The sequence below is a fragment of the Oncorhynchus nerka genome, linkage group LG5 (genome assembly GCF_034236695.1).
Source record: "Oncorhynchus nerka isolate Pitt River linkage group LG5, Oner_Uvic_2.0, whole genome shotgun sequence".
NCBI lineage: Eukaryota > Metazoa > Chordata > Actinopteri > Salmoniformes > Salmonidae > Oncorhynchus > Oncorhynchus nerka.
Genome location: NC_088400.1, coordinates 28,944,491 through 29,232,848, shown reverse-complemented (window position 1 = coordinate 29,232,848; position 288,358 = coordinate 28,944,491). Strand labels below are relative to the sequence as shown.

The following is a 288,358-nucleotide window of genomic DNA, read 5'->3' as shown; positions in this document are numbered from 1 at the left end:
CTATACACCTCCTATAAACAGCCCCCTATACCCCAGACTATACACCTACTATAAACAGCCCCTATACCCCAGACTATACACCTCCTATAAACAGCCCCTATACCCCATACTATACACCTCCTATAAACAGCCCCTATACCCCAGACTATACACCTACTATAAACAGCCCCTATACCCAATACTATACACCTCCAATAAACAGCGCCCTATACCCCATACTATACACCTCCTATAAACAGCCCCTATACCCCATACTATACACCTCCTATAAACAGCCCCTATACCCCAGACTATACACCTACTATAAACAGCCCCCTATACCCCATACTATACACCTCTCCTATAAAACAGCCCACCATACCCCATACTATACACCTCCAAAAACAGCCCCTATACCCCATACTATACACCTCCTATAAACAGCCCCCTTACCCCAGACTATACACCTCCTATAAACAACCCCTATACCCCATACTATACACCTCTCCTATAAAAACAGCCCCTATACCCCATACTATACACCTCCAATAAACAGCGCCCTATACCCCATACTATACACCTCCTATAAACAGCCCCTACACCCCATACTATACACCTCCTATACACAGCCCCCTATACCCCATACTATACACCTCCTATACACAGCCCCTATACCCATACTATACACCTCCAAAACAGCCCTCTATACCCCACACTATACACCTCCTATAAACAGCCCCCTATACCCCATACTATACACCTCCTATAAACAGCCCCTATACCCCAGACTATACACCTCCTATAAACAGCCCCCTATACCCTATACTATACACCTCCAAAACAGCCCTCTATACCCCACACTATACACCTCCTATAAACAGCCCCTATACCCCATACTATACACCTCCTATAAACAGCCCCTATACCCCAGACTATACACCTCCTATAAACAGCCCCCTATACCCCATACTATACACCTCCTATAAACAGCCCCTATACCCCAGATAATACACCTACTATAAACAGCCCCTATACCCCAGACTATACACCTCCTATAAACAGCCCCTATACCCCATACACTATACACCTCCTATAAACAGCCCCCTATACCCCATACTATACACCTCCAATAAATAGCGCCTATACCCCATACTATACACCTCCTATAAACACCCCTATACCCCAGACTATACACCTACTATAAACAGCCCCCTATACCCAATACTATACACCTCCAATAAACAGCCCCTATACCCCATACTATACACCTCCTATAAACAGCCCCTATACCCCCATACTATACACCTCCTATAAACAGCCCCCTATACCCCAGACTATACACCTACTATAAACAGCCCCCTATACCCCATACTATACACCTCTCCTATAAAACAGCCCCATATACCCCATACTATACACCTCCAAAACAGCCCCTATACCCCATACTATACACCCCCTCTATAAACAGCCCCCTTACCCCCAGACTATACACCTCCTTTAAACAACCCCCTATACCCCATACTATACACCTCTCCTATAAAAACAGCCCCCTATACCCCATACTATACACCTCCAATAAACAACGCCCTATACCCCATACTATACACCTCCTATAAACAGCCCCTACACCCCATACTATACACCTCCTATACACAGCCCCTATACCCCATACTATACACCTCCAAAACAGCCCTCTATACCCCACACTATACACCTCCTATAAACAGCCCCCTATACCCCATACTATACACCTCCATTAAACAGCCCCCAACACCCATACTATACACCTCCTATACACAGCCCCTATACCCCATACTATACACCTCCAAAACAGCCCTCTATACCCCACACTATACACCTCCTATAAACAGCCCCTATACCCCATACTATACACCTCCTATAAATAGCCCCCTATACCCCAGACTATACACCTCCTATAAACAGCCCCTATACCCCATACTATACACCTCCAAACAGCCCTCTATACCCCACACTATACACCTCCTATAAACAGCCCCCTATACCCCATACTATACACCTCCTATAAACAGCCCCCCTATACCCCATACTATACACCTCCTATAAACAGCCCCCTATACCCCATACTATACACCTCCTATAAACAGCCCCTATACCCCAGACTATACACCTACTATAAACAGCCCCCCATACCCCATACTATACACCTCCTATAAACAGCCCCCTACACCCCATACTATACACCTCCTATACAGCCCCTATACCCCATACTATACACCTCCTATACACAGCCCCTATACCCCATACTATACACCTCCAAAACAGCCCTATACCCCACACTATACACCTCCTATAAACAGCCCCCTATACCCCATACTATACACCTCCTATAAACAGCCCCCTATACCCCAGACTATACACCTCCTATAAACAGCCCCCTATACCCTATACTATACACCTCCAAAACAGCCCTCTATACCCCTATACACCTCCTATAAACAGCCCCTATACCCCATACTATACACCTCCTATAAACAGCCCCCTATACCCCAGACTATACACCTCCTATAAACAGCCCCTATACCCCATACTATACACCTCCTATAAACAGCCCCTATACCCCAGATAATACACCTACTATAAACAGCCCCCTATACCCCAGACTATACACCTCCTATAAACAGCCCCTATACCCCATACTATACACCTCCTATAAACAGCCCCCTATACCCCATACTATACACCTCAATAAATAGCGCCCTATACCCCATACTATACACCTCCTATAAACACCCCTATACCCCAGACTATACACCTACTATAAACAGCCCCCTATACCCAATACTATACACCTCAATAAACAGCGCCCTATACCCCATACTATACACCTCCTATAAACAGCCCCTATACCCCATACTATACACCTCCTATAAACAGCCCCCTATACCCCAGACTATACACCTACTATAAACAGCCCCTATACCCCATACTATACACCTCTCCTATAAAAACAGCCCCCTATACCCCATACTATACACCTCCAAAACAGCCCCCTATACCCATACTATACACCCTCTATAAACAGCCCCTTACCCCAGACTATACACCTCCTATAAACAACCCCCTATACCCCATACTATACACCTCTCCTATAAAAACAGCCCCCTATACCCCATACTATACACCTCCAATAAACAACGCCCTATACCCCATACTATACACCTCCTATAAACAGCCCCCTACACCCCATACTATACACCTCCTATACACAGCCCCCTATACCCCATACTATACACCTCCAAAACAGCCCTCTATACCCCACACTATACACTCCTATAAACAGCCCCCTATACCCCATACTATACACCTCCAATAAACAGCCCCAACACCCCATACTATACACCTCCTATACACAGCCCCCTATACCCCATACTATACACCTCCAAAACAGCCCTCTATACCCCACACTATACACCTCCTATAAACAGCCCCTATACCCCATACTATACACCTCCTATAAACAGCCCCTATACCCCAGACTATACACCTCCTATAAACAGCCCCCTATACCCCATACTATACACCTCCAAAACAGCCCTCTATACCCCACACTATACACCTCCTATAAACAGCCCCTATACCCCATACTATACACCTCCTATAAACAGCCCCCTATACCCCATACTATACACCTCCTATAAACAGCCCCTATACCCCATACTATACACCTCCTATAAACAGCCCCCTATACCCCAGACTATACACCTACTATAAACAGCCCCCTATACCCCAGACTATACACCTCCTATAAACAGCCCCCTATACCCCATACTATACACCTCCTATAAACAGCCCCTATACCCCAGACTATACACCTACTATAAACAGCCCCCTATACCCCAGACTATACACCTCCTATAAACAGCCCCCTATACCCCATACTATACACCTCCTATAAACAGCCCCCCTATACCCCATACTATACACCTCCAATAAATAGTGCCCTATACCCCATACTATACACCTCCTATAAACACCCCCCTATACCCCAGACTATACACCTCCTATAAACAGCCCCTATACCCCATACTATACACCTCCAAAACAGCCCTCTATACCCCACACTATACACCTCCTATAAACAGCCGCCTATACCCCATACTATACACCTCCTATAAACAGCCCCTATACCCCAGACTATACCTCCTATAAACAGCCCCCTATACCCCATACTATACACCTCCTATAAACAGCCCCCTATACCCCAGACTATACACCTACTATAAACATCCCCCCTATACCCCAGACTATACACCTCCTATAAACAGCCCCCTATACCCCATACTATACACCTCCTATAAACAGCCCCTATACCCCATACTATACACCTCCAATAAATAGCGCCCTATACCCCATACTATACACCTCCTATAAACACCCCCTATACCCCAGACTATACACCTACTATAAACAGCCCCCTATACCCAATACTATACACCTCCAATAAACAGCGCCCTATACCCCATACTATACACCTCCTATAAACAGCCCCTATACCCCATACTATACACCTCCTATAAACAGCACCTATACCCCATACTATACACCTCCTATAAACAGCCCCTATTACCCCATACTATACACCTCCAATAAACAGCTCCCTATACCCCATACTATACACCTCCAATAAACAGCGCCCTATACCCCACACTATACACCTCCTATAAACACCCCCCTATACCCCATACTATACACCTCCTATAAACAGCCCCTATACCCCATACTATACACCTCCTATAAACAGCCCCTATTACCCCATACTATACACCTCCAATAAACAGCTCCCTATACCCCATACTATACACCTCCAATAAACAGCGCCCTATACCCCATACTATACACCTCCTATAAACAGCCCCCTATACCCCATACTATACACCTCCTATAAACAGCCCCCCTATACCCCATACTATATACCTCCTATAAACAGCCCCTATACCCCATACTATACACCTCCTATAAACAGCCCCCTATACCCCATACTATACACCTCCTATAAACAGCCCCTATGCCCCATACTATACACCTCCTATAAACAGCCCCCTATACCCCATACTATACACTCCTATAAACAGCCCCCTATACCCCATACTATACACCTCCTATAAACAGCTCCTACACCCCATACTATACACCTCCTATACACAGCCCCCTATACCCCATACTATATACCTCCTATAAACAGCCCAAGACTATTCACCTCTTATCAATAGCCCCCTATACCCCATACTATACACCTCCAATAAACAGCGCCCTATACCCCATACTATACACCTCCTATAAACAGCGCCCTATACCCCAAACTATACACCTCCAATAAACAGCCCCCTACACCCAAAACTATACACCTCCAAAACAGCCCTCTATACCCCATACTATACACCTCCTATAAACAGCCCCTATACCCCATACTATACACCTCCTATAAACACCCCCCTATACCCCATACTATACACCTCCAATAAACAGCGCCCTATACCCCATACTATACACCTCCAATAAACAGCGCCCTATACCCCATACTATACACCTCCAATAAACAGCGCCCCTATACCCCATACTATACACCTCCTATAAACAGCCCCTATACCCCATACTATACACCTCCTATAAACATCCCCCTATACCCCATACTATACACCTCCTATAAACAGCCCCCTATACCCCATACTATACACCTCCTATAAACAGCCCCTATACCCCATACTTTACACCTCCTATAAACAGCCCCCTATACCCCATATATACACCTCCTATAAACACCCCCTATACCCCATACTATACACCTCCAATAAACAGCCCTATACCCCATACTATACACCTCCAATAAACAGCGCCCTATACCCCATACTATACACCTCCAATAAACAGCGCCCTATACCCCATACTATACACCTCTATAAACAGCCCCTATACCCCATACTATACACCTCCTATAAACATCCCCCTATACCCCATACTATACACTCCTATAAACAGCCCCTATACCCCATACTATACACCTCCTATAAACAGCCCCTATACCCCATACTATACACCTCCTATAAACAGCCCCCTATACCCCATACTATACACCTCCTATAAACACCCCTATACCCCATACTATACACCTCCAATAAACAGCGCCCTATACCCCATACTATACACCTCCAATAAACAGCGCCCTATACCCCATACTATACAACTCCAATAAACTGCGCCCTATACCCCATACTATACACCTCCTATAAACAGCCCCTATACCCCATACTATACACCTCCTATAACCAGCCCCTATACCCCATACTATATACCTCCTATAAACAGCCCCTATACCCATACTATACACCTCCTATAAACAGCCCCTATACCCCATACTATACACCTCCTATAAACAGCCCCTTATGCCCCATACTATACACCTCCTATAAACAGCCCTATACCCCATACTATACACCTCCTATAAACAGCCCCCTATACCCCATACTATACACCTCCTATAAACAGCCCCTATACCCCATACTATATACCTCCTATAAACAGCCCCCTATACCCCATACTATACACCTCCTATAAACAGCCCCCTATACCCCATACTATACACCTCCTATAAACAGCCCCCTATGCCCCATACTATACACCTCCTATAAACAGCCCCTATACCCCATACTATGCACCTCCTATAAACAGCCCCTATACCCCAAACTATACACCTCCTATAAACAGCCCCCCTACACCCCATACTATACACCTCCTATACACAGCCCCTATACCCCATACTATATACCTCCTATAAACAGCCCAAGACTATTCACCTCCTATAAATAGCCCCCTATACCCCATACTATACACCTCCAATAAACAGCGCCTATACCCCATACTATACACCTCCTATAAACAGCGCCCTATACCCCAAACTATACACCTCAATAAACAGCCCCCTACACCCAAAACTATACACCTCCAAAACAGCCCTCTATACCCCATACTATACACCTCCTATAAACAGCCCCCTATACCCCATACTATACACCTCCTATAAACACCCCCCTATACCCCATACTATACACCTCCAATAAACAGTGCCCTATACCCCATACTATACACCTCCAATAAACAGCGCCCTATACCCCATACTATACACCTCCAATAAACAGCGCCCTATACCCCATACTATACACCTCCTATAAACAGCCCCCTATACCCCATACTATACACCTCCTATAAACATCCCCCTATACCCCATACTATACACCTCCTATAAACAGCCCCCTATACCCCATACTATACACCTCCTATAAACAGCCCCTATACCCCATACTATACACCTCCTATAAACAGCCCCTATACCCCATACTATACACCTCCTATAAACACCCCCTATACCCCATACTATACACCTCAATAAACAGCGCCCTATACCCCATACTATACACCTCCAATAAACAGCGCCCTATACCCCATACTATACACCTCCAATAAACTGCGCCCTATACCCCATACTATACACCTCCTATAAACAGCCCCCTATACCCCATACTATACACCTCCTATAACCAGCCCCTATACCCCATACTATATACCTCCTATAAACAGCCCCTATACCCCATACTATACACCTCCTATAAACAGCCCCTATACCCCATACTATACACCTCCTATAAACAGCCCCTTATGCCCCATACTATACACCTCCTATAAACAGCCCCCTATACCCCATACTATACACCTCCTATAAACAGCCCCCTATACCCCATACTATACACCTCCTATAAACAGCCCCTACACCCCATACTATACACCTCCTATACACAGCCCCTATACCCCATACTATACACTCCTATAAACAGCCCCCTATACCCCATACTATACACCTCCTATAAACAGCCCGAAGACTATTCACCTCCTATAAATAGCCCCCTATACCCCATACTATACACCTCAATAAACAGCGCCCTATACCCCATACTATACCTCCAATAAACAGCGCCCTATACCCCATACTATACACCTCCAATAAACTGCGCCCTATACCCCATACTATACACCTCCTATAAACAGCCCCCTATACCCCATACTATACACCTCCTATAACCAGCCCCTATACCCCATACTATACACCTCCAATAAACAGCGCCCTATACCCCATACTATACACCTCCTATAAACAGCGCCCTAGAACCCATACTATACACCTCCTATAAACAGCCCCCCTATACCCCACACTATACACCTCCTATAAATAGCCCCTATACCCCATATTATACACCTCCTATAAACAGCCCCTATACCCCATACTATACACCTACTATAAACAGCCCCCTATACCCCATACTATACACCTACTATAAACAGCCCCCTATACCCCAGACTATACACCTACTATAAACAGCCCCCTAGACCCCATACTATACATCTCCAAAAACAGCCCCTTATGCCCCATACTATACACCTCCTATAAACAGCCCCTATACCCCATACTATACACCTCCTATAAACAGCCCCTATACCCCATACTATACACCTCCTATAAACAGCCCCTATACCCCATACTATATACCTCCTATAAACAGCCCCTATACCCCATACTATACACCTCCTATAAACAGCCCCCTATACCCCATACTATACACCTCCTATAAACAGCCCCTATGCCCCATACTATACACCTCCTATAAACAGCCCCCTATACCCCATACTATACACCTCCTATAAACAGCCCCCTATACCCCCAAACTATACACCTCCTATAAACAGCCCCTACACCCCATACTATACACCTCCTATACACAGCCCCTATACCCCATACTATATACCTCCTATAAACAGCCCAAGACTATTCACCTCCTATAAATAGCCCCCTATACCCCATACTATACACCTCCAATAAACAGCGCCCTATACCCCATACTATACACCTCCTATAAACAGCGCCCTATACCCCAAACTATACACCTCCAATAAACAGCCCCCTACACCCAAAACTATACACCTCCAAAACAGCCCTCTATACCCCATACTATACACCTCCTATAAACAGCCCCTATACCCCATACTATACACCTCCTATAAACACCCCCTATACCCCATACTATACACCTCCAATAAACAGTGCCCTATACCCCATACTATACACCTCCAATAAACAGCGCCTATACCCCATACTATACACCTCCAATAAACAGCGCCCTATACCCCATACTATACACCTCCTATAAACAGCCCCCTATACCCCATACTATACACCTCCTATAAACATCCCCTATACCCCATACTATACACCTCCTATAAACAGCCCCCTATACCCCATACTATACACCTCCTATAAACAGCCCCCTATACCCCATACTATACACCTCCTATAAACAGCCCCCTATACCCCATACTATACACCTCCTATAAACACCCCCCTATACCCCATACTATACACCTCCAATAAACAGCGCCCTATACCCCATACTATACACCTCCAATAAACAGCGCCCTATACCCCATACTATACACCTCCAATAAACTGCGCCCTATACCCCATACTATACACCTCCTATAAACAGCCCCCTATACCCCATACTATACACCTCCTATAACCAGCCCCCTATACCCCATACTATATACCTCCTATAAACAGCCCCTATACCCCATACTATACACCTCCTATAAACAGCCCCCTATACCCCATACTATACACCTCCTATAAACAGCCCCTTATGCCCCATACTATACACCTCCTATAAACAGCCCCCTATACCCCATACTATACACCTCCTATAAACAGCCCCCTATACCCCATACTATACACCTCCTATAAACAGCCCCCTACACCCCATACTATACACCTCCTATACACAGCCCCTATACCCCATACTATACACCTCCTATAAACAGCCCCCTATACCCCATACTATACACCTCCTATAAACAGCCCGAAGACTATTCACCTCCTATAAATAGCCCCTATACCCCATACTATACACCTCCAATAAACAGCGCCCTATACCCCATACTATACACCTCCAATAAACAGCGCCCTATACCCCATACTATACACCTCCAATAAACTGCGCCCTATACCCCATACTATACACCTCCTATAAACAGCCCCTATACCCCATACTATACACCTCCTATAACCAGCCCCTATACCCCATACTATACACCTCCAATAAACAGCGCCTATACCCCATACTATACACCTCCTATAAACAGCGCCCTAGAACCCATACTATACACCTCCTATAAACAGCCCCTATACCCCACACTATACACCTCCTATAAATAGCCCCCTATACCCCATATTATACACCTCCTATAAACAGCCCCCTATACCCCATACTATACACCTACTATAAACAGCCCCTATACCCCATACTATACACCTACTATAAACAGCCCCTATACCCCAGACTATACACCTACTATAAACAGCCCCCTAGACCCCATACTATACATCTCCAAAAACAGCCCCTATACCCCATACTATACACCCCCCAAGAAATGTGTCCATTGGTCTCTAGGCCAAGATGATCTTTATTATCAATACTGACCCGGGAGCCTACCACTGAAAAGGAGGGACCAGATTCATATGATTAAATACATGGCTATGGGAGAGACTATCTATCCACCATAGGGGTGTTACGTCAGCAATACTATTGCAATGTGCAGTGCATCTTATTAGAAACATCTGTCTGTCATACTGCACAAACTTGTTCTGTATGACTCAAGCACATCCGATATGACATTTCTTAAAGCAACAGCAACCCAATAGTGAATAGCATAGGGGAAATCCACTTTTCTGAACACTTGAGTGCCTGATTGTTTCTGCGTGCAGCAACGTTATTTCTTGCATTGGCAATAGAACGACAAGTTGCCTTGACTGGCATGTGCTCTACAAACTTCCTATTGGAGTCTTTGTGCTGCTGTCAGTGAGGCCTGTGTGTGGAGGGAGGGAATGAGGCAGTTTTGTCAGTGAGTCACTGAACATTGCATGATAAAAAGAAATAATTATTTCAAAAGAAGGAGAATACCACACCTCTCTAGAGTTCTCTGCTGTCTCTGGTCAGTTCTTCACCACCATGGCATTCTCTGGGACGTATGAGCTTGAAAGTCAAGAGAATTACGATGAGTTTCTGGAGGCAATTGGTAAGTCAAACTCTAAAAGATTTATTTATGTGTTGAACGTGTTTGAGTCAAACTAAAAGGTTTTAATTAGATGTGTATGTCATTAACCTCAATCTTTCCCCCATTAATCTTTCCCACCATGCACTACCGTAGCTCTACCCCTAACCACAACCCTAATTCTCATCCTAACAATGACCCCAAATGTAATCCTAACACCAGCCGCAACTATCAGTCGAATTCTAACCATAACCCATATCTTACCCCTACCCTTACCCTAACCCCAACCTTAACATTTAACCCTTACTGTATCCTCTGTACTTTTCCCTCAGGGTTTGCCAATGCCAAGACTGACTTCAAAGTGATAACAGAAGTGCTTCAGGAGGGGGACGATTTTACCTGGTCACAGATTATTCCCAACTGGACCTTGACTAACAAGTTCACCATCGGAAAGGAGTGTGAGCTAGAGAGCATGCTACGCACCAAGTTCGTGGTGAGTGAATAAGTGAATGAATAAATGAATGAGTGTGCTCTTTAAACTTGTGGAATAGTATTCAAAGAGATACAGCGTATGTACTGTACTTTCCATCTGAATGTGAGTCACGTGGTGAACTCTTTTTGTCCCTCTTAGACCACCGTCACCATGGAAGGAGGCAAGATAATTATTCCGTTCCCCCAGTATCATTTCACTGCGGAGATCAGTGGGGACAAGCTAATCATGGTAGGAGAAAGAAAGAGAGAAAGAAAGAGGAGAGTGATTGAGATATTGAGTGATTAAAGTTAAGAGACTTGTTAGTGAGTGATTAAAGTAAGGAGTCTTGTTAAAACTTATATGTGACATACTGTACAACAGAATTGATATTTTAATTCCAATACTCTGATAAACCCTCTCTCCGTGTTCTTGTCTCCTTTCTCTGTTATACAGCTCTGTACAACCGCTGGGGAGAAGGGTGTGACCCTGAAGAGAATCAACAAGAGGATCTGATATCAAAAATGTAACGTGTTGAGGCAGAGCTCTTCTGTGTGTGCTGTTACTGGAAACTTTGTCCTCACTACCTCGTAAACTACCCGTATGTTACTGTTTCACCTCCACAAACATCTGGATGACTCATACCAGCTGGATCACCCTTCCAGTACATTTCCAGCAGGTCCCCTGTCCATCTTTAATATAAAAAGAGATATACCAAACAATCTATGCAACTTCCTGGTATTCAATGTTTGAAGTGTGTCAATGGAATCCATGAACTACCTTCATGTGAATAAAGTAATGTCTTATTTCTTTGTACCAGCTGATCATGTAAAATAAAAGTAAAATGAACACGCAAGAGAACACCAGACTCATTGCCAAGGCAGCTTTCTTTGTTATAGAATCTTCCTGAGCTTCGCTGTTGCAGTAGAGTAACAGTTGTAGTCTGCCTCCCCCTACTGCTTATTAGGAAACGGTGCAGATGTGATTCTAGCTCAATAAGGCTTAGTGAAGAGACAGGCAGCTTTGGGCCCTCTTGGGGTTTCTCTTCAATGTATGTGGAGCTGTTCACTCCGCGGGCGTGGAGATCTGGGGGGCCAGACAGAAGGCCGATCTACGCCATCTCATTACATTTGGGGAATCATAACATAACTAACCTCACTGCCTTCCTCAACCATGTTCTTGGATAACCTGTGTAAACGATAGAGGTTATATCATCATATAGGTCTATTTTCTATATCTGGTTTAGATTTTGTTGAAGGATTTGTATCAATAATGACTAAATAATGTATACATTCAACGTGGAATTATAACTAATGTTAATTAACAGAACTCTATGCTGTCTGAAGAATAAAATGTTTATACATATACCAAGAGGGAGTGTTAACAGACAACTTGTGACCACAGTGAAACTAACAACAGGAGAAATGTCTGGTCCCCATCCAGGAGGGGAAAATATGATACGCAATAGATTGCGTAACATGTGGTAACATAAGATAAACAATATGTGTGTGTTGGAATTGCATTGAAAAGTAGCTAAGTCATTGTCCAAGAGGAAGAAAGACAATGTCCAAGAAGAGGAGTGACATATTAAAAGCTATGACATTGTCTGTGATATATAAGCCAATGTACATGTGATTATGGCAGAGCTCTCGGAAATAAACACTACTGATTACTTTTAAGGCTGGTCTCTGTCCATTTTATGCAAATAAGGATCTTACAAATTCTTAGAAACGGACAGAGTGTTTTACTTGAATTGATTAATGAACATATAGGAATCAAAATTCCTCTAACAATCTGGTCCTTCGAGCCGGATCTAAATATCTGTTCCTGTCATCTGAAGGTAACAAGCCGAGAACCGTGCACGGGCGGGACGTGGTCCCGTAAAACAAAGTCCTGTCCCCTGACATTGGGGCTCTATAACAGGCCGGTATACACCCCAGGTGAGCAGGAACGGTGACTAGATCCAAAACCAACATTGCTTTTCCCAGTCGGCGACAAGGTCAGTAGCCTCAATTTTCGATTTTCGGGGGGAATGATTTAAGTGATCTTTGGCTTGATGTTCTAAAAGGTTTAGAATTTATCAACAATAGGAGCGTTACTATTCCAAACAGATTCTATGGGTTTTGTATGACCAATATACATGGATGTATCGATAAATGGATGTTAGGTCTGAAATGACCTGATGTAAGGCGCTGCCACAAATAAAATAGAGCTTAATTAATAGATCTTGGCGCCTTGAAGGCCAACGGGGTTATTAGGCGGGGATATTAAATAGGTGCTTTGAGGAGTAGGCGGAGTAATTGACCGTCTATGTTAATTAAATTGTCAGGACTGAAGTAATATCGAAACGGTGGAGAGGGAAACCTAATATAGAGGAGTGAGATGCGAGATATTGGTGTACTTTAAAAGTCCTATGACACAAAATGAAATAGGAGGTTAACTAGGGATTTACGACCCCTAGGTGATAGCTTATAGTTGTACGTGTTAGACCTAATGTCCGATCGATAGTCAACTCTATAGACAAAGTTTCCGGTACCTAATCTAGAGGAGTGGGATAAAAGCCAAATCTATAGACATAAGGTTACCAAAAGGAGAAACACATATATAAATCCATACACATAGAAGTAGTGGAGTTTTCCCCAAAAATACACATAGATGGTAAACATTAAAGAGACACACACACATAGTCAGACAGAAGAGCAACTGTAATACTAGGTAACGGTAAACCGCACACACATAGGTCGTGATAAATACCATAGCTACTAGGAACGGCAAGAATTGATCAAACATGGGTAGTAAATCCTCAAAGGAGGTCCCGGAATTAATGGGAGATGAGCGATATATGGAGCAGAGATAAACGGAATTTGATGGGCGTTCTGATGTTGAAAAGCTGGAATTGCTAATAAAACAGATACATAAGGAATGTGGTAAGGATGTTAGGAAGCAGAATAAACAGGGGTTGAACACAGCCAGTCTTGCTTTCGGAAGCCAGGAAAAGAGTAGAGGGAGAAAAGAAGAGGAGGAAAGGATAGGGCTAGCTGCCCTAGGGAAAGTCAGGAAAGATTTAACTAAACTAAGACGCAGAGTAAACAAGCGACAGGAAGAAAGGAGAAGAGGTCAGTGAATATCCCCTAATTGCCTTACAGAACCCACGGGCTGGGGAAGGAGGACAGGATTTAGAAACCTTCTTGAGAAAGTGGATAGAGGTAGAGGAAGGGGAAAAGTGGAGAAAAGTGGATAGAGACCGTCAAAAGAAAGGTGAACATACATGCTTCAACTGGAGCAAACCGGGTCATTTTGCTAGAGATTGTGAGGCACCGTGTAAACACTGCACTAAAGTAGGCCATTACCTCCGAGACTGTAAAAAGAGTGAACAGGTCGAGTCGAAGGAGGCCTTAAGGGGAAGGGACCTAAGAGAGAACGGAGAAAATGGACAGGATCAGACGATAGAAAATGTTTCAATTGCAATGAGACAGGACATTTTGCCCGGGAGTGTATTGGTCCCTGTAAACATTGCAATAAGAAGACACATAATCACAGAGATTGCAAACAGGATAGAACCCGAGGGCAGAAAGTGCTACAACGGCGATAAAACAGGACACATGGCAGAGGATTGTAAGGTCCCACCAAGGAACAGTAGACAGAGACAGAAAAGGGAATGTAGGCAAAAGAAAAAGAGAGAGATATAGTAGCAGCAGGAAGGCAAGTGTAAAGAGAGAGATATAGTAGCAGCAGGAAGGCAAGTGTAAAGAGAGAGATATAGTAGCAGCAGGAAGGCAAGTGTAAAGAGAGAGATATAGTAGCAGCAGGAAGGCAAGTGTAAAGAGAGAAACAGAGACAACGAGAGCGAGAGCAGAGAGTGAGTGAGTTACATGGAATTTTATTTTCTGAAGTTACGTGAATTCTTTTGATAAGGGAATGTTGTTTAATGCAGTAAGAAACACTTATTTGAAGGGGTGGTATGACTTATGACCTCTATCATAACTTTCCTTTGTGGTCTGATCAGCTTCATTGGAAAGCCATTTGGATGGAGTGTCACGCCCTGGTCTAAGTATTTTGTGTTTATCTTTATGTATTGGGTCAGGCCAGGGTGTGGCATGGGGTTTTTGTATTGTGGTGTGTTTTGTCTGGGGGTTTTGGTGTGTATGTTAGTGGGATTGTAGCTTAGTAGGGTTTTCTAGGAAAGTCTATGGCTGTCTGGAGTGGTTCTCAATCAGAGGCAGGTGGTTATCGTTGTCTCTGATTGGGAACCATATTTAGGCAGCCATATTCTTTGGTTGTATTGTGGGTGATTGTCCTGTGTGTCTTGATGTCCTTGTTAGAGGTTAGTAGACACTTGTATAGGCTGTTTTCAGTTTTCGTTTCGTTTATTGTTTTGTAGTGTTAGTGTTTTGTCGTGTGTTACGTTTGTTTATTAAAGATGAATCGCAATAGACACGCTGCAGTTTGGTCCGACTCTCCTTCACCATTAGAAAGCCGTTACAGAATCACCCACCACAGGACCAAGCAGCGTGTCAACAGGCAGGAGCCACAGGAGAAGCAGCAAAGGCAGCAACAGCGGCGCAATGAGGATTGGACATGGGACGAGATATTGGATGGCAAGGGTCGCTACACATGGGAGGAGATCCTGGCGGGAAGGGATCGCCTTCCATGGGAACAGGTGGAGGCAGCGAGGAGAGCAGAGGCAGCCGGAGAGAGGAGCCGGCGATATGAGGGAACACTGTTGGCAAGGAAGCCTGAGAATCAGCCCCAAAAATTTCTTGGGGAGGGGGCTCACAGGGAGTATGGCTACGCTAGGTAGGAGACCTACGCTAACTTCCTGTGGTTACCGGGGGGCTAGAGAGACCGGGCAGGCACCTTGTTATGCAGTGGTGCGCACGGTGTCCCCAGTGCGGGTGCATAGCCCGGTGCGGTATATTCCAGCTCCTCGTATCGGCCGGGCTAGAGTAGGCATCGAGCCAGGTAAGGTTGGGCAGGCTCGGTGCTCAAGAGCTCCAGTGCGCCTGCACGGTCCGGTCTATCCAGTACCACCTCCACACCCCAGCCCTCCGGTAGCAGCTCCCTGCACCAGGCTTCCTGTGCGTGTCCTCGGTTCATTACCACCAGTGCCAGCACCACGCATCAGGCCTACAGTGTGTCCCACCTGTCCAGCGCTGCCGGAGCCTCCCGCCTGTCCGGCGCCGCTGCCGGAGCGTCCCGCCTGTCCGGCGCCGCTGCCGGAGCCTCCCGCCTGTCCGGCGCCGCTGCCGGAGCCTCCCGCCTGTCCGGCGCTGTCAGAGCTACCGCCCCTCATGCCAGAGGCGCCAGAGCCCCTCATTCCAGAGGCACCAGTACTCCTCTGTTCAGCGCAGCCAGAGCTGTCAGCCTGCATGAAGCATCCAGAGCTGTCAGTCTGCCCAGCGCCGCCAGTCTGCCCAGCGCCGCCAGCGCCGCCAGTCTGCCCAGCGCCGCCAGTCTGCCCAGCGCCGCCAGTCTGCCCAGCGCCGCCAGTCTGCCCAGCGCCGCCAGTCTGCCCAGTCTGCCCAGCGCCGCCAGTCTGCCCAGCGCCGCCAGTCTGCCCAGCGCCGCAAGTCTGCAAGACTCTTCCAGATCTGCCAGTCAGCCAGACTCTTCCAGATCTGCCAGTCAGCCAGACTCTTCCGGATCTGCCAGTCAGCCAGACTCTTCCGGATCTGCCGCCGGAGCGTCCCGCCTGTCCGGCGCCGCTGCCGGAGCTTCCCGCCTGTCCGGCGCTGTCAGAGCTACCGCCCCTCATGCCAGAGGCGCCAGAGCCCCTCATTCCAGAGGCACCAGTACTCCTCTGTTCAGCGCAGCCAGAGCTGTCAGCCTGCATGAAGCATCCAGAGCTGTCAGTCTGCCCAGCGCCGCCAGTCTGCCCAGCGCCGCCAGCGCCGCCAGTCTGCCCAGCGCCGCCAGTCTGCCCAGCGCCGCCAGTCTGCCCAGCGCCGCCAGTCTGCCCAGCGCCGCCAGTCTGCCCAGCGCCGCCAGTCTGCCCAGGGCCGCCAGTCTGCCCAGCGCCGCAAGACTCTTTCAGATCTGCCAGTCAGCCAGACTCTTCCGGATCTGCCAGTCGGCCAGACTCTTCCGGATCTGCCAGTCGGCCAGACTCTTCCGGATCTGCCAGTCGGCCAGACTCTTCCGGATCTGCCAGTCGGCCAGACTCTTCCGGATCTGCCAGTCGGCCAGGATCTTCCGGATCTGCCAGTCGGCCAGGATCTGCCAGTAGCGCCAGTCTGCCAGGATCCACAGGTCTGCCAGGATCCGCCAGCAGCCAGGATCTGCCAGTCAGCCAGGATCTGCCAGTCAGCCAGGATCTGCTGAGACCACCAGCCAGCCAGGATCTGGTAGATCTATCTACCTGCCTGAGCTTTCTCTCACTCCCGAGCTTTCTCTCACTCCCGAGCTTTCTCTCACTCCCGAGCTTTCTCTCACTCCCGAGCTGCCTCAGTCCCGATCTGCTCCTCAGTCCAGTGGGGTTCTGGGTGAGGACTACTAGGCCATGGTCGGCGGCGAGGGTGGACTATCCAGGGACGCGAGGAAGAGGGACTAAGACATTAACTGAGTGGGGTCCACGTCCCGCGCCGGAACCGCCACCATGGACAGACGCCCACCCGGACCCTCCCTATTGTGTTGAGGTGCGTTCGGGAGTCCGCACCTTAGGGGGGTTCTGTCACGCCCTGGTCTAAGTATTTTGTGTTTATCTTTATGTATTGGGTCAGGCCAGGGTGTGGCATGGGGTTTTTGTATTGTGGTGTGTTTTGTCTGGGGGTTTTGGTGTGTATGTTAGTGGGATTGTAGCTTAGTAGGGGTTTCTAGGAAAGTCTATGGCTGTCTGGAGTGGTTCTCAATCAGAGGCAGGTGGTTATCGTTGTCTCTGATTGGGAACCATATTTAGGCAGCCATATTCTTTAGTTGTATTGTGGGTGATTGTCCTGTGTGTCTTGATGTCCTTGTTAGAGGTTAGTAGACACTTGTATAGGCTGTTTTCGGTTTTCGTTTAGTTTATTGTTTTGTAGTGTTAGTGTTTTGTCATGTGTTACGTTTGTTTATTAAAGATGAATCGCAATAGACACGCTGCAGTTTGGTCCGACTCTCCTTCACCATTAGAAAGCCGTTACATGGAGAATCTAAGGTAATTTGTATTACTGATATTGAGGTAATTTAATACAACAAGGCTGTGAAATTGATACTATAGTGTCATTATATTTTATTTGATGAATGTGGTGAGAAAATTAGCTAGGATACGTTTTAATTATGGTAGACTCATGTTAAGTATTTAGGACATATTTTAAGCCAACAGGGCAGGAAAAACGATGAAGATAGAAAAATTGTGATTTTATAAGCGTTACAATTATTTATGTTAAGAAAAATGTTGCAGTTCTTAGGGATGGTAAATTACTGTAGATAATGGATCCCACACTACGCAACATATATTAAATTATTGATGAGACTGATTTAAGATTAACCCATGTTATTGTTAGATTCAAATAAAGTAGACTCTCGAAGGAGAGATTTCATTGGTACAGAAAACATATGCTATGCTTAGCAGTCGTTTTGGCTTTGTTTAATTATTAGAATATATATTTTTAAAGTTGACAGGGATATATGGCATCTGGGGTGATCCAGGATCTTTGAGAGTATCAAAATAATTAAGTTTAACTATGTGTCACGGTCGTCCTCTTCTTCTGAAGAGGAGAGGCGAGATGGATCGGAGGACCAAAATGTGGCGTGGTATTTGTTCATCATTAATTTTAATAAAGAAAACACTGAACACTGAAACCCTATACAAAAACGAAATAACAACCGTGAAGCCAATGCGAACTGCGCTGAAACAAGCAATCAACATAGACAATCACCCACAAACAAACAGTGCAACCCAGGCTACCTAAGTATGATTCTCAATCAGACACAACTAATGACACCTGCCTCTGATTGAGAACCATACTAGGCCGAAACATAGAAATCCCCAAATCATAGAAAAACAAACAGACTGCCCACCCCAACTCACACCCTGACCATACTAAATAATGACAAAACAAAGGAAATAAAGGTCAGAATGTGACACTATGTAATAATCCTAGAGATTATTTTTTTTATATATGTGATGATATGTTGTTGTCAAATCCCTCACAGGAGGGCTTTAGAGCAAATATTCCTGCTCTGTTCCTCTTAGCAGACCAAGGTCACAAGGTTAATAAGAGGAAGTTACAGCTCTATTTAGGACACACAATAACTCAGGAAGGGAGAACACTTCATGTAACCAGAAAGACAGCTATCTTAGAAGCACCCAAAACACTTAACAAAAAACTGATGATGAGTTTCTAGGGAATGATGAACTATTGTAGGGCATGGGTCCCACACTTTGCATTGCATACAGGGTTACTTAGTGATTTGATTCATGGTAAGGCTATGACAGCTAAAGAAAAGATTGTATGGACAAGAGAGGCGGAGAAACCGTTTGTGGCTATTAAACAGCTATTGATATCTGACACTGTTCTGGCGTTTCCTAGGTATGACCGTGAATTCACACAGACTGTGGGTTGCAGGGAGGGGTTCATGACATCAGTGTTGACTCAGAGACACGGAGGGAAGAATAAGCCGGTGGTCTATTATTCCTCCTGTCTTGATGAGGTGGCGCAAGCAATGCCCCTGTGTCTGCAGTCAGTGGTCTATTATTCCTCCCGTCTCGATGAGGTGGCACAAGCAATGCCCCAGTGTCTGCAGTCAGTGGTCTATTATTCCTCCCGTCTCGATGAGGTGGCACAAGCAATGCCCCTGTGTCTGCAGTCAGTGGTCTATTATTCCTCCCGTCTCGATGAGGTGGCGCAAGCAATGCCCCTGTGTCTGCAGTCAGTGGTCTATTATTCCTCCCGTCTCGATGAGGTGGCGCAAGCAATACCCCAGTGTCTGCAGTCAGTGGTCTATTATTCCTCCCGTCTCGATGAGGTGGCACAAGCAATGTCCCTGTGTCTGCAGTCAGAGGTCTATTATTCCTCCCGTCTCGATGAGGTGGCACAAGCAATGACCCTGTGTCTGCAGTCAGTGGTCTATTATTCCTCCAGTCTCGATGAGGTGGCGCAAGGGTAGCCTAGTGGTTAGAGCGTTGGACTAGTAACCGAAAGGTTGCAAGTTCAAACCCCCGAGCTGACAAGGTACAAATCTGCCGTTCTGCCCCTGAACAGGCAGTTAACCCACTGTTCCTAGGCCGTCATTGAAAATAAGAATTTGTTCTTAACTGACTTGCCTGGTTAAATAAAGGTAAAAAAAAAAATGTCCCTGTGTTTGCAGTCAGTGGTCTATTATTCCTCCCGTCTCGATGAGGTGGCACAAGCAATGCCCCTGTGTCTGCAGTCAGTGGTCTATTATTCCTCCCGTCTGGATGAGGTGGCACAAGCAATGCCCCTGTGTCTGCAGTCAGTGGTCTATTATTCCTCCCTTCTGGATGAGGTGGCACAAGCAATGCCCCTGTGTTTGCAGTCAGTGGTCTATTATTCCTCCCGTCTGGATGAGGTGGCACAAGCAATGCCCCTGTGTCTGCAGTCAGTGGTCTATTATTCCTCCCGTCTCGATGAGGTGGCACAAGCAATGCCCCTGTGTCTGCAGTCAGTGGTCTATTATTCCTCCCGTCTCGATGAGGTGGCACAAGCAATGCCCCTGTGTCTGCAGTCAGTGGTCTATTATTCCTCCCGTCTCGATGAGGTGGCACAAGCAATGCCCCAGTGTCTGCAGTCAGTGGTCTATTATTCCTCCCGTCTCGATGAGGTGGCACAAGCAATGCCCCAGTGTCTGCAGTCAGTGGTCTATTATTCCTCCCGTCTGGATGAGGTGGCACAAGCAATGTCCCTGTGTCTGCAGTCAGTGGTCTATTATTCCTCCCGTCTCGATGAGGTGGCACAAGCAATGCCCCTGTGTTTACAGTCAGTGGTGGCTGCAGCACGGACTGTGGAGGACTCAGCCTCTGTAGTACTGTACCATGATTTGACTTTGAGCGTACCACATGCCGTCTCAATCTTGTTATTGGAACATAAAATGGCATACATGCTGGCGACATGCCAGCTAGACACTTGTCTTGTAAGATTATTCTGTTAAATATGCCAAATCTAACAATAGAGCGATGTTCTACCTTGAACCCCTCCACTCTAGTTTTTTTTTTTACCTTGAACCCCTCCACATGATTGTGTAACAGAAACCAAGAACGTTGTCTTACTACGACCCGATTTGACGGATCTAGCTTTATTGGATGGGGAACTGACTATGTTTGTAGATGGGTCGTATAGAAAGAACCCAGATGGCTCAAATGCAACTGGTTATGCATTAGTGACTCTTACTGAGGTGTTGGAAGATGGAGCATTAAGATGGAGCCCTTACCAGAGCTTGGGAATTGAGGAAGGGTAAATGCATTACGATATATATTGACAGTGCTTATGCTTTTAACACCATCCATGTATTTGAATTTACTAAAGGCAGTTTTATGACCAAAGACAGTAGCAATTTGTAAATGTGAAAGGGCAGATGAGGAAGCTAAGAGAGCGGCCAGAAAACAACACCCACACACAGAATCTCACTTGAAAGAGGAAGTTTGTATTGACACAGAATTACTGAAGGAAAGTCAGCTTAGAGCTCCGATTAAGGAAGTTAATAGATGGGTTAAGATGGGAGCCGCTGATAAAGGGAGGAATTTGGCACAAAGGGTACCTATCTATTTTACCTAAGTTACGGTTTAAATAGGCTGTTGTAATGTTACCATGGCAGAGCCAGGTATCAAAGGGGGGATGGGTAAATTGTGGTCTAGGATAGGACGGGGCCTAGGGGGGCCTAGGATAGGACACTTTGTGGCCTATTGGATAATAAACTAATAAATTAAAAAAATTATAGTTAAGAAAGTAGACATAGAAGTTGAAGATATAATCAGATATAACAAATGAGAAACTGTTTGTTAACCAAACCTGTATGTCCAAGATTGTATGCTCTACAGGTGAATTAAAGGGGAAGGTGATTCACTCAATCCAGTCCCTGAGGAGAACAGACGGGAAGCAGCCCCGTTGGGAGGGGCCATACCAGGTTCTCCTGGTGACTGCCTTCGCTGTGAGGATAGACGGGAAGCAGCCCCGTTGGGAGGGGCCATACCAAGTTCTCCTGGTGACTGCCTTCGCTGTGAGGATAGACGGAAGCAGCCCCGTTGGGAGGGGCCATACCAAGTTCTCCTGGTGACTGACTTCACTGTGAGAATAGACGGGAAGCAGCCCCATTGGTAGTGGCCATACCAAGTTCTCCTGGTGACTGACTTCACTGTGAGAATAGACGGGAAGCAGCCCCGTTGGGAGGGGCCATACCAAGTTCTCCTGGTGACTGCCTTCGCTGTGAGAATAGACGGGAAGCAACCCCGTTGGGAGGGGCCATACCAAGTTCTCCTGGTGACTGCCTTCGCTGTGAGAATAGACGGGAAGCAGCCCCGTTGGGAGGGGCCATACCAAGTTCTCCTGGTGACAGCCTTCGCTGTGAGAATAGACGGGAAGCAGCCCCGTTGGGAAGGGCCATACCAAGTTCTCCTGGTGACTGCCTTCGCTGTGAGAATAGACGGAAAGCAGCCCCGTTGGGAGGGGCCATACCAAGTTCTCCTGGTGACTGCCTTCGCTGTGATAATAGATGGGAAGCAGCCCCGTTGGGAGTGTCATGTTATGTCTTGTCCCTGTGCTTTCTCTTCTCTTCGTTTCCCCCTGCTGGTCGTATTAGGTTACTATCTCTTTCTCTCTCTATCGTTCCGTTCCTGCTCCCAGCTGTTCCCCATTCTCCTAACGACCTCGTTTACTCTCTCACACCTGTCTCCTCTTTTGCCCTCTGATTAAGTCTCTATTTCTCTCTCTGTTTCTGCTTCTGTCCTTGTCGGATTCTTGTTTGCTTTGCCCTTGTCCCGTCCTGTCGTAATCTGCCTCTTCATCAGATGCTGCGTGTGAGCAGGTGTCTCTGTCCTCTACGGCCCGCGCCTACCCAGAGGGACCTGCAGTCTGTTGCCGCTAGCCCTGCAATTCTCCTCTACTACTAGAAGGAGGACTCTCCTGTAAAGATTGAGGATTTATGTTTTCCCTGTTTGGACATTAAAAGACTCTGTTTCTGTTGAATCGCTGTTGGGTCCTCACTCACCTGCATAACAGAAGAATCCGACCAAGAATGGACCCAGCAACTTCGGATCCTCTCTACTCAGCCGTCGAGATCCAGGGAGCGATGCTAGGTAGACACGAGCAGGAATTGTCTGCTGCTCGACATGCCGTTGAGACCCTGGCCGCCCAAGTCTCCGCCCTCTCGAAACATATTCACAATCTCCGCCTCGATCCACCCCGGCTACTTCCAGGGCTTCCGAGTCTCCGGAGCCCAGAATTAATAACCCACCGTGTTACTCTGGGGAGCCCACTGAATGCCGCTCGTTCCTCACCCAGTGTGATATTGTGTTCTCTCTCCAGCCCAACACGTACTCCAGGGGTACAGCTCGTATCGCCTACGTCATATCTCTCCTTACTGGACGGGCTCGTGAGTGGGGCACGGCAATCTGGGAGGCAAGGGCTGAGTGTACTAACCAGTATCAGAACTTTAAGGAGGAGATGATACGGGTTTTTGATCGTTCAGTTTTTGGGAAAGAAGCTTCCAGGGCCCTGTCTTCCCTATGTCAAGGTAATCGATCCATAACGGATTACTCTATAGAGTTTCGCACTCTTGCTGCCTCCAGTGACTGGAACGAGCCGGCGTTGCTCGCTCGTTTTCTGGAGGGTCTCCACGCGGAGGTAAAGGATGAGATTCTCTCCCGGGAGGTTCCTTCCAGCGTGGATTCTTTGATTGAACTCGCTATTCGCATAGAACGACGGGTAGATCTTCGTCACCGAGCTCGTGGAAGAGAGCTCGCATTATCCGTTTCCCCCCCTCTCCGCATCACTACCATCTTCCTCCACTGGCTCAGGTGCTGAGCCCATGCAGCTGGGGGGTATTCGCATCTCGACTAAGGAGAGGGAACGGAGAATCACCAACCGCCTCTGTCTCTATTGCGGTTCCGCTGGTCATTTTGTCATTTCATGTCCAGTAAAAGCCAGGGCTCATCAGTAAGCGGAGGGCTACTGGTGAGCGCTTCTACTCAGGTCTCTCCTTCAAGATCCTGTACTACCTTGTCGGTCCATCTACGCTGGACCAGTTCGGCAGCTTCCTGCAGTGCCTTGATAGACTCTGGGGCGGAGGGTTGTTTTATGGACGAAGCCTGGGCTCGGGAACATGACATTCCTCTCAGACAGTTAGGGGGAGCCCACGGCCATGTTCGCCTTGGATGGTAGTCCTCTCCCCAGGATTCAGCGTGAAACGCTACCTTTAACCCTCACTGTCTCTGGTAATCATAGCGAAACCATTTCTTTTTTGATTTTTCGTTCACCTTTTACACCTGTTGTTTTGGGCCATCCCTGGCTAGTGTGTCATAATCCTTCTATTAATTGGTCTAGTAATTCTATCCTCTCCTGGAACGTCTCTTGCCATGTGAAATGTTTAATGTCTGCTATCCCTCCTGTTTCTTCTGCCCCCTCTTCACAGGAGGAGCCTGGTGATTTGACAGGGGTGCCGGAGGAATATCATGATCTGCGCACGGTCTTCAGTCGGTCCAGGGCCACCTCCCTTCCTCCTCACCGGTCGTATGATTGTAGTATAGATCTCCTTCCGGGTACCACTCCCCGGGGTAGACTATACTCTCTGTCGGCTCCCGAACGTAAGGCTCTCGAAGATTATTTGTCTGTAGCTCTCGACGCCGGTACCGTAGTCCCTTCCTCCTCTCCCCGCCGGAGCGGGGTTTTTTTGTTAAGAAAAGGACGGGACCCTGCGCCCCTGCGTGGATTATCGAGGGCTGAATGACATAACGGTTAAGAATCGTTATCCGCTTCCCTTATGTCTTCAGCCTTCGAGATCCTGCAGGGAGCCAGGTTTTTCACTAAGTTGGACCTTCGTAACGCTTACCATCTCGTGCGCATCAGGGAGGGGGACGAGTGGAAAACGGCATTTAACACTCCATTAGGGCACTTTGAATACCGGGTTCTGCCGTTCGGTCTCGCTAACGCTCCAGCTGTCTTTCAGGCATTAGTGAATGATGTACTGAGAGACATGCTGAACATCTTTGTTTTCGTTTACCTTGACGATATCCTGATTTTTTCACCGTCACTCCAGATTCATGTTCAGCACGTTCGACGTGTCCTCCAGCGCCTTTTAGAGAATTGTATTTATGTGAAGGCTGAGAAGTGCGCTTTTCATGTCTCCTCCGTCACATTTCTCGGTTCTGTTATTTCCGCTGAAGGCATTCAGATGGATTCCGCTAAGGTCCAAGCTGTCAGTGATTGGCCCGTCCCTAAGTCACGTGTCGAGCTGCAGCGCTTTCTCGGTTTCGCGAATTTCTATCATCGTTTCATTCGTAATTTCGGTCAGGTGGCAGCTCCTCTCACAGCCCTTACTTCTGTCAAGACGTGCTTTAAGTGGTCCGTTTCCGCCCAGGGAGCTTTTGATCTCCTCAAGAAGCGTTTTACATCCGCTCCTATCCTTGTTACACCTGACGTCTCTAGACAGTTCATTGTCGAGGTTGACGCGTCAGAGGTGGGCGTGGGAGCCATTCTGTCCCAGCGCTCCCATTCTGACGATAAGGTCCATCCTTGCGCGTATTTTTCTCATCGCCTGTCGCCGTCGGAACCTAACTATGATGTGGGAAACCGCGAACTGCTCGCCATCCGCTTAGCCCTAGGCGAATGGCGACAGTGGTTGGAGGGGGCGACCGTTCCTTTTGTCGTTTGGACTGACCATAAGAACCTTGAGTACATCTGTTCTGCCAAACGACTTAATGCGCGTCAGGCTAGTTGGGGGCTGTTTTTCGCTCGTTTCGAGTTCGTTATTTCTTATCGTCCAGGCTCAAAGAACACCAAGCCTGATGCTTTGTCCCGTCTCTTCAGTTCTTCAGTAGCCTCCACCGACCCCGAGGGGATTCTCCCTGAGGGGCGTGTTGTCGGGTTGACTGTCTGGGGAATTGAGAGGCAGGTAAAGGTAAAGCAAGCACTCACTCACACTCCGTCGCCGCGCGCTTGTCCTAGGAACCTTCTTTTCGTTCCCGTTCCGACTCGTCTGGCCGTTCTTCAGTGGGCTCACTCTGCCAAGTTGGCCGGCCATCCCGGCGTTCGGGGTACGCTTGCTTCTATTCGCCAGCGTTTCTGGTGGCCCACTCAGGAGCGTGACACGCGTCTTTTCGTGGCTGCTTGTTCGGACTGCGCGCAGACTAAGTCCGTAACTCTCCTCCTGCCGGCCGTCTCCCGGCCGTCTCAGACCGCTTTCCATTCCCTCTCGACCGTGGTCTCACATCGCCTTAGACTTTATTACCGGTCTTCCTTCGTCAGCGGGGAAGACTGTTATTCTAACGGTTGTCGATAGGTTCTCTAAGGCGGCTCATTTTATTCCCCTCGCTAAGCTTCCTTCTGCTAAAGAGACGGCACAAATCATCATTGAGAATGTTTTCAGAATTCATGGCCTTCCGTCAGACGCCGTTTCGGACAGGGGTCCGCAATTCACGTCTCAATTTTGGAGGGAGTTTTGCCGTTTGATTGGGGCTTCCGTCAGTCTCTCTTCCGGTTTTCACCCTCAGTCTAACGGTCAAGCAGAACGGGCCAATCAGACGATTGGTCGCATCTTACGCAGTCTTTCCTTTCGAAACCCTGCGTCTTGGGCAGAACAGCTCCCCTGGGCAGAATACGCTCACAACTCGCTTCCTTCGTCTGCGACCGGGCTATCTCCTTTTCAGAGTAGCCTCGGGTACCAGCCTCCTCTGTTCTCGTCCCAGCTCGCCGAGTCCAGAGTCCCCTCCGCTCAGGCTTTTGTCCAACGTTGTGAGCGCACCTGGAAGAGGGTCAGGTCTGCACTTTGCCGTTATAGGGCGCAGACTGTGAGAGCCGCTAATAAGCGTAGGACTAAGAGTCCTAGGTATTGTCGCGGTCAGAGAGTATGGCTCTCCACTCGTAACCTTCCCCTTATGACAGCTTCTCGCAAGTTGACCCCGCGGTTCATTGGTCCGTTCCGTATTTCTCAGGTCGTTAATCCTGTCGCAGTGCGACTTCTTCTTCCGCGACATCTTCGTCGCGTCCACCCGGTCTTCCATGTCTCCTGTGTCAAGCCTTTTCTTCGCGCCCCCGTCCGTCTCCCCCCTGTCCTTGTCGAGGGCGCACCTATCTACAGGGTCCGGAAGATTATGGACATGCGTCCTCGGGGCCGTGGTCATCAGTACCTAGTGGATTGGGAGGGTTACGGTCCTGAGGAAAGGAGTTGAGTTCCATCTCGGGACGTGCTGGACCGTTCGCTGATCGATGATTTCCTCCGTTGCCGCCAGGTTTCCTCCTCGAGTGTGCCAGGAGGCGCTCGGTGAGTGGGGGGGTACTGTCATGTTATGTCTTGTCCCTGTGCTTTCTCTTCTCTTCGTTTCCCCCTGCTGGTCGTATTAGGTTACTATCTCTTTCTCTCTCTATCGTTCCGTTCCTGCTCCCAGCTGTTCCCCATTCTCCTAACGACCTCGTTTACTCTCTCACACCTGTCTCCTCTTTTGCCCTCTGATTAAGTCTCTATTTCTCTCTCTGTTTCTGCTTCTGTCCTTGTCGGATTCTTGTTTGCTTTGCCCTTGTCCCGTCCTGTCGTAATCTGCCTCTTCATCAGATGCTGCGTGTGAGCAGGTGTCTCTGTCCTCTACGGCCCGCGCCTACCCAGAGGGACCTGCAGTCTGTTGCCGCTAGCCCTGCAATTCTCCTCTACTACTAGAAGGAGGACTCTCCTGCAAAGATAGAGGATTTATGTTTTCCCTGTATGGACATCTCCTGTAAAGATTGAGGATTTATGTTTTCCCTGTTTGGACATTAAAAGACTCTGTTTCTGTTGAATCGCTGTTGGGTCCTCACTCACCTGCATAACAGGGAGGGGCCATACCAAGTTCTCCTGGTGACTGCCTTCGCTGTGAGAATAGACGGGAAGCAACCCCGTTGGGAGGGGCCATACCAGGTTCTCCTGGTGACTGCTTTCGCTGTGAGAATAGACGGGAAGCAGCCCCGTTGGGAGGGGCCATACCAAGTTCTCCTGGTGACTGCTTTCGCTGTGAGAATAGACGGGAAGCAGCCCCGTTGGGAGGGGCCATACCAAGTTCTCCTGGTGACTGCCTTCGCTGTGAGAATAGACGGGAAGCAGCCCCGTTGGGAGGGGCCATACCAAGTTCTCCTGGTGACTGCCTTCGCTGTGAGAATAGACGGGAAGCAGCCCCGTTGGGAGGGGCCATACCAAGTTCTCCTGGTGACTGCCTTCGCTGTGAGAATAGACGGGAAGCAGCCCCGTTGGGAGGGGCCATACCAAGTTCTCCTGGTGACTGCCTTCGCTGTGAGAATAGACGGGAAGCAGCCCCGTTGGGAGGGGCCATACCAAGTTCTCCTGGTGACTGCCTTCGCTGTGAGAATAGACGGGAACCAGCCCCGTTGGGAGGGGCCATACCAAGCACTCCTGGTGACTGACTTCGCGGTGAGGATATCTGAAAGAGCTACCTGGGTGCATATCACACATTGTATGAGGGTAAGAACCCTTTACCCTGTCGAACAATCACAGAGGTAAGAGCAGAACCGTAACCAATAAGGTTTGGGGGTTAAACTCTTTACTGAAGACTCCCTTGTCCCCGACCTTTCCCCACTGTGAACGTTCATGGAAGTGAAGGTGAGTTGGCCTCTGACTGGTGATATGTTCTCTGGGAGAGGGTGGTGCTTCACAGGTGTGCTGACCGTCCTGAGCTGTCTGATTGTGGGACCATATTACTGATACACCATGAACCCCCGAGAAGGCCAAGAGGGTAACTTGACTCGTGATAGACGAGGGGAATTTGATATTACCAAAGCATCTCAAAAGGTCACTGGAACTGAATAGTAAGGAAGTGAGAGTGGAATTGGGGAAGGATATCTCAGTCAAATTTTACTCCTTGGCAGTCTAGAACCATGGGTCTCTATGGAAGGTATTTGTGTAAATCACTGTGTAGTTCATGGAATCAGGTCATAGCTCACACTGAGAGGGATTGCTATGTAAACCCATACACCCAATTAAAACGGTAAAGACCCAGTATCTCGGGTTATGGTATGTTGGTTTCGACCAGTTTTCAACTGATACTATGGTACCGTTCCAGGTGGCAGAGGTTAGAGCTGGTAAGGAGACTATGGTCGGCCAGAGTTCAATCAATCTCCCTAATACAACGGACATTCCTAGTGTAATCATCCAGGGTAAAGGACCAGTACGAAGCACCTCTCTCTACAGAGAACACCACCTCTCTCTACAGAGAACACCACCTCTCTCTACAGAGAACACCACCTCTCTCTACAGAGAACACCATCTCTCTCTACAGAGAACACTATCTCTCTCTACAGAGAACACTATCTCTCTCTACAGAGAACAGCATCTCTCTCTACAGATAAAAGCACCTCTCTCTACAGAGATCACCACCTCTCTCTACAGAGAACACCATCTCTCTCTACAGAGAACAGCATCTCTCTCTACAGAGATCACCACCTCTCTCTACAGAGATCACCACCTCTCTCTACAGAGATCACCACCTCTCTCTACAGAGAACACCACCTCTCTCTACAGAGAACACCACCTCTCTCTGCAGAGAGAAGCACCTCTCTCTGCAGAGAAAAGCACAGCTCTACAGAGAACACCACCTCTCTCTACAGAGAACACCACCTCTCTCTACAGAGAACACCACCTCTCTCTACAGAGAACACCACCTCTCTCTACAGAGAACACCACCTCTCTCTTCAGCCCTCTACTCTGACCTCCACTCATGTCATTCAGTGGCAGATATGAGATGAAGATTCAGAAGAACCAAGTGGTGTTCCTCAAGCACTTTGGTCAGTACCAAAGCTATCATTTTCAACGAGGTTTAGTAGACATAAATGTTGTTCAAAAACAGAGAACAACATTTGGACAAGTTATTCTGTGTTAACCTCTGTTGGAACGAGCAAAACTAACATTTTAGATAATGTGTATTTGATAATTGATTTCACAGAATGTTGACCTCAATCGTTCTCGCACCCCCATCTTCCACGCTCACATTCCCCTCTTCCACCCTTTCCTCAACTTTCCCCCAGGGATTGTACGCGATGATGCAGTGAAGACAGACATCAAGGCTGTGAGAGATAGTCCAGCATGGAAATGACTTCGTCTGGACCAAGTTCCTTCCCTCTAGGGCCTGAACCCTGTCTGTTCGCTTATCCTTCTCGTGCGTTCCAGCACACCACAACCCCTGGAAAGAATGGTGTGACCATGAAGAAAATCAGTAAGAGGTTCTAGAAATGACAATCCACTGTTCCACCTCCCCCAGAAGGAGCTTCTGGCTCGAGAGGTCTGTAATGTATCCTTACAGCCACTAGAGGGAGACAGCCCGACACTGTTCCTTTACAGCTGAGATCATTTACTTTGCTGGAATTTTCACAAGAATGTGGTACATTTTCACATCTCTTAAGCACAAATATAAACAGATCATCAAAATGGCTCATGTTTCGGAACTACACACATTTTTAATTGGCTGAGTACAACAAACAAACTCACAGTCTCTTGTTCACTGCACCAATTCACTCTTTCAATTTGGATACATGTTCAATCTGTGTATCTGCTTTTCAAAATGCAATATTCACTTCAATTTTGCTATCATTTTCCTGTCATTTGTTAACAATACAAATAACTATCATTTAATGAAACTGCTCAATACTGATAACTACAGAAACACAATCATGTGATGTCTAGATAATGTATTTCTTTCAGATCTCCTGAACGCTCTAAATGTCTATATTTCTACCTCAAATGTATCAATTTGACATCTACTGTATAAGGATAAGGAAACTGTTAGACTGAAATATTTGTCAACATGCTCACAACCTGCCATTGAATAGAATATTTACAGAAAATGGTGCCTGTCATGTTGTAGTCAAACACTGTATGGAAAAGGATATTTACAATCTACCATTTGTTCTATTCAGCACTTCAAAAAAGAACACTTTTGAAATGTTTATCTTGTATTTTTTGCTATTGGATTAAATAGTAGTTCAAATGAAATGGTGAGCCTATCATTATCTGATGATTTTATCTTAGACGTTGCATCAAGGACTCCGTGGTGAAAGATGTGTGAAACCCCAATGACTTCACCTGAACAAAAGAAAGAGGGCTCAACAAGTAAACCGTTTAGAGTGTTATAAATATACCACTTACATCTGAAAATGTGCCAAGGTGATCAAAAATAAGAAAATCAAGGACATGTTGGTTGACAGTGACAGTGGAATCAGCCAATCACATTGACTTGTAATGGCCAACAGGTTACTGTGCAATAGTGAGCAGTAGTTTTCCCACGGTCTAGCTAGCTTTTTCTGTAGGCTAGTTTGCAGCAGCTGCAGTGGGTGTTAGCAAAGCGGATGTTGTTGCTAATTTGTTAGCTTCTCCCTTTAAAAAAATTACCTTCAGCAAGAAGTTACATTTCAAATTCTCATCATCTGGTGAGTGGAACTGTGTTTTTTATTGTAGCTCGCATGCTGTTGTTGGCCATCTCTTTGAAAATGTCTTATGTTATGCATTTAAACTTTAGATCACCAGTTATTTGTGTGCTAAATGTTAAAAGTTTTTTGCAATGGTAAGTAATAGTTGTACATTTCAATTGGGAAACGCTTAGCCTAATGGTTGTGTTTTTGTATTCTTATGATTGGGACCTACTGGCTTCTTATGTCAGAGTGAATGGACTGCTGTCTTTCCATCGGCCCTATGCAGTGGTGCAGTGATGCCTGGAGAAGTGGGTCCTGTGTGAAGGAAAGGCACCCTGTGTGAAAAATCCTGTTTTCCTATCCAATTTTTCTGATTTTCAGTCTCAAAATCACACATTTTTTTCCACAACAGGAGACCATTTTTAAGGTGTGTCCTTTAATTTAATTGAACAAAACAAATGCCCCCCTCATTGATACAAATCATCATGATATCATTCTGTCAGGTAGGCCTACTACATTGCAGTCAACATTTAATTGGGAAGTTGTTTTGGGAAAAGCCTTTAGAAATGTTCATGCAAAAAGTAATGATGACTGAAATACACATCACAAATAGCCTTCTAACCAAGACTAAAGACCAAACTTTTTCAACACCTGGTTTGCATATCCATGATTGCCTCCATGGTTGCCTTAGTCTTGTCTTTCCTACCTACCGGTTCTTCTGTGAGCTGCTCAATGAAACAGACAGTTGAGGGCTGCACAGTCTTGCTGCCTGTAGATGATTTTCAGCTAAAAATAGGCTACAGTATGTAGACTACTTTGTGCATGATTTCTCTACTGTACAACATAATTGATAAGTCGTATACCTCCACTGCACTACTTTGATACGCAACAGAAGGGATTAAGAAGTGAGTATAGGAAATGTCCACTGAAAAAAAGGGGTACTGGCGTATACCACCACTGGCCCTTTGTGTTTTATAAAAAGTGACCTCTCCTACATGAGTGTGCTGGTATTACTGTTGCTGTCCTTTCAGCATCACGAGCCTGTCACACACTGAAGACCTAGGTCCAATAGGTTCACCACTGTACTAACCTGTCACACACTGAAGATCTAGGTCCAATAGGTTCACCACTGTACTAACCTGTCACACACTGAAGACCAAAGTCCAATAGGTTCACCACTGTACTAACCTGTCACACACTGAAGACCGAGGTACAATAGGTTCACCACTGTACTAACCTGTCACACACTGAAGACCTAGGTCCAATAGGTTCACCACTGTACTAACTTGTCACACACTGAAGACCTAGGTCCAATAGGTTCACCACTGTACTAACCTGTCACACACTGAAGACTTAGGTCCAATAGGTTCACCACTGTACTAACCTGTCACACACTGAAGACCAAAGTCCAATAGGTTCACCACTGTACTAACCTGTCACACACTGAAGACCGAGGTACAATAGGTTCACCACTGTACTAACCTGTCACACACTGAAGACCTAGGTCCAATAGGTTCACCACTGTACTAACTTGTCACACACTGAAGACCTAGGTCCAATAGGTTCACCACTGTACTAACCTGTCACACACTGAAGACTTAGGTCCAATAGGTTCACCACTTTACTAACCTGTCACACACTGAAGATCTAGGTCCAATAGGTTCACCACTGTACTAACCTGTCACACACTGAAGATCTAGGTCCAATAGGTTCACCACTAAACTACCCTGTCACACACTGAAGACCGAGGTCCAATAGGTTCACCACTGTACTAACCTGTCACACACTGAAGACCTAGGTCCAATAGGTTCACCACTGTACTAACCTGTCACACACTGAAGACCTAGGTCCAATAGGTTCACCACTGCTAAGACATGCCTATAATAGATATAAAGACTGTTACAGTTTCACCCTGTCTCCCCTTTACTAATAGTAAGCGCCCAACTTTCAACAGTTTCCCCAACTCTTCCCTGTCAGAGAGTCAAGGCAGTTTTTCAATGACAGTAAAGGACAGTAGGGTTATGAGTTAAGTAGCTTTCTATAGACCGTAAGATATTGTTTCAAGAAAGGAGTGTATATATTTGGCCTGGCGAAGGATTTTATGCACTGACTAAATGGAGGTTGATTATGAGTTTTTTTACTCTGCAGGTCTTGGGAACACCAAGTCAAGACAGAGTAAAAATGTAACCGACACGAGATACTCAATATGTGGTTTCGAGACCTGACTCGAGTACTACAAAACTGGCCAAATGTAACTGAACGTTGTTGACCAAAGCGTGTTCCTTCGCCATCAGCTGGAAGTGCTTGTGAAATTTGCCAACTGATTGCATGGGACAAGGTTTGATCTGTTCTTTGGTTAAAATCAGAAATGCTAATAGACATACAGACCAACGTAATGAAAGTTGGGTGAATAACACTAGTCTGTGGATATCTGGTCTCAGATTACCTCAAACAGTACATAATACTAAAACAGCAGACAACACACAGACAAAGTACATTCAAATTAAGTTAATTCAACAGTCTGACTTGTGATGGGACTGTTCACATAAAGTGAACCTACTTTTAGAGACAAGAGAGGAGTCTTCCACTCTTGGATTCATAGAGGTTAGGGTTGGCTTAGATTGTTGACAACATGTAAACTATATTTAGTCTTCAATGTATATTAAAAACAAAGACATTTGCTCAAAGACATAGCTAACCAACAGCTGTTGCAATATTAGCATTGACATGAAGTCAGTCAAAACATCTCAAGACATGGTATCAAGAACAAGATGAAACTAGCTGAAACGATTCCCCACAAGGCAGTTTCTTGTCATTGCTGCTAGCTATATGGCCATTCAGAATCAAAACAACTCACATACTAATCTAGTGCCACATTGAAGCCTGCACATAATTTTTGTGATGTTGTCAGCTAATCCATATTTACCACTTTGGAAACATACTTGTTTTCTCAACTAGACGGTGCCACTAGATTACTTCATGATGATAAGTGGAAAAATAGATTATACCCTATTATAAACTGGGTGGTTTGAGCCCTGAATGCTGATTGGCTGACAGTCGTGGTATATCAGACCGTATACCTCGGGTATGACAAAACATTTGTTTTTACTGCTCTAATTACGTTGGTAAGCAGTTTATAATAGTAATAAGGCACTTCTGGGGTTTGTGGTATATGGTCAATATACCATGGCTAAGGGCTGTGTCCAGGCACTCCACAATGCGTCATGCATAAGAACCACCCTTACTCATGGTAGATTGGCCATATACCACACCACCTCATGCCTTATTGCTTAATTATAAACTGGGTGGTTCGTGCGCTGAAGGCTGATTGTCTCAAAGCCGTGGTATATCAGACCGTATACCATGGGTATGACAAAACATTTATTTTTACTCTTATAATTACATTGGTAACCAGTTTATATTACCAATAAGGCACTTCGGGGGGTTTGTGATATATGGCCATTATAACATGGCTAAAACTGTATCCAGGCACTCCACATTGCGTCTTGGTTAAGAACAGCCCTTAGCTGTATACCACACCTCATCAGGCGTCATTGCTTAATTCTAATTTGTTCCCAGTAGTCATACTAATTAAATCAAGCGATTAACAATTTGTTTTCCTTCTGGCTTTCTCTGCTATAGACACAATTACTGCACCAAACCCTCAGCCACCCGACCCTCTAATGGTAGTTCAATTAAACAATGTCATCACCTCTTTTATGTAGGGATATGGGGTAAAGGAATTACTGCAATTTGTTAAAAGTCCACATTTTTTAGACAGCAGTTTCCTCTTTAAACAGCAAATATCCCTTCATGATTCCTTTGGCCTAGGTGGAGGCAAATTGACATTTCATGTTCTTCATGAGAAAACTATCATGTTGTCAAGTTAGTATTCTGCATTCGGAAAGAAGTGAAGGGAGTTCACATTGCAACAGATTAATAATATTAATATCTTATATTTATGTGCCTGGAAATAGAGTATATAAGCTTACATGTACCCACATATCTCTACATATATAGACCTACATCTACCTACAAATCTCCACATACAGTACCAGTCAAAAGTTTGGACAAACCTACTCACTCAAGTGTTTTTCTTTATTTTTTACATTGTAGAATAATAGTGAGGACATCAAAACTATGACATAACACATATGGAATCATTTCGATTCTTCAAAGTAGCCACCCTTTGCCTTGATGACAGCTTTGCACACTCTTGGCATTCTCTCAGCTAATAAAATCAAATCAAATCAAATTGTATTTGTCACATACACATGGTTAGCAGATGTTAGTGCGAGTGTAGCAAAATGCTTGTGCTTCTAGTTCCGACAATGCAGTAATAACCAACAAGTAATCTAGCTAACAATTCCAAAACTACTACCTTATAGACACAAGTGTATGGGGATAAAGAATATGTACATAAAGATATATGAATGAGTGATGGTACAGAGCGGCATAGGCAAGATATGGTAGATGGTATTGAGTGCAGTATATACATATGAGATGAGTATGTAAACAAAGTGGCATAGTTAAAGTGGCTAGTGATACATGTATTACATAAGGATGCAGTAGATGATATAGAGTACAGTATATACGTATACATATGAGATGAATAATGCAGGGTATGTAAACATTATATTAGGTAGCACCTTTGAATGCTTTTCAAACAGTCTTGAAGGAGTTACCACATGCTGAGCACTTGTTGGCTGCTTTTCCTTCACTCTCAGGTCCAACTCATCCCAAACCATCTCAATTGGGTTGAGGTCGGGTGATTGTGGAGTCCAGGTCATCTGATACAGCACTCCATCACTCTCCTTCTTGGTCAAATAGCACTTACAAAGCCTGAAGGTGTGTTGGGTCATTGTCCTGTTGAAAAACAAATAATAGCCCCACTCAGCGCAAACCAGATGGGATGGCGTATCGCTGCAGAATGCTGTGGTAGCCATGCTGGTTAAGTGTGCCTTGAATTCCAAGTAAATCAAAGTAAGCCTGATTCACACAATCTCCTCTGAACAGTTGATGTTGCGATGTGTCTGTTACTTGAAATCTGTGAAGCATTTATTTGGGCTGGTTATTTGGACACTCTATTTGGACTGGTACCAGTCTATTTGGACTGGCAACTCTAATGAACGTATCCTCTGCAGCAGAGGTAACTCTGGGTCTTCCATTCCTGTGGTGGTCCTCATGAGAGCCAGTTTCATCATAGCGCTTGATGGTTTTTGCAACTGCATTTGAAGGAACTCAAAGTTCTTGAAATTTTCCAGATTGACTGAACTTCAAATCTTTAAGTAAGGATGGACTGTCATTTATTTTTGCTTATTTGAGCTGTTCTTGCCGTAATATGGAATTGGTATTTTACCAAATAGGGCTATTTTCTGTATATCCCCTATACCTTATAACTCAACTGATCGAATCAAACGCATTAAGAAGGAAAGAAATTGCGCAAATGAACTTTTATCAAGGCACACTTGTTAATTGAAATGCATTCCAGGTGACTACCTCATGAAGCTGGTTGAGAGAATGCCAAGAGTGTGCAAAGCTGTCATCAAGGCAAATGGTGGCTACTTTGAAGAATCTCAATTATAAAATATTTTTGAATTGTTTATCACTTTTTTGGTTACTAAATGGTTCCATAAGTGTTATTTCATAGTTTTGATGTCTTCACCATTATCCTACAATGGAGAAAATAGTTGAAACAAAGAAAACCCCTTGAATGACTAGGTGTCCAAACTTTTGACAGGTACTGTGTATATAGACCTATACGTACCTACATATCTCTACATATGTAGACCTACACGTACTCACATATCTTTACATAATGTATATAAACCTACGTGTACCTAGTTATCTCTACATATATAGACCTACATGGACCTACAGTTGAAGTCGGAAGTTTACATACACTTAGGTTGGAGTCATTAAAACTCGTTTTTCAACCACTCCACACATTTCTTGTTAACAAACTATAGTTTTGGCAAGTCGGTTAGGACAGCTACTTTGTGCATGACACAAGTAATATTTCCAACAATTGTTTACAGACATTTTATTTCACTTTTAATTGTCTGTATCACAATTCCAGTGGGTCAGAAGTTTACATACACTAAGTTGACTGTGCCTTTAAACAGCTTGGAAAATTTTTAAAAAATGATGGCATGGCTTTAGAAGCTTCTGATAGGCTAATTGATATCATTTGAGTCAATTGGAGGTGTACCTGTGGATGTATTTCAAGGCCTACCTTCAAACTCAGTGCCTCTTTGCTTGACATCATGGGAAAATCTAAAGAAATCAGCCAAGACCTCCGAAAAACAATTGCAGACCTCCACAAGTCCAAACGCCTGAAAGTATCACGTTCATCTGTACAAACAATAGTACGCAAGTATAAACACCATGGGACCACACAGCCGTCATACCGCTCAGGAAGGAGACACGTACTGTCTCCTAGAGATGAACGTACTTTGGTGTGGAAAGTGCAAATCAATCTCAGAACAACAACAACGGACCTTGTGAAGATGCTGGAGGATGCAGGTACAAAAGTATCCATATCCACAGTAAAACGAGTCCTATATTGACATAACCTGAAAGGCCACTCAGCAAGGAAGAAGCCACTGCTCCAAAACCGCCATAAAAAAGTCAGACTACGGTTTGCATCTGCACATGGGTGGCAGGGTAGCCTAGTGGTTAGAGCATTGGACTAGTAACCGAAAGGGCTGCTGCCGCAGTCATCCCCCTCTTCAAAGGCGGAGACACCCTGGACCCAAACTGCTATAGACCTATATCCATCCTGCCCTGCCTATCTAAGGTCTTCGAAAGCCAAGTCAACAAACAGGTCACTGACCATCTCGAATCCCACTGTACCTTCTCCGCTGTGCAATCTGGTTTCCGAGCCGGTCACGGGTGCACCTCAGCCACGCTCAAGGTACTAAACGATATCATAACCGCCATCGATAAAAGACAGTACTGTGCAGCCGTCTTCATCGACCTCGCCAAGGCTTTCGACTCTGTCAATCACCATATTCTTATCGGCAGACTCAAAAGCCTCGGTTTCTCGGATGACTGCCTTGCCTGGTTCACCAATTACTTTGCAGACAGAGTTCAGTGTGTTAAATCGGAGGGCATGCTGTCCGGTCCTCTGGCAGTCTCTATGGGGGTGCCACAGGGTTCAATTCTCGGGCCGACTCTTTTCTCTGTATATATCAATGATGTTGCTCTTGCTGCGGGCGATTCCCTGATCCACCTCTACGCAGACGACACCATTCTATATACTTTCGGCCCGTCATTGGACACTGTGCTATCTAACCTCAAACGAGCTTCAATGCCATACAGCACTCCTTCCGTGGCCTCCAACTGCTCTTAAACGCAAGTAAAACCAAATGCATGCTTTTCAACCGATCGCTGCCTGCACCCGCATGCCCGACTAGCATCACCACCCTGGATGGTTCCGACCTTGAATATGTGGACATCTATAAGTACCTAGGTGTCTGGCTAGACTGCAAACTCTCCTTCCAGACTCACATCAAACATCTCCAATCGAAAATCAAATCAAGAGTCGGCTTTCTATTCCGCAACAAAGCCTCCTTCACTCACGCCGCCAAGCTTACCCTAGTAAAACTGACTATCCTACCGATCCTCGATTTCGGCGATGTCATCTACAAAATGGCTTCCAACACTCTACTCAGCAAACTGGATGCAGTCTATCATAGTGCCATCCGTTTTGTCACCAAAGCACCTTATACCACCCACCACTGCGACTTGTATGCTCTAGTCGGCTGGCCCTCGCTACATATTCGTCGCCAGACCCACTGGCTCAGGTCATCTATAAGTCCATGCTAGGTAAAGCTCCGCCTTATCTCAGTTCACTGGTCACGATGGCAACACCCATCCGTAGCACACGCTCCAGCAGGTGTATCTCACTGATCATCCCTAAAGCCAACACCTCATTTGGCCGCCTTTCGTTCCAGTACTCTGCTGCCTGTGACTGGAACGAACTGCAAAAATCGCTGAAGTTGGAGACTTTATCTCCCTCACCAACTTCAAACATCAGCTATCTGAGCAGCTAACCGATCGCTGCAGCTGTACATAGTCTATTGGTAAATAGCCCACCCATTTTCACCTACCTCATTCCCATACTGTTTTTATACTGTTTTTTTATTTATTTATTTACTTTTCTGCTCTTTTGCACACCAATATCTCTACCTGTACATGACCATCTGATCATTTATCACCCCAGTGTTAATCTGCAAAATTGTATTATTCGCCTACCTCCTCATGCCTTTTGCACACATTGTATATAGACTGCCCATTTTTTTTTTTTTTTTTTTCTACTGTGTTATTGACTTGTTAATTGTTTACTCCATGTGTAACTCTGTGTTGTCTGTTCACACTGCTATGCTTTATCTTGGCCAGGTCGCAGTTGCAAATGAGAACTTGTTCTCAACTAGCCTACCTGGTTAAATAAAGGTGAAATAAAAAAAAACAATTAAAAAAATAAAAAGTTCGAGTCCCTGAGCTGACAAGGTACAAATCTGTCGTTCTGCCCCTGAACAGGCAGTTAACCCACTGTTCCTAGGCCGTCATTGAAAATAAGAATTTGTTCTTAACTGACTTGCCTAGTAAAATAAAGGTAAAATTTAAATTTAAAAATGGGGACAAAGATTGTACCTTTTGGAGAAATGTCCTCGGGTCTGATGAAACAAAAATAGAACTGTTTAGCCATAATGACTATTGTTGTGTTTGGAGGAAAAAGGGGGAGGCTTGCAAGCAGAAGAACACCATCCCAACCGTGAAGCACGGGGGTGGCAGCATCATGTTGTGGGGGTGCTTTGTTGCAGGATGGGCTGGTGCACTTCACAAAATAGATGGCAACATGAGGATGGAAAACTATGTGGATATATTGAAGCAACATCTCAAGACATCAATCTGGAAGTTAAAGCTTGGTCGCAAATGAGTCTTCCAAATGGTCAATGACCCCAAGCATACTTCCAAAGTTGTGGCAAAATGGCTTAAGGACAACAAAGTCAAGGTATTGGAGTGGCCGTCCCAAAGCCCTGACCTCAATCCCATAGGAAATATATGGGCAGAACTGAAAAAGAGTGTGCGAGCAAGGAGGCCCACAAACCTGACTCAGTTACACCAGCTCTGTCAGGAGGAAGGCGACAAAATCCACCCAACTCATTGTGGAAAGCTTGAAGAAGGCTACCCGAAACGTTTGATTCAAGTTAAACAGTTTAAAGGCAATGCTACCAAATACAAAATTGTGTATTTAAACTTCTGACCCACTGGGAATGTGATGAAAGAACCAAAAGCTGAAATAAATAATTCTCTCTACTATTATTCTGACATTTCACATTCTTAAAATAAAGTGGTGATCCTAACTGACCTAAAACAGGGAATTTTTACTAGGATTAAATGTCAGGAATGTAAAGTTTAGTTTGGTTTAGACCAAAAATCTCTATCTTTGTCTCATCAGACCACATGACCTTCTCCCATTCCTCCTCTGGATCATCCAGATGGTCATTGGCAAACTTCAGACGGGCCTGGACATGTGTTGGCTTGAGCAGGGGGACCTTGAGTGCGCTGCAGGATTTTAATCCATGACGGCGTAGTGTGTTACTAATGGTTTTCTTTGAGACTGTTGTCCCAGCTCTCTTCAGGTCATTGACCAGGTCCTGCCGTGTAGTTCTGAGCTGATCCCTCACCTTCCTCATGATAATTGATGCCCCACGAGGTGAGATCTTGCATGGAACCCCAGGCCGAGGGTGATTGACCGTCATCTTGAACATCTTCCATTTTCTAATAATTGCACCAACAGTTGTTGCCTTCTCACCAAGCTGCTTGCCTATTGTCCTGTAGCCCATCCCAGCCTTGTGCAGGTCTACAATTTTATCCCTGATGTCCTTACACAGCTCTCTGGTCTTGGCCATTGTGGAGAGGTTGGAGTCTGTTAGATTGAGTGTGTGGACAGGTGTCTTTTATACAGGTAACTGGTTCAAACAGGTGCAGTTAATACAGGTAATAATTGGAGAACAGGAGGGATTCTTAAAGAAAAACTAACAGGTCTGTGAGAGCCGGAATTCTTACTGGTTGGTAGGTGATCAAATACTTATGTTATGCAATAAAATGCAAATGAATTACTTAAAAATCATACAATGAGATTTTCTGGATTTTTGTTTTAGATTCCGTCTCTCACAGTTGAAGTGTACCTATGATAGAATTACAGACCTCTACATGCTTTGTAAGTAGGAAACCCTGGAAAATTGGCAGTGTATCAAATACTTGTTCTCCCCACTGTATATAGACCTACATATACCTACATATCTCTACATATATAGACCTACGTGTACCTACATATCTCTACATATATAGACCTACGTGTACCTACATATCTCTACATATATAGACCTACGTGTACCTACATATCTCTACATATATAGACCTACGTGTACCTACATATCTCTACATATATAGACCTACGTGTACCTACATATCTCTACATATATAGACCTACGTGTACCTACATATCTCTACATATATAGACCTACGTGTACCTACATATCTCTACATATATAGACCTACGTGTACCTACATATCTCTACATATATAGACCTACATCTCTATGATCAAAAGAACTGTCTAGCACCAAGGAGGACCATCACAGGGTTGTAAATCTGACGACTAACTGTAGGCTTGTACATACACACTGATGGATGGGTGGTGAGTCAGACTTGCATTAAACTGATTTGGTAGATATACTTGACATGTTCTGCAGCACAAGCACATTGTCTCTTATGCTTGTGTCTGCCATGGTCATTTATCATCAAAATATTTGCTAGTTGAAACGGTTTGACATGGGCCCTCAAATATTCAAAAAGTTATACAGCTGAGAGCATCTTGACTGGCTGCATCACTGCTTGGTATGACAATAGCACCACCTTTGATTGGCCCAGCTCCCTGCCATCAGGGGCCCAGCTTCCTGCCATCCAGGACCTCTGTATCAGGCAGTGTGAAAGAAAGACCCAGGAAATCGTTCAAGACTACAACCACCCAAGCCATAAACTATTCTCTCTGCTACCTGTGCATCAAGACACCAATAGGCTCCTTAACAGCTTCTATCCCCATGCCATAAGACTGCTAAATAGCTAATCAAATAGCTAACAAAATGGCTACACAGACTATCTGAGATGACCTTTGTATTTGATTCTTATATTTGCACTCTGTGGGCTTTACACACTACGCACACTGATACTCCAACACACAAACACTCACGCCATCATTTGCTCACACACACATAACATGCACATACATTTACACTGGCTCTACAGACACACACACACACACACTCACTCACATACAATCACTATATTCGCTGCTGCTACTCTATTTATCATATATCCTGATGCCTAGTCACCTTATCCCTTTACAAATCTATCTCTATCCATCCAGTTTCCCTGCACATTGTAAATATGGTACTGGAACTGACCTTGTATATTGTATGCTTACTTACTTGATTGTGTTCTTATTTTTATTTCTCATGTGTTTTTGTTCTAACTTGTTATTTCTAATATCAACATGGCGCCGACAGAGATGGTCGCCTTGCTTTGCGTTCTTAGGAAACTATGCAGTATTCTGTTTTTTTTATGTGTTTTTTTTCTTACACTGTTACCCCTGGAAATCTTAAGTCTTATTACATACAGCCCGGGAAGAACTATTGGATATAAGAGCAACTTACCAACATTACGACCAGGAATAGGACTTTCCCGAAGCGGACCCTCTGTTTGGACCACCACCCAGGACAATGGATCGGATCCCAGTAGGCGAACCAAAACAACGAAGCTGTAGAAGGGGCAGACGGAGCGGTCTTCTGGACAGGCTCTGTAGACGGGCACATCGCTCATCGCTCCCGAGTATACTACTCGCCAATGTCTAATCTCTTGACAACAAGGTAGACGAAATTCAAGCAGGGGTTGCCTTCCAGAGAGACATCAGAGATTGTAACATTTTCTGTTTCACGGAAACATGGCTCACTTGGGATATGTTATCAGATTTGGTACAGACATCTGGTTTCTTCACGCATCGCGCTGACAGAAACAAACATCTCTCTGGTAAGAAGAAGGGCGGGGGTGTATACCTTATGATTAACGAGTCGTGGTGTGATCATAACAACGTACAGGAACTCAAGTAATTTTGTTCACCTGACCTAGAAATCTTTACAATCAAATGCCGACCACATTATCTACCAGGAGAATTCTATTAGATTATTATCACAGGCGTGTATATCCCACCCAAGCAGACCCCTCTACAGCCCTGAAAGAACTTCATTGGAATCTATGTAAACTGGAAACCACATATCCTGAGGCAGCATTTATTGTAGCTGGGGATTTTAACAAAGCTAATCTGAAAACAAGGCTCCCTAAATTTTATCAGCATATCGAATGCGCGACCCGGGCTGGCAGCATTCTGGATCATGGCTACTCTAATTTCCACGACCCATACAAAGCCCTCCCTCACCTGCCTATAGACAGAAACTAAAACAGGAAACACCCATACTCAGGTCTGTTCAATGCTGGTCCAACCAATCTGATTCCACGCTTCAAGATTGCTTCGATCACATGGACTGGGATATGTTCCGGATAGCCTCAGACAACAACATTGATGTATACACTGATTCGGTGAGTGAATTTATTAGCAAGTGCATTGGTGATGTTGTACCCACGGTGACTATTAAAACATTGGATTGATGGCTGCATTCGCGCAAAACTGAAAGTGCAATCCACTGCTTTTAATCATGGCAGGCGACCAGAAACATGACCGAATACAAACAGTGCAGCTATTCCCTCCGCAAGGCCATCAAACAAGCTAAGCGTCAGTATAGAGACAAAGTGGAGTCGCAATTCAATGGATCAGACACAAGAAGTATGTGGCAGGGTCTACAGTCAATCACGGGTTACAAAAAGAAAACCAGCCCCGTCACGGACACCAACGTCTTGCTCTCAGAAAAATGAAACAACATCTTTGGTCGTGTTGAGGACAATACAGTGCCACTGACATGGCCTGTTACCAAAACCTGTGGGCTCTCCTTCACCGCAGCCAATGTGAGTAAAACATTTAAACGTGTTAACCCTCGCAAGGCTGCCGGCCCAGATGGCATCCCTAGCCGCGTCCTCAGAGCATACGCAGACCAGCTGGCTGTTGTGTTTACGGACATATTCAATCAATCCCTATCCCAGTCTGCTATTCCCACATGCTTCAAGGGGGCCACCATAGTCAAGGATCATATCACCTCCACCCTACCTGACACCCTAGACCCACTCCAATTTGCTTACCGCCCCAATAGGTCCACAGGCGACGCAATCACACTGCACACTGCCCTAACCCATCTGGACAAGAGGAATACCTATGTAAGAATGCTGTTCATTGATTACAGCTCAGCATTTAACACCATAGTACCCTCCAAACTCGTCATTAAGCTCAAGACTCTGGGTCTGGACCCCGCCCTGTGCAACTGTGTCCTGGACTTTGACGGGCCGCTCCCAGGTGGTGAAGGTAGGAAACAACATCTCCACCCCGCTGATCCCCAACACTGGGGCCCCACAAGGGTGTGTTCTCAGCCCTCTCCTGTACTCCCTGTTCACCCATGACTGTGTGGCCATGCACGCCGTCAACTCAATCATCAAGTTTGCAAATGACACTACAGTGGTAGACTTGATTACCAACAACGACGAGACGGCCTACAGGGAGGAGGTGAGGGCCCTCGGAGTGTGGTGTCAGGAAAATAACCTCACACTCAACGTCAATAAAACAAAGGAGATGATTGTGGACTTTAGGAAACAGGTAGCACCACCCGTTCCACATTGACGGGACAGCAGTGGAGAAGGTGGAAAGTTTTAAGTACCTCGGCGTACACGTCACGGACAAACTGAAATGGTCCACCCACACAGACAGCGTGGTGAAGAAGGCGCAACAGCGCCTCTTCAACCTCAAGAGGCTGAAGAAATTTGGCTTGTCACCGAAAACACTCACAAACTTTTACAGATGCACAATCGAGAGCATCCTGTCGAGCTGTATCACCGCCTGGTATGGCAACTGCTCCGCCCACAACCGTAAGGCTCTCCAGAAGGTAGTGAGCTCTGCACAACACATCACCGCATCACAAACTATCTGCCCTCCAGGACACCTACACCACCTGATGTCACAGGAAGGCATAAAAGATCATCAAGGACAATAACCACCCAAACCACCCAAGCCTGTTCACCCCGCTATCATCCAGAAGGCGAGGTCAGTACAGGTGCATCAAAGCTGGGACCGAGAGCCTGAAAAACAGCTTCTATCTATCTCAAGACCATCAGACTGTTAAACAGCCATCACTAACATTGAGTGGCTGCTGCCAACATACTGACTCAAATCTCTAGCCACTTTAATAATGCCACTTTATATAATGTTTACATACCCTACATTACTCATCTCATATGTGTATACTGTGCTCTATATCATTCACTGCATCTTGCGTATGCCGCACGGCCATCACTTATCATTCTATTTATATGTACATATTCTTATTAATTCCTTTACACTTGTGTGTATAAGGTAGTTGTTGTGAAATTGTTTGATTACTTGTTAGATATTACAGCACGGTCGGAACTAGAAGCACAAGCATTTCGCTACACTCGCATTAACCTCTGCTAACCATGTTCCCCTCTTTCCACTGGGATTCTCTGCCTCTAACCCTATTACAGGGGCTGAGTCACTGGCTTACTGGGGCTCTCTCATGCCGTCCCTGGAAGGGGTGCGTCACCTGAGTGGGTTGATTCACTGATGTGGTCATCCTGTCTGGGTTGGCGCCCCCCCTTGGGTTGTGCCATGGCGGAGATCTTTGTGGGCTATACTCAGCCTTGTCTCAGGATGGTAAGTTGGTGGTTGAAGATATCCCTCTAGTGGTGTGGGGGCTGTGCTTTGGCAAAGTGGGTGGGGTTATATCATTCCTGTTTGGCCCTGTCCGGGGGCGTTTTGATGGGTCCACAGTATTTCCTGACCCCTCCTGTCTCAGCCTCCAGTATTTATGCTGCAGTAGTTTATGTGTCGGGGGGCTAGGGTCAGTTTGGAGTACTTCTCCTGTCCTATTCGGTGTCCTGTGTGAATCTAAGTGTGCGTTCTCTAATTCTCTCCTTCTCTCTTTCTTTCTCTCTCTCGGAGGACCTGAGCCCTCGGACCATGCCCCAGGACTACCTGACATGATGACTCCTTGCTGTTCCCAGTCCACCTGGCCGTGCTGCTGCTCCAGTTTCAACTGTTCTGCCTTATTATTATTGACCATGCTGGTCATTTATGAACATTTGAACATTTTGGCCATGTTCTGTTATAATCTCCACCCGGCACAGCCAGAAGAGGACTGGCCACCCCACATAGCCTGGTTCCTCTCTAGGTTTCTTCCTAGGTTTTGGCCTTTCTAGGGAGTTTTTCCTAGCCATTTCACTGTACTGGTGCATGTGACAATAAAACGTCTGTTAATCTGCTGTCAATTTAAATGAAATATGAAATACAATTAAGGAATTTATCCATAGGGATCTATAAATATCCTGATCGTCTTTTTATAGTTTTAATTACCAACCTAAAGTGTATCATAGCTTTGATTTAATCTCAATGTCTGAGTGGCTACTTTTAGATGGTTTATAAATGTCTAGTTGGTTTTCAAAGTGTCATACAGAGCTTTCAATGTGTGTATGAATGAAAACAAGAAATGGCTGTGACATTGGCCTTTGTAAGCTAGGCCAATATTCAGCTTGTCCTATGGCTGTAAATCCCGTTGTCAAATCCGACAAAGCCATTACCATCAAGTGCTCAACACTAGCCACTTGATGTCCCACTCAAAAGGAAATCCGCCCAACACATTGTTGAATTAACTTGCTCCTACTTCTATTTAACTAAATCTGATTATGTGGAAAGCAGGTGCATTCTTCATTGAGATGGGAGATGGGAGTTGGCTTGATTTGTGATCCAACTTAACCATAAGTGTTTTTGCAAGGTTGGAGGGAAGGGAACACACACTGGAAATTGCCACAGCGCTAACAACAGTGGGTTCTCCTGGCTTGTGCCAAACTACACAGAGCCCAGCAAATCGAATCTATTGCAACCGGAGTCTTTGCTGAAAACTACCTAGTCGAATCCACTGATAAACAGAGGTAGCTCAGATATCAGTGCTGATTGTGTTGAGATTGGTTTGGGATAAAAGTACAACAGCACATCCAGGGATATAGGTTTCTATAAATCATGACAGAGGAGTAGAACAAGGCTTTATTTCAGGAAAAACACCTGGACTTATACATTTCTGCAGTCAAAGTGGATAATATCAGGCAGAAGGTAATATTCTTCAGGCAGAAGTTTGCATCCTGTAGCTCCAACTCCAAAAAGTTCTGGGACACTGTGAAGTCCATGGAGAACAAGAGTACCTCCTCCCAGCTGCCCACTGCACTGAGGCTAGTTAACACGGTCTCCACCGATAAATCCACGATTATCGAAAGCTTCAATAAGCACTTCTCAACGGCTGGCCATGCCTTCCGCCTGGCTACTCCAACCTCGGCCAACAGCTCCGCCCCCCCCGCAGCTCCTCGCCCAAGCCTCTCCAGGTTCTCCTTTACCCAAATCCAGATAGCAGATGTTCTGAAAGAGCTGCAAAACCTAGACCCGTACAAATCAGCTGGGCTTGACAATCTGGACCCTCTATTTCTGAAACTATCTGCCGCCATTGTCGCAACCCCTATTACCAGCCTGTTCAACCTCTCTTTCATATCGTCTGAGATCCCCAAGGATTGAAAGCTGCCGCAGTCATCCCCCTTTCAAAGGGGGAGACACCCTGGACCCAAACTGCTATAGACCTATATCCATCCTGCCCTGCCTATCTAAGGTCTTCGAAAGCCAAGTCAACAAACAGGTCACTGACCATCTCGAATCCCACCGTACCTTCTCCGCTGTGCAATCTGGTTTCCGAGCCGGTCACGGGTGCACCTCAGCCACGCTCAAGGTACTAAACGATATCATAACCGCCATCGATAAAAGACAGTACTGTGCAGCCGTCTTCATCGACCTCGCCAAGGCTTTCGACTCTGTCAATCACCATATTCTTATCGGCAGACTCAATAGCCTCGGTTTCTCGGATGACTGCCTTGCCTGGTTCACCAATTACTTTGCAGACAGAGTTCAGTGTGTCAAATCGGAGGGCATGCTGTCCGGTCCTCTGGCAGTCTCTATGGGGGTGCCACAGGGTTAAATTCTCGGGCCGACTCTTTTCTCTGTATATATCAATGATGTTGCTCTTGCTGCGGGCGATTCCCTGATCCACCTCTACGCAGACGACACCATTCTATACACTTTCGGCCCGTCATTGGACACTGTGCTATCTAACCTCCAAACGAGCTTCAATGCCATACAGCACTCCTTCCGTGGCCTCCAACTGCTCTTAAACGCGAGTAAAACCAAATGCATGCTTTTCAACCGATCGCTGCCTGCACCCGCATGCCCGACTAGCATCACCACCCTGGATGGTTCCGACCTTGAATATGTGGACATCTATAAGTACCTAGGTGTCTGGCTAGACTGCAAACTCTCCTTCCAGACTCACATCAAACATCTCCAATCGAAAATCAAATCAAGAGTCGGCTTTCTATTCCGCAACAAAGCCTCCTTCACTCACGCCGCCAAGCTTACCCTAGTAAAACTGACTATCCTACCGATCCTCGATTTCGGCGATGTCATCTACAAAATGGCTTCCAACACTCTACTCAGCAAACTGGATGCAGTCTATCATAGTGCCATCCGTTTTGTCACCAAAGAAAAGAAACATCTTCAATATCCCTCGCAGACAGACAAGTCCTTCACTCACTTTGTGCACATTATTTGACAAACAGTGTGGTTCCAGAAAAACAAAAATACATTCAAATGAAATCAAAACTCACTTATGTCAAGACTGGAGGAAGCAAAAGCATATACATGACTTGATATCTGAAAGAATATGACCTAAATGACTGAAGGCCATGGAAAGATATAATTAGCTCTGAGCTTGAAGTTAGGATGGATCTGGATCTTACATTGATCCCCTGGAACCTCATCAGACACTGGGATTCTGCAGTATGTTACTACACACCATGGCATCATTGAATCTCTCTCCACTACTCTTGTTATAGTAATGGAAAACCTGACATAACAACAAAGTTGTGCCTCAGCGCTCCGTCAGAATAAGCAGTCTCAAAATAGGAATGCAGATCTAGGATCAGTTCATATGATACCAGGAGTCCCCCCCTGTATTGACGATGTTCTGGGGGCTCTAGAGTATAGAAGTGCTGATTCAGGATCAGGCTCCTCCATGTAATGTTCTTCATTATTATCTAAAAGTAAATCCTGTAATCCCTGCCACTGAAAAACATCCCCACAGAATGATGCTGCCACCACCATGCTTCACCGTAGTAGGGATGGTGCCAGGTTTCCTCCAGACGTGATGCTTGGCATTCAGGCCAAAGAGATGCCCTGGAAGCCACACACCTGTCTATATAAGGTCCCACAGTTGACAAGTCATGTCAGAGCCAAAACCAAGCCATGAGGTCGAAGGAGTTGTCATAGAGTCTAAGACAGGAAGCCAGAAGCCACTCCTCAGTAAAATGCACGACAGCCTGCGTTGGAGTTTGCCAAAAAGTCACCTAAAGACTTGAATTTCAAGTAGAAAGACAAGTGACGATGTTTCTGTTAACAATTCACGTAGAAAATGTGATCTTGTGCAATGTTGCATGGGGCAGAAATGGCATACTACCATTTCAGCAGTCATACTCTGAGACTCTTTCTACAGGCCCATGAGTCCAGTGGAACTGACTCTTTCTATGTCGTAAAACACTCCACAGATAGGAATCAGCAGGAGACACTTTAGGACAGGCCCATGCCTGTGGGAGTCATGTAAAGACGAAAGGACACATTTGATGAAGACATCTGCATGAGTCCAGTGGAACTTTGGCACCTCTCTTCACCTCTCCCCCAGCTCACAGCTCGTCTAATAAAAGAGGACAGAGGTGCTGCTGAGAATGAAGGAGGGCATATGCCGATGTCGACCTTCCACATCTGCATTGGAAGGTGGCCGAACTACAGTGCAGAGGTCTTTGTCAGACCAAGAGACATCCTGAAAATCGATCTTCTCACGAAAACGTCGGTAGCATCCGAAATAGTATGACCACTCTATGGAAAGAGGAGACTCAAAAACACGATGGCGATCTCCATTTTGCTCTATAACCCCCAGACGCGGTATTGGACACGCCTGAAGTCGGTACCACCGATCTGCCAACGTCTGTCTGTAGCGCCTGAACAGTTTGGCTACACACTAATATGACCCCTCTGTGGAAAGGTGAGACTCCCATGAACACGTACGTGTTTAGCTCTAGGATGACCCACAAGCCTCTCAAGATTTGTCAGAAGGTACCAGTTTTAAAAAATGATGGATGTATAGAATATATGAAAGTAGTTTAGTGCCTAAAATAAGATGGATAACAGGTGTCAAACAAAACAAAAATCTTGATCAATTTTTGAGACTCTACAGGTGTTTTTGCATGTATAAATATGTTATTCAATGCGTTTCTATGGGCTAATAGCAGTAAGGCCAAATTCAATGTTTCATCTAATAATTGTTTTATATTTGAATCCCTAAAGGTGTCCTACAATTCAAAATCAAATGGCTAAATTATACTTGGTTTGACCTTCTTAAAACAATTCCATATGCCCCCCCCCCCCTGGCCTAGACTCCTAAGGACTTAGAATGTAATTAGTTTAATCATCTGTGTTTGCTAGGGATGGGGGGAATAGTCTGACATCTCTGGCCCCCGAGGACTGGAGTTGCGTATCCCTGTTCTAAAGGTTAGATGCATTATTAGAAAGCTTACAAAGTCATTAAAATCTAGAATGTATGTTTAAAGGTCAAGTTGAGACAGTTATGAGAGAGTGCCATGGGAAATAGCGCCCGGGAAAAATAATCAGCAAAATAAATCGGTGAAAGGAGCAAGCTTTAATTGCGATGTCACGATCTCTCTCCTCAAGGTTAAGGTTAGGCAGGTTAAGTTAACAGTGTAGCTAAGGTTAGGGTTAGGTGTAAAATCAGATTTTAAGAACAGAAATGTTAGAAATAGGTGGGGTTTATGACTTTGTGGCTGTGGTAACTAGTGACAACCCAAGGAGAGGCTCACTACGTCAGTAAGTGCACAGTCCATTAGTACTCTGACATTTTCGCTTGTTATAATGCTGCTTTTTCTACTCTATTTTTAAATGAAACATGGCCTGATCCTCACAGGGAGGGAGGGAATGATGAATGGGCTCTGAAACTCCTCCACGAGACAATCAGGGAGAGACATTGTTCAGTTTCCATGCAATAATTATACGGTTGGCTTCTGCATGGTGCTTGATAACTGTTAGGGACCAAGAATCCTCTTTGTAATCAGGCCAAACTGTGAACTCCACAGGAATTAGAGCTGAAGTTCTACTGGCTCAACGATTTTGTAGAAAAAACTTGATGAAGCTTGTATCATCAATGTTGGTTAACCTCAGCATGGTAATGGAAATCAATAGATAACTGTTTCCATTTAAACTGAAGTTTATCTCAAAACAATAGTGTTTGAGGAGCAAACAACTCTCTCCAAATTATATTCACACTGAATAGACTGAGAAATAAATGACGGAATGTCAGGTATGAGAAATAAAGAGGAAGTAGATCAAATCAATAAGCAGGAAATGAGTCTCTGCATGCTAAGTCCAATCAGCTTCAGAAAGGAAAAACCTCCTTGACTTTGCCAATGTGATTGCTTATTGAGAAAAGTTTTGTATATCCTGGAACCAGTTGTATCTGTGCTAGCTGCCAAACAGTTTTTTCTATGGTGGTATAATAGGCCAACCTGTCATTGCACTGTAAAATTCATCTACAGCAGGATGCCTCATACTGTAGTTTGGTGTGAGTGTGAGTGTGTATGTGAGCTTATGCATAGAGTGTCAGGATACACAGTAAATTAATTTTAAAGCAAAGAAGCAGACGAAGAAAGAAGGAGACTACGTTGTGTGTCAGGCACATAGACTACTGTAGTCCAGAATGGGGAGACAAAACCCCAAGGTGGCAAGTCCATCTGTTAAACCAGTTATGGAAAACGTTGTTGCTTTGACATCTGCAAGATATTGTGATTCTGTAATGGTTTCCATCTGATTTAAACATGCCATCGTGTGATGAGGCTCACGTCTGTCTGTCATAAGTCTGTCTGGGAACCAGGATGTGTGGTACTTGTCTGTCAAAGGTCTGCTGGTAACCAAGCTGAGCCATATGGTCACCAGCTTTGGGACCAGAATGACGGCAGCAACCCATCTTGTACAATAACCTACATGTTTGCTGACCTATGTGTGTGATTTGGTTAGTGTTAACATTACTGTACAGCTAAGGAGACATTAATGTGACGCTATGCTAACATGACTAGCATAGTTACTGACCCATGGGACTCCAATGTAGAACATGATAAGAGGAACACACACATAAGTTTGTTTTTACCTGGTACATGAGGTATCCTTATTCTAAGGACTCTCAGTCAGATGCATTCCCCATGTACTGAGAGGTTGGAAGTGACGCATACCATTCATCTTGTATTGGCTGAAGGAGAAATGAGCTCCGGCTTTCTGAATCAACAGGCTGTATTCTAACTGGACTGGAACTGAGGGCCATTGCTTATGGGAAAAGGGCAAAAGGTCCCAACCTATGCTCTATTCACTATTATATAACAAACCCTGCCTCACTGATTCTGTGGAAAGAGAGGGAGAGACATTGAATGCTTAGCATTTGGAGCTAACAGGAATTGTTTATGGAGTGCTTGAAGGACATTATTATCTGTAATGTAAATGACTAGCATGCTCTCTATCAGAGCCAGGTGACGCCAAAAGGAAACCTGACGCCAGGGATTAGTAACGTCTCTCCGTCTTCAATTATCATTCATTATCATTTATTAAAGCTGTCACATAGCAACAGAAAAAGTCATCCACGTTACAGCTCCCTGACAGAGAAGAAGCCAGAGTACATGAAAATAGTGACCCATCTTTCTTCCATCAAAAGAAATACTGAGTGTTATTACAAAAGTTTATTCTTCAACCACCTTGTTGGGAGATTTACTGTAGAGCACCTTCATGCTGTGAGCTTGCTCTGCCTTCAGGGCAGCTTTCAGAGGCGACACCCTAAGAGTCGTGGTGACGGTGACGAAATGACGAAAACGGAAAAAGGATTGAACCAAAATGTCCAAACCGTAAGGGAAATTATGGCTTTGAGACACAACTCTTTCTATGACGTTGTTGCATCTAGATCAACTTTTAAAAGGCAATGCTTTGTTGAGATTTAAAAGTACCAACATTTGTGTATGTTTTAAATTGGCTAAACAAAAATGGTTTGTTGAAACTGCACATTTCATTTTTTTCTTCCTCATTGTCTAATATCTCCCCAGATGAGTTATGTACGATTGACTTGATCTGCCTATTACATTGTAGCTCTATGTGAGGTGCAGTCCCTTGCCTTTCGCCTCTTGACAACTGACCTCAAAGCTCAGCCTCTCTCAAGACCCATTTATAGCTCTCTCAAGACCCATTTATAGGCGTTAACATGCGTCCTGTGTCCGGATCATCTCCACATTCTGATTGTACCCACATTTCCAGACAGGTATGGACGGTTCAAAGACTTTGATCAGATCTTATAAGTGTAAACGGACAAGATCAGGACGAAGGATGCATGTTAGCTGCAGGTATAAATGGGGCTTCAGATGTCCTGAGTATGCAGTGTCTGGGGGTGTTAGAATACACCACAGGGACTAGAAGATGCCTGTGGTTCTGATCACTAATGAACAGGTGAATCATTGAATATATCATCACTTTGACCTTTTACGTACGTGTATGTTATCCACAAAGGATTAAAAGGAGCTCCTACTGGACAAAGCAGAAGATACAATGAATTACCACACTTCCCATTATCAGCTGTCAAATACGCGCTAGTGGATGGTTCTCCTTTCAAATCTACCTCTTGCATGTAAAGTACTATAGTAAACATGAAAGGTGTGTTATTAACACAGGAGGTTGTCCTTTTTAAATCTCTACAGGCGGTATTGTAATTCTGGACTTTCAACCACCAACACATAATGTACCATGTCGATCACATAGCTTTATATTCCAGGTGTCATGGTAACCGCCAGGCCCGGGGGAGTGCGTATGCAGAATCCTGTACCTATTATCACAAACAAAACATGATGGGACACACTTCTTAGTTTGGCTGAAATGATTATGGTGGCCACGTCCACTGAAAACTGCCAATAGAATGTTGTGATGTACAAGGTTTATAAACATCTTGAACATAACAAAGCTCAATCAACAGCTGTATGAGACTGCATCAGTCGTAGTATATGGTAGCATACATGTTCAGCCTTTACCATTATACTATGCTGGAAGGATAGGCCAGCAGAGCTACTGGAATGGAGAATATAAAGTCATTATAATTGCCCACTGAACAGACACAGACTCATTTTACACTCTTTGCAGAAAAATACATCACTATTTCAACTTTAAAATCTCAGAAACAGAAGCCTGACAGAACGATGCATAATCTGCTTCATTGGCTGAATTCACTTCCTAAAAAACACAAACACAAAATAAAATATACAAATGAAATGTTAAGATAGTTCACGGACAAACATTATGTTGCATTGTTTGTACAAAGTGCACGGTCTTACGCACAAACGGAATCATTTACATTACATTTTACATTTAAGTCATTTAGCAGACGCTCTTATCCAGAGCGACTTACAAATTGGTGCTTTCACCTTATGACATCCAGTGGAACAGCCACTTTACAATAGTGCATCTAGGTCTTTTAAGGGGGGGGGGGAGAAGGATTACTTTATCCTATCCTAGGTATTCCTTAAAGAGGTGGGGTTTCAGGTGTCTCCGGAAGGTGGTGATTGACTCCGCTGTCCTGGCGTCGTGAGGGAGTTTGTTCCACCATTGGGGGGCCAGAGCCTCATTTGAGAAGATGTTTACATAATTAGAATGGATTATACACATTGTAGTTACTCTTATATTCATCTTTCTTTTTAAATGACATAACAGAATTTTCTGAATATATCACCAAAAATAAAAAATTTAATTAAATTAAATCCTCAGGATGAATGAAAAGGAAAGTTAATAACTTAAGTGATCAAAATACCTATTCATGGTTCACATCATGTTGGTCTCGGGACAGTCAACTGATGAGAAGACTATGGAATAATCTTTTTACATTATCATCTATATTTTACAAAAGTGCTAGTGCTTCAATTAAGGAAGAGGTCACAGTGAGTGAAATCGTTTTTTAAAAGGAGAATTTTAAAAAACGAACAAAAAAACATTGTTTTGATGTCTGTAGCGGGAGGGTATGGCACTGTAAATGCTCTGCCTATATATTCTAAATACATTTAGCTGTCAGTTACTGCAGGGAAAAACAAGAACATTTGTATCGACCAAGACCCTCTGGAATAGCAGAACTGTCAAAACATTCCCCTGAAAAGTATAAATATTCCTAAAATAAAATGAATCGTTATTATTACTTCTCATGAATCTCCAGGGGAACGATTGAATCCAAGGACAGGATGAAAGAGTGTGTGACTGAAGTTTCAGTTTTGTAAGGAGGAAGACGGGACGAATGTAATGATTGATGCCTTAATGCTTCTGGACACTGTGTAACACACTTGACCCTGCCGTCAACACCCCACTCTGAGACATCTGAATGGTCATCTACATTCTATGCATTACAGAAACATGAGGACCGTACTGTTAGCCCATCAAAAGCAGATATCTACAAAGGTTGGACATTTCATCAGGAAGTTCAACCAACAGGGTCATTTAGTTTTGAATGTGTGTTTAACAGGATGGATGTGTGGGGGAAAATACAGTTCGTATGTCTGTTGGTTGATCTCTTTACATTGCTTACTGAAAGTAAATATTCCCAGTGCTTTGGACAGAAAATATAATTAACTGAACCACTGGTCCTCTATTTGGTGACTCATAGAAAATTAAATGCTGGCTTTGGTGGCGAATACCTTATGTGAGCTAGACCTCATTGGTCGCCTACTGAAGGACTCAGCAAGTGGATTGGTTTGTTCTGAAATTGCACAGGAAAATAACCAAGTGAAAAAGCCAATGTTTACATTTCAGGTGCAAGTAAACATTGACTGAAGTGCTGCGTATACAGTTCAAGGATACCTTTGATTGTTTATGAATATAAAATGAATGAAAATGTGAGTACATTCTGGCACATGTTTACAGGCTACTGTTAGTCATGTATAAGACATTGGATGTTACTGTGGACTGGACTAAACACACGTGATGTTGAGAGCGGCACTTCAAAAAGCAGAGGACATGATCTGAAGTATGCACACACGTACTGTACAGAGTACGGCAGTATACTACCACACAGCAGCAGTAGGAGGCAAAATACTGTGACCAAGATTACTCCAGCAACCAGAACTTTTTAAAAGCTTTCATGGAAACATGTCCATCTTATGGCATGGTCCATCCTTGTATACATCTGAGGGATGAGTCATGACAGGGAAGGGATGGATCCTTTATATATTTTAGCAGCTAATAATACTCATCAAGAGTCGGTCAAGAGCTGAATTACTTCATACTTTACCGTAGGTGTGTTCAATTACTTTCTATCCCTTTCGGCTTTTGAAGATTGTGCAGAACATCAAGAGAAAGTAGGCTGCTAGTGATTGAGTACAGGGCACCAATGACAGGGAGAGATAAGAGACCTTTACATTTTTTAAATTAGAACATTTCAAGTTAATGCTTCATTCTAAGTGACACTAAGCCTTACTGAAACATTCTCTCTTCTAACGGAGCTATAGTGGATCAGAGAGATTTGGAGTGTTTTCCTTCATTTTCTAAGCAAAGGAAATATGGAAGGACATATCTTAAAACCAAGTTCATATCAAATAGCTTTGGCAACATTGTTCACCTTGTAGTGTTCAATAGTCCATAATCAAATCCCGCTACTAAGAATGAAGTCTGGAGACGTTGTCGTGTTGGCTGTCTCTCAGTCGGAGAGGCTGTTTTAGAATGACCCCCTCTAGGGATGGTTCTGACCCAGTCCCTGTCTCAGCCTGCATGGGGAGGTGTCTGTCTGACTGTCTATCTGTCTGTGGTTGTCAGAAGCAGGACTCCTGTGACTCTGTGTCCTCTCTTTGCAACGACTGCTTTTCCTGTTCAATGTGGTTTCCATTATGCAGGGCAGCATACCTGAAATTATACGAAACACAGAATGTAACATCAGTTTCAAAGTGACATGGGGTTATCATTCAATGTGCTTCAATATTCTGAGATGTATGAACATTCCTGAGACACACACAGCACACAGATTACAGAAAGTGCATAACAATATATTTCATTTAGGATCCACTGTTTTGCTGAAATTATAGCCAACCCTGGAACGGAGAGAGGTATTGTTGAGTAACTTAAATCCCACATAAAGAGAGCAGCACGTCTCTACTGCCAGGTTCAAGCAGTCTGGTTAACATGAAGCTCTGGGATGACAGTACATTGGGTTTGGCTCTGAGGAGATGAACCATACTTTCTCTTCTCTGACGTTGTTGTTGGCAGCAATACAGGAGTGGAACTACAGTGAAACCTTAACTGGTTCCCTAAGGGCCATGGTCAACCAGGATTAGTGAGGAAGCTATACTGTAGTCAGAGTGCTTTATAACGACCATATACAGATACACTGTTCAGTATACAACTATACCCCTCCAATTATACGATGTGACATGAACAAGTGGGATGTAAGGCTGAGTCAAGACAGCGAGACTCCTACTTGAGATGACAACTCTCCCTTTCACCATCTGGCATCATGAGAACTTGAAGATACACCAGATTGGCATATAGGCAGACATTTAGACTTTAATGGATGACTGAAATAGTGTCATGTTGAAGAATCGAGACGATAAAGAATGATGATTTAAAACCATCGAGCTGCACATTTTAGTCATGCCATCAATTGACTTTGACAAGTTTAGGGCCACAGATGTTTTCTTAATCCTCATTTCTCCGGACACGGTGACTCTCAGATGAGGAAGATGATGATCAACTGTTTCATATGGAGTTCAATTTCAGGGATGTTTTGCACGGATCATCTCCCCGCAAAGGACATAAAATAAGAAATGAGCATGAACTCCCATTTACTGTAATGTGGTCATACATTCACTTGACTCATATAACATTCTATTGAGGAAAATTGAGACATTTCTTGACATTGTCCAAGGCTTTGGAAAAGCAGTCAAATGACCATGCTATAGGACTATGTCTGCATGATTGAAAGGCTTGTCCAGAAATAACCTCTCTTTCACTTCATATTTGAGAAATCATATGACTAGGGTTGTAATGGGGGTGGTTGTAGAGGGAGAATTTGAATCCTATTAACCCAAAGACCAATTAAAGCCTGTGGTTTTAATGTCTAACATGCTGACCAGACCAGTGTGTGAGCGTTGCAAAATACATTTTGAAATCCACGTTATTCAATTATTGCACCCACAGTGCCCGCGCGCACCAACAAACGTCTGCGTTGCCAAGGGCTAAAATAGAAGTCATTTCTATTTCTGATGCAGATCGCTCTGCAAGTCCTGCCTCTCCCATCTCCTCATTGGTTTATAGAAGCAGGTACCCATGTGCCATCTCCTCATTGGTTATACCCACGTGGGTGATTGAAAGACGAACTGTTTTGCCGTCGTGGTAATACTATGAAAGTTTAGATGCCAATCACCATATAAGTTCAAAGATGAAAAAGCCTGGAAGGAGGAGAGATGACTAGAAATAATTCGGTTGACTGTTTTATGTGTGGATTAATTGTCGGAGTAGAGGACCTTGTGCATTTCAGGTAAAAGAACAACTCAATGTTTATATCCCAGGACAAATTAGCTAGCAACAGCAAGCTAGCTAAATAGGACAAATTAGCTAGCATGTGCAAGCTAACTAGCTAAATTGCCATACACGTTTAATGCTTTTCAACCTGTCCCCAAATTAATGTAATTGGTTCAGAGTTTGATTTGATATTTTAACCTGTGTGTCGTAATCACGTTTGGTGTGGGGTGACAAAATACATTTATGCACAATGGCGCACGATGGCGTGTGCGCCGGTTTGAGTTCCGTGTTAAACATGGGTATAATTTTAATGAGGCCAATTGCATCAGTCAAGACAGACACCACATTTAAACCAATGGCATCTTGGAGTTTATTTCCAACCAAGGGTTTCAGAATGATATTCATATACTGGTAAGGCAATATTCAATAAGGTAAGGTAATTGACTCTAATAAATGAATATAGCAAAATCCTGGATTGGCAGAATTATGGGTGATACCATTACATTAAAAATCATACTCACTAAATTACATTTTAAACGTGCAAAACAGAAATTCATCAAACAGATGATAAAGAAAGACCATTTGGAAACCATATAATGAGTATTTCACTGTAATGTAGACTCACTGTCTCATTAGGAGATGTTTTCATAAACAACCAAACCAAAGGTGATTCCTGCTTAGAAATTGGCCGTGAAATGTACCTTCAAAAAAACTCAGACTCTGTAATGTTCCGGAATTTAGCAGAAACCAAAATTGCTGCCACATTGCAGTGTTTAACCCAACAAGTGCTACCACCTACCCACAGAAAGGACCACAGACTGAACGGAAGATGATGACGCTGCTCCTAATGGATCACATGCTCTGGAAACACATGACTGTGTTCGAGGGGCAGATCCTCTTTTTATCTGTGTCCCTATATCAGCCCCTCGGGTCCTAGGCCTGTGTCCACAAAGTGTCTCAGAGTATGAGTGCTGATCTAGGATCAGTTTTATCTTTTATGATTGTATGGACAGATCCTAGATCAGCCCTCCTACTCTGAGATGCTTTGTGGATACGGGCCAGGCCCTAAGCTCTATATACTAAGGATGGGGCTACAGAAACACATACGCTGCCATAGGCCAGAGCCCCTGCCGTGTGTCTGTCTGTCTGTCTGTCTGTCTGTCTGTCTGTCTGTCTGTCTGTCTGTCTGTCTGTCTGTCTGTCTGTCTGTCTGTCTGTCTGTCTGTCTGTCTGTCTGTCTGTCTGTCTGTCTGTCTGTCTGTCTGACCTTCCTTCCGCTTGACTGGGATGTCTCTGCTGCCCACTCTCTACTGCTCTCTCCCTGACTCTCATCCTGACTTAACACCTAACACTTAACCGCTCTTTTCACCAACCAAGTCATATGGCTGGATGTTGGTCTTTCAAGCCAAGGCTGACTACAGTACATCTCATCTATTCATGGTCTTCAATTTGTCCTCATGTATGCATGCTCACATGATCTATCGTGTTGGAATGGTAGCCTCAATCTCCACAATTACACAAACAAAACAATCTATGACATCAATGAGCTCAGATCAGATATTTAGCCTACTGTACTTTCACTAGTAGTGTGTGTATTGTAAATACCTTTGAAAAGACTGACATTTTAATACAATCAATCTAAAACATACTCAGGCTTCCTGAATCCAATAGCGTTACTTGGCCAAGTTTACAAATAAGAACAAATACCTGCCTTATTTTACCTGCTCTGTATTCAAACTAGCGCTGGATGATCAAAGATGTGTTAAAGACATCCAACGCAGCTCTCATCTTATTGGTAATAATGGCTCTTTACCACTGACTACAGCATAGCAGCCACTTAGATTTGATCACAGCAGTCAAGTGTTTGATCTGTGCCATATGCTGCACTGTGGGATAGACGCTTCTTGCCCAGGGACCCACACACTACAGAGACCACAACCTACTCCATACTGTGAACTGTAGAATACTGCCAATCACATACACTGAGAGTAGAAGGCTGGCAACTCTATTAGGAATTATTCTATACAATTGCAGCTACTCTGGTAGAGGATGGCAGTTCAAAGTGAACTCCATAATTTACTGTAAGAGGGATTTAACTTCTCAACTTTGACCCAGTAGAATAAGTCTGGATCATTTTGGATGAACACCTTTGTTTGGAGATTGACTAAACAGTTGGACATCAGTTTGAAAATATAAACTGTGAAATGAAATGACTGGGAAACTAAACAACAAGAAAAAGAAAAAGGATTAGATCAATACATGTTCTCGATGTAGTTTTTCTGGTTACCTTGGGAACATCAGAGTGAAGAATGAAAACACTGCTATAGATTGTCCTCCTGCTAAGGACCAGGAGCCTTCTCACTGAGCTGTATGGGATTAGTTAGAAAAGTCAAACCCAGATAACTTGCACCTCTTGGTGATCTGCAATCCTGCAATTCCAAGCTTCCTTTGCAGGGGGAGAGGAACTCTATTATATACTAATCTACTCCAACATGTTCTAGTTCACACCAGGGCACAGGGAGGGCATCAGGGCACAGCAGGAACAGCATCCCTTCATTTCACTGGGGCTCATATTCCACTTGTCATTCTCCAGAAGAGGGACAGGCAGGGCGGCAGGGGGTCACGGGGCAGGGGGCCCCAGATTTGACTTGAATGATACCAGCCTGATTAAGTGAGCTATTGTCTCTCTAGGGATGCAGGCTGAATTAATGATACTCCGCCTCAGCCACTACCCACTGTTGTTTCTAGTATTTATGTATGCCGTCGCAGTAGCCCTTTCCTGCAGTCAAATTACCTAGTGGCTTCATGGGTGAAATGCTCTTAATATTTTGAATAATTTCATAATTAATACACCATTTTTGTTGTTCTGAAATGTCAATCAGTTTTGTTATATTTCAGTGTTCTGTGATGTATATAAAGTATAATATATAATATTGGGATGGAAACTCAAAATTGGGTATGATTTAGCTGACTGTAGTAATTAACATAGGAATCTCTTTTTGAAGAAAGACTTAAATGAGACGTACCATCACACAGATTGCCGATATGCTAGTCTGGATATAGACACGGAGCTCCATCATACAGAATTCCCAAACTGTATGCTAGTCTGAATATAGGCACGGAGCTCCATCATACAGAATTCCCAAACTGTATGCTAGTCTGGATATAGACACGGAGCTCCATCATACAGAATTCCCAAACTGTATGCTAGTCTGAATATAGGCACGGAGCTCCATCATACAGAATTCCCAAACTGTATGCTAGTCTGGATATAGACACGGAGCTCCATCATACAGAATTTCCATTCTGTATTCTAGTCTGGATATAGACACGGAACTCCATCATACAGAAATCCCATACTGTATTCTAGTCTGGATATAGACACGGAGCTCCATCATACAGAATGCCCATACTGTATGCTAGTCTGGATATAGACACGGAGCTCCATCATACAGAATTCCCAAACTGTATGCTAGTCTGGATATAGACATGGAGCTCCATCATAGAGAATTCCCAAACTGTATGCTAGTCTGGATATAGACACGGAGCTCCATCATACAGAATGCCCATACTGTATGCTAGTCTGGATATAGACACGGAGCTCCATCATACATAATTCCCATACGGTATGCTAGTCTGGATATAGACACGGAGCTCCATCATACAGAATTCCTATACTGTATGTTAGTCTGGATATAGACACGGAGCTCCATCATACAGAAATCCCATAAGCTAGTCTGGATGTAGACATGAAGCTCCATCATCCAGAATTCCCATACGGTATGCTAGTCTGCATATAGACACGGAGCTCCATCATACAGAATTCCCATACTGTATTCTAGTCTGGATATAGACACGGAACTCCATCATACAGAATTCCCATACTGTATGCTAGTCTGGATATAGACATGGAGCTCCATCATACAGAATTCCCAAACTGTATGCTAGTCTGGATATAGACATGGAGCTCCATCATACAGAATTCCCAAACTGTATGCTAGTCTGGATATAGAAATGGAGCTCCATCATACAGAATTCCCAAACTGTATGCTAGTCTGGATATAGACACGGAGCTCCATCATACAGAATTCCCAAACTGTATGCTAGTCTGGATATAGGCACGGAGCTCCATCATACAGAATTCCCAAACTGTATGCTAGTCTGGATATAGACACGGAGCTCCATCATACAGAATTCCCAAACTGTATGCTAGTCTGGATATAGACACGGAGCTCCATCATACAGAATTCCCATACTGTATTCTAGTCTGGATATAGACACGGAACTCAATCATACAGAATTCCCATACTGTATGCTAGTCTGGAAATAGACACGGAGCTCCATCATACAGAAATCCCATACTGTATTCTAGTCTGGATATAGACACGGAGCTCCATCATACAGAATGCCCATACTGTATGCTAGTCTGGATATAGACACTGAGCTCCATCATACAGAATGCCCATAAGCTAGTCTGGATATAGACACAGAGCTCCATCATACAGAATTCCCATATGGTATGCTAGTCTGGATATAGACACGGAGCTCCATCATACAGAATGCCCATAAGCTAGTCTGGATATAGACACGGAGCTCCATCATACAGAATTCCCAAACTGTATGCTAGTCTGGATATAGACACGGAGCTCCATCATACAGAATGCCCATACTGTATGCTAGTCTGGATATAGACACGGAGCTCCATCATACATAATTCCCATACGGTATGCTAGTCTGGATATAGACACGGAGCTCCATCATACAGAATTCCTATACTGTATGTTAGTCTGGATATAGACACGGAGCTCCATCATACAGAAATCCCATAAGCTAGTCTGGATGTAGACATGAAGCTCCATCATACAGAATTCCCATACGGTATGCTAGTCTGCATATAGACACGGAGCTCCATCATACAGAATTCCCATACTGTATTCTAGTCTGGATATAGACACGGAACTCCATCATACAGAATTCCCATACTGTATGCTAGTCTGGATATAGACATGGAGCTCCATCATACAGAATTCCCAAACTGTATGCTAGTCTGGATATAGACACGGAGCTCCATCATACAGAATTCCCAAACTGTATGCTAGTCTGGATATAGACACGGAGCTCCATCATACAGAAATCCCATACTGTATTCTAGTCTGGATATAGACACGGAGCTCCATCATACAGAATGCCCATACTGTATGCTAGTCTGGATATAGACACGGAGCTCCATCATACAGAATGCCCATAAGCTAGTCTGGATATAGACACGGAGCTCCATCATACATAATTCCCATACGGTATGCTAGTCTGGATATAGACACGGAGCTCCATCATACAGAATTCCTATACTGTATGTTAGTCTGGATATAGACACGGAGCTCCATCATACAGAAATCCCATAAGCTAGTCTGGATGTAGACATGAAGCTCCATCATCCAGAATTCCCATACGGTATGCTAGTCTGCATATAGACACGGAGCTCCATCATACAGAATTCCCATACTGTATTCTAGTCTGGATATAGACACGGAACTCCATCATACAGAATTCCCATACTGTATGCTAGTCTGGATATAGACATGGAGCTCCATCATACAGAATTCCCAAACTGTATGCTAGTCTGGATATAGACATGGAGCTCCATCATACAGAATTCCCAAACTGTATGCTAGTCTGGATATAGAAATGGAGCTCCATCATACAGAATTCCCAAACTGTATGCTAGTCTGGATATAGACACGGAGCTCCATCATACAGAATTCCCAAACTGTATGCTAGTCTGGATATAGGCACGGAGCTCCATCATACAGAATTCCCAAACTGTATGCTAGTCTGGATATAGACACGGAGCTCCATCATACAGAATTCCCAAACTGTATGCTAGTCTGGATATAGACACGGAGCTCCATCATACAGAATTCCCATACTGTATTCTAGTCTGGATATAGACACGGAACTCAATCATACAGAATTCCCATACTGTATGCTAGTCTGGAAATAGACACGGAGCTCCATCATACAGAAATCCCATACTGTATTCTAGTCTGGATATAGACACGGGAGCTCCATCATACAGAATGCCCATACTGTATGCTAGTCTGGATATAGACACGGAGCTCCATCATACAGAATGCCCATAAGCTAGTCTGGATATAGACACAGAGCTCCATCATACAGAATTCCCATATGGTATGCTAGTCTGGATATAGACACGGAGCTCCATCATACAGAATGCCCATAAGCTAGTCTGGATAGACACGGAGCTCCATCATACAGAATTCCCAAACTGTATGCTAGTCTGGATATAGACATGGAGCTCCATCATAGAGAATTCCCAAACTGTATGCTAGTCTGGATATAGACACGGAGCTCCATCATACAGAATGCCCATACTGTATGCTAGTCTGGATATAGACACGGAGCTCCATCATACATAATTCCCATACGGTATGCTAGTCTGGATATAGACACGGAGCTCCATCATACAGAATTCCTATACTGTATGTTAGTCTGGATATAGACACGGAGCTCCATCATACAGAAATCCCATAAGCTAGTCTGGATGTAGACATGAAGCTCCATCATACAGAATTCCCATACGGTATGCTAGTCTGGATATAGACACGGAGCTCCATCATACAGAATTCCCATACTGTATTCTAGTCTGGATATAGACACGGAACTCCATCATACAGAATTCCCATACTGTATGCTAGTCTGGATATAGACATGGAGCTCCATCATACAGAATTCCCAAACTGTATGCTAGTCTGGATATAGACACGGAGCTCCATCATACAGAATTCCCAAACTGTATGCTAGTCTGGATATAGACACGGAGCTCCATCATACAGAAATCCCATACTGTATTCTAGTCTGGATATAGACACGGAGCTCCATCATACAGAATGCCCATACTGTATGCTAGTCTGGATATAGACACGGAGCTCCATCATACAGAATGCCCATAAGCTAGTCTGGATATAGACACGGAGCTCCATCATACAGAATTCCCATATGGTATGCTAGTCTGGATATAGACACGGAGCTCCATCATACAGAATTCCTATACTGTATGTTAGTCTGGATATAGACACGGAGCTCCATCATACAGAATTCCCATAAGCTAGTCTGGATGTAGACATGAAGCTCCATCATACAGAATGCCCATACTGTATGCTAGTCTGGATATAGACACGGAGCTCCATCATACAGAATGCCCATACTGTATGCTAGTCTGGATATAGACACGGAGCTCCATCATACATAATTCCCATACGGTATGCTAGTCTGGATATAGACACGGAGCTCCATCATACAGAATTCCTATACTGTATGTTAGTCTGGATATAGACACGGAGCTCCATCATACAGAAATCCCATAAGCTAGTCTGGATGTAGACATGAAGCTCCATCATCCAGAATTCCCATACGGTATGCTAGTCTGCATATAGACACGGAGCTCCATCATACAGAATTCCCATACTGTAATCTAGTCTGGATATAGACACGGAACTCCATCATACAGAATTCCCATACTGTATGCTAGTCTGGATATAGACATGGAGCTCCATCATACAGAATTCCCAAACTGTATGCTAGTCTGGATATAGACATGGAGCTCCATCATACAGAATTCCCAAACTGTATGCTAGTCTGGATATAGAAATGGAGCTCCATCATACAGAATTCCCAAACTGTATGCTAGTCTGGATATAGGCACGGAGCTCCATCATACAGAATTCCCAAACTGTATGCTAGTCTGGATATAGACACGGAGCTCCATCATACAGAATTCCCAAACTGTATGCTAGTCTGGATATAGACACGGAGCTCCATCATACAGAATTCCCATACTGTATTCTAGTCTGGATATAGACACGGAACTCAATCATACAGAATTCCCATACTGTATGCTAGTCTGGAAATAGACACGGAGCTCCATCATACAGAAATCCCATACTGTATTCTAGTCTGGATATAGACACGGAGCTCCATCATACAGAATGCCCATACTGTATGCTAGTCTGGATATAGACACGGAGCTCCATCATACAGAATGCCCATAAGCTAGTCTGGATATAGACACGGAGCTCCATCATACAGAATTCCCATATGGTATGCTAGTCTGGATATAGACACGGAGCTCCATCATACAGAATGCCCATACTGTATGCTAGTCTGGATATAGACACGGAGCTCCATCATACAGAATGCCCATAAGCTAGTCTGGATATAGACACGGAGCTCCATCATACAGAATTCCCATATGGTATGCTAGTCTGGATATAGACACGGAGCTCCATCATACAGAATGCCCATAAGCTAGTCTGGATATAGACACGGAGCTCCATCATACAGAATTCCCAAACTGTATGCTAGTCTGGATATAGACATGGAGCTCCATCATAGAGAATTCCCAAACTGTATGCTAGTCTGGATATAGACACGGAGCTCCATCATACAGAATGCCCATACTGTATGCTAGTCTGGATATAGACACGGAGCTCCATCATACATAATTCCCATACGGTATGCTAGTCTGGATATAGACACGGAGCTCCATCATACAGAATTCCTATACTGTATGTTAGTCTGGATATAGACACGGAGCTCCATCATACAGAAATCCCATAAGCTAGTCTGGATGTAGACATGAAGCTCCATCATACAGAATTCCCATACGGTATGCTAGTCTGCATATAGACACGGAGCTCCATCATACAGAATTCCCATACTGTATTCTAGTCTGGATATAGACACGGAACTCCATCATACAGAATTCCCATACTGTATGCTAGTCTGGATATAGACATGGAGCTCCATCATACAGAATTCCCAAACTGTATGCTAGTCTGGATATAGGCACGGAGCTCCATCATACAGAATTCCCAAACTGTATGCTAGTCTGGATATAGACACGGAGCTCCATCATACAGAATTCCCAAACTGTATGCTAGTCTGGATATAGACACGGAGCTCCATCATACAGAATTCCCATACTGTATTCTAGTCTGGATATAGACACGGAACTCAATCATACAGAATTCCCATACTGTATGCTAGTCTGGAAATAGACACGGAGCTCCATCATACAGAAATCCCATACTGTATTCTAGTCTGGATATAGACACGGAGCTCCATCATACAGAATGCCCATACTGTATGCTAGTCTGGATATAGACACGGAGCTCCATCATACAGAATGCCCATAAGCTAGTCTGGATATAGACACGGAGCTCCATCATACAGAATTCCCATATGGTATGCTAGTCTGGATATAGACACGGAGCTCCATCATACAGAATTCCTATACTGTATGTTAGTCTGGATATAGACACGGAGCTCCATCATACAGAATTCCCATAAGCTAGTCTGGATGTAGACATGAAGCTCCATCATACAGAATTCCCATACGGTATGCTAGTCTGGATATAGACACGGAGCTCCATCATACAGAATGCCCATAAGCTAGTCTGGATAGAGACATGGAGCTCCATCACACAGAATGCCCATACTGTATGCTAGTCTGGATATAGACACGGAGCTCCATCATACAGAATTCCCATACTGTATGCTAGTCTGGATATAGACACGGAGCTCCATCATACAGAATGCCCATACTGTATGCTAGTCTGGATATAGACACGGAGCTCCATCATACAGAATTCCTATACTGTATGTTAGTCTGGATATAGACACGGAGCTCCATCATACATAATTACTATACTGTATGCTGGCCTGGATATAGACATGCATCTCCATCATACAGAATTCCTATACTGTATGCTAGTCTGGATATAGACATGCAGCTCCATCATACAGAATTCCCATACTGTATGCTAGTCTGGATATAGACATGCAGCTCCATCAGACAGAATTCCCATACTGTATGCTAGTCTGGATATAGACATGCAGCTCCATCAGACAGAATTCCCATACTGTATGCTAGTCTGGATATAGACATGCAGCTCCATCAGACAGAAATCCCATACTGTATGCTAGTCTGGATATAGACACGGAGCTCCATCATACAGAATTCCTATACTGTATGTTAGTCTGGATATAGACACGGAGCTCCATCATACAGAATTACTATACTGTATGCTGGCCTGGATATAGACATGCAGCTCCATCATACAGAATTCCTATACTGTATGCTAGTCTGGATATAGACATGCAGTTCCATCATACAGAATTCCCATACTGTATGCTAGTCTGGATATAGACATGCAGCTCCATCAGACAGAATTCCCATACTGTATGCTAGTCTGGATATAGACATGCAGCTCCTTCAGACAGAATTCCCATACTGTATGCTAGTCTGGATATAGACACGGAGCTCCATCATACATAATTCCCATACGGTATGCTAGTCTGGATATAGACACGGAGCTCCATCATACAGAATTCCTATACTGTATGTTAGTCTGGATATAGACACGGAGCTCCATCATACAGAAATCCCATAAGCTAGTCTGGATGTAGACATGAAGCTCCATCATACAGAATTCCCATACGTTATGCTAGTCTGCATATAGACACGGAGCTCCATCATACAGAATTCCCATACTGTATTCTAGTCTGGATATAGACACGGAACTCCATCATACAGAATTCCCATACTGTATGCTAGTCTGGATATAGACATGGAGCTCCATCATACAGAATTCCCAAACTGTATGCTAGTCTGGATATAGACACGGAGCTCCATCATACAGAATTCCCAAACTGTATGCTAGTCTGGATATAGACACGAAGCTCCATCATACAGAATTCCCAAACGGTATGCTAGTCTGGATATAGACACGGAGCTCCATCATACAGAATTCCCAAACTGTATGCTAGTCTGGATATAGACACGGAGCTCCATCATACAGAATTCCCAAACTGTATGCTAGTCTGGATATAGGCACGGAGCACCATCATACAGAATTCCCAAACTGTATGCTAGTCTGGATATAGACACGGAGCTCCATCATACAGAATTCCCAAACGGTATGCTAGTCTGGATATAGACACGGAGCTCCATCATACAGAATTCCCAAACTGTATGCTAGTCTGGATATAGACACGGAGCTCCATCATACAGAATTCCCAAACTGTATGCTAGTCTGGATATAGACACGGAGCTCCATCATACAGAATTCCCAAACTGTATGCTAGTCTGGATATAGACACGGAGCTCCATCATACAGAATTCCCAAACTGTATGCTAGTCTGGATATAGACACGGAGCTCCATCATACAGAATTCCCAAACTGTATGCTAGTCTGGATATAGACACGGAGCTCCATCATACAGAATTCCCATACTGTATTCTAGTCTGGATATAGACACGGAACTCCATCATACAGAATTCCCATACTGTATGCTAGTCTGGAAATAGACACGGAGCTCCATCATACAGAAATCCCATACTGTATTCTAGTCTGGATATAGACACGGAGCTCCATCATACAGAATGCCCATACTGTATGCTAGTCTGGATATAGACACGGAGCTCCATCATACAGAATGCCCATAAGCTAGTCTGGATATAGACACGGAGCTCCATCATACAGAATTCCCATATGGTATGCTAGTCTGGATATAGACACGGAGCTCCATCATACAGAATTCCTATACTGTATGTTAGTCTGGATATAGACACGGAGCTCCATCATACAGAATGCCCATAAGCTAGTCTGGATACAGACATGGAGCTCCATCACACAGAATTCCCATACTGTATGCTAGTCTGGATATAGACACGGAGCTCCATCATACAGAAAATCCCATACTGTATGCTAGTCTGGATATAGACACGGAGCTCCATCATACAGAATGCCCATACTGTATGCTAGTCTGGATATAGACACGGAGCTCCATCATACAGAATTCCCATATGGTATGCTAGTCTGGATATAGACACGGAGCTCCATCATACAGAATGCCCATACTGTATGCTAGTCTGGATATAGACACGGAGCTCCATCATACAGAATGCCCATAAGCTAGTCTGGATATAGACACGGAGCTCCATCATACAGAATTCCCATATGGTATGCTAGTCTGGATATAGACACGGAGCTCCATCATACAGAATGCCCATAAGCTAGTCTGGATATAGACACGGAGCTCCATCATACAGAATTCCCAAACTGTATGCTAGTCTGGATATAGACATGGAGCTCCATCATAGAGAATTCCCAAACTGTATGCTAGTCTGGATATAGACACGGAGCTCCATCATACAGAATGCCCATACTGTATGCTAGTCTGGATATAGACACGGAGCTCCATCATACATAATTCCCATACTGTATGCTAGTCTGGATATAGACACGGAGCTCCATCATACAGAATTCCCATACTGTATGTTAGTCTGGATATAGACACGGAGCTCCATCATACAGAAATCCCATAAGCTAGTCTGGATGTAGACATGAAGCTCCATCATACAGAATTCCCATACGGTATGCTAGTCTGCATATAGACACGGAGCTCCATCATACATAATTACCATACTGTATTCTAGTCTGGATATAGACACGGAACTCCATCATACAGAATTCCCATACTGTATGCTAGTCTGGATATAGACATGGAGCTCCATCATACAGAATTCCCAAACTGTATGCTAGTCTGGATATAGGCACGGAGCTCCATCATACAGAATTCCCAAACTGTATGCTAGTCTGGATATAGACACGGAGCTCCATCATACAGAATTCCCAAACTGTATGCTAGTCTGGATATAGACACGGAGCTCCATCATACAGAATTCCCATACTGTATTCTAGTCTGGATATAGACACGGAACTCCATCATACAGAATTCCCATACTGTATGCTAGTCTGGAAATAGACACGGAGCTCCATCATACAGAAATCCCATACTGTATTCTAGTCTGGATATAGACACGGAGCTCCATCATACAGAATGCCCATACTGTATGCTAGTCTGGATATAGACACGGAGCTCCATCATACAGAATGCCCATAAGCTAGTCTGGATATAGACACGAGAGCTCCATCATACAGAATTCCCATATGGTATGCTAGTCTGGATATAGACACGGAGCTCCATCATACAGAATTCCTATACTGTATGTTAGTCTGGATATAGACACGGAGCTCCATCATACAGAATTCCCATAAGCTAGTCTGGATATAGACATGAAGCTCCATCATACAGAATTCCCATACGGTATGCTAGTCTGGATATAGACACGGAGCTCCATCATACAGAATGCCCATAAGCTAGTCTGGATAGAGACATGGAGCTCCATCACACAGAATGCCCATACTGTATGCTAGTCTGGATATAGACATGCAGCTCCATCATACAGAATTCCCATACTGTATGCTAGTCTGGATATAGACACGGAGCTCCATCATACAGAATGCCCATACTGTATGCTAGTCTGGATATAGACACGGAGCTCCATCATACAGAATTCTATACTGTATGTTAGTCTGGATATAGACACGGAGCTCCATCATACAGAATTACTATACTGTATGCTGGCCTGGATATAGACATGCAGCTCCATCATACAGAATTCCTATACTGTATGCTAGTCTGGATATAGACATGCAGCTCCATCATACAGAATTCCCATACTGTATGCTAGTCTGGATATAGACATGCAGCTCCATCAGACAGAATTCCCATACTGTATGCTAGTCTGGATATAGACATGCAGCTCCATCAGACAGAATTCCCATACTGTATGCTAGTCTGGATATAGACATGCAGCTCCATCAGACAGAAATCCCATACTGTATGCTAGTCTGGATATAGACACGGAGCTCCATCATACAGAATTCCCATACTGTATGTTAGTCTGGATATAGACACGGAGCTCCATCATACAGAATTACTATACTGTATGCTGGTCTGGATATAGACATGCAGCTCCATCATACAGAATTCCCATACTGTATGCTAGTCTGGATATAGACATGCAGCTCCATCATACAGAATTCCCATACTGTATGCTAGTCTGGATATAGACATGCAGCTCCATCAGACAGAATTCCCATACTGTATGCTAGTCTGGATATAGACATGCAGCTCCATCAGACAGAATTCCCATACTGTATGCTAGTCTGGATATAGGCACAGAGCTCCATCATACAGAATTCCCAAACTGTATGCTAGTCTGGATATAGACACGGAGCTCCATCATACAGAATTCCTATACTGTATGTTAGTCTGGATATAGACACGGAGCTCCATCATACAGAAATCCCATAAGCTAGTCTGGATGTAGACATGAAGCTCCATCATACAGAATTCCCATACGTTATGCTAGTCTGGATATAGACACGGAGCTCCATCATACAGAATTCCCATACTGTATTCTAGTCTGGATATAGACATGGAGCTCCATCATACAGAATTCCCATACTGTATGCTAGTCTGGATATAGACATGGAGCTCCATCATACAGAATTCCCAAACTGTATGCTAGTCTGGATATAGACACGGAGCTCCATCATACAGAATTCCCAAACTGTATGCTAGTCTGGATATAGACACGAAGCTCCATCATACAGAATTCCCAAACTGTATGCTAGTCTGGATATAGACACGGAGCTCCATCATACAGAATTCCCAAACTGTATGCTAGTCTGGATATAGACATGGAGCTCCATCATACAGAATTCCCAAACTGTATGCTAGTCTGGATATAGACACGGAGCACCATCATACAGAATTCCCAAACTGTATGCTAGTCTGGATATAGACACGGAGCTCCATCATACAGAATTCCCATACTGTATGCTAGTCTGGATATAGACACGGAGCTCCATCATACAGAATTCCCATACTGTATGCTAGTCTGGATATAGACATGGAGCTCCATCATACAGAATTCCCAAACTGTATGCTAGTCTGGATATAGACACGGAGCTCCATCATACAGAATTCCCAAACTGTATGCTAGTCTGGATATAGACACGGAGCTCCATCATACAGAATTCCCAAACTGTATGCTAGTCTGGATATAGACACGGAGCTCCATCATACAGAATTCCCAAACTGTATGCTAGTCTGGATATAGACACGGAGCTCCATCATACAGAATTCCCATACTGTATTCTAGTCTGGATATAGACACGGAACTCCATCATACAGAATTCCCAAACTGTATGCTAGTCTGGATATAGACACGGAGCTCCATCATACAGAATTCCCATACTGTATTCTAGTCTGGATATAGACACGGAGCTCCATCATACAGAATGCCCCTAAGCTAGTCTGGATATAGACACGGAGCTCCATCATACAGAATGCCCATACTGTATGCTAGTCTGGATATAGACACGGAGCTCCATCATACAGAATTCCCATATGGTATGCTAGTCTGGATATAGACACGGAGCTCCATCATACAGAATTCCTATACTGTATGTTAGTCTGGATATAGACACGGAGCTCCATCATACAGAATGCCCATAAGCTAGTCTGGATATAGACATGAAGCTCCAACATACAGAATTCCCATACTGTATGCTAGTCTGGATATAGACACGGAGCTCCATCATACAGAAAATCCCATACTGTATGCTAGTCTGGATATAGACACGGAGCTCCATCATACAGAATGCCCATACTGTATGCTAGTCTGGATATAGACACGGAGCTCCATCATACAGAATGCCCACAAACTAGTCTGGATATAGACATGGAGCTCCAACATACAGAATTCCCATACTGTATGCTAGTCTGGATATAGACACGGCTCCAGCTCCATCATACAGAATGCCCATACTGTATGCTAGTCTGGATATAGACACGGAGCTCCATCATACAGAATTCCCATACTGTATGCTAGTCTGGATATAGACACGGAGCTCCATCATACAGAATGCCCATAACTAGTCTGGATATAGACATGAAGCTCCAACATACAGAATTCCCATACTGTATGCTAGTCTGGATATAGACACGGAGCTCCATCATACAGAATTCCCATACTGTATGCTAGTCTGGATATAGACATGCAGCTCCATCATACAGAATTCCCATACTGTATGCTAGTCTGGATATAGACATGCAGCTCCATCATACAGAAATCCCATACTGTATGCTAGTCTGGATAGAGACATGCAGCTCCATCATACAGAATTCCCGTACTGTATGCTAGTCTGGATATAGACATGCAGCTCCATCAGACAGAAATCCCATACTGTATGCTAGTCTGGATATAGACATGCAGCTCCATCAGACAGAATTCCCATACTGTATGCTAGTCTGGATATAGACATGCAGCTCCATCAGACAGAATTCCCATATTGTATGCTAGTCTGGATATAGACATGCAGTTCCATCAGACAGAATGCCCACAAACTAGTCTGGATATAGACATGAAGCTCCAACATACAGAATTCCCATACTGTATGCTAGTCTGGATATAGACATGCAGCTCCATCAGACAGAATTCCCATACTGTATGCTAGTCTGGATATAGACATGCAGCTCCATCAGACAGAATTCCCATATTGTATGCTAGTCTGGATATAGACATGCAGTTCCATCAGACAGAATGCCCACAAACTAGTCTGGATATAGACATGAAGCTCCAACATACAGAATTCCCATACTGTATGCTAGTCTGGATATAGACACGGAGCTCCATCATACAGAATTCCCATACTGTATGCTAGTCTGGATATAGACACGGAGCTCCATCATACAGAATTCCTATACTGTATGTTAGTCTGGATATAGACACGGAGCTCCATCATACAGAATTACTATACTGTATGTTAGTCTGGATATAGACACGGAGCTCCATCATACAGAATTCCCATACTGTATGCTAGTCTGGATATAGACATGCAGCTCCATCAGACAGAATTCCCATACTGTATGCTAGTCTGGATATAGACATGCAGCTCTATCAGACAGAATTCCCATACTGTATGCTAGTCTGGATATAGACATGCAGCTCCATCATACAGAATTCCCATACTGTATGCTAGTCTGGATATAGACACGGAGCTCCATCATACAGAATTCCTATACTGTATGTTAGTCTGGATATAGACACGGAGCTCCATCATACAGAATTCCCAAACTGTATGCTAGTCTGGATATAGACACGGAGCTCCATCATACAGAATTCCCATACTGTATTCTAGTCTGGATATAGACACGGAACTCCATCATACAGAATTCCAATACTGTATGCTAGTCTGGAAATAGACACGGAGCTCCATCATACAGAAATCCCATACTGTATTCTAGTCTGGATATAGACACGGAGCTCCATCATACAGAATGCCCATACTGTATGCTAGTCTGGATATAGACACGGAGCTCCATCATACAGAATGCCCATAAGCTAGTCTGGATATAGACACGGAGCTCCATCATACAGAATTCCTATACTGTATGTTAGTCTGGATATAGACACGGAGCTCCATCATACAGAATGCCCATAAGCTAGTCTGGATACAGACATGGAGCTCCATCACACAGAATTCCCATACTGTATGCTAGTCTGGATATAGACACGGAGCTCCATCATACAGAAAATCCCATACTGTATGCTAGTCTGGATATAGACACGGAGCTCCATCATACAGAATGCCCATACTGTATGCTAGTCTGGATATAGACACGGAGCTCCATCATACAGAATTCCCATACTGTATGCTAGTCTGGATATAGACACGGAGCTCCATCATACAGAATGCCCACAAACTAGTCTGGATATAGACATGAAGCTCCAACATACAGAATTCCCATACTGTATGCTAGTCTGGATATAGACACGGAGCTCCATCATACAGAATTCCCATACTGTATGCTAGTCTGGATATAGACACGGAGCTCCATCATACAGAATGCCCATACTGTATGCTAGTCTGGATATAGACACGGAGCTCCATCATACAGAATTCCCATACTGTATGCTAGTATGGATATAGACACGGAGCTCCATCATACAGAATGCCCACAAACTAGTCTGGATATAGACATGAAGCTCCAACATACAGAATTCCCATACTGTATGCTAGTCTGGATATAGACACGGAGCTCCATCATACAGAATTCCCATACTGTATGCTAGTCTGGATATAGACATGCAGCTCCATCATACAGAATTCCCATACTGTATGCTAGTCTGGATATAGACATGCAGCTCCATCAGACAGAAATCCCATACTGTATGCTAGTCTGGATATAGACATGCAGCTCCATCAGACCGAAATCCCATACTGTATGCTAGTCTGGATATAGACATGCAGCTCCATCAGACAGAATTCCCATACTGTATGCTAGTCTGGATATAGACATGCAGCTCCATCAGACAGAATTCCCATATTGTATGCTAGTCTGGATATAGACATGCAGTTCCATCAGACAGAATGCCCACAAACTAGTCTGGATATAGACATGAAGCTCCAACATACAGAATTCCCATACTGTATGCTAGTCTGGATATAGACACGGAGCTCCATCATACATAATTCCCATACTGTATGCTAGTCTGGATATAGACACGGAGCTCCATCATACAGAATTCCTATACTGTATGTTAGTCTGGATATAGACACGGAGCTCCATCATACAGAATTACTATACTGTATGTTAGTCTGGATATAGACACGGAGCTCCATCATACAGAATTCCCATACTGTATGCTAGTCTGGATATAGACATGCAGCTCCATCAGACAGAATTCCCATACTGTATGCTAGTCTGGATATAGACATGCAGCTCTATCAGACAGAATTCCCATACTGTATGCTAGTCTGGATATAGACATGCAGCTCCATCATACAGAATTCCCATACTGTATGCTAGTCTGGATATAGACACGGAGCTCCATCATACAGAATTCCTATACTGTATGTTAGTCTGGATATAGACACGGAGCTCCATCATACAGAATTACTATACTGTATGCTGGCCTGGATATAGACATGCATCTCCATCATACAGAATTCCTATACTGTATGCTAGTCTGGATATAGACATGCAGCTCCATCATACAGAATTCCCATACTGTATGCTAGTCTGGATATAGACATGCAGCTCCATCAGACAGAATTCCCATACTGTATGCTAGTCTGGATATAGACATGCAGCTCCATCAGACAGAAATCCCATACTGTATGCTAGTCTGGATATAGACACGGAGCTCCATCATACAGAATGCCCATACTGTATGCTAGTCTGGATATAGACACAGAGCTCCATCATACAGAATGCCCATAAGCTAGTCTGGATATAGACACGGAGCTCCATCATACAGAATTCCCATATGGTATGCTAGTCTGGATATAGACACGGAGCTCCATCATACAGAATTCCTATACTGTATGTTAGTCTGGATATAGACACGGAGCTCCATCATACAGAATGCCCATAAGCTAGTCTGGATACAGACATGGAGCTCCATCACACAGAATTCCCATACTGTATGCTAGTCTAGATATAGACACGGAGCTCCATCATACAGAAAATCCCATACTGTATGCTAGTCTGGATATAGACACGGAGCTCCATCATACAGAATGCCCATACTGTATGCTAGTCTGGATATAGACACGGAGCTCCATCATACAGAATTCCCATACTGTATGCTAGTCTGGATATAGACACGGAGCTCCATCATACAGAATGCCCACAAACTAGTCTGGATATAGACATGAAGCTCCAACATACAGAATTCCCATACTGTATGCTAGTCTGGATATAGACACGGAGCTCCATCATACAGAATCCCCATACTGTATGCTAGTCTGGATATAGACACGGAGCTCCATCATACAGAATTCCCATACTGTATGCTAGTATGGATATAGACACGGAGCTCCATCATACAGAATGCCCACAAACTAGTCTGGATATAGACATGAAGCTCCATCATACAGAATTCCCATACTGTATGCTAGTCTGGATATAGACACGGAGCTCCATCATACAGAATTCCCATACTGTATGCTAGTCTGGATATAGACATGCAGCTCCATCATACAGAATTCCCATACTGTATGCTAGTCTGGATATAGACATGCAGCTCCATCAGACAGAAATCCCATACTGTATGCTAGTCTGGATAGAGACATGCAGCTCCATCATACAGAATTCCCGTACTGTATGCTAGTCTGGATATAGACATGCAGCTCCATCAGACAGAAATCCCATACTGTATGCTAGTCTGGATATAGACATGCAGCTCCATCAGACAGAATTCCCATACTGTATGCTAGTCTGGATATAGACATGCAGCTCCATCAGACAGAAATCCCATACTGTATGCTAGTCTGGATATAGACACGGAGCTCCATCATACAGAATTCCTATACTGTATGTTAGTCTGGATATAGACACGGAGCTCCATCATACAGAATTACTATACTGTATGCTGGCCTGGATATAGACATGCAGCTCCATCATACAGAATTCCTATACTGTATGCTAGTCTGGATATAGACATGCAGTTCCATCATACAGAATTCCCATACTGTATGCTAGTCTGGATATAGACATGCAGCTCCATCAGACAGAATTCCCATACTGTATGCTAGTCTGGATATAGACATGCAGCTCCTTCAGACAGAATTCCCATACTGTATGCTAGTCTGGATATAGACATGCAGCTCCATCATACAGAATTCCCATACTGTATGCTAGTCTGGATATAGACATGCAGCTCCATCAGACAGAATGCCCATACTGTATGCTAGTCTGGATATAGACACGCAGCTCCATCATACATAATTCCCATACGGTATGCTAGTCTGGATATAGACACGGAGCTCCATCATACAGAATTCCTATACTGTATGTTAGTCTGGATATAGACACGGAGCTCCATCATACAGAAATCCCATAAGCTAGTCTGGATGTAGACATGAGCTCCATCATACAGAATTCCCATACTTATGCTAGTCTGCATATAGACACGGAGCTCCATCATACAGAATTCCCATACTGTATTCTAGTCTGGATATAGACACGGAACTCCATCATACAGAATTCCCATACTGTATGCTAGTCTGGATATAGACTTGGAGCTCCATCATACAGAATTCCCAAACTGTATGCTAGTCTGGATATAGACACGGAGCTCCATCATACAGAATTCCCAAACTGTATGCTAGTCTGGATATAGACACGGAGCTCCATCATACAGAATTCCCAAACTGTATGCTAGTCTGGATATAGGCACGGAGCTCCATCATACAGAATTCCCAAACTGTATGCTAGTCTGGATATAGACACGGAGCTCCATCATACAGAATTCCCAAACTGTATGCTAGTCTGGATATAGACACGGAGCTCCATCATACAGAATTCCCATACTGTATTCTAGTCTGGATATAGACACGGAACTCCATCATACAGAATTCCCATACTGTATGCTAGTCTGGAAATAGACACGGAGCTCCATCATACAGAAATCCCATACTGAATGCTAGTCTGGATATAGACATGCAGCTCCATCAGACAGAATTCCCATACTGTATGCTAGTCTGGATATAGACATGCAGCTCCATCAGACAGAAATCCCATACTGTATGCTAGTCTGGATATAGACACGGAGCTCCATCATACAGAATTCCTATACTGTATGTTAGTCTGGATATAGACACGGAGCTCCATCATACAGAATTACTATACTGTATGCTGGCCTGGATATAGACATGCAGCTCCATCATACAGAATTCCTATACTGTATGCTAGTCTGGATATAGACATGCAGTTCCATCATACAGAATTCCCATACTGTATGCTAGTCTGGATATAGACATGCAGCTCCATCAGACAGAATTCCCATACTGTATGCTAGTCTGGATATAGACATGCAGCTCCTTCAGACAGAATTCCCATACTGTATGCTAGTCTGGATATAGACATGCAGCTCCATCATACAGAATTCCCATACGGTATGCTAGTCTGGATATAGACATGCAGCTCCTTCAGACAGAATTCCCATACTGTATGCTAGTCTGGATATAGACATGCAGCTCCATCAGACAGAATGCCCATACTGTATGTTAGTCTGGATATAGACACGGAGCTCCATCATACAGAAATCCCATAAGCTAGTCTGGATGTAGACATGCAGCTCCATCATACAGAATTCCCATACTGTATGCTAGTCTGGATATAGACATGCAGCTCCATCAGACAGAATGCCCATACTGTATGCTAGTCTGGATATAGACACGCAGCTCCATCATACATAATTCCCATACGGTATGCTAGTCTGGATATAGACACGGAGCTCCATCATACAGAATTCCTATACTGTATGTTAGTCTGGATATAGACACGGAGCTCCATCATACAGAAATCCCATAAGCTAGTCTGGATGTAGACATGAAGCTCCATCATACAGAATTCCCATACGTTATGCTAGTCTGCATATAGACACGGAGCTCCATCATACAGAATTCCCATACTGTATTCTAGTCTGGATATAGACACGGAACTCCATCATACAGAATTCCCATACTGTATGCTAGTCTGGATATAGACTTGGAGCTCCATCATACAGAATTCCCAAACTGTATGCTAGTCTGGATATAGACATGGAGCTCCATCATACAGAATTCCCAAACTGTATGCTAGTCTGGATATAGACACGGAGCTCCATCATACAGAATTCCCAAACTGTATGCTAGTCTGGATATAGACACGGAGCTCCATCATACAGAATTCCCAAACTGTATGCTAGTCTGGATATAGGCACGGAGCTCCATCATACAGAATTCCCAAACTGTATGCTAGTCTGGATATAGACACGGAGCTCCATCATACAGAATTCCCAAACTGTATGCTAGTCTGGATATAGACACGGAGCTCCATCATACAGAATTCCCATACTGTATTCTAGTCTGGATATAGACACGGAACTCCATCATACAGAATTCCCATACTGTATGCTAGTCTGGAAATAGACACGGAGCTCCATCATACAGAAATCCCATACTGAATGCTAGTCTGGATATAGACATGCAGCTCCATCAGACAGAATTCCCATACTGTATGCTAGTCTGGATATAGACATGCAGCTCCATCAGACAGAAATCCCATACTGTATGCTAGTCTGGATATAGACACGGAGCTCCATCATACAGAATTCCTATACTGTATGTTAGTCTGGATATAGACACGGAGCTCCATCATACAGAATTACTATACTGTATGCTGGCCTGGATATAGACATGCAGCTCCATCATACAGAATTCCTATACTGTATGCTAGTCTGGATATAGACATGCAGTTCCATCATACAGAATTCCCATACTGTATGCTAGTCTGGATATAGACATGCAGCTCCATCATACAGAATTCCCATACGGTATGCTAGTCTGGATATAGACATGCAGCTCCTTCAGACAGAATTCCCATACTGTATGCTAGTCTGGATATAGACATGCAGCTCCATCATACAGAATTCCCATACTGTATGCTAGTCTGGATATAGACATGCAGCTCCATCAGACAGAATGCCCATACTGTATGTTAGTCTGGATATAGACACGGAGCTCCATCATACAGAAATCCCATAAGCTAGTCTGGATGTAGACATGAAGCTCCATCATACAGAATTCCCATACGTTATGCTAGTCTGCATATAGACACGGAGCTCCATCATACAGAATTCCCAAACTGTATGCTAGTCTGGATATAGACACGGAGCTCCATCATACAGAATTCACAAACTGTATGCTAGTCTGGATATAGACACGGAGCTCCATCATACAGAATTCCCAAACTGTATGCTAGTCTGGATATAGACACGGAGCTCCATCATACAGAATTCCCATACTGTATTCTAGTCTGGATATAGACACGGAACTCCATCATACAGAATTCCCATACTGTATGCTAGTCTGGAAATAGACACGGAGCTCCATCATACAGAAATCCCATACTGTATTCTAGTCTGGATATAGACACGGAGCTCCATCATACAGAATGCCCATACTGTATGCTAGTCTGGATATAGACACGGAGCTCCATCATACAGAATGCCCATAAGCTAGTCTGGATATAGACACGGAGCTCCATCATACAGAATTCCCATATGGTATGCTAGTCTGGATATAGACACGGAGCTCCATCATACAGAATTCCTATACTGTATGTTAGTCTGGATATAGACATGGAGCTCCATCATACAGAATTACTATACTGTATGCTGGCCTGGATATAGACATGCAGCTCCATCATACAGAATTCCTATACTGTATGTTAGTCTGGATATAGACATGCAGTTCCATCATACAGAATTCCCATACTGTATGCTAGTCTGGATATAGACATGCAGCTCCATCAGACAGAATTCCCATACTGTATGCTAGTCTGGATATAAAGATCCAGCTCCTTCAGACAGAATTCCCATACTGTATGCTAGTCTGGATATAGACATGCAGCTCCATCATACAGAATTCCCATACTGTATGCTAGTCTGGATATAGACATGCAGCTCCATCAGACAGAATGCCCATACTGTATGCTAGTCTGGATATAGACACGGAGCTCCATCATACATAATTCCCATACGGTATGCTAGTCTGGATATAGACACGGAGCTCCATCATACAGAATTCCTATACTGTATGTTAGTCTGGATATAGACACGGAGCTCCATCATACAGAAATCCCATAAGCTAGTCTGGATGTAGACATGAAGCTCCATCATACAGAATTCCCATACGTTATGCTAGTCTGCATATAGACACGGAGCTCCATCATACAGAATTCCCATACTGTATTCTAGTCTGGATATAGACACGGAGCTCCATCATACATAATTCCCATACGGTATGCTAGTCTGGATATAGACACAGAGCTCCATCATACAGAATTCCCAAACTGTATGGTAGTCTGGATATAGACACGGAGCTCCATCATACAGAATTCCCAAACTGTATGCTAGTCTGGATATAGACACGGAGCTCCATCATACAGAATTCCCAAACTGTATGCTAGTCTGGATATAGGCACAGAGCTCCATCATACAGAATTCCCAAACTGTATGCTAGTCTGGATATAGACACGGAGCTCCATCATACAGAATTCCCAAACTGTATGCTAGTCTGGATATAGACACGGAGCTCCATCATACAGAATTCCCATACTGTATTCTAGTCTGGATATAGACACGGAACTCCATCAGTCTGGATATAGACAGAATCCATCCCAAACTGTATGCTAGTCTGGATATAGACACGGAGCTCCATCATACAGAATTCCCATACTGTATTCTAGTCTGGATATAGACACGGAGCTCCATCATACAGAATTCCCAATGCCCACGGAAGCTAGTCTGGATATAGACACGGAGCTCCATCATACAGAATACTGTATGCTAGTCTGGATATAGACACGGAGCTCCATCATACAGAATTCCCATACTGTATGCTAGTCTGGATATAGACACGGAGCTCCATCATACAGAATTCCTATACTGTATGTTAGTCTGGATATAGACACGGAGCTCCATCATACAGAATGCCCATAAGCTAGTCTGGATATAGACATGAGAATGCCCATACTGTAAGCTAGCTCCAACATACAGAATTCCCATACTGTATGCTAGTCTGGATATAGACACGGAGCTCCATCATACAGAATTCCCATACTGTATGCTAGTCTGGATATAGACACGGAGCTCCATCATACAGAATGCCCATACTGTATGCTAGTCTGGATATAGACACGGAGCTCCATCATACAGAATTCCCATACTGTATGCTAGTCTGGATATAGACACGGAGCTCCATCATACAGAATGCCCACAAACTAGTCTGGATATAGACATGAAGCTCCAACATACAGAATTCCCATACTGTATGCTAGTCTGGATATAGACACGGAGCTCCATCATACAGAATTCCCATACTGTATGCTAGTCTGGATATAGACATGCAGCTCCATCATACAGAATTCCCATACTGTATGCTAGTCTGGATATAGACATGCAGCTCCATCAGACAGAATTCCCATACTGTATGCTAGTCTGGATATAGACATGCAGCTCCATCAGACAGAATTCCCATATTGTATGCTAGTCTGGATATAGACATGCAGTTCCATCAGACAGAATGCCCACAAACTAGTCTGGATATAGACATGAAGCTCCAACATACAGAATTCCCATACTGTATGCTAGTCTGGATATAGACACGGAGCTCCATCATACAGAATTCCCATACTGTATGCTAGTCTGGATATAGACACGGAGCTCCATCATACAGAATTCCTATACTGTATGTTAGTCTGGATATAGACACGGAGCTCCATCATACAGAATTACTATACTGTATGTTAGTCTGGATATAGACACGGAGCTCCATCATACAGAATTCCCATACTGTATGCTAGTCTGGATATAGACATGCAGCTCCATCAGACAGAATTCCCATACTGTATGCTAGTCTGGATATAGACATGCAGCTCCATCAGACAGAATTCCCATACTGTATGCTAGTCTGGATATAGACATGCAGCTCCATCATACAGAATTCCCATACTGTATGCTAGTCTGGATATAGACATGCAGCTCCATCAGACAGAAATCCCATACTGTATGCTAGTCTGGATATAGACATGCAGCTCCATCAGACAGAAATCCCATACTGTATGCTAGTCTGGATATAGACATGCAGTTCCATCAGACAGAATTCCCATACTGTATGCTAGTCTGGATATAGACATGCAGCTCCAAAAAGGGCCCAGTGCCAGCCTGGCAGGGCTGTGGGGAGAAGTTAAGCAGTGTGATTGATCTCTAAGGTACGGACAGCTCGCTGGCTAGACTTGCACGCACACAATCAGGGCCAGACAGGCTGGCTAACACACAGGGCAGACAGCTGTGGGTGTCCAGGATAGCTAACACACAGGGCAGACAGCTGTGGGTGTCCAGGCTAGCTAACACACAGGGCAGACAGCTGTGGGTGTCCAGGCTAGCTAACACACAGGGCAGACAGCTGTGGGTGTCCAGGCTAGCTAACACACAGGGCAGACAGCTGTGGGTGTCCAGGCTAGCTAACACACAGGGCAGACAGCTGTGGGTGTCCAGGCTAGCTAACACACAGGGCAGACAGCTGTGGGTGTCCAGGCTAGCTAACACACGGGGCAGACAGCTGTGGTGGTTGGAGGAATGCTGCTGAACATGCTGAATCTCTCAATGGAACAAAGGTAGGAGGTTGATTACTTTTAGCTGAGTGACGGTTGAGTTGCAGTGGTGCAGCATTCCTGACCTGATTGTTTCTTTGACTGGAATGAGGAGCAGACATGGAGAGAGCAAACATAGAGAGAAGAAAAGTACCTACACGTCCCCTGGGAGAGAAGAAGTCTGTGTTTACCTTATACACACCACCCTCTTCAGTTCAGATGGACTGTGTGTGTGTGAGTGTGAGTGTGTGTGTGTGTGTGTGTGTGTGTGTGTGTGTGTGTGTGTGTGTGTGTGTGTGTGTGTGTGTGAGAGAGAGAGAGCGTGTTGAAGCATGAGAATAAGACATAAGGGTACACCTTTGTGTGTGAACATGATTATAAGAGTATGTTGTGGAGTGAAGTGTGCTGTAAATGTGCAAGTCTGATTCCTTTTTGCCTTCACATAAACCAGATAAAAATCTTGCTATAAATGTTCACAGGCCGGCCCCATTGCCTGAAGTTTACATGAGGAAAGCACTAAAGGAAGTCCCTTCCCTACCATCCCCTAGGGGAAAAAGAACATCTACCTCATCACTGTGAGCCACAGAGCCAGAGAAGCCAAGGGAAGGGTGAAGAGTGTTGACTCACTTGTTAAATCCACTTCAATCAGAGTAGATGAAGGGGAGGAGGAAGGTTAAAGAAGGATTTTTAAGCCTTGAGACACGCATTGTATATGTGTGCCATTCAGAGGGTGAATGGGCAAGACAAAATATTTAAGTGCCTTTGAACCGGGTATGGTAGTAGGTTCTAGGCGCACCGGTTTGTGTCAAGAACTGCCACGCTGTTGGGCTATTCACGCTCAACAGTTTCCTGTTTTGTATCAAGAATGGTCTACCACTGTGGGAAGCATTGGAGTCATCAGGGGCCGGCATCCCTGTGGAACGCTTTCAACACCTTATAGAGTCGATGCCCAGATTAATTGAGGCTGTTCTGAGGACAAAAGGGGGTGCAACTAAATATTAGGAAGGTGTTCTTAATGATTTGTCCACTCAGTGCATTTGAATATAGGAAAAGTTAGCAAACACAAGACAGTAAATAACCAGCTGCTGTTTACCTGCTCATAGCTAACAGAAGAGCCTTAGCATTTATGATTCAGATGGTTAGAACAAATTGGGGTGTTTCATACACAAGTTACTTTTCAAGCTATAAACATTTCCTTTAGTGACAATTTATACATTATGTACTATCACAATGAGCAGAGCCCAGTAACTGTAAAAATCAAAGGGCTCTGCAAGAAACCTGCAGCTGGACTGTGTCCAATGTAGCCCAGGGTGCTTTCTTTTCTATGTAGAAAAAAAATTCACTTCCTACAGTCCATTTAAAGAGGAAAAATCCTCATATTTATGTGATGCCCTGACAGTGTAAAACAAACATCTTTGAATCATATGTTCGGAGTTAATAAAAAAAATGAAACTCATTGTTAAGGTTGAAACACAGAGAGAGAGCGAGGTTCCGTTCCTGTGAATTCCGTGGTAGAGTTTGTCCTCTACGGCTCAACAATGTTTCCATCAGATAGGCAATGAACTGATTGGTTGGTGCTCTTTTCTGGAACTAGGGGAGCATGTGTTGAATGTCAAGCTTGCACTTGTGTTCTTTAATTCATAGGTCAACTTATATGTCAACTATTAATTTAAACAGGTGCATTCATTTTGCCTACATGGTTTTTGTCATAGTCCGTGTAGGTAGAGTTGCCACAGGTGGGAGGATGGGTGATATTCTCTACAATTTGTCAAATAAATGTGCTGGCCTAATTCACAATGTGTAAGTAGAAATGTCTATGACATGTAGGCTAAAGTACTGCTGTTGACATAAGAGCCGTCACATGTTGAGAAGGAACATTCATTCAACGATAAACTAACAGTTGAGAAGCGCTACTCAGAGTCAAGCACAAAGACAGGCATGTCCTCCAGAACCCATACAATGACAGACAGAGCAAACATGATGTTAAAGGTCCTTGATGCTGAAAACCAGCAGCACCGGGAACTTTACTCATTTAAAACTAATAATAGATTTCACTTTCGGTTTACATACTTTAAAACCTGGTGAATATGTAAAGTTGCACATGCACGTCTTAATAAATCCACTAGTAAAACACGTTTGTTTTGTATGTCAGATTTCAACGTTACCAACATCTTGTAAAATATCCTGTAAATCTGCACAATACCGAGTAAACGGTGTGTTAGCAGTAGTTAGTGACCTTGTATCTGTGTGACTTTATACTTCTGACGACTTGTAACATGTGATCCTATCATTGCTACTACTGATACAATCCTCTTGTGAAACACAAGTGTATCACTTTCCTGAACATTGATACACTTGGCATAAAAGGGCACAGCAGATTCACAGGTTTACATATTCATCATTCATCCATATTCACCATGACATAAAAACAAACATATTTCCACATACTCTATACATATGCATCAAGTAATGATAAGTGAAGTTGCAGATGTCTGCCTGCCTGCGTTGGTGGATGATAGAGCTGGTATTTTAGCACATATGGCAGTACCATTCAAAGAGCTATGACAACCATCATGCTTATAGCTCTGTAAATGGCGCTGCAATCTGTACCACACTGTATCTGGGCATCTTCTGGCAGGCAAAAGTCAGTCGAGCAACGCAAGAAAAGGTTAAGTAATCCAGTTATCATGGTCTGTCAAGTATCACACTGCTGTTGTCTGAAAGTACTCGTCAAGTCTGGATGCAGCAAATTAACACAGAGAATACGACATGATGGGAAAGGTATTATAAGTCAGTAGCCAGCGTCTGTTTGCATTTAATTAGAGTTGGGATGTTCAACAGTTGTGCTTTTGAAACAGGAATACAGTCTTCATCTCTTAATGAATTCAACCATCTGTGCACCCCCCCTTTCCGCTCACACATTACACATTTCCTTAATTTCTGAAACAAATGTCTATCTCCCCTTGGGAACAGACAGCTTGACGACACAACTGGTGAGCTCACTGTGTAGAGATCTCTGTCATTAACCCACTCTGTACTGCCAATCTGTCTTTGGAAGAAGAGGAAGAAGAAACCAGTGAATGAGAGGACAGCTGAGTGGTGGGTAGAAAAAGTCTCTAGATACTCTGTGGTCTGTCCCTCCCAGTTGTACTTTTTAAAAAAGTCTCAAACGGGCTGAGCTGACACTTTAATGCCCTTAAGCTGTCCTTATAGTAAATGTAACACAGGTTTAGGGAGCTATATTGACCATTGTGTCAGATGAACCCCTGTGTTGTCAGAGTAAACGTTCCCCACTTCAGTCAAATCTATTCGTCAAATACCCTAGCTGTGTATTCACGTTCACCTTTTGGTGTGTGATCTTTGGTTCAATTGTTAAGAAAAGCCCTCAAGGAAGTTGTGGAAGTCACTTGACCAATTGTGTCACGCCCTGACCACAGAGATGTTTATTCTCTATGTTGGTTGGGTCGGGGTGTGATTTAGGGTGGATTATCTAGGGGAATTGGATTTCTATGGCGGCCTGATATGGTTCCCAATCAGAGGCAGCTGTTTATTCTCTATGTTGGTTGGGTCGGGGTGTGATTTAGGGTGGGTTATCTAGGGGAATTGGATTTCTATGGCGGCCTGATATGGTTCCCAATAAGAGGCAGCTGTTTATTCTCTATGTTGGTTGGGTCGGGGTGTGATTTAGGGTGGGTTATCTAGGGGAATTGGATTTCTATGGCGGCCTGATATGGTTCCCAATCAGAGGCAGCTGTTTATTCTCTATGTTGGTTGGGTCGGGGTGTGATTTAGGGTGGGTTATCTAGGGGAATTGGATGTCTATGGCGGCCTGATATGGTTCCCAATCAGAGGCAGCTGTTTATTCTCTATGTTGGTTGGGTCGGGGTGTGATTTAGGGTGGGTTATCTAGGGGAATTGGATTTCTATGGCGGCCTGATATGGTTCCCAATCAGAGGCAGCTGTTTATCGTTGTCTCTGATTGGGGATCATATTTAGGTAGCCATTTTCCCATTGTGCTTTGTGGGATCTTGTCTAGATATAATTGCCAGTGAGCATTTTTATTAGCTTCACGTTTCGGGTGTTTGTTTTGTTGTTTTGTTCTTTGAAGTTTTAATTTCCAAAATAAAGGATGGAAACATACCACGCTGCATCTTGGTCTACTCCTTATGACGAACGTGACAATATGGGACAACACATAGAGTCTATCCTTGAGGGTCCCAGTGTCTTATAGAACATGTCTATTGTTTTCAGATAGCCTATACATTGTGCATTATACTGTCATAAAGCCTCCTTCACTCACGCCGGCAAACTTAACCTAGTAAAACTGACTATCCTACCGATCCTCGACTTCGGCGATGTCATCTACAAAATAGCTTCCAACACTCTACTCAGCAAACTAGATGTAGTTTATCACAGTGCCATCCGTTTAGCTACTAAAGAACCTTATACCACCCACCACTGCGACCTGTATGCTCTAGTCGACTGGCCCTCGCTACATATTCGTCGCCAGACCCACTGGCTCCAGGTCATCTACAAGTCCATGCTAGGTAAAGCTCCGCCTTATCTCAGTTCACTGGTCACGATGGCAACACCCACCCGTAGCACGCGCTCCAGCAGGTGTATCTCACTGATCATCCCTGAAGCCAACACCTAATTTGGCCGCCTTTCCTTCCAGTTCTCTGCTGCCTGTGACTGGAACGAATTGCAAAAATCGCTGAAGTTGGAGACTTTTATTTCCCTCACGAACTTTAAACATCTGCTATCTGAGCAGCTAACCGATCGCTGCAGCTGTACATAGTCCATCTGTAAATAGCCCACCCAATTTACCTACCTCATCCCCATACTGTTTTTATAATAAAAAAATCTGCTGTTTTGCACACCAGTATCTCTACTTGCACATGATCATCTGATCATTTATCACTCCAGTGTTAATCTGCTAAATTGTAATTATTCGCCTACATCCTCATGCCTTTTGCACACAATGTATATAGACTCTTTTTTTTCTACTGTGTTATTGACTTGTTTATTGTTTACTCCATGTGTAACTCTGTACTGTTGTCTGTTCACACTGCTATGCTTTATCTTGGCCAGATCGCAGTTGTAAATGAGAACTTGTTCTCAACTAGCCTACCTGGTTAAATAAAGGTGAAATAAAAGTACAAATCTGACCTGCAATCAGCAGGTGGTTTAGAACATAGAAGGGGATTCTATCTCTATGGTTTAAAAGATGTTAGGGTTCCATCTCCCACGGCTTGTTATCCACAGGGTTGGGGAGTAATGGATGACATGTAATCTGTTACATGTAATGGATTACAAAAAAACTGTAACTGTAATCTGTTATGTTACCAGCAAAAATATTGTAATCAGATCACCGATACTTTTGAAAAAGTAGAACATTACTTCTAGCATTACTTTCAAATTTAGAAGGGATGTTTGCAGAAAAAATATGTCCATGAAACGATTGCATGTTTTCTTAATTAACTTTCAAATTAACTTCAGTTATTAACCCGAAAACGTGCTACTTTGATCTTCCCGCCTGAGCAATATACATGGTCACAAAAGAAAAAGGTATGGTGCGTCAACGCCATGCACTTCTTAGATGGCGTTGCAGAGAACAATTTGTGTTCAATGAAGAAAAGGGCAGGAATGTAACAGTTCAATGGAAATTATGTTTGCCCACGGTAAAGCTGCTGTCAACATCCAGACTCCACTTCCAACCTGAAGAAACAAGGATGACTATTGGCAGGTGTGGCGCGTTAGCTTGCTTAGCTAGCTAGTCTCTGGAGACAGACAGGTTGTCTTCACAACGTTACCAATGTTCCAGCATAGGTCAGAGATTTCAGAGCACTAGCTAGCTAGTTAGTCAGATTTCTAGCCAGCTAGCCAAGGCCACCTTGGAGAGGAAGTCAGCTGCTTTGACTTGTGCGAGACTGAGAGGATGTCATACCTACGATGTGACTGCTGCCAAGTTAAGTGAAATACATGCAGACTTTGAAATTCAGCACAAAGTGAGGGCCACAGTGACAGATAATTGAAGCATCTTTGTAAAGGCATTCTGGGAGTTCAGTGGAAATGAAGAGGAGTAAGATGAGACGGATGATGGAGTGAGTCGCTCTGGATAAGAGCGTCTGCTAAATGACTTAAATGTAAATGTTTGATGTGGGTGCGATTCTTGAGGAGGTTGAGCAAAAACTGAACTTTTTTTCTCCCTCCACATCAACGTTGTGATGCACACACCCTCAACCTCATCTCCACCAATGAGGTGGACAAAGCTGAATCCCAAGGTCCGTCACGAAAATTGTACAGAAGTGCAATGTCAAAATGTTCCAGCATTTGGAGCAAAGCATACAGGTCCACATTAGCTTCAGAGGCAACAGAGGACATTGCAAGCAAGAAAGTAACTGTGCCATGTGTGACAAGATGTGTCTCAGAGTACCGTGCCATCTCCAAACTCATAGCCCTCACAGATGACCAGCTGGGGCAAATTTGTGAAGACCTAGGTGTGAGCAGCAAACTACATCCTTGTGAGATTGCTTTTCTCAAGAAGTACAGTACAGTCCTACAGCCACTCACGTTCTCTATTGATCTTCTTCAGGGAGAGGAAGTGTTTTCTTGGCTTTCCCCAACAATCATAAACTTGAAGTCTAAGCTCTCAGAGAAAATACTGTACCTCTTACAACATTCTATGCACACATCCACCACTGCAGCCATTGAGGCTATAGACCGCCGGTTTGGACCTATGCTAAGTACCCATGAAACAAAAATGGCAACTGCTACCGTGCCAAAGTTTTCACTGTTTTGGCTCAACCATGCAAAGAGAGAGGAGATACGGAGCACATTAGTTCAAGAAGCAGCTTCTATGGAGAACACACACTCCGAAGAGGTGGTGAGGGAGCACAGAACGAGTCTGATGAGTCAAGACACTTTTTTTTTGTGTTCGGAGGTGCAACAACAAGGCATTGCAGCAACAAGGCATTGCAGAGGATGAGGTGAGGAAGTACTTTGAAGACAAAGACAAATCTTTGGACTCCTTGAAATCGTCCCCCATAGTCCAGAACTTGTACAAGACTGCACTGCCCTCCAGTGCCCCAGTTGAGCACCTTTTCAGCTATGGTGGAAACCTGTTTACCCCTCAGCAAAACAGGATGTCTGATGCTCAGACAGAGCATTTTTTATTTTTTTATTTTATTTTACCAGGCAAGTCAGTTAAGAAAAAATTCTTATTTTCAATGACGGCCTAGGAACAGTGGGTTGAATGCCTGTTCAGGGGCAGAACGACAGATTTCTACCATGTCAGCTTGGGGGTTTGAACTTGCAACCTTCCGGTTACTAGTCCAACACTCTAACCACTAGGCTACCCTGCCGCCCCATCCTCTTGCTGTGATACAACATCATCCGAGTGGGCTAGCTTCAGAACAAGTCTACTGCAATGTCATGTCGGATATGTGGGTAGATTGCATCTAGCTGCACTTTTTTTTGCTTAAAATGAACAACTACCTGGTGGGCTAAATGTGTGATTACACTGTGCATGTTGTAAAAAAACATTGTCCTCGTATTTCTATTTCTCATTTTTGTCATTTAGCAGACGCTCTTATCCAGAGCGACCTACAGTAGTGAGTGCATACATACATTTTCATACTTTTTTGTACTGGTGTCCGATGGGATAAGTGTTCAGCACCATCCATGTTGCTGTGTTACTTAAGCCCTTACTTATACCTGGTTTTAACATGTATCCTTTCTTCTGCACATTGTGTTTGTGCCCACAATTTTAGACAGGTGTATATGATTGAAAAACACATTGTGGTGTGACTGTGATCAGATTTTATAGGTGTAAATGGACAAAGGATGAAGGACGCATGTTAGAGGCAGGTATACAGGGCTTAAATACATTTTTGTCACAATGTTTTGTGATGTATTCTAATGTGGCTCTGCTTAGTTGCTCAAACATCCTGCAATAAATGTTGTTAAATTGGTAATAATATTTTTTTTCTCCTTTGTTTTATGGGTGAAGTAATCCAAAAGTAACTGAAAGTAATCCGATTACGTTACTAGTTAAGGTAATCCAAAATGTAATTAGTAGCCAAACCCACTGACTCCAGGTCATCTATAGGTCTTTGCTAGGTAAAGCCCCGCCTTATCGCAGCTCACTGGTCACCATAGCAGCACCCAGCCATAGCACGCGCTCCAGCAGGTATATTTCACTGGTCATCCCCAAAGCCAACTCTTCCTTTGGCCGCCTTTCCTTCCAGTTCTCTGCTGCCAATGACTGGAACGAATTGCAAAAATCACTGAAGCTGGAGTCTTATATTTCCCTCACTAACGTTAAGCATCAGCTGTCAGAGCAGCTTACCGATCATTGCACCAGTATACAGCCCATGTGTAAATAACCCACCCAACTACCTCATCCCCATATTGTAATTTATTTTTTTGCTCCTTTGCACCCCAGTATCTCTACTTGCACATTCATCTACTGCACATCTGTCACTCCAATGTTTAATTTCTGAATTATAATTATTTCGCCACTATGGCCTACCTCCCTAATATTACTACATTTGCACACACTGTATATAGATTTTTCTATTGTGTTATTGACTGTACGTTTGTTTATCCCATGTGTAACTCTGTCTTGTTTGTATCGCACTGCTTTCCTTTACCTTGGCCAGGTCGCAGTTGAAATGAGAACTGGTTCTCAACTGGCCTACCTGGTTAAATAAAGGTGCAATAAAATAATACAAAATAAAAAAGGTATACTACTGGGGGCAGAATGTACCCTAGTGGTTAGAGTGTTGGGCCAGTAACCGAAAGGTTGCTGGATCGAATCCCCGAGTCCTTCTGCCCCTGAACAAAGCAGTTAACCCACTGTTCCCCAGTAGGCTGTCATAGTAAATAAGAATTTGTTCTTAACTGACTTGCCTAGATATTTACAATTTTAGACAGGTAACTGTAACGGATTACATTAAAAAAATTTACCTACCCAACCCTTGTTATCTATACAATACAAGAACAATTGCCCGTACTATGGAATATCTGATCTGCTCTATGTTGACGTATGTCTGTTCCAGCGTGTGCTATTCAAGGCTGGTTTTCTGTCTTTCTGGAGATATTATGTTATTATGTCACAATGTTATTGTGCACCACCGTTCTGTGAGTAGACTTTAATTATCGCAATCATCTCTTATTCTGAGACTGTAAGGACTGCCGTTGAATTAGCCAGTGATATAATTATTGTCTTGGCTGTTCATAACATTATTTTGAATTGTGTTTCTTTGTATCATTCCAGAAGCAGAAACCGTTTAAGCTTTGACGCAATAATACATTTAGATTTGAGTCATCTTTATCCAACTTGCAGTTAGTGCATTCATCTTAAGAAAGCTAGGTGGGACAACCACATACAGTATCTCACCAAGCTTTAACTCTACATTACAGCAGGGCTCTTCTCTTCCAGCAACCTGCACCAGAAGTACTGCATGCTAAAATAAACATGTTTTATTGTAACAAACACCAGATATGTGCAGTGAAATGTGTTGTTTTACAGGGTCAGCCATAGTAGTATGGCATCCCTGGAGTAAATTACAGTATGGTTAAGTGCCTTGCTCAAGGGTACATCCACATATATTTCACATTGTCGGCTTGGGGATACTGGTCCACCACTCTAACCACAAGGCTCCCTGCCACCCTGAGCCTAATTCACAATAAACATCACGTGTAAACATGAACAGTAAAAGTGATGCCCTGAATGCATAATACTGTATCTTGCACTGAGGGACTCCATTGATATAGAGTTTATATTACAATCTAATCAAACACCTGTGTATTAAGGAGCAGATAGCTCCCATTGGATTATACTGTATCAGGGGCCAGAATCAGATTAACAACAAGTGGTCAGTCAGGCCTATTCAGCTGCTCAACAGGCTCAACGGGCAATCTGGCTGACTGGCTGGTAATTAAAAACTGTCAAGATATGGAGAGGTGGGCACGCAAGCACACACAGAACAGATGCCAGAAACATGATCAACATCCTTCTTGAAATACAGATAATGATAATGCAATTGTGCAATTGGACATAAAAACATGCAATTGACCATTAAATCGATGCACATCATCTTTTAGTCATTTAGCTGACACTCTTTTCCAGAACGACTTACATGCAGACTTTTCAACTAGTTGGCTCGGGATTCAAACCAGACATTTTTCGGTTACTGGCCCAACACTCTTAACCGCTATGCTAATGGCCCCCTAAATCACACATCATAAGGGCCCTATGTTTTGCACAATCACGTGACAGAGAACAATTTTATCCTGTATTTTAAGCCTTATCCAGAAATGAGAAATACACAAAAAATAAAAGGCATTGTCTGAGGATGGTGCTGGACCATCTGACATAATAATAAAAGGCATTGTCTGGGGATGGTGCTGGACCATCTGACATAAAAATAAAAGGCATTGTCTGGGGATGGTGCTGGACCATCTGACATAAAAATAAAAGGCATTGTCTGAGGATGGTGCTGGACCATCTGACATAAAAATAAAATTGTCTGGGGATGGTGGCATTGTCTGGGGATGGTGCTGGACCATCTGACATAAAAATAAAAGGCATTGTCTGGGGATGGTGCTGGACCATCTGACATAAAAATAAAAGGCATTGTCTGGGGATGGTGCTGGACCATCTGACATAAAAATAAAAGGCATTGTCTGGGGATGGTGCTGGACCATCTGACATAAAAATAAAAGGCATTGTCTGGGGATGGTGCTGGACCATCTGACATAAAAATAAAAAGCATTGTCTGGGGATGGTGCTGGACCATCTGACATAAAAATAAAAGGCATTGTCTGAGGATGGTGCTGGACCATCTGACATAAAAATAAAAGGCATTGTCTGGGGATGGTGCTGGACCATATGACATAAAAATAAAAGGCATTGTCTGAGGATGGTGCTGGACCATCTGACATAAAAATAAAAGGCATTGTCTGAGGATGGTGCTGGACCATCTGACATAAAAATAAAAGGGGACAGTTTGATGAAAAACTTCTCAATAAATGTTCAGATCCAGGCATGTCACATGATTGTCCAAAATACAGGCCCCTACAAGTCATGCATGTATTCTGAACTAGCATGTAAGATAGACAGCGGACATAGAACAGGTTGAGTGGGGGGTTCTGTGAAATAGACTCACTTCAGACAGTAGGACATAGAACAGGTGGAGGGGGTTCTGTGAAATAGACTCACTTCAGACATTGGACACAGAACAGGTTGAGGGGGTGAGGTTTGTGTGAAATAGACTCACTTCAGACAGTGGGACACAGAACAGGTTGAGGGGGTGAGGTTTGTGTGAAATAGACTCACTTCAGACAGTGGGACACAGAACAGGTTGAGGGGATGAGGTTTGTGTGAAATAGACTCACTTCAGACAGTGGGACACAGAACAGGTTGAGGGGATGAGGTTTGTGTGAAATAGACTCACTTCAGACAGTGGGACACAGAACAGGTTGAGGGGGTGAGGTTTGTGTGAAATAGACTCACTTCAGACAGTGGGACACAGAACAGGTTGAGGGGATGAGGTTTGTGTGAAATAGACTCACTTCAGACAGTGGGACACAGAACAGGTTGAGGGGGTGAGGTTTGTGTGAAATAGACTCACTTCAGACAGTGGGACACAGAACAGGTTGAGGGGGTGAGGTTTGTGTGAAATAGACTCACTTCAGACAGTGGGACACAGAACAGGTTGAGGGGATGAGGTTTGTGTGAAATAGACTCACTTCAGACAGTGGGACACAGAACAGGTTGAGGGGGTGAGGTTTATATGAAATAGACTCACTTCAGACAGTGGGACACAGAACAGGTTGAGGGGGTGAGGTTTGTGTGAAATAGACTCACTCCAGACAGTGGGACACAGAACAGGTTGAGGGGGTGAGGTTTGTGTGAAATAGACTCACTTCAGACAGTGGGACACAGAACAGGTTGAGGGGGTGAGGTTTGTGTGAAATAGACTCACTTCAGACAGTGGGACACAGAACAGGTTGAGGGGGTGAGGTTTGTGTGAAATAGACTCACTTGAGAGGTTGTCAAGCAGCACTAGACAGGAACAGGCCTAGTGTTGCAGAACCAGAGCAGGAGTTTGGAGAGAGAGGAGCAGCCACTGGAGGAGAAGAGGGTGGGAGGCGGAGAAGGAGGGGGAAGGAAGAGGCAGCACAGGGTAGCAGGAGCCAGACAACGGAAGAGAGAGCAGAGGGAGGGAAGGAAAATAACATAAAAGGAAGAGGAGGGAAAAGGCAGAGGAGAAGAGGTGAGAGGGAGAGAGAGAGCGGGGAAAAATCTGGTTAATCAACACCCAAGTGACTAATTCAGCAGTTACTAACCCACAGCTAGCGTACATGCAGCCAGGTCCTGTATGAGGCAGCTCTACTCTAATTAGGAAGACCTTTCGTCAGAGCATTAATCATGTTGGTTTCATTACGGTGCTTTATTCAAGCAGTTAGATTAATTAAAAAACAAACAGAGAAAATGCAATGCACCATCATTAAAGTGAATGAAAGGAGAGGTTGAAAAAGTATGTATATAAAAATATGTACAGTAGCTAATAACATAGAAGAAGCTTTGAGAGGACGTGACAACAAAACAGAGATAACAGGGACCATGATATCAGTCAGACTGGCTCAGTGTTTATTTCTGGGCTAAAGTCAACATCCATTCCGCGTTGATTCAACGTAATTTCTTGTCTTTTACCCAACAGTGAGAGTTGTGTTGTTGTTGTTGACAGAGGAGGGTGTATTGAATTGCTCTAGAGGTCTAAGGAATAGAGTGAGCCTGACCACTTTCTATAGCAGCCGTCCCCACTCAATAACATGTTACTGAGTCCTACAGTACATACATTGATTGATGTTCCTCAATCATGATATGGTAATTAAAGAAGGTCCTCGGACAAACTTATATAGCTATTGATTGATGTTATGGTAAGGAGGAAAAAGGGTTATTAAAGCAGAAATATAGCACAAATCACACTGAGAAATCAAGATGATATTCAAGATACATTGCATTTAGCCCATAAATACATTTACAAGATCTGAAAACATGTAGTTCAGTTTGTGATCACATTGTAATAATTAAGCAATAGGCCATGAGAACCCACTGATTATTGTGAACAACACACGGGTAAGGGCTGCTCTGGCACAATGCGGTTTTGGTGCCAGGTGACAATGTCATACTCTTGTCAATATATTTACCACTGCTTTGGCAACTTCCTGTTTCTTTGTGTTTATTTTCTGCCAGCAGACAAAACAACCCAGACTCCCCACGCTGTCCAGACATTGTCTGGTCCAAACCTGACACATACACACATATGTGTGGCATTGTTTCAAAGCAATTCTACCAGAACCAAACATCCAGGTCCAGACTGAGTGAGTACAGGAAGTCTATTACAGATAGCATACAGTGTGCTGCTCAGTGTTGTACATGCTGCCTGATGGAGCCAGTAAGCAATCTGTGAAAATGAGGTCAAATACCCCGGAGGGACACACTGCATCTGGTGAAGACTGCTAACCCAGAGCTACTCCATAATATATCCAGTACACCGTAGCCTATAAGACGGGGACCACAGTAGAGCAAATATCTGTTTAGAATATGTCTATGTTATTTGATAGCTCTGTATTCATAATGAGGGATGGAGTCCAAGGGCATTTGATCATCCTGAACTGAGAGGGTTTCAAATGTGCCCAGTTGGTGTCCACCGCAGTGAAGCTCATCTGCAATGCCATGCCAGCCGGTGCTCACAAGCAGCCCCCGCGTCTGTGAGACTGTACATGTTTTCTTTGCATCGCTACACACTCCCCTGACAGAATAATCCTAAGCTCAGGGGAGAGCTGTCATCGCTGTGGCAGTGTCGACTGGGAGAAAACCAAATGTAGGACTGGGTTTTGCTGGCTCTGCTCTCTGTTATTTCTCTATATACACTATATATACAGGGGTGTCAGGTAGCCTAGTGGTTAGAGCGTTGGACCAGTAACCAAAAGGTTGCTAGATCGAATCCCCAAGATGGCAAGGTAAAAATATGTCGTTCTACCCCTAACCCACTGTTCCTAGGCCGTCAATGTAAATAAGAATTTGTTCTTAACTGACTTGCATAGGTAAAAATAAATATGAAAGTATGTGGACACCCCTTCAAATGAGTGGATTTGACTATTTCAGCCACCCCCATTGCTGACAGGTGTGTAAAATTGAGCACACGGCCATGCGATCTCCATAGACAAACATTGGCAGTAGAATGGCCTTACTGAAGAACTCAGCAACTTTCAATATGGAACCATCATAGGGTCCGGCCTTTCCAACAACTCAGTTTGTCAAATTTCTGCCCTGCTAAAGCCCTGTAAGTGCTGTTATTGTGAAGTGGACACGTCTAGGGGCAACAACGGCTTAGCCACAAAGTGGTAGGCCACACAAGCTCACATAACAGGTCCGCTGAAGCGTGTAATAAATTGTCTGTCCTCGGTTGCAACACTCACTACTTCCAAACTGCCTCTGGAAGCGATGTCAGCAAAATAACTGTTTGTCCGGGGAGATTCATGAAATGGGATTCAATGGCTGAGCAGCCTCACAGTGAGGTCACAAAGTGTCGGCTGGAGTGGTGTAAAGCTCGCCGCCATTGGACTCTAGAGCAGAGGAAACGCGCTCTCTGGCATAATGAATTACACTGGCAGTTCGATGGACAAATCTGGGTTTGGCAGATGCCAGGAGAATGCTACCTGCCCGAATGCATAGTGCCAACTGTTAAGTTTGGTGGAGGAGGAATAATGGTCTGGGGTTGTTTTTCATGGTTCGGGCTAGGCCCCTTAATGCTACAACATATAATGACATTCTCGTGGATTCTGTGCTTCCAACATTGTGGCAACAGTTTGGGGAAGGCCATTTCCTATTTCAGCATGACAATGCTCCTTTGCATAAAGCAAGTTCCGTACAGAAATGGTTTGTCAAGATCGGTGTGGACGAACCTGACAGGCCTGCACAGAGCCCTGACCTTAACCCCATCGAACACATTTACATTTACATTTAAGTCATTTAGCAGACGCTCTTATCCAGAGCGACTTACAAACACCTTTGGGATGAATTGGAACGCTGACTACGAGCCAGGCCCAATCGCCCAACTTCTGTGCCTGACCTCACTAATGCTCTTGTTGTTGAATGGAAGCAATTCCGTGCAAAAATGTTCCAAAATCTAGTGGAAAGCCTTCCCAGAAGATTGGAGGCTGTTATAGCAGCAAAGGGGGGACCAACTCCATATTAATGCTTATGATTTTGGAGTGAGATGTTTGATGAGCAGCTGTCCATATACTGTTGTATAATCCCTATTAACACTAGAGCTGATGCAGAACACTGCTGTTGGTTCATGATACTGCCATGTGGTTTATCTCCCCTACACACACATTGGCCAAGGATTAGTTTATACAACAATCACGCAATAACAGCTCTTCTACTCACGCATAAAAAAGGAGAAGGTCAAAGAGGAGGCATTCTTGTTCAAGGTAAGACACCTTGTGGAAGAGTAGACTGAATAATGCATCACAACCATTCCACATCTGAAAAACAGCAACCCCTTCAGTTTTATATATTCATAATAAATGTGGTCAGATGAAAAAAAAAGATGATGTACCTAGGTCTTTAGAGCTGTTGATCTATAGCTGAATGCTCTTTCCACCTAGTCCTTCAAATACTATTCAATATTTCTAGTGAAACTTTGAAGCATATGTAGGGGTCAACACTGAGGGGCAAGAGCAACTGGCAGTATGTCAGCATGTCTTTGAAAAATACTTTATTTTAAAGTGTGGAAAAAGGTCAAATGTTCCTCTCTCAGAGCTGTCCCTGTGATGAACATCTAATATATTTACATAACCACAAAATCCCTCCTACAACTCTCTTTAGAAGTGGATATTCTAATATAGTAACAGGGAAAATTGTTAGTAGCAAAACGTCATAAAATAATTGAGCTTTAACTTAAAATATAAATCAGAATAAATGTAATTTATGGCACACAGAAGGGAGCCAGGGAGTGCGAACCAACACAAACAGTGTCTTCTAGCGCCTCAGACATGACGACCGTCTGGCCTTTCTCTCTACGCTCACTTAACATGGCTTAGAAATCTGGCTCCTGGGAGAAAAACACAACTAGACCTACAACCACTAGACCTACAACAAATAGACCTAACACCACTAGACCTACAACCACTAGACCTGCTAACCACTAGACCTACAACCACTAGACCTACAACAAATAGACCTACTAACCACTAGACCTACTAGCCACTAGACCTACAACCACTAGACCTACTAACCACTAGACCTGCTAACCACTAGACCTACAACCACTAGACCTACAACAAATAGACCTAACACCACTAGACCTACAACCGCTAGACCACTAGACCTACAACCACTATACCTAACACCACTATACTTACAACCACTAGACCTAAAAACCACTAGACCTACAACCACTAGACCTACAACAAATAGACCTAACACCACTAGACCTACAACCGCTAGACCACTAGACCTACAACCACTATACCTAACACCACTATACTTACAACCACTAGACCTACAACAACTAGACCTACAACCACTAGACCTACAACCACTAGACCTACTAACCACTAGACCTACTAACCACTAGACCTACTAGCCACTAGACCTACAACCAGTAGACCTACTAACCACTAGACCTACTAGCCACTAGACCTACAACCACTAGACCTACTAACCACTAGACCTAACACCACTAGACCTACAACCACTAGACCTACAACCACTAGACCTTCAACCACTAGACCTACAACCACTAGACCTTCAACCACTAGACCTAAAACCACTAAACCTACAACCACTAGACCTACAATAACTTCAACAGTCTGATTGTATCAACGGCCTCAGTGTTCTATATTTGGCCATTTAAACCATAACAGGCTATTATGCTTCAACAAGCTTTTGGGGCGGCAGGTAGCCAAGTGGTTAGAGCATTGGACTTGTAACCGAAAGGCTGCCAGATCAAATCCCAGAGCTGACAGAGTAAAAATCTGTCGTTCTACCCCTGAACAAGGTTAACCCACTGTTCCTATGCTGTCATTGAAAATAAGAATTTGTTCTTAACTGACCTGCCGAGTTAAATAAGGGTGAAAAATAAAAGCTATCACATACATTGTACGTGATCAAATTGCAGATGTCAGCATTTATTCTGGACAGCTGTTTTCTTGCAATGCATACAAAGAATTGTATAATATGATTTAATGGCCTGAATTTCAATATGTTTGTAATGATGCTGTATATTTAAGATGAACTTAAGGGGTCAACTGAATAGCCGTGTGGGTGGGTGGCAATTTCATCTGCTTTTACTCAGGAGTCAAAAAGGCATACGCGTGACTCCAGTACTCAGAAGGTCAAGGCTTCACATCCCTGCATATCCTTATTTGTTTACATACAACTGACTGGAACTGCAGCAGGCGTAAGCATAGAAATAGAATGAAGGGAAGCTGTGTGATCATGTGGATCGTGTGGTTAGAGTTAGATGAGGTTGGAGCATGCCAAGAGAGAAATAACTACTAGGAGGCGAAATGTGCCCCATTCATTCATGTGGTAGATAAGAATCTGACCATTGCATCTGGGTACATGTCAGCTCCTGTGAGCATCACACCGACCAGTATTTAACTCCATGTGTCCCAGAGGAGAGAAAGTACTGATTCTTGAACAGGTCGTGAAAAATGTGACCAATTTTAGGCATTTATTGCTGTTAAATATTACATTTGAAATGTACTCTGCATAATTACCCCAACAGACAGAAGGTAAAATTATCTGAGTTAATGTCTTCATTTTTAATTTCCTTTAGTTTATTCCCATTTCAACTCACCACTTAGTGATGTAATCTATTGGCTGGTTTCTTTTTCTACCCCTGAACTTTTATCCATTATGGACTTTGTGGTGCTCTCTCATGCTGTTATTTCCCATTTTACTGCAGAGGTAATCATCTAGAACCAAAGATCAAACTTGATCAACAATATGACCTTTCTCCCCATTCACTGTGGTAATTAGTGGTATTAAAGAAGCTGTGGTGGCCAGCAGCAAATTACACCAATTTGAGTAACTTGTGCACAATGTTCAGTCCTCCTACAGTATCTCTACCTGGCATCCTGCCCAGTACACCTATATAGCCTGGTCTTGGCCCCTAGACAGCATTTGATTACTCCCAAGCACGACGTTGACATTATTACCCATCTGGGTTAAAAACTGTCTAGGTAAAGGTGGAGTTTGGGGTGTGATCAGGAATCAGCTGCTCCTAGCAGGGGTAACAATATACATTTACGGTGCAATGTATCTACACCTGGCTGCCGAGATGGATCAATGCATCCTTCACTCTAGCCACAGATTAATATAGTCTGTTTAACTGGGAGCAGGGCCCCACTGAGTGAAGAAAGAAGACAGAAGGAGATTGTTAGTAGGGCCTGTATTTTAATCACACTCTGCTGTGTTCGGTAATCACTGATCATTACATTTTACACGGGTTCCTTCCACAACTTATTCTCTCAGGTCTATAGTGTGGTTGCCTCTCAACAGGGGCTGGGGCTCGCCGCCTTGCGCCTCTCCACAGCTGCTCCGACCAACAGACATCCCAGCATACTTCACTTCTCTGTTTATCAGGCCGATTAACATGCTGACAGCTCCACCATTTGGAAACTGTTCCGGGGATTTATGTTCTCCCAGAGTTTCCAAGTGCCGCAGCAGAAAACAAGTATTTTTTGCGGGGACATTGTGGAGAGTCTTTCATGGTCATTTATACTTTTCAATCTGGATATATTCTCAACATGTTGTGTTTACAGCGCAGACTCCCAGGGCGGAGGAGAACATTGTTAAACTACAAACGTATATGTTTTCAATTAAGGATTGTTAGCACAATCGGTCTATCAACCCTTAGATGTGACCCCCAACTTCTTAAAATCTATTTAGTGTTATAAAACATTAACCACTTAACTTAGAAATTCAATATATACTTGAATGTACCCACACCTGAGTTTTCTGAAATAACTTCATACAAAAACACAATCTTACACACTTGACTAAATAGAAGTCACCTATTTATGTTTTCTTATGTGTTCATGTTCAGCCCTTTTGCCAGTTCAAAGAGTGGGTGTCACAGGGCCCAGTCCTATGGTCTGTTTCTGAACACTTCTTATTTCTATGGCAACAAAAGGGTTGTCAGTAGTGAATGTTTTTCAAACACGCACACTTGAAGTTTCCTTCTTTTTCTGTTCGAACAAGACTTGGTATGTGTGTTTTGTCTAGGTTTCAGTGTAAACTGTATTTTACAACCGGACAGAAGAGAAAGAGTGAATTGTTAACTGACCATATCAGAGGTTCACTTGCCTGAGAGACTGGTGCAAGTTGACGAAACATCATTTGTTTTATTTGATCTCTTATTTAATTTAGTCCCATGACAATATAATTACAAATATTAAAGAAAGTTTAAAGTCATTATGTCAGTTAACATATCTACTCTGTCTTTTTCCTGTTGATTAATGGTAATAACATTCATGTCGCCGTAGCAACAAAACAAACAAATCAAGTTTCAGTTTGTCTGCAGTAATATCTGCATTCGTACATTGTGTAATAAGAAGTCTCTTGTGTTGTAATATTTCAGTCAGGGAAAAGCAGTTATGAACTAAATAATGACTACACTTTCAGAAAAAAGGGTTCCAAAAGCATTATTTGGCTGTCCCCTTAGGAGAACCCTTTTTGGTTCCAGGTAGAACTCATGCAGGGGAGGCGGATGTCTCTGGTAGAGAGCCACACATGCTGTCAGGGGTGAAAGAGTGGCATAGGTCGGCGGCATCTGTCGGCAAAGCGTTTCTGGGTATTAGAGGCTTCCTGCAGATGCTGGTGAGCGGTCTCCCATACCAGCTCACTACGCCGAAATCAGTCGTCAACAGCTGGGACAGTACTAGGCTCCGCCTCCCAGGGAAACATGGTAACCAAGTACACACTGAAACGAATTAGGGTGGAGGGATGAATGCATGAGTGAGTTCTGAGGGTATTCGGCCCAGGCCATATACCGACCCCAGTCGTGTGCCGATGCAGAACATTGTTGGCGAAGGTACTTCCCTATTTCTTGGTTCAGGCATTCCGCCTGCCCGTTGGTCTGGGGATGGCACCCGGAGGAGAGGCTGAGGGTGACCCCCAGTCGGTCACAGAAGGCTCACCACATCAGGGAGACAAACTGGGGCCCGCGGTCAGAGACTATGTCCTCCGGAGTCCCATAAAGACAAAACACCTGCTGGAACATACACTCAGCCAATTCCATGGCGTTAGGTAAATGAGGAGGAAGAACCAGAAGACACATTTTTGAAAAACGGTCTACTATGACAAGGATAGTGGTGTTACCAGAGGATTCAGGAAGGTCTGTGATAAAATCAACAGCTATGTGGGACCAGGGTCTGTGAGGGATTGGCAAAGGTTGAAGCTTACCGGAAGGGAGATGACGAGGGCTTTTGGTTTGGGTGCAGACTGGACATGAGTGTACGTAATCCCTTACGTCGGATGCCATTGAGGACCACCAGAACTTCCGGGCTAGAAGTTTGGTGGTTCGTGTAATGCCCGGATGTCTTGACCCAAAGGACGTGTGACACCATTGCATCAGTTGGGGTCTAACAGCTGCTGGTACGTAACTCCTCCCAGCTGGTGTCTCAGGGGGAGGTCTGAGGTTAGGGCTTCTTGTATGGCAGAGGGAACCTCCCACTGGCCCATAATGCAAGAGCAACGAAGAATGGGTGTAGGGTTGCTGAGTTAGTGGTCGGAAGGTCAGACTGGTGATAGCAGTTTGAGAGCATCAGCTTTTACGTTTTTCAATCCAAGGATGTAAGTCACATGACAATGGAAGCGTGTGAAGAGAGCCCAGCAGGCTTGTCTCTAGTTTAACCTCTTGGTCCCTCTGATATATTCCAGATTACAATGATCTGTTAGGACGAGAAAGGGATGTTGTGCGCCCTCCAACAAGTGGCGCCATTCTTCAATGGCCAGCTTAATAGCCAGGAGTTCTGTTCCCCACATCGTAATTCCTCTCAGTGGGGGATAACTTCCTGGAGAAGAAGGCACAGGGATGTGATGTGGGAGGTGTTCCCACCCGCTGAGAGAGACTATGGCTCCTACTCCGGAGGCATCCACCTCCAGGGTGAAAGGAAGGGTCGGATCAGGTTGGCGAAGTACAGGAGCTGAGGTGAAGAGGCATTTTCAAGTTGTTGAGGGTCAGGGTGGAATCAGGGTGGAATCAGGGTGGAATCAGGGTGGAATCAGTCCATTGAAGGGTCCGGGTCTTTTGGCTGGTAAGGGCAGTGAGGGGAGCGGCAGTAGAACTGAAGTTCTGAATGAACCGGCGATAGTAGTTGGAGAACCCAATGAAACGTTCCTTAACGGTGGTGGGTTTGTGCCCATTACTGACGGCAGTGACTGTGTTCTCATCCATGCTGACCCCTCCAGGTGTCAGTACGAAACCGAGGAAGTTAACCGAGGTTACATGGAGGTTCTCTTTTCAGTCTCAACATAAAATGTTATGGTCAAGGACCCGTTGAAGAACCTGCACATGCTGTATGTGTTCCTTCAGGGAGTGGAAGTAAATCAGGATGTCATCAATGTAGACGATGAGAAAGCGGTTGATCATATCCTGGAAAACCTCATTCATAAAGGATTGGAAGACGGCAGGGGCGTTAGTAAGGCCGTAGGGCATAACCAGGTATTTGTTGTGCCCTCTTGCGGTGATAAAGGCCGTCTTCCATTCGCCGCCTTCACGTATAGGGACAAGGTCATATGCACTTCGCAGGTCGAGTTTTGTATAGAGGTTAGTGCGGCCCACTTGTTCAAGAGTCGCTGGGATCAGAGGAAGAGGGAAACGGTTCTTGATTGTGACATAATTTAGGGAATGGTAATCAATACATGGACGGAGACCACCATCCTTTTTTCCAATGAAGAAGAAGCTGGCCACAGCCGGGGAAGAAGGACGAATATAACCATTTGAGTGTTTCATCACTGTAGGTGATAGGTCACTGTAGTACTGTAGGTCTCCATTTCCTCATTTTCTGGGATAAATAGGGGGTAAACACGGCCCTTCGGTGGGGACACTCCAGGGAGTCAGTCACTGGCACAGTCTCCTGGGCGATGTGGTGGCAGAGTGGAGGCCTTGATTTTGCTGAAGTCATTGCTGTACTGGGCGTATTCAGATGGTATGGTGGGTGGCACTGCAGCGGCAGAGTCCTCAATGGTGGTGGCTCTGCAGGGAAGGATGGGACAACTTCCAGGTAGAAGACCAGGATTGTCGTTCACCTTGTCACCACGAGATGGCAGGGTTATGACGACAAAGTCAGGGGTGTCTGAGGATGAGTGGCTGTTTGGTGGATGAGAGTTCCATTAGTTGAACGCTTTCGGTGTGGAAGACTCCAATCTGGAGAGTGACGCTCTGTATCAGGTGTGTAATGAAGCCCGTGCCCAATGGCTGCCAGTCCAGGGTGTTAATCCTTAAGGGAGGGGTGACATGTGGTAGATCAATGTCAAGCTCTTGTACTATCTGGTGATCGATATTATTACCTGCTGCTCCCGAATCTATCAAGCCCTCTATGTACTTAGTAACCCGGCAGGGTAGCCTAGTGGTTAGAGAGTTGGACTAGTAACCGGAAGGTTGCAAGTTCAAACCCCCGAGCTGACAAGGTACAAATCTGTCGTTCTGCCCCTGAACAGGCAGTTAACCCACTGTTCCTAGGCCGTCATTGAAAATAAGAATTTGTTCTTAACTGACTTGCCTAGTTAAATAAAGGTAAAATAAAAAAATAAAACCCCCTTCACGGTTATCAATACTGGGATGGATAATTTATTCTGGAAGATATTTAGAAATAAGGACACGCCTACCTGCATGGCAGCGGAGGGACCCTTCTCAACTCTACGTTGGGGACGAACAGGGCAATGGCTGAGAAGATGATCTTTCTCTCCACAGTATAGGCAGAGCCCTTCTTGGATCCGCCTTTGACATTCGATACATGGGAGAGGTGCATGGCCCAACTACATGGGCTCTGAAAGACTAGGAAGGGATCACGGAAAGAGAAGGTGTCGCGTTCCTGGGTGGTAGAGCTCTTCGGGCAGCTGAATTGCATCCTTGTTATAGTTCTAAGAGGTCTCCAATAGGACGACCGGAAGGAGAGTGATCGAAACCTCTTTGAAGAGGGTGTGGAAATGGGTGACAGATCCGAGTTCTGTGCTGTTGGCAGTCCAAATGGCGGTGGCCCAATCCAGGGCTTTGCCTGTGAGTTGAGACGCAACAAAATCCACCCTGCTCTTGTCGGCGGCGAAGTTAGTGGGGTTGTGCTCAATGTATTTGCTGCATTGCATCAGAAATCCCTGACAATCCCTGACATTTCCCAGGTGAACCATCATATTTTCCAGGCATGAATATAAATGAAGGAAGGCTATGGGTTACGATACCTGGCATCTGAGGAGTAGGGATAGGCAGGTGTTTATTTTGCCTTCACAGAAGGCAGGAATCGTGGTCACAGGCAGGCAATGGTCATACATAGGTAGGCAAACAGGCAGGTTAATCAAAACTAGGACTGAAGGCTATAACTGGTTCTCACAAACGAGCTAGGAAAAGGCTTAGTAGAGTCAAAATGAACAATACCTCACAAAGGCACAAACAGAATGAACTGAACTAAATAAGGAGCTGATGAGACCAGGTGAGTAACTCACACAGGTGAAATCAATGAACAAAAATGAAAGACAGGGCTACGTTCAAGAACACACAGAGACAGGGCTACATTCAAGAACACAACAAAACAGAACACAAGGTTGACTAAGAAAATAAATACAGAACCTTACACCTATCTGTTGTTCCATGTAGGGAATCTGTTATTCAGTGCGTTTGTATTGGCTAATACACCCCCCCTCCTCATAGAATTTGTGGAATGTTTTTCCTTCTTAATGCATTTGAGCCAATCAGTTGTGTTGTGACAAGGTAGGGGTGGTATACATAAGCCAGTTTGAAGTTCCAGAACTTTGAACGTTTCCTCAAGTGCAGTTGCAAAAACCATCAAGCGCTGTGAAGAAACTGGCTTTCATGGGGACCACCACAGGAAAGGAAGAACCAGAGTTACTTCTGCTGCAAAGGACAAGTTCATTAAAGTGACCAGCCTCAGAAATTGCAGCCCAAATAAATGTTTCACAGAGTTCAATAACAGACACATCTCAACAACTGTTCAGAGGAGCCTGCATGAATCAGGCCTTCATGGTCGAATTGCTGCAAAGAAACCACTACTAAAGAACACCGATAAGAAAAAGAAACATGAGGAATGGACATTAAACCGGTGGAAATCTGTCTTTTGGTCTGATGAGTCCAAATTTGAGATTTTTGGTTCCAACCGCTGTGTCTTTGTGAGACTCAGAGTAGGTGAATGTATGACCTCTGCATGTGTTGTTCCCACTGTGAAGCATGGAGGAGGAGGAGGTGTGATGGTGTGGGGGTGCTTGGTGGTGATACTTACATCCCATCTGGTTTGCGCTTAGTGGGACTATCATTTGTTTTTCAACAGGACAATGGGACAAAATACCTCCCAAGTTGTGTAACGGCTATTTGACAAAGAAGGAGAATGATGGAGTGCTGCATCAGATGACCTGGCCTCAACAATCACCCGACCTCAACCCAACCCAATTGAGATGGTTTGGGATGACTTGAATCGCAGAGTGAAAGAAAAGTGAAAGAAAAGCAGCCAACAAGTGCTCAGCATATGTGGGAACTCCTTCAAGAATGTTGGAAAAGCATTCCAGTTGAAGCTGGTTGAGAGAATGCCAAGAGTGTGCTAAAACTGTTATCAAGGCAAAGGGTGGCTACTTTGAAGAACCTCAAATATAATATAAATATATTTATATATATATATATATATTTATAGTGACCCTATTTGTTGTTACTACCTGATTCCATATGTGTTATTTTATAGTTGTGATGTCTTCACTATTATTCAACAATGTAGAAAATTATACAAATAAAGATAAACATTTGAATGAGTAGGAGTGTCCAAACTTTTTGACTGGTACTGTACATCAGGTCCAATGTCTAGTGACCCTATAATAGCCATGTAGCGTACATCAGGTCCAGCCTCTAGTGACCCTATTATAGCCATGTAGCGTACATCAGGTCTAACCTCTAGTGACCCTATAATAGCCATGTAACATACATCAGGTCTAACCTCTAGTGACCCTATAATAGCCATGTAGCGTACATCAGGTCCAGCCTCTAGTGACCCTATTATAGCCATGTAGCGTACATCAGGTCTAACCTCTAGTGACCCTATAATAGCCACGTAACATACATCAGGTCTAACCTCTAGTGACCCTATAATAGCCACGTAACATACATCAGGTCTAATCTCTAGTGACCCTATAATAGCCACGTAACATACATCAGGTCTAATCTCTAGTGACCCTATAATAGCCACGTAACATACATCAGGTCTAATCTCTAGTGACCCTATAATAGCCACGTAACATACATCAGGTCTAATCTCTAGTGATCCTATAATAGCCATGTAACATACATCATGTCTAACCTCTAGTGACCCTATAATAGCCATGTAACATACATCAGGTCTCTCCTCTAGTGACCCTATAATAGCCATGTAACATACATCAGGTCTCTCCTCTAGTGACCCTATAATAGCCACGTAACATACATCAGGTCTAATCTCTAGTGACCCTATAATAGCCATGTAACATACATCAGGTCTAACCTCTAGTGACCCTATAATAGCCACGTAACATACATCAGGTCTAACCTCTAGAACAGCCAAGGGGATAAATTAATTATGCATTGAGTGGACAGAGCAATACTGTTTTTATTCCATTATAGTCTGAGAATTCTAAAATTGGACAGTTGGGTGGGTGGCTGAAATGTAATAAGCCGGGCTGCTTGATGTACTACTGCAAGTCTCTAGCTCACAAAGTCTCACAGCAAAACAAACGGTCTTTTGTAGATGGTCATCTGTGTAAACTAATATGTCTCATCAGTCCTCAGATCCAGGAACATGGTGGGAATGTTAAGGCAGCTGCATGGTGGTCATGTAGGCTGCAGTTCATCCACATGGACTTGATCCATGTCTCCCCTGCCTAAGAACCCATTCAATATATTAATAATAAAATCTCAAGATGCCGCCAATACCATCTGAAGAGTATCTGTGGGCTGTAGAGAGTTAGTGAAGGGCTCTCAGGTAGGTGAGGAGGAAGTAGACACTTACTTGAGCACATGGGTGGAGCCGTTGATCTGTGTGGCCGAGCAAGGGGGCCCCGGCCCCAGTATGGATGGCCGCCTGGCGCTGTAACGCTTTCTCCCACAGCAGAGGATGATGAGGAAGGCACGGCGGAAGGACTTGTTCAGGAAGGCATAGAGAATGGGATTAAGCATGGAGTTAATGTAGCCCAGCCACAGGCATGCTGCCCACAGCTGGCCCGGCACTGTGTAGTTTATAAAGGGGTCCACCACGTTGGTGATAAAAAAAGGGGCCCAGCACAGGCAGAAACAGCCCATGATGATGCACAGAGTCTTGGCCGCCTTGGTCTCTGTACGCATGCGGTGGTTGCGCTGGTGGTCGGCACTGTCTGCCGAGGCGGCCCCCGCCCGTTGCAGCATACTGATTTGGCGTGCGTGCTCCCGTGCAGTCACATAGATGCGCTGGTAGGCCAGCACCATCAACCCCAGTGGGATGTAGAAGGCCACCACGGAACACGTCAGAGCGTAGGGCTTGTTGACCATGAAGACACACGCCGTCGCGTTGACTGCGTCACCGCTGAACTTCCGTTCCTCTATCTACCAAGGGGTTGAGATGTGGTAACACCACCACCACCACCACCACCACCACCACAGAGACACACAGACACACACACACACACACACACACACACACGAAGAAAAAACACATGGTTAATGTGTCAGTTCATGAAACATTAGTTTCACGGACACAGAACAGTAATCATTCAGAGAATAAGTATATGACATGGCAAGTTTATATGAATCAGACCAATACAGTTCAGTGAAAAATGTTGTCAATTAATTATGTCTATGGTAAGAGGACTGAGCTTGTCAGGGTATTCTACCATTTACAATGGAGTCCTGTAGGCTCCTGTTCATCAAGTAGATTTTCTAAACCCTTAAACGTATCTAGGAGAGCAATGATGAATGGTGCAAAACCAAACTTCCATCAATGCTATTTCCTGAAAGTAGCGACTAGGTCCAGAGTGGGGAAGATGAGGGCTTTGAAACAGATCATTAATCACTGTCCTCCACCGGCACCCTGCCAGAATCTCTGGCCACCTCAGGTCATACCTGTCTCTACTCTGGAGAAAATAAATTACACTTGTCTACGATTGATAGGTATACGCACTGCATATATACAGTATGCACAGCGTATGACTGCCCTGCTAATGTGCCTTGCTGGATCTTGTAAACTATCAAAAGTAGACCCATAACTGATCCAAATGTTTTACTAATCAAACATGTATTCAAATCACGATTATTCAAATAGGTGTTTGGCAGAAAAGCTAATTCTTTATTTATTGTTTAATTATTCAAGGCTCCCTTTGTTATTTCATTTCAAAATAAAATGCTTGTTTGTATTTGAAGGCAGACTCAGCGATATGACGTAGATGCAGAAAGTGAACATCATAGTGGGTAAATTTTCACAACAACTAAGAGTGTTGAAGCGTGAGGCTCAACTCCTCTGCTGTTTTGGTTCCCTGGCTCGTGCACATGCGCAGATACTGTGTGTGACTGTGTGAGAGCGAAGTCTTGTATCTCACTCATCTCAATATCTGCGGTGCTGCTCGCGGCAACGTCATTTAGCTGAGTCCCTCTTTCAAAGGCATGAATGACTCGTATGACATGAATGAACGATTGATTGATTATATTGAATGAGGCTAAGTTACGTGAAGACAGATAAAACAGGACACGCCCTCAGCTCGATGGTGAATAGAGCATTTAAGACTACTACTTGAGTCAAGAGCAAATCAATACACTTGATTTAGGCTACATTATTGCATGCTACAGTTTTTTTATCACTTTGGTGCAATGTTCACAACTGTGTGGTACATGTTCACAACTGTATGGTGCATGTTCACAACTATATGTTCACTACTATGTGGTACATGTTCACAATTATGTGGTACATGTTTACAACTGTGTGGTACATGTTCACAATTATGTGGTACATGTTTACAACTGTGTGGTACATGTTCACAACTGCATGGCACATGTTCACAACTATGTGGTACATGTTTACAGCTGTGTGGTACATGCTTACAACTGTGTGGTACATGTTCATAACTGTATGGTGCATGTTCACAACTATACGTTCACAACTATGTGGTACATGTTCACACTTATGTGGCACATGTTCACAACCATGTGCTACACGTTCACAACTATGTGGGACATGTTCACAACGACATGGTACATGTTCACAACTATCTGGTACATGCTTACAACTGTGTGGTACATGTTCACAAATGTATGGTACATGTTCACAACTATGTGGTACATGCTTACAGCTGTGTGGTACATGTTCACAAATGTATGTTACATGTTCACAACTATGTAGTACATGCTTACAACTGTATGGTACATGTTCACAACTATGTAGTACATGTTCACACTTATGTGGTACATGTTCACAACCATGTGGTACATGTTCACAACCGTGTGGGACATGTTCACAACTATGTGGGACATGTTCACAACTATGTTGTACATGTTCACAACTATGGGGTACATGTTCACAACTATGTGGTACATTTGGTTGAAGTACTCTTAGCACTATTAGTGCACAACTCTTAGTGCACAACTCAAAACAGATCATCCAAGGGGCAGTTGTGAAAACTCTAAGCACATCAAATCAAATTGTATTCGTCACATGCGCCAAATACAACAGGTGTAGAACAGACAGTGAAATGCTTACTTACAAGGCCTTAATCAACAATGCAGTTTTAAGAAAAATAAGAGTAAAACAAATATTACTAAATAACAATTTTAAAAGGAGTTGCACAATAAAATAACAATAACTAAGGCTATATACACGGGGTTACAGTACCGAGTCAATGTGCAGGGGTACGGTTGGTTGAAGTAATTGGGGTAATATGTATGTGTAGGTAGGGGTAAATTACTTAAATGTAAATGTAAATAATAAACAGAGTAGCAGCAGTGTAAAAGTACAACACAAAATCATATAAAATCACTTCTTCACCAAGATTAATCAGTGTTTCATCTGGAAATACATATTTCACATTGCAATACATGTTCATATTAAGTAACTGCTGTTTACAATGCAACGCTCGCATTACTTTGATATAATTCTCTTCTCTTTTGTTAACAATCTCTTAGATGTAAAGTCCCCTGTTTAGGGGATCTGCGTGGTTCTGGTACTGGTTCTAACCAACTATTTTGCTTATAAATCGATCTGTGGACACCGTAGATCGAAATATACATATTTTTTGTGCCTGTGTGAAGTAGGATTTGAAATCTGAAACCACTTGAAGCTGGAATGTCCCTCCTACCATTTAATCTGCTCCCACTGTCCTTCACCTCCTGCCTCAACCCTACATCACATCAACTAACAAAGCGCATGTAAGCGGTGTGTATCTGGTGGCAGCGAAGTCAGACGCAGGAGAGCAGAACTGGGTAATAACCGGAGCAGTTTACTATACATATATATAACCACCGGCATCCAGAATAATAAAGAACGGGTACAAAACCCGACGCGCACCAGACCATAAATGTGCACAAGCACTTACAACAAACAATACCACACAAAGACATGGGGGGAACAGAGGGTTAAATACACAACACGTAACGAGGGAATGAAAACCAGGTGTGTGGGAAAACAAGACAAAACAAATGGAAAATGAAAAATGGATCGGCGAGGGCTAGAAGACCAGTGACGTCGACCGCCGAACACCGCCCGAACAAGGAGAGGAACGTGACAGCGCATGCCTGCAATACTTACATCGTTGTACATTCAGAGACTGATTTATAGCAATTAAAAATATATATATAATCGAAACACTATCGGTTTGTCATTAGATGGACAAGATTAATATGAGATGAGGAAGCCAAGCTAAAGCTCCTTGAGACGTTCACAGCGATGGGGGCAGATGTTTTGATCAAGAGAGACCTTTAGAAAACATGCACATTTTCTCTAACACTAAAGATATCAAAATGTATTTTACAGTATACAGAAGATAGCCATATTTGGTAAAAGACCAAGTCTATGTCAAATTCAAATCATTGTATATGGAATACACAATCACCACATGTCCTCTTACTGTGCTAAAGAACAACCTCTAATCAAGCAACATTGAGGGCATGTGCACTGAATTAAACGGCAACTACACTAAACAGACTTCAAAAGTCGCCCCCTGATGTGGTTTAAGTAATGTTGTGAATATGGAAAATCTACCCTATATAAAGCCTGTCATATGGTTACAGATCATTTGTAACACATGTATGTTCTGTCTGAACGCTATATAAAGCAATGGGAGGTGGGTTTTACTGCTTCAGCCATTGTTTTCATATGAGCAGCAGTGGGAGGTGGGTTTTACTGCTTCAACCATTGTTTTCATATGAGCAGCAGTGGGAGGTGGGTTTTACTGCTTCAACCATTGTTTTCATATGAGCAGCAGTGGGAGGTGGGTTTTACTGCTTCAACCATTGTTTTCATATGAGCAGCAGTGGGAGGTGGGTTTTACTGCTTCAACCATTGTTTTCATATGAGCAGTAGCAGGAGGTGGGCTTTACTGTTTCAACCATTGTTTTCATATGAGCAGTAGCAGGAGGTAGGTTTTACTGTTTCAACCATTGTTTTCATATGAGCAGCAGTGGGAGGTGGGCTTTACTGCTTCAGCCATTGTTTTCATATGAGCAGCAGTGGGAGATGGGCTTTACTGCTTCAGTATCATATCCTAGACACAGATTCAATCTCAGTCTGCTGGGAGGTGATCCTCTGAAACAAGTAGCATGTGCCCTATAGCGCATGGAACAGATCTTCACTAAAACCCTTTTGGTTGTGTGAAGGTGTCCTTGACATCATATGGAATTAGTTACAATATAGGTAGCACAGTCAAAACAACACGTTTCATTTGACCTTGTTTTACTGCATGGTTTGTCAAATATTCGCAGTGTATACACACATAAAAACTGAAAATAGTTTTAACTCACCAAATGGTCTATTCCAATACTGTTCCATCCTTGCATAATGGGTAGAAAGGATATAAAGGTGGGGATTACCCAGCATCCTCCTAACATTAGAGCCACTCTCAGTGATGTCATCTTCTTCCTGTAGACCAGCGGCTGGCAGCAGATGGCATAGTACCTAGAGAAGAAGAGGGTTCACTTCTAAGGAAGATTCCATATCGGAAATAGATATGATTATATTTCATGCAAGCTTTTCATTCAGTGGACAAAATCCGGATCAACAAGTGTATCTTGCACCTGAAATTGACACCTTAAAAACCACATGATCCTTGTGAGAAACACAGATAAAGGGTATATTTGTGATCTCAAAGGGTTTGATGTTGCTATCTGAGATCATTTTAAAGCTGTGCTTATCATGTTCAGAGCGTAGCTGAGAGATTTGCTTAATCTTGGACATTTTCAACATCAAACATCTCTACCTCTTTTCTGGGAAAGTGATATTAGAGTGTACTTTTCATGATCATTAAATTATTTACAACGGGCAAAAAAATCCCTGAAATGGCGTCAGTCACAAATTGCTACTTGACTTGGCTGAACCCTCTGTCTGTGGAGCTTGAGAGGTTAATGTCCCAGAGGTCTCACTTGACTTGCTCTTCCTCTTTCAGGGACTTCAGGTTACTATGGCAACGTGAACACACAGCAACCAGGTCGAAGCTCTCATTGTCGACGGGATTGCTTTCTGAGTGGTATTTAACTGATCGTTGACGTTTGACAGTTCAATTAATTCCTATTCCACTAAACAAAAAAACCTTGATATCGATCATTTCTTGCGTACGCCGACACCATTTCACTGTGTAAACTGACACAGGCAATCCTCCACAATGGATGGGGATTAGCTGAAACATCACATGAATAGTCAACAGGATCACGGCGATGGCTGCCCGGTGGTGGATATTGGTCCCCAGGTTGTCATGTCAGCTTTGATACACAATGGATATAAAGTGGTAAACCTCTCCCTCTCTGCATAGCCTGGTCTCAGATCTGTTCTGTCTTGCCAACTCCTATGGTCATTGTCAAAGGGAGAAGACTACTTTCCCTCTCTTCCAGAACGGACATCCCCAATGTAGTCGCTTTCCCCTGGCCTCGGTGTTACATTCCTGGAATGGGTTCATCACACCGTGATTTCTCATGGCAAGACTGGGGCTGCCTACTGTAGCCCATTGCAGCCTGTATCACTGTACCACAGCCCATTGCACCCTGTATCACTGTACCACAGCCCATTGCACCCTGTATCACTGTACCACAGCCCATTGCACCCTGTATCACTGTACCACAGCCCATTGCACCCTGTATCACTGTACCACAGCCCATTGCACCCTGTATCACTGTACCACAGCCCATTGCAGCCCATTGCAGCCCATTGCACCCTGTATCACTGTACCACAGCCCATTGCAGCCCATTGCAGCCTGTATCACTGTACCACAGCCCATTGCACCCTGTATCACTGTACCACAGCCCATTGCACCCTGTATCACTGTACCACAGCCCATTGCACCCTGTATCACTGTACCACAGCCCATTGCAGCCCATTGCAGCCTGTATCACTGTACCACAGCCCATTGCACCCTGTATCACTGTACCACAGCCTATTGCCCCCCATTGCAGCCCATTGCAGCCTGTATCACTGTACCACAGCCCATTGCAGCCCATTGCACCCTGTATCACTGTACCACAGCCCATTGCACCCTGTATCACTGTACCACAGCCCATTGCAGCCCATTGCAGCCTGTATCACTGTACCACAGCCCATTGCACCCTGTATCACTGTACCACAGCCTATTGCCCCCCATTGCAGCCCATTGCAGCCTGTATCACTGTACCACAGCCGATTGCAGCCCATTGCACCCTGTATCACTGTACCACAGCCCATTGCACCCTGTATCACTGTACCACAGCCCATTGCAGCCCATTGCACCCTGTATCACTGTACCACAGCCCATTGCAGCCCATTGCACCCTGTATCACTGTACCACAGCCCATTGCAGCCCATTGCAGCCTGTATCACTGTACCACAGCCCATTGCAGCCCATTGCACCCTGTATCACTGTACCACAGCCCATTGCAGCCCATTGCAGCCCATTGCACCCTGTATCACTGTACCACAGCCCATTGCAGCCCATTGCAGTCTGTATCACAGACCATTGCAGCCCATTGCAGCCCATTGCACCCTGTATCACTGTACCACAGCCCATTGCAGCCCATTGCAGTCTGTATCACTGTACCACAGCCCATTGCAGCCCATTGCAACCCATTGCAGCCCATTGCAGTCTATATCACTGTACCACAGCCCATTGCAGTCTGTATCACTGTATCACAGACCATTGCAGCCCATTGCAGCCCATTGTACCCTGTATCACTGTACCACAGCCCATTTCACGGTGTATTACTGTACCACAGCCCATTGCACCCTGTATCACTGTACCACACCCCATTGCACCCTGTATCACTGTACCACAGCCCACTGCAGCCCATTGCAGTCTGTATCACTATGCCACAGCACCACAGCCCACCATGTCTTCAGGGCACTACTATGCTTACTCTCTCTGTCACCCTTCATGACTCAGAGAGATGTTAGTGAGGGCATTTCATATTTCATTGCAGGTCAACTGAACTGGAGCCACCAACTGTTAACAACATCAATAAATAAGGAGAGCACCTGATCGGTCGGACTGCTGCACAAAGCTGACACATTAGAAAGAAAATAGTGCCAGGCCAGTTTACCAAGTTCAGAGAGGCATCTTCCATCAGTTTTGTACTCAGGTTTTCAGAAGACGAGGATATCTTGTGAGCCTGCCCTGTATTGCTTGAGTAATGAGTGTATTATGCCTCTGAAACAGCATGACTTCATTAATAACATGTTTGTGAGTCTAGGTTAGATGGAGCATGGTTGTGTACGTGCACTGTGCCACTTCTTGTCTCACCTAGCCAAAACCGAGCCTGTCTGTCAGAAGGCCAGAAGCACAGCAGCCGTGTGGTTTGTTGACACCAGGCCAACCTTCTACATCTGTTCACCTGGCTTATTAAGCTAACTTTGGCCACCAATAGCTACTTAAAGGACTTACAACAGAGCCTCAATGGAAAACAGATGGATCAACAAACCAGGTACTTCAACTAAATCGGATTTAAGAGTTTTAACAATCCATCGTTCATTTGAAATGTTCCTTCTGGTCTTACGCTGGAAAAGGCCCGCTGGACAAAAACTGGTTGAATCAACATTATTTAGACATCATTTCAACCCCCCAAATCTATGTGATGATGTTGAATTAACTGACTGGATTTGCAAAAAGTCATGAACGTAAAGGCATTTAGTATTTCTTTCACCCAACGTTTAACCTAAATCCAATGACTTGGTGAAATGATTTGTTGAATTTACATTGAATTGACATTTTACATTGAATTCACAACTCAACCAAATGTAAATCAAAACTAGACGTTGAACTGACGTCTGTGCCCAGTGGGGGGGCATTATAGGAACTTGTGTAAAACTCAATTCCAAGTTCTGCTGGCACCGCACAAATGTACATTATGGAGATGTTAACCTGAAGGCAAATGAAAAGCAGACATCTGTGCTGTAAGAGCAGAGACCAAAACGTTAACTACGAACACTTTATTTCAACCCTGTTCTATGAAAAACAGATTGTCCATTCAGGGTCACTGCGCATTCTTTCCCTTTTTAAATACAACACTCTTAGCAAACCAGTACTGCCTTTCCATTTATCTGTACAGAGATACAGGATTTACTGGAAGACATCTCCATTAAGAACGCACATCAGCCTTTTTACACTCTTAGATAAAAATATGCTATCTCGGGGGGGGGGGTTCTACCTGGAACCAAAAAGGGTTCCCCTATGGGGACAGCCGAAGAACCCTTTTGGAACCATTTTTTTTATAGGAGTGTGGCATTCACTGTAGCTATTTTGAATCCTTTAAATTTTTTATTCCCTCAGAGACAAATGAATGGCTCTATGTCCTGAAGCTTTTCTCTTTCTTTCTCTTGGCCAATGTCAAGGCCTTACTGTCACAGTAATATGTGGTACCAGAAAGACGACGTATCGATAATAAAGTACAAGGTATATTGGTTTTAGGAGGAACAATACGATTTGCATGTTGAAAAAGTAATGTTACACGGCCAATCTCTGGAAATGACTGTGATTCTTCATCTGCATTACGATGGCAGCCACCATGTACTGTACTTACCACACATTTTGCTAAGTTTGCTATATTATACATTGCTCTTCGTTACTCTTTTGGCATTATGGGCATTAGCACAGTATACATGATCCCAATTCTAGCTCCAAGAAGCTGGCAATTTGAAAAAATGTAAAAGTAGCTTGTGCTGATTTACTGGCACATGTTGCACGCCGTCAGTGGATAGCGGTAAAACAATGACATCATATCTGAATTTTGCCATCTTTATGCACGATCGCCACTGTTCTAGAAAGAGTATGGCTGTCTGAGCATGTGCAAAAACGCGAGACTAATAATATACAGGGAAGCACAGAGAGCAGGGATGTGTGAACTGATAACATTCATCTACTATTCAACTGCAAGACCCAAAATCATTTGGTGGCTCATTGAAATTCCTATTCAAAAAAACACAACAAGAAGGACAAGAAGACCGTTTGAAGAACAACACAATGACTCCAACCTACAGTAAACACACCACACTTTCTACAACACCGACGAATAGAATTTGAACATTTAAACATTGGAAATATGAGATGACAGAGCCACTTTGATTCAGGGCAGTCCATGTTTTACACCATTGACATAGCTAACATTGTTTTCTGCACTAACTAAGTGACTGCCCAAAGGACTGGCAGGCGAGAGACCATTTTTGTTGCATGTTTCTTCCTCATTGTAAACACTTGGAATGGTAAATGGGTTGTGAAATAGCCAAAAATGAGCCTCCTGCAAGATTCATGATTGTAATAACTGTCTTCTAGCGGTCGTAGCTTACTGGAACTTCTAGTCCCTGACGCACGCAACTATTAATCCACACACTGGAGGAAAACGTACTTCCTTCACTGAGCATTGAGGAACAAAACAATGAATAAATGGAACATCTCACCATTCATTCGTAAATAATAAAAATCCAATTTTCACCTTAAACACAATTATATTTCATATACACTCATATCTCTAGGGAATGGTGTCGTCTCTAGGGAATGGTGTGGCTCTCCCAAAAATATGTGGACGGCAAAATTCCATCCTCCACTAACATAAATGAAGAGCTGTCAGTGGTTTAAACTACCATTTAATTGAAGAGCTGTCAGTGGTTTAAACTTAAAACACTTCTCTTCTCTGGGCTAAGAGGAGAGGTGGAGAGAGAGAAAAAAATAAGAGAGAGGGAGAGAGACAGAGGAAAAGGCTAAATCCTCTCTTTTTCTTTCTCTCTTCTCTCTCCGTCCTACTGTCTGGCCCTATGACCCCAGTAAGAACCATTATTATTGTAACATTGCTTTCATAATAATAACTGCAGGGAACGGAGTGACGCAATCTTATCTATCGCTGCACTCAGAGCTCAGCTGCCGTAAACCGGCCCCCTCTGTTGATAGAATTCACCAATACTTAGCTCAGCATGGAAAGCACTTTGAACAAACTAGCTACTCTGCAATGCAGTGGAAGTCATGCATCCTATAGTTGTGTATGGTTAGAATCCTGAAAAGCCCATTTATGCTTGATTCGGAGGTGTGGTCAGAGGCTCCATATGGAGGGTGTGATCAATTGTGGAGCCTCCGGAGGCATGCAGAGGCCAAATTAAGCTCTGTACCACATCGCCGCGTCCACACAAATGTTGTAACAATGTGGAGGGCTCTGTATAGCTTCGCATTGACATGATTGGTTGAAAGTAGGTGGGGGCGGGATGTCCTGTATAAACACAAATTCACTTCCTTGACAAATTCCTTCACAACAGCTCTGCTCAACAGGTCTGCACTGCTCCTTGAAGCACAATGAGTATGAATGCCTTGACTTCTACAAAGGCCGTATCACTGTAAATGCTGCACGGCCAATGCAGACGTCAGATTGACCGTGCAGCTATTACGCTGACATGTTATCCACCATTTTACGCAAAACCAGGATTTTCCAAGCAGCTTTTTACAACACATATTAATGCATTGATTAATATATTAATGCATATTATTCCTGTAATTCTTTAAAAGCATTCTCTCTTCATTTCCCATTCGCTTTCATCATCAGACTCATTAATCATTTTAATGTGGACAATAAGGATGATAATTAAAGAGGGTCTTCACTACAGAGGAAATGACATCTAAATGATTTCATTTATGGCACATTGTGTCTCTCCACACTGCAGCAAGTCAGTTACTAGTGCTACTTACACACTCTGCACAATTTTTGCTCTCCATCCACATCATTGAATAAAACTACAATTTCATCTTTTGCAGCAAGGCAAGACCAAGAACACACTGGTCTGGTGGGAGAGCTGATGCATTGGGTGTTCATATGTGAGCCCAGCAGATGTATTATGTTATCATGAAGCTGGTCTCATACAGTAGCCCTCGGCATCTTGGTAAAGTCAATTACAGGAAGTGCCATCATAAATCAGTTAATTAAATAGCATGTTAAAATGTGTTGATAGTTTGATAGTGTTAGTATGAAATACTATATCTACTGACTAAATGTTGACTGGAAGTATCTTTCCAAGCCAGGTGTTCAGCAGTGGTGCTTACCTGTCCAAGGCTATGCAACACAGGTGTAATATGGAGGCTGTTGTCAACAGAACATCTAGAGATGTTCGGACCAGGCAGAAGGTTTCTCCATAAATCCAGTTCTGGTGGATCAGCTCGATGGCACCAAACGGCATCACCAGCACCGACACCATCAGGTCTGCAAAGGCCAGCGATACTATGAAGTAATTGGTCTTGATTTTTCTGGGGGAGAAGTGGAATGAGAAGTATCTTATTGACTATATATCTAAATATGATTGCCATTGTTCACTTGAATCATAGGTGTAACATGTGGTAGAAAGTATCGTCGCTGTTGGATGAAAACCTCCTAACTCCACTTTTGCCAAAATAGAGACGTAGGCTATATGAAAACAGTAACCCCTCAATGTACTCGGAACATTTCATGACTATAGGACCAAAAACGTTTACTCAAAATACTATAGCTTTTGACGTTTTGGAATTGTATGTTCATTAATGGAAAAATGTGGCCTTTTAATCTAATTTCCTGAAAAGTTTCTGTTTTGGAGATAAGGTTCTCATCCGATGGCGACAGCATGTTAGAGGCATACTGTGAAAAAAATATTCAATCATTCAGAACACACTGAAGAGAGCAAACTGTCGACTAAATGCACATAAACATACCATTTTATAGGCATGTCAGAGTCTGTACTGAAGTATGTACTAAACAACAACCATTTTTGAAGGACCTGTTACCCATGACAACACATTCACCATATTTAGCTAATGGAACAGTACTGTATAAGCATTCACTGTAAACACTTTAAATTGCCACCTTGAAGTAAATATTTGTGATAACTGTATGAGACTGAGGATAAGGCATAAGGACAGAGAGAGAGAGAGACTCAGGGAGCGAAATATATGAAATAAGAGGAGGTGAGAAGAAGAGAAAAGAGAGAGAGAAGAGGGAGGGAGGGAGGGAGAGAGACAGAGAGAGAGAAAGAATCAGAGAGAGAGAGAGCGAGAGGAGGAGAGAATTAGAGAACGAGAATGAAAGAATCATTGATGTAGAGCCACCGGGTGAGCCTCTGGTGTGGCGGCGTCCCCCCTCTCAGTCTATTTGATATAGACCAGAGCCACGGGCCATTAATGACTAATACAACTTTGGGTGAGGACACCACTCAGAGCCCGCTCAGCTAAAAATAACTGACTGAGAACAGCTAACGGCTGTTGAATCAAATCACGTTGTCATTTCACGAAAACATGCAATAAAAGTTGTTTAACAGCTGTCTGTTAACAACATGCTTTCATGTTGAACAGAACATATAGAACATGTTCAACCCACTGGCTTTGACTCAAAACTGGATGGACTGTCGAATGAATGGAAGATCATGTTTGCATTGATGCAAAGGAAGTAAATACATCTGAATTTTTAAACATAAAAAGCTATATCATCTTGTCAAAGGGAGGGTATATTACTGGAAACGTTGAAGGTTTACCAGTAAACTATCAGAATGCTGGTATCTTTCAAGGATTTTATGTAATCTATCACAATACATCTCGTGGCCCTATTAAGTACTTCAGATTATAACAGCTTTGTCAATATGTATCTGCTGTCTCATGTCTCCCTATGGAATACTGTCACTCTCTCTAACTCTACATGTCTCCCTATGGAATACTGTCACTCTCTCTAACTCTACATGTCTCCCTATGGAATACTGTCACTCTCTCTAACTCTACATGTCTCCCTATGGAATACTGTCACTCTCTAACTCTACATGTCTCCCTATGGAATACTGTCACTCTCTCTAACTCTACATGTCTCCCTATGGAATACTGTCACTCTCTCTAACTCTACATGTCTCCCTATGGAATACTGTCACTCTCTCTAACTCTACATGTCTCCCTATGGAATACTGTCACTCTCTCTAACTCTACATGTCTCCCTATGGAATACTGTCACTCTCTCTAACTCTACATGTCTCCCTATAGAATACTGTCACTCTCTCTAACTCTACATGTCTCAATATGGAATACTGTCACTCTAACTCTACATGTCTCAATATGAAATAATGTCACTCTCTCTAACTCTACATGTCTCCCTATGGAATACTGTCACTCTCTCTAACTCTACATGTCTCCCTATGGAATACTGTCACTCTCTCTAACTCTACATGTCTCCCTATAGAATACTGTCACTCTCTCTAAATCTACATGTCTCAATATGAAATAATGTCACTCTCTCTAACTCTACATGTCTCCCTATGGAATACTGTCACTCTCTCTAACTCTACATGTCTCCCTATGGAATACTGTCACTCTCTCTAACTCTACATGTCTCCCTATGGAATACTGTCACTCTCTCTAACTCTACATGTCTCCCTATAGAATACTGTCACTCTCTCTAACTCTACAGGTCTCCCTATGGAATACTGTCACTCTCTAACTACATGTCTCCCTATGGAATACTGTCACTCTCTCTAACTATACATGTCTCCCTATGGAATACTGTCACTCTCTCTAACTCTACATGTCTCCCTATGGAATACTGTCACTCTCTAACTCTACATGTCTCCCTATGGAATACTGTCACTCTCTAACTACATGTCTCCCTATGGAATACTGTCACTCTCTAACTCTACATGTCTCCCTATGGAATACTGTCACTCTCTAACTCTACATGTCTCCCTATGGAATACTGTCACTCTCTAACTCTACATGTCTCCCTATGGAATACTGTCACTCTCTAACTCTACATGTCTCCTTATGGAATACTGTCACTCTCTCTAACTCTACATGTCTCCCTATGGAATACTGTCACTCTCTCTAACTCTACATGTCTCCCTATGGAATACTGTCACTCTCTAACTCTACATGTCTCCCTATGGAATACTGTCACTCTCTCTAACTCTACATGTCTCCCTATGGAATACTGTCACTCTCTCTAACTCTACATGTCTCCCTATGGAATACTGTCACTCTCTCTAACTCTACATGTCTCCCTATGGAATACTGTCACTCTCTAACTCTACATGTCTCCCTATGGAATACTGTCACTCTCTAACTCTACCTGTCTCCCTATGGAATACTGTCACTCTCTCTAACTCTACATGTCTCCCTATGGAATACTGTCACTCTCTCTAACTCTACATGTCTCCCTATGGAATACTGTCACTCTCTCTAACTCTACATGTCTCCCTATGGAATACTGTCACTCTCTAACTCTACATGTCTCCCTATGGAATACTGTCACTCTCTCTAACTCTACCTGTCTCCCTATGGAATAATGTCACTCTCTAACTACATGTCTCCCTATGGAATACTGTCACTCTCTCTAACTCTACATGTCTCCCTATGGAATACTGTCACTCTCTCTAACTCTACATGTCTCCCTATGGAATACTGTCACTCTCTCTAACTCTACATGTCTCCCTATGGAATAATGTCACTCTCTCTAACTCTACATGTCTCCCTATGGAATAATGTCACTCTCTCTAACTCTACATGTCTCCCTATGGAATAATGTCACTCTCTCTAACTCTACATGTCTCCCTATGGAATACTGTCACTCTCTCTAACTCTACATGTCTCAATATGAAATGCTGTCACTCTCTCTAACTCTACATGTCAACACATCCATAACAAAAGCTCACATATACCTACAGTATGTATCCTTTAAAAAGTTGAGGGAGAATGAAATAGCAAAAGTGACTCACGTTTAAGTGTTTTGCCCGCACAGCTCTTCATGTATTGACACTGGCTTGGTGACTGACAGTCAATTATGCAGTGGACACATTCTAGTCTGAAGTGAAAGTTGCAAAGCACAGGAGTGCTGAGGGATGATACTTTCCCCAGGTTACCAGACAGACTGAACAGCAGTTCAGCATCAGAGTGTGTTGTTATGCCATAGTCACTGCATGCCATGCTGAAAGCTCAACCACCAAGGGACTGGGATCACAATCCACCACTCAGTAGCAGGCTCTCTTTTAACGAGAAAACAATTACTCCATAATACTCCCAGAGCAGGATTATTCAAATTGGGGCTGACTTATTTAGTCTAGTGCAACTAGGTGATAAGGTGCTAAGCAAAAGAAAGAACATTATTTGCTTTGGCTAGAGCAGCAGGAGAAAGAGGGAGAGGAGAGCGAGATAGTTAAGCACACTGTTCTGTTCTGTTCACAAACACACTCCGAGAGAGACAGAGAGAGACAGGGAGAGAGACAGCTCTAGTGAAGAAAGAGAGGGAGAGAGGGAGAGAAGAGAAAGATAGTAAAGTTCTGTTGACAGACAGGCAGACAGAGGGAGAGAGGGAGAGAGAGAGACAGAGAGAGAGACAGGGAGAGAGACAGCTCTAGTGAAGAAAGAGAGGGAGAGACAGAGGGAGAGAAGGAGAGAAGAGAAAGATAGTAAAGTTCAGACAGACAGACAGAGGGAGAGAGGGAGAGAGAGAGCTTTAGTGAAGAAAGAGAGACAGAGAATAGCAATAGCTGTACTAACCTGAGCTGCTACAGACAGACAGACAGACAGGCAGACAGACAGACGGAGGGAGCAGGACGTAGGGAGAGACTAACCTGAGCTGGCGGTCCTTGCAGACAGACAGACAGACAGACAGACAGACAGACAGACAGACAGACAGACAGACAGACAGACAGACAGACAGACAGACAGACAGACAGACAGACAGACAGACAGACAGACAGACAGACAGACAGACAGACAGACAGACAGACAGACGGAGGGAGGGAGCAGGACGTAGGGAGAGACTAACCTGAGCTGGCGGTCCTTGCAGACAGACAGACAGACAGAAAGACAAACAGACGGAGGGAGCAGGACGTACGGAGAGACTAACCTGAGCTGGCGGTCCTTGCAGACAGACAGACAGACAGACAGACAGACAGACAGACAGACAGACAGACAGACAGACAGACAGACAGACAGACAGACAGACATACAGACAGACAGACAGACAGACAGACAGACAGACAGACAGACAGACAGACAGACAGACAGACAGACAGACAGACAGACAGACAGAGGAAGCAGGACGTACGGAGAGACTAACCTGAGCTGGCGGTCCTTGCAGACAGACAGACAGACAGACAGACAGACAGACAGACAGACAGACGGAGGGAGCAGGACATAGGGAGAGACTAACCTGAGCTGGCGGTCCTTGCAGACAGACAGACAGACAGACAGACAGACAGACAGACAGACAGACAGACGGAGGGAGCAGGACGTACGGAGAGACTAACCTGAGCTGGCGGTCCTTGCAGACAGACAGACAGACAGACAGACAGACAGACAGATGGAGGAAGCAGGACGTAGGGAGAGACTAACCTGAGCTGGCGGTCCTTGCAGACAGCCGTCATGACCAGGAGGTTCCCCAGGACACTCATGAGCATCACCAGGGACAGGAAGCAGATGAGAGCAATGCTCTTCGGCATGCTGTTGCTGTGGTTACGACAGGAGAGGGGACAACCAGTCAGTGAATATATAAAAAATAAGCCAAGATTAATAACTGATTGGAAAGTTATTTAAATGTGGAATACATAACCTTCCATTTCTGAATAATACGTAAATGTCAACCGGACAAATTAGTACACATTCTGGGTTACTGGAACGTCATGATACCTGTTACAGGTAAAAGTTTGTTTTGACACTATAATTTATAGTGAGTTGAAGGTACGTATTTGTTCAGAATTGCAGTGTACTATACATCTTGGTTTTCCAAACTCAGTCCTGGGGCCCCCCCTGGGTGTACGTTTTGGTTTTTGCCCTAGCACTACACACATGACTCAAATAATCAAAGCTTGATGATGAGTTGGTTATTTGAATCAGCTGTGTAGTTCTAGGGGAAAACCTAGCTGAGAGCAGCACAGGTCAGCTGTGTAGTTCTAGGGGGAAAACCCTAGCTGAGAGCAGCACAGGTCAGGTGTGTAGTTCTAGGGGGAAAACCCTAGCTGAGAGCAGCACAGGTCAGGTGTGTAGTTCTAGGGGAAAACCCTAGCTGAGAGCAGCACAGGTCAGGTGTGTAGTTCTAGGGGAAAACCCTAGCTGAGAGCAGCACAGGTCAGGTGTGTAGTTCTAGGGGGAAAACCCTAGCTGAGAGCAGCACAGGTCAGGTGTGTAGTTCTAGGGAAAACCCTAGCTGAGAGCAGCACAGGTCAGGTGTGTAGTTCTAGAGGGAAAACCCTAGCTGAGAGCAGCACAGGTCAGCTGTGTAGTTCTAGGGGGAAAACCCTAGCTGAGAGCAGCACAGGTCAGGTGTGTAGTTCTAGGGGGGAAACCCTAGCTGAGAGCAGCACAGGTCAGCTGTGTAGTTCTAGGGGGAAAACCCTAGCTGAGAGCAGCACAGGTCAGGTGTGTAGTGCTAGGGAGAAAACCCTAGCTGAGAGCAGCACAGGTCAGGTGTGTAGTTCTAGGGGGAAAACCCTAGCTGAGAGCAGCACAGGTCAGGTGTGTAGTTCTAGGGGGAAAACCCTAGCTGAGAGCAGCACAGGTCAGGTGTGTAGTTCTAGGGGGAAACCCTAGCTGAGAGCAGCACAGGTCAGGTGTGTAGTTCTAGGGGGAAAACCCTAGCTGAGAGCAGCACAGGTCAGGTGTGTAGTGCTAGGGGGAAAACCCTAGCTGAGAGCAGCACAGGTCAGCTGTGTAGTTCTAGGGGGAAAACCCTAGCTGAGAGCAGCACAGGTCAAGTGTGTAGTTCTAGGGGGAAACCCCTAGCTGAGAGCAGCACAGGTCAGCTGTGTAGTGCTAGGGGGAAAAACCCTAGCTGAGAGCAGCACAGGTCAGGTGTGTAGTGCTAGGGGGAAAACCCTAGCTGAGAGCAGCACAGGTCAGGTGTGTAGTTCTAGGGGGAAAACCCTAGCTGAGAGCAGCACAGGTCAGGTGTGTAGTGCTAGGGGAAAAACCCTAGCTGAGAGCAGCACAGGTCAGGTGTGTAGTTCTAGGGGGAAAACCCTAGCTGAGAGCAGCACAGGTCAGCTGTGTAGTTCTAGGGAAAACCTTAGCTGAGAGCAGCACAGGTCAGGTGTGTAGTGCTAGGGGAAAAACCCTAGCTGAGAGCAGCACAGGTCAGGTGTGTAGTTCTAGGGGGAAAACCCTAGCTGAGAGCAGCACAGGTCAGGTGTGTAGTGCTAGGGGAAAACCCTAGCTGAGAGCAGCACAGGTCAGGTGTGTAGTTCTAGGGGGAAAACCCTAGCTGAGAGCAGCACAGGTCAGGTGTGTAGTTCTAGGGGAAAACCCTAGCTGAGAGCAGCACAGGTCAGGTGTGTAGTTCTAGGGGGAAAACCCTAGCTGAGAGCAGCACAGGTCAGCTGTGTAGTTCTAGGGGGAAAACCCTAGCTGAGAGCAGCACAGGTCAGGTGTGTAGTTCTAGGGGGAAACCCCTAGCTGAGAGCAGCACAGGTCAGGTGTGTAGTTCTAGGGGAAAACCCTAGCTGAGAGCAGCACAGGTCAGGTGTGTAGTGCTAGGGGAAAACCCTAGCTGAGAGCAGCACAGGTCAGGTGTGTAGTTCTAGGGGGAAAACCCTAGCTGAGAGCAGCACAGGTCAGGTGTGTAGTTCTAGGGGGAAAACCCTAGCTGAGAGCAGCACAGGTCAGGTGTGTAGTGCTAGGGGAAAACCCTAGCTGAGAGCAGCACAGGTCAGGTGTGTAGTTCTAGGGGAAAACCCTAGCTGAGAGCAGCACAGGTCAGGTGTGTAGTTCTAGGGGAAAACCCTAGCTGAGAGCAGCACAGGTCAGGTGTGTAGTTCTGGGGAAAACCTAGCTGAGAGCAGCACAGGTCAGGTGTGTAGTTCTGGGGGAAAACCTAGCTGAGAGCAGCACAGGTCAGGTGTGTAGTTCTAGGGGAAAACCCTAGCTGAGAGCAGCACAGGTCAGGTGTGTAGTTCTAGGGGGGAAACCCTAGCTGAGAGCAGCACAGGTCAGGTGTGTAGTTCTAGGGGGAAAACCCTAGCTGAGAGCAGCACAGGTCAGCTGTGTAGTGCTAGGGGGAAAACCCTAGCTGAGAGCAGCACAGGTCAGGTGTGTAGTTCTAGGGGGAAAACCCTAGCTGAGAGCAGCACAGGTCAGGTGTGTAGTTCTAGGGGGAAAACCCTAGCTGAGAGCAGCACAGGTCAGGTGTGTAGTGCTAGGGGGAAAACCCTAGCTGAGAGCAGCACAGGTCAGGTGTGTAGTGCTAGGGGGAAAACCCTAGCTGAGAGCAGCACAGGTCAGCTGTGTAGTGCTAGGGGAAAAAAATACAACTGGTTATGTCACCATTGTCCCCATGGTAACATGACAGTGTGGGCAGGCACTGTCCAGAAAACTCTGCCAGAATCCAGGCTAATTTGTCATGTATGTAATACAAGGTAAGTAGCTGTCACGATAATGATTTAAATCCCTCAAAATCATTTGTATGCATGTGAATGTTTGACAATTGTAATACATTACTGTAATCCCTTGACGTTTGTGGTTTTCACACTCCAGGTTTTACAATCTACAGTATTCACACAAGATGTCACTCCTACAGTAGTCACTCCTGGTAGCTTATACAGAAAATAGTAGAATACATGTATCAACCCAGCTGTACAATATTTAAAAATGGTTCCGGTATCAGTTTCAGATCAATCTTATTTGCTGCCTTCATTTTTGCCATTATGTTCTGTCGCTTTACCTCGATTTACCTCAAATTTAAAAGTACCTCACTTAAGAATTTGTCTATCACCAAATTGTTAATGTAGCTACTTCCCAAATAGGAATGCCCACAGCATTACAAAAACTTTTGAAGGAAATGTATTACTGAACAAAAATATTAAAGCAACAAGTAAAGTGTTGGTCCCATGTTTCATGAGCTGAAATAAAAGATCCCAGTAATGTTCCATAGGCACAAAAAGCTTATTTCTCAAAAAATAGTTGTGCACAAGTTTGTTTACATTCCTGTTAGTAAAAGTATTGCTCCTTTTCCAAGATAATCCATCCACCTGACAGGTGTGGCGTATCGAGAAGCTGATTAAACAGCATGATCATTGCACAGGTGCAGCTTGTGCTGGGCACAATAAAAGGCCACTCTAAAATGTGCAGTTTTGTCACATAACACAATGCCACCGATGTCTCAAGTTTTGAGGGCACATGCAATTGGCATGCTGACTGCAGGAATGTCCACCAGAGCTGTTTCCAGAGAATTTGTTCATTTCTATACCATTAGCCACCTCCAACATCGTTTTAGAGAATTTGGCAGTACGTCCAACCGGCCTCACAACTGCAGACCAAGTGTAACTACGCCAGCCCAGGACCTCCACATCCGGCTTCTTCACCTGCAGGATTGCGTAAGACCAGCCACTAGGACAGCTGGTGAAACTGAGGAGTATTTCTGTCTGTAATAAAGCCCTTTTTGGGGAAAACTAATTCTGATTGGCTGGGTCTGGCTCCCAAGTGGGTGGGCCTTTGCCCTCCCAGGCCCACCCATGGCTGCGCCCCTGCCCAGTCATGTGAAATCCATAGATTAGGGCATAATTTATTTATTTCAATTGACTGATTTCCTTATATGAACTGTAACTCCTTGAAATTGTTGAAATTGTCACGTTTATATTTTTTGTTCAGTATAATTTCTCTGAGATGTAGCATCCCTTTGACGTCAGCTTATACGAGTATGTTTTAATCAGAAACATTGTGAATCCAGTTCCTCTAGCATTGCAACAACACCCACTAGGTCTAGAGGTGGGGAAAGATGTCAACTCAACATGAAACAAACTTCATCTAGGATTTGTTGTCAAAATGTCTTCCATCTCTTCCTGATGACAATTTACTTTCACGTACATTATCGCATTATTCTAACGTCTACTTGACGATGAAAGCAGACAAATTATACTGCCTTTCTTGATAGCTTTTTCATCTATCCTCTAACAAATCCTAGTATTGTTTATTAAGTGTTTGATTTCCATTTTAAATGTACTTCTCATATTCGAACCGCAACTAATATGATGCCACACTCTTAGAAAAAAGGGTTCCGAAAGGGTCATTCGGCTGTCCCCATAGGAGAACCCTTATGGGTTCCAGGTAGAACCATTTTGGGTTCCATGTAGAACCCTCTGTGAAGGTGTTCTACATGGAACCCAAAAGAGTTCTACATGGAACCAAAAAAAGGATGATGTAAAGGGTTCTCCTATTGGGTCAGCAGGAATAACCCTTTTAGGTTCTAAATAGCAGCTTTTTCCTAACAGTGCATGAAGGAAGTCCTATGGTACAAAGGTCCTACCCAAACCCCCTCAGATGAACTCAGATTTAAGCCTGTGAATATCAAGCCTTCTTAACGTGATGCAGCTACACGTGTGTGATGATGACACCTGAAACAGTTGACCCTCGACCCTACAATTGAGCTATACGTAACAGGCAATCAGTCAGCAACAGGCACAATCAAAGTTCCAACTCCAGGACAGAGGACCCAAGGCTCAATGATCACACCAGCCCAGTAGTTTAAACTTCTACAAGACTAGAAATGTCACATGACAGCACTCTCCAGATATATATATATATATATAAATATGAAGTGTTCTTTGATTTATGTAAAAGCTTAAAGGCAGACATGCTCGGGTGATTGGATGTTCAGCATGGTGGTCTTTAAATCTAAAACAATCTCAAAAGCTCTCAAGTTTTAAAACCAGAATCTAACTCTGAATGACTTGTTAACCCACATACTGTTCTCACACTACGGACAAGTGCAAGTGGGTACCCTGTCACAATCAACCGCAATATGGTACTTTGCATATTTCTTTCTTATTATCACACCTAAGCCAGAGGCGTTATAAAAATTCATGGGGAAATGATTTGGTTTATATTATCAAACCACAAATAGCCCCTTGTCCTTGATGTAAATGGTTCATTATAAACAAAAACTGTCGGGGCTTGAAAATTGAATTAGTGCTCCCTTTCAGTGGGAGTGTCCTAGCGACCTACTATGTAGACCTCTACTGCAGGGCAAAGTGTCTGTCTATCGGTCTGTCTGCTCCAAATATTCACTCACTCACTACTACAATCAACCCTGACCATGCTAATGTTCTACTGGTGTGACATGGAGAAATGGAGGGCAGTACGTCCAATGCACCTGTTTTTATCTCAGTGTCAAATCATTTCTGGGTAACAATTACGTAACCTACTGTGATTGTTTTTAATTAAAATGGTCAAAAAGAAACAAAGATATCTTTTTAGCAAAGAACAATCTCTAAAGCAAGAATGCTGCTAGGACTGTCTGGGAGTGGTCTGAGTGGAGAAACTGAAAACTAGCAGATCGGTTTGGAACTTTCTTTCTTAATTGGTGATGTCACCAGGCAGGGCAAAACTATTCCACCAAAACAGGCTCTTTTCAAACAGCTCTTACACTAGAAGGGCATTATCACCAATATCCCAATTTCACGGTATTATTCCAACCTTATAGTGTGAAAAAACACACAGGAAAAAACAGGTTTTTAACAGCACTGTACCTTTAAGCTTAAAAGCTGTGAAGTAAAAGTGAATTTAATTCAGCAGAGTTGTGTAGTTTGACAGAGAAATAACTGAAATATAACTGAAGTCAATGAATCAAAGGCTAAGTCCTTGTTTCAACATGAACCAACCATAGAAACTGTTAGACTATCCGACGGAATCACTACCCTGTTTACTCATACAGAGACATTTCTCACAACCTGTCAGGAACAATTTATGTCAACGCTAGCTAGGGTGAGAAAATAATATCAAATAATATAAACCCAACTATATTCCTCTAAAACACACCAAATAATGTTTAGTCTATTTTCAGGAGTGTTGCTATCTGTACAACTCAATATATACAACTCAATAAATGAATGAATATGTTTATGAGAAACATCAATCTAGGTGGTCACAGACATTGACAGACAAAAACACAAGGGTGATCTTGCATTTACAATCGTGTTATTTATAGCTATAGTCAATCATAGTTTGACTTAATCCGTCATTTTTGAAACACGTCATTTTTTGTGAAGATTTGGTTGAAAGTGCACCCAGGCTGTGATTTGAAGTTACGTGGCCCCAGGCAGCAACCTATGTTCATTTATTCCCAATGATTATTTTCTTTTCAAAGACATAGCCTTTCTGCGAGACCCCTTCTGCTTGCATTTGCCTCTTGTGGCACATTTATGTTCACACATTTAAGTGATGGAGAATGTTTCATACAAGTGTAATTCTAATTTCCTACTGTTACTCGTCCTACTCGTGAAAACCAAGTTTTCAAGCAAAAATTGTTTAGGAGGGGAGAAAATAAATGAATGCATGAAATAGAATTTGGTAGAAACATTTTAAATGTCAAGTACACCAGAGAAAACGTATCAAAATGCATGGTTCAGACTTTGGAGAGGTATATTGCTAAGCAGTTTTCTAGTTAAGTGATAATGCCCAAGAAGGCTGTGTTTGGAGGATATATGGGCACGTTATTGGCATTGTTATGTTGTTATGTTGGCAATCCGTGCCAATATATCCTCCAAACATCGGCTTCGAAGGCATATTCAAATAATGATTGACATATTTTCATTAATAACTTTATTTTGATTAATTTACTCTTACTATTTCCTCCTTCCACAAGATATAGTGCCGACACAAATCTAGGGTTGCTAGAGACGCGACCCAGTTGTTCAGTCTTTTTGTTCTGTGTCTATATAAATGTTCGTTATAAATGTTCCATTGTCATGCTGGCTGGCTACGTTTTTATCCCTGCTTGCTAGCTAGTCAACTACGGCTAATTTACAGTCACGTCAAAAAAGCAGCCAGATAAACAGCAAAGTAGCTGCTATTGCATTTGTTGAAGCTGTTTTCTAGTGACATTTATTTGGATACATCCTTAACAATGAGCTAATGAGGCACAATATCCCCTGGCATAGAAAATGTGCTCACTCGTCTGGACACTGTTGTTCAGAGGAGCTAGCCAACAACACAGCTACAGTAACACAATCACTTCAAACTGAAGCTGGAAAGACTGTAAATTAGCTGTGTTGTTTTATCTCCGCACAAATCTCTGCTGTTGAAAACAAAATGTTTGTCTAAAAGAAATGTGAGATCATGTCTCGATGCTTTTTATAGTGGAGATCAAGTTTACATCTTCCCTGTCTGGGCTGATAAGACAGTGGATTGTGTAGTCAGATGGAACAAGTAAATAGGCATTTTAACATCAAACATAAATGAGAGATTCAGTCAAACACAGTGTCTATTTGCTTAGTGTTATGTTTGTAAATGTCTAGTTTGAAAGAGACACCTTGTTTATTATATTTTTTTTCTCCACACCAGATATATATATATTTTTTTTTTCACCTTTATTTAACCAGTTAGGCTAGTTGAGAACAAGTTCTCATTGACAACTGCGACCTGGCCGAGATAAAGCATAGCAGTGTGAACAGACAACAACACAGAGTTACACATGGAGTAAACAATAAACAAGTCAATAACACAGTAGAAAAATAAATTTAAAAAAAGTCTATATACATTGTGTGCAAAAGGCATGAGGAGGTAGGCGAATAATTACAATTTAGCAGATTAACACTGGAGTGATAAATGATCAGATGGCCATGTGCAGGTAGAGATACTGGTGTGCAAAAGAGCAGAAAAGTAAATAAATAAAAACAGTATGGGGATGAGGTAGGTTAATTGGGTGGGCTATTTACCGATGGACTATGTACAGCTGCAGCGATCGGTTAGCTGCTCAGATAGCAGATGTTTAAAGTTGTTGAGGGAGATAAAAGTCTCCAACTTCAACGATTTTTGCAATTCGTTCCAGTCACAGGCAGAAGAGAACTGGAAGGAAAGGCGTATAAACATACACATACGAACAATAACTCTCAGACATCCACAAACAACAACTACATCTCCTGTGCCCATCCCTTGTGCTGCATCATTGTTTGGCACCTGGCCTTAAATTGTACAAATGAGTTTTTCCCAGTAACTCATGCTATTTCAATATCTCAATAATAAATCAGTCTTTTTTTTTTCATTGTGTTAATGATGGCAGATTAATTTCCTAGTATTTACAATGTGTTTTTTAAGATGAGTGATGAGAAGAGAATTGTCCAGCCCATTGGTATCTCACGACACCCCCATATGACATGTCTTGAAATATGCAGACAGACAGATTACATGTGAGTTTACATTGGAATACTTCTGAAAGATAACTTTCTAGGTCCACCCATAACTTTTGGACTTTAGAACATTCCCAGAAAGCATGAATTATTGAGTCATTATTAGTTTTACACTTAAGACATGACTCTGCGGTTGTGCTGTAGAATGTGTGATTTGTGTCTCTTGTATAATACATTCTATGCATTAGTTTATGCTGGATTAAGCATACTTTTTTGTTAACTGTAACTTCGTTAGTTATGTTCCAACATTCCCTCCATTTTGTGACAACATCGGTTCTTTTCATTTCCAATAGTTTATATTTTTTTCTAACAGATTGTCAGATGGATGTGCTCTCTGCAAGGTTTTGTATATCTTCCCTATCATATGAACATATTTTTCCTGACTCAAATAATGTGTCCTGGACAGGACCCTATTCCCTATGTAGTGCACTACAGTACCTTTGACCAGGGCATGGGCTTTGGGCAAAACTAGTGCACTGGAATAGGGTGCCATTTGGGATGCATCCACATTTGATTCATATTTCCCAGTACAGACCCACCAAAAGGACACAGGACAAGACCAAGAATGTTCCATTCTTTTAACTTGTGCTAGTCCTCTTTTCTGTAAAGACAGTTGACAAAGAGCCAATTCAAGTCACAGGGATCTGGACCCCAAACTGCCACATGAAATGGCACAGCAGAGGCTATGTGACAAGGCTGTCTTCCTCTCTGCAAAGTGCGTCAGGCATGCTGGTTAAAACTAATGAACTGTGACTGAGATAATCAACCTCTTGTACTTCATCATGCCAGACACTGGCTAGCCATCTCACAGACAGACTGGTAGATAAGCTACATCAGATCTCTACTTTCTGTGAAGAGAATGTGACTGACTGACTGCAATAAGATGTGTGTTGTGATGAGAGAACTTTGGCAATTCTGTCTAAAGAAGTACAAATGAGTACTTCACTTTATAATGCAAATAACAAATAATGCAAATGCTTTTGAAAGAAATACAGACATTTAAATGTTGAGCATAATTCAAGGAACATAATAATTTCAGGCACATGATTTATACGAAAATACTCTCATCATGAGTAAAACTTCCAGCATTCAGTGTAACTAAATTCAGGTCAATTGAGCTGAACTCCACCAATCATATATGACGGATTCTTAGGAACACATTGATTTCCTTGCCATTATCAACCATTTATTTGCCTCCTGTTTGCAGCGTAGCATGTAATGGAAAAGAAATCTGTAAATGGCTTGCACCTGGGATGGGATTTCATTGCTCCTCATTTCAACTGACTATGAATGTGACTTCCTTCAGTCCCAGTGGACAAAAGGTCCTTTAGGGTGGAACTAAATTAGCGCTGATGCTGAAAAGACGATTGACACACTTTTAAATGGAATGATTTCTTATTTTAAGCCTTCCATTCTCTGTCTTGTATTCAGACGTAGCCAAGCCTACTATACCACGTTATTCCCTTACACACCAACAGTATAGTCACTGCACACAGTCAATTTGTTCACATTACTGTGTGAAATAAACATGCATGCTTCACATTTACATTTAAGTCATTTAGCAGACGCTCTTATCCAGAGCGACTTACAAATTGGTGCGTTCACCTTATGACATCCACATTGTTGAGGTTTTGCCAAACATTTCAGCAATGTGTCAAAATCCAAATTACCACCTCCGCTATAATCATTATAAATGATAATAATGATGATGGTGATGATTATGATTGACAATGATGATGATCACCATTCCTCAGCGATGTCATCCAGTGTTGTCAGTAGCAGCAGTGAAAGCAGCAGCATGCAGCGGAGTAGGGCTTTACAAGATCACACTGGACAGCAGAATATGGCAGTTTGTATACAGTGTCAGTGACACATTCTTTTGTCACTTCAATGCTTGACATTCTTGTGAAATCACATCTATGTTGACCATCATCATAAACCAGTATGAGTTGCCTAGCAACATTGCATGTTCGACATGGTGAATCGCAAGGCTACACTCTTAGAAAATAAGGGTTCTTCGTTTGTCACCCATAGGAGAACCCTTTCTGGTTCCAGGTAGAACCCTTTGGTGGTGAAAAAGTTTCTACTTAGAACCTTTAAGTGGTGAAAGGGTTGCACTTGGAACCAACCTTTTTTTATATTCAGATGGTTCTCCTATGGGGACAATTGAATAACCCTTTGTGGTTCTAAGTACCACCTTCTGTACTTTACTACCCATACAATGTCTACAGCCTCTATTCCTGGTCTATATGGTACGCAGTCTGTCTACAGGGACCATCCATACACATTCTGCCTCTATTCCTGGCCTATATGGTACGCAGTCTGTCTACAGGGACCATCCATACACATTCTGCCTCTATTCCTGGCCTATATGGTACGCAGTCTGTCTACAGGGACTATCCATACACATTCTGCCTCTATTCCTGGCCTATATGGTACGCAGTCTGTCTACAGGGACTATCCATACACATTCTGCCTCTATTCCTGGCCTATATGGTACACAGTCTGTCTACAGGGACTATCCATACACATTCTGCCTCTATTCCTGGCCTATATGGTACGCAGTCTGTCTACAGGGACTATCCATACACATTCTGCCTCTATTCCTGGCCTATATGGTACGCAGTCTGTCTACAGGGACTATCCATACACATTCTACCTCTATTCCTGGCCATTCTACCTCTATCTGGTACCCAGTCTGCAGCTCAACATCATGAACTAGACACACATTAAGAAGACCTCCTGCCATAAAGCCCATCCAGGAAGTCATCACAACGAATACTGGACAACATGGTGGCATTGTTATGCATTATATGTAGATGGTTTTGCAAAAAGCAATGCTCCATGCCAGGCTGCAGATCATACAAGACTCCTGGGTGGGAAGAACAGCTCTAGTCAATGATAGGCGGAGAGATCAAGGAAACCGCTTCTGCTCTCTCTGTGTGGAAGGACATCATGATCAAAATAATGACACTAAACTCAGACATCTGTGTGTGCTGAATGTTAGGCATCAGAGTCCGAGCAGTCACATCCCTCCCTTATGCATTTCACATGTGAAGTGATCCAAAAACACATGCATTTCACATGTGAAGTGATCCAAAAACACATGATTGCTCATGTGATTTACCACATGAGAAATCATGTGTTTTTTCTGTGAGGGATTACAGCTAGTGAGTCTTATTCTCCAAGAGAATGGCCAGATAAGACAAGGGCAACCTTTCTGTTGCTTGGATACGTCTTCACCTTGGTAAAAAGGCAGACAGAATTAAACCAGCACTTTCCATTTGTCCTATTAAAATTGGATAATGTTCTTAGTGCTTGCCTCGATCGGAAAGTTCAAGCATATAGTCAAATTAAAACTGAACTGAGTGTTTTGTTCTCACTGACCTGTCCTAGACTGTAGTGGCCTCTAACAACTTTCCATATTCTACTAAGAGACTGAGCAGTTATCTGCCAATAGAAGCTCTGTGTCTTAGTTTTTCACCATCCTGCTAATTATTAACCTACAAAGCATTACATGGACTTGCTCCTACTTATCTCTCAGATTTGGTCCTGCCGTACATACCTACACGAAAGCTTCGGACAAAAGACTCAGGCCTCATTATTGCCCTTGAATTTCAAATCAAACAGCTGGAGGCAGGACTTTCTTACTATAGAGCTCCATTTTTTAAAGAATGGTCTGCCTATCCTTGTGAGAGACGCAGACTCGGTCTCAACCTTTAAGTTTTTACTGATGACTCATCTCTTCAGTAGGTCCTATGATTAAGTGTAGTCTAGCCCAGGGGTGTTAAGGTGAACGGTAAGACACTAGAGTGACGAACAACCCTTACTGTCTCTGCCTGAACTATACTGTAGATTCAAATCTGTAGTTGACATCTGAAAAGCTCAAACGGGGGTGAAAACAAGTGGAGGGGGAAACTGTTTACAGGGGATCCACCACTAGGATTCTCTGCCTCTGACCCGGTTACGGGGGATGAGTCGCTGGCTTGCTAGAGGGTTGCATTACATCATGCCAGGCTTTTTTCACAATACTCGACTTGAGTGGGTTGAGTCAGGCTGATTTTCCTGTCCCCTCGGGCTCGTGCAGTTTGGGAGATCTTAGTGGGCTATACTTGACCTTGTCTCAGGGTAGAAAGTTGGTGGTCTGTTTATATCCCTTTGGCGGTGTGGGGGCTGTGCTTAGGCAAAGTGGGTGGGGTTATATCAGTAGCGTGCCGTGGTTCTGGGGCCTGGGCCTTCAGTGAAGTCCTACACAGTCCCACCCGAATTAATCCACCTCTTATTACCATCATTATGATGCCATGGCTCTAGACACTATACATTTAGACAGAAACGCAGTCTAACCAGGCGTTGCGTCACCTTGAAATTGACATTTTTATTCAGAGAATTGCAGGGGAAGAGTACAATACCTTTTCATTGTGCAGCTTCGTTGAGCTGTAGATCCACTCGGGTGTCCCCAAAAGTTTTCAAAAGCACCATTGTTTGTAAGTGCCCAGCCGTACTTTGGTGTCTCGTTGCTGCCTTGGTTAGACAACTCAGGTTTGCAAAGCCAGTGTGGCTCCAAACACCAAATCGATCACTTGCAAATAATAGGCATTCCCAGCAGTACAGTTTGCAGTGCTTCTCGGAGCCTGTGAGTCATTCATAGTTGAAAGTGGCGAACAAACCCCTTTCCCGCCTGTGACAGGCTTTGTAGCGTCGGCGTCTACCTCTCCTGACAATGTCTAACTTTTCTTGAAAAGTTTGTCTTGAGAATGGCGTTATAATTATATCCTCGACCAAATCGATATCTTCTCCTTCCGCCATTGTGGGTTGAAAAAACAGCTTAGTAGTACACAAATTAATTCGTTGATCAATTTCAGTTTCCTAGTTCTGAGACCTGCCCATATAGGACCTGCCTCTCAATATTGGTAATCCATTCAAAAGACGTGCACGCACTACGCCTGCTAGCTGGCTCCTGTGTAACATTGGAGCCAGCCAGCAGGCGTACAATAGCCAACTCTAAAGCTGATTGGTTGACACTAAATTTTAATTTCCATTCACTTTAAGCTACAAGCGCCCACAGTGTTGATTCTGATGGCCTGAGGGCAGATTTTAGACCCCTGGCAACACATGATGGCTGAATATGATTGGATAAAAGATCTAACATAAAGACCAGCCCTCCAAATCTCAATCCTGGGGCTGGAAGCAGTGCAACCAAGAGGAACGCTATGAAATGAAGAGTGTAACTCTTACTCTGGGGAATAATTTAATACATATTTGTGGGAAAATATATATTTTTTAAATTATATTCTGATGATGTTTAGGCCAGCAGAGAAGGCCTTGCTGGCCCTGACGGCCCACCACTGGGTTATATCCTGCCTGGTTGGCCATGTCCGGGGGTAACTTTGGAAAGGACCACAGTGTTGTCGCCCCCCCCCCCCCCGTCTCAGCCTCCAGGTCTATGCTGCAATAGTCTATATGCCGGAGGGTATATAGATATATGCCGGAAGGTCTGTCCTATCTGGTGTAATTCTCCTGTTTTATCTGGTGTCCTGAGTGATTCTATGTACAGTTGAAGTCAGAAGTTTACATACACTTAGGTTGGAGTCATTAAAACTCTATTTCAACCACTCCACAAATTTCTTGTTAACAAACTACAGTTTTGGCAGGTCGGTTAGGACATCTACTTTGTGCATGACACAAGTCATTTTTCCAACAATTGTTTACAGATAGATTATTTCACTCATAATTCACTGTATCACAATTCCAGTGGGACAGAAGCTTATATACACTAAGTTGACTGTGCCTTTAAACAGCTTGGAATATTCAAAAAAATGGGGTCATGGCCTTAGAAGCTTCTGATAGGCTAATTGACATAATTTGAGTCAATTGGAGGTGTACCTGTGGATGTATTTCAAGGCCTACCTTCAACCTCAGTGCCTCTTTGCTTGACATCATGGGAAAATCTAAAGAAATCAGCCAAGACCTCAGAAAATAAATTGTAGACCTCCACAAGTCTGGTTCAGCAATTTCCAAATGCCTGAGGGTACTATGTTCATCTGTACAAACAATAGTACATAAGTATAAACACCATGGGACCACGCAGCCATCATACCACTCATGAAAGAGACGTGTTCTGTCTCCTAGAGATGAACATCCTTTGGTGCGAAAAGTGCAAATCAATCCCAGAACAACAGCAAAGGACATTGTGAAGATGCTGGAGGAAACAGGTACAAAAGTATCTATATCCACAGTAAACGAGTCCTATATCGTCATAACCTGAAAGGCTGTTCAGCAAGGAAGACGCCACTGATCCAAAACCATCATAAAAGAGCCCGTGTCACGTTCTGACCTTAGTTATTTTGTTATGTCTTTATTTTAGTATGGTCAGGGCGTGAGTTGGGTGGGTTGTCTATGTTCCTTTTTCTATGATTTGGGATTTCTGTGTTTGGCCTGGTTTGGTTCTCAATCAGAGGCTGCTGTCATTGCGTGTCCCTGATTGAGAACCATACTTAGGTAGCCTGGTTTCACTTTTGAGTTGTGGGTGATTGTTTCCTGTGTCTGTGTTTGCACCACACAGGACTGTTTAGATTTTTGTTTGTTCTTTCACTTTGTTATTTTGTATTTTTGTAGTGTATTTTGTATTTTTGCAGTTTTACATATTAAAATGGACACTTACCACGCTGCACATTGGTCCTCCTCTGACGAGGAGGAGACAAGCGTTACAGAATCACCCAACACCAAAGGACCAAGCAGCATGGTAATGGGCAGCAGCAGCGATCTCCAGACTCCTGGACATGGAAGGAGACCATGGATGGCAAGGGACCCTGGGTACAGCCGGGAGTGTATCGCCGCCCCAAGGCAGAGCTGGAGGCAGCGAGAGCTGAGAGGCGGTGGTATGAGGAGGCAGCACGGCAGCACGGTTGGAACCCCGAAAGGCAGCCCCAAAAATTTATTGGGGGGTCACACGGGGAGTGTGGCTAAGTTAGGTAGGAGACCTGAGCCAACTCCCCGTGCTTACCGTGGAGAGAGAGGGACCGGGCAGGCACGTGGTATGCCGTGAGGCGCACGGTATCCCCGGTGCGCAGGCATAGCCCGGTGCGGTACATAGCAGCACCTCGTATCGGCCGGGCTAGAGTGGGCATCGTGCCAGGTGCCATGAAGCCGGCTCAGCGCATCTGGTCTCCAGTGTGTCTCCTCGGGCCAGGGTACATGGCACCAGCCCTACGCATGGTGTCTCCGGTTCGCCAGCACAGCCCAGTGCGGGCTATTCCACCTCGCCGCACTGGCCTAGCTACGGGGAGCATTCAGCCAGGTAGGTTTGGGCAGGCTCGGTGCTCGAGACCTCCAGTGCGCCATCACGGTCCGGTCTGAGTTGAGTTGTGGGTGATTATGTTTCCTGTGTCTGTGTTTGCACCATACAGGACTGTTTCGATTTTTGTTTGTTCTTTCACTTTGTTATTTTGTATTTTTGTAGTGTTCAGTTTTACATATTAAAATGAACCCTTACCACGCTGCACATTGGTCCTCCGATCCTTCCTACTACTCCTCCTCGTCAGAGACAAGTGTTACAGCCAGACTACAGTTTGCAACTGCACATAGGGACAAAGATCATACTCTTTGGAGAAATGTCCTCGAATGAAACAAAAATATAACTGTTTGGCCATAATGACATTCGTTATGTTTGGAGCAAAAAGGGGGAAGCTTGCAAGCCAAAGAACACCATCCCAACCATGAACCACGGGGGTGGCAGCATCATGTTGTGGGGGTGCTTTGCTGCAGGAGGGACTGGTGCACTTCACAAAATAGATGGTATCATGAGGACGAAAAATTATGTGGATATATTAAAGCAACATCTCAAGACATCAGTCAGGAAGTTAAAGCTTGGTCGCAAATGGGTCTTCCAAATGGACAATGACCCCAAGCATACTTCCAAAGTTGTGGCAAAATGGCTTAAGGACAGCAAAGTCAAGGTATTGGAGTGGCCATCACAAAGCCCTGACCTCAACCCTATAGAATACTTCTGGGCAGAACTGAAAAAGCATGTGCGAGCAAGGAGGCCTACAAACCTGATTGAGTTACACCAGCTCTGTCAGGAGGAATGGGCCAAAATTCACACCACTTATTGAGGGTAGTTTGCGGAAGGCTACCCGAAACATTTGACCCAAGTTAAACAATTTATAGGCAATGCTACCAAATACTAATTGAGTGTATGTAAACTTCTGACCCACTGGGAATGCGATGAAAGAAATTAAAGCTGAAATAAATAATTCTCCCTACAATTATTCTGACATTTCACATTCTTAAAATAAAGTGGTGATCCTAACTGACCTAAGACAGGGCATTTTTACTAGGATTACATGTCAGGAATTGTGAAAAACTGAGTTGAAATGTATTTGACTTCAACTGTGTGCTCCCTCTATCTTCTCTCTCTCTCTCTTTCTCCCCTTCCAAAGGACCTGAGCCCTAGGACCATGCCTCAGGACTACCTTGCCTGACTCCTGGTTGCCCCCCTCCCCAGTCCATCTGTTCATGCTGCTGATCCAGTTTCTGCTGTTCTACTTGTGGCTATGGAACCCTGACTTTTTCAGCGGAAGTGCTACACTCTTAGAAAAAAGGGTTCCAAAAGGGTTCTTCGGCTGTCCCCAAAGGAGAACCCTTTTTGGTTCAAGGTAAAATCATTTCTGGTTCCAGGTATAACCCTTTTGAAGAAATGACTCATGTAATAAATGACTAAACAGCAATTATCCATCCCAAAACATGTATCATTATTCAACAAACAGGCCTTTGCATAATATAAACATAAAGGTTCAATTCAATGCAAGCCTTTGATTATACTCTTATTTTGTCCTATCATTCCAACACATGAGAAACTCTCTCTCTGTCACATTGCAGGAGTTATTGACTTCGAAACGGGGCTCTGTTTACATAGAGTTATGTTGGACCTCTACACACTGTCATTCCAATGACCCACACATGAACTCCCACTGCAATGGCCGTGGAGGAAGGAGACATAGCAAGCTCACTGTATTCAACTACTCATTCAATCCATTAACTGGAACTTGGTAATAAAATATGATATTTCAGGATGAGACTAAATAAGCATAGAATATAGACTGTTGGTTTCATCATTGTTGAGGAAATGAATGAAAAAGAACAGTAACACAAGAACAAATAGGCTACCTACAGTATATAATTACTGGAAAACAGCATGAGTTGTACTGTGGATATGGACAAATCAACATAGGTTTGACCTAATGATTTAACTTTATTTTAAATGAAGACAATAGTATTTTGATTCAGATTTTGAGGAACATGTAATCAAATCAAATACAATTGTATTTGTCACATGCGCCAAATACAACCGTGAAATACTTACTTACAAGCCCGTAACCAACAATGAGGTTTTAAGAAAAATAAGTGTTAATTAAGTTAAAAAAAATAAAAAAATTATTAAAGAGCTGCAGTAAAATAACAGTAGCGAGGCTATATACAGGGGGCACTGGTACAGAGTCAATGTGCGGGGGCACCGGTTAGTCAAGGTAATTGAGGTGATATGTACATGTAGGTAGAGTTAAAGTGACTATGCATTGATAATAAAGAGAGAGAGAAGCAGCAGCGTAAAAAAGGGAGGGGGAGAATGCAAATAGTCTGGGTAGCCATTTGATTACCTGTTCAGGAGTCGTATGGCTTGGGGTTAGAATCCTTTTGGACCTAGATTTGGCTCTCCGGTACCGCTTGCCGTGCAGTCTATGACTAGGGTGCCTGGAGTCTTTGACCATTTTTAGGGCCTTCCTCTGACACCGCCTGGTATAGAGGTCCTGAATGGCAGGAAGCTTGGCCCCAGTGATGTACTTGAAGCTCTCAACCTGCTCCACTACAGCCCCGTCAGTGAGAATGGGGGCGTGCTCGGTCCTCCTTTTCCTGTAGTCCACAATCATCTCCTTTGTCTTGATCACGTTTGCTGACGACACAACACGGCCAGGCTGTCTCATCATTGACAGTGATCAAGCCTACCACTGTTGTGTCATCGGCAAACTTAATGATGGTGTTGGAGTCGTGCCTGGGCATGCAGTCATGAGGGAACAGGGAGTACAGGAGGGGACTGAGCATGCACCCCTGAGGGGCCCCGCGTGTTGAGGATCAGCATGGCCGACGTGTTGTTACCTAACCATACCACCTGGGGGTGGCCCGTCAGGAAGTCCAGGATCCAGTCGCAGAGGGATGTGTTTAGTCCCAGGGTCCTTAGCTTAGTGATGAGCTTTGAGGTCACTATGGTGTTGAACACTGAGCTGTAGTCAATGAATAGCATTCTCACATAGGTGTTCCTTTTGTTCAGGTGGGAAAGGGCAGTGTGGAGTGCAATAGAGATTGCATCATCTGTGGATCTGTTGGGGCAGTATGCAAATTGGAGTGGGTCTATGGTTTCTGGGATAATGTTGTTGATGTGAGTCATGACCAGCCTTTTAAAGCACGTCATGGCTACAGTTGTGAGTGCTACGGGTCGGTAGTCATTTAGGCAGGTTACCTTAGTGTTCTTGGGCACAGGGACTATGGTGGTCTGCTTGAAACATGTTGGTATTACAGACTCAGTCAGGGAGAGGTTGAAAATATCAGTGAAGACAGTTGGTCAGCGCATGCTTGGAGTGCACGTCCTGGTAATCCGTCTGGCCCTGCAGCCTTGTTAATCCGTCTGGCCCATCTCCTCCGGCGCCATTTTTCATTATCCATAATGTTAGTGTCAATTATGAAAAAGCTGACAAAGCAAACATTGTGGCCTCCAGAAAACACCAAGTCAGTTAGTATGAGCAGCACATACTGCCAGAATATATAGTCACTGTATTAGTATGAGCAGCACATACTGCCAGGAGATAGTTACTGTAATAGTATGAGCAGCACATACTGCCAGAATATATAGTCACTGTAATAGTATGAGCAGCACATACTGCCAGGAGATGGTTACTGTAATAGTATGAGCAGCACATACTGCCAGGAGATTGTTACTGTAATAGTGTGAGCAGCACATACTGCCAGGAGATAGTTACTGTAATAGTATGAGCAGCACATACTGCCAGGAGATTGTTACTGTAATAGTATGAGCAGCACATACTGCCAGGAGATAGTTACTGAAATAGTATGAGCAGCACATACTGCCAGGAGATTGTTACTGTAATAGTATGAGCAGCACATACTGCCAGGAGATAGTTACTGTAATAGTATGAGCAGCACATACTGCCAGGAGATTGTTACTGTAATAGTATGAGCAGCACATACTGCCAGGAGATTGTTACTGTAATAGTATGAGCAGCACATACTGCCAGGAGATAGTTACTGTAATATTATGAGCAGCACATACTGCCAGGAGTTAGTTACTGTAATAGTATGAGCAGCACATACTGCCAGGAGGTAGTGTTACTGCCAGGAGATAGAGTTACTGCCAGGACCTAGAGTTACTGCCAGGACATAGAGTTACTGCCAGGACATAGAGTTACTGCCAGGAGAAAGAGTTACTGTATTAGTAACTAATATTAGCATACTATTATCTACCTCTAGTCTTTTACTCTGTATAACAAACACATATTATCCCCCCTCCAGGTGCGGTAACCCAACCAGTTACTCACAGTGGTTAGACAGGCACAAGCGTGTGTTTCTATCTGTAAGATCATTAACATTCACTTAGTAATACAGTAAGTTTTTATAATAGAGTTGCAGTCCTGAGAGACTGTATCAAATACAACTGGGAAAAAAAAACATGCAGCAGACCATGGCTTAACTTCACTTGTCACCAACACCTTAGTCACAGATGTAGGATCTTCATTTCATCACTCTTTTCTTGCTGAAATGCATACTTGTAGTGAATGCAAGGTTTAAAAAGGCTTCTACAGTTTATAATTTCCACTTTAAAATGTCAGACTTGATTTACCCTAAAAAACTGTATAAACCCCTAATAACGGCCACATAATTATTAACATTTCCTTTTGATGCAGGATTATTTTCCTGCTGTAGCAAACTGGCTCAAATGAAGATCCTACATCTGTAATTGATCTGAACAGGAAAGATGATGAATCGCAGCAAAGTGGTTAGTCTGTGTTCAAACCTTCTCACAACACTAGGTTCTTGTACTGCCAAATGTCTTAGATGGGTGCATTTTTCATTGCTAAACCATTTCCAGAAAAAGTGAGTAGAAAAAGGAATGATGATACTGTACATGTGGTGTACTCTGATATCACTGACAGATGCCATAAATGACGCCACGAGACGTTCATACAAATGTGTCCTAAACAATGTCTAATGGTCTTCTCACAACTGCTTGAGCTGATAATAATTTGCTAGCCGAGCCCCAGGGGACATGCGTTTATCAATGGATATTTTGGCAGCTTTGTTGGGCACATTACTATAGCGAATCAGCACCACATGGTGTTGTTGTTGTCTCTTGTACATTCTTCAATAGGTTTCAGCTTATCAGGAGCACATCAACATGAGCTGAATGAACACACTGTCTATGAAAGCAGTCTCTAGTCTAGAGAATATGTTTCCTACACACGTTTCAAATCAAATCAAATTGTTTTATGTCACGCTTCGTAAACAAAAGGTGTAGACTAACAGTGACATGGTTACTTCCGGGTCCTTCCCAACAATGCAGAGAAATAGTAGAAAAATAGGAAAATAATAGCACAAGGAATAAATACACAATGAGAGAACAGCCTATGACTTACATTTACATTACATTTAAGTCATTTAGCAGACGCTCTTATCCAGAGCGACTTACAAATTGGTGCATTCACCTTATGACATCCAGTGGAACAGCCACTTTACAATAGTGCATCTAAATCTTTTAAGGGGGGGGGGGGTGAGAAGGATTACTTTATCCTATCCTTGGCTGGCTGAAGTCTTTTTACGGGCTTCCTCTGACATCACCTATTATTTAGGTCCTGGATGGCAGGAAGCTTGGCCTCAGGGATGTACTGGGCTGTGCGTACTACCCTCTGCCGCGCCTTGCGATTGGATGCCAAGCAGTTGCCACACCAAGCGGTGATGCAGCCAATCAGAATGCTCTCAATGGTGCAGCTGTATGACTTTTTCAGGATCTGAGGGCCCATGCCGATTCTGAGGGGGAAGAGGTGTTGTCGTGGCTTCTTCAAGACTGTGTTGATGTGTGTGGACCATGATAGCTCCTTAGTGATGTGGACACCGAGGAACTTGAAGCTCTCGACCTGTGGTCCACGATCAGCTCCTTTGACTTGCTGAGAGGTTGTTGTCCTGGCACCACACTGCCAGGTCTCTGACCAGCTCCTTGTAGGCTGTCTCATTGGCATCGGTGATCAGGCCTATCGCCGTCGTGTCGTCGTGTCGTCAGCAAACTTAATGATGGTGTTAGAGTCGTGCTTGGCCACTCAGATGTGGGTGAACAGGGAGTACCGGAGGGGACTAAGCACGTACCCCTGAGGGGCCTCCCTGTTGAGGGTCAGCATGTTGGATGTGTTGTTGCCTAACTTCACCACCTGGGGGTGGCCCATCAGGAGGTCCAGGATCCAGTTGCAGAGGTAGATATTTCATCCCAGGGTCCTTAACTTAATGATGAGCTTGGAGGGCACTATGGTGTCGAACGCTTAACTATAGCCAATGAACAGCATTCTCACGTAGGTATTCCTTTTGTCCATGTGGGAAAGCGCAGAATGGAGTGCAATAGAGATTGCATCATCTGTCGATCTGTTGGGCTGTTATGCGAGTTGGAGTGGGTCCAGGGTGTCTGGATTGGTGGTGTTGAGCTATGAACAGCCTTTCAAAGCAATTCATGGCTACAGATGTGTGTGCTAACAAGCAATCGTAATTTAGGCAGGTTACGTGGGTGTTCTTGGTCACAGGGACTATGGTGGTCTGCTTGAAACATGTAGCTATTGCAGACTGGGTCAGGGAGAGGTTGAAAATGTCAGTGAAAACAATTACCAACTAGTCAGTGCATGCTCTGAGTACGCGTCCTGGTAATCCGTCTGGCCCTGTTGCCTTGTTAATGTTAACCTCTTTGAAGGTTTTACTCACATTGGCTACGGAGAGGAGGATTACATAGTCGTCCAGAACAGCAGGTGTTCTCATGCATAGTTCAGTGTTGCTAGCCTCTAAGCAAGCATTGAAGGTATTTAGCTCGTCTGATATGCTTGTGTCACTGGACAGCTCACGGCTGGGTATCCCTTTGTAATCCATGATAATTTGCAAGCTCTGCCACGTTTTCTACTGTACACATGATTCTGGAAAGCCATTGCAAGAGCATATTTATGATACCAACTATTTCTAATACCCGCCATGTATACAATTATGTATGTCATCCAGTCAAAAAAGATGACCTGGTCGAGAGGGCAATGGGTCCATTTGTAAGTGCCCAAGTGCTCTTGTCATTTAAGATCTATGTTCTGTATAATGCTATTTTTTTAATAGAAACCTTTCCTCCTAATAGGAAGCCTGTCACAGGATACCACATGAATACAGTGAGAAGGCAAGCAGATACAAAAGCAGGGAAAGATGATTCCCGAGGAGGAAGCCTCTGGTTACTGCAGAGCTGACCAAGGTGCATGTCCTTCCCCAAGCACTGTAGTCTGAATCCCAAATGGGACTCTTTTCACTACATAGTGCACAGAGCCCTATAGGCCCTGGTCAAAAGCAGTACATTATGTAGGTCAGTGGTTCTCTCCTCTGGGACACCCATCCATTCCATGTATTTGAATTATTCCAGAGCTAGCACACCTGATTCAACTTGTCAACTAATCATCAAGCGCTTGACTAGGTGAATCAGGTGAGCTAGTTCAGCGCTACTGTAGAACAACATGATGAAATGTCTGGGGAGGGGTTGGAGAACCACTGATGTAGTGAATAGGAAGTCATTTTGGACACAGCCCTAGACTACCCATAGCATCACCATCCCTCACGCTACCCTACATGTGTATGACACCTAATCACTCCTGTATGTGTGCCAACACTTGAATGAATGAAAGAATGATGAATGTACCTATTCATTTAAGAGTCATGTGTTCATGGATGGCGTGTACTGTCCTTACCTCTCACTGTTGCTGATATTTACTTCCTCCATCACAGGCATCGGGCCCCCGGAACTTAGATTCATGTACCCATCAATGCCAAAACTCCCTATGAAACAAGGAAAAATAGAGGTTACTCAGGCAGTTAGGATTCATTATGACCTTATAGATATGCCCCGGAAATGACTCACTATACCACATTTTGTAAGGCTGTCAGCAGCGATTTATTGTTTGACAACTGCCCAGATTTTGAACCTATGATTTAGATGATTTAGGAGACCAGGGAAAATAAAATAGTGTTCTTTAAATATTTATCAAAAAATCTAAATGAAAATATGCCTCTAATTACTCTACAATAACATATCCACTAACAGTGTGAGGATTAAATCAATACATGCAACAACATTACAGGCAGAACAGATTTGAATTTACTGACTGGGATTAACATGAATATGCCACTACATATTCATGAAGCCAATGACAAATGATTGTGCTTCATTGTTTAAATGCATGCAAGAATAGTGTAGCAGATTTGAAATGATGTTTTCACTTGCCATGGTCATATGAGCTATTGGTTGTATTACTGGTTGGGTCACATAATCCCATTTTGTTCAAGAAATTCATTGCATTCGCATGTCCTTTTGGGATGCATGAATACAATAGGCTGCCACAGGGACTATGCAGCAGTCCTGCAACACAAGCAACAGTAGGAGGTAGTTGTTAAAAATGCGGAGAAGACACTTCATTACTGTTTTTTCACCCTTAGTGGAGTGAACAGATAAATGTATATCTGTATCGTCACTGATGTGATCTCCATGTATTACAATATCAGGAAGTCCCTTTTGGAAAATGGACAAGGAAAATCTCCAGATGACTTGTCACAGGGTTGCACATGTGCATTGACCGTGGCTGCGTCTGGTCACTTGGGCCTTGCCCTGTACAGTGTGCAAATATATCCCTATGAATGTATTTACAAAATATGAATATTTTTATTATACAGAGTATTTCCATACTATGTCGTCAGAAGGATTACCTCTAGAGTAATAATATATGTGTGTGTAATTTCTCTCAATTTCACGTGATCGTGTCAGTTTGATTTCTAAAAACATGATTCAAATCTAATTTATACAAGGTCCCATGTAACCCATTTGCAAGGCCAGGGTTGTGGGTTTGATCCCACTGGGGACTAGTACGAGAAAAATAAGTATGAAAATGTACATTCTCACTACTGACTGTCTGCTAAATGACTAAACAGTAATGTAAAAATGACATAGTTCACATTGTGGTTGATTGGTGCTATTGCAGTTTTACTGTACATACAGTTGAAATCGAAAGTTTACATACACCTTAGCCTTAATACATTTAAACTCAGTTTTTCACAATTCCTGACATTTAATCCTAGCAAAAATGCCATGTCTTAGGTCAGTTAGCATCACCACTTTAATTTAATAACATAACGGCTCTCGTTGGGAGAGCGTGGTAGGCGTACATTGTGTTTTTATTGATGACACCAAAAAAATAACAAAGACAAAAAACGAAAGTGCACAGTTCTGTCAGGCAGAAACACTAAACAGAAAACAAGATCCCACAAAACCTTAAAGGAAAATGACAACTTATATGTGATCCCCAATCAGAGACAATGATAGACAGCTGCCTCTGATTGGGAACCACACACGGCCAAAAATAAATAAATAGAAAACATAGACTTTCCCACCAGAGTCACACCCTGACCTAACCAAACAAATAGAATAAAAAGGATCTCTAAGGTCAGGGTGTGACAAATAATGTTAAATGTCAGAACAATCTGATGATTTATTTCAGCTTTCATTTCTTTCATCACATTCCCAGTGGGTCAGAAGTTTACATACACTCAATTAGTATTTGGTAGCATTGCCTTTAAATTGTTTAACTTGGGTCAAACGTTTTGGGTAGCCTTCCACAAGATTCCCACAATAAGTTGGGTAAATTTTGGCCCATTCCTCCTGACAGAGCTGGTGTAACTGAGTCAGGTTTGTAAGGCCTCATTGCTCGCACATGCTTTTTCAGTTCTGCCCACAACTTTTTATTTACATTTACATTTAAGTCATTTAGCAGACACTCTTATCCAGAGCGACTTACAAATTGGTGCTTTCACCTTATGACATCCAGTGGAACAGCCACTTTATAGAGCTGAAGTCAAAACGTTATGATGGCCACTGCAATACCTTGACTTTGTTGTCCTTTAGTAATTTTGCCACAACTTTGAATTATTCTTGGGGTCATTGTCCATTTGGAAGACCCATTTGTAACCAAGCTTTAACTTCCTGACTGATGTCTTGAGATGTTGCTTCAATATATCCACCTAATTTTCGTCCTCATGATGCCATCTATTTTGTGATGTGCACCAGTCCCTCCTGCAGCAAAGCGCCTCCACAACATGATGCTGCCACCCTCGTCCTTCACGGTTGGGATGGTGTTCTTTTCTTGCAAGCTTCCCTCTTTTTCCTCTGATGGTCATTATGGCCAAATAGTTGGACTGGCTGCATGGAGTTTGGACTGGCTGCATGGAGTTTGGACTGACTGCATGGATTCTGGACTGGCTGCATGGAGTCTGGACTGGCTGCATGGAGTCTGGACTGGCTGCATAGAGTCTGGACTGGCTGCATAAAGTCTGGACTGGCTGCATGGATTCTGGACTGGCTGCATGGAGTTTGGAATGGCTGCATAGAGTTTGGACTGGCTGCATAGAGCCTGGACTGGCTGCATAGAGTCTGGACTGGCTACATGGATTCTGGACTGGCTGCATGGAGTTTGGACTGGCTGCATAGAGTTTGGACTGGCTGCATAGAGTTTGGACTGGCTGCATAGAGTCTGGACTGGCTGCATAGAGTTTGGACTGGCTGCATAGAGTTTGGACTGGCTACATGGAGTCTGGTCTGTCTGCATGGAGTCTGGACTGTCTGCATGGAGTCTGGACTGGCTGCATGGAGTCTGGACTGGCTGCATGGAGTCTGGACTGGCTGCATGGAGTCTGGACTGGCTGCATGGAGTCTGGACTGTATCAATTTGGGAAAGAAAAGGTACACCAGACAGGGTATTGTCTACAGTTGCGTCATAGAACAATCTGCCCTTGTTTTCATTAAACACATATTTTGTCACTTTTCAAGACCATTTACGGAATGTGTTTATTTCTCTTCTATTTTAATAAGTGAAAAACATTCCCTATGAGCCTGATATATTTCACGTGCTTTGAGATCCTGTGATGTTTTAATGTGTTCTTCCCTTTTCTTTACAATTAAAACATCTGTCAGAGTGAGCCTTGCAGCATTCCTTGACTTCATTACCAGTCTGTCTGAATAGCTGTCAAATGTGTTTGCTAACACAGTGTGCCCAAGCTTTGTTTCTCTGCTCACATTAATCATTTTAGAAATGAAATGATGTAAACCAATTTCATACATGATACCGTAGGTATAATTGGAACTTCTGAGTGGTGAGGTGTCAAACTGCTTAATTACTTATCCTATAATATGCCGTAACCAGATATCAAAAACCTTTTGAGGAACAGAGAGGAATGTCTTTCATTTGAAGATGAAGAAAAATTAAATACTAACACCCTTTTATTTAAATCACCCATTCTCTTTATAATTACACAGTTCAAACTCTAATGTGTTTTGTAGAAACTGTCTGTCTCATCTGCTCTTCCATCTCACCATATCTTCAGTCTTTGACACGTTCCACACTAACATACAGTGCATTCGGAAAGTATTCAGACCGTTACATTACAGCCTTATTCTCAAATCGATTAAATAGTTCCCCCCCTCATCAATCTACACACAATAACCCATAATGATAAATCAAAGAAATTTTAGAAAATGGAGTATTCAGACCCTTTACTCAGTACGCTACAAGCTTGGCACACCTGTATTTGGGGAATTTCTCCCATTCTTCTCTGCAGATCCTCTCATGTTCTGTCAGATTGGATAGGGAGAATCGGTGGACAGTTATTTTTAGGTCTCTCCAGAGATGTTTGATCAGGTTCAAGTCCGGGCTCTGGCTGGGCCACTCAAGGACATTCAGAGATTTGCCCCGAAGCCACTCCTGCATTGTCTTGGCTGTGTGCTTAGGGTCGTTATCCTGTTGGAAGGTGAACCTTCGCCCCAGTCTGAGGTCCTGATCACTCTGGAGCAGGTTTCCATCAAGGATCCCTCTGTACTTTGCTTTGTTCATCTTTACCTCCAATCCTATCTAGTCTCCCAGTCCCTGCCACCACAATACTTCACTGTAGGGGTGGGGCAAGGTTTCCTCCAGACGTGACACTTGGCATTCAGGCCAAAGAGTTCAATCTTGGTTTCATCAGACCAGGTGCCTTTTGGCAACCTCCAAGCAGGCTCTCATGTGCCTTTTACTGAGGAGTGGAACTCTGGAGTTCTGTCAGAGTGGCCATCGGGTTCTTGGTCACCTCCCTGACCAAGGCCCTTCTCCCCTGATTGCTCAGTTTGGCCAGGCAGTTAGCTCTAGAAATAGTCTTGGTGGACCCAAACTTCTTCCATTTAAGAATGATGGAGGCCACTGTGTTCTTGGGGACATTCAATGCTGCAGAAATGTGTTGGTACCCTTCCCCAGATCTGTGTTTCGACCCAATCCTGTCCCAGAGCTCTACAGACAATTCCTTCGACCTCATGGATTGGTTTTTGCTCTGACATGCACTGTCAACTGTGGGACATTATATAGACAGGTGTGTGCCTTTCCAAATCATGTCCAATCATTTGAATTTACCACAGGTGGACCTCATCAAGGATGATCAATGGAAACAGGATGCACCTGAGCTCAATTTTGAGTCGCATAGCAAAGGGTCTGAATACTTATATGAATAAGGTTTTTAGAATTAGGTTGTAACGTAACAAAATGTAGAAAAATTCTAGGGGTCTGAATACTTTCCGAATGCACTGTAAATATTGTGCTTGTAATTTGTTAACGTTTTTTTTGCCAAAAGCCATATATACATGAAATCTTACAAGTAAGGATGTGTCTCTGTAGTCTCATCTGAGTGCAACTCTGTTAGTTGATGCTGGAAACAAGATCATCATTACTGAGTTTCCAGAATGCAGCCAATGTTTGTCATGTGTGAGAGTTAAGAGTCTGACTGTGGAGGGACACCCTGCCTTTTGTGGAGGGACACCCTGCCATCTGGCTCAGGTTTCCCCTGTTGGTCCAGAGCTCATTAATCCCCCATCCTAATCAAGGAACATGACGTCTGACCTCTGACCTCTTACCAGACTCACATTTGCCACATATTTCCAAATCATTGGCTGCTTCCTGTTCCTGAACTAAGGTTTTACCCAGACAGTGCATTCATTCAATCACTATTAACAATTTTCTGATATATGTTTTATACTTTTCACTTACCATGATATAATGATATTTGATATATTACTACTCAACAAATTGAAGACTTTTTCAACTTTTCCCTAATTTAACTGTGGACTAATGCACCGAGGGAACCATATGTGTCAGGTAGAAAGAAGCCAGCCTGTTACTGTTGGGGGTGGGGGATGCCGCATGCCACAAAAGCAGCATCAGCCTCAAGGAAACTTTCTCATTATACTGAATACTACACACACTCTCCCTGATGGATTTCCAATTTAATTTAAATGCTAATTTGGGTTTAATGATGGTTTTGGGGCTCCTAATGCTCTTACTTGTGCTCCTCCTGACATCATATTTACTGAGTTCTCCTGCTCGGCACCAACGCTCTCAGCTCTGCTCTGGGCATGTGGATGCAGCCGGGTATTAAAATAGCAATTTGCCAAACCATTAATAATGCACATCACGTGGATACAGTGTGCAGCCATGCCTCCAGAGTATCTCTTTATCTCCCAAAACATACATTACTTCCTATAAGTATAGAACAACTATTTAAAATGAATTAGGAGAGTTTAATGATTGATTATGGAGTCAGTAGGCTAATTAACAATCCACTCATATCATTGGGAGAGATTACAGAGAGAAGTTTCTGCTGTGACTGACTATCTTAAACCCCTCTCGGGTTGTTTATCAGCATGATATTGATTCAACATAATAGAAGTCATTCAATGATATTTCATAGACTTTTTCCCCCCGAATGTAAATGACAGAACGGTTCAGAGCACCAAAAAGAGTTTGGGAGATTCTATGAAACAGAAAGAAGCTGAACTTTAGCAGGTATGAATACAAGACCTGAGATGATTGTCAAACCATTCACTAAAGCAAACACTCAGATTGAAGTGATCCCCAAATGTTCAAAATAGCAATAAACTGTAGCAGTGTGTTTTAACAGTATTTCTTAGAGCTGCTAATATTAGAGAATGACTCTTCTGTTGATAGAATACCAGCTGCAGGAGTAGGACCAATAAAAACACTGGACTTTACAGAAGGGCCTTAAATTCATTGTAGGCCTTAATATTCTGACTCAGAGCCTTTTAAAATTCTATGGCCAAAGATATAAAAGTCTAACTGCACCTATTGGCTCGAGGGCAGATTGTGACAACCTGGCTGAAGACACTTTAGAGTGGTGTTAGAAATGTGGCTATTGTTGGAGGGATGTAACAACTAAAGCGGTCCCATTCAGTACTTAGTACCCTCTCATTCCATCTCCTATAAGGTTATGCTCATTGCCATGACTATTGAAAAGCCACACATTCAATACAGAAGTATAATTGAAAAACACACACACTTCAAAGTGAAGCACCCTCAGTACTATAGTAACACAGCATGGGCCCATGTATTGTCTGTATGTCAAAGTGGAAGAAATCCAAAGGAAAGTTACATAAAAAACACAAATATATATTTAAACAAAGTAAAAAAATAAAAAAAAAAAATAAATGAAGGCCTAAGGGCCCCGGGGATGGGTTTCAACTAAGCTAACATATGGAATTGTTTTCAGATGGAACATTTTACGACCCCTGTAGATATAAAAAAAATATATATATTAAAAAATGATTGATGAAACATTGAATTTTGCCTTTACTGCTATTAGCCCATAGAAACACAGTGAATAACAGACTCACACATGGAAAAACAGATAGTCCAAAAATAAATGAAAAGGAAGTACGTTTTGAAGTGCCTGCATTATATCTGAGAGATATAAGGAAGTTAGAAAAAAAGAAGAAAGAAAATATTGTGGAATTACCCATATACCTTCACTTCATTCATTTTTCAGTCTGGTACCAGGTTACCTTCAGACCACAGGAGGTTGGTGACACCTTAATTGGGGAGAACAGGCTCATCGTAATGGCTGGAGCGAAATAGGTGGAATGGTATCCCAGGTGTTTGATACAATTCCATTTGCTCCGTTCCAGCCATTATTACGGGCCGTTCTCCCCTCAGCAGCCTCTTCTGCTTCAGACCAGGCCTGTGACACTTGTGGCGGTTGTAGAGTGAAACAGAGAACACCATGGTGTTCGTGAGAGTACCATCTTTCCATAGCCCATACCATTTGGACGCTACAGACGTTTTCAAGAGAAGATTGATATTTCGGGGATGTCTCCAGGCACTGTAGCTCTGCCACCTTCCACCGCAGATACAGAAGGCCGACATGGACGGATGCGGTGGACTGACAACAACAAAAACAGATCTCTAGCTTAAACAGATGGATTTTGATGGGTATTGTTGTATTATGCTAATTACATTTCCTCTGGGTCACAGACATTGGCTGCAGTGGGTTTTAGAACAGCGAGGTAGTGCTAAAGTTACATATCGTCAGGGTTTGTATTGGGCCTCCCATCTGGAATGCAGTATCTTTATGGGTGAGTCTAAAATCCCTATAGGTCCTTCTCATGTCTACTTTTTTAATACCGCCACAGGCATAAACAGTAATAACCTCAGTAACGTTCCCAGTAGAGTAGATGGGATTCCTGTATAACTGTTTGAGTGGTGTTGACTTGTACTTTCACAAAGACCATAAAAGGATGTATATCCAAGAACCTTTACTAATATGGCCTACGATATCATTATAATGTGCTGCTGATCGAGGTGGCCTTACAGTAACACGTTAAAAAGAGTACAGGGGCAACTTCACAGACCTGCTCACCAATACATGGGAGGGAGAATGCCTTGTAAAGGAACGTATATTTAACCACAAGCTGACTGCTTCACCTCAGAACAATACAACCTCCTGTCTCACACTGATTTGAATGGTTTACATATTTTTACAACCTAACACGCCCTACAATTTTACGATTCACTAAGAAACAGTCTGGGTTCCCTCCTCTGTATTCAAGACCTCTGAGCAAAGTCCAAAGTCTTCCAGAATGTCCATAATTTCCTATTCAGTCCCGTCGGCCATAAATTGGCAATATTCAAATTATTTCAAAGCGAGCAAATCATTATTGTTGTCCCTGACTGTGAAGAATAAAGCTATCCGAGGCATAGTCAACAACAAAAAACGATCAACTTCCCTCAAGGGTTAAGCATATTTAATAATGATGAATGCTGTCAGAGCATCGTAAGAGCCTGTACGTTAAAGGTATAAAAAGGCTTTATCGAGTATAGGATTACTAACCAACCTGGCATCCTGAAATGGGAAAGATACCACTTTGTTTATCCCATCATACTTTATGGCCCATTGCATCAGTAATAATCATTCAACATTGACAAACATAAAGGTAGCCCCTATGCTGCCTGATATTACTGGGCCATATTCACAAGTATAATGACAACCCTTACACTGATTAGCGTAACAAAAAAAGTAACAAATAAGAGTTGTAGGGTCTATTACTTGACAATTACACGGTCCTTGATTTAAACGGCTCCAAATAATAGCGAAACGGGTGACGGCAACAGCAACGTCATATAATTCATGTTCATGTACACTGTCGGGTTGCCAGTTTGACGTAGACATGTTGACAATATGTGAAATCCCTGGATCCTGAGACCCAAACAGATATGTAGGCTACACTAACAGTCAAATAAATGTGTATTTCTAACCTAACTGTATAGAGCACAAAGCCATATAATAAAGAAATTGGGGGCAAAGATGAATGAGTCGGTTTATTGGTGCCATAATCCTGGTGACATTATGCAAGCAATACAAGTGTTGCATGACTGTGTGGCTGGCTTATGAACCTGATTAAAGACAAATGACTAAAACGGGAGATTCATGTGACTGTCTGTCCAAATGTCATGTAGTGTGCAGTTATGAATGCACTAATAATCCCAAAACTATAAATACCTCCTTTGGAAAGTGTTGGAAACTTGGAACAATGAACCAATGAGGCTCTGGCCCGTTGGTCTGTGCCAGCCGGTTTAACATGGAGAAGCAGGAACTGGGAACGTTTGTAGATATCAGGATAGCGATTACCCACCTCGGACTGGAAGAATACTTTTTCTTTAACAAGCCGGACACAAAGGATTTACTTCAGACACCCGCCAAGGCCCTCATCCCCGTCATTCGCGGGAGAAAGAGACGGAGATATCAGGGACATACTGTAGGTCGGGGTGCCTTGTAAAGATCTGACGGCGAGTGGGTAATCTGCCTTTACCATCAGTCCTATTAGCCAACGTACAATCATTGGATAATAAAATAGACGGACTTCGATCACATACAGTATATCCTACCAACGGCACATTAAAAACTGTAATATCTTATTTTTAACCGAGTCGTGGCTGAACGACCACATGAATAACATACAGCTGGCGGGTTATACACTGTATCAGCAGGAGAGAACAGTAGCCTCTGGTAAGACAAGGAGTGGCGGTCTGGTGCAGCTGGTGCACGACATCTAATAGTAAGAAAGTCTCGAGGTTTAGTGACGATGGCGGAGAGAGCTAAACGTTCAAAAGTGTGGTTACGCTTCACCAGAGTAGATGCTGACAATGCTTGTTGCCACAAGTGCAGTTTTCGACTCCCTAGCTTGTAGTTCATCTCTCGTTGCCCAATCTTTTGCAGGAAAATGTTGCTTATTTCCTTTTTTTTATATATTTCCCTCATCACAATAGAGTCTATAATAGTGATTTGTTCAAAACATTGCTGTTTCTTTTGCTGTAAATAATTGTTTGTTTTATTTATTTTACATTTCAGAAAATAAAGCAATGTTAATTCTGTTCTTAATTTGTATAAATGTTTTTGTAAAAAAATAACAAAAATAATCGATAAGAATACTTTTAAAGTACTGGATCGATGAGCAGTATCGGTTATGAGTAGTAATACCATTAAAATCTTAACGATACCCATCCCTAGTCGCGAAGAGGGCACAACAAAGCCTATTCCCCCTTAGGAGACTGAAAAGATTTGGCATGGGTCCTCAGATCCTCAAAAAGTTCTACAGCTGCACCATCGAGAGCACTGGTTGCATCACTTCCAGGTATGGCAAATGCTCAGCTTCTGACCTCTATACCAGGCAGTGTCAGAGGAAGACCCTAAAAAGTGTCAGACTCCAGCCACCCTAGTCATATACTGTTCTCTCTGCTACCGCACGGCATACCGGAGGTCCAAATCTAGGTCCAAAAGGCTTCTTAACAGCTTCTACCCTCAAGCCGTAAGACTCCTGAACAGCTGGACAAATGGTTACTCAGACTATTTGCATTGCCCCCCTCTCCCCTTTTTTACGCTGCTGCTACTCAGAGTTTATTATCTATGCATAGTCACTTTAACTCTACCTACATGTACATATTATCTCAATTACCTCGACTAACATTCAGTTCCTGTTCGGTTCAAATTAAACATTAACCTAAAAACAAATGTGTTAGTATACATTTTCCTACCTTTAAACTGGGGGTGAATGTGAACCTTTATGGACAACATTTCAAATGGATGAATAGAACATTTATGGAAAATATGGTTCTGGTCTATGTCTGTCAAAAATGTGCAGTATTGGACCATAAAACTGACTAAAGAACAGGGAAAGCTCAACTGGAGGATCAGAGCCTTTCAAACACAGACACAGGTGGTCTGAATAGTGAATTGTATGACTCAGCCGATGTCAAGCAGCGTCACCATTCACACCAAAGCCTCTAAAAACAGTGGCTTAAATAAATCAATAATAGCAGCTGGCGTCAGTGTCATTCCCATTGGCAGCATGCTGAGGCTCTTTGAGCTTCATAAAATGAAACAAGTTTGCTATTCATTTGAAATGTAGACACTTCCTCTAATAGAATGTTTTCTCTTTCCCCTTAACCTTTTTTTGCTCATCAAAAACCGAACAGAAAAATGAATCGTACATACTGCAAACTTTTCTCATGGGAAAAACAAAATTTTTAAAAAGGACATGAGCACATGATAAAGATATTGGGAGCTTTCGCTATTTAACATGCTTTATGTGTCCGGATGTAGGGTGGATCCACCACCATCTAGGTCCAGTCAGGAGCTGTCCAGACAACTCTGTTGCATTGATCACTTTGAAAACAAGCAGCATTCTTCACAATATTAAAAATAATACAAATAAATGAAAGATTTCCCCAAGAAACACAATAACATGACAGGAATTCCCGCAGAACTGACCAAAATAAAGATCTGGCCTATATCAACATTATATCCTATGATTAAAGAAAACACTCTGGGATCTTAAGCAAAGCAAATTCATAACATATGAATGTTTGCAGCATTGAATGTCCCCAAGAACACAGTGGCCTCCATCATTCTTAAATGGAAGAAGTTTGGAATCACCAAGACTCTTCCTAGAGCTGGCTGCCCGGCCAAACTGAGCAATCAGGAGGGCCTTGGTCAGGGAGGTGACCAAGAACCCGATGGTCACTCTGACAGAACTCTAGAGTACCTCTGTGTAGTTGGGAGAATCTTCCAGAAGGACAACCATCTCTGCAGCACTCCACCAATCAGGCTTTTATGGTAGAGTGGCCAGATGGAAGCCACTCCTCAGTAAAAGACACATGACAGCCCGCTTGGAGTTTGCCAAAAGGTACCTACAGACGTTCAGATCATGAGAAACAAGATTCTCTGGTCTGATGAAACCAAGATTGAACTCTTTGGCCTGAATGCCAAGAGTCACATCTGACTTGGCGTCATCCCTACAGTCAACCATGGTGGTGGCAGCATTATGCTGTGGGGATGTTCTTCAGTGTCTGGGACTGAAAGAGTAGTCAGGATCGAGGCAAAGATGAATGGAGCAAATTACAGAGGGATCCTTGATGAAAACCTGCTCCAGAGTGCTCAGGACCTCAGACTGGGGCGAAGGTTCACCTTCCAACAGAACAACGACCCTAAGCACACAGCCAAGACAACGCAGGAGTGGATATGGGACAAGTCTCTGAATGTCCTTGAGTGGACCAGTCAGAGCCCGGACTTGAACATATCTGGAGAGACCTCAAAATAGCTGTGCAGCGACGCTCCCTATCCAACCTGACAGAGCTTGAGAGGATCTGCAGAGAAGAATGGGAGAAACTTCCCAAATACAGGTGTGCCAAGCTTGTAGCTTCCTACCCAAGAATAATCGAGGCTGTGATCACTGCCAAAGGTTCTTCAACAAAGTACTGAGTAAAGGGTCTGAATACTTATGTAAATATGAAATTTCAGTTTTAAATTTGTATTAATTTGCCCAAAAAATCTAATGTCCTGTTTTTGCTTTGTCATTATGGGGTATTGTGTAGATTGATGAGGAAAATACATTTTTGATTAAGGTTGTAACGTAACAAAATTTTGAAAAAGTCAAGGGGTCTGAATACTTTCCAAATGCACTATAACTGTAAACAACACTAGACTCCACTAAACGCTTGATGGGAACTGAAATTGGACATATATCATCCTGAATCAGACTAGAGTGGAAATGTGATCTCAAAATAAAGTCCCATAACCTTTGTACAGTAAGCTAGGGTGCATATTTGTGATATTACTGATGCAACTCACAGGGGAGAATGCTGCGGTGTGAAATTCAGTTGAAGAGTCCAGGGAGGACGGAGCTATGTGTATTTATAGCATAGTTCAGAGGTCATGGGGTTGAGGACAGAGTGGCAGGCATCTCATCCTGGGGTAATAAACTAGCATGATTGCTCACTTGCTTTGCATTAAGAGTAAACACAGCTCACAGTTTGCAGTCTGGTTGTCATGGACTTCTGTCAAATCTGATGTTGCAAGGCCAAGGAATTCTGCCTCCACTCTACTCTGCTCCACGCCTCCTGTGCAAATTTATACAAACCATCCCACTGAGCAGAGTAGAGAGGAGAAGGTTGTGATGGATTATAGAAAGAGGTACTCTGCCTCTGTCTGCTGTGTATGAAGCCCTGTCTCTTCCATCCGGGGTCTAAGAAAACTTGGGAGACTTGTCCTAGCCAGTCAGGAGGTAGAGTAAATGAATGGTTTGGAGTCTGGACGGAAGGGAATATATATATATAGAGTATATATAGAATATATAGAGTATATATAGAATATATATATATATATATATATATATATATATATATATATATATAGAGAGAGAGAGAGAGAGAGAGAGAGAGAGAGAGCGAGAGAGAGCAAGAAAGAGATGGGAATATTGAGAGGGGAGAGAGAGATGAGAGAGAGAGAGAGAGAGACAGAGACAGAGAGAGAGACAGAGAGAGAGATGAGAGAGACAGAGAGAGAGAGAGAGAGAGAGAGAGAGACAGAGAGAGACAGAGAGAGACAGAGAGAGAGAGAGAGAGATGGGAAGTGTCAGTGGTGGGGAGAGAGAGGGAGAGAGAGAGAGATGAGAGAGAGAGACAGAGACAGAGAGAGAGACAGAGAGAGAGATGAGAGATAGATATGAGAGAGAGACAGAGAGAGAGAGAGAGAGAGATGAGAGAGACAGAGAGAGAGAGACAGAGAGAGAGATGAGAGAGAGAGAGAGACAGAGAGAGAGAAAGAGAGAGAGATGAGAGAGAGAGATGAGAGAGAGAGAGACAGAGAGAGAGAGAGAGATGGGAAGTGTCAGTGGTGGGGAGAGAGAGGGAGAGAGAGGGAGAGAGAGACTGATAGCAGCTGCTGTTGCTACAGCTTTGTGCCAGACATTTCCTTGAAAACTTCAGCTCATATTTCGCCATGCAAAATGTTTTCACACTCGGTGTAGTTAATTCTATTGCACATATCATTAACTACACTGAGTGTAAAAGAAGGTGTATTAAAACTAATGTATGACTGGTCTCCTAACAACAAGCTTCTGAAGTATAAAAATATCCGTTAACGCTCTGGTACAACTTTTCATTGAAGGATTGCCAATACTGTTCAATTGCTGATGTTCCACAGTGAATAAATAATGTGTTTACTTAATGTAGAGCAACTTTCTTCAACTCAAATAAACTGAAGATAGGGGAAAAGATAAGAGACATTTGTTTGCGTGAATACGTCACTGGCTAAGTTTATGTTGCCATTCCTTGACGTCAGTATAAGAGCAGGTGCTGTAGCAAGAAAGCTCATTCATAAAGGCAGTGATGTGTATAATGAAATTCAGATATGGATCCTTAAAACTCTGCCATCCCTGTGGCATGTTATCCCGTGGCATGCTATCCCTGTGGCATGTTATCCCGTGGCATGCTATCCCTGTGGCATGTTATCCCGTGGCATGCTATCCCTGTGGCATGTTATCCCGTGGCATGCTATCCCTGTGGCATGTTATCCCGTGGCATGCTATCCCTGTGGCATGTTATCCCGTGGCATGCTATCCCTGTGGAATGTTATCCCGTGGCATGCTATCCCTGTGGCATGTTATCCCGTGGCATGCTATCCCTGTGGCATGCTATCCCGTGGCATGCTATCACTGCCGCATGTTATCCCGTGGCATGCTATCCCTGTGGCATGTTATCCCGTGGCATGCTATCCCTGTGGCATGCTATCTCCGTGGAATGTTGTTCCCGTGGCATGCTATCACTGTGGCATGTTATCCCATGGCATGCTATCTTCGTGGCATGCTGTTCCTGTGGCATGCTGTTCCCGTGGAATGCTATCCCCGTTGCATGCTATCCCGTGGCATGCTATCACTGCCGCATGTTATCCCATGGCATGCTATCTTCGTGGCATGCTGTTCCTGTGGCATGCTATCCCTGTGGCATGCTATCCCGTGACATGCTATCCCCGTGATATACTATCCCCGTGGCATGCTATCCCTGTGGCATGCTATCCCCGTGGCATGCTATCCCCGTGACATGCTATCCCCGTGGCATGCTATCCTGTGGCATGCTATCACTGCCGCATGTTATCCCATGGCATGCTATCTTCGTGGCATGCTGTTCCTGTGGCATGCTATCCTGTGACATGCTATCCCCGTGATATACTATCCCCGTGGCATGCTATCCCCGTGACATGCTATCCCCGTGGCATGCTATCCCCGTGACATGCTATCCCCGTGGCATGCTATCCTGTGACATGCTATCCCCGTGATATACTATCCCCGTGGCATGCTATCCCTGTGGCATGCTATCCCCGTGGCATGCTATCCCCGTGACATGCTATCCCCGTGGCATGCTATCCCGTGGAATGCTATCCCATGTATTTAGCTCCAGCTCTAGTGCTCCCATTGGCACATATCTCTCCCGTGGCATGCTATCACTGCCGCATGTTATCCCATGGCATGCTATCTTCGTGGCATGCTGTTCCTGTGGCATGCTATCCCTGTGGCATGCTATCCCGTGACATGCTATCCCCGTGATATACTATCCCCGTACCATGCTATCCCTGTGGCATGCTATCCCCGTGGCATGCTATCCCCGTGACATGCTATCCCCGTGGCATGCTATCCTGTGGCATGCTATCACTGCCGCATGTTATCCCATGGCATGCTATCTTCGTGGCATGCTGTTCCTGTGGCATGCTATCCTGTGACATGCTATCCCCGTGATATACTATCCCCGTGGCATGCTATCCCTGTGGCATGCTATCCCCGTGGCATGCTATCCCCGTGACATGCTATCCCCGTGGCATGCTATCCCGTGGAATGCTATCCCATGTATTTAGCTCCAGCTCTAGTGCTCCCATTGGCACATATCTCTCTCTTTCTTATGAACTTCACCAAATTTACATTTTCATTCCGGAACAGTGGACAAATTGATCTGGCACATAACATAAGGAACGCTTTAACATTTCAGACAAACCTATAAACTGGAGAATTGTTCAGTAAAGTCTCACTCAAACAGAGCACAATAGATTTCAAGAGAGGAGAGCGAGTCACCCAAGTTTATGCAGAACCAGGCTCTGGGAGTCTATTGGCCAGGCTCTGGGAGTCTATGGGCCAGGCTCGTGGATTCTATGGGCCATGCTCTGAGAGTCTATGGGCCATGCTCGTGGAGTCTATGCAGGGCCAGGCTCTGGGAATCTATGGGCCATGCTCTGAGAGTCTATGGGCCAGGCTCTGGGAGTCTATGGGCCAGGCTCGTGGAGTCTATGGGCTAGGCTCTGAGAGTCTTTGGGCCAGGCTCTGAGAGTCTATGGGCCAGGCTCTGCGAGTCTATGGGCAAGGCTCTGAAAGTCTATGGGCCAGGCTCTGGGAGTCTATGGGCCAGGCTCGTGGAGTCTATGGGCCATGCTCTGAGAGTCTATGGGCCATGCTCGTGGAGTCTATGCAGGGCCAGGCTCTGGGAATCTATGGGCCATGCTCTGAGAGTCTATGGGCCATGCTCGTGGAGTCTATGCAGGGCCAGGCTCTGGGAATCTATGGGCCAGGCTCTGGGTGTTTCTGCAGGGCCTGGCTCTGTGAGACTATTCAGGTCCAGGCCCTGGGTGTTTATGCATGGCTCGGTGAGTCGATTCAGGGCCAGGCTCTGTGAGACTATTCAGGGTCAGGCTCTGGGTATTTATGCATGGCTCTGGGAGTCTATGCAGGGCCAGGCTCTGAAAGTCTATTCAGGGCCAGGCTCTGGGAGTCTATGCAGGGCCAGGCTCTGAAAGTCTATGCAGGGCCAGGCTCTGGGTGTTTGCGCAGGGTTCTCTGAGTCTATTCAGGGCCTGGCTCTTGGGAATACATGCGGAATTACAAGTACTTTGGTTCCTGAGTGTCTGAGGCTGACAGTTTGTTTTCTATCTACTGGGTGTCTGAGGCTGGCAGTTTGTTTTCTATCTACTGGGTGTCTGAGGCTGGCAGTTTGTTTTCTATCTACTGGGTGTCCGCTACAAGACCATGGTGCTTGCCTACGGAGCTGTGAGGGGAACGGCACCTCAGTACCTCCAGGCTCTGATCAGGCCCTACACCCAAACAAGGGCACTGCGTTCATCCACCTCTGGCCTGCTCGCCTCCCTACCACTGAGGAAGTACAGTTCCCGCTCAGCCCAGTCAAAACTGTTCGCTGCTCTGGCCCCCCAATGGTGGAACAAACTCCCTCACGACGCCAGGACAGCGGAGTCAATCACCACCTTCCGGAGACACCTGAAACCCCACCTCTTTAAGGAATACCTAGGATAGGATAAAGTAATCCTTCTCACACCCCCCTTAAAATATTTAGATGCACTATTGTAAAGTGGCTGTTCCACTGGATGTCATAAGGTGAATGCACCAATTTGTAAGTCGCTCTGGATAAGAGCGTCTGCTAAATGACTTAAATGTAAATGTAAATGTGTCTGAGGCTAACAGTTTGTTATCTATCTACTGGGTGTCTGAGGCTAACAGTTTGTTATCTATCTACTGGGTGTCTGAGGCTGGCAGTTTGTTTTCTATCTACTGGGTGTCTGAGGCTGGCAGTTTGTTTTATGTCTACTGGGTGTCTGAGACTTACAGTTTGTTTTCTATCTACTGGGTGTCTGAGGCTGGCAGTTTGTTTTCTATCTACTGGGTGTCTGAGGCTGGCAGTTTGTTTTCTATCTACTGGGTGTCTGAGACTAACAGTTTGTTATATATCTACTGGGTGTCTGAGGCTAACAGTTTGTTATCTATCTACTGGGTGTCTGAGGCTGACAGTTTGTTTTATATCTACTGGGTGTCTGAGGCTGACAGTTTGTTTTCTATCTACTGGGTGTCTGAGGCTGACAGTTTGTTTGAGGCTGACAAATATGTCCACCATTCCAACCCCAAACGTCTAGAAGAAATAGATTATTCGCAGTAACATATTATTTACAGTAATATATTATTTACAGTAACATATTATTTGCAGTAACATTATTTACAGTAACATACTATTTACAGTAACATATTATTTACAGTAATATATTATTTACAGTAACATATTATTTGCAGTAACATTATTTACAGTAACATACTATTTACAGTAACATATTATTTGCAGTAACATTATTTACAGTAACATACTATTTACAGTAACATATTATTTGCAGTAACATAATATTTACAGTAACATATTATTTTGGAACTCTGAAGGTTAGAAGGTTCTAATGACAAAAACACAAGGAAGTATTACCCTCATTACAGTCTACACCTGCTCACTCAAGTGTACTGTGATGGTTAAGTGACATCATTATATTTATGTGTGACAAGCATTACTTAGAGGTGTCATACAGGACTTGTTTTATGTCAAAATGGCCCCAATTCATGATTTTCATTCATAACATTTAGAGTGGTACTCAACTCTCTATCATAGCATATCAGTTATTTATATGTAAATATAAATATTATGTTAATTCAGTGTGTGTGTGTGTGTGTGTGTGTGTGTCTGTGTGTGTGTCTGTGTGTGTGTGTGTGTGTGTGTGCCAGCATATCTGTTTTGTGAAAACATCTCTAAAAATAGGATGTTCATAATGAGGACAGTGCCTGTGGTGATCCACTACTTACTTGCTTGTCTGAGTTTTAGAAATCCTCACAAAAAAAAAGATTCTCTCCACCCAGGGCAAATACAAGAGATGGATTCAAAAAAGGGAAGCACTCAGGGAAAGTACAGCACTGCCATAACGGAATGAAAATAATAATAATTATCTGTTTATTCCTCTATGCCTGATTCTGAAACATTTGTTCCACAATGATGCAAATGATATAACTTAATCAATTACTGACTATGTTTACTGAGGATTAACAAAAGGGACTATTACAGTATGCAAGCTGAATAGCTACTTTCCCCTCTTGTGGTTTCCCCACAAAATGTGAATGGGGCACAGTCAGGACATCCTCTTTTCTCATAAATGACCCACAACTGACAAATTATTTGAAAGCTGTTTTCACAAGCTTTATGGACTATTTGAAATACTTTGTCAAAACTAGTTTGATTTTTTAAATGGTTTCCAGTCCCTCAGTAATCTTATGATAATTGTTTCATTCACACAGTCAGGCTCAGTTCAGTAATTATAACCAATAGTAGGAACACTTGCAATAAAAAATTCATAGCAGCACCTTGTAAATAAGAATTTGTTCTTAATAACTGACTTGCCTCGTTAAATAAAGGTACAAAAAATACATATATATATATTACCCAGCAAATCTGTCTACAGTACTGAGGTTGGTCCAACAGGAGAAATGGTGAGAAACCGCAGAGACAGGAACATGTCTAATTGTTCTCTCACTGTTCATCTCTGGGGTCAGCGCAAATTGTCTAGAATTAGCAACTGGGGTGAAACAAAGTCTTATATTCAGCTTTCATGTTCCACACGTCACACTGATAACGGTATTCAGGAGCCCGAGAGTAATTGTGGAAGAAATGGCAATGCAGAAAGTCATTAAACAAGTTATTCTTATTACGAACTGAGTATAAGGACAGGAATCCCGGGCTGTGCTTCCTCTGCCGAATCCATGAACTGACTTCTACAAAGTGAACATGCGGAGTAGACCTCTACCTATCAAAAATACATTTGATAAAGTTTGATGTCTACACTGAGTCCTGTAATCGAATAGAGAGAAATCTCCCTTTCTCCTCAGCTCAACTCATGGGACAGGACAGGACGGTGTGAGTCTTGGCTGTGTACGGGCCATGAGACAGACAGAGAGCTTCAGATTATATACTTCCCAGGGAGTTCTGTGACTGGCAGTAAAGTGTACATTCGAATGGAAGCTATAAGAGAGTTTGTTTTCATGTCTAACCTTCAGCTCCACAGAGTTCCAATGTGATGTGAAAGTGGAGACTATTGACCCTTCAACAAGGCCCTCTCCATTCCGTGCCATTAATCAGGACACATCCTCTCACTAGTATCTACCATGCCCATCGCATGGCACCGTCACCACCTTATTGACTGGCCCCTGGATTGTTGCGTAAGCTCACTTTGACCAGGCAGACAGGCAGTCAGGCAGGCAGACAGGCAGATAGACAGACAGAAAGACAAGCAGTAAGGTAGACAGGCGGACAGATAGACAGACAAACAGACAGACAGATAGACAGACAGACAAACAGACGTGCGGGCGGACAGACGGGAAGCTCACAATGGAGCAGAGATGAACACCCTTCTAGTCGTCCCAGCTAATCATCAGCACACACTCGCCTTGCCTTGACCCCTGGCTCTCAGTCTCAGCTTTATACACCTCTGATCGCTGTCTGTCTCGGAGAATCAGCCAAACAGACATTACCACATGTGATCTATAACCCCAGCATCAACAGAAGCATAGCTGCTGTAGATACTGATTACAATTCATAAACAGTGCCCGTAAGAATTCATAAACAGTGCCCAATGATTTATTGTGGTTTATCAGAGGTGTACTCTTGTGAAGCTTTTAGGCATAATACATTTGATTTGATGATGAGTCAGAGAGTGGAATTACTGCCCAGTGTAGCATATGACTGTCAGTCAACGGAAATACTGACTGAAAGTGAAGGATGATATCGGCCTGCATTACAGATAAATGAGGAACTAAACATAACAGGGTGTATGGAAACAGTTGAATGATAATCAGGATGTTATCAGAGCCAGGTGAAGAGAGGCATATCTGGAGAAACTTTGATCAAGGTACATTGGTTAACCTTGATTGCTTTCGCAAATAGACTGCATGGCTAGCGTACGTAATGTGTCAGTGTGCATAGTTAAATAAAGGTTCAATAATAAATAAATAGGAACGAGTCCGTGTAAGTGTCAGATGTAACGTTACTGCCGTGTTCATATAAATACATTAAAAAACACACTAACAACAATGAGTTATTACATAGTACTGTAGGCAACATGTGGACAAAATGTGTGTAGTTAAATGAAGAGGGTTTTGCTACTTTGAAACCTTCTAAAATGTGACTGTTCTAATGATTTATTTTAGAGTAGCCATAGGCATGCAGTGTCGTTTCATCTTCTTCAACATAGATAGTTTCCAATACTCTTTGTATACATTTGGTCTGACTTTTTAATAACTATGATACGGTGATGGTCATATGTAACAGCAGTCCATAATCCATAACCCATCCATATTTGTGCTATCTACACTACAACACCTTATGACAGTGCTGGGGGCCATCTCCGATATACAGTAGCTCTCACAACACATGTATGAAAAGCTGGGGCCATACCACAGCATGATTCCTAAACAAATCAATAAATTGACAACTTTAAGAGAATGGCAATTTCATAATTAGAGTGTAAAAGTTGGGGACAACAGCAAATAGTAGCTGCCCTGTCCTCCTTCCTAGAATAAACTTTGCTAATAATGTATATAGAGGCGTCAATAATACACACTTTATACAATACAAATATGACTTATGCTACTTCCACATAAAGGGGTAACTAATAACGTACAATTATAATCGTACAGTACACCTACCATGTCCTGGTGGAGACGCCGGGTTCCAAAACCATGGTACGATGCTATATCCCCATGAGAGAAATCACATTTTCGACTTGTATCAAAACACAGTTAAGAAGTGAACAGTTTTTTTGTGACTACAATTTCAGAGATGTTCCCTGCTGACATTCACAAAACGAAAAAGTTGTCCATGTATCCTGAGCGCAGTCGGAAGTATGAGCGCAAATGTGAATGGCTGGACGGTTTCGTACGCGTGGGGCACCTCGCGCTGTTCTGTGGATGTAATGCTTGGAAAGCGAGACCTCGGTATTCCCAGCAAATTGCACCTTCAAGTCCCTCCTCTTTCGCTTGGTCTTTATTGAGGAGGTAAAATCGGCTCGGTTTAAATGTGTTTGATGCAGGTATGGCAGGCTATAAATTGTGGTGAGTGACATTCATTGTAAATTTAATTGCTTGAACATGTGGATTGGCAAGGCAGATTCCCCGAGTAAATTGCTCTGTCATATCACTTTTTTTCTGATGATTTTGTATCTCTTATGTTCAATTAAAATAGGTTAGGTCTACCATTAATCACTGTGATATGGACTGTTGGAAAAGCAACCATTATGTAAGATTTAACTAAGAATATGATGTATTCTCAAAATAGAACAGCCTTTGGCAAGATATTGTTTATTTACAGTACCAGTCAAAAGTTTGGACACATCTACTCATTCCAGTGTTTTTCTTCATTCTTACATTGTAGAAGAACAGTGAAGACATCAAACTATGAAATAACACATATGGAATCATGTAGTAACCAACAAAGTGTTAAAAAATTTTTTTAAATGTGTTATATTTGAGATTCTTCAAAGTAGCCACTATTTGCCTTGATGACAACTTTGCACAATCTTGGCAGTCTCTCAACCATCTTCATGACGTAGTCACCTGGAATACATTTCAATTAACAGGTGTGCCTTGTTAAAAGTTCATTTGTAGAATGTCTTTCCCTCTTCATGCGTTTGAGCCAATCAGTTGTGTTGTGACAAGATAGGGGTGGTATACAGGAGATAGCCATATTTGGTAAAAGACCAAGTCCGTATTATGGCTCATATAAGCAAAGAGAAACGACAGTCAATCATTATTTTAAGACATGAAGGTCCATTAATCCGGAAGATTTCAAGAACTTAAAAGAAATATTCTAGTGCAGTTGCAAAAACCATCAAGTGCTATGATGGAACTAGCTCTCATAAGGACCGCCACAGGAAAGGAAGACCCAGAGTTACCTCTGCTGCAGAAAAGTTCATTAGATTTACCAGCCTCAGAAATTGCAGCCCAAATAAATGCTTTACAGAGTTCAAGTAACAGACACATCTCAACATCAACTGTTCAGATGAGACTGCGTAAATCAGGCCTTCATGGTCAAATTGCAGCAAAGAAACCATTACTAAAGGACACCAATAATAAGAAGAGACTTGCTTGGTCCAAGAAACGCTAGCAATGGACATTAGACTGGTGGAAATCTGTCCTTTGGTCTAATGGGTCGAAATTTGCGATTTTTGGTTCCAACCGCCGTGTCTTTGTGAGACACAGAATAGGTGAACGGATGATCTCCACATTTGTGGTTCCCACCATGAAGCATGGAGGAGGAGGTGTGAAGGTGTGGGGGTGTTTTGCTGGTGACTGTCACGGCTTCTGCCGAAGTCGAAGCCTCTCCTTGTTCGGGTGGTGTTCGGTGGTCGACGTCGCCGGTCTTCTAGCCATCGCCGATCCATTTTTCATTTTCCATTTGTTTTGTCTCGTTTTCCCACACACCTGGTTCTCATTTCCCTCATTATGTGTTGTGTTATTAACCCTCTGTTCCCCCCCATGTCTTTGTGTGGTATTGTATATTGTAAGTGCTTGTGCACATTTTTTTGTTTGAGTGGTGAGTGTCGGGTTATTGTGCCCATACTTTGTATTTCTTATGCCGTTGGATTTACTATTAAACTGCTCCGGCTATTATCAAGTTATGCTCAAGTTCTGCTCTCCTGCGTCTGACTTCCCTGCCACCAGATATGGGAGTATGATGGGACGGCGGCGCGGTACCAGGGTTTCCTGTTCCTTATACCTGAGCACCGTTTACCCTGCTCACTTGGAAAGGGAGAGGGTGTCCGTCCTCGTTTCGTGCCTCTTGGGGAGAACAACGTATGGGGAAAAGGAGATACGGCGTTGGATGACTTTGAGGAGTTCACCCGCCGCTTCCGGGCAGTCTTCGACCACCCATCCGAGGGTAGAGCGGCGGGTGAACGTCTATTCCACCTGCGGCAGGGGACGAGGAGCGCACAGGAGTTCGCTTTGGACTTTCGGACCCTGGCCGCCAGAACGAGATGGAAGGACAGGGCCCTGATCGACCATTATCGCTGCAGTTTGCGCGAGGACGTCCATCGAGAGTTGGCCTGTAGGGATTCTGCCTGCCTGAAGAGGTTCTGTCTCGTGTACCATCTGTGGCCGCAGAGGTCACACTGCCGGTCAGTGCCGGGTTGGTTCCTCTGGGAGTCGAGGCAGCAGGCTGAGCACTCTGGCGTCACCTCAGGTGAGAAGGCACCATTCTCACCCAGAGCCCTCTGTTGCACAAATGTTTTTGTTTGTTACGTTTCCTGAAGTTTCCTTGCATTCCCAGCATAAGGCACTCGTCGATTCAGGCACGGCTGGGAATTTTATAGACAGATCATTAGTCTTTAGTTTAGGGATCACCATCGTTCCTGTGGAAATTCCCTTCCCAGTTCACGCCTTAGATAGTCGACCATTAGGGTCAGGGTTGATTAGGGAGACAACCGCTCCTCTGGGCATGGTGACGCAGGGCTGTCACACTGAGAAAATCAGTCTCTTTCTCATTGACTCTCCTGCGTTTCCAGTGGTGCTAGGTCTACCCTGGTTAGCTTGTCATAACCCCACTATTTCATGGCAACGGAGGGCTCTCACGGGGTGGTTGTGAGAGTGTGTGCTTAGGGGTTTACATAGGTTCTACTACGGTAGAAAGTCCAGACCAGGTCTCCACCGTGCGCATTACCCCCGAGTATGCAAATTTGGCTCTAGCCTTCTCAAAAAAGAAGGCGACTCAATAACCACCCTGTCAACGGGGAGATTGTGCGGTAGATCTCCTGGTAGACACCGCACTTTCCAGGAGTCATGTGTATCCCCTGTGACAGGCGGAGATCGTGGCTATGGAAACATATGTCTCAGAATCCCTGCATCAGGGGTACATTCGGTCCTCCATTTCACCCGCCTCCTCGAGTTTCTTTTTTGTGAAGAAGGAGTGAGGTTTGCGCCTGTGTATTGACTATCGAGGCCTTAATCAGATATCTGTGGGGTACAGTTACCCGCTACCTCTAATCGCTACGGCGATTGAGTCAATGCAAGGGGCGCGCTTCTTCACCAAACTTGATCTCAGGAGTGCTTACAACCTGGTGCGTATCTGGGAGGGAGATGAGTGGAAGACAGCATTCAGTACGACCTCAGGGCATTATGAGGAGCTGGTCATGCCGTACAGGTTGATGAATGCTCCATCAGTCTTCCAAGCATTTGTAGACGGCTGAAATGCGGTCACTCTCCATCTCCACCCCCGAGGTGGAAATGTGAAACCCTAGGAAGGAGACGGACTGTTGAAAGAACAGGCTTTTCTCAGCCTTGGCGTACAGATCATGCTCCAACAGTTGACCAAGCACCTTGCGCACCAGGGACCTGCACGGGTAGGGTGTAGTGGTCTATATTGATGACATTCTGATATACTCCGCTACCGCATTTCCACCTCGGGGGTGGAGATGGAGAATGACCGCATTTCAGCTGTGTGTAATTGGCCGACTCCCACCACAGTAAAGGAGGTGCAGCGGTTTTAGGGTTTGCCAATTACTACCGGAGGTTTATCCGGGGTTTTGGTCAGGTAGCGGCTCCCATTACCTCACTGCTGAGGGGAGAACCAGTGCGTTTGCATTGGTGGGGGAGGAGGACAGGGCTTTTGGTCACCTGAGGGCTCTGTTTACCTCAGCTCCCGTGCTGGCCCATCCTGATTCCTCTTTGGCATTCATGGAGGTGGACGCGTCCAAGGCTGGGATAGGAGCCGTGCTCTCTCAGCGCTCGGGCATGCCACCGAAGCTCCGCCCCAGTGCCTTCTTCTCGAGGAAGCTCAACCCGGTGGAGTGAAACTATGACGTGGGGGACCGGGAGCTGTTGGCTGTCATCAAGGCCCTGAAGGCGTGGAGACATTGGCTTGAGGGGGGCTAAATACCATTTTATCGTCTGGACTGACCACCGCAATCCGGAGTACATCCGGGCGGCGAGGAGACTGAATCCTCGCCAGGCAAGGTGGGCCATGTTTTTCACCCGTTTTGTCGTCACCCTTTCTTACAGACCAGGTTCCCAGAACGTGAAGGCAGACACACTGTCCCAGCTGTATGACACAGAGGAGCGGCCCATGGATCCCACCCCCAAACTCCCGGCATCCTGCCTGGTGGCTCTGGTAGTGTGGGAGCTGGACGCGAACATTGAGCAGGCGTTGCGTGCAGAGCCCGCTCCACTCCAGTGTCCCGCTGGGCATCTGCATATTCCGTCTGCTGTCCGTGACCGGTTGATCTATTGGGCCCACACATCACCCTCCTTTGGTCATCTAGGCATTAGTCGGACGGTGCCCTGTCTGACTGGGAAGTACTTGTGGCCTACTTTGGTTAATGACGTGAGGGTTTATGTTTCCTCCTGCTCGGTGTGTGCCCAGTGTAAGGCTACTAGGCACCTGCTCAGAGGTAAGCTACAACCCTTACCCGTTCCACAACGGCCATGGTCGCACCTGTCGATCGATTTCCTGACTGATCTTCACCCATCACAGGGAAACACTACGATCCTGGTTGTTGTGGATCGTTTCTCTAAGTCCTGCCATATCCTTCCTCCGCCCGACCACCCAACGGCCCTTACAGACTACGGAGGCCTTGTTTACACACGTCTTCCGGCACTACGGGGTGCTTGAGGATATAGTGTCTGATCAGGTCCCCAGTTCATTTTGATGGTCTGGAGGGCGTTCATGGAACGTCTGGGGGTCTCGATCAGTCTTACCTGACGTTTTCACCCCGAGAGTAAGGGGCAGGTGGAGAGAGTTAACCAGGATGTGGGTAGGTTTCTGAGGTCATATTGCCAGGACCGGCCGGGGGAGTGGGCAGCGTTCGTGCCCTGGGCAGAGATGGCCCAGTACTCGATCCGCCACTCCTCCACTAACCTCTCCCCCTTCCAGTGTGTATTGGGGTATCAGCCGATTCTGGCTCTTTGGCATCAGAGTCAGACCGAGGCTCCTGCATTGGACGACTGGTTCCGGTGCACGGAGGAAACATGGGATGCCGCCCATGTTCACCCTCAGCGCGCCGTGCTGCGCCAGAAAGTTGGCGCAGACCATAACCGCAGTGAGGCCCCGGTGTTCGCACCGGGGGACTGGGTCTGGCTCTCGACCCGAAACCTGCCCCTCCGCCTGCCCTGTCGGAAGCTGGGTCTGCGGTTTGTAAGGCCATTTAAAGTCCTGAGGAGAGTGAACAAGGTTTGTTGCAGGTTACAGCTTCCCCCCAATTACCGCATTAACCCCTCGTTCCATGTGTCTCTCCTCAGGCCGGTGGTGGCTGGCCCGCTCCAGGAGTCTGAGGTGCAGGAGGTTCCTCCACCCCCTCTGGACATCGTGGGGGCCCCGGTGTACTCCGTTTGTTCCATCCTGGATTCGAGACGTCGGGCGAGGGGCCTTCAGTACCTCGTGGACTGGGATGGGAGGGGTATGGTCTGGAGGAGAGATGCTGGGTTCCGTTGAAGGACGTGTTGGATCCTTCAATGCTGCGAGAGTTCCACGGTCTCCGTCCGGATCGCCCTGCGCCTCGCCCTCCGGGTCGTCCCGAGGCCGGTGTCGACGCACAGCTGGAGGGGGGTATACTGTCATGACTTTTGCCGAAGTCGATGACTCTCCTTGTTCGGGCTGTGTTCGGTGGTCGACGTCGCCGGTCTTCTAGCCATCGCCGATCCATTTTTCATTTTCCATTTGTTTTGTCTCGTTTTCCCACACACCTGGTTCTCATTTCCCTCATTATGTGTTATGTATTTAACCCTCTGTTCCCCCCCATGTCTTTGTGTGATATTGTTTATTGTAAGTGCTTGTGCACATTTTGTTTGACTGGTGCGCGTCGGGTAATTGTGCCCATACTTTGTATTTCTTATGCTGTTGGTTTTACTAATAAACTGCTCCAGCTAATATCAAGTTCTGCTCTCCTGCGTCTGACTTCCCTGCCACCAGATACACACCCCTTACAGTGACACTGTCAGTGATTTATTTAGAATTTAAGGCACACTTAACCAGCATGGCTACCACAGAATTCTGCGGTGATATGCTGTCCCATCTGATTTGCGCTGAGTGGGACTATCATTTGATTTCAACAGGACAATGACCCAACACACCTCCAGGCTGTGTAAGGGCTATTTGACCAAGAAGGAGAGTGATGGAGTACTACATCAGATAACCTGGCCTCCACAATCACCCGAACTGACCGCAGAGTGAAGGAATAGCAGCCAACAAGTGCTCAGCATATGTGGGAACTTCTTCAAGACTGTTGGAAAAGCGTTCCTCATGAAGCTGGTTGAGAGAATGCCAAGAGTGTGCAAGGCTGTCATCAAGGCAAAGAGTGGCTACTTTGAAGAATCTAAAATATATCTTGATTTGTTTTACACGTTTTTGGTTGCGATGTGATTCCACATGTGTTATTTCATATTTTTGATGTCTTCATTATTATTCTACAATGTTGAAAGTTGTGAAAATAAAGAAAAACCCTTGAATGTGTATGTGTGTCCAATCTTTTGACGGATACTATAATTTTGTTTCCTTGTTTACACTTCGACTCATCATGACTGAAAAACCTGACTACAAATAATTCAAAGTAAACATTATTAATTAGTGTTACATGTATGGATCTACATGACAAATGTGAGATGTCATGCTGTGATCAGTGGAAGCTAAAATGAGTCTTCAACCAGTAGCCTAATTACAGAAGCTTAGTCATTAACTTGTGTAATGTACAACTTAACATACATTTTGGTATTTTGGTATTTTATTAGGATCCCCATTAGCTGTTGCGAAAGCAGCAGATACTCTTTCTGTGGTCTACACAAAACATGAAACATGACATAATACAGAACATTAATAAACAAGGACAGAACTTCATCAATTTTTTTTAAATGACATGTAGCCTACATATCAATACATAAACACAATTCTCAGTATCTAGGTCAAATTGCACAAGTAATAAAACCATACTCATCTAAGTGAAATACTTTTGTGATTTGTGGATTTGTGTACTAAACGCCCTAACAAAAGTAGCTACTTGGACATAAATAATGGACATTATCGAAACAAATCAAACATTTATTGTGGAACTAGGATTCCTGGGAGTGCATTCTGATGAAGATCATCAAAGGTAAGGGAATATTTATAATGTTATTTCTGATTTCTGTTGACTCCAACATGGCGGATAAAAAAATCTTTCTGAGCGCTGTTCTCAGATTATTGCATGGTTTGATTTTTCCGTAAAGTTTTTTTAAATCTGACACAGAGGTTGCATTAAGGAGAGGTATAGCTATATTTCCATGTCTAACAATTGTATTTTCATCGACATTTATGATGAGTATTTCTGTAAAATGATGTTGCTCTCTGCAATATCACCGGATGTTTTTGGAACTAGTGAACGTAACGCGCCAATGTATACTGAGATGTTTTTTTATATAAATATGAAGTTTATCAAACAAAACATACATGTATTGTGTAACATGAAATCCTATGAGTGTCATCTGATGAAGATCATCAAAGGTTAGTCATTAATTGTATCTCTATTTGTGCATTTTGTGACTCCTCTCTTTGGCTGGAAAAATGGCTGTGTTTTTCTGTGAGTTGGTGGTGACCTAACATAATCGTTTGTGGTGCTTTCGCTGTAAAGCCTATTTGAAATCGGACACTGTGGTGGGATTAACAACAAGATACCGTTAAAACGGTATAAGATACATGTATGTTTGAGGAATTTTAATTATGAGATTTCTGTTGTTTTGAATTTGGCTCCCTGCACTTTCACTGGCTGTTGTCATATCGATTCCGTTAACGGGGTTGCAGCACTAAGAAGTTTTAAGCAAAGGAGGTAACAAATAGTTTACATAAACATTACAAAGTCAACCAGAAACATGCCACATCATTAATGTGCTGTTACTCAATGGACCATTAGAAACTGATACAAACTGACACTTCTTCCTTCTAATTGATTGTTAGTCCTACTGAATGCACTCAGTGGTGAAAATTAGAGGAATTATCATGACACTTCTTTGATTGTACCACACTTAGTAATACATATTATACTCCATCAAGTACTTTGTCAATTTTTAGGCTAAGAGAGTACAGTTTAAAATGTTATCCTCTTACATTTTTAACTCATAAACTCATAAGATTGAATGGTATGGTTCAAGGAAGCAGTCGATTCTACTATATTTTTTTAATTTGATTTATTTCACCTTTATTTAACCAGGTAGGCCAGTTGAGAACAAGTTCTCATTTGCAACTGCGACCTGACCAAGATAAAGCAAACCAGAGTTACACATGGAATAAACAAACATACAATCGATAATACAGTAGAAAAATATATATAGCATGTGCAGAGGTAGGATAAGAGAGGTAAGGCAATAAATAGGCCATGGTGGCAAAGTAATTACAAAATAGTAATTAAAAACTGGAATGCTAGGATGTGGTAGGATGTGCAGAAGATGAATGTGCAAGTTGACCTACGTTGACCTATGTAAACCTAAGGAGAGGAGACTTGTGAGGAGACTTGTGAGGAGACTTCCTCCTTCCTCTTTGCAATGTAATAGAATCCAACAGAGGAGGATGAGAATGTGCATCGCCACATTCAGAGGAGTACAGTAATCAGGTCCTATTCTATCACAGCAAAATCAAATGCAACACGTGAATTATGCTACAATGCATTTACATAGAGAGGCAGTTTTAGCAGCTGGGCAGCAAACATTTAGCTGTACCAAATGGAAAGCCTCACTTTTTGCTTTTGTCAAATTGTGATTACTTTTCAGATATGTGACTGCATAGATTCTACATTTCGGCAACAATTAGACCCAACCAAAAAACAACAGATCAGATTGTGAAAACTAGAAAGGCCCCTGACATCTATACTTCTCTGAACATTGATTGGCACATAAAGCATGTCAATAAACATCATTATAGTATTTTTTTTAACTAAATCAACTAAATCAACAAAACAACCTTGCTAATTCTAGCTGTCTGTTTAGGCTTATCTAACTAGAGATAGAAGACATATGCCGGTAGACATATTGTGGAAGTGGTATCGTATTAACTGTGATTATGACTTTCGATTTGTGTGCTGGAAGACGAGACAGTTAGCTTTGATTGTCTGTTCTGAGGCCCACCCGCGCTCTCTCTCTCCCTCTCTCTGTCTTGCATGATGGCCATGATGCTGCATCCCTCATACTACGCCACCTCAACTCATCACATTAAAACTAACAGAAAAACATCAGTACAATGACAAATACGAATAGTTTACTTTAGATCAAAGTAAATATAATTGCAAAAAAGGTTCACTTTAGAGTGGCCCATATACAATTTGGAAGCATGCTCCTTGCTCAACAATTCTAGGACCTAGTAAGAAACTCTTCACCTAACTATGCCTCCCAGCTAAATAATACCCTAAAAACTTAGAAAACTTCCCACCTATGGGTCCCTGGTTTCTGCTTCCTCACTCTGCTGTGGCACAGAGTAAAGATTGAACCAGCAGCATATCCCTGACTATTATAATCATTTCCCTGACTATTTCTACAGCAATATTAAATTAATCCATATCAAGGGAGAGTGGAACATTAATTATACCGGTTCTTTGTCTCGTGTGACTAAGTTCAGTACATTTTAAACCAAGAGACACTAAGAAGACAGAAAAGAACAGAGTGAAGCCAGCTTTTCCAGCTGATGAAGAGGGCTGATTTATATTCAACCACAGCAATGACTAAAATACCTGACATTAAAGTGGAACTGACAGCGTTTTAGCAACATGAAATCTTATCAACATCTGTTCATATACACTCCCAGGAAGAATATGACACTTATTTAAACATTTTCTGACAAGCGAGCACTTAGATATTGTCATTTTCACATAAATTCTTGTTTGGGAATTACGTATACTAAGGCATTTGTGAAAATTCTATAGCAATATAGAGTGGGACATTGGCCGTGCATTTGGGCAATTAATAGACACTGCAGTAAATAAAACCTAATAAAAACATATTTTCTTGTCCAAGACTGGAGTCTTCGCAGACCAGTGCACTACAGCCAATCAGAGCTACATTAGGCCTTTATACAAACAAACCATTTGCCACACGGGCCTGCAATCATTCAATTTGAACTGGACTGTGTGTTTACAGGCAGTTGCAACAGCGCAACTTTAGATCATTAGAACACATTCCCCAAAAGCCACAAAATACACCTAAATGGATTTCTGAAAATATGTAAATACCATGCGAGTCCTCTTACATTTGGGAACGGTACAGTCCTATTGATCAAACAACCGTGCTTCTACAGTACATCTGCATTGCTTGCTGTTTGGGGTTTTAGGCTGGGTTTCTGTATACCACTTTGGGAAATCTGCTGATGTAAAAAGTGCTTTATAAATAAATGTGATTGATTTGATTGAACCATGAAAAGATAGGCACTCTCTCCCTCAGTTATGCACATAAACAACAACAAGATCAACAACTAACCAGCTAGCCAGAGCAAGATGAGCTAAAATCTAATTAATGAACATTAGATACACAAGATCAACAACTAATGCTAACTAGAGCAAGATGAGCTAACATCTAACGAAGGAACATTAGATACACAAGATCAACAAATAATGCTAGCCAGAACAAGATGAGCTAAAATCTAATGACGGAACATTATATAAACACTCTCAAACTGTTTCAGCTAGTTGGCCATCAAAATTACAATGATAATGATGGGCAATTGTAGCCTACTCATCTTTCTGCAGCTTGCCTGCCGATACATGCTTGTCCCAACCAAGCACCCTAAAGTTGGCTAGCTTGCTAGCTAGCTACTTCCAGAAACAAATGAGAGAACACCTCACTCTGACCATTTTACTTGCCGTAGCAAGTAAATGTAACACAAGAGAAATGCTAACTGGATAACAGTTGTTCAAGTTTTTGCTAGCTAAGCAAATGACACCTGCATCTCTAGCTGTGTATAGCCACCATAATACAAAATGATGGGAAAATGTCAGTCACTCACCCACTTCTCCAATGGCATGACATGACATGACATCGTTAGGCTCCGTGTTTTTTTAGCTTGCTGCATAAATAGATGTGCTAGCCTATTAGCCATGTTATTACTGACTTGTGATCATTGCCCTTGCTAGTTTGATTGTATTGACATTCCCAGCCTTAGTTACACTCATTCGTTTTTGTCCAAAATATTGAGTCATTGAAACTGAAACAGTGCATCCCGAATGGAGGCAGAAAACAACGTACCAGACCAGCTGTGATTTACAACCTGATTGCAATATTTTTTGGACTACCAAGAAATGCATTGGTGAGTTATATTAGTCATGCATTGAACTGCATCTATTCTGCCAACAATGGAATGTTGAGCCAAATAGAACCAATTTTAAGAACCTCTTGTAAAGTTGGTTCTGTAGCATCAACTGGGAATTGTATATTCTTGACTGATATTATGATTGTCTGTTTCATATCTGCAGTAGTTAAAACGCTGTCAGTTCCACTTTAACATAGCAGGGTGATAAATATGATTATGCACATAGAAATAGACTGAATAGAATGAATCTATTTCTATGGTGAAGCACTCAGTGTTCAACATCTGCAGCTGGTGGAGGCTCCCTGGGAAGTAAACCTTGTGTTGTCATATTTGCAAATGCAGCATGTCAGTTAATATTCTGAATAATCCTACCATGAATTACTTAACCAAATACAATATGGCTGATTAGGCCTATACCTGGAATTATTACTGTAGCCTATGATTTCTGAACCTTTATCTATCAGATACATTAGGTCATACCTGTGAAAGAATACTTCTAGTAAGTTATTTAAAAAAAATAACTGTAACCTTTTATCATTCTCAAAAAAGCTGGGTTGTCTTATCAGAGTAGATCATGGTGAACGTGCAGGCAGATGGAGGAATTCAGATGTGAGGTCATTGTTTTTAGCACGACCTGCAGAGTTCTTTAACTACACCACGCAACATGGTCCAATGTGCCAGTAAATCAGCACCATCTACTGTTTCATTTGTTTTAAATTCCCACTGTCTTGGAGCTAGAATTGGGGTCAGTATACTCTCAAAAAAGAGTAACGGAGAGCAACATACAATACGGCAAACTAAATAAACAAGGAATTTGTGGTAAGTAAATGTGGGACGCCATTTTGATGCACCTGTTGCTGTATACTGACTCTGTGTAGAACACAATGTCCTGTCTCAATATCCACAGTCACAGTGCCCGTGTAAGCTTCTCTAAAACCCATTCTGCTGACACATATAGTCGACGCAATGATGGACACCAGCTGCGTGAGTAAAATCACCGGGGAAGCCAAACCAGAAAAAAGCCATATTGCAACCTATGTGTTGTGATAATTGCGTTGTTTGCTCTATAACCTGTTGACACCGTGATATATAGGCCTAAGGCCGAGACAATAAGAAGACACAGTGGCAGAATAAACACCTTTGTTTCATCACAAAACCAGAGAGCAACATCTGTCCGGTGGAGTCCACACAGCATGTTGCATGTAACAAACAGTTACATGACCTTCAGCATCATCAAGCAAGGTAATGTTTCTGACATTTTCGGACTACTCAACAACTATTGATTTAGAACACTGGACTATTACCCAAGTCGCAATGAAAACAGGAGCTGCTTCCACTATTCCAGCACCATTTCAGCTTCATCATTTCAACATCGTCAAATCACCTAAGCTAAGTCTAACACGGGACAATATAAAGATACCAAAAACAATTTAGTCCAATAAACGTAAGCGGAATATCATGTGGCTGTCCATGGTTCTGATTTCTGTGTGTTTGTGTGTGTGTATGCGTAAGTAGAAAATACATGTTGACTCACCCTACTGCCATCCTCCTCTCTTTCATGTTGACGAAATCACTCTGTCATACAGTGATAGAGTGATTTTTTCAGTTCAATGGAACTGAGGGGCCTAGCCCGAACCATGAAAAACAGCCCGATACCATTATTCATCCTCCACCAAAATGTACAGTTGGCACTATACATTGGGGCAGGTAGCAATCTCCTGGCATCCGCCAAACCCAGATTAGTCCGTTGGACTGCCAGATGGTGAAGCGTGATTCATCACTGAAGCGTGATTCATCACTACAGAGAACTGCTCCAGAGTCCAATGGCAGTGAACTTTACAGCCCTCCAGCTGAATCTTGGCATTGCGCATGGTCATCTTAGGCTTGTGTGCAGCTGCTCAGCCCTGGAAACCCATTTCATGAAGCTCCCGACGAACAGTTCTTCTGCTGACGTTGCTTCCAGAGGCAGTTTGGAACTCGGTAGTGAGTGTTGCACCCGAGGACAGGCGATATTTATGGGCTTCAGCACTCGGCGGTCCCGTTCTGTGAGCCTGTATGGTCTTCGCACTGAGCCATTGCCATCCACTAATTTGAAGAGGTGTCCACATACTTTTGGTGACGTAGTGCACATTCAGCCTCTTGGAAAATGATGAAACATTATTTGATGTTGTTTTTGTTTGTTTTTTGTTCATGGCTTCCCTTGGCACCATCAATACAAGTCACTGCTGAAATGAGATTTGAGAAAGACTGACTTTTCCATTTGCTCCATTTGTTTGTTGATTCGAAAATAGAAATGACTTGTATTCTCTGGTTGTTCTGCTAATTGTCATGCAGAACATTCATTATGAAACTTATGCATTGCATTGTATGAGCATAGTTACTGTGTGTCTCCAGCCCCAACTACAGATGAGTCTTCCTATATGGATCACATCTGCAGGGAGATTGGCTCACTCTAAGTGGTTACTTATTATAACTGCATTCAAGCAGAGTGCACTGCATTATACAATCTAGGATGATGAATAAGAGAAGAAGCAATCCCACCTCAGTAAGGACAATTGTAGCGTTACTGAATTGACCACAGGTGGACTCCAATCAAGTTGTAGAAACATCTTAAGGATGAGCATTTGAAACAGGATGCTCAGTTTCGAGTCTCGTAGCAAAAGGTCTGAATACTTATGTAAATGTGATATTTTAGTTATTTATTTGTAATAAATTAGCAAACATTTCTTTGTCATTATGGGGTATTGTGTGTCGATTGATGAGCAAAAATTAACAAAAATACAGCTGTAACTTAAAACAAAATGTAGAAAAATACTTTCCGAATGTACTGTAGATTAATGAAGTGAAACTTTATGGCATGACTAACCTTGCAGGAGGGCTAACAGTTAACATAGTGTCATTGTTCATCCGTGGGTAGTGATAAATAACGATGTGACGCAACAGAATCAGGCGATGCACTGGATCCTAACTGCACCCTCTCAACTTCAATACACTAGACTCACAGTACCAGAGGACTTCATGTGCTTTTAAATAAATCAAACAAAATTGCTGCCACAGAGAAAACATACAAGAAAAAGTAGTGAATAGACACCAGGGTTACAGGAGGGTTCATGAGAACACTTTATATAATAATAGGACAATGTTAGACCACTAGTAAATCAATGCTCTCTTGCTGCTCCTCTGTCTGTCAGACACAATTGATTTAGTGAAGTCACATAACTGTAGTACACTGATTCATCACCTGGAACAACCTGGTGGATGCCTGAATGAAGGACAATACCAGCTGACCAATGGGCTATGTGCCTTTGTGTGTCTATAAATTATATTTGACTCCATTTCGATGAAGCAGAGTGAGTGCACCATTGAGGCTATGTATGTAGCACGAATACTTGCTGGAGTTGTTATTAATGACCTTGGTAAATATTGAAAAGTCTTTGAATGTTTGAGAATGGATACTTCTGGACTTTGGCAATGTGCTTTGAAGTCTCAGTCTTAGACTGTTTAAGACAAAAAGGAGCGAGAGATGATGGAGATTTGTTTTCTCCATTTATTTAAAGGCCCAGTGCAGAAGAAAATGTAGTTTTTCCTATTACAGTAGGGTACTTAATTGTTACCCTGAAATTATTTGATATTGATTTAAAAATGGCTGCATTGTGCCTTTAACCAAAACGCATTGTACAAGGACACAGCTGAAGAAGTCAATCCATTCCTCATAATGTCTAGTCTAGTCATTCACAAATATGAAAAAGAAAGGATGCTTCTTTTGTTGTTGGACAGGAAGTGGTAGTGTTACATAGTGGATTCTCTATGAGATCACTTGTTGAACAGAAAGTGGTAGTGTTACATAGTGGGTCCTCTATGAGATCACTTGTTGGACAGGAAGTGGTAGTGTTACATAGTGGGTCCTCTATGAGATCACTTGTTGAACAGGAAGTGGTAGAGTTACATAGTGGATTCTCTATGAGATCACTTGTTGAACAGGAAGTGGTAGAGTTACATAGTGGATTCTCTATGAGATCACTTGTTGAACAGGAAGTGGTAGTGTTACATAGTGGGTCCTCTACGAGATCACTTGTTGAATAGAAAGTGGTAGTGTTACATTGTGGATTCTCTATGAGATCACTTGTTGAACAGGAAGTGGTAGTGTTACATTGTGGATCCTCTAAGAGATCACTTGTTGAACAAGAAGTGGTAGTGTTACATTGTGGATCCTCTAAGAGATCACTTGTTGAACAAGAAGTGGTAGTGTTACATTGTGGATTCTCTATGAGATCACTAATGTGACCTCTCTACCACTCCTGTTCCTGGAGCTAAACAGGTTCCTATTTACACATCATTATTTATTGGAGAATTTTCAGTAAAAGCTAACGTATGCCTCTTGTCTTGTCTGTTCCCATTGTATGAACTATGTCCAGCTCCATAGTATATTCCTCCCATCCCTTTGAGAGATATGCCCGGGTTGGATATTGAATTGTACTACGGCTCACTGCCACACAGTTAATGGCATAACAAACCCAAAACTGGTTTTGTCAAAGGTTACACAGTTGCCTTAGGAGATGATTAAACCTCACTATATTTTGAGTCCAAAAATTAATAAAATAACTAATGGCAAATGTGAACAATTCTCCAATCAATGAAGTGCATTGACCTTTATGCCGTAGCCTCTTAATGAGTTTTTATATTCCACTGTATGCAATCTACTGTATGTTTGTAAAGGAGCAGCATCAATATATTTGTTGTTATACTGTGTTGAGTCTCTAGTGCGGAGCGGGGTTCTCCAGACCAGCTGTAAACAGGCTGACATGCAGGAGTGATCAGGCCTTACCGCCTTCAAACATTCATGGGAGGAGAGGCATCATGCAGGCAGGGAGGGAGGGAGGGCAGTTCAGACACTGGGCCCAAGCTCCTGCAGCCCAGACACCAGGCCTAGGCTCCTGCAGCCCAGACTCCAGGCCTAAGCTCCTGCAGCCCAGACACCAGGCCTAAGCTCCTGCAGCCCAGACTCCAGGCCTAAGCTCCTGCAGCCCAGACACCAGGCCTAAGCTCCTGCAGCCCAGACACCAGGCCTAAGCTCCTGCAGCCCAGACTCCAGGCCTAAGCTCCTGCAGCCCAGACACCAGGCCTAAGCTCCTGCAGCCCAGACACCAGGCCTAAGCTCCTGCAGCCCAGACTCCAGGCCTAAGCTCCTGCAGCCCAGACTCTAGGCCTAAGCTCCTGCAGCCCAGACTCCAGGCCTAAGCTCCTGCAGCCCAGACACCAGGCCTAAGCTCCTGCAGCCCAGACACCAGGCCTAAGCTCCTGCAGCCCAGACACCAGGCCTAAGCTCCTGCAGCCCAGACACCAGGCCTAAGCTCCTGCAGCCCAGACACCAGGCCTAAGCTCCTGCAGCCCAGACACCAGGCCTAAGCTCCTGCAGCCCAGACACCAGGCCTAAGCTCCTGCAGCCCAGACACCAGGCCTAAGCTCCTGCAGCCCAAACAACAGGCCCATAATCCTGTTGACCCACTGCAACCTTGCAGAAAATGAGAAAGGACTAATAGTTGCTTGAAACAGGAATGTATATATTTATTTGTTTTGACAAAGTGTCTACGACGGTGGGAGAAGGGTTTTTAAAGGACTGCGTGCTGCTAATTATGTCAACAGTGTCCGACGATTGCTTTCAGCTCAGGCATAAGGAATCAGGTTGTCTGAAAAGGACCCAATTTGTCTTCTTCTAATGATAGATACCACTCTGTGCCTCGGCGTGAAGAGAGAGAGCAGAATACATGACTCCCAGACATAATGTATCAGGCCCAGAGGTGTATTTTCCACGTTACTCATTCAGTAATCCACCTGTCAACTCTGTCCACCCACACTTATTCTAATGCTCTGTGCCCTAATTTAGGAAACAGCCCTTAACGTTGTTTGGAATGTGGATGCTGCTCACTATAAATGGCCAACAAATCTTTCCATTAACTTCAATGTACAAAGGCTCCTTTTCTTACTCTGACATTACTTTTTTTAACTCCTCCATGCAATTTTGACCACCACTATTTCAAGTGGATTGGGTTACAACAATTACACGCCTCACTTTTGCTTTTCTTTAGTTTTTCCAGTTATACAAATATTTTCGTACTTAGAGGCAATCATTTTCTATGAATTGCAGGAGGAACATATTGGAGTTTGACATGGACCAGAAGTTGACATGCACCTGAGACAGTTGACTGAGTATTGGCAGAAGAGAGTGCCATTCAATTTAATGTATTGTTACAGTATAGTACTCTTTCAAATCTGGTTTCTCTTGTTACACTGCAGAAGTTATCATTTTCATAAAACATTTTGATAACTTATTTTCTACCCTTGAATTCTTTGTCAATACCATCTGTGCAGTGTAAGTGGTTGGATAATACATTTGAAACGTGACATTTATAACTTTTACATTTCGAGAAAGCTGATTGAGAACATTGGTGACTCAGAGCAGAGTTGCTTCCTCATGAATCCTTCCTGATTCCTCCTCCCTCACTTTCCACTGTTATGCGCCTGGCATCAGCACTTTGTAACACATTAAAACAAGTGAATTATACTTTATTTATCAAAAGAGTGTAAATGCTACATTTAAGGGAAATCACAAGTTTTCTGGGCACCAATGAGGGAGACAAATGAGTCAAATAATCACTGCAAACAATGTAAATGTTACCTAAAGTTTGCTGTATTCTACTGACATAATGAAGTTAAAATGACTTGTTTTGAGTTAATCCCGCTCACCAAGAAAATGCATGTACTTGTTGTGAGTGTATTTAGCTCACCAAGAAAATGCATGTACTTGTTGTGAGTGTATTTAGCTCACCAAGAAAATGCATGTACTTGTTGTGAGTGTATTTAGCTCACCAAGAAAATGCATGTACTTGTTGTGAGTGTATTTAGCTCACCAAGAAAATGCATGTACTTGTTGTGAGTGTATTTAGCTCACCAAGAAAATGCATGTACTTGTTGTGAGTGTATTTAGCTCACCAAGAAAATGCATCCAGATAACTTGTTATTGTTTTAAGATATTCTAAATTGTTTCAATACTTTCTTTAGATTAAAGTCAGCAGATATCTCGGTAAGATTGATTGTGAATGCAGTGCTGTCACATATGTGTTGATTTATTTCAGGGTGACTTCTTTTCCCATATTCAACTCCCTTGCAAATGCATGTCCAGTTTCACTGAAACGTTCTAGGTACAGCACCTTTCTTCAGGGGAAACAGCAACAGCTCATCCCCTGAGTACTGGTCTCATCCCCACCAGGACTACCATTATACCACAGCCTCTACCGCTGACTGCCTGGCCCAAATGTAAACCATAAAGTATGATATGGGCCCACAAGGCATTTCTATACCTAGTTTATTCAGCCAAATGTCACTGATACAAGGTTACTATATGTACGTGCCAGGCATCAAATGTCTGCATGTTGCAGTTTAGTCTACATGAAAAGAGCAAGGTGAAAATGCTTGCTCTCCCCAGAGAGCCTGGTATGATGCCAGTACATTAGTGACTGTCAATGTCAACCACATTCTAGACCTACACTACTGTGAAGAGCCATTGGTTATTGGGTTAGTTAGTGTGAATTTAGTGTGAGACGTCAGGCTATATGACAGGAGCATGACAGCAGAAATCTCATAACCAGGGACATTAAAACTTCTTGAATAATAGGGCAACATTTAGATTTTCTCCTAAATAGACATACCCAAACAAAAGTATTGTTCGTGAGATGATTTAAACAATAACTTGTAATGTTGCAAGGTCTGGTACTCACCTTTCTGATAAAAACAAATGTTATAAATTGCTGAAGTGTACTCACTTTTAAGGACACAAACTCAAGTACATTGTACAAATATTACGGAAATATGAAAAATCATACAGTATAAGATTATTTCCTATTCAACAAAAGTGGGGAAATATGGCTTGAAATGACTGAAATGCTTTCTAAATATAGGAACAATAAAATTATAAATTACTTACTATAAGATTTCACATTTCACTAAGCGTCGCAGAGACACTATTCAAATGTGTGCAGACTCGTTGCAACCTCAGATTTAAGCACGAAGGGGTCTTTCAAATCTATGAAATTATTTAGTATTTTTTCATGTTGAGAGCTCTAAATCCGTCTGAGAATATCACAGCGACAGAAACCACAATGGCTGGATCCGACTTGACTGTCATCTTTTAGATGCCATATCCCAAGCTGCGCTCACTCACTCAAAGGAAGAGAAAATCGATTCTTTGTCTGGATAGGCCAGAAAAATGTGGCACGTCACTCCCTGTGTAAATGTAAGGTGTGAAACCTGACACTTCAAGTCAACTCCACTGAGAGAGTAGTAGCAGAGAGCAGGCAGATGGGGCTTTCTGGCTTTATAAGATACTGGACCCTACAACATTCACGGAGCGCTTCGCACACCAAAATGTCAGTCAGAACCGGTCCAGAACCGCTCAAAGTCCCCCAGTATTCTCTTTCTCTCTCTCTCTCTCCGCCCTCTCTCTCTCTCACTCTCTCTCTCTCTCTCTCTTCTTCTCTCTCCAGCCCAGACTCAAGTCCTCCTCAGTTTTTTTTGCTTGAGAGTGTGGATCCATCTGCTTCGTCTAGAGGAGATGAGCTCTGTCAGGCAGCCCGGTACTCAGATGTGACATTTACCAGAGAGAGATTCTCAGACCACTCTCGGTCAGAGGACCACACTTAGAGAAGATTGTAGGGGAGTCTGAAGAGATGAGACAGCATGACAAGAGTCTAACATCAAAGTCCTGCTCTAGACTACAATCTGACTTCTTAGGAATGATTGTTGTTGGACTATTTGTTTTTCAAATAGGATTGAAATTCAGACAAATTTAGACAATCTCAAACACACGCACACACACACACACACACACACACACACACACACACACACACACACACACACACACACACACACACACACACACACACACACACACACACACACACACACACACATACATTAATGCTACACATACTGTGCATCACAACTGCTGCTACCGGACTCTTATTTAGTTTTACTAAAACGGCTCAATTTAAAGACTTGCCCCCCAATCCCCCCTTTCTCTGAAACATGTGTAAAGTCTGCCTTCCTGTATTATACTTATGCTAAAATGTTTATTTTATACTATTGAGTTAAGTTCCTATTCTTATATTGTATTATTTATTATTGTTGTTGCATTGTCAAGAAGAAACCTGTACATACAAATAATCAAACATGAAACTTGAAACACACACACATCTAAAATACGAAACCTTCTGTTATACTAGAACAGAAAAAGACATAATACTGTCTGTGATTCTAACTAGCTGCTTTCATGAATGTACATGACATCCTGCAGAATGGTAGAAAGAACAACATAATGTGATTGCTCGGAGAACAATATGGCAGTGGCGGTTGGTTGGGGAGAACTTGGCAGGACTGTTCCATCCCACTCATGTCTCAGACCTTTACACAGACTGAAATAGCAACCGTGTTAATGGAATTGGAAGAGACGGTTTAAATGCCAGCCACTAAACAAGCATTTCTTTGGCTTTTCATTGCAGTTTAGCATACTAATCATTAACTGCACTCCATGTCCACTCTGGGCTTGGTTGAAATGAATCCAAATGTGCTCCTCAACAACATTGATTAATGATTTTCTAATACGTTTTCAATGTATAACTTGAATTCCATTCACTGTGTTTGAATGTTTCGCCCCACTGGCCCCCTCTCCAATAGATATTCAGGCTATATTTTCTGTAGCCCAGGGCCTTGATAATGAGGCTATATTTTCTGTAGCCCAGGGCCTTGATAATGAGGCTATATTTTCTGTAGCCCAGAGCCTTGATAATGAGGCTATATTTTCTGTAGCCCAGGGCCTTAATAATGAGGATATATTTTCTGTAGCCCAGGGCCTTGATAATGGGGCTATATTTTCTGTAGCCCAGGGCCTTGATAATGAGGCTATATTTTCTGTAGCCCAGGGCCTTGATAATGAGGCTATATTTTCTATAGCCCAGGGCATTGATAATGAGGCTATATTTTCTGTAGCCCAGGGCCTTGATAATGGGGCTATATTTTCTGTAGCCCAGGGCCTTGATAATGAGGCTATATTTTCTGTAGCCCAGGGCCTTGATAATGGGGCTATATTTTCTGTAGCCCAGGGCCTTAATAATGAGGCTATATTTTCTGTAGCCCAGGGCCTTGATAATGAGGCTATATTTTCTATAGCCCAGGGCCTTGATAATGAGGCTATATTTTCTGTAGCCCAAGGCCTTGATAATGAGGCTATATTTTCTGTAGCCCAGGGCCTTGATAATGAGGCTATATTTTCTGTAGCCCAGGTCCAATCCAATCAGATTGTATTTGTTGCATGCTTCATAAACAACAGGTGTACACTAACAGTGAAATGCTTACTTCCCAACAATGCAGAGAGAAAAAAATGAAAAATAATCGAAAGATAATAACACAATGATAACCAACATCTGGTGTGTTCACAACACTCGCCAGGTAGCAGGCAGAGTGTGGTGGAATTTAACTTGAGATTAATTCCTATCATGGGGTGTTCTAGATGTATTTAAAAACATTGCACAGTTTGGTGTTAGCAATAAACTGACCACATTAATCATTTGGTTAGCACTAAATGCATGCAGCTCTGACATGAAGCAATGGCAATAGGCAATTAGGGAGGGACTTTAATTATGTATTCATGGAACAGAAGGTGCAGCATACGGCGTGCATAACAAAAACCGTAGAAGTTATTTTGTGGACTTTGCAAAACTACTACTACCTAAATAAAGTTATCCAATTTTAGCCATTATTTGTGAAAATGTAGAATGACACCTTAAGTTGTGTAGGACCAGGAGTCAAACAAACCGCTGTGCACTACTTGTAAAGGCAGTTACTTAGACGATCGTGAAAATCGCGTTCGCAGTAAATGCTGCATGTGATTGTCTTAAGTCTCGCCCTGGGGGCAGAATTGAGCGGTTTCATCTCGATGAGCCAGCTGCAAAGTCAAAATTGCCTATATCGTAAAAATTCATAAAAATCATTCATTTTGAGGTTAGGGTTAGCAGTGTATTTACGGTCAGGGTAAGGTTTAAAATCAGATTTTATTTTATTTTTTACTTTGTGGCTGTGCCAGGTAGTGATCTCACTGCAGAGCTGCCTCCAATTCAAGATTCATTCCAATAAATGTCAACCTACATAAATTCTGTGGATGTCAGCTCAAATATACATTGTCTTTGAAAGTCAAGTTCAGTGTGATGTAGGTGCATTGTGGTTTATTTGAATGCCAGCCTAAGACTACTGTATACTGACGAGCACAGCACTCATGGAACATAGTATATAATCGTAAAAGAGGTCGCAGTGGGCACAGACTTCAAAATCTAGTTTTGATTTACATTTGGTTGAGTTGTCAACTAACGTGAAATCAATGTGAAATAAAGGGGATTGGGGATTTAGGTAAAATGTTTGGTAAAAGAAATTCAAATTTCCTTTACATTCATTACTTTTTTCAAATCCAATCAGTTATCCACATCGACTCAATGTTATCTCATTGATTTTGGGGTTAAAATGATTTGGAGACAACATTGATTCAACCAGTTTTTGCCCAGTGGGGTACCACCTCTGTCCAATAAGTTTATCCAAGTGAGTCAGGAGCGATGCTAAGACACTAGACATATTGGACTGGAAGAGACCAGGAAGAGAGACCAAGAAGTTAATGAATGTTTAGAAGTTAATGAGTCAAATCTGGTGGTCAGGAAGCAAATAAGTCTATGCATCACATCACTATTTTCCTGTAAAGCCAGATGTAATATATGTAAACCTTCAGAGAGCATTTGCCCCAGCTCCTCGCTTAACCATGGACCATACAGGAGCTCTCACATTTAGTTGTTGTTCTCAGCACAGGAGGAGCGCACCTACTGTACACAAAGTGGTGTTTCTGTGGAGCAAAACAAAGCAGAGGGCAATGGAGGACAGCCTTGTGTCTTGGACAAAAATACCCCTCTCAGTCATTAGACTACATTGTAGCCGAACTTTACTGAACAAAAATATGAATGCATCATGTAAAGTGTTGGTCCCACATTTAATGAGCTAAAATAAAAGACCCCAGAAATGTTCCATATGCACAAAAAGCTTATTTCGCTCAAATGTTGTGCACAAATGTGCGTCACAAGACCACGTGTAACCACGCCAGCCCAGGACCTCCACGTCCGGCTTCATCACCTGTGGGATCATCTGAGACCAGCCACCCGGACAGATGATGAAAGTATTTCTGTCTTTTAATAAAGCCCTTTTTGGGGGGGAAACTCATTCTGATTGGCTAGAACCATGGCTGTGCCCCTGCCAAGTCATGTGAAATCCATAGATTAGGGCATAATGAATTTGATTTCAACTGACCGATTTCCTTAAATGAACCGTAACTCAGTAAAATCATTGAAATTGTTGCGAGTTAATATTTTTGTTCAGTACACTTTCAAGCTATCCCATTACCCTTTGCAATATATAAGACAGATCAGTGCAGGCCGAATCGACGTGCTATCTGACGTAAGAACTGGGAAAGGCTGGATGCTAATGTCATCAAGGGACTGATGCTAGCCTGTGAGGCATGATGTTGGACTGGGTGAATTACTGCAGGGGGACCTATTGCGGCCATACTTTCACAGGTCATTAACTCTGTACAATGTTTTCCCATGTCATGTTGCTGATCTTCACATCATGAAATGCATTTGTCCTTGAAAACTATTTTTCCCCTTTGCTTTGCTTTGGTACAGATCATGAAATCATTTCCTGTTGTGAGCTAGTTTGAGTCCACGTTGATTGAAAGAGCTGACAAGGTAAAAACCTGTCGTTCTGCCCATGAACAAGGCAGGTAACCCACTGTGCCTAGGCTGTCATTGTAAATAAGAATTTGTTCTTAACTGATTTGCCTAGTTAAATGAAGGTAAAATTAAAAAAATATTAAATAAAAAGCGGATGGTGATGTCTGTTCAGCCTTACATTTCACATTCAAATACTATAAATACTGTGTGGATTACACAGTGGTCTCACACAGAGCTCCATCTTGTACTCCTACAGCATTGAACCATCCACCTCATTGTCCACTACAGAGTCTTAAATTGGCCAGTGGCGAACCCCACCTGTTCAGCAGAATAACATATACACAGTGACTTTGGGAAGTATTCCGACCCCATGACTCTTTCCACATTTTGTTACGTTATAGCCTTATTCTAAAATTGATTAAATAAAAACAAATTCCTGCAAATGTATTAAAAATAAAAAACAGAAATACCTTATTTACATAAGTATTCAGACTCTTCACTATGTGACTCGAAATTGAGCTCAGGTGTATCATGTTTCTGTTGATCGTCCTTGATATGTTTCTACAACTTGATTGGAGGCCACCTGTGGTAAATTCAATTGATTGGACAAGATTTGGAAAGGCACACACCTGTCTATGTAATGTCTCACAATTGACGGTGTATGACAGAGAAAATACCAAGCCATGAGGTCAAAGGAATTGTCCGTTGAGCTCCAAGACAAACCTGGGAAAGGGTACCAAAACCTTTCTGGAGCATTGAAGGTCCCCAAGAACACAGTGGCCTTCATCATTCTTAAATGGAAGAAGTTTGGAACCACCAAGACTCTTCCAAGAGCTGAGAAATCGGAGGAGAAGGGCCTTGGTCAGGGAGGTGACCAAGAACCCGATGGTCACTCTGACAGAGCTCCAGAGTACCTCTGAAAACCATCTCGGCAGCATTCCACCAATCAGGCCTTTATGGTAGAGTGGCCAGACGGAAGCCACTCCTCAGTAAAAGGCACATGACAGCCCACTTGGAGTTTTCCAATAGGCACCTAAAGGACTCACAAACCATGAGAAAAAAGATTCTCTGGTCTGATGAAACCGAGATTGAACCCTTTGGCCTGAATGCCAAGTGTCACATCTGGAGGAAACCTGGCAACATCCCTACAGTGAAGCATGGTGATGGCAGCATAATGCTGTGGGGATATTTTTCAGCAACAGGGAATGGGAGAGTAGTCAGGATCGAGGGAAAGATGAACGGGTCAAAGTACAGAGAGATCCTTAATGAAAACCTGCTCCAGAGTGCTCAGGTTGACCTTCCAACAGTACAACGACTCCAAGCATCAATCCAAGACAATGCAGGAGTGGCTTCGGGGCAAGTCTCTGAATGTCCTTGCGTCGCCCAGCCAGAGACTTGAACCCAATCTAACATCTCTGGAGAGACCTGAAAATAGCTTAGCAGCATCGCTCCCTATCCAACCTGACAGAGCTTGAGAGGATCTGTGGAGATGAATGGGAGAAACTCCCCAAATACAGATCTGCCAAGCTTGTAGCGTCATACCCAAGAAGAATCGAGACTGTAATCACAGCCACAGGTGCTTCAACAAAGTACTGAGTAAACGGTCTGAAGACTTAATTAGATGAGACATTTCTAAAAACCTGTTTTCACTTTGTCATTAAGGGGCATTGTGTAGAGATTGCTGAGGCTTTTTATGTATTTAATCCGTTTTAGAGTAAGGCTGTACTTAACAAAATGTGGGAAAAGTCAAGGGGTCTGAATACTTTTCGAAGGCAATGTCTATATCATTTTCTAAAATGATTTTGTTGCTGTTTCGCATGTTATTTTGGCATTAATACGTGTCACATATCAGTTTGCAAACAATGTAAAAAAAATATTGAGTTAATAAAGCCGCATACAAACATGGTCTATTTTCTGTTTTCTTGTGTAAGGCAGCTCCAAAATGAAGGTGTTTCAGCCTAGCTCAGTGCTTTCTGTGGTGTTGAGGCAGCTAGTGGAAAATACGGAGCGTAGGGGTTGGTAATATTCTCGATGCGGAGTGATTGGCTCAGTATTCTGCCACTCATGGGGACACTACTTCACCACAACATCCACGGTGAGAGCAAATAAGCCCTTTGGGTGCTGCCATATATTTACATTACAAGTGTACATCCAAGAAGGCTCAAGGTTATCGGCCTCAGATAAAATGACGTCAAATCACGTTATATCTACCGTAGCTTTGAATGGACTTATCATGTCAACATGTTACTTTCAAAATCTTAGCTAGAAAGCTAGCAGTCATCATCATGAATCAAGTCGACAATCTACTGGCAAATCGTTTTCACACCTTGTCATAATGAAGAGAAATTATGATAGATAAAATGTATCGGTTATCATCAGCCGATGGGCATAAACATTACACAACAAGTTGGAAATTGAACAAATTCAACAATGAGTGGTTTGGAAGGAATCAGTGGCTAACTGCAAGCATTGCAAAGCAATCAGTAGCCTGCTATTCAGTGGAGTAGGTGTGTGGTCCAAGTCTTGGTTTAAGGGTCTCTTTTCCAGTCTTAAAAGGATTAACATTCAACATTGGCAATACTGTCAAACCAGCATGACTTCTGCCGCATCCAAACCAGTTCAAGACAACTAGAAACTCGTAAGTCAGGAACTCAGGCCTCTTTCTAGAGCTCCAACCTGAAGATCATTGACGTCATGTAATATGCCAAGGAGATATGTATACTGTAGCTAAGAAAGTAATACTAAGTGTATGTTGTGTAGTAAGCTGTTGGTAGCCAATGTGCCTATCCCTAATAATTTGGTCCCTTTCCCCCTCATAATTTAACCTACTGTTTGTGGTACACATGTAGCCTATTGCATGTTTTAGAGAAACATCATCATCTAATATTGTAAGAGCAATCATTGTCTGCTTATATGCCCCTTTAATTTATCATACGGTTCTGACTTGGTGTACAGGGAGAATACTTTAAGAATGGCCCATGTTCTGAATTCGATCACTGTACATTTCAAAAGTTCTGAACAAATAGTTAAACTGACTATGTCCATCCTAGCTTGCTGATTAATGTCTTAATCAAAATAACTGATTGCCTCTTATCTGCTCGCTGTCCCCTTATGCCAGAGTTTATACATCTCAATTGTCAGTAGAAACCACATTTCTTTAAGCAACTCAGCCATATCAGATATGCTTTTTTTATTTTAAAGGCAGTAAATGAGGCTGAATGAACTGTTTTGTTGACAGACAAGGCTCTGCTGATATCCAGGTGTAACAGTGTTAAGGATCCCTCCATGGTGCTGAAGGAAAGCTCTGCTGTTAGGACAGCTTTATGTAGGCCATAACAGTTTGTGGGCATCGTTTGTCACAGTTATAGCGCAATTAATGTATTGCTTAGTGTTGTGTTGTGTTTTGTAGTGGCTTTGCTGTCATGTAACTAAAAATATATATTTTTGTTTGCCCCACCAAGATTTACATGCTAAAATCTACACTGGAGTTTGCAGTATCAATAACTGACAGTTCTTCATCCATCAGCCACATCAGTATAAGTTAATATCACAGTGTAGACTGCTGCTGCACGGTCACCACCATGTCCACTTCAATTAACACAGCCCCAACATGGACTGATGGCTAGACTGATGGCTGGCTGCCTTAGGCTGAAGTAGAGAGAGACACATTTCACTCTGACGCACGTCTCATCTGTCTCTGTGTCTGTCTGACGCAGCAAGTCCACACTGGGAGGAAAAAATGACCAGGATAGGCTACTTACCTCATACAAGTCATACCCTTGGGGGAGAGACTGGCCAATGGATGACCCGCAGGGCCTGGGGGATCCACCCTGAGAGCAAAGAAATAAACATATTTAGGGACTTAGTCGGACAGATCAACCCTTACCCTTACAGATACTGTGGCTTAGGGCTAGGTATGGGGCTGGGGCACATAGACTGGGGCGGGGTATGGGGCTGGGTATTGGGCTGTGGCTGGATATGGGGCTGGGGCTGGGAGGGTATGGGGCTGGGTATAGGGCTTGGGCACAGAGACTGGGGCAGGGTATGGGGCTGGGAGGGGTATGGGGCTGGGTATAGGGCTTGGGCACAGAGACTAGGGTGGGGTATGGGGCTGGATATGGGGCTGGGGAACAGAGACTGGGGCTGGGAGGGGTATGGGGCTGGGTATAGGGCTTGGGCACAGAGACTGTGGCGGGGTATGGGGCTGGGAGGGGTATGGGGCTGGATAGGGGCTGGGGACCAGAGACTGCGGCTGGGAGGGTTGTTATTTCAGAGATCACACTGTTCTGTTCAATTCTGGTCATGTAGTTTGTCCTAGTCTCTTGCCTCTCAACATACATTACCACATCTCAGAGAGGAAAAATACAGATTTCATTGAGGATTTAATTCTTCAAGGGCTGGAAGCCTTTTTTGGGAGTGAAGGTTCTGCATCAGCTGGGTGGGACAGTTTCTCACCAACAGACATGGCAACGGTATTTCCACAGAGTCCATGTTCTGCACACACATCCATAGGCTGTGAATAAGGAAACAAGATACAGTTCCAATCAACGATCAATCATCACAATTTCATAAATGATCTAGGCTTGTTTCAAACAACTGAGCAGTGGACAGGATGTGCATAAATCAACACAATCTCCAGAGTTTGTTCTGGCATGAATATATATTTTTGTCAGATATCAAAATGATTTACCCGGCTCAATCATCTTTTCATTTATATCAGCTTTGCATTCTGTTCAGAAGCGTGTTCATTGTCAGGATGCTGCATGTGCTTTCATTAAAACAGAGATGCAGGATGAAATACAGTATAACTGACAGCAGATGAGATCAAATGAATTGTGTGTGGGTGTAGAATCCGATTGCCTGCCCACACATCCAAACAGAACGGTTTAAAAATTATGTTTATGTTTTAAGTGGCAGATTTTCCATGAGCGTATATAGCGCATTTTGACAGCAAACAAATAATTCATCCACCAGGTCACTCCTTTTATCTCTTTGTACTGAGGGCCAGTACTGGTTCTTGAAATGAGTAATCAGCCTGGTTATTAACTATGGGACATCAGACCTGACGCTGCTGATGAATGGGTTATTCAATGATTTCGAAACAACCTCTTATCTCAGATTGGTATTCAAGTGTCCTGAATGAATACAAAAGGTGTGACAATGAGCCTTCGTTGCTTATCATGCATGTTTCTGCCTTGCTAATTGAATGTTTGATTCTGTCATTTCAGTGTTGTCTCTTTTTTTGTTTGAAGGTGGGAAGGTGCAGGGATGTTGCCATGGGGAAGGTGCAAGGATGTTGCCATGGGGAAGGTGCAAGGATGTTGCCATGGGGAAGGTGCAAGGATGTTGCCATGGGGAAGGTGCAGGGATGTTGCCCGGGGGAAGGTGCAGGGATGTTGCCATGGGGAAGGTGCAAGGATGTTGCCATGGGGAAGGTGCAAGGATGATGCCATGGGGAAGGTGCAGGGATGTTGCCCGGGGGAAGGTGTAGGAATGTTGCCCGGGGGAAGGTGCAGGGATGTTGCCATGGGGAAGGTGCAAGGATGTTGCCATGGGGAAGAGGTAGGGATGTTGCCCGGGGGAAGGTGTAGGAATGTTGCCTGGGGGAAGGTGCAGGGATGTTGCCCGGGGGAAGGTGTAGGGATGTTGCCCGGGGGAAGGTGTAGGGATGTTGCCCGGGGGAAGGTGCAGGGATGTTGCCCGGGGGAAGGTGCAGGGATGTTGCCCGGGGGAAGGTTTACGGATGTTGCCCGGGGGAAGGTGCAGGGATGTTGCCATGGGGAAGGTGCAAGGATGTTGCCATGGAGGAAGGTGCAGGGAAGTTGCCATGGGGAAGGTGCAAGGATGTTGCAATGGGGAAGGTGCAAGGATGTTGCCATGGGGAAGGTGCAAGGATGTTGCCATGGGGAAGGTGCAAGGATGTTGCCATGGAGGAAGGTGCAGGGAAGTTGCCATGGGGAAGGTGCAAGTATGTTGCCATGGAGGAAGGTGCAGGGATGTTGCCATGGGGAAGGTGCAAGGAAGTTGCCATGGGGAAGGTGCAAGGATGTTGCCATGGAGGAAGGTGCAGGGATGTTGCCATGGAGGAAGGTGCAGGGATGTTGCCATGGAGGAAGGTGCAGGGAAGTTGCTAATGAGGAAGGTGCCGGGATGTTGCCATGGAGGAAGGTGCAGGGACGTTGCCATGGGGAAGGTACAAGGATGTTGCCATGGAGGAAGGTGCAGGGATGTTGCCATGGAGGAAGGTGCAAGGATGTTGCCATGGGGAAGGTGCAAGGATGTTGCCATGGAGGAAGGTGCAGGGAAGTTGCCATGGGAGAGAGGCAGAGAGAGGAAGAGAGACAGAGAGAAAGAGAGAGAGAGAGACAGAGAGAGAGAGGGAGAGAGACGGAGAGAGGGAGTGACAGAGAGAGAGAGCGACAGAGAGGGAGAGAGACGGAGAGAGGGAGAGACGGAGAGAGGGAGTGACAGAGAGAGAGAGCGACAGAGAGGGAGAGAGAGCGGTAGGGAGATGGAGAGGGAGAGAGGGAGAGGGAGAGAGAGACGGAGAGAGAGGGAGAGAGAGACGGAGAGAGGAAGAGAGACAGAGAGAGAGAGAGAGAGACAGAGAGAGAGAGAGAGACGGAGAGAGACGGAGAGAGAGAGAGAGAGAGAGAGAGAGAGAGAGGGAGAGAGACAGAGAGAGGGAGAGTGGGACAGTGGGAGAGAGAGAGGGAGAAATGCGGAGAGAGGTAGAGAGGGAGAGAGAGAGAGAGCGAGAGAGGGAGAGAGTATGAGAGAGATGGAGGGAGACAGAGGGAGAGAGGGAGAGGGAGAGAGAGACGGAGAGAGAGGGAGAGAGACGGAGAGAGGGAGAGAGACGGAGAGAGGGAGAGAGAGAGCGACAGAGAGACCTAAAAGGAAGTGATTCCATAACAAAGGCATCACCTACAGAGAGATCAAATATGCACAGTCACTTTAACTTTAACGATACCTGCATGTACATACTACCTCAATGAGTCTGACAGGTGTCTGTATATAGCCTTGCTACTCTTTCCACTGTTGTTTTATTTTATACTTACCTAAACACACACACACACACACACACACACACACACACACACACACACACACACACACACACACATATACATTTTTTTGGGCACCATTGGTTATAGCCTGTAAATAAGCATTTCACTGTAAGGTTTACACCTGTTGTATTCGGCACACATGACAAATAAATTTGGATTGATTTGATTTGACCCGGAGAAGAGTCCCCTAAGCAAGCTGGTCCTGGGGCTCTGTTCACAAACACAAACAGATCCCACAGAGCCCCAGGACGGCAACACAATTAGACCCAACCAAATCATGAGAAAACAACAAGATAATTAAGTAACAAAAAACAGAGCAAACTAAAATACTATTTACCTGACCACTGTGACTAACCCCAAATGAAGGAAAGCTTTGACTATTTATAGACTCAGTTAGCATAGCCTTGCTTTTGAGAAAGGTGGGCGTGGGCAGACCTGGCTCTCAAGAGAAGACAGGTTATGTGCACACTGCCCACAAAATTAGGTGGAAACTGAGCTGCACTTCCTAACCTCCTGCCAAATGTATGACCATATTAAAGACATATATTTCCCTCAGATTACACAGACCCACAACTAATTGAAAAAAACAAATCCAATTGTTATAAACTCCCATATTTCCCTTTTGTACTTTAACTGTTTGCACATCGTTACAACACTGTATATACTGTAGATGTAATATGACATTTGAAATATCTCTATCTTGAAATTTGTGAGTGCAATATTTACTGTTCAAATGTTATTGTTTATTTCACTTCTGTTTATCAATTTCAATTGCTTTGGCAATGTAAACATTTGTTTTCCATGCCAATAAAGCCCATTGAATTGAATTGAGAGCGAGAGAGAGAGATTGAGATATTTTTTTATTTTTTTTTAAGAGACCTTGCAAGTGAAGCTAGTGAGCTAGCGATACAGAGCACCACCCTCTCCTGCTGTTGTGAAACCATAGACATGTTGTTCTGTGAGCCGGCTGACAATAGGGACCGGCCAGGGTCAGCTGTAAACCTCCACAGAGACAGGGAAAGGTCAGGCCCCACCCCTCTGGGTCCACCTAGTTTTCTTCCAGAGTGTATGGTGTTGCCCGTCTCTAATGCCCTCATCATGGCATGGAGCATGGAGCATGGAGCATGGAGCATGGAGCATGGAGCATGGAGCATGGAGCATGGAGCATGGAGCATGGAGCATGGAGCGGTCCACACATCAACACACACAACTACACCTGAATCTTGTGTTTAAACTGTTTGTGCTCTTGCGCTACTTACAGTATATGTCTGAATCTAGAAATATATTCTTATAGGTTTTGGGGTAGAAACACAATATTGTGTTTGTATTGGGGGAATATCCTTGCCTTGTAAACAGTTCCACAGGGCTAGTTTGTTTTTAGCTATTAATAAATACAAGAATAACCGGATAAAGATTATTCTGAGGATGCAGAATTGAATCCAGAGTATTCTGCTGTCTAATAATCCTTATATGGCAGCTTTATGGCAGGGGAAAGGTTTCCCAGCACGATATTCTAACATGGAATGCTCTCCGTTGGATAAATATCCTGTTTCTCTTTACCATTGGGTAACATTCATTATTTTGGATAAAATGTTATATATTTAGCCATGCTCAGAAGAACATAATTGGTTTAGAGTTAGTTTTTTGTTGATGTATCTGAATAGTTTTTCTGCAGAACATTCTGCTCACTTATATACTAATGATGTGTGATATTTCACCAAGAAACAAATACTTCCCAATAGCTTGTTTTAAGGTGATGTGTTGACAAACTTCCATATCAGAAAGTTTGTATCCTCATAATTCAGCTTTTTTAAATGTATTTTTGACAGTTTACACAAGGACCTTCCAGCCTATTGAATCCTCCAAGGTGAGTTCAGGCTGAAGAGAGATGAAGGCAGGGTAACACTAAAGTCCCCAGCCTCTTCAGAGCAGATTACATCCCTTCATCATCCTATTTTACAGCTCAGGTAAGATCTACTCAATAGCATCACCAACCCCGAAAGCCTTTACAGACAAAGGTCTCCATAGAAACCACAACACAATAGTACTGCTGGTTAAGGCTTCATTAAATACACCTCAAAACGTTTTACTTTCCATTTTTTAAACATGATTGTGTGATGAGAGCAAGAAGGAAAACAACAGGTTAAAAGCATTATCTATACAGAGTTTTACTTTCCCTTTTTACATTGTCACTGTCGTTTATCGACGTTTCTTCAGCAGTCTTTGCGGCCGGACGGTCAGTGTTAAAAGTATTTCTGTAATCAGTTGGATGAGTTGTGCTTGAGGGGTTTTCACCACAGAGATCGATGGGGTTTCATTCTATTTGAAGCTCTGAGGACTCCAGTGCTCTTCAGAGATGACACAGGGCTGGAATGTTGCCCCCGGGTAATCAATACCATGACCTTTTACTAATATACATTTGAAGGGTGTTTGGGGGTAAGTATCCTTGCAGTGTACAGTGTTATTGTAGATGTTAGCTAATCAAATTGATTTCTTCAACATCAGGGGAAATAAAAGCTAACCACACGTCACGCACAATAAGAGAATACCATGTTCACCACAAACAGGGGTTCATGTTTTTGAATGCTTTCTAGACACGTTTGTTTAAGGTTCACCCATTGTTATAGCCCAAAATTGATTGTTTTTGCCAAGTATTACCCATCCTTGGCCTCCTGTATGAGAGGAAATCTCTCAGGATTTGTTATTGAAATAGGATGGTCCTACATACTGTAGCTGTGTCCCCTGGGTCATGTACAGTACAGTACACTGACTGAAGACTGGAGGCCTTTCGCATTTTGAATGATGCATGTTCGTCCAATCTTACTCTACACTTTGAGAGTATGTGGTGGAGTAGAAGCTGATACAAGCACTCCAGACATCAGGGCTCTTAAAGGACTGTAACAACCTCTCCTGGTGCCCTCCAGACATGTCAGGGGTCATAAAGGACTGTAACAACCTCTCCTGGTGCACTCCAGACATGTCAGGGGTCATAAAGGACTGTAACAGCCTCTCCTGGTGCCCTCCAGACATGTCAGGGGTCATAAAGGACTGTAACAACCTCTCCTGGTGCCCTCCAGACATGTCAGGGGTCATAAAGGACTGTAACAGCCTCTCCTGGTGCACTCCAGACATGTTAGGGGTCATAAAGGACTGTAACAGCCTCTCCTGGTGCACTCCAGACATGTCAGGGATCATAAAGGACTGTAACAGCCTCTCCTGGTGCACTCCAGACATCAGGGCTCTTAAAGGACTGTAACAACCTCTCCTGGTGCACTCCAGACATGTCAGGGGTCATAAAGGACTGTAACAGCCTCTCCTGGTGCACTCCAGACATGTTAGGGGTCATAAAGTACTGTAACAACCTCTCCTGGTGCCCTCCAGACATGTCAGGGGTCATAAAGGACTGTAACAACCTCTCCTGGTGCACTCCAGACATCAGGGCTCTTAAAGGACTGTAACAACCTCTCCTGGTGCACTCCAGACATGTCAGGGGTCATAAAGGACTGTAACAGCCTCTCCTGGTGCCCTCCAGACATGTCAGGGATCATAAAGGACTGTAACAGCCTCTCCTGGTGCACTCCAGACATGTTACGGGTCATAAAGTACTGTAACAACCTCTCCTGGTGCCCCCCAGACATGTCAGGGGTCATAAAGGACTGTAACAACCTCTCCTGGTGCACTCCAGACATGTTAGGGGTCATAAAGGACTGTAACAACCTCTCCTGGTGCACTCCAGACATGTCAGGGATCATAAAGGACTGTAACAGCCTCTCCTGGTGCACTCCAGACATGTCAGGGATCATAAAGGACTGTAACAGCCTCTCCTGGTGCACTCCAGACATGTCAGGGGTCATAAAGGACTGTAACAGCCTCTCCTGGTGCACTCCAGACATGTCAGGGGTCATAAAGGACTGTAACAGCCTCTCCTGGTGCCCTCCAGACATGTCAGGGGTCATAAAGGACTGTAACAACCTCTCCTGGTGCCCTCCAGACATGTCAGGGGTCATAAAGGACTGTAACAACCTCTCCTGGTGCACTCCAGACATGTCAGGGGTCATAAAGGACTGTAACAACCTCTCCTGGTGCCCTCCAGACATGTCAGGGATCATAAAGGACTGTAACAACCTCTCCTGGTGCACTCCAGACATCAGGGCTCTTAAATGACTGTAACAACCTCTCCTGGTGCCCTCCAGACATGTCAGGGATCATAAAGGACTGTAACAACCTCTCCTGGTGCACTCCAGACATGTCAGGGGTCATAAAGAACTGTAACAACCTCTCCTGGTGCCCTCCAGATATGTCAGGGGTCATAAAGGACTATAACAACCTCTCCTGGTGCACTCCAGACATGTTAGGGGTCATAAAGTACTGTAACAACCTCTCCTGGTGCCCTCCAGACATGTCAGGGGTCATAAAGGACTGTAACAACCTCTCCTGGTGCACTCCAGACATCAGGGCTCTTAAAGGACTGTAACAACCTCTCCTGGTGCACTCCAGACATGTCAGGGGTCATAAAGGACTGTAACAGCCTCTCCTGGTGCCCTCCAGACATGTCAGGGATCATAAAGGACTGTAACAGCCTCTCCTGGTGCACTCCAGACATGTCACATGTAACAACCTCTCCTGGTGCCCCCAGACATGTCAGGGGTCAAAAGGACTGTAACAACCTCTCCTGGTGCACTCCAGACATGTTAGGGGTCATAAAGGACTGTAACAACCTCTCCTGGTGCACTCCAGACATGTCAGGGATCATAAAGGACTGTAACAGCCTCTCCTGGTGCACTCCAGACATGTCAGGGATCATAAAGGACTGTAACAACCTCTCCTGGTGCACTCCAGACATGTCAGGGATCATAAAGGACTGTAACAGCCTCTCCTGGTGCACATGTCAGGGGTCATAAAGGACTGTAACAGCCTCTCCTGGTGCCCTCCAGACATGTCAGGGGTCATAAAGGACTGTAACAACCTCTCCTGGTGCCCTCCAGACATGTCAGGGGTCATAAAGGACTGTAACAACCTCTCCTGGTGCACTCCAGACATGTCAGGGGTCATAAAGGACTGTAACAACCTCTCCTGGTGCCCTCCAGACATGTCAGGGATCATAAAGGACTGTAACAACCTCTCCTGGTGCACTCCAGACATCAGGGCTCTTAAATGACTGTAACAACCTCTCCTGGTGCCCTCCAGACATGTCAGGGATCATAAAGGACTGTAACAACCTCTCCTGGTGCACTCCAGACATGTCAGGGGTCATAAAGAACTGTAACAACCTCTCCTGGTGCCCTCCAGATATGTCAGGGGTCATAAAGGACTATAACAACCTCTCCTGGTGCCCTCCAGACATGTCAGGGATCATAAAGGACTGTAACAGCCTCTCCTGGTGCACTCCAGACATGTCAGGGATCATAAAGGACTGTAACAACCTCTCCTGGTGCCCTCCAGACATGTCAGGGATCATAAAGGACTGTAACAACCTCTCCTGGTGCACTCCAGACATGTCAGGGATCATAAAGGACTGTAACAGCCTCTCCTGGTGCACTCCAGACATCAGGGCTCTTAAAAGACTGTAACAACCTCTCCTGGTGCCCTCCAGCCATGTCAGGGATCATAAAGGACTGTAACAACCTCTCCTGGTTCACTCCAGACATGTCAGGGGTCATAAAGAACTGTAACAACCTCTCCTGGTGCCCTCCAGACATGTCAGGGGTCATAAAGGACTGTAACAACCTCTCCTGGTGCACTCCAGACATGTCAGGGGTCATAAAGGACTGTAACAACCTCTCCTGGTGCACTCCAGACATGTCAGGGGTCATAAAGGACTGTAACAACCTCTCCTGGTGCCCTCCAGACATCAGGGCTCTTAAAAGACTGTAACAACCTCTCCTGGTGCCCTCCAGCCATGTCAGGGATCATAAAGGACTGTAACAACCTCTCCTGGTGCACTCCAGACATGTCAGGGGTCATAAAGAACTGTAACAGCCTCTCCTGGTGCCCTGCAGACATGTCAGGGGTCATAAAGGACTGTAACAACCTCTCCTGGTGCACTCCAGACATCAGGGCTCTTAAAAGACTGTAACAGCCTGTCCTGGTGCACTCCAGACATGTCAGGGATCATAAAGGACTGTAACAGCCTCTCCTGGTGCCCTCCAGACATGTCAGGGATCATAAAGGAGTGTAACAACCTCTCCTGGTGCACTCCAGACATCAGGGCTCTTAAAGGACTGTAACAACCTCTCCTGGTGCACTCCAGACATGTCAGGGGTCATAAAGGACTGTAACAGCCTCTCCTGGTGCACTCCAGACATGTCAGGGATCATAAAGGGCTGTAACAACCTCTCCTGGTGCTCTCCAGACATCAGGGCTCTTAAAGGACTGTAACAGCCTCTCCTGGTGCACTCCAGACATCAGGGCTCTTAAAGGACTGTAACAACCTCTCCTGGTGCACTCCAGACATGTCAGGGGTCATAAAGGACTGTAACAGCCTCTCCTGGTGCACTCCAGACATGTCACGAGTCGTAAAGGACTGTAACAACCTCTCCTGGTGCCCTCCAGACATGTCAGGGGTCATAAAGGACTGTAACAACCTCTCCTGGTGCACTCCAGACATGTCAGGGATCATAAAGGACTGTAACAACCTCTCCTGGTGCCCTCCAGACATGTCAGGGATCATAAAGGACTGTAACAGCCTCTCCTGGTGCACTCCAGACATGTCAGGGATCATAAAGGACTGTAACAACCTCTCCTGGTGCACTCCAGACATCAGGGGTCTTAAAGGACTGTAACAACCTCTCCTGGTGCACTCCAGCCATGTCAGGGATCATAAAGGACTGTAACAACCTCTCCTGGTGCCCTCCAGACATGTCAGGGGTCATAAAGGACTGTAACAGCCTCTCCTGGTGCCCTCCAGACATGTCAGGGGTCATAAAGGACTGTAACAACCTCTCCTGGTGCACTCCAGACATCAGGGCTCTTAAAGGACTGTAACAGCCTGTCCTGGTGCACTCCAGACATGTCAGGGATCATAAAGGACTGTAACAGCCTCTCCTGGTGCCCTCCAGACATGTCAGGGATCATAAAGGAGTGTAACAACCTCTCCTGGTGCCCTCCAGACATCAGGGCTCTTAAAGGACTGTAACATCTCTCCTGGTGCACTCCAGACATGTCAGCGGTCATAAAGGACTGTAACAGCCTCTCCTGGTGCACTCCAGACATGTCAGGGGTCATAAAGGACTGTAACAACCTCTCCTGGTGCCCTCCAGACATCAGGGCTCTTAAAGGACTGTAACAACCTCTCCTGGTGCACTCCAGACATGTCAGGGGTCATAAAGGACTGTAACAGCCTCTCCTGGTGCACTCCAGACATCAGGGCTCTTAAAGGACTGTAACAACCTCTCCTGGTGCACTCCAGACATGTCAGGGGTCATAAAGGACTGTAACAGCCTCTCCTGGTGCACTCCAGACATGTTAGGGGTCATAAAGGACTGTAACAACCTCTCCTGGTGCACTCCAGACATGTCAGGGATCATAATGGACTGTAACAACCTCTCCTGGTGCACTCCAGACATGTCAGGGGTCATAAAGGACTGTAACAGCCTCTCCTGGTGCACTCCAGACATGTTAGGGGTCATAAAGGACTGTAACAACCTCTCCTGGTGCACTCCAGACATGTCAGGGATCATAAAGGACTGTAACAGCCTCTCCTGGTGCACTCCAGACATGTCAGGGATCATAAAGGACTGTAACAACCTCTCCTGGTGCACTCCAGACATGTCAGGGGTCATAAAGGACTGTAACAGCCTCTCCTGGTGCCCTCCAGACATGTCAGGGGTCATAAAGAACTGTAACAACCTCTCCTGGTGCCCTCCAGATATGTCAGGGGTCATAAAGGACTGTACCAACCTCTCCTGGTGCCCTCCAGACATGTCAGGGATCATAAAGGACTGTAACAGCCTCTCCTGGTGCACTCCAGACATGTCCGGGATCATAAAGGACTGTAACAACCTCTCCTGGTGCCCTCCAGACATGTCAGGGATCATAAAGGACTGTAACAACCTCTCCTGGTGCACTCCAGACATGTCAGGGATCATAAAGGACTGTAACAGCCTCTCCTGGTGCACTCCAGACATCAGGGCTCTTAAAAGACTGTAACAACCTCTCCTGGTGCCCTCCAGCCATGTCAGGGATCATAAAGGACTGTAACAACCTCTCCTGGTGCACTCCAGACATGTCAGGGGTCATAAAGGACTGTAACAGCCTCTCCTGGTGCCCTCCAGACATGTTAGGGGTCATAAAGGACTGTAACAACCTCTCCTGGTGCACTCCAGACATGTCAGGGATCATAAAGGACTGTAACAGCCTCTCCTGGTGCACTCCAGACATGTCAGGGATCATAAAGGACTGTAACAACCTCTCCTGGTGCACTCCAGACATGTCAGGGGTCATAAAGGACTGTAACAGCCTCTCCTGGTGCCCTCCAGACATGTCAGGGGTCATAAAGAACTGTAACAACCTCTCCTGGTGCCCTCCAGATATGTCAGGGGTCATAAAGGACTGTAACAACCTCTCCTGGTGCCCTCCAGACATGTCAGGGATCATAAAGGACTGTAACAGCCTCTCCTGGTGCACTCCAGACATGTCCGGGATCATAAAGGACTGTAACAACCTCTCCTGGTGCCCTCCAGACATGTCAGGGATCATAAAGGACTGTAACAACCTCTCCTGGTGCACTCCAGACATGTCAGGGATCATAAAGGACTGTAACAGCCTCTCCTGGTGCACTCCAGACATCAGGGCTCTTAAAAGACTGTAACAACCTCTCTGGTGCCCTCCAGACATGTCAGGGATCATAAAGGACTGTAACAACCTCTCCTGGTGCACTCCAGACATGTCAGGGATCATAAAGGACTGTAACAACCTCTCCTGGTGCCTCAGACATGTCAGGGGTCATAAAGAACTGTAACAGGTGCCCTCCAGACATGTCAGGGGTCATAAAGGACTGTAACAACCTCTCCTGGTGCACTCCAGACATCAGGGCTCTTAAAGGACTGTAACAGCCTGTCCTGGTGCACTCCAGACATGTCAGGGATCATAAAGGACTGTAACAGCCTCTCCTGGTGCCCTCCAGACATGTCAGGGATCATAAAGGACTGTAACAACCTCTCCTGGTGCACTCCAGACATCAGGGCTCTTAAAGGACTGTAACAACCTCTCCTGGTGCACTCCAGACATGTCAGGGATCATAAAGGACTGTAACAGCCTCTCCTGGTGCACTCCAGACATGTCAGGGATCATAAAGGACTGTAACAACCTCTCCTGGTGCCCTCCAGACATCAGGGCTCTTAAAGGACTGTAACAACCTCTCCTGGTGCACTCCAGACATGTCAGGGGTCATAAAGGACTGTAACAACCTCTCCTGGTGCCCTCCAGACATGTCAGGGGTCATAAAGGACTGTAACAGCCTCTCCTGGTGCACTCCAGACATGTCAGGGATCATAAAGGACTGTAACAACCTCTCCTGGTGCACTCCAGACATGTCAGGGATCATAAAGGACTGTAACAGCCTCTCCTGGTGCACTCCAGACATGTCAGGGATCATAAAGGACTGTAACAACCTCTCCTGGTGCCCTCCAGACATGTCAGGGATCATAAAGGACTGTAACAACCTCTCCTGGTGCACTCCAGACATGCCAGGGGTCATAAAGAACTGTAACAACCTCAGGGATCCTGGTGGTGCACTCCAGACATGTCAGGGGTCATAAAGGACTGTAACAACCTCTCCTGGTGCACTCCAGACATGTCAGGGATCATAAAGGACTGTAACAGCCTCTCCTGGTGCACTCCAGACATGTCAGGGATCATAAAGGACTGTAACAACCTCTCCTGGTGCACTCCAGACATGTCAGGGGTCATAAAGGACTGTAACAGCCTCTCCTGGTGCCCTCCAGACATGTCAGGGGTCATAAAGAACTGTAACAACCTCTCCTGGTGCCCTCCAGACATGTCAGGGGTCATAAAGGACTGTAACAACCTCTCCTGGTGCCCTCCAGACATGTCAGGGATCATAAAGGACTGTAACAGCCTCTCCTGGTGCACTCCAGACATGTCAGGGATCATAAAGGACTGTAACAACCTCTCCTGGTGCCCTCCAGACATGTCAGGGATCATAAAGGACTGTAACAACCTCTCCTGGTGCACTCCAGACATGTCAGGGATCATAAAGGACTGTAACAGCCTCTCCTGGTGCACTCCAGACATCAGGGCTCTTAAAGGACTGTAACAACCTCTCCTGGTGCCCTCCAGACATGTCAGGGATCATAAAGGACTGTAACAACCTCTCCTGGTGCACTCCAGACATGTCAGGGGTCATAAAGGACTGTAACAACCTCTCCTGGTGCCCTCCAGACATGTCAGGGGTCATAAAGGACTGTAACAACCTCTCCTGGTGCCCTCCAGACATGTCAGGGGTCATAAAGGACTGTAACAACCTCTCCTGGTGCACTCCAGACATCAGGGCTCTTAAAGGACTGTAACAGCCTGTCCTGGTGCACTCCAGACATGTCAGGGATCATAAAGGACTGTAACAGCCTCTCCTGGTGCACTCCAGACATGTCAGGGATCATAAAGGACTGTAACAACCTCTCCTGGTGCACTCCAGACATGTCAGGGGTCATAAAGGACTGTAACAGCCTCTCCTGGTGCCCTCCAGACATGTCAGGGGTCATAAAGAACTGTAACAACCTCTCCTGGTGCCCTCCAGATATGTCAGGGGTCATAAAGGACTGTACCAACCTCTCCTGGTGCCCTCCAGACATGTCAGGGATCATAAAGGACTGTAACAGCCTCTCCTGGTGCACTCCAGACATGTCCGGGATCATAAAGGACTGTAACAACCTCTCCTGGTGCCCTCCAGACATGTCAGGGATCATAAAGGACTGTAACAACCTCTCCTGGTGCACTCCAGACATGTCAGGGATCATAAAGGACTGTAACAGCCTCTCCTGGTGCACTCCAGACATCAGGGCTCTTAAAAGACTGTAACAACCTCTCCTGGTGCCCTCCAGCCATGTCAGGGATCATAAAGGACTGTAACAACCTCTCCTGGTGCACTCCAGACATGTCAGGGGTCATAAAGGACTGTAACAGCCTCTCCTGGTGCCCTCCAGACATGTCAGGGGTCATAAAGAACTGTAACAACCTCTCCTGGTGCCCTCCAGACATGTCAGGGGTCATAAAGGACTGTAACAACCTCTCCTGGTGCACTCCAGACATCAGGGCTCTTAAAGGACTGTAACAGCCTGTCCTGGTGCACTCCAGACATGTCAGGGATCATAAAGGACTGTAACAGCCTCTCCTGGTGCCCTCCAGACATGTCAGGGATCATAAAGGAGTGTAACAACCTCTCCTGGTGCACTCCAGACATCAGGGCTCTCTGTAACAACCTCTCCTGGTGCACTCCAGACATGTCAGGGGTCATAAAGGACTGTAACAGCCTCTCCTGGTGCACTCCAGACATGTCAGGGATCATAAAGGACTGTAACAACCTCTCCTGGTGCCCTCCAGACATCAGGGCTCTTAAAGGACTGTAACAACCTCTCCTGGTGCACTCCAGACATGTCAGGGGTCATAAAGGACTGTAACAACCTCTCCTGGTGCCCTCCAGACATGTCAGGGGTCATAAAGGACTGTAACAGCCTCTCCTGGTGCACTCCAGACATGTCAGGGATCATAAAGGACTGTAACAACCTCTCCTGGTGCACTCCAGACATGTCAGGGATCATAAAGGACTGTAACAGCCTCTCCTGGTGCACTCCAGACATGTCAGGGGTCATAAAGGACTGTAACAACCTCTCCTGGTGCCCTCCAGACATGTCAGGGGTCATAAAGGACTGTAACAACCTCTCCTGGTGCCCTCCAGACATGTCAGGGATCATAAAGGACTGTAACAACCTCTCCTGGTGCACTCCAGACATCAGGGCTCTTAAAGGACTGTAACAACCTCTCCTGGTGCACTCCAGACATGTCAGGGGTCATAAAGGACTGTAACAGCCTCTCCTGGTGCACTCCAGACATGTCAGGGGTCATAAAGGACTGTAACAACCTCTCCTGGTGCCCTCCAGACATGTCAGGGGTCATAAAGGACTGTAACAGCCTCTCCTGGTGCACTCCAGACATGTCAGGGATCATAAAGGACTGTAACAACCTCTCCTGGTGCACTCCAGACATGTCAGGGGCCATAAAGGACTGTAACAGCCTCTCCTGGTGCACTCCAGACATGTCAGGGGTCATAACGGACTGTAACAACCTCTCCTGGTGCCCTCCAGACATGTCAGGGGTCATGTCTCCTGGTGCCCTCCAGACATGTCAGGGGTCATAAAGGACTGTAACAGCCTCTCCTGGTGCCCTCCAGACATGTCAGGGGTCAGGACTGTAACAACCTCTCCTGGTGCACTCCAGACATGTCAGGGGTCATAAAGGACTGTAACAACCTCTCCTGGTGCCCTCCAGACATGTCAGGGGTCATAAAGGACTGTAACAACCTCTCCTGGTGCACTCCAGACATGTCAGGGATCATAAAGGACTGTAACAGCCTCTCCTGGTGCACTCCAGACATGTCAGGGATCATAAAGGACTGTAACAACCTCTCCTGGTGCCCTCCAGACATCAGGGCTCTTAAAGGACTGTAACAACCTCTCCTGGTGCACTCCAGACATGTCAGGGGTCATAAAGGACTGTAACAACCTCTCCTGGTGCCCTCCAGACATGTCAGGGATCATAAAGGACTGTAACAAGACATCAGGGCTCTTAAAGGACTGTAACAACCTCCCTGGTGCACTCCAGACATGTCAGGGGTCATAAAGGACTGTAACAACCTCTCCTGGTGCACTCCAGACATGTCAGGGGTCATAAAGGACTGTAACAGCCTCTCCTGGTGCACTCCAGACATGTCAGGGATCATAAAGGACTGTAACAACCTCTCCTGGTGCACTCCAGACATGTCAGGGGTCATAAAGGACTGTAACAGCCTCTCCTGGTGCACTCCAGACATGTTAGGGGTCATAAAGGACTGTAACAACCTCTCCTGGTGCCTCCAGACATGTCAGGGGTCATAAAGGACTGTAACAACCTCTCCTGGTGCACTCCAGACATGTCAGGGATCATAAAGGACTGTAACAACCTCTCCTGGTGCACTCCAGACATGTCAGGGCTCTTAAAGGACTGTAACAGCCTCTCCTGGTGCACTCCAGACATGTCAGGGGGACTCATAAGACATGTCAGGGGTCATAAAGGAACAACCTCTCCTGGTGCCCTCCAGACATGTCAGGGGTCATAAAGGACTGTAACAGCCTCTCCTGGTGCACTCCAGACATGTCAGGGATCATAAAGGACTGTAACAACCTCTCCTGGTGCCTCCAGACATGTCAGGGGTCATAAAGGACTGTAACAGCCTCTCCTGGTGCACTCCAGACATGTCAGGGGTCATAAAGGACTGTAACAACCTCTCCTGGTGCACTCCAGACATGTCAGGGGTCATAAAGGACTGTAACAACCTCTCCTGGTGCCCTCCAGACATGTCAGGGGTCATAAAGGACTGTAACAGCCTCTCCTGGTGCCCTCCAGACATGTCAGGGGTCATAAAGGACTGTAACAGCCTCTCCTGGTGCACTCCAGACATGTCAGGGGTCATAAAGGACTGTAACAACCTCTCCTGGTGCCCTCCAGACATGTCAGGGGTCATAAAGGACTGTAACAACCTCTCCTGGTGCACTCCAGACATGTCAGGGGTCATAAAGGACTGTAACAGCCTCTCCTGGTGCACTCCAGACATGTCAGGGATCATAAAGGACTGTAACAACCTCTCCTGGTGCCCTCCAGACATGTCAGGGCTCATAAAGGACTGTAACAACCTCTCCTGGTGCACTCCAGACATGTCAGGGGTCATAAAGGACTGTAACAACCTCTCCTGGTGCCCTCCAGACATGTCAGGGGTCATAAAGGACTGTAACAACCTCTCCTGGTGCCCTCCAGACATGTCAGGGATCATAAAGGACTGTAACAGCCTCTCCTGGTGCACTCCAGACATGTCAGGGATCATGTCAGGGATCATAAATCAGGACTCTAAAGGACTGTAACAACCTCTCCTGGTGCACTCCAGACATGTCAGGGGTCATAAAGGACTGTAACAGCCTCTCCTGGTGCAGACATGTCAGGGGTCATAAAGGACTGTAACAACCTCTCCTGGTGCACTCCAGACATGTCAGGGGTCATAAAGGACTGTAACAGCCTCTCCTGGTGCCCTCCAGACATGTCAGGGGTCATAAAGGACTGTAACAACCTCTCCTGGTGCCCTCCAGACATGTCAGGGGTCATAAAGGACTGTAACAACCTCTCCTGGTGCACTCCAGACATCAGGGCTCTTAAAGGACTGTAACAGCCTCTCCTGGTGCACTCCAGACATGTCAGGGATCATAAAGGACTGTAACAGCCTCTCCTGGTGCCCTCCAGACATGTCAGGGATCATAAAGGACTGTAACAACCTCTCCTGGTGCACTCCAGACATGCCAGGGGTCATAAAGGACTGTAACAACCTCTCCTGGTGCACTCCAGACATGTCAGGGGTCATAAAGGACTGTAACAGCCTCTCCTGGTGCACTCCAGACATGTCAGGGATCATAAAGGACTGTAACAACCTCTCCTGGTGTCCTCCAGACATCAGGGATCTTAAAGGACTGTAACAACCTCTCCTGGTGCACTCCAGACATGTCAGGGGTCATAAAGGACTGTAACAACCTCTCCTGGTGCCCTCCAGACATGTCAGGGGTCATAAAGGACTGTAACAGCCTCTCCTGGTGCACTCCAGACATGTCAGGGATCATAAAGGACTGTAACAACCTCTCCTGGTGCACTCCAGACATGTCAGGGGTCATAAAGGACTGTAACAGCCTCTCCTGGTGCACTCCAGACATGTCAGGGGTCATAACGGACTGTAACAACCTCTCCTGGTGCCCTCCAGACATGTCAGGGGTCATAAAGGACTGTAACAACCTCTCCTGGTGCCCTCCAGACATGTCAGGGATCATAAAGGAGTGTAACAACCTCTCCTGGTGCACTCCAGACATGTCAGGGGTCATAAGGACTGTAACTGTAACAGCTCTCCTGGTGCACTCCAGACATGTCAGGGATCATAAAGGACTGTAACAACCTCTCCTGGTGCCCTCCAGACATGTCAGGGGTCATAAAGGACTGTAACAACCTCTCCTGGTGCACTCCAGACATGTCAGGGATCATAAAGGACTGTAACAACCTCTCCTGGTGCACTCCAGACATGTCAGGGGTCACTGTAACAGCCTCTCCTGGTGCACTCCAGACATGTCAGGGATCATAAAGGACTGTAACAACCTCTCCTGGTGCCCTCCAGACATGTCAGGGTCATAAAGGACTGTAACAGCCTCTCCTGGTGCCCTCCAGACATGTCAGGGGTCATAAAGGACTGTAACAACCTCTCCTGGTGCACTCCAGACATGTCAGGGGTCATAAAGGACTGTAACAGCCTCTCCTGGTGCACTCCAGACATGTCAGGGATCATAAGACATGTCAGGGGTCAGGGATCAAAAGGACTGTAACAACCTCTCCTGGTGCCCTCCAGACATCAGGGCCTCTCCTCCTGGTGCACTCCAGACATGTCAGGGGTCATAAAGGACTGTAACAACCTCTCCTGGTGCCCTCCAGACATCAGGGCTCTTAAAGGACTGTAACAACCTCTCCTGGTGCACTCCAGACATGTCAGGGGTCATAAAGGACTGTAACAGCCTCTCCTGGTGCACTCCAGACATGTCAGGGATCATAAAGGACTGTAACAACCTCTCCTGGTGCCCTCCAGACATGTCAGGGGTCATAAAGGACTGTAACAACCTCTCCTGGTGCACTCCAGACATGTCAGGGATCATAAAGGACTGTAACAGCCTCTCCTGGTGCACTCCAGACATCAGGGCTCTTAAAGGACTGTAACAACCTCTCCTGGTGCACTCCAGACATGTCAGGGGTCATAAAGGACTGTAACAGCCTCTCCTGGTGCACTCCAGACATGTCAGGGGTCATAAAGGACTGTAACAACCTCTCCTGGTGCATGTCAGGGGTCATAAAGGACTGTAACAGACACATGTCAGGGATCATAAAGGACTGTAACAACCTCTCCTGGTGCACTCCAGACATGTCAGGGGCCATAAAGGACTGTAACAGCCTCTCCTGGTGCACTCCAGACATGTCAGGGGTCATAAAGGACTGTAACAACCTCTCCTGGTGCCCTCCAGACATGTCAGGGGTCATAAAGGACTGTAACAACCTCTCCTGGTGCCCTCCAGACATGTCAGGGTCATAAAGGACTGTAACAGCCTCTCCTGGTGCCCTCCAGACATGTCAGGGGTCATAAAGGACTGTAACAACCTCTCCTGGTGCACTCCAGACATGTCAGGGGTCATAAAGGACTGTAACAACCTCTCCTGGTGCCCTCCAGACATGTCAGGGGTCATAAAGGACTGTAACATCTCTCCTGGTGCACTCCAGACATGTCAGGGGTCATAAAGGACTGTAACAGCCTCTCCTGGTGCACTCCAGACATGTCAGGGATCATAAAGGACTGTAACAACCTCTCCTGGTGCCCTCCAGACATCAGGGCTCTTAAAGGACTGTAACAACCTCTCCTGGTGCACTCCAGACATGTCAGGGGTCATAAAGGACTGTAACAACCTCTCCTGGTGCCCTCCAGACATGTCAGGGGTCATAAAGGACTGTAACAGCCTCTCCTGGTGCCCTCCAGACATGTCAGGGATCACAAAGGACTGTAACAGCCTCTCCTGGTGCACTCCAGACATGTCAGGGATCATAAAGGACTGTAACAGCCTCTCCTGGTGCACTCCAGACATCAGGGCTCTTAAAGGACTGTAACAACCTCTCCTGGTGCACTCCAGACATGTCAGGGGTCAGGGTGCACTCAGGGGTCATAAAGGACTGTAACAACCTCTCCTGGTGCACTCCAGACATGTCAGGGATCATAAAGGACTGTAACAACCTCTCCTGGTGCCCTCCAGACATGTCAGGGATCATAAAGGACTGTAACAGCCTCTCCTGGTGCACTCCAGACATGTCAGGGATCATAAAGGACTGTAACAGCCTCTCCTGGTGCACTCCAGACATGTCAGGGATCATAAAGGACTGTAACAACCTCTCCTGGTGCCCTCCAGACATGTCAGGGATCATAAAGGACTGTAACAGCCTCTCCTGGTGCACTCCAGACATGTCAGGGGTCATAAAGGACTGTAACAACCTCTCCTGGTGCCCTCCAGACATGTCAGGGGTCATAAAGGACTGTAACAACCTCTCCTGGTGCACTCCAGACATGTCAGGGGTCATAAAGGACTGTAACAGCCTCTCCTGGTGCACTCCAGACATCAGGGCTCTTAAAGGACTGTAACAACCTCTCCTGGTGCCCTCCAGACATGTCAGGGGTCATAAAGGACTGTAACAGCCTCTCCTGGTGCCCTCCAGACATGTCAGGGATCATAAAGGACTGTAACAACCTCTCCTGGTGCACTCCAGACATCAGGGCTCTTAAAGGACTGTAACAACCTCTCCTGGTGCACTCCAGACATGTCAGGGGTCATAAAGGACTGTAACAGCCTCTCCTGGTGCACTCCAGACATGTCAGGGGTCATAAAGGACTGTAACAACCTCTCCTGGTGCCCTCCAGACATGTCAGGGGTCATAAAGGACTGTAACAGCCTCTCCTGGTGCACTCCAGACATGTCAGGGATCATAAAGGACTGTAACAACCTCTCCTGGTGCACTCCAGACATGTCAGGGGCCATAAAGGACTGTAACAGCCTCTCCTGGTGCACTCCAGACATGTCAGGGGTCATAAAGGACTGTAACAACCTCTCCTGGTGCCCTCCAGACATGTCAGGGGTCATAAAGGACTGTAACAACCTCTCCTGGTGCCCTCCAGACATGTCAGGGATCATGCCTCTCCTGGTGCCCTCCAGACATGTCAGGGGTCATAAAGGACTGTAACAACCTCTCCTGGTGCACTCCAGACATGTCAGGGGTCATAAAGGACTGTAACAACCTCTCCTGGTGCCCTCCAGACATGTCAGGGGTCATAAAGGACTGTAACATCTCTCCTGGTGCACTCCAGACATGTCAGGGGTCATAAAGGACTGTAACAGCCTCTCCTGGTGCACTCCAGACATGTCAGGGATCATAAAGGACTGTAACAACCTCTCCTGGTGCCCTCCAGACATCAGGGCTCTTAAAGGACTGTAACAACCTCTCCTGGTGCACTCCAGACATGTCAGGGGTCATAAAGGACTGTAACAACCTCTCCTGGTGCCCTCCAGACATGTCAGGGGTCATAAAGGACTGTAACAGCCTCTCCTGGTGCCCTCCAGACATGTCAGGGATCAAAAGGACTGTAACAGGGTGCACTGTCAGGGATCATAAAGGACTGTAACAGCCTCTCCTGGTGCACCCCAGACATCAGGGCTCTTAAAGGACTGTAACAACCTCTCCTGGTGCACTCCAGACATGTCAGGGGTCATAAAGGACTGTAACAGCCTCTCCTGGTGCACTCCAGACATGTCAGGGGTCATAAAGGACTGTAACAACCTCTCCTGGTGCACTCCAGACATGTCAGGGATCATAAAGGACTGTAACAACCTCTCCTGGTGCCCTCCAGACATGTCAGGGATCATAAAGGACTGTAACAGCCTCTCCTGGTGCACTCCAGACATGTCAGGGATCATAAAGGACTGTAACAACCTCTCCTGGTGCACTCCAGACATCAGGGGTCTTAAAGGACTGTAACAACCTCTCCTGGTGCACTCCAGCCATGTCAGGGATCATAAAGGACTGTAACAACCTCTCCTGGTGCCCTCCAGACATGTCAGGGGTCATAAAGGACTGTAACAGCCTCTCCTGGTGCCCTCCAGACATGTCAGGGGTCATAAAGGACTGTAACAACCTCTCCTGGTGCACTCCAGACATGTCAGGGCTCTTAAAGGACTGTAACAGGACATGTCAGGGATCATAAAGGACTGTAACAGCCTCTCCTGGTGCCTCCAGACATGTCAGGGATCATAAAGGACTGTAACAACCTCTCCTGGTGCCCTCCAGACATCAGGGCTCTTAAAGGACTGTAACAACCTCTCCTGGTGCACTCCAGACATGTCAGGGGTCATAAAGGACTGTAACAACCTCTCCTGGTGCCCTCCAGACATGTCAGGGATCATAAAGGACTGTAACAACCTCTCCTGGTGCACTCCAGACATGTCAGGGGCCATAAAGGACTGTAACAGCCTCTCCTGGTGCACTCCAGACATGTCAGGGGTCATAACGGACTGTAACAACCTCTCCTGGTGCCCTCCAGACATGTCAGGGGTCATAAAGGACTGTAACAACCTCTCCTGGTGCCCTCCAGACATGTCAGGGATCATAAAGGAGTGTAACAACCTCTCCTGGTGCACTCCAGACATCAGGGCTCTTAAAGGACTGTAACAACCTCTCCTGGTGCACTCCAGACATGTCAGGGGTCATAAAGGACTGTAACAGCCTCTCCTGGTGCACTCCAGACATGTCAGGGGTCATAAAGGACTGTAACAACCTCTCCTGGTGCCCTCCAGACATGTCAGGGGTCATAAAGGACTGTAACAGCCTCTCCTGGTGCACTCCAGACATGTCAGGGATCATAAAGGACTGTAACAACCTCTCCTGGTGCACTCCAGACATGTCAGGGGCCATAAAGGACTGTAACAGCCTCTCCTGGTGCACTCCAGACATGTCAGGGGTCATAAAGGACTGTAACAACCTCTCCTGGTGCCCTCCAGACATGTCAGGGGTCATAAAGGACTGTAACAACCTCTCCTGGTGCCCTCCAGACATGTCAGGGGTCATAAAGGACTGTAACAGCCTCTCCTGGTGCCCTCCAGACATGTCAGGGGTCATAAAGGACTGTAACAACCTCTCCTGGTGCACTCCAGACATGTCAGGGGTCATAAAGGACTGTAACAACCTCTCCTGGTGCCCTCCAGACATGTCAGGGGTCATAAAGGACTGTAACAACCTCTCCTGGTGCACTCCAGACATGTCAGGGGTCATAAAGGACTGTAACAGCCTCTCCTGGTGCACTCCAGACATGTCAGGGATCATAAAGGACTGTAACAACCTCTCCTGGTGCCCTCCAGACATCAGGGCTCTTAAAGGACTGTAACAACCTCTCCTGGTGCACTCCAGACATGTCAGGGGTCATAAAGGACTGTAACAGCCTCTCCTGGTGCACTCCAGACATGTCAGGGATCATAAAGGACTGTAACAACCTCTCCTGGTGCACTCCAGACATGTCAGGGGTCATAAAGGACTGTAACAGCCTCTCCTGGTGCACTCCAGACATGTCAGGGGTCATAAAGGACTGTAACAACCTCTCCTGGTGCACTCCAGACATGTCAGGGATCATAAAGGACTGTAACAACCTCTCCTGGTGCACTCCAGACATGTCAGGGGTCATAAAGGACTGTAACAACCTCTCCTGGTGCCCTCCAGACATGTCAGGGGTCATAAAGGACTGTAACAACCTCTCCTGGTGCACTCCAGACATGTCAGGGGTCATAAAGGACTGTAACAGCCTCTCCTGGTGCACTCCAGACATGTCAGGGATCATAAAGGACTGTAACAACCTCTCCTGGTGCCCTCCAGACATGTCAGGGACTTAAAGGACTGTAACAACCTCTCCTGGTGCACTCCAGACATGTCAGGGATCATAAAGGACTGTAACAACCTCCAGACATCAGGGCTCTTAAAGGACTGTAACAACCTCTCCTGGTGCAGACATGTCAGGGGTCATAAAGGACTGTAACAACCTCTCCTGGTGCACTCCAGACATGTCAGGGGTCATAAAGGACTGTAACAACCTCTCCTGGTGCACTCCAGACATGTCAGGGATCATAAAGGACTGTAACAACCTCTCCTGGTGCCCTCCAGACATGTCAGGGATCATAAAGGACTGTAACAACCTCTCCTGGTGCACTCCAGACATGTCAGGGATCAGGTGCACTCCAGACATCAGGGGTCTTAAAGGACTGTAACAACCTCTCCTGGTGCACTCCAGCCATGTCAGGGATCATAAAGGACTGTAACAACCTCTCCTGGTGCCCTCCAGACATGTCAGGGGTCATAAAGGACTGTAACAGCCTCTCCTGGTGCCCTCCAGACATGTCAGGGGTCATAAAGGACTGTAACAACCTCTCCTGGTGCACTCCAGACATCAGGGCTCAGGACTGTAACAGCCTCACTAGACATGTCAGGGATCATAAAGGACTGTAACAGCCTCTCCTGGTGCCCTCCAGACATGTCAGGGATCATAAAGGACTGTAACAACCTCTCCTGGTGCCCTCCAGACATCAGGGCTCTTAAAGGACTGTAACATCTCTCCTGGTGCACTCCAGACATGTCAGGGGTCATAAAGGACTGTAACAACCTCTCCTGGTGCCCTCCAGACATCAGGGCTCTTAAAGGACTGTAACAACCTCTCCTGGTGCACTCCAGACATGTCAGGGGTCATAAAGGACTGTAACAGCCTCTCCTGGTGCACTCCAGACATCAGGGCTCTTAAAGGACTGTAACAACCTCTCCTGGTGCACTCCAGACATGTCAGGGGTCATAAAGGACTGTAACAGACTCCAGACATGTCAGGGGTCATAAAGGACTGTAACAACCTCTCCTGGTGCACTCCAGACATGTCAGGGATCATAAAGGACTGTAACAACCTCTCCTGGTGCACTCCAGACATGTCAGGGGTCATAAAGGACTGTAACAGCCTCTCCTGGTGCACTCCAGACATGTCAGGGGTCATAAAGGACTGTAACAACCTCTCCTGGTGCACTCCAGACATGTCAGGGGTCATAAAGGACTGTAACAGCCTCTCCTGGTGCCCTCCAGACATGTCAGGGGTCATAAAGGACTGTAACAACCTCTCCTGGTGCCCTCCAGACATGTCAGGGGTCATAAAGGACTGTAACAGCCTCTCCTGGTGCACTCCAGACATGTCAGGGATCATAAAGGACTGTAACAGCCTCTCCTGGTGCACTCCAGACATGTCAGGGGTCATAAAGGACTGTAACAGCCTCTCCTGGTGCCCTCCAGACATGTCAGGGGTCATAAAGGACTGTAACAACCTCTCCTGGTGCCCTCCAGACATGTCAGGGATCTTAAAGGACTGTAACATCTCTCCTGGTGCACTCCAGACATGTCAGGGGTCATAAAGACATGGTCAGACATGTCAGGGGTCATAAAGGACTGTAACAACCTCTCCTGGTGCCCTCCAGACATGTCAGGGGTCATAAAGGACTGTAACAACCTCTCCTGGTGCACTCCAGACATGTCAGGGGTCATAAAGGACTGTAACAGCCTCTCCTGGTGCAAGACATCAGGGCTCTTAAAGGACTGTAACAACCTCTCCTGGTGCACTCCAGACATGTCAGGGGTCATAAAGGACTGTAACAGCCTCTCCTGGTGCACTCCAGACATGTCAGGGGTCATAAAGGACTGTAACAACCTCTCCTGGTGCACTCCAGACATGTCAGGGATCATAAAGGACTGTAACAGCCTCTCCTGGTGCACTCCAGACATGTCAGGGATCATAAAGGACTGTAACAACCTCTCCTGGTGCACTCCAGACATGTCAGGGGTCATAAAGGACTGTAACAACCTCTCCTGGTGCACTCCAGACATCAGGGATCTTACAGGACTGTAACAGCCTCTCCTGGTGCACTCCAGACATGTCAGGGATCATAAAGGACTGTAACAACCTCTCCTGGTGCACTGTCAGGGGTCATAAAGGACTGTAACAGCCTCTCCTGGTGCCCTCCAGACATGTCAGGGTCATAAAGGACTGTAACAACCTCTCCTGGTGCCCTCCAGATATGTCAGGGGTCATAAAGGACTGTAACAACCTCTCCTGGTGCCCTCCAGACATGTCAGGGATCATAAAGGACTGTAACAACCTCTCCTGGTGCACTCCAGACATGTCAGGGGTCATAAAGGACTGTAACAACCTCTCCTGGTGCCCTCCAGACATGTCAGGGGTCATAAAGGACTGTAACAGCCTCTCCTGGTGCCCTCCAGACATGTCAGGGTCATAAAGGACTGTAACAACCTCTCCTGGTGCACTCCAGACATGTCAGGGGTCATAAAGGACTGTAACAACCTCTCCTGGTGCACTCCAGACATGTCAGGGGTCATAAAGGACTGTAACAACCTCTCCTGGTGCACTCCAGACATGTCAGGGGTCATAAAGGACTGGGTGCACTCCAGACATGTCAGGGGTCATAAAGGACTGTAACAGCCTCTCCTGGTGCACTCCAGACATGTCAGGGATCATAAAGGACTGTAACAACCTCTCCTGGTGCCCTCCAGACATCAGGGCTCTTAAAGGACTGTAACAACCTCTCCTGGTGCACTCCAGACATGTCAGGGGTCATAAAGGACTGTAACAACCTCTCCTGGTGCCCTCCAGACATGTCAGGGGTCATAAAGGACTGTAACAGCCTCTCCTGGTGCCCTCCAGACATGTCAGGGATCACAAAGGACTGTAACAGCCTCTCCTGGTGCACTCCAGACATGTCAGGGATCATAAAGGACTGTAACAGCCTCTCCTGGTGCACTCCAGACATGTCAGGGATCATAAAGGACTGTAACAACCTCTCCTGGTGCACTCCAGACATGTCAGGGGTCATAAAGGACTGTAACAGCCTCTCCTGGTGCACTCCAGACATGTCAGGGGTCATAAAGGACTGTAACAACCTCTCCTGGTGCCCTCCAGACATGTCAGGGATCATAAAGGACTGTAACAGCCTCTCCTGGTGCACTCCAGACATGTCAGGGGTCATAAAGGACTGTAACAGCCTCTCCTGGTGCACTCCAGACATGTTAGGGGTCATAAAGGACTGTAACAACCTCTCCTGGTGCCCTCCAGACATGTCAGGGATCATAAAGGACTGTAACAACCTCTCCTGGTGCACTCCAGACATGTCAGGGGTCATAAAGGACTGTAACAGCCTCTCCTGGTGCACTCCAGACATGTCAGGGGTCATAAAGGACTGTAACAACCTCTCCTGGTGCACTCCAGACATGTCAGGGTGCACTCCAGACATGTCAGGGATCATAAAGGACTGTAACAACCTCTCCTGGTGCACTCCAGACATGTCAGGGGTCATAAAGGACTGTAACAGCCTCTCCTGGTGCCCTCCAGACATGTCAGGGGTCATAAAGAACTGTAACAACCTCTCCTGGTGCCCTCCAGACATGTCAGGGATCATAAAGGACTGTAACAACCTCTCCTGGTGCCCTCCAGACATGTCAGGGATCATAAAGGACTGTAACAACCTCTCCTGGTGCACTCCAGACATGGGGGTCATAAAGGACTGTAACAACCTCTCCTGGTGCCCTCCAGACATGTCAGGGGTCATAAAGGACTGTAACAACCTCTCCTGGTGCCCTCCAGACATGTCAGGGGTCATAAAGGACTGTAACAGCCTCTCCTGGTGCCCTCCAGACATGTCAGGGGTCATAAAGGACTGTAACAACCTCTCCTGGTGCACTCCAGACATGTCAGGGGTCATAAAGGACTGTAACAACCTCTCCTGGTGCCTCTCCTCATAAAGTGCACTCTCAGACATGTCAGGGGTCATAAAGGACTGTAACAGCCTCTCCTGGTGCACTCCAGACATGTCAGGGATCATAAAGGACTGTAACAACCTCTCCTGGTGCCCTCCAGACATGTCAGGGGTCATAAAGGACTGTAACAACCTCTCCTGGTGCACTCCAGACATGTCAGGGATCATAAAGGACTGTAACAACCTCTCCTGGTGCACTCCAGACATGTCAGGGGTCATAAAGGACTGTAACAACCTCTCCTGGTGCCCTCCAGATATGTCAGGGGTCATAAAGGACTGTAACAACCTCTCCTGGTGCCCTCCAGACATGTCAGGGATCATAAAGGACTGTAACAACCTCTCCTGGTGCACTCCAGACATGTCAGGGGTCATAAAGGACTGTAACAACCTCTCCTGGTGCCCTCCAGACATGTCAGGGGTCATAAAGGACTGTAACAACCTCTCCTGGTGCACTCCAGACATGTCAGGGGTCATAAAGGACTGTAACAGCCTCTCCTGGTGCCCTCCAGACATGTCAGGGGTCATAAAGGACTGTAACAACCTCTCCTGGTGCACTCCAGACATGTCAGGGGTCATAACAACCTCTCCTGGACTCCAGACATGTCAGGGGTCATAAAGGACTGTAACATCTCTCCTGGTGCACTCCAGACATGTCAGGGGTCATAAAGGACTGTAACAGCCTCTCCTGGTGCACTCCAGACATGTCAGGGATCATAAAGGACTGTAACAACCTCTCCTGGTGCCCTCCAGACATGTCAGGGGTCATAAAGGACTGTAACAGCCTCTCCTGGTGCCCTCCAGACATGTCAGGGATCACAAAGGACTGTAACAGCCTCTCCTGGTGCACTCCAGACATGTCAGGGATCATAAAGGACTGTAACAGCCTCTCCTGGTGCACTCCAGACATCAGGGCTCTTAAAGGACTGTAACAACCTCTCCTGGTGCACTCCAGACATGTCAGGGGTCATGTGTAACAGGGCATCCAGACATGTCAGGGATCATAAAGGACTGTAACAACCTCTCCTGGTGCCCTCCAGACATGTCAGGGATCATAAAGGACTGTAACAGCCTCTCCTGGTGCACTCCAGACATGTCAGGGATCATAAAGGACTGTAACAACCTCTCCACTGACATCAGTGCAACCTCCAGACATGTCAGGGGTCATAAAGGACTGTAACAACCTCTCCTGGTGCCCTCCAGACATGTCAGGGGTCATAAAGGACTGTAACAGCCTCTCCTGGTGCCCTCCAGACATGTCAGGGATCATAAAGGACTGTAACAACCTCTCCTGGTGCACTCCAGACATCAGGGCTCTTAAAGGACTGTAACAGCCTGTCCTGGTGCACTCCAGACATGTCAGGGATCATAAAGGACTGTAACAGCCTCTCCTGGTGCCCTCCAGACATGTCAGGGATCATAAAGGAGTGTAACAACCTCTCCTGGTGCCCTCCAGACATCAGGGCTCTTAAAGGACTGTAACAACCTCTCCTGGTGCACTCCAGACATGTCAGGGGTCATAAAGGACTGTAACAGCCTCTCCTGGTGCACTCCAGACATGTCAGGGATCATAAAGGACTGTAACAACCTCTCCTGGTGCCCTCCAGACATCAGGGCTCTTAAAGGACTGTAACAACCTCTCCTGGTGCACTCCAGACATGTCAGGGGTCATAAAGGACTGTAACAGCCTCTCCTGGTGCACTCCAGACATCAGGGCTCTTAAAGGACTGTAACAACCTCTCCTGGTGCACTCCAGACATGTCAGGGGTCATAAAGGACTGTAACAGCCTCTCCTGGTGCACTCCAGACATGTCAGGGGTCATAAAGGACTGTAACAACCTCTCCTGGTGCACTCCAGACATGTCAGGGATCATAAAGGACTGTAACAACCTCTCCTGGTGCACTCCAGACATGTCAGGGGTCATAAAGGACTGTAACAACCTCTCCTGGTGCACTCCAGACATGTCAGGGATCATAAAGGACTGTAACAGCCTCTCCTGGTGCACTCCAGACATGTCAGGGATCATAAAGGACTGTAACAACCTCTCCTGGTGCACTCCAGACATGTCAGGGGTCATAAAGGACTGTAACAGCCTCTCCTGGTGCCTCCAGACATGTCAGGGGTCATAAAGGACTGTAACAACCTCTCCTGGTGCCCTCCAGACATGTCAGGGGTCACTGTAACAGCCTCTCCTGGTGCCCTCCAGACATGTCAGGGGTCATAAAGGACTGTAACAGCCTCTCCTGGTGCACTCCAGACATGTCAGGGATCATAAAGGACTGTAACAACCTCTCCTGGTGCCCTCCAGACATGTCAGGGATCATAAAGGACTGTAACAACCTCTCCTGGTGCACTCCAGACATGTCAGGGATCCTGGACTGCAACAGCCTCTCCTGGTGCTCCAGACATGTCAGGGCTCATAAAGGACTGTAACAACCTCTCCTGGTGCACTCCAGACATGTCAGGGGTCATAAAGGACTGTAACAGCCTCTCCTGGTGCCCTCCAGACATGTCAGGGGTCATAAAGGACTGTAACAGCCTCTCCTGGTGCCCTCCAGACATGTCAGGGGTCATAAAGGACTGTAACAACCTCTCCTGGTGCACTCCAGACATCAGGGCTCTTAAAGGACTGTAACAGCCTCTCCTGGTGCACTCCAGACATGTCAGGGATCATAAAGGACTGTAACAGCCTCTCCTGGTGCCCTCCAGACATGTCAGGGATCATAAAGGACTGTAACAACCTCTCCTGGTGCACTCCAGACATGTCAGGGCACTCCAGACATGTCAGGGGTCAAAGGACTGTAACAGCCTCTCCTGGTGCACTCCAGACATGTCAGGGATCATAAAGGACTGTAACAACCTCTCCTGGTGCCCTCCAGACATCAGGGCTCTTAAAGGACTGTAACAACCTCTCCTGGTGCACTCCAGACATGTCAGGGGTCATAAAGGACTGTAACAACCTCTCCTGGTGCCCTCCAGACATGTCAGGGGTCATAAAGGACTGTAACAGCCTCTCCTGGTGCCCTCCAGACATGTCAGGGATCATAAAGGACTGTAACTGGTGCACTCCAGACATGTCAGGGATCTCTCCTGGTGCCCTCCAGACATGTCAGGGATCATAAAGGACTGTAACAGCCTCTCCTGGTGCACTCCAGACATGTCAGGGATCATAAAGGACTGTAACAACCTCTCCTGGTGCCCTCCAGACATCAGGGCTCTTAAAGGACTGTAACAACCTCTCCTGGTGCACTCCAGACATGTCAGGGGTCATAAAGGACTGTAACAACCTCTCCTGGTGCCCTCCAGACATGTCAGGGGTCATAAAGGACTGTAACAGCCTCTCCTGGTGCCCTCCAGACATGTCAGGGATCATAAAGGACTGTAACAACCTCTCCTGGTGCACTCCAGACATGTCAGGGATCATAAAGGACTGTAACAGCCTCTCCTGGTGCACTCCAGACATGTCAGGGATCATAAAGGACTCAACCTCTCCTGGTGCCCTCCAGACATCAGGGCTCTTAAAGGACTGTAACAACCTCTCCTGGTGCACTCCAGACATGTCAGGGGTCATAAAGGACTGTAACAACCTCTCAGACATGTCAGGGGTCATAAAGGACTGTAACAACCTCTCCTGGTGCCCTCCAGACATGTCAGGGGTCATAAAGGACTGTAACAGCCTCTCCTGGTGCACTCCAGACATGTCAGGGGTCATAAAGGACTGTAACAACCTCTCCTGGTGCACTCCAGACATGTCAGGGGTCATAAAGGACTGTAACAACCTCTCCTGGTGCCCTCCAGACATGTCAGGGGTCATAAAGGACTGTAACAGCCTCTCCTGGTGCACTCCAGACATGTCAGGGATCATAAAGGACTGTAACAACCTCTCCTGGTGCCCTCCAGACATGTCAGGGATCATAAAGGACTGTAACAGCCTCTCCTGGTGCACTCCAGACATGTCAGGGATCATAAAGGACTGTAACAACCTCTCCTGGTGCCCTCCAGACATCAGGGCTCTTAAAGGACTGTAACAACCTCTCCTGGTGCACTCCAGACATGTCAGGGGTCATAAAGGACTGTAACAGCCTCTCCTGGTGCCCTCCAGACATGTCAGGGGTCATAAAGGACTGTAACAACCTCTCCTGGTGCACTCCAGACATCAGGGCTCTTAAAGGACTGTAACAGCCTGTCCTGGTGCACTCCAGACATGTCAGGGATCATAAAGGACTGTAACAGGTGCCCTCCAGACATCAGGGCTAAAGGACTGTAACAACCTCTCCTGGTGCCCTCCAGACATGTCAGGGGTCATAAAGGACTGTAACAGCCTCTCCTGGTGCACTCCAGACATGTCAGGGGTCATAAAGGACTGTAACAACCTCTCCTGGTGCACTCCAGACATGTCAGGGGTCATAAAGGACTGTAACAGCCTCTCCTGGTGCCCTCCAGACATGTCAGGGGTCATAAAGGACTGTAACAACCTCTCCTGGTGCACTCCAGACATGTCAGGGGTCATAAAGGACTGTAACAACCTCTCCTGGTGCACTCCAGACATGTCAGGGATCATAAAGGACTGTAACAACCTCTCCTGGTGCCCTCCAGACATGTCAGGGATCATAAAGGACTGTAACAGCCTCTCCTGGTGCACTCCAGACATGTCAGGGATCATAAAGGACTGTAACAGCCTCTCCTGGTGCACTCCAGACATGTCAGGGGTCATAAAGGACTGTAACAACCTCTCCTGGTGCACTCCAGACATGTCAGGGGTCATAAAGGACTGTAACAACCTCTCCTGGTGCACCTCTCAGACATGTCAGGGATCATAAAGGACTGTAACAACCTCTCCTGGTGCACTCCAGACATGTCAGGGCTCATAAAGGACTGTAACAGCCTCTCCTGGTGCACTCCAGACATGTCAGGGGTCATAAAGGACTGTAACAACCTCTCCTGGTGCACTCCAGACATGTCAGGGGTCATAAAGGACTGTAACAACCTCTCCTGGTGCACTCCAGACATGTCAGGGGTCATAAAGGACTGTAACAGCCTCTCCTGGTGCCCTCCAGACATGTCAGGGGTCATAAAGGACTGTAACAACCTCTCCTGGTGCACTCCAGACATGTCAGGGGTCATAAAGGACTGTAACAGCCTCTCCTGGTGCACTCCAGACATGTCAGGGATCATAAAGGACTGTAACAACCTCTCCTGGTGCCCTCCAGACATCAGGGCTCTTAGACAACAACCTCTCCTGGTGCACTCCAGACATGGGGGTCATAAAGGACTGTAACAGCCTCTCCTGGTGCACTCCAGACATGTCAGGGGTCATAAAGGACTGTAACAACCTCTCCTGGTGCCCTCCAGACATGTCAGGGATCACAAAGGACTCATAAGACATGTCAGGGATCATAAAGGACTGTAACAGCCTCTCCTGGTGCACTCCAGACATCAGGGCTCTTAAAGGACTGTAACAACCTCTCCTGGTGCACTCCAGACATGTCAGGGGTCATAAAGGACTGTAACAACCTCTCCTGGTGCACTCCAGACACCAGGGGTATTAAAGGACTGTAACAGCCTCTCCTGGTGCACTCCAGACATGTCAGGGATCATAAAGGACTGTAACAGCCTCTCCTGGTGCACTCCAGACATGTCAGGGATCATAAAGGACTGTAACAGCCTCTCCTGGTGCACTCCAGACATGTCAGGGGTCATAAAGGACTGTAACAACCTCTCCTGGTGCACTCCAGACATGTCAGGGGTCATAAAGGACTGTAACAGCCTCTCCTGGTGCACTCCAGACATGTCAGGGGTCATAAAGGACTGTAACAACCTCTCCTGGTGCCCTCCAGACATGTCAGGGGTCATAAAGGACTGTAACAACCTCTCCTGGTGCACTCCAGACATGTCAGGGGTCATAAAGGACTGTAACAGCCTCTCCTGGTGCACTCCAGACATGTCAGGGGTCATGTAACAACCTCTCCTGGACTGTAACTGCCTCTCCTGGTGCACTCCAGACATGTCAGGGATCATAAAGGACTGTAACAGCCTCTCCTGGTGCACTCCAGACATCAGGGATCATAAAGGACTGTAACAACCTCTCCTGGTGCACTCCAGACATGTCAGGGGTCATAAAGGACTGTAACAACCTCTCCTGGTGCACTCCAGACATGTCAGGGGTCATAAAGGACTGTAACAACCTCTCCTGGTGCCCTCCAGACATGTCAGGGTGCACTCATAAAGGACTGTAACAGCCTCTCCTGGTGCACTCCAGACATGTCAGGGATCATAAAGGACTGTAACAGCCTCTCCTGGTGCACTCCAGACATCAGGGCTCTTAAAGGACTGTAACAACCTCTCCTGGTGCACTCCAGACATGTCAGGGGTCATAAAGGACTGTAACAGCCTCTCCTGGTGCACTCCAGACATCAGGGGTCTAAAGGACTGTAACAACCTCTCCTGGTGCCTCCAGACATGTCAGGGGTCATAAAGGACTGTAACAGCCTCTCCTGGTGCACTCCAGACATGTCAGGGGTCATAAAGGACTGTAACAGCCTCTCCTGGTGCCCTCCAGACATGTCAGGGGTCATAAAGGACTGTAACAACCTCTCCTGGTGCACTCCAGACATGTCAGGGGTCATAAAGGACTGTAACAACCTCTCCTGGTGCACTCCAGACATGTCAGGGGTCATAAAGGACTGTAACAACCTCTCCTGGTGCACTCCAGACATGTCAGGGGTCATAAAGGACTGTAACAGACATGTCAGGGCTCTCCTGGTGCACTCCAGACATGTCAGGGGTCATAAAGGACTGTAACAACCTCTCCTGGTGCCCTCCAGACATGTCAGGGGTCATAAAGGACTGTAACAGCCTCTCCTGGTGCCCTCCAGACATGTCAGGGATCACAAAGGACTGTAACAGCCTCTCCTGGTGCACTCCAGACATGTCAGGGATCATAAAGGACTGTATCAGCCTCTCCTGGTGCACTCCAGACATCAGGGCTCTTAAAGGACTGTAACAACCTCTCCTGGTGCACTCCAGACATGTCAGGGGTCATAAAGGACTGTAACAGCCTCTCCTGGTGCACTCCAGACATCAGCGCTCTTAAAGGACTGTAACAACCTCTCCTGGTGCCCTCCAGACATGTCAGGGATCATAAAGGACTGTAACAACCTCTCCTGGTGCACTCCAGACATGTCAGGGGTCATAAAGGACTGTAACAACCTCTCCTGGTGCACTCCAGACATGTCAGGGGTCATAAAGGACTGTAACAGCCTCTCCTGGTGCACTCCAGACATGTCAGGGGTCATAAAGGACTGTAACAACCTCTCCTGGTGCACTCCAGACATGTCAGGGGTCATAAAGGACTGTAACAGCCTCTCCTGGTGCCCTCCAGACATGTCAGGGGTCATAAAGAACTGTAACAGGACTGTAACAACCTCTCCTGGTGCACTCCAGACATGTCAGGGATCATAAAGGACTGTAACAACCTCTCCTGGTGCACTCCAGACATGTCAGGGGTCATAAAGGACTGTAACAGCCTCTCCTGGTGCCCTCCAGACATGTCAGGGATCATAAAGGACTGTAACAACCTCTCCTGGTGCCCTCCAGACATCAGGGCTCTTAAAGGACTGTAACAACCTCTCCTGGTGCCAGACATGTCAGGGGTCATAAAGGACTGTAACAACCTCTCCTGGTGCACTCCAGACATGTCAGGGATCATAAAGGACTGTAACAACCTCTCCTGGTGCACTCCAGACATCAGGGCTCTGTAAAGGACTGTGTCAGGGGTCATAAAGGACTGTAACAACCTCTCCTGGTGCACTCCAGACATGTCAGGGGTCATAAAGGACTGTAACAGCCTCTCCTGGTGCACTCCAGACATGTCAGGGATCATAAAGGACTGTAACATCAGGGCCTGTAACTCCTGGTGCCCTCCAGACATGTCAGGGGTCATAAAGGACTGTAACAACCTCTCCTGGTGCACTCCAGACATGTCAGGGGTAAAAGGACTGTAACAGCCTCTCCTGGTGCACTCCAGACATGTCAGGGATCATAAAGGACTGTAACAACCTCTCCTGGTGCACCTCCAGACATGTCAGGGGTCATAAAGGACTGTAACAGCCTCTCCTGGTGCCCTCCAGACATGTCAGGGATCATAAAGGACTGTAACAACCTCTCCTGGTGCCCTCCAGACATGTCAGGGCTCTTAAAGGACTGTAACAGCCTCTCCTGGTGCACTCCAGACATGTCAGGGGTCATAAAGGACTGTAACAACCTCTCCTGGTGCACTCCAGACATGTCAGGGATCATAAAGGACTGTAACAACCTCTCCTGGTGCCTCTCCTGGTGCTGTAACTCTCAGACATGTCAGGGGTCATAAAGGACTGTAACAACCTCTCCTGGTGCACTCCAGACATGTCAGGGGTCATAAAGGACTGTAACTGTAACATGTCAGGGGTCATAAAGGACTGTAACAACCTCCCTGGTGCACTCCAGACATGTCAGGGGTCATAAAGGACTGTAACAGCCTCTCCTGGTGCACTCCAGACATGTCAGGGGTCATAAAGGACTGTAACAACCTCTCCTGGTGCCCTCCAGACATGTCAGGGGTCATAAAGGACTGTAACAGCCTCTCCTGGTGCCCTCCAGACATGTCAGGGGTCATAAAGGACTGTAACAACCTCTCCTGGTGCACTCCAGACATGTCAGGGGTCATAAAGGACTGTAACAGCCTCTCCTGGTGCACTCCAGACATGTCAGGGATCATAAAGGACTGTAACAACCTCTCCTGGTGCCCTCCAGACATGTCAGGGGTCTAAAGGACTGTAACAACAACTCTCCTGGTGCACTCCAGACATGTCAGGGGTCATAAAGGACTGTAACAGCCTCTCCTGGTGCACTCCAGACATGTCAGGGATCATAAAGGACTGTAACAACCTCTCCTGGTGCACTCCAGACATGTCAGGGGTCATAAAGGACTGTAACAGCCTCTCCTGGTGCACTCCAGACATGTCAGGGATCATAAAGGACTGTAACAACCTCTCCTGGTGCCCTCCAGACATCAGGGCTCTTAAAGGACTGTAACAGCCTCTCCTGGTGCCCTCCAGACATGTCAGGGGTCATAAAGAACTGTAACAACCTCTCCTGGTGCCCTCCAGACATGTCAGGGGTCATAAAGGACTGTAACAACCTCTCCTGGTGCACTCCAGACATGTCAGGGATCATAAAGGACTGTAACAGTCTCTCCTGGTGCACTCCAGACATGTCAGGGGTCATAAAGTACTGTAACAACCTCTCCTGGTGCCCTCCAGACATGTCAGGGGTCATAAAGGACTGTAACAGCCTCTCCTGGTGCACTCCAGACATGTCAGGGATCATAAAGGACTGTAACAACCTCTCCTGGTGCCCTCCAGACATCAGGGCTCTTAAAGGACTGTAACAACCTCTCCTGGTGCACTCCAGACATGTCAGGGGTCATAAAGGACTGTAACAACCTCTCCTGGTGCACTCCAGACATGTCAGGGGTCATAAAGGACTGTAACAACCTCTCCTGGTGCCCTCCAGACATGTCAGGGGCCATAAAGGACTGTAACAGCCTCTCCTGGTGCACTCCAGACATGTCAGGGGTCATAAAGGACTGTAACAACCTCTCCTGGTGCCCTCCAGACATGTCAGGGGTCATAAAGGACTGTAACAACCTCTCCTGGTGCCCTCCAGACATCAGGGGTCTTAAAGGACTGTAACAACCTCTCCTGGTGCACTCCAGACATGTCAGGGGTCATAAAGGACTGTAACAACCTCTCCTGGTGCCCTCCAGACATGTCAGGGGTCATAAAGGACTGTAACAGCCTCTCCTGGTGCCCTCCAGACATGTCAGGGATCACAAAGGACTGTAACAGCCTCTCCTGGTGCACTCCAGACATGTCAGGGATCATAAAGGACTGTAACAGCCTCTCCTGGTGCACTCCAGACATCAGGGCTCTTAAAGGACTGTAACAACCTCTCCTGGTGCACTCCAGACATGTCAGGGGTCATAAAGGACTGTAACAGCCTCTCCTGGTGCACTCCAGACATGTCAGGGATCATAAAGGACTGTAACAACCTCTCCTGGTGCCCTCCAGACATGTCAGGGATCATAAAGGACTGTAACAACCTCTCCTGGTGCACTCCAGACATGTCAGGGGTCATAAAGGACTGTAACAACCTCTCCTGGTGCACTCCAGACATGTCAGGGGTCATAAAGGACTGTAACAGCCTCTCCTGGTGCACTCCAGACATGTCAGGGGTCATAAAGGACTGTAACAACCTCTCCTGGTGCACTCCAGACATGTCAGGGGTCATAAAGGACTGTAACAGCCTCTCCTGGTGCCCTCCAGACATGTCAGGGGTCATAAAGAACTGTAACAACCTCTCCTGGTGCACTCCAGACATGTCTCCAGACATGTCAGGGAATAAAGGACTGTAACAACCTCTCCTGGTGCACTCCAGACATGTCAGGGCTCATAAAGGACTGTAACAACCTCTCCTGGTGCACTCCAGACATGTCAGGGGTCATAAAGGACTGTAACAACCTCTCCTGGTGCCCTCCAGACATGTCAGGGATCATAAAGGACTGTAACAACCTCTCCTGGTGCCCTCCAGACATGTCAGGGGTCATAAAGGACTGTAACAGCCTCTCCTGGTGCACTCCAGACATGTCAGGGGTCATAAAGGACTGTAACAACCTCTCCTGGTGCACTCCAGACATGTCAGGGGTCATAAAGGACTGTAACAACCTCTCCTGGTGCACTCCAGACATGTCAGGGGTCATAAAGGACTGTAACAACCTCTCCTGGTGCACTCCAGACATGTCAGGGATCACAAAGGACTGTAACAGCCTCTCCTGGTGCACTCCAGACATGTCAGGGATCATAAAGGACTGTATCAGCCTCTCCTGGTGCACTCCAGACATAAAAGGACTGTAACAACCTCTCCTGGTGCACTCCAGACATGTCAGGGGTCATAAAGGACTGTAACAGCCTCTCCTGGTGCACTCCAGACATCAGCGCTCTTAAAGGACTGTAACAACCTCTCCTGGTGCCCTCCAGACATGTCAGGGATCATAAAGGACTGTAACAACCTCTCCTGGTGCACTCCAGACATGTCAGGGGTCATAAAGGACTGTAACAACCTCTCCTGGTGCACTCCAGACATGTCAGGGGTCATAAAGGACTGTAACAGCCTCTCCTGGTGCACTCCAGACATGTCATAAAGGACTGTAACAACCTCTCCTGGTGCACTCCAGACATGTCAGGGGTCATAAAGGACTGTAACAGCCTCTCCTGGTGCCCTCCAGACATGTCAGGGGTCATAAAGAACTGTAACAACCTCTCCTGGTGCACTCCAGACACCAGGGGTATTAAAGGACTGTAACAGCCTCTCCTGGTGCACTCCAGACATGTCAGGGATCATAAAGGACTGTAACAACCTCTCCTGGTGCACTCCAGACATGTCAGGGGTCATAAAGGACTGTAACAGCCTCTCCTGGTGCACTCCAGACATGTCAGGGATCATAAAGGACTGTAACAACCTCTCCTGGTGCTCTCCAGACATCAGGGGTCTTAAAGGACTGTAACAACCTCTCCTGGTGCACTCCAGACATGTCAGGGGTCATAAAGGACTGTAACAACCTCTCCTGGTGCCCTCCAGACATGTCAGGGGTCATAAAGGACTGTAACAGCCTCTCCTGGTGCCCTCCAGACATGTCAGGGATCATAAAGGACTGTAACAGCCTCTCCTGGTGCACTCCAGACATGTCAGGGGTCATAAAGGGCCTCTCCTGGTCATAAAGGACTGTAACAACCTCTCCTGGTGCACTCCAGACATGTCAGGGGTCATAAAGGACTGTAACAGCCTCTCCTGGTGCACTCCAGACATGTTAGGGGTCATAAAGGACTGTAACAACCTCTCCTGGTGCACTCCAGACATGTCAGGGATCATAAAGGACTGTAACAACCTCTCCTGGTGCACTCCAGACATGTCAGGGGTCATAAAGGACTGTAACAACCTCTCCTGGTGCACTCCAGACATGTCAGGGGTCATAAAGGACTGTAACAGCCTCTCCTGGTGCACTCCAGACATGTCAGGGGTCATAAAGGACTGTAACAACCTCTCCTGGTGCCCTCCAGACATGTCAGGGGTCATAAAGGACTGTAACAGGGTGCCCTCCAGACATGTCAGGGGTCATAAAGGACTGTAACAACCTCTCCTGGTGCACTCCAGACATGTCAGGGGTCATAAAGTACTGTAACAACCTCTCCTGGTGCCCTCCAGACATGTCAGGGGTCATAAAGGACTGTAACAGCCTCTCCTGGTGCACTCCAGACATGTCAGGGATCATAAAGGACTGTAACAGCCTCTCCTGGTGCACTCCAGACATGTCAGGGATCATAAAGGACTGTAACAGCCTCTCCTGGTGCACTCCAGACATCAGGGCTCTTAAAGGACTGTAACAACCTCTCCTGGTGCACTCCAGACATGTCAGGGGTCATAAAGGACTGTAACAGCCTCTCCTGGTGCACTCCAGACATGTCAGGGGTCATAAAGGACTGTAACAACCTCTCCTGGTGCCCTCCAGACATGTCAGGGGTCATAAAGGACTGTAACAACCTCTCCTGGTGCACTCCAGACATGTCAGGGGTCATAAAGGACTGTAACAACCTCTCCTGGTGCACTGACATGTCAGGGGTCATAAAGGACTGTAACAGCCTCTCCTGGTGCACTCCAGACATGTCAGGGGTCATAAAGGACTGTAACAACCTCTCCTGGTGCGCTCCAGACATGTCAGGGGTCATAAAGGACTGTAACAACCTCTCCTGGTGCACTCCAGACATGTCAGGGGTCATAAAGGACTGTAACAGCCTCTCCTGGTGCCCTCCAGACATGTCAGGGCTCTTAAAGGACTGTAACAACCTCTCCTGGTGCACTCCAGACATGTCAGGGGTCATAAAGGACTGTAACAACCTCTCCTGGTGCACTCCAGACATGTCAGGGGTCATAAAGGACTGTAACAGCCTCTCCTGGTGCCCTCCAGACATGTCAGGGATCACAAAGGACTCAGCCTCTGGTGCACTCCAGACATGTCAGGGATCATAAAGGACTGTAACAACCTCTCCTGGTGCACTCCAGACATGTCAGGGGTCATAAAGGACTGTAACAACCTCTCCTGGTGCACTCCAGACATGTCAGGGGTCTTAAAGGACTGTAACAACCTCTCCTGGTGCCCTCCAGACATGTCAGGGATCATAAAGGACTGTAACAACCTCTCCTGGTGCACTCCAGACATGTCAGGGGTCATAAAGGACTGTAACAACCTCCCTGGTGCAGACATGTCAGGGGTCATAAAGGACTGTAACAGCCTCTCCTGGTGCACTCCAGACATGTCAGGGGTCATAAAGGACTGTAACAACCTCTCCTGGTGCACTCCAGACATGTCAGGGGTCATAAAGGACTGTAACAGCCTCTCCTGGTGCCCTCCAGACATGTCAGGGGTCATAAAGAACTGAACAACCTCTGTGCAACAGACACTCTCCTGGTGCACTCCAGACATGTCAGGGATCATAAAGGACTGTAACAACCTCTCCTGGTGCACTCCAGACATGTCAGGGGTCATAAAGGACTGTAACAGCCTCTCCTGGTGCACTCCAGACATGTCAGGGATCATAAAGGACTGTAACAACCTCTCCTGGTGCTCTCCAGACATCAGGGGTCTTAAAGGACTGTAACAACCTCTCCTGGTGCACTCCAGACATGTCAGGGGTCATAAAGGACTGTAACAACCTCTCCTGGTGCCCTCCAGACATGTCAGGGGTCATAAAGGACTGTAACAGCCTCTCCTGGTGCCCTCCAGACATGTCAGGGATCACAAAGGACTGTAACAGCCTCTCCTGGTGCACTCCAGACATGTCAGGGATCATAAAGGACTGTAACAGCCTCTCCTGGTGCACTCCAGACATCAGGGCTCTTAAAGGACTGTAACAACCTCTCCTGGTGCACTCCAGACATGTCAGGGGTCATAAAGGACTGTAAGACATGTCAGGGGTCATAAAGGACTGTAACAACCTCTCCTGGTGCACTCCAGACATGTCAGGGATCATAAAGGACTGTAACAACCTCTCCTGGTGCACTCCAGACATGTCAGGGGTCATAAAGGACTGTAACAACCTCTCCTGGTGCACTCCAGACATGTCAGGGATCCTAAAGGACTGTAACAGCCTCTCCTGGTGCACTCCAGACATGTCAGGGATCATAAAGGACTGTAACAGCCTCTCCTGGTGAACTCCAGACATGTCAGGGGTCATAAAGGACTGTAACAACCTCTCCTGGTGCACTCCAGACATGTCAGGGGTCATAAAGGACTGTAACAGCCTCTCCTGGTGCACTCCAGACATGTCAGGGGTCATAAAGGACTGTAACAGCCTCTCCTGGTGCCCTCCAGACATGTCAGGGGTCATAAAGAACTGTAACAACCTCTCCTGGTGCCCTCCAGACATGTCAGGGGTCATAACAACCTCTCCTGGTGCACTGACAAGGGCAAAAGGACCAGTCTCTCCTGGTGCACTCCAGACATGTCAGGGGTCATAAAGTACTGTAACAACCTCTCCTGGTGCCCTCCAGACATGTCAGGGGTCATAAAGGACTGTAACAGCCTCTCCTGGTGCACTCCAGACATGTCAGGGATCATAAAGGACTGTAACAACCTCTCCTGGTGCCCTCCAGACATCAGGGCTCTTAAAGGACTGTAACAACCTCTCCTGGTGCACTCCAGACATGTCAGGGGTCATAAAGGACTGTAACAACCTCTCCTGGTGCCCTCCAGACATGTCAGGGGTCATAAAGGACTGTAACAACCTCTCCTGGTGCCCTCCAGACATCTCAGGGGCCATAAAGGACTGTAACAGCCTCTCCTGGTGCACTCCAGACATGTCAGGGGTCATAAAGGACTGTAACAACCTCTCCTGGTGCCCTCCAGACATGTCAGGGGTCATAAAGGACTGTAACAACCTCTCCTGGTGCCCTCCAGACATGTCAGGGGTCATAAAGGACTGTAACAACCTCTCCTGGTGCACTCCAGACATCAGGGCTCTTAAAGGACTGTAACAGCCTGTCCTGGTGCACTCCAGACATGTCAGGGATCATAAAGGACTGTCACAACCTCTCCTGGTGCCCTCCAGACATGGGCTCAGGGACTCATAAGACATGACTGTAACAGCCTCTCCTGGTGCACTCAAGACATGTCAGGGATCATAAAGGACTGTAACAACCTCTCCTGGTGCCCTCCAGACATCAGGGCTCTTAAAGGACTGTAACAACCTCTCCTGGTGCACTCCAGACATGTCAGGGGTCATAAAGGACTGTAACAACCTCTCCTGGTGCACTCCAGACATGTCAGGGGTCATAAAGGACTGTAACAGCCTCTCCTGGTGCCCTCCAGACATGTCAGGGATCACAAAGGACTGTAACAGCCTCTCCTGGTGCACTCCAGACAGACATGTAACAGCCTCTCCTGGTGCACTCCAGACATCAGGGCTCTTAAAGGACTGTAGACATAAAGGACCTCTCCTGGTGCACTCCAGACATGTCAGGGGTCATAAAGAACTGTAACAACCTCTCCTGGTGCACTCCAGACACCAGGGGTATTAAAGGACTGTAACAGCCTCTCCTGGTGCACTCCAGACATGTCAGGGATCATAAAGGACTGTAACAGCCTCTCCTGGTGCACTCCAGACATGTCAGGGATCATAAAGGACTGTATCAGCCTCTCCTGGTGCACTCCAGACATCAGGGCTCTTAAAGGACTGTAACAACCTCTCCTGGTGCACTCCAGACATGTCAGGGGTCATAAAGGACTGTAACAGCCTCTCCTGGTGCACTCCAGACATGTCAGGGGTCATAAAGGACTGTAACAACCTCTCCTGGTGCCCTCCAGACATGTCAGGGGTCATAAAGGACTGTAACAGCCTCTCCTGGTGCACTCCAGACATGTCAGGGGTCATAAAGGACTGTAACAACCTCTCCTGGTGCACTCCAGACATGTCAGGGGTCATAAAGGACTGTAACAGCCTCTCCTGGTGCACTCCAGACATGTCAGGGGTCATAAAGGACTGTAACAACCTCTCCTGGTGCACTCCAGACATGTCAGGGGTCATAAAGGACTGTAACAGCCTCTCCTGGTGCCCTCCAGACATGTCAGGGGTCATAAAGAACTGTAACAACCTCTCCTGGTGCACTCCAGACACCAGGGGTATTAAAGGACTGTAACAGCCTCTCCTGGTGCACTCCAGACATGTCAGGGATCATAAAGGACTGTAACAACCTCTCCTGGTGCACTCCAGACATGTCAGGGGTCATAAAGGACTGTAACAGCCTCTCCTGGTGCCCTCCAGACATGTCAGGGATCATAAAGGACTGTAACAACCTCTCCTGGTGCCCTCCAGACATCAGGGCTCTTAAAGGACTGTAACAACCTCTCCTGGTGCACTCCAGACATGTCAGGGGTCATAAAGGACTGTAACAGCCTCTCCTGGTGCACTCCAGACATGTCAGGGATCATAAAGGACTGTAACAACCTCTCCTGGTGCACTCCAGACATCAGGGCTCTTAAAGGACTGTAACAACCTCTCCTGGTGCACTCCAGACATGTCAGGGGTCATAAAGGACTGTAACAACCTCTCCTGGTGCCCTCCAGACATGTCAGGGGTCATAAAGGACTGTAACAGCCTCTCCTGGTGCCCTCCAGACATGTCAGGGATCACAAAGGACTGTAACAGCCTCTCCTGGTGCACTCCAGACATGTCAGGGATCATAAAGGACTGTAACAGCCTCTCCTGGTGCACTCCAGACATCAGGGCTCTTAAAGGACTGTAACAACCTCTCCTGGTGCACTCCAGACATGTCAGGGGTCATAAGGACTGTAACAGCCTCTCCTGGTGCACTCCAGACATGTCAGGGTCAACCTAACTCCAGACATGTCAGGACTGTAACAACCTCTCCTGGTGCACTCCAGACATGTCAGGGATCATAAAGGACTGTAACAACCTCTCCTGGTGCACTCCAGACATGTCAGGGGTCATAAAGGACTGTAACAGCCTCTCCTGGTGCACTCCAGACATGTCAGGGGTCATAAAGGACTGTAACAGCCTCTCCTGGTGCCCTCCAGACATGTCAGGGGTCATAAAGGACTGTAACAACCTCTCCTGGTGCCCTCCAGACATGTCAGGGGTCATAAAGGACTGTAACAACCTCTCCTGGTGCACTCCAGACATCAGGGCTATTAAAGGACTGTAACAGTCTCTCCTGGTGCACTCCAGACATGTCAGGGGTCATAAAGTACTGTAACAACCTCTCCTGGTGCCCTCCAGACATGTCAGGGGTCATAAAGGACTGTAACAGCCTCTCCTGGTGCACTCCAGACATGTCAGGGATCATAAAGGACTGTAACAACCTCTCCTGGTGCCCTCCAGACATCAGGGCTCTTAAAGGACTGTAACAACCTCTCCTGGTGCACTCCAGACATGTCAGGGGTCATAAAGGACTGTAACAACCTCTCCTGGTGCCCTCCAGACATGTCAGGGGTCATAAAGGACTGTAACAACCTCTCCTGGTGCCCTCCAGACATGTCAGGGATCATAAAGGACTGTAACAGCCTCTCCTGGTGCACTCCAGACATGTCAGGGGTCATAAAGGACTGTAACAACCTCTCCTGGTGCCCTCCAGACATGTCAGGGGTCATAAAGGACTGTAACAGCCTCTCCTGGTGCCCTCCAGACATGTCAGGGCTCTTAAAGGACTGTAACAACCTCTCCTGGTGCACTCCAGACATGTCAGGGGTCATAAAGGACTGTAACAACCTCTCCTGGTGCCCTCCAGACATGTCAGGGGTCATGGACTCAGGGATCATAAAGGACTGTAACAGCCTCTCCTGGTGCACTCCAGACATGTCAGGGATCATAAAGGACTGTAACAGCCTCTCCTGGTGCAAGACATCAGGGCTCCTGTAACAACCTCTCCTGGTGCACTCCAGACATGTCAGGGGTCATAAAGGACTGTAACAGCCTCTCCTGGTGCACTCCAGACATCAGCGCTCTTAAAGGACTGTAACAACCTCTCCTGGTGCCCTCCAGACATGTCAGGGATCATAAAGGACTGTAACAACCTCTCCTGGTGCACTCCAGACATGTCAGGGGTCATAAAGGACTGTAACAGCCTCTCCTGGTGCACTCCAGACATGTCAGGGGTCATAAAGGACTGTAACAGCCTCTCCTGGTGCACTCCAGACATGTCAGGGGTCATAAAGGACTGTAACAACCTCTCCTGGTGCACTCCAGACATGTCAGGGGTCATAAAGGACTGTAACAGCCTCTCCTGGTGCCCTCCAGACATGTCAGGGGTCATAAAGGACTGTAACAGCCTCTCCTGGTGCACTCCAGACATGTCAGGGATCATAAAGGACTGTAACAACCTCTCCTGGTGCACTCCAGACATGTCAGGGGTCATAAAGGACTGTAACAGCCTCTCCTGGTGCACTCCAGACATGTCAGGGATCATAAAGGACTGTAACAACCTCTCCTGGTGCCCTCCAGACATCAGGGCTCTTAAAGGACTGTAACAACCTCTCCTGGTGCACTCCAGACATGTCAGGGGTCATAAAGGACTGTAACAACCTCTCCTGGTGCCCTCCAGACATGTCAGGGGTCATAAAGGACTGTAACAGCCTCTCCTGGTGCCCTCCAGACATGTCAGGGATCACAAAGGACTGTAACAGCCTCTCCTGGTGCACTCCAGACATGTCAGGGATCATAAAGGACTGTAACAGCCTCTCCTGGTGCACTCCAGACATCAGGGCTCTTAAAGGACTGTAACAACCTCTCCTGGTGCACTCCAGACATGTCAGGGGTCATAAAGGACTGTAACAGCCTCTCCTGGTGCACTCCAGACATGTCAGGGGTCATAAAGGACTGTAACAACCTCTCCTGGTGCACTCCAGACATGTCAGGGATCATAAAGGACTGTAACAACCTCTCCTGGTGCACTCCAGACATGTCAGGGGTCATAAAGGACTGTAACAACCTCTCCTGGTGCACTCCAGACATGTCAGGGATCCTAAAGGACTGTAACAGCCTCTCCTGGTGCCCTCCAGACATGTCAGGGGTCATAAAGGACTGTAACAACCTCTCCTGGTGCACTCCAGACATCAGGGCTATTAAAGGACTGTAACAGTCTCTCCTGGTGCACTCCAGACATGTCAGGGGTCATAAAGTACTGTAACAACCTCTCCTGGTGCCCTCCAGACATGTCAGGGGTCATAAAGGACTGTAACAGCCTCTCCTGGTGCACTCCAGACATGTCAGGGATCATAAAGGACTGTAACATGCCTCCAGACATCAGGGCTCTTAAAGGACTGTAACAACCTCTCCTGGTGCACTCCAGACATGTCAGGGGTCATAAAGGACTGTAACAACCTCTCCTGGTGCCCTCCAGACATGTCAGGGGTCATAAAGGACTGTAACAACCTCTCCTGGTGCCCTCCAGACATGTCAGGGGCCATAAAGGACTGTAACAGCCTCTCCTGGTGCACTCCAGACATGTCAGGGGTCATAAAGGACTGTAACAAGACATGTCAGGGGTCATAAAGGACTGTAACAGCCTCTCCTGGTGCCCTCCAGACATGTCAGGGCTCTTAAAGGACTGTAACAACCTCTCCTGGTGCACTCCAGACATGTCAGGGGTCATAAAGGACTGTAACAACCTCTCCTGGTGCCCTCCAGACATGTCAGGGGTCATAAAGGACTGTAACAGCCTCTCCTGGTGCCCTCCAGACATGTCAGGGATCACAAAGGACTGTAACAGCCTCTCCTGGTGCACTCCAGACATGTCAGGGATCATAAAGGACTGTATCAGCCTCTCCTGGTGCACTCCAGACATCAGGGCTCTTAAAGGACTGTAACAACCTCTCCTGGTGCACTCCAGACATGTCAGGGGTCATAAAGGACTGTAACAGCCTCTCCTGGTGCACTCCAGACATCAGCGCTCTTAAAGGACTGTAACAACCTCTCCTGGTGCCCTCCAGACATGTCAGGGATCATAAAGGACTGTAACAACCTCTCCTGGTGCACTCCAGACATGTCAGGGGTCATAAAGGACTGTAACAGCCTCTCCTGGTGCACTCCAGACATGTCAGGGGTCATAAAGGACTGTAACAGCCTCTCCTGGTGCACTCCAGACATGTCAGGGGTCATAAAGGACTGTAACAACCTCTCCTGGTGCACTCCAGACATGTCAGGGGTCATAAAGGACTGTAACAACCTCTCCTGGTGCCCTCCAGACATGTCAGGGGTCATAAAGGACTGTAACAACCTCTCCTGGTGCACTCCAGACAGGGGTCATGGACTGTAACAGCCTCTCCTGGTGCACTCCAGACATGTCAGGGATCATAAAGGACTGTAACAGCCTCTCCTGGTGCACTCCAGACATGTCAGGGGTCATAAAGGACTGTAACAACCTCTCCTGGTGCCTCCAGACATCAGGGTCTTAAAGGACTGTAACAACCTCTCCTGGTGCACTCCAGACATGTCAGGGGTCATAAAGGACTGTAACAACCTCTCCTGGTGCCCTCCAGACATCAGGGCTCTTAAAGGACTGTAACAACCTCTCCTGGTGCACTCCAGCCATGTCAGGGATCACAAAGGACTGTAACAGCCTCTCCTGGTGCACTCCAGACATGTCAGGGATCATAAAGGACTGTAACAGCCTCTCCTGGTGCACTCCAGACATCAGGGCTCTTAAAGGACTGTAACAACCTCTCCTGGTGCACTCCAGACATGTCAGGGGTCATAAAGGACTGTAACAGCCTCTCCTGGTGCACTCCAGACATGTTAGGGGTCATAAAGGACTGTAACAACCTCTCCTGGTGCACTCCAGACATGTCAGGGATCATAAAGGACTGTAACAACCTCTCCTGGTGCACTCCAGACATGTCAGGGGTCATAAAGGACTGTAACAACCTCTCCTGGTGCACTCCAGACATGTCAGGGATCCTAAAGGACTGTAACAGCCTCTCCTGGTGCACTCCAGACATGTCAGGGATCAGGACTGTAACAGCCTCTCCTGGTGCACTCCAGACATGTCAGGGGTCATAAAGGACTGTAACAACCTCTCCTGGTGCACTCCAGACATGTCAGGGGTCATAAAGGACTGTAACAACCTCTCCTGGTGCACTCCAGACATGTCAGGGGTCATAAAGGACTGTAACAGCCTCTCCTGGTGCCCTCCAGACATGTCAGGGGTCATAAAGACTGTAACAACCTCTCCTGGTGCACTCCAGACATGTCAGGGGTCATAAAGGACTGCACTAACAGGGCTCATAAAGGACCTCTCCTGGTGCACTCCAGACATGTCAGGGGTCATAAAGGTAACAACCTCTCCTGGTGCCCTCCAGACATGTCAGGGGTCATAAAGGACTGTAACAGCCTCTCCTGGTGCACTCCAGACATGTCAGGGATCATAAAGGACTGTAACAACCTCTCCTGGTGCCCTCCAGACATCAGGGCTCTTAAAGGACTGTAACAACCTCTCCTGGTGCACTCCAGACATGTCAGGGGTCATAAAGGACTGTAACAACCTCTCCTGGTGCCCTCCAGACATGTCAGGGGTCATAAAGGACTGTAACAACCTCTCCTGGTGCCCTCCAGACATGGGGCCATCAGGGTGCACTCCAGACATGTCAGGACTGTAACAGCCTCTCCTGGTGCCCTCCAGACATGTCAGGGGTCATAAAGGACTGTAACAACCTCTCCTGGTGCCCTCCAGACATCAGGGCTCTTAAAGGACTGTAACAACCTCTCCTGGTGCACTCCAGACATGTCAGGGGTCATAAAGGACTGTAACAACCTCTCCTGGTGCCCTCCAGACATGTCAGGGGTCATAAAGGACTGTAACAGCCTCTCCTGGTGCCCTCCAGACATGTCAGGGATCACAAAGGACTGTAACAGCCTCTCCTGGTGCACTCCAGACATGTCAGGGATCATAAAGGACTGTAACAGCCTCTCCTGGTGCACTCCAGACATCAGGGCTCTTAAAGGACTGTAACAACCTCTCCTGGTGCACTGTAACTGTAACAGCCTCTCCTGGTGCACTCCAGACATGTCAGGGGTCATAAAGGACTGTAACAACCTCTCCTGGTGCACTCCAGACATGTCAGGGATCATAAAGGACTGTAACAACCTCTCCTGGTGCACTCCAGACATGTCAGGGATCATAAAGGACTGTAACAACCTCTCCTGGTGCACTCCAGACATGTCAGGGATCCTAAAGGACTGTAACAGCCTCTCCTGGTGCACTCCAGACATGTCAGGGATCATAAAGGACTGTAACAGCCTCTCCTGGTGAACTCCAGACATGTCAGGGGTCATAAAGGACTGTAACAACCTCTCCTGGTGCACTCCAGACATGTCAGGGGTCATAAAGGACTGTAACAGCCTCTCCTGGTGCACTCCAGACATGTCAGGGGTCATAAAGGACTGTAACAGCCTCTCCTGGTGCCCTCCAGACATGTCAGGGGTCATAAAGAACTGTAACAACCTCTCCTGGTGCCCTCCAGACATGTCAGGGGTCATAAAGGACTGTAACAACCTCTCCTGGTGCACTCCAGACATCAGGGCTATTAAAGGACTGTAACAGTCTCTCCTGGTGCACTCCAGACATGTCAGGGGTCATAAAGTACTGTAACAACCTCTCCTGGTGCCCTCCAGACATGTCAGGGGTCATAAAGGACTGTAACAGCCTCTCCTGGTGCACTCCAGACATGTCAGGGATCATAAAGGACTGTAACAACCTCTCCTGGTGCCCTCCAGACATCAGGGCTCTTAAAGGACTGTAACAACCTCTCCTGGTGCACTCCAGACATGTCAGGGGTCATAAAGGACTGTAACAACCTCTCCTGGTGCCCTCCAGACATGTCAGGGGTCATAAAGGACTGTAACAACCTCTCCTGGTGCCCTCCAGACATGTCAGGGGTCATAAAGGACTGTAACAGCCTCTCCTGGTGCACTCCAGACATGTCAGGGGTCATAAAGGACTGTAACAACCTCTCCTGGTGCCCTCCAGACATGTCAGGGGTCATAAAGGACTGTAACAACCTCTCCTGGTGCCCTCCAGACATGTCAGGGGTCATCTGTAAAGGACTGACATAACATAAAGGACTCTCCTGGTGCCCTCCAGACATGTCAGGGATCAGACATCTCCTGTCAGGGGGATCATAAAGGACTGTAACAACCTCTCCTGGTGCCCTCCAGACATCAGGGCTCTTAAAGGACTGTAACAACCTCTCCTGGTGCACTCCAGCCATGTCAGGGATCACAAAGGACTGTAACAGCCTCTCCTGGTGCACTCCAGACATGTCAGGGATCATAAAGGACTGTAACAACCTCTCCTGGTGCACTCCAGACATGTCAGGGGTCATAAAGGACTGTAACAGCCTCTCCTGGTGCACTCCAGACATGTTAGGGGTCATAAAGGACTGTAACAACCTCTCCTGGTGCACTCCAGACATGTCAGGGATCATAAAGGACTGTAACAACCTCTCCTGGTGCACTCCAGACATGTCAGGGGTCATAAAGGACTGTAACAACCTCTCCTGGTGCACTCCAGACATGTCAGGGATCCTAAAGGACTGTAACAGCCTCTCCTGGTGCACTCCAGACATGTCAGGGATCATAAAGGACTGTAACAGCCTCTCCTGGTGAACTCCAGACATGTCAGGGGTCATAAAGGACTGTAACAACCTCTCCTGGTGCACTCCAGACATGTCAGGGGTCATAAAGGACTGTAACAGCCTCTCCTGGTGCACTCCAGACATGTCAGGGGTCATAAAGGACTGTAACAGCCTCTCCTGGTGCCCTCCAGACATGTCAGGGGTCATAAAGAACTGTAACAACCTCTCCTGGTGCCCTCCAGACATGTCAGGGGTCATAAAGGACTGTAACAACCTCTCCTGGTGCACTCCAGACATCAGGGCTATTAAAGGACTGTAACAGTCTCTCCTGGTGCACTCCAGACATGTCAGGGGTCATAAAGGACTGACATAACAGGGGTCCTCAACCTCTGGTGCACTCCAGACATGTCAGGGATCATAAAGGACTGTAACAACCTCTCCTGGTGCCCTCCAGACATCAGGGCTCTTAAAGGACTGTAACAACCTCTCCTGGTGCACTCCAGACATGTCAGGGGTCATAAAGGACTGTAACAACCTCTCCTGGTGCCCTCCAGACATGTCAGGGGTCATAAAGGACTGTAACAACCTCTCCTGGTGCCCTCCAGACATGTCAGGGGTCATAAAGGACTGTAACAGCCTCTCCTGGTGCACTCCAGACATGTCAGGGGTCATAAAGGACTGTAACAACCTCTCCTGGTGCCCTCCAGACATGTCAGGGGTCATAAAGGACTGTAACAACCTCTCCTGGTGCCTCCAGACATGTCAGGGATCATAAAGGACTGTAACAACCTCTCCTGGTGCCCTCCAGACATGTCAGGGGTCATAAAGTACTGTAACAACCTCTCCTGGTGCACTCCAGACATGTCAGGGATCATAAAGGACTGTAACAACCTCTCCTGGTGCCCTCCAGACATGTCAGGGGTCATAAAGGACTGTAACAACCTCTCCTGGTGCCCTCCAGACATGTCAGGGGTCATAAAGGACTGTAACAGCCTCTCCTGGTGCCCTCCAGACATGTCAGGGGTCAGGACTGTAACAACCTCTCCTGGTGCACTCCAGACATCAGGGCTCTTAAAGGACTGTAACAACCTCTCCTGGTGCACTCCAGACATGTCAGGGGGACTGTAACAGCCTCTCCTGGTGCCTCCAGACATGTCAGGGACATGTAACAGCCTCTCCTGGTGCACTCCAGACATGTCAGGGATCATAAAGGACTGTAACAACCTCTCCTGGTGCACTCCAGACATGGGGATCATAAAGGACTGTAACAACCTCTCCTGGTGCACTCCAGACATGTCAGGGGTCATAAAGGACTGTAACAACCTCTCCTGGTGCACTCCAGACATGTCAGTGGTCATAAAGGACTGTAACAGCCTCTCCTGGTGCCCTCCAGACATGTCAGGGGTCATAAAGGACTGTAACAACCTCTCCTGGTGCACTCCAGACATCAGGGCTCTTAAAGGACTGTAACAGCCTGTCCTGGTGCACTCCAGACATGTCAGGGATCATAAAGGACTGTCACAACCTCTCCTGGTGCCCTCCAGACATCAGGGCTCTTAAAGGACTGTAACATCTCTCCTGGTGCACTCCAGACATGTCAGGGGTCATAAAGGACTGTAACAGCCTCTCCTGGTGCACTCAAGACATGTCAGGGATCATAAAGGACTGTAACAACCTCTCCTGGTGCCCTCCAGACATCAGGGCTCTTAAAGGACTGTAACAACCTCTCCTGGTGCACTCCAGACATGTCAGGGGTCATAAAGGACTGTAACAACCTCTCCTGGTGCACTCCAGACATGTCAGGGGTCATAAAGGACTGTAACAGCCTCTCCTGGTGCCCTCCAGACATGTCAGGGATCATGTAACAGCCTCTCCTGGTGCACTGACATGTCAACATAAAGGACTGTAACAGCCTCTCCTGGTGCACTCCAGACATCAGGGCTCTTAAAGGACTGTAACAACCTCTCCTGGTGCACTCCAGACATGTCAGGGGTCATAAAGGACTGTAACAACCTCTCTGGTGCACTCCAGACATGTCAGGGGTCATAAAGGACTGTAACAACCTCTCCTGGTGCACTCCAGACATGTCAGGTGCTGTAACAGCCTCTCCTGGTGCACTCCAGACATGTCAGGGGTCATAAAGGACTGTAACAGCCTCTCCTGGTGCACTCCAGACATGTCAGGGATCATAAAGGACTGTAACAGCCTCTCCTGGTGCACTCCAGACATCAGGGCTCTTAAAGGACTGTAACAACCTCTCCTGGTGCACTCCAGACATGTCAGGGGTCATAAAGGACTGTAACAACCTCTCCTGGTGCACTCCAGACATGTCAGGGATCATAAAGGACTGTAACAACCTCTCCTGGTGCCCTCCAGACATGTCAGGGGTCTAAAGGACTGTAACAGCCTCTCCTGGTGCACTCCAGACATGTCAGGGGTCATAAAGGACTGTAACAACCTCTCCTGGTGCCCTCCAGACATGTCAGGGATCATAAAGGACTGTAACAACCTCTCCTGGTGCCCTCCAGACATGTCAGGGGTCATAAAGGACTGTAACAGCCTCTCCTGGTGCACTCCAGACATGTCAGGGATCATAAAGGACTGTAACAACCTCTCCTGGTGCACTCCAGACATGTCAGGGATCATAAAGGACTGTAACAGCCTCTCCTGGTGCCCTCCAGACATGTCAGGGATCATAAAGGACTGTAACAACCTCTCCTGGTGCCCTCCAGACATCAGGGATCTTACAGGACTGTAACAACCTCTCCTGGTGCACTCCAGACATGTCAGGGATCATAAAGGGGTGCACTCAGACATGTCAGGGATCATAAAGGACTGTAACAGCCTCTCCTGGTGCACTCCAGACATGTCAGGGGTCATAAAGGACTGTAACAACCTCTCCTGGTGCACTCCAGACATCAGGGATCTTACAGGACTGTAACAGCCTCTCCTGGTGCACTCCAGACATGTCAGGGATCATAAAGGACTGTAACAACCTCTCCTGGTGTCCTCCAGACATCAGGGATCTTAAAGGACTGTAACAACCTCTCCTGGTGCACTCCAGACATGTCAGGGGTCATAAAGGACTGTAACAGCCTCTCCTGGTGCACTCCAGACATGTCAGGGATCATAAAGGACTGTAACAGCCTCTCCTGGTGCACTCCAGACATGTCAGGGGTCATAAAGGACTGTAACAACCTCTCCTGGTGCACTCCAGACATGTCAGGGGTCATAAAGACTGTAACATCTCCTGGTGCAGACATGTCAGGGCTCATAAAGGACTGTAACAAGACATGTCAGGGATCATCTGTAACAACCTCTCCTGGTGCACTCCAGACATGTCAGGGATCATAAAGGACTGTAACAGCCTCTCCTGGTGCACTCCAGACATGTCAGGGATCATAAAGGACTGTAACAACCTCTCCTGGTGCACTCCAGACATGTCAGGGGTCATAAAGGACTGTAACAGCCTCTCCTGGTGCACTCCAGACATGTCAGGGGTCATAAAGGACTGTAACAACCTCTCCTGGTGCCCTCCAGACATGTCAGGGGTCATAAAGGACTGTAACAACCTCTCCTGGTGCACTCCAGACATGTCAGGGATCATAAAGGACTGTAACAGCCTCTCCTGGTGCACTCCAGACATGTCAGGGGTCATAAAGGACTGTAACAACCTCTCCTGGTGCCCTCCAGACATGTCAGGGGTCATAAAGGACTGTAACAACCTCTCCTGGTGCCCTCCAGACATGTCAGGGGTCATAAAGGACTGTAACAGCCTCTCCTGGTGCACTCCAGACATGTCAGGGATCATAAAGGACTGTAACAACCTCTCCTGGTGCCCTCCAGACATGTCAGGGATCATAAAGGACTGTAACAGCCTCTCCTGGTGCACTCCAGACATGCCAGGGATCATAAAGGACTGTAACAACCTCTCCTGGTGCCCTCCAGACATCAGGGCTCTTAAAGGACTGTAACAACCTCTCCTGGTGCACTCCAGCCATGTCAGGGATCATAAAGGACTGTAACAACCTCTCCTGGTGCCCTCCAGACATGTCAGGGATCATAAAGGACTGTAACAGCCTCTCCTGGTGCCCTCCAGACATGTCAGGGGTCATAAAGGACTGTAACAACCTCTCCTGGTGCACTCCAGACATCAGGGCTCAAAGGACTGTAACAGCCTCCTGGTGCAAGACATGGACTGTAACACTGTAACTCTCCTGGTGCACTCCAGACATGTCAGGGGTCATAAAGGACTGTAACAACCTCTCCTGGTGCACTCCAGACATGTCAGGGGTCATAAAGGACTGTAACAGCCTCTCCTGGTGCACTCCAGACATGTCAGGGATCAGGGTGCCCTCAGACATAAAGGACTGTAACAACCTCTCCTGGTGCACTCCAGACATGTCAGGGGTCATAAAGGACTGTAACAACCTCTCCTGGTGCACTCCAGACACCAGGGGTATTAAAGGACTGTAACAGCCTCTCCTGGTGCACTCCAGACATGTCAGGGATCATAAAGGACTGTAACAGCCTCTCCTGGTGCACTCCAGACATGTCAGGGATCATAAAGGACTGTATCAGCCTCTCCTGGTGCACTCCAGACATGTCAGGGGTCATAAAGAACTGTAACAACCTCTCCTGGTGCACTCCAGACATGTCAGGGGTCATAAAGGACTGTAACAACCTCTCCTGGTGCACTCCAGACATGTCAGGGATCATAAAGGACTGTAACAACCTCTCCTGGTGGTGTCAGGGATCATAAAGACATGTAACAGCCTCTCCTGGTGCACTCCAGACATCAGGGGTCTTAAAGGACTGTAACAACCTCTCCTGGTGCACTCCAGACATGTCAGGGGTCATAAAGGACTGTAACAACCTCTCCTGGTGCACTCCAGACATGTCAGGGGTCATAAAGGACTGTAACAGCCTCTCCTGGTGCCCTCCAGACATGTCAGGGCTCTTAAAGGACTGTAACAACCTCTCCTGGTGCACTCCAGACATGTCAGGGGTCATAAAGGACTGTAACAACCTCTCCTGGTGCCCTCCAGACATGTCAGGGGTCATAAAGGACTGTAACAGCCTCTCCTGGTGCCCTCCAGACATGTCAGGGATCACAAAGGACTGTAACAGCCTCTCCTGGTGCACTCCAGACATGTCAGGGATCATAAAGGACTGTATCAGCCTCTCCTGGTGCACTCCAGACATCAGGGCTCTTAAAGGACTGTAACAACCTCTCCTGGTGCACTCCAGACATGTCAGGGGTCATAAAGGACTGTAACAGCCTCTCCTGGTGCACTCCAGACATGTCAGTCTTAAAGGACTGTAACAACCTCTCCTGGTGCCCTCCAGACATGTCAGGGATCATAAAGGACTGTAACAACCTCTCCTGGTGCACTCCAGACATGTCAGGGGTCATAAAGGACTGTAACAACCTCTCCTGGTGCACTCCAGACATGTCAGGGGTCATAAAGGACTGTAACAACCTCTCCTGGTGCACTCCAGACATGTCAGGGGTCATAAAGGACTGTAACAACCTCTCCTGGTGCACTCCAGACATGTCAGGGGTCATAAAGGACTGTAACAGCCTCTCCTGGTGCCCTCCAGACATGTCAGGGGTCATAAAGGACTGTAACAACCTCTCCTGGTGCACTCCAGACATGTCAGGGGTGGACTGTAACAGCCTCTCCTGGTGCACTCCAGACATGTCAGGGATCATAAAGGACTGTAACAGCCTCTCCTGGTGCACTCCAGACATGTCAGGGATCATAAAGGACTGTAACAGCCTCTCCTGGTGCCCTCCAGACATGTCAGGGATCATAAAGGACTGTAACAACCTCTCCTGGTGCCCTCCAGACATCAGGGATCTTACAGGACTGTAACAACCTCTCCTGGTGCACTCCAGACATGTCAGGGGTCATAAAGGACTGTAACAGCCTCTCCTGGTGCACTCCAGACATGTCAGGGATCATAAAGGACTGTAACAACCTCTCCTGGTGCCCTCCAGACATCAGGGGTCTTAAAGGACTGTAACAACCTCTCCTGGTGCACTCCAGACATGTCAGGGGTCATAAAGGACTGTAACAACCTCTCCTGGTGCCCTCCAGACATGTCAGGGGTCATAAAGGACTGTAACAGCCTCTCCTGGTGCCCTCCAGACATGTCAGGGATCATAAAGGACTGTAACAGCCTCTCCTGGTGCACTCCAGACATGTCAGGGATCATAAAGGACTGTAACAGCCTCTCCTGGTGCACTCCAGACATGTCAGGGCTCATAAAGGACTGTAACAACCTCTCCTGGTGCACTCCAGACATGTCAGGGGTCATAAAGGACTGTAACAGCCTCTCCTGGTGCACTCCAGACATGTTAGGGGTCATAAAGGACTGTAACAACCTCTCCTGGTGCACTCCAGACATGTCAGGGATCATAAAGTACTGTAACAACCTCTCCTGGTGCCCTCCAGACATGTCAGGGGTCATAAAGGACTGTAACAGCCTCTCCTGGTGCACTCCAGACATGTTAGGGGTCATAAAGTACTGTAACAACCTCTCCTGGTGCCCTCCAGACATGTCAGGGGTCATAAAGTACTGTAACAACCTCTCCTGGTGCACTCCAGACATGTCAGGGATCATAAAGGACTGTAACAGCCTCTCCTGGTGCACTCCAGACATGTCAGGGGTCATAAAGGACTGTAACAACCTCTCCTGGTGCCCTCCAGACATGTCAGGGGTCATAAAGGACTGTAACAACCTCTCCTGGTGCACTCCAGACATGTCAGGGGTCATAAAGGACTGTAACAACCTCTCCTGGTGCACTCCAGACATGTCAGGGATCATAAAGGACTGTAACAGCCTCTCCTGGTGCACTCCAGACATGTCAGGGATCATAAAGGACTGTAACAGCCTCTCCTGGTGCACTCCAGACATGTCAGGGATCATAAAGGACTGTAACAACCTCTCCTGGTGCCCTCCAGACATGTCAGGGGTCATAAAGTACTGTAACAACCTCTCCTGGTGCACTCCAGACATGTCAGGGATCATAAAGGACTGTAACAGCCTCTCCTGGTGCCCTCCAGACATGTTAGGGGTCATAAAGTACTGTAACAACCTCTCCTGGTGCCCTCCAGACATGTCAGGGGTCATAAAGGACTGTAACAACCTCTCCTGGTGCACTCCAGACATGTCAGGGGTCATAAAGGACTGTAACAACCTCTCCTGGTGCACTCCAGACATGTCAGGGATCAGGGTAACAGTCATAAAGGACTGTAACAACCTCTCCTGGTGCCCTCCAGACATGTCAGGGCTCATAAAGGACTGTAACAACCTCTCCTGGTGCACTCCAGACATGTCAGGGGTCATAAAGGACTGTAACAACCTCTCCTGGTGCACTCCAGACATGTCAGGGGTCATAAAGGACTGTAACAGCCTCTCCTGGTGCCCTCCAGACATGTCAGGGATCACAAAGGACTGTAACAGCCTCTCCTGGTGCACTCCAGACATGTCAGGGATCATAAAGCTGTAACAACCTCTCCTGGTGCACTCCAGACATCAGGGCTCTTAAAGGACTGTAACAACCTCTCCTGGTGCACTCCAGGGGTCATAAAGGACTGTACATGACATGTCAGGGATCATAAAGGACTGTAACAGCCTCTCCTGGTGCACTCCAGACATGTCAGGGGTCATAAAGGACTGTAACAGCCTCTCCTGGTGCACTCCAGACATGTCAGGGGTCATAAAGGACTGTAACAGCCTCTCCTGGTGCACTCCAGACATGGGGATCATAAAGGACTGTAACAACCTCTCCTGGTGCCCTCCAGACATGTCAGGGATCATAAAGGACTGTAACAACCTCTCCTGGTGCACTCCAGACATGTCAGGGGTCATAAAGGACTGTAACAACCTCTCCTGGTGCACTCCAGACATGTCAGGGGTCATAAAGGACTGTAACAGCCTCTCCTGGTGCACTCCAGACATGTCAGGGGTCATAAAGGACTGTAACAACCTCTCCTGGTGCACTCCAGACATGTCAGGGATCATAAAGGACTGTAACAGCCTCTCCTGGTGCCCTCCAGACATGTCAGGGATCATAAAGGACTGTAACAACCTCTCCTGGTGCACTCCAGACATGTCAGGGGTCATAAAGGACTGTAACAGCCTCTCCTGGTGCACTCCAGACATGTCAGGGATCATCTCAACTCTCCTGGTGCACTCCAGACATGTCAGGGGTCATAAAGGACTGTAACAGCCTCTCCTGGTGCCCTCCAGACATGTCAGGGATCATAAAGGACTGTAACAACCTCTCCTGGTGCCCTCCAGACATCAGGGCTCTTAAAGGACTGTAACAACCTCTCCTGGTGCACTCCAGACATGTCAGGGGTCATAAAGGACTGTAACAGCCTCTCCTGGTGCACTCCAGACATGTCAGGGGTCATAAAGGACTGTAACAACCTCTCCTGGTGCACTCCAGACATGTCAGGGGTCATAAAGGACTGTAACAACCTCTCCTGGTGCACTCCAGACATGTCAGGGATCATAAAGGACTGTAACAGCCTCTCCTGGTGCCCTCCAGACATGTCAGGGGTCATAAAGGACTTTAACAGCCTCTCCTGGTGCCCTCCAGACATGTCAGGGATCACAAAGGACTGTAACAGCCTCTCCTGGTGCACTCCAGACATGTCAGGGATCATAAAGGACTGTAACAGCCTCTCCTGGTGCACTCCAGACATCAGGGCTCTTAAAGGACTGTAACAACCTCTCCTGGTGCACTCCAGACATGTCAGGGGTCATAAAGGACTGTAACAGCCTCTCCTGGTGCACTCCAGACATGTTAGGGGTCATAAAGGACTGTAACAGCCTCTCCTGGTGCACTCCAGACATGTCAGGGATCATAAAGTACTGTAACAACCTCTCCTGGTGCCCTCCAGACATGTCAGGGGTCATAAAGGACTGTAACAGCCTCTCCTGGTGCACTCCAGACATGTCAGGGGTCATAAAGTACTGTAACAACCTCTCCTGGTGCCCTCCAGACATGTCAGGGGTCATAAAGTACTGTAACAACCTCTCCTGGTGCACTCCAGACATGTCAGGGATCATAAAGGACTGTAACAGCCTCTCCTGGTGCACTCCAGACATGTCAGGGGTCATAAAGGACTGTAACAACCTCTCCTGGTGCCCTCCAGACATGTCAGGGATCTGGACTGTAACAACCTCTCCTGGTGCACTCCAGACATGTCAGGGGTCATAAAGGACTGTAACAACCTCTCCTGGTGCACTCCAGACATGTCAGGGATCCTAAAGGACTGTAACAGCCTCTCCTGGTGCACTCCAGACATGTCAGGGATCATAAAGGACTGTAACAGCCTCTCCTGGTGCACTCCAGACATGTCAGGGATCATAAAGGACTGTAACAACCTCTCCTGGTGCCCTCCAGACATGTCAGGGATCATAAAGGACTGTAACAACCTCTCCTGGTGCCTCCAGACATGTCAGGGTCATAAAGGACTGTAACAGCCTCTCCTGGTGCCCTCCAGACATGTCAGGGGTCATAAAGGACTGTAACAACCTCTCCTGGTGCACTCCAGACATGTCAGGGATCATAAAGGACTGTAACAGCCTCTCCTGGTGCCCTCCAGACATGTCAGGGATCATAAAGGACTGTAACAACCTCTCCTGGTGCCCTCCAGACATCAGGGATCTTACAGGACTGTAACAACCTCTCCTGGTGCCCTCCAGACATGTCAGGGGTCATAAAGGACTGTAACAGCCTCTCCTGGTGCCCTCCAGACATGTCAGGGATCATAAAGGACTGTAACAACCTCTCCTGGTGCCCTCCAGACATCAGGGCTCTTAAAGGACTGTAACAACCTCTCCTGGTGCCCTCCAGACATGTCAGGGGTCATAAAGGACTGTAACAGCCTCTCCTGGTGCACTCCAGACATGTCAGGGATCATAAAGGACTGTAACAACCTCTCCTGGTGCCCTCCAGACATGTCAGGGATCATAAAGGACTGTAACAACCTCTCCTGGTGCCCTCCAGACATGTCAGGGATCATAAAGGACTGTAACAACCTCTCCTGGTGCACTCCAGACATGTCAGGGATCATAAAGGACTGTAACAACCTCTCCTGGTGTAACAACCTCTCCTGGTGCCTCCAGACATGTCAGGGGTCATAAAGGACTGTAACAACCTCTCCTGGTGCCCTCCAGACATGTCAGGGGTCATAAAGGACTGTAACAACCTCTCCTGGTGCACTCCAGACATGTCAGGGGTCATAAAGGACTGTAACAGCCTCTCCTGGTGCCCTCCAGACATGTCAGGGGTCATAAAGAACTGTAACAACCTCTCCTGGTGCCCTCCAGACATGTCAGGGGTCATAAAGGACTGTAACAACCTCTCCTGGTGCACTCCAGACATCAGGGCTCTTAAAGGACTGTAACAGCCTCTCCTGGTGCAATCCAGACATGTCAGGGATCATAAAGGACTGTAAAAGCCTCTCCTGGTGCCCTCCAGACATGTCAGGGATCATAAAGGACTGTAACAGCCTCTCCTGGTGCCCTCCAGACATGTCAGGGATCATAAAGGACTGTAACAACTTCTCCTGGTGCCCTCCAGACATCAGGGCTCTTAAAGGACTGTAACAACCTCTCCTGGTGCCCTCCAGACATGTCAGGGGTCATAAAGGACTGTAACAGCCTCTCCTGGTGCACTCCAGACATGTCAGGGGTCATAAAGGACTGTAACAACCTCTCCTGGTGCCCTCCAGACATGTCAGGGGTCATAAAGGACTGTAACAGCCTCTCCTGGTGCACTCCAGACATGTCAGGGATCATAAAGGACTGTAATAACCTCTCCTGGTGCCCTCCAGACATGTCAGGGGTCATAAAGGACTGTAACAACCTCTCCTGGTGCCCTCCAGACATGTCAGGGGTCATAAAGGACTGTAACAACCTCTCCTGGTGCACTCCAGACATGTCAGGGGTCATAAAGGACTGTAACAACCTCTCCTGGTGCCCTCCAGACATGTCAGTGGTCATACAGGACTGTAACAGCCTCTCCTGGTGCACTCCAGACATCAGGGCTCTTTAAAGGACTGTAACAACCTCTCCTGGTTCCCTCCAGACACGTCAGGGGTCATAAAGGACTGTAACAACCTCTCCTGGTACACTCCAGACATGTCAGGGATCATAAAGGACTGTAACAACCTCTCCTGGTGCACTCCAGACATGTCAGGGATCATAAAGTACTGTAACAGCCTCTCCTGGTGCCCTCCAGACATGTTAGGGGTCATAAAGAACTGTAACAACCTCTCCTGGTGCCCTCCAGACATGGGGTCAAAGGACTGGAACCTCTCCTGGTGCACTCCAGACATGTCAGGGACAAAAGGACTGTAACTCTCTGGTGCCCTCCAGACATGTCAGGGGTCATAAAGGACTGTAACAACCTCTCCTGGTGCTCAGGGGTCATAAAGGACTGTAACAGCCTCTCCTGGTGCACTCCAGACATGTCAGGGGTCATAAAGGACTGTAACAGCCTCTCCTGGTGCCCTCCAGACATGTCAGGGGTCATAAAGGACTGTAACAGCCTCTCCTGGTGCCCTCCAGACATCAGGGCTCTTAAAGGACTGTAACAGCCTCTCCTGGTGCACTCCAGACATTTCAGGGTTCATAAAGGACTGTAACAGCCTCTACTGGTGCCCTCCAGACATGTCAGGGGTCATAAAGAACTGTAACAACCTCTCCTGGTGCCCTCCAGACATGTCAGGGGTCATAAAGGACTGTAACAGCCTCTCCTGGTGCACTCCAGACATGTCAGGGGTCATAAAGGACTGTAACAGCCTCTCCTGGTGCCCTCCAGACATGTCAGGGATCATAAAGGACTGTAACAACCTCTCCTGGTGCACTCCAGACATCAGGGCTCTTAAAGGACTGTAACAACCTCTCCTGGTTCCCTCCAGACACGTCAGGGGTCATAAAGGACTGTAACAACCTCTCCTGGTGCACTCCAGACATGTCAGGGGTCATAAAGGACTGTAACAACCTCTCCTGGTGCACTCCAGACATGTCAGGGGTCATAAAGGACTGTAACAACCTCTCCTGGTGCCCTCCAGACATGTCAGGGGTCAGGGTCAACCTCTCCTGGTGCACTCCAGACATGTCAGGGCTCTTAAAGGACTGTAACAACCTCTCCTGGTGCACTCCAGACATGTCAGGGTCATAAAGGACTGTAACAACCTCTCCTGGTGCCCTCCAGACATCAGGGCTCAGGGTAACAACCTCTCCTGGTGCACTCCAGACATGTCAGGGGTCATAAAGGACTGTAACAGCCTCTCCTGGTGCACTCCAGACATGTCAGGGATCATAAAGGACTGTAACAACCTCTCCTGGTGCCCTCCAGACATGTCATAAAGGGTAACAGCCTCTCCTGGTCATCCAGACATGTCAGGGTCACTGTAACAACCTCTCCTGGTGCACTCCAGACATGTCAGGGGTCATAAAGGACTGTAACAACCTCTCCTGGTGCACTCCAGACATGTCAGGGGTCATAAAGGACTGTAACAGCCTCTCCTGGTGCACTCCAGACATGTCAGGGGTCATAAAGGACTGTAACAGGTGCCTCCAGACATGTCAGGGGTCATAAAGGGTGCACTCCAGACATGTCAGGGGTCAAAAGGACTGTAACAGCCTCTCCTGGTGCCTCCAGACATGTCAGGGGTCATAAAGGACTGTAACAACCTCTCCTGGTGCCCTCCAGACATGTCAGGGGTCATAAAGGACTGTAACAGCCTCTCCTGGTGCCTCCAGACATGTCAGGGGTCATAAAGGACTGTAACAGGTGCACTCCAGACATGTCAGGGTCATAAAGGACTGTAACAGCCTCTCCTGGTGCCCTCCAGACATGTCAGGGGTCATAAAGGACTCAACCTCTCCTGGTGCCCTCCAGACATGTCAGGGGTCAGACTGTAACAGCCTCTCCTGGTGCCCTCCAGACATCAAAGGACTGTAACAGCCTCTCCTGGTGCCCTCCAGACATCAGGGTTCATAAAGGACTGTAACAGCCTCTCTGGTGCCCTCCAGACATGTCAGGGGTCATAAAGGACTGTAACAACCTCTCCTGGTGCCTCCAGACATGTCAGGGTCTCCTCCTGGTGCACTCCAGACATGTCAGGGTCATAAAGGACTGTAACAACCTCTCCTGGTGCACTCCAGACATGTCAGGGGTCATAAAGACTGTAACAACCTCAGGGCCCTCCAGACATCCAGATAAAGGACTGTAACAGCCTCTCCTGGTGCAATCCAGACATGTCAGGGGTCATAAAGGACTGTAACAGCCTCTCCTGGTGCCCTCCAGACATGTCAGGGGTCATAAAGAACTGTAACAACCTCTCCTGGTGCCCTCCAGACATGTCAGGGGTCATAAAGAACTGTAACAACCTCTCCTGGTGCCCTCCAGACATGTCAGGGGTCATAAAGAACTGTAACAACCTCTCCTGGTGCCCTCCAGACATGTCAGGGGTCATAAAGGACTGTAACAACCTCTCCTGGTGCACTCCAGACATGTCAGGGGTCATAAAGTACTGTAACAGCCTCTCCTGGTGCACTCCGGACACAATACCAAGGGCTCACAAAGGACTGAGCTGAATGAACTGACATACTTCACGGCAGAGGCTTTTAACGATGCAGCCTGAGGCTTGACTCCAATGGGCTCTCCTGCAGCCTGCTTCCCTCTGGCTATGTTGTAAATCATCACAGACATTACACAAGTTGTGTATAGTTAATAAAACAAACAACAACATGTTTTTATGATATAGTAGATAGTGAATTCTATTTGGCTGACTTTCTCAAGTGCTTACAGGTCCAGTGCAGATGTTTTATCTAAATATCAAATCATTTCTGGGTAACAGTTAAGTACCTTAATGTGATTGTTTTCAATTCAAATGGTAAACAATACGCCAGGCAGGCCACAACTCCATCCCACCAAAGTATGTTGAAATTTCAGGCAGTCTTTTCAAACATTCCAACATAGTGTGAACATATATATAAAACAAAGGAACATCACATTTTGGACTGCCTTGGGCCTTTAATAATGTTGTAGCATAAGGTTAATGACAGTGAACCCGTGTAATGTACATTAACCTGGTTTTACCACTCGTGATGCATGTGCAACCCATTGGTCCCCCCAGAAATAGTCTGTTTGTGCAACCCTCAGGAGTCACACACACACACACACACACACACACACACACACACACACACACACACACACACACACACACACACACACACACACACACACACATACAAAAGCATGCGCACACATACACCAGGCCAAACTCCTAGGAAGCAAATTAGCAGCTAGCCAGTCCGTGTGTGTGTTTCCCACAGCCACAGCTGTCCTACTGTGAGTAGAGGACTTTGCCTCTTGCCCCGGTGGACCACTTGCTGTGTGTGTTGTGGCAGGCAGGAAAAACCAAAGGTGCCTTCTCCCATATGCTGCCTGCCTGTCACCATTAGTCACTGAGCTGAAATCGGCTCATTTGCATCCGTTGAAGCAGACCAGTAGACCAGATATTATTGATTTGTTACTGTCCACAGCCATAATGTACCTCATTCATTATCTCAATACATAGGAGAATAGTTTCAGAATGTTACATCTGTATTTAATGTACTGATACTAATTGAATTAGTCAGATTGAGTAGCCCCTGAATGGTCTGATAGGGGGGATTTGGTATAAAAAGTTGAACTAGGTAGGAAGTCGCACTGTGGTTTAATTAAAACTTTGTTGAGGTTCTGGAAGCTAAGTCCATCTGACATTTTGAGCTGGTACAATGGATTACCTTTCAATGAAAAGAATCAGACATTAGCGTGCATGTTGATCTAGCACAAGCTCCACCCCCCACCTCCAGAACCCAGATCCACCCCCCAGTTCCCAGCACAACCCCCCAGCTTCAGCCCCATCCACCCAGCATCCCCTCTCCCCCCCGTATGGCTCAGCGGAAAAGGTCTATATGACTATATGACAGTCTTGCTGCTTCTGCAGGACCCTGATATCACCAGCTCCGTGGGCAAGGGAATGAGTCATACTCTAATGACTGAGCTTTGTCAAATACCAAGGCTAGTTTCCCCCAGCCAAAGCCAATGGATGCCTTGTTCACTTCAAGATAATTCCCAGGGCAGTGGGTGTCAGGTATACGTGATTGAAAGGCATATTTCCAAAAGGGGGAAGTTAATAGACCTGTTGCTTTCTCCAGATGAATTACAGACTTTCCTTTTAAAGAATGAGTCTTCTCGGTATGTCTCCTGAACACCTCAGAAAATCGTATCTTTCAGTTTAACATCCGTTTCTACCCCCTCCGTGTTTTTTTTGTTCTGAGTCAAGCTCTTGTAGTCATGGCAACAGCTCAAACCGTCACCGGTGAAAACAGTATGATGCAAAACCCTAATTTCTCAAATTCAGGGTTATCTCAGAGTGTGTTGTGTCACGTAGAGCCGATAAACATGTACTTTTATAAAGTCAATGGGAGAGCAGAAAGAAAATACAAAAATTAACAAACAAATCTTGTAACCTGGTTCAGGAGAATTTCCTTGACAATAACCATTGAGGTGATTCATAGGCCTCTGATTGGTTGTGATTTTAGGACATTTTAATTCTACTCTATATAAATGTGATGTACTAAAATGCCCATGAGGCGAAGGGGTTAGTCATAATGCATGCACACAAACTACACTTTCATAATGTAACTTAGTCTCCCTTGGCCTTCTGCTGAAACGCTACAACATATTCCCATTGTGTTTCATTCAGGGGGAGTAGGCCCATCGTATTTCATTCAGGAGGAGTAGGCCCATCGTGTTTCATTCAGGGGGAGTAGGCCCATCGAGTTTCATTCAGGGGGAGTAGGCCCATCGTATTTCATTCAGGGGGAGTAGGTCCATCGTATTTCATTCAGGAGGAGCAGGCCCATCGTATTTCATTCAGGGGGAGTAGGCCCATCGTATTTCATTCAGGAGGAGTAGGCCCATCGTGTTTCATTTAGGGGGAGTAGGCCCATCGTTTTTCATTCAGGAGGAGTAGAACCATCGTGTTTCATTCAGGGGGAGTAGGCCCATCGTGTTTCATTCAGGGGGAGTAGGCCCATCGTATTTCATTCAGGGGGAGTAGGCCCATCGTGTTTCATTCAGGAGGAGTAGGCCCATCGTATTTCATTCAGGAGGAGTAGGCCCATCGTGTTTCATTCAGGGGGAGTAGGCCCATCGTACTTCATTCAGGGGGAGTAGGCCCATCGTATTTCATTCAGGGGGAGTAGGCTCATCGTATTTCATTCAGGGGTAGTAGGCCCATTGTGTTTCATTCAGGGGGAGTAGGCCCATCGCGTTTCATTCAGAGGGAGTAGGCCAGTCGTGTTTCATTCAGGGGGAGTAGGCCCATCGTGTTTCATTCAGGGTGAGTAGGCCCATCATGTTTCATTCAGGGGGAGTAGGTCCATCACGTTTCATTCAGGGGGAGTAGGCCCATCATGTTTCATTCAGGGGGAGTAGGCCCATCATGTTTCATTCAGGAGGAGTAGGCCCATCATGTTTCATTCAGGGGGAGTAGGCCCATCATATTTCATTCAGGGGGAGTAGGCCCATCGTGTTTCATTCAGGGGGAGTAGGCCCATCATGTTTCATTCAGGGGTAGTAGGCCCATCATGTTTCATTCAGGGGGAGTAGGCCCATCATGTTTCATTCAGTGGTAGTAGGCCCATCGTGTTTCATTCAGGAGGAGTAGGCCCATCGTATTTCATTCAGGAGGAGTAGGCCCATCGTGTTTCATTCAGGGGGAGTAGGCCCATCGTACTTCATTCAGGAGGAGTAGGCCCATCGTGTTTCATTCAGGGGGAGTAGGCCCATCGCGTTTCATTCAGGGGGAGTGGGCTCATCGTGTTTCATTCAGGGGGAGTAGGCCCATCGTGTTTCATTCAGGGGGAGTGGGCCCATCGTGTTTCATTCAGGGGGAGTAGGCCCATCGTATTTCATTCAGGGGGAGTAGGCCCATCGTATTTCATTCAGGGGGAGTAGGCTCATCGTATTTCATTCAGGGGTAGTAGGCCCATTGTGTTTCATTCAGGGGGAGTAGGCCCATCGCGTTTCATTCAGAGGGAGTAGGCCAGTCGCGTTTCATTCAGGGGGAGTAGGCCCATCGTGTTTCATTCAGGGGGAGTAGGCCCATCGTGTTTCATTCCGGGGGAGTAGGCCCATCGTGTTTCAGTCAGGAGGTGAAGGCCAATCGTGTTTCATTCAGGGGGAGTAGGCCCATCATGTTTCATTCAGGGGGAGTAGGCTCATCATGTTTCATTCAGGGGGAGTAGGCCCATCGTATTTCATTCAGGGGGAGTGGGCCCATCGTATTTCATTCAGGGGGAGTAGGCCCATCATGTTTCATTCAGGGGGAGTAGGCCCATTGTGTTTCATTCAGGGGGAGTAGGCCCATCGTGTTTCATTTAGGGGGAGTAGGCCCATCGTGTTTCATTCAGGAGGTGAAGGCCCATCGTGTTTCATTCAGGGTGAGTAGGCCCATCGTGTTTCATTCAGGGTGAGTAGGCCCATCGAGTTTCATTCAGGGGGAGTAGGCCCATCATGTTTCATTCAGGGGGAGTAGGCCCATCGCGTTTCATTAAGGGGGAGTAGGCCCATCGTGTTTCATTCAGGGGGAGTAGGCCCATCGAGTTTCATTCAGGGGGAGTAGGCCCATCGTGTTTCATTCAGGGGGAGTAGGCCCATAGTATTTCATTCAGAGGGAATAGGCCCATCGCGTTTCATTCAGGGGGAGTAGGCCCATCGTGTTTCATTCAGGGGGAGTAGGCCCATCATGTTTCATTCAGGGTGAGTAGGCCCATCATGTTTCATTCAGGGGGAGTAGGTCCATCACGTTTCATTCAGGGGGAGTAGGCCCATCATGTTTCATTCAGGAGGAGTAGGCCCATCATGTTTCATTCAGGGGGAGTAGGCCCATCGTGTTTCATTCAGGGGGAGTAGGCCCATCATGTTTCATTCAGGGGGAGTAGGCACATCATGTTTCATTCAGGGGTAGTAGGCCCATCGTGTTTCATTCAGGGGGAGTAGGCCCATCGTGTTTCATTCAGGGGGAGTAGGCCCATCATGTTTCATTCAGGGGGAGTAGGCCCATCATATTTCATTCAGGGGGGGTAGGCCCATCGTGTTTCATTCAGGGGGAGTAGGCCCATCGTGTTTCATTCAGGGGGAGTAGGCCCATGGAACCAACCTAGACATTATTAGGGAGGTATAATGACAAAGGCAGACGTGGTCGAAGGCGTGAAAAGTGACATAATCTTTACTACATTGATTGATTATACCCAAGTCATTAGCTGTTGCCCAATAACTTCCACTGAGGCGTAACAGAGGATAAAGTCTATCTCAGTCTAGGGATTGGGAGGAATGGAAACTGTTGGACGATTATTGGTCAGCAGGTCCGAACCTCACCAAAAAAGGAGGTTGCTGTCCGGTCCAGTGTCAGGGAGTTAGCTGTGTTGTGCTGAACACCATGTTATGTGATTGGACAGATATGGGGAGAGTGAGTTTACAGAGTCTCTAAAGAATGTGAGGGATGAGCAGAAGAGGCGAGCTGAGGTCAGATGCCTCTGATGAAGTCAAGCAGTTGATTTCAATCACCTAAGAGAATTCAGTCAGTTTCTATATTTTTTCTTCCTGTAAACTGATGTGTATATAGAGCGGGGTACAAAATTATTGGCACCCTTGATAAAGATGAGCAATAATGACTGTATAAAATAAATAACACAAATACTGAGCTATATCCAATTTGTAAGTCGCTCTGGATAAGAGCGTCTGCTAAATGACTTAAATGTAAATGAAATTTATATTGTATGCTGAAAGAAATGGGGAAATTATATTATTTTATACTAATACAATCGCTCAGAGAAAGAGATTTGGCCAGGTCGCAGTTGCAAATGAGAACTTGTTCTCAACTAGCCTACCTGGTTAAATAAAGGTGAAATAAAATAAATAAAAACAAGTAATATTGTTTTGCCTCAAAATGTTAAGGGTGAAAATGATTGACATCCCTAAAGATTCTTATCAATAAAGTAGTCAACAGTTTAGTATTTGGTCAGAAATTCCTAACACACATTGACTACATCAAGCTTGTGACCTGTTGGATGCATTTGGAGTTTGTTTTGGTTGTGTTTCAGATTATTTTGTGCCCAATAGAAATTCATGGTAAATAATGTATTGTGTCATTTTGGAGTCACTTTAATTGTAAGAATAGATTATGTTTCTAAATACTTCTACATGTATATGCTACCATTAATTGTGAATAATGATGAGTGACAACGTTACAGACACACAAATATCATACCCCCAAGACATGCTAACCCTCTCTGTTATTGGTAATGGTGAAAGGTTAGCATGTCTTGGGGGTGTGACCTTCTGAAACCTTCTCACTCAGAGAGAGAAAAAGAGAGAAAAAGAGAGAAACAGAGAAGGAAAACGTTTTGAAAAACAGGCTGATTTAATTTCTTGGTCACAGGGGGCAGTATTTTCACGTCCGGATGAAATGCATGCCCAAATTCAACTGCCTGCTACTCATCCCTAGAAGATAAGATATGCATATTATTAGATTTGGATAGAAAACACTCTGAAGTTTCTAAAACTGTTTGAATCATGTCTGTGAGTATAACAGAACTTATTTAGCAGGCGAAACCCCGAGGACAAACCATTCAGTTCTTGCAGTTCCTATCGCTTCCACTGGATGTCAGCAGTCTTTAGAAATTGGTTGAGGTTTTTCCTTTGTGTAATGAAGAAGTATGGCCATCTTGAACGAGGGTCACTTGAAGTGTACTGCTAGATAGAGGGCCGTGATCAGAAAGCTAGCTACAGTTTGTTTTCCTCCTGTATTGAACACAGATCATCCCGTCTTAAATTTTATTGATTATTTCCGTTAAAAAATTCCTAAAGTTGTATTACAAAAGTTGAAATGTTTTGCAAAGTTTACAGGTAACTTTTGAGATATTTTGTAGTCACTTTGCGCAAGACGCTAGCGTCCCACATATCCCAGAGAGGTTCTTAACTAAACAACAAAATAAAAAAAGATTTTCTCCGTGACAGAAAGATGACTCACTTCGTGACCTTGGGACTATAAAATTATATCTGAAATCTGGGTAAAAAATGTGTTGCTCATTAGTTGGTCCTTCACATGTGAAGATACATGTCCCCCAAAAAAATGTAAAGTCAATTTACGAAAAAGAAATGATACTTCTGAAAGTTTTAACTTGGTGCTATAAGGTTCTATCTGCAATCCAATCACAGAATGCTGGGTTGTCAATCCAAAATAATTGTGTGTAAGGGGATATACTGTACTTATTGTACTAAAAACAATACATTTTCCAGATAGAATCTTATAGGTTCTGGTCCTCCTTTTCATTTACTAGACTACCTCACCACCCTTCTGGTGAGATTAAAACAACTATGACAACCTACGCAGCAATGACCTGGCTGAAATCAGATCCATTTACTCAAGACCCACGCTGACAAGTGAAATGACAATGACATCAAATGTGTTACCAAAGTTATTCACACCTTCTGTTAGTGCAGCACCGAATGAACAATGCGCAGTTAGACACATAACTCTATCTTAAGTGTCTATTCTGTCTGAATTCAAACAAAATGAAGCAAATATCAGAAATGTGAAATTTGAAATAATTATTATGCTTCATCTGACCATCCTTGGGATATAAAAGTGTCACTCTGTGTATGGCTTGTAGAATGATGATTCATGACCTTGAATGATGGGATCATTTAACTGAAAAGGAATTGCAGGTATGAAGGAGATATAAATAGAGATGCCAGACCTGGACACTCATTATTAGCTGAGTGTTTTTGCATCGCTAAAGACCGGGCATTTCAGAGAATGCTTTTAAGGGTTTTTCCAGAGACCAGTTGCTAATTAAGGGTTATGATGCTCCGCGTTAGAAACAATTAATGGTTTCATTTCCCCTGAAGCGGGTCGTCTATTCTGAGTCATACTCTATTCTGAGTCGTACTCTATTCTGAGTCATACTCTATTCTGAGTCATACTCAATTCTGAGTCATACTCAATTCTGAGGTCATACTCTATTCTGAGTCATACTCAATTCTGAGTCATACTCAATTCTGAGTCATACTCTATTCTGAGTCATACTCAATTCTGAGTCATACAACATCATATAAGGACAAATTGTGTCGATAAAACAAATTTTTTTTGTGGGGGTTTTGGATAATAGAGAGAGTAGCTGTATCGCAAAGTTGTCAGTGTTTGGTGAGTGTTTTGACAGATAACGCCTGGTTCCTCTTGATCTAAATCAGACATACTATTGTGGTTGGAATGGGAGTTGTGTCATCCTTCTTTTAGGGTGCAAAAAGCATTCACCTGACAATACAAGAATATTCCCAGAATGCATTTTGTCTGTACTTTAAAAGGTTCCCAGAACATTTCATTAGATTGTGGGAACAGTGTGGATATATCAACAGCTGCTGCCAACATACTGACTCAACTCCAGCCACTTTAATAATGGAAATTGATGGAAATTGATGTAAAAATGTATCACTGGCCACTTTAAACAATGTCACTTAATATAATGTTTACACACCCTACATTACTCATCTCATATGTATATGTATATACTGTACTCTATATCATCTACTGCATCTTGCCATCTTTATGTAATACATGTATCACTAGCCACTTTAAACTATGCCACTTTATGTTAATATACCCTACATTACTCATCTCATATGTATATACTGTACTCTATACCATCTACTGCATGTTGCCTATGCCGTTCTGTACCATGACTCATTCATATATCTTTATGTACATATTCTTTATCCCTTTACACTAGTGTGCATAAGGTAGTAGTTGTGGAATTGTTAGGGTAGATTACTCGTTGGTTATTACTGCATTGTCGGAACTAGAAGACCAAACATTTCGCTACACTCTCAAAAACATTTGCTAGCCATGTGTATGTGACAAATCAAATTTGATTTGATTTCATGATATGTTCCCAGAACATGTAATACAGTTATGGTAGTTGTCTGGGATGTTGCAAGAATATTCTTATAATATTCACATAGGTTGCACAGAACATGTGCCACAATTTCTAAATAAGTCAGTTTTTATGACTTTCAAAGCATATTTATTTTAGGTTTAACATAATATTCCATTGATGTTCATGCAATATACATTTTACTTTGGTTCGGAGGTCCTCAAAACATTTAGAAAACGTTATATTGAAGTTTTACAGAATATTACCACAACATTAACAGCGTGTAAAATTGTAGCCCCTTAAAGCAGATTGGAAAACATTGCCATTAAATCTGGAGGGAAACATAATGGTAATTAACATTTGAAGGTGACATACAGCAGTGTTTCCCAAACCTGGCCCTTCTTTTGTTGACTTATGTAACTGTAAAAGCCTTGGTTTCATGAACGTTAACATCAGAAGCCTCCTCCCTAAGTTTGTTTTATTCACTGCTTTAGCACACTCAGCCAACCCTGATGTCCTTGCCGTGTCTGAATCCTGGCTTAGGAAGGGCACCAAAAATTCTTAAATGTCCAAACTACTGCAGAGATAGCCTGCAGAGTTCTGTCATGCTATCCAGGTCTGTGCCCAAACAGTTCGAGCTTCTACTTTAATGATATATCTCTTCAGAAATAAGTTCCTCACTGTTCCCCCCTCAGTCCCCAGCTGTGCCTTGGACAATATATGTGAATTGATTGCAAATGTTAATTTCCACAAATTTTGCTGCTACAGTTTCTTTAGATATTTTTGTCAGATGTTACTGAGTCCGCTCTTGTAGCACTGATCCATGGATCATCGCCGGAGGCTCTGGACTGTGGATCCTCGTTGGATGTTCTGGACTGGGGACCATAGCTGGAGACCCCGGACTGGGGACCGTCGCTGGAGACCCCGGGCTGGGGACCGTCGCTGGAGACCCCGGGCTGGGGACCGTCGCTGAAGGTTCCGGACTGGGTACCGTCGCTGGAGACCCCGGGCTGGGGACTGTCGCTGGAGGTTCCTGTCTGTGGCCCGTCTTTGGAGGTTCCTGTCTGTGGCCCGTCGTTGGAGGTTCCGGACTGGGTACTGTCGCTGGACGCGCTGGACTGGGGACCGTCGCTGGAGACCCCAGGCTGGGGACCGTCGCTGGAGACCCCGGGTTGGGGACCGTCGCTGGAGGTTCCTGTCTGTGGCCCGACGTTGGAGGTTCCTGTCTGTGGCCCGTCGTTGGAGGTTCCGGACTGGGTACTGTCGCTGGACGCGCTGGACTGGGTACTGTCGCTGGCTGGACTGGGTACTGTCGCTGGACGCTGGACTGGGTACTGTCGCTGGACGCGCTGGACTGGGTACTGTCGCTGGACGCGCTGGACTGGGTACTGTCGCTGGACGCGCTGGACTGGGTACTGTCGCTGGACGCGCTGGACTGGGTACTGTCGCTGGAGACCCCGTGCTGGGGACCGTCGCTGGAGACCCCGGGTTGGGGACCGTCGCTGGAGGTTCCTGTCTGTGGCCCGTCGTTGGAGGTTCCTGTCTGTGGCCCGTCGTTGGAGGTTCCGGACTGGGTACTGTCGCTGGACGCGCTGGACTGGGTACTGTCGCTGGACGCGCTGGACTGGGTACTGTCGCTGGACGCGCTGGACTGGGTACTGTCGCTGGACGCGCTGGACTGGGTACTGTCGCTGGACGCGCTGGACTGGGTACTGTCGCTGGACGCGCTGGACTGGGTACTGTCGCTGGACGCGCTGGACTGGGTACTGTCGCTGGACGCGCTGGACTGGGTACTGTCGCTGGACGCGCTGGACTGGGTACTGTCGCTGGACGCGCTGGACTGGGGACCGTCGCTGGAGACCCCGGGCTGGGGACCGTCGCTGGAGACCCCGGGTTGGGGACCGTCGCTGGAGGTTCCTGTCTGTGGCCCGTCGTTGGAGGTTCCTGTCTGTGGCCCGTCGTTGGAGGTTCCGGACTGGGTACTGTCGCTGGACGCGCTGGACTGGGTACTGTCGCTGGACGCGCTGGACTGGGTACTGTCGCTGGACGCGCTGGACTGGGTACTGTCGCTGGACGCGCTGGACTGGGTACTGTCGCTGGACGCGCTGGACTGGGTACTGTCGCTGGACGCGCTGGACTGGGTACTGTCGCTGGACGCGCTGGACTGGGTACTGTCGCTGGACGCGCTGGACTGGGTACTGTTTCGACCAAAATAATACATAAAACATAGATAACTAATGTCACGGCGTGACATAATGACAGGAATGAAGGAGGCGAACACTGCCATGTTTAGTTTTGCCCAACCTAGATCGAGGCACAGGCAGGGTCTCAATGGGGATAGGTAAACTGACTACACTGACTGTGCTAGTGGCAGACTCCACTAAGCTGGCCGGCTGGCTAACAGCCTGGTGCCTGGCCTGCACCCCATCTCATTGTGGTGTTAGAGCCCTGTCTAAGTTTGTAGATATGCAAAGCCATGTTATTTCTAAGGCTATTGTTTATTTCAAGACACAATCTGTCATCCCTGAGGATATTTAGGATATAAAATGGACAATATACAGTGATTCTTGAGTATAGCCTAACAGATGCTTTAATTGTTTTCTACCAACAGGAAATAACGGTTAGTACAGCATGCCAAACTGACCCCTAGGTGCCTGGGTGTTCCTGTGCTGCGGTGGAGAAAGGTCCACCCGGACAATCCCTAAAGAGCTCGGGGCCCAGCTAGATTGCCCTCACGACCATCAGTATACAACCGAGTCCTGCCCCTATACACCACAAATGGAGCTGACAGAGAGTGAGATCAGTGAAGACCAGGACTCTCTGTATGAACCTGAGAGCTCAGAATCACTATCATCAAGATTACAAGATGGCGCATACACATTTGTTTTTGTCTTTAAAAAAAAATGTGTATACATTTCAATCTATTTTTTCCCTTTTCAAATTAAATATACCTTCCTGTAACCCGCCTCACTCAATGTGGTACGGATCTACATTTGTTTTTATACCTTATAACTGGAACCTCCATCAGAAGCTAGCCATCAGCATCTAGCTATTTAGTCATTGTTAGCCACTGCTAGCAGGCTTTACCTTTAGCATGGACACCAGCTGCTTTAGCCGAGGGTAATACCTGCCAGTCTGCACAGCGCGATATCAGCCCTGAGCATATCGGACTGCTTTCTTTCCCACTACATCACCCGATTCCTGCCACAAGCTCTGAACCATTACACCGGATCTTCGCAGCTAGCTAGCTGCTACCGAGTGGCTAACGCCCTTGTCCAGAAGCATGCACCAGTTAGCCTCGAGCTAGGCCCATCTCCCGGCTAGCAAACGAAGTTCGCCAACTACAATACCTTTCTTGCTAATTTGGCCTGGACCCTTTGTCGACACGGAGCCCCGCCGATCCATCACGAATGGTTTGCTGACGTAATTTGGCCGATGTGCTCTCAACCGGCCTATGTGTCATGGATGTGGTGAAGATCCATCTGCGAGCCCTGGCCCGCTAGCTTCCTGAACACTGTGTCTCCCGCTCGCCTAGCGTAGTAATTCACTACCGAACAGCTCCCTGTTTCATCTATTGCTGCTCATTGGACCCTATGATCGCTCGGCTACACAGCTGATGCCTGCTGGACTGTTCATTAACAAGGTACTTCATTTTGTTTATCTGTCAGCCCCATCCTCAAACTCAGGCCCTGTGTGTAGCTAACTGGCCCTCTGCCCATTTATCGCCATTTACCCATTGTTGTTGTCTGAGCTGTTTACCCATTGTTGTCTTAGCTCTCCCAATCAACACCTGTGATTGCTTTATGCATCTTTCTAACGTAAATATGCCCTGTATACTGTTGTTTAGGGCAACTTTCATTGTTTTATTTTACTGCGGAGCCCCTAGTCCTGCTCAACATGCCTCACATAGCCACCTTGTCCCACCCCCCACACATGCGGAGACCGCACCTAGCTTAACTGGCTCCTCCAGAGATGCAACCTCTCTCATCGTCGCTCAATGCCTAGGTTTATCCCCACTGTACTCGCAACCTACCATACCCTTGTCTGTACACTATGCCCTGAATCTATCCTACCACACCCAGAAATCTGTTCCTTTTATTCTCTGTTCCCAAAGGACTAGACGACCAGTTCTTATAGCCTTTAGCCGTACCCTCATCCTACTCCTCCGATGATGTAAAGGTTAACCCAGTCCCTGTGCGTCCCCAGGCGCTCTCATTTACTGACTGCAACCATAAAAGCCTTGGGTTCATGCATGTTAACATCAGAAGCCTCCTCCCTAAGTTTGCTTTATTCACTGCTTTAGCACATTCTGCCAACCCTGATGTCATAGTCGTGTCTGAATCCTGGTTCAGGAAGGCCACCAAAAATTCTGAAATTTCCATCCCCAATGACAACATTTTCCATCAAGACAGAACTGCTAAAGGGGGCGGAATTGCAATCTACTGTAGAGATAGCCTGCAGAGTTCTGTCATACTATCCAGGTCTATGCCCAAACAGTTCGAGCTTCTACTTTAATGATATATCTCTTCAGAAATACGTTCCTCACTGTTGCCGCTTGTTATAGACTCCCCTCAGCTCTCAGCTGTGCCCTGGACACCATATGTGAATTGATCCCCCCCCCCATCTATTGTCAGAGTTTGTACTGCTAGGTGACCTAAATTGGGATATGCTTAACACCCAGCCATCCTACAATCTAAACCAGATGCCCTCAATCTCACACAAATTATCAAAGAACCTACCAGGTACAACCTCAAATCTGTAAACATGGGCACCCTCATAGATATCATCCTGACCAACTTGCCCTCTAAATACACCTCTGCTGTTTTCAACCAGGATCTCAGCGATCACTGACATGGTGGGGTTGGACACGTGCAGAAAATGGATCAGACAAGGAATCAATGGTTTCAGATAAACTAAATACTATACTGATAAAACAAGGAAACAGGAGGATCACAGTAATACTTAAAAAAACATTAGGCCTAGAACTTACTCAGGTCACACAGAGAGAGAGAGAGAGAGAGAGAGAGAGAGAGAGAGAGAGAGAGAGAGACAGAGAGACAGAGAGACAGAGAGAGAGAGAGAGAGAGAGAGAGAGAGAGAGAGAGAGAGAGACAGAGAGAGAGAGAGAGAGAGAGAGAGAGAGAGAGAGAGAGAGACAGAGAGACAGAGAGACAGAGAGACAGAGAGACAGAGAGAGAGAGAGAGACAGAGAGACAGAGAGAGAGAGAGAGAGAGAGAAAATCAGCTTCTGCAAACAAGAACAGAAAGTACACCTCTTTTGAAAGGGAAATCATAATGAAATGATGCAACACCTGAGTAACAAAGAAAGTCTCTAAGGGCAGTCTCTGTCGCCCTCTGGTGCCCGGAGGAACCATGACAGTGGGAGTCCCAGACCAGAGTGAGAAGTTGTTTGCAGGGAATCTGTTGGTGCCATCAGCAGTCTTCCTTACTGGCGGCTCCCACTTCATATTTGTGGAAACATGTCACCTCCTCAGCCTGGTGTCCATGTCATTGCTACAGTTCACAAACCAACAGCGCATCTACATTGTGCCAGAGGTTAAGTTGCAGATTAAATACACACCAAAATATGTTACAGATACTATAAAAATGTCACATCACTCAGACAGTTAGTGAATACAAAGCATGCAGCACAGCCAACAATCAATCAAATGCATTTTACAAAGCACTTTTTACATCAAAATAATAACCACAGTGGTTATAGAGGGTGCATCAGTCCAACACCTCAGGAGCAATTGTCTATTGGCTTTTCATAGCTGAGCATTCATAGGTCGAGACAGCAGGTCCGGGAGAGAGGGAGAGAGAGTCGATACACCTAGTCCGGGACAAGGTAGCATGTCCGTTGAAACCCCTAAAAATATCAGTGGGAATACAATTGAACGGAATTTGCTGTTAAATGGCCTACTTCTTCTCCATTTCCATTAGACAGGCAGACCAATTCAGATGTTTTTTCACTAATTGGTCTTTTCACCAATCAGATCAGCTATGAAAAAGATATGATGTGAAAAGATCTGATGTGATTGGTGAAAAGATTTGTTAGTTGAAACACAGCCTTAGTGTCATGTATTGTCATATTATGTCTTGTTCCTGTTCTTTCTCTTCACTCCATCTCCCTCTGCTGGTCGTATTAGGTTACCTTCTCTTCCTCTCCTTCTCCCAGCTGTTCCTCATCTTTTCTAACTACCTCATTCACCCTTTTCCCACCTGTTCCCTTTTTCCCTCTGATTAGGTCTCTATTTCTCTCTCTGTTCCTGCTTCTGTCTTTGTCAGATTCTCGTTTGAGTTTCTCATGCCAGAACCAAACTATCGTCTCGTTTGCTTCACCCTTGTCCCGTCCTGTCGGAATCTGCCTGTTCATCTGATGCTACGTGTGATCAGGTACCTCTGTCCTCTACGACCCGCGCCTACCCAGAGAGACCAGCAGTCTGTCGCCGCTAACCCAGCTATTCTCCTCTGCTGCTAAGAAGGGGACTCTTCTGTAAATATCAGAAGGACTTTATGATTCATTTGTCGCCCTCTCTGCGGGTTGTCTATTTTGCCATTATATACATCTGAAGAGGATCTATGTCTTCCCTGTGTTTTGACATTAAAGGACTCTGTTTTTGTTAAACCGCTTTTGGGTCCTCACTCACGTGCATAACAGAAGAATCTGACCAAGAATGGACCCAGCGACTTCGGATCCTCTCCACTCAGCCGTCGAGATCCAGGGAGCGATGCTAGGCAGACACGAGCAGGAATTGTCTGCTGCTCGACATGCCGTTGAGACCCTGGCCGCCCAAGTCTCCGACCTCACAAAACAGATTCACCATCTCCGCCTCGATCCACCGGCCACTTCCAGGGCTTCCCAATCTCCGGGGCCCAGAATCAATAACCCGCCGTGTTACTCTGGGGAGCCCACTGAATGCCGCTCGTTCCTCACCCAGTGTGATATTGTGTTTTCTCTCTAGCCCAACACTTACTCCAGGAGCACAGCTCGTATCGCCTACGTCATATCTCTCCTTACTGGACGGGCTCGTGAGTGGGGCACAGCAATCTGGGAGGCGAGGGCTGAGTGTACTAACCAGTATCAGGACTTTAAGGAGGAGATGATACGGGTTTTTGATCGTTCTGTTTTTGGGGAGGAAGCTTCCAGGGTCCTGTCTTCCCTATGTCAAGGTAATCGATCCATAACAGATTACTCTATTGAGTTTCGCACTCTTGCTGCCTCCAGTGACTGGAACGAGCCGGCTTTGCTCGCTCGTTTTCTGGAGGGTCTCCGCGCGGATGTAAAGGATGAGATTCTCTCCCGGGAGGTTCCTTCCAGCGTGGATTCCTTGATTGAACTCGCTATTCGCATAGAGCGACGGGTTGATCTTCGTCACCGAGCTCGTGGAAAGGAGCTCGCGTTCTCCGTTGCCCCCCTCTCCGCATCACTACCATCTTCCTCCGCCGGCTCGGGTGCTGAGCCTATGCAGCTGGGGGTTATCCGCATCTCGACTAAGGAGAGGGAACGGAGAATCACCAACCGCCTCTGTCTCTATTGCGGTTCCGCTGGTCATTTTGTCACTTCATGTCCAGTAAAAGCCAGAGCTCATCAGTAAGCGGAGGGCTACTGGTGAGCGCTACTACTCTGGTCTCTCCTTCAAGATCCTGCACTACCTTGTCGGTCCATCTACGCTGGACCGGTTCGTCAGCTTCCTGCAGTGCCTTGATAGACTCTGGGGCGGAGGGCTGCTTTATGGACGAGACCTGGGCTCGGGAACATGACATTCCTCTCAGACAGTTATTAAGGGAGCCCACGGCCTTGTTCGCTTTGGATGGTAGTTCTCTCCCCAGGATTCAGCGTGAAACGCTACCTTTAACCCTCACTGTCTCTGGTAATCATAGCGAAACCCTTTCTTTTTTAATTTTTCGTTCAACTTTTACACCTGTTGTTTTGGGCCATCCCTGGCTAGTTTGTCATAATCCTTCTATTAATTGGTCTAGTAATTCTATCCTCTCCTGGAACGTCTCTTGTCATGTGAAATGTTTAATGTCTGCTATCCCTCCTGTTTCCTCTGTCTCTTCTTCACAGGAGGAGCCTGGTGATTTGACGGGGGTGCCGGAGGAATATCACGATCTGCGCACGGTGTTCAGTCGGTCCAGGGCCACCTCTCTTCCTCCGCACCGGTCGTATGATTGTAGTATTGATCTCCTTCCAGGAACCACTCCCCCCCGGGGTAGACTATACTCTCTGTCGGCTCCCGAACGTAAGGCTCTCGAAGATTATTTGTCTGTAGCTCTTGACGCCGGTACCATAGTCCCCTCCTCCTCTCCCGCCGGAGCGGGGTTTTTTTTTTGTTAAGAAGAAGGACGGGTCCCTGCGCCCCTGCATAGATTATCGAGGGCTGAATGACATAACAGTGAAGAATCGTTATCCGCTCCCTCTTATGTCTTCAGCCTTCGAGATCCTGCAGGGAGCCAGGTTTTTCACTAAGTTGGACCTTCGTAACGCTTACCATCTCGTGCGCATCAGGGAGGGGGACGAGTGGAAAACGGCGTTTAACCCTCCGTTAGGGCACTTTGAATACCGGGTTCTTCCTTTCGGCCTCGCTAACGCTCCAGCTGTCTTTCAGGCATGAGTCAATGACGTCCTGAGAGACATGCTGAACATCTTTGTTTTCGTTTACCTTGACGATATCCTGATTTTTTTCACCGTCACTCCAGATTCATGTTCAGCACGTTCGACGTGTCCTCCAGCGCCTTTTAGAGAATTGTCTTTTTGTGAAGGCTGAGAAGTGCACTTTTCATGCCTCCTCCGTCACATTTCTCGGTTCTGTTATTTCGGCTGAAGGCATTAAGATGGATCCCGCTAAGGTCCAAGCTGTCATTGATTGGCCCATTCCTAAGTCACGCGTCGAGCTGCAGCGCTTTCTCGGCTTCGCGAATTTCTATCGTCGTTTCATCCGTAATTTCGGTCAGGTGGCAGCTCCTCTCACAGCCCTTACTTCTGTCAAGACGTGCTTTAAGTGGTCCGTTTCCGCCCAGGGAGCTTTTGATCTCCTCAAGAATCGTTTTACATCCGCACCTATCCTTGTTACACCTGACGTCTCTAGACAGTTCATTGTCGAGGTTGACGCGACTGAGGTGGGCGTGGGAGCCATTCTGTCCCAGCGCTCCCATTCTGACAATAAGGTCCATCCTTGCGCGTATTTTTCTCATCGCCTGTCGCCGTCGGAACGTAACTATGATGTGGGAAACCGCGAACTGCTCGCCATCCGCTTAGCCCTAGGCGAATGGCGACAGTGGTTGGAGGGGGCGACCGTTCCTTTTGTCGTTTGGACTGACCATAGGAACCTTGAGTACATCCGTTCTGCCAAACGACTTAATGCGCGTCAGGCTCGTTGGGCGCTGTTTTTCGCTCGTTTCGAGTTCGTAATTTCTTATCGTCCGGGCTCTAAGAACACCAAGCCTGATGCTTTATCTCGTCTCTTCAGTTCTTCAGTAGCCTCCACCGACCCCGAGGGGATTCTCCCTGAGGGGCGTGTTGTCGGTTGACTGTCTGGGGAATTGAGAGGCAGGTAAAGCAAGCACTCACTCACACTCCGTCGCCGCGCGCTTGTCCTAGGAACCTTCTTTTCGTTCCCGTTCCTACTCGTCTGGCCGTTCTTCAGTGGGCTCACTCTGCCAAGTTAGCCGGCCACCCCGGCGTTCGGGGTACGCTTGCTTCCATTCGCCAGCGTTTTTGGTGGCCCACTCGGGAGCGTGACACGCGTCGTTTCGTGGCTGCTTGTTCGGTCTGCGCGCAGACTAAGTCCGGTAACTCCCCTCCTGCCGGCCGTCTCAGACCGCATCCCATTCCCTCTCGACCGTGGTCTCACATCGCCTTAGATTTTATCACCGGACTGCCTTCGTCAGCGGGGAAGACTGTTATTCTTACGGTTGTCGATAGGTTCTCTAAGGCGACTCATTTTATTCCCCTCGCTAAGCTCCCTTCTGCTAAAGAAACGGCACAAATCATCATCGAGAATGTTTTCAGAATTCATGGCCTTCCGTCAGACGTCGTTTCGGACAGGGGTCCGCAATTCACGTCTCAATTTTGGAGGGAGTTTTGCCGTTTGATTGGGGCTTCCGTCAGTCTCTCTTCCGGCTTTCACCCCCAGTCTAACGGTCAAGCAGAACGGGCCAATCAGACTATTGGTCGCATCTTACGCAGTCTTTCTTTTCGTAACCCTGCGAACTTACTTCCGGGTTGGAGCGAGAGGTCGCATCCGCACTTCGGTCCGCAGGTAGTATAACTTTTCATTATATTTCATTACATTTCATTATAGTACAACGGTTTGATTTGTCTAATCTTAGCAATTTCTTCTTAGCTAGCACATAGCCGTCATTGTATCAAAGATAATTGCGTAATTATCGTATTTCGTCGTCCTAACGTAGTCTACACTGCTATCTGCCCAGCAGCTAGCCAGCTAGCAAACGTCCACCGTCTACCGAATAGCAGCACTGTAGAAACTATTACACTCAACTGAACGACTTGATTAGTGTAGTGTTAGCTAGCTACATAGTTGTCTTTGCTGTCTTCGTATCCAAGATAATTGTGTAGTTTAGAGTGTGTAGTTTTAGAGTGATTATCTTAATTTACC

At 45.5% G+C, this 288,358-nt stretch overlaps 2 protein-coding genes across 3 annotated transcripts; one reads left to right on the top strand and one right to left on the bottom strand.

Annotated features, from left to right (window-relative positions):
• The first annotated feature begins 10,760 nt into the window (after window positions 1-10,760).
• LOC115125037 (gastrotropin-like) lies at window positions 10,761-12,442 on the top strand. Its single transcript, XM_029654537.2, has 4 exons — window positions 10,761-11,136; window positions 11,445-11,605; window positions 11,744-11,833; window positions 12,038-12,442. Exons 1-4 carry the CDS (start codon window positions 11,070-11,072, stop codon window positions 12,095-12,097), a joined length of 378 nt encoding a protein of 125 aa, XP_029510397.1. The 5' UTR covers window positions 10,761-11,069; the 3' UTR covers window positions 12,098-12,442.
• A 41,645-nt stretch (window positions 12,443-54,087) lies between these two features.
• htr4 (5-hydroxytryptamine receptor 4) lies at window positions 54,088-176,049 on the bottom strand. Of its 2 annotated transcripts, none has more exons than XM_065018509.1 (7): window positions 175,767-176,049; window positions 154,267-154,354; window positions 130,455-130,568; window positions 125,163-125,363; window positions 118,431-118,584; window positions 113,464-114,032; window positions 54,088-58,413 (listed from the first exon to the last, which is right to left on the bottom strand). In XM_065018509.1, the coding sequence occupies exons 2-7, from the start codon at window positions 154,329-154,331 to the stop codon at window positions 58,323-58,325; spliced, it is 1,194 nt and encodes a 397-aa protein (XP_064874581.1). In that variant the 5' UTR covers window positions 154,332-154,354; window positions 175,767-176,049; the 3' UTR covers window positions 54,088-58,322. The 2 variants fall into 2 exon arrangements, with proteins under 2 accessions (XP_064874581.1, XP_064874582.1); XM_065018510.1 differs by lacking the exon at window positions 54,088-58,413 and adding an exon at window positions 99,226-99,308.
• Window positions 176,050-288,358: the final 112,309 nt, after the last annotated feature.

Bases quoted from the DNA above. Each gene is read 5' to 3' on its own strand.
- LOC115125037 (XM_029654537.2), top strand. From the start codon at position 11,070: ATGGCATTCTCTGGGACGTATGAGCTTGAAAGTCAAGAGAATTACGAT. The intron at 11,606-11,743 runs GTGAGTGAATAA...TGTCCCTCTTAG, and splicing joins TGCTACGCACCAAGTTCGTG to ACCACCGTCACCATGGAAGG. The intron at 11,834-12,037 runs GTAGGAGAAAGA...TCTGTTATACAG, and splicing joins GTGGGGACAAGCTAATCATG to CTCTGTACAACCGCTGGGGA.
- htr4 (XM_065018509.1), bottom strand. From the start codon at position 154,331: ATGAATCTAAGTTCCGGGGGCCCGATGCCTGTGATGGAGGAAGTAAAT. The intron at 114,033-118,430 runs GTGAGTTAAAAC...ACCCCTTGGTAG, and splicing joins GTATTGGAATAGACCATTTG to ATAGAGGAACGGAAGTTCAG. The intron at 58,414-113,463 runs GTAAGTGTCTAC...GTATAATTTCAG, and splicing joins GGCTCCACCCATGTGCTCAA to GTATGCTGCCCTGCATAATG.